Below are 288,358 nucleotides of genomic sequence, written 5' to 3'. Positions count from 1 at the left end.
ATAGGTTAAAATGGCTATAAGCTGTTTTAAAAGTGGAGACTGTGCAAAAAACAGTTCCTGGGTGAAGTAAGTTTGGTTAGGTTTCTCAGGTAAGTAAAGCAGTTACACAGTCAGTCTCCTGGGCATAGGCCGCCCACTGTTGGGGTTCAAGGCAACCCCAAAGCCACAGCACCAGCAACACAGGGCCGGTCAGGTGCAGAGGTCAAAGGAGGGCCCGATACACACAGACCAGGGGGGGTTTGTAGAGCACTGTGGGGGGGGGGGGAAACAGGCACACAAAACACACCCTCAGCAGCACAGGGGCAGCCGGGTGCAGTGTGCAAAGTTGGCATCGGGTTTGCTATTGAAAGCAATGGAGGGACCCAGGGGTCACTTAGGCGATGCAGGCAGGGCACAGGGGGGCTTCTCGGGCCAGTCACCGACTTGGGTAGGAAGAGGGCCGCCTGCTGGTCACTCCTGCACTGGAAGTTGGTTCCACTCAGTCCTTGGGGCTGCGGGTGCAGTGCGTGGTCCAGGCGTCGGGTTCTTTGTTACCAGGCAGTCGCGGTCAGGGGGAGCCTCTGGATCCTCTCTGCAGGTGTTGCTGTGGAGGTGCAGGGGTGTCATCTCAGGTTACTCAAGTAGTCGCTGTCGCCTGGGAGTGCTCCCTGCTGTGTTAGTTCTTTGGAGCTCGAGCCGGGGGCATCGAGTGCAGAGTGTGAAGTCTCATGCTTCCGGCGGTAAGAGTGAGTTCTTTAAAACTTGTTTCAAAGTTGCAAAGATTTTGCTGTTGGTGAACAGTGCCGCTGTTCTCTGGAGTTTCTTGGTCCTTCGGTTCAGGGCAGTCCTCTGAGTCCCCTCTGAGCCCTCAGAGGTCGCTGGTCCCTGTCAGATGCGTTGCTGTGCAGGTTCTTTGAGTCTGGAGACAGGCCGGTAGGGCTGGGGCCAAGTCAGTTGTCGTCTCTGTCGTCTCTGCAGGGCTTTCAGGTCAGCAATCATTCTTTTTTGTGTAGGTTGCAGGAATCTGATTTCCTGGGTCCTGGGTAGCCCCTAAATACTGAATGTAGGGGTGTGTTTAGGTCAGGAGGGTAATGGCTACTGTCCTGGAGGGTGGCTACACCCTCTTTGTGCCTCCTCCCTGAGGGGAGGGGGGCACATCCCTAATCCTATTGGGGGAACCCTCCAAACTCAAGATGGAGGATTTCTAAAGGCAGGGGTCAGGGAATAGGGGCAGGAGGAGGCGGGGTGGGGACTTATGTCTGGGAGGGGTGTGGCCTGGGCTTACGTTTGGGAGGTGGAGGGGGTTTGGGTTTGCTCTTGGAAGGTGGGGGAGCAGGCTTGGACTGGGGGGGGTGGCAGATGGACCTGGGCCAGCACGGGGCTTCTTGCTCACTGGGTAAGGGCATGGGAATGTAAAGGGCGGACTAGGGCAGACTTAGACGTGAAAGGAGTGGACAGGGCAAGGAGGTGGGCACGTTTAGAGATGGGACAAGGTGGGCCAGTGGGTTCATAAAGGTCAACACAGGAGAGGAAAAGTTTTTAGGGGCAGTTGGGGTGGACATGGAGGAAGGTGTGGAAGTGGAGGTAGAGGGAGTGCTTGTACCAGGTGCAGGTGTGCTGAGTTGGGGTGGACATGGAGGAAGGTGTGTGAGTGGAGGTAGAGGGGGTGCTTGTAACTGGTATAGGTGTGCTGAGTCGGGTTGGACATGGAGAAAGGTGAGGGAGTGGAGGTAGAGGGAGTACTTGTAACTGGTGGAGGTGTGCTGAGTCTGGGTGGACATGGAGGAAGGTGTGGGAGTGGAGGTAGAGGGAGTGCTTGTAGCAGGTCTAGGTGTGCTGAGTCAGGGTAGACATGGAGGAAGGCGTGGGAGTGGAGGTATGTTCACAATAGTTACTAAATACAAGATGTCTTCTGCTAATGCTTAATCTAATCACTGCTAAAGTACAACAGAGGGAGTGCTTATACCAGGTGTAGGTGTGCAGAGTGGGAGTGGACATGGAGGAAGGTGTGGCAGTGGAGGTAGAGGGAGTGCTTGTACCGGGTGTAGGTGTGCTGAGTCGGGGTGGACACGGAGGAAGGTGTGGGAGTGGAGGTACAGGGAGTGCTTGTACCAGGCGTAATTATGCTGAGTTGGGGTGGACACGGAAGAAGGTGCGGGAGTGGAGGTAGAGGGAGTGCTTGTAACTGGTGTAGGTGTGCTGAGTCGGGGTGGAGATAGAGGAAAGTGTGGGAGTGGAGGTAGAGGGAGTGCTTGTTCCAGGCGTAGGTGTGCTGAGTTGGGGTGGACATGGAGGAAGGTGTGGGAGTGGAGGTAGAGGGAGTGCTTGTACCAGGTGTAGGTGTGCTGAGTCGGGGTGGACGGCGAGGAAGGTGTGGGAGTGGAGGTAGAGGGAGTGCTTGTAACTGGTGTAGGTGTGCTCAGTCGTGGTGGACACGGAGGAAGGTGCGGGAGGGAAGGTAGAGGGAGTGCTTGTACCAGGTGTAATTGTGCTGAGTTGGGGTGGACACGGAGGAAGGTGCAGGAGTGGAGGTAGAGGGAGTGCTTTTAGCAGGTCTAGGTGTGCTGAGTCGGGGTAGACATGGAGGAAGGCGTGGGAGTGGAGGTAGAGGGAGTGCTTATACCAGGTGTAGGTGTGCAGAGTGGGAGTGGACATGGAGGAAGGTGTGGCAGTGGAGGTAGAGGGAGTGCTTGTACCGGGTGTAGGTGTGCTGAGTCGGGGTGGACATGGAGGAAGGTGTGGGAGTGGAGGTAGAGGGAGTGCTTGTAACTGGTGTAGGTGTGCTGAGTCGGGTTGGACCTGGAGGAAGGTGCGGGAGTAGAGGTAGAGGGAGTGCTTGTAAATGGTGTAGGTGTGCTGAGTTGGGGTGGACACGGAGGAAGGTGCGGGAGGGGAGGTAGAGGGAGTGCTTGTACCAGGCGTAATTGTGCTGAGTTGGGGTGGACACAGAGGAAGGTGCGGGAGTGGAGGTAGAGGGAGTGCTTGTAACTGGTGTAGGTGTGCTGAGTCGGGGAGGAGATGGAGGAAAGTGTGGGAGTGGTGGTAGAGGGAGTGCTTGTACCAGGCGTAGGTGTGCTGAGTTGGGGTGGACATGGGGGAAGGTGTGGGAGTGGAGGTAGAGGGAGTGCTTGTACCAGGTGTAGGTGTGCTGAGTCGGGGTGGACGGCGAGGAAGGTGTGGGAGTGGAGGTAGAGGGAGTGCTTGTAACTGGTGTAGGTGTGCTGAGTGGGAGTGGACATGGAGGAAGGTGTGGCAGTGGAGGTAGAGGGAGTGCTTGTACCGGGTGTAGGTGTGCTGAGTCGGGGTGGACACGGAGGAAGGTGTGGGAGTGGAGGTACAGGGAGTGCTTGTACCAGGCGTAATTATGCTGAGTTGGGGTGGACACGGAAGAAGGTGCGGGAGTGGAGGTAGAGGGAGTGCTTGTAACTGGTGTAGGTGTGCTGAGTCGGGGTGGAGATAGAGGAAAGTGTGGGAGTGGAGGTAGAGGGAGTGCTTGTTCCAGGCGTAGGTGTGCTGAGTTGGGGTGGACATGGAGGAAGGTGTGGGAGTGGAGGTAGAGGGAGTGCTTGTACCAGGTGTAGGTGTGCTGAGTCGGGGTGGACGGCGAGGAAGGTGTGGGAGTGGAGGTAGAGGGAGTGCTTGTAACTGGTGTAGGTGTGCTGAGTCGTGGTGGACACGGAGGAAGGTGCGGGAGGGGAGGTAGAGGGAGTGCTTGTACTAGGTGTAATTGTGCTGAGTTGGGGTGGACACGGAGGAAGGTGCAGGAGTGGAGGTAGAGGGAGTGCTTTTAGCAGGTCTAGGTGTGCTGAGTCGGGGTAGACATGGAGGAAGGCGTGGGAGTGGAGGTAGAGGGAGTGCTTATACCAGGTGTAGGTGTGCAGAGTGGGAGTGGACATGGAGGAAGGTGTGGCAGTGGAGGTAGAGGGAGTGCTTGTACCGGGTGTAGGTGTGCTGAGTCGGGGTGGACATGGAGGAAGGTGTGGGAGTGGAGGTAGAGGGAGTGCTTGTAACTGGTGTAGGTGTGCTGAGTCGGGTTGGACCTGGAGGAAGGTGCGGGAGTAGAGGTAGAGGGAGTGCTTGTAAATGGTGTAGGTGTGCTGAGTTGGGGTGGACACGGAGGAAGGTGCGGGAGGGGAGGTAGAGGGAGTGCTTGTACCAGGCGTAATTGTGCTGAGTTGGGGTGGACACAGAGGAAGGTGCGGGAGTGGAGGTAGAGGGAGTGCTTGTAACTGGTGTAGGTGTGCTGAGTCGGGGAGGAGATGGAGGAAAGTGTGGGAGTGGTGGTAGAGGGAGTGCTTGTACCAGGCGTAGGTGTGCTGAGTTGGGGTGGACATGGGGGAAGGTGTGGGAGTGGAGGTAGAGGGAGTGCTTGTACCAGGTGTAGGTGTGCTGAGTCGGGGTGGACGTGGAGGAAAGTGTGGAAGTGGAGGTAGAGGGGGTAGTTGTACCAGATGTAGGTGTGCTGAGTCGGGGTGGACATGGAGGAAGGTGTGGGAGTGGAGGTAGAGGGAGCGCTTGTAACAGGTGTGGGTGTGCTGAGTCAGGGTGGACATGGAGGAAGGTGTGGGAGTAGAGGTAGAGGGAGTGCTTGTAGTTGGTGTAGGTGTGCTGAGTTGGGGTGGACACGGAGGAAGGTGTGGGAGTGGAGTTAGAGAGAGTGCTTGTACAAGGTGTACGTGTGCTGAGTCGGGGTGGACATGGAGGAAGGTGTGACAGTGGAGATAGAGGAAGTGCTTGTACCAGGTGTAGGTGTGCTGAGTCGCGGTGGACACAGAGGAAGGTGTGGGAGTGGAGGTAGAGGGAGTGCTTGTAACGGGTGTAGGTGTGCTGAGTCGGGTGGACATGGAGGAAGGTGTTGGAGTGGAGGTAGAGGTAGAGGGAGTGCTTGTAAGTGGTGTAGGTGTGCTGAGTCGGGGTGGACATGGAGGATGGTGTGTGAGTGGAGGTAGAGAGAGTGCTTGTAACCGGTGTAGGTGTGCTGAGTCGGGGTGGACATGGAGGAAGGTGCGGGAGTGGAGGTAGAGGGAGGGCCTTTAACCTGTGTAGGTGTGCTGAGTCGGGGTGGACCTGGAGGAAGATGTGGCAGTGGAGGTAGAGGGTTTGCTTGTACCGGGTGTAGATGTGCTGAGTTGGGGTGGACATGGAGGAAGATGTGGGAGTGGAGGTAGAGGGAGTGCTTGTAACTGGGGTAGGTGTGCTGAGTCGGGGTGAACATGGAGGAAGGTGTGGGAGTGGCAGTAGAGGGAGTGCTTGTAACTGGTGTAGGTGTGCTGAGTCGGGGTGGACATGGAGGAAGGTGTGGGAGTGGCAGTAGAGGGAGTGCTTGTAACGGGTGTAGGTGTGCTGAGTCGGGGTGGACATGGAGGAAGGTGCAGGAGTGGAGATAGAGAGAGTGCTTGTAACGGGTGTAGGTGTGCTGAATTGGGGTGGACATGGAGGAAGGTGAGGGAGAGCTTGTACCAGGTGTAGGAGCGCTGAGTCGGGGTGGACATGGAGGAAGGTGTGGGAGTGGAGGTAAAGGGAGTGCTTGTAACTGGTGTAGGTGTGCTGAGTCGGGGTAGACATGTAGGAAGGTGTGGGAGTGGCAGTAGAGGGAGTGCTTGTAACTGGTGTAGGTGCGTTGAGTCGGGGTGGAAGTGGAGGAAGTTGCAGGAGTGGAGGTAGAGGGAGTGCTTGTAAAGGATGTAGGTGTGCTGAGTTGGGGTGCGCATGGAGGAAGGTGTGGTAGTGGAGGTAGAGGGAGTGCTTGTACCAGGTGTAGGTGTGCTGAGTCGGGTGGACATGGAGGAAGGTGTGGGAATGGAGGTAGAGGAAATGCTTGTAACTGGTGTAGGTGTGCTGAGTTGGGGTGGACATGGAGGAAGGTGTGGGAGTGGAGGTAGAGGGAGTGCTTGTAGGAGGTGTAGGTGTGCTGAGTTGGGGTGGACATGGAGGAAGGTGCAGGAGTGGAGTTAGAGGGAGTGCTTGTACCAGGTTCAGGTGTGCTGAGTCAGGGTGGACGTGGAGGAAGGTGTGGGAGTGGAGGTAGATGGAGTGCTTGTAACTGGTGTAGGTGTGTTGAATCGGGGTGGACATGGAGGAGGGTGTGGGAGTGGAGGTAGAGGGAGTGCTTGTACCAGGTGCAGGTGTGTTGAGTCGGGGTGGACATGGAGGAAGGTGTGGGAGTGGAGGTAGAGGGAGTGCTTGTACCAGGTGTAGGTGTGCTGAGTCGGGGTGGACATGGAGGAAGGTGTGGGAGTGGAGGTAGAGGGAGTGCTTGTAACTGGTGTAGGTGTGCTGAGTCGGGGTAGACATGTAGGAAGGTGTGGGAGTGGCAGTAGAGGGAGTGCTTGTAACTGGTGTAGGTGCGTTGAGTCGGGGTGGACGTGGAGGAAGTTGCAGGAGTGGAGGTAGAGGGAGTGCTTGTAAAGGGTGTAGGTGTGCTGAGTTGGGGTGGGCATGGAGGAAGGTGTGGGAGTGGAGGTAGAGGGAGTGCTTGTACCAGGTGTAGGTGTGCTGAGTCGGGTGGACATGGAGGAAGGTGTGGGAATGGAGGTAGAGGAAATGCTTGTAACTGGTGTAGGTGTGCTGAGTCGGGGTGGACATGGAGGAAGGTGTGGGAGTGGAGGTAGAGGGAGTGCTTGTAGGAGGTGTAGGTGTGCTGAGTTGGGGTGGACATGGAGGAAGGTGCAGGAGTGGAGTTAGAGGGAGTGCTTGTACCAGGTTCAGGTGTGCTGAGTCAGGGTGGACGTGGAGGAAGGTGTGGGAGTGGAGGTAGAGGGAATGCTCATATCTGGTGTAGGTGTGTTGAATCGGGGTGGACATGGAGGAGGGTGTGGGAGTGGAGGTAGAGGGAGTGCTTGTACCAGGTGAAGGTGTGTTGAGTCGGGGTGTGTAGGAGGCTGGACTGGCTTGTAGTGAGTACCAAGGGGTACTTGCACCTTGCACCAGGCCCAGTTATCCCTTATTAGTGTATAGGGTGTCTAGCAGCTTAGGCTGATAGATAATGGTAGCTTAGCAGAGCAGCTTAGGCTGAACTAGGAGACGTGTGAAGCTACTACAGTACCACTTAGTGTCATATGCACAATATCATAAGAAAACACAATACACAGTTATACTAAAAATAAAGGTACTTTATTTTTATGACAATATGCCAAAGTATCTTAGAGTGTACCCTCAGTGAGAGGATAGGAAATATACACAAGATATATATACACAATAGCAAAAATATGCAGTATAGTCTTAGAAAACAGTGCAAACAATGTATAGTTACAATAGGATGCAATGGGGAAACATAGGGATAGGGGCAACACAAACCATATACTCCAGAAGTGGAATGCGAACCACGAATGGACCCCAAACCTATGTGACCTTGTAGAGGGTCGCTGGGACTATTAGAAAATAGTGAGAGTTAGCAAAATAACCCTCCCCAAGACCCTGAAAAGTGAGTGCAAAGTGCACTAAAGTTCCCCTAAGGACAAAATAGTCGTGTTAGAGGGAAAATGCAAGGAAAACACAAATCAGCAATGCAACAACGATGGATTCCTGACTGAGGGTACCTGTGGAACAAGGGGACCAAGTCCAAAAGTCACAAGCAACTCGGAGATGGGCAGATGCCCAAGAAATGCCAGCGGTTGGTGCAAGGAAGCTCTTACTAGGCTGAAGAACTGTGAATACTGCAGGAACGACAAGGGCTAGAGACTTCCCCTTTGGAGGATGGATCCCCCACGCCTTGGAGAGTCGTGCAGAAGTGTTTTCCCGCCGGATGGACGCCAACAAGCCTTGCTACACGCAAATCGTGCGTTTGGCGTTTTTGGACGCTGCTGGGGCCCAGGAGGGACCAGGAGGTCGCAAATTGGACCTGCAGAGAGAGGGGACGTCGAGCAAGACAAAGAGCCCTCACTGAAGCAGGTAGCACCCGGAGAAGTGCCAGAAACAGGCACTACGAGGATGCGTGAAACGGTGCTCGCCGAAGTTGCACAAAGGAGTCCCACGTCGCCGGAGACCAACTTAGAAAGTCGTGCAATGCAGGTTAGAGTGCCGTGGACCCAGGCTTGGCTGTGCACGAAGGATTTCCGCCGGAAGTGCACAGGGGCCGGAGTAGCTTGCAAAGTCGCGGTTCCCAGCAATGCAGCCCAGCGAGGTGAGGCAAGGACTTACCTCCACCAAACTTGGGCTGAAGAGTCACTGGACTGTGGGGGTCACTTGGACGGTGTCGCTGGATTCGAGGGACCTCGCTCGTCGTGCTGAGAGGAGACCCAAGGGACCGGTAATGCAGCTTTTTGGTGCCTGCGGTTGCAGGGGGAAGATTCCGTCGACCCACGGGAGATTTCTTCGGAGCTTCTGGTGCAGAGAGGAGGCAGACTACCCCCACAGCATGCACAAGCAGGAAAACAGTCGAGAAGGCGGTAGGATCAGCGTTACAGAGTTGCAGTAGTCGTCTTTGCTACTATGTTGCAGGTTTGCAGGCTTCCAGCGCGGTCAGCGGTCGATTCCTTATCAGAAGGTGAAGAGAGAGATGCAGAGGAACTCGGCTGAGCTCATGCATTCGTTATCTGAAGTTTCCCCAGAGACAGAGACCCTAAATAGCCAGAAAAGAGGGTTTGGCTACCTAGGAGAGAGGAAAGGCTACTAACACCTGAAGGAGCCTATCACAAGGAGTCTCTGACGTCACCTGGTGGCACTGGCCACTCAGAGCAGTCCAGTGTGCCAGCAGCACCTCTGTTTCCAAGATGGCAGAGGTCTGGAGCACACTGGAGGAGCTCTGGACACCTCCCAGGGGAGGTGCAGGTCAGGGGAGTGGTCACTCCCCTTTCCTTTGTCCAGTTTCGCGCCAGAGCAGGGGCTAAGGGGTCCCTGAACCGGTGTAGACTGGCTTATGCAGAATTGGGCACATCTGTGCCCAACAAAGCATTTCCAGAGGCTGGGGGAGGCTACTCCTCCCCTGCCTTCACACCATTTTCCAAAGGGAGAGGGTGTCACACCCTCTCTCAGAGGAAGTTCTTTGTTCTGCCATCCTGGGCCAGGCCTGGCTGGACCCCAGGAGGGCAGCTGCCTGTCTGAGGGGTTGGCAGCAGCAGCAGCTGCAGTGAAACCCCAGGAAGGGCAGTCTGGCAGTACCAGGGTCTGTGCTACAGACCACTGGGATCATGGAATTGTACCAACAATGCCAGGATGGCATAGAGGGGGCAATTCCATGATCATAGACATGTTACATGGCCATATTCGGAGTTACCATGGTGAAGCTACATATAGGTAGTGACCTATATGTAGTGCACGCGTGTAATGGTGTCCCCGCACTCACAAAGTTCAGTGAATTGGCTCTGAACAATGTGGGGGCACCTTGGCTAGTGCCAGGGTGCCCTCACACTAAGTAACTTTGCACCTAACCTTTACCAGGTAAAGGTTAGACATATAGGTGACTTATAAGTTACTTAAGTGCAGTGTAAAATGGCTGTGAAATAACGTGGACGTTATTTCACTCAGGCTGCAGTGGCAGGCCTGTGTAAGAATTGTCAGAGCTCCCTATGGGTGGCAAAAGAAATGCTGCAGCCCATAGGGATCTCCTGGAACCCCAATACCCTGGGTACCTCAGTACCATATACTAGGGAATTATAAGGGTGTTCCAGTAAGCCAATGTAAATTGGTAAAATTGGTCACTAGCCTGTTAGTGACAATTTGAAAGTAATGAGAGAGCATAACCACTGAGGTTCTGGTTAGCAGAGCCTCAGTGAGACAGTTAGGCACCACACAGGGAACATATACATGCACACCTATGAGCACTGGGGCCCTGTGTGACAGGGTCCCAGTGACACATACATATAGGCCACAAACCTATGAGCACTGGGGTCCTGACCAGCAGGATCCCAGTGACACATAACAACCATACTGAAAACATGGTGTTTTCACTATGAGCACTGAGGCCTGGCTATCAGGATCCCAGTGAGACAGTGAAAACAGTGACAAACACCCTGACATACACTCACAAACAGGCCAAAAGTGGGGGTAACAAGGCTAGAAAGAGGCTACCTTCTCACACAACCCCCCCCCCAAACGAAGGACAATAAGGCTAACCTTGGCCAGTTGAGACTTTATTGTCTAAGTGGTGATAAGTAGAGAGTAGCTCTGCAATAGACTGGTTACTCCCTTTATCATCCACTATATGGTTACTTCCCTGTGGGGATGTAAACCACCCTGTTTGAAGTTTTTTAGCTAAGCAACAATGTGAAGATGTATTTTCAGAGTTTCTATCAGTAAGTTTTAGTTTAGAGCAGTGGGAATTGTCCACTGAACCTATTTGTAGTGATGGAAATGCCAGACAGGGATGCTGTCTCAGAAAAGCCATGGCTGGGCAAAAACTTTGTCCATTTGGCTGGAAGAGAGAACAGGGATGCTGTTTCTCTTGAGTTGGAGCAGGGCAGGGATGCTGTCCTATGAGCTCCACACTAGGGCAGGGATGCTGTCCTAAGTGTTGTGAGGCAGTACAGGGTTTCTGCACTAAAGTTTCTCTGGGAGGGTTGGAGGGATGCTCCATGTTAACTAAAATGGTGCTCTTTTTGTCACCAATGTTAGTTATCCCACAGAGAGGTACTTCTACCTCAGGGAGTCCAGCTATGCCAGCTGATGATTCCCTTGGAACAGGTGCCACCCGAGGAGAGGTTTCTCCCACCACAGGAATGGTATCCTGAATGGTAGGGTGGTTAGGGGATACTGTGATACCCTTTTTACCTGTTGATGGAGAGGGATCCTGAGTTTTCAGGCCTTCTCTCCTTTGCTTTTTCATTTCAGTAGAAATGAGAGGGAACAATTCCTCAGGGATGCCCAGCATGGCTGCATGGGCATAAAACTCTACATCAGCCCAACCTGAGGCCTCTAGGTCATTACCTAAGAGACAGTCTACAGGTAAGCTAGGTGATACCACCACCTGCTTAGGGCCAGTAACTCCACCCCAACTAAACTGAATTATAGCTAAGGGAAGAAACTTAGTGGAGTTATGGACATCAATAATCTTATACTGTTGTCCAATGATGTGTTGTTCAGGAGGCACTAGGTTTTCAGTCACCAAAGTGAAACTGGCACCTGTGTCCCTGTAGGCCAAGGCCTCAACACCATTTATTGAAACTGTCTGCCTGTACTTATCCATTGTAAGGGGACAAGCAGCCAGTGTGGCAAGGCCAATGCCACTAGGTGTGACAGAAACTGTCTTGGGACTGATTACATCAGTTTCCACTATGGACCCATAAGTGAACCCAACTACACCCTTTGCTTGACTGTTGCCAGCAGTCCCACCACTAGTACCACTACTGCTAGGGGCACTAGAGCTTGATGTATTAGTGGTGGTAGGCTCAGGGGGTTTACCTGGACAGGACTTATCCCCTGGCCTATGGCCTCTGTTTTTACACACAAAGCACCAAGGCTTTTTAATGTGTGCAGGTTGGGAAGAAGAGGAAGAATTTGTTTTATCCCCACCCTCTGAAGAGTGTTTAAGATTTGAAGTGGGATTTTTGGTTTTATCCTTATCCCCATGCTTATCTTGAGATTTTTCACCATCTTTCTTCTTATTGCCATCTTTGTCACCCCCTGTATGAACTTTTCTGTTCACCCTTGTTCTGACCCATTTGTCTGCCTTCTTTCCCAATTCTTGGGGAGAGGTCAGATCAGAGTCTACCAGGTACTGGTGCAACAAATCAGACACACAATTATTAAGTATATGCTCTCTCAGGATTGTGTTATACAGGCTTTCATAATCAGTAACTTTACTGCCATGTAACCACCCCTCCAAGGCCTTCACTGAATGGTCAATGAAATCAACCCAGTCTTGTGAAGACTCCTTTTTGGTCTCTCTGAACTTTATCCTGTACTGTTCAGTGGTTAAGCCATAACCATCCAGGAGTGCATTCTTAAGAACTGTAAAATTATTGGCATCATTTTCTTTCACAGTAAGGAGCCTATCCCTACCTTTTCCACTAAATGATAGCCATAGGATAGCAGCCCACTGCCTTTGAGGGACATCCTGTACAACACAGGCCCTCTCAAGTGCAGCAAACCACTTGTTAATGTCATCCCCCTCCTTATAAGGGGGAACTATCTTGTGCAGATTCCTGGAATCATGCTCTTTTGCAGGATGACTATGGGGAATACTGCTGCTGCCACCATGGGTATCTAAACCCAACTTCTGTCTTTCCCTCTCTATTTCTAAAGACTGTCTATCCAAATCCAGCTGTTGCTTCTTGAGCTTCAGTCTGGTTTGTTCCACTCTCAATCTATTGAGCTCCCTTTCTAACAATCTGTCATCAGGGTGGGTGGGAGGGACATTTCTAGATACAGAGGTATGATGGGAATGAACAGAAGGAGACCTGTCCCTTACAGAGGGCACCCTAACAGCTTGGCTACCAGCATAATGTGAGAGCACACCATCAGTATGGTGTGATTCAACCTCTGTACCAACTATGCTAGACTGTCTAGTAATGGGCAGGCTGAGAAGTTTCTTTCCTGAACCTTTTCCTGGGGGAGTCCCTGGATCAGATTGAGAACCATTAGCTACTTTTTCTACAGATTGGGCACTTATGGCCTTATCCTGTACTCTAAGCATATTAATTAACAGTTCTAAGGAAGGATTCTTCCCTACACTCAAACCTCTCTCTATGCAGAGACTCCTTGCTCCTTTCCAGCTAAGGTGATCATATGCAAGTTTGGACAGTTCAACATTTTTTCCTGTGCCAGACATTTTTTTGAGAGAGTTAAAGTGATAGAAAAAGGGAAAAAAGTTTTCAGAACTTTTTGGAAAGACAGAAAAAACTTTTTAAACTTTTAAGAACTTTTTGAAAGTTTAGGAGTACTTTTCAGCACTTAGAAAAGAGTGAAAAGAGGAAATGCAAAACTTTTTGGCTATGTGTATATACACTGACCTTGTTTTGTATATTTTTCTCTTATGAAAAGTACAATGACAAGAGTGGTAAGTAGTCTCAAGCACTTATCCCACCACTGCACAACCAATGTAGGAGGCTGGACTGGCTTGTAGTGAGTACCAAGGGGTACTTGCACCTTGCACCAGGCCCAGTTATCCCTTATTAGTGTATAGGGTGTCTAGCAGCTTAGGCTGATAGATAATGGTAGCTTAGCAGAGCAGCTTAGGCTGAACTAGGAGACGTGTGAAGCTACTACAGTACCACTTAGTGTCATATGCACAATATCATAAGAAAACACAATACACAGTTATACTAAAAATAAAGGTACTTTATTTTTATGACAATATGCCAAAGTATCTTAGAGTGTACCCTCAGTGAGAGGATAGGAAATATACACAAGATATATATACACAATAGCAAAAATATGCAGTATAGTCTTAGAAAACAGTGCAAACAATGTATAGTTACAATAGGATGCAATGGGGAAACATAGGGATAGGGGCAACACAAACCATATACTCCAGAAGTGGAATGCGAACCACGAATGGACCCCAAACCTATGTGACCTTGTAGAGGGTCGCTGGGACTATTAGAAAATAGTGAGAGTTAGCAAAATAACCCTCCCCAAGACCCTGAAAAGTGAGTGCAAAGTGCACTAAAGTTCCCCTAAGGACAAAATAGTCGTGTTAGAGGGAAAATGCAAGGAAAACACAAATCAGCAATGCAACAACGATGGATTCCTGACTGAGGGTACCTGTGGAACAAGGGGACCAAGTCCAAAAGTCACAAGCAACTCGGAGATGGGCAGATGCCCAAGAAATGCCAGCGGTTGGTGCAAGGAAGCTCTTACTAGGCTGAAGAACTGTGAATACTGCAGGAACGACAAGGGCTAGAGACTTCCCCTTTGGAGGATGGATCCCCCACGCCTTGGAGAGTCGTGCAGAAGTGTTTTCCCGCCGGATGGACGCCAACAAGCCTTGCTACACGCAAATCGTGCGTTTGGCGTTTTTGGACGCTGCTGGGGCCCAGGAGGGACCAGGAGGTCGCAAATTGGACCTGCAGAGAGAGGGGACGTCGAGCAAGACAAAGAGCCCTCACTGAAGCAGGTAGCACCCGGAGAAGTGCCAGAAACAGGCACTACGAGGATGCGTGAAACGGTGCTCGCCGAAGTTGCACAAAGGAGTCCCACGTCGCCGGAGACCAACTTAGAAAGTCGTGCAATGCAGGTTAGAGTGCCGTGGACCCAGGCTTGGCTGTGCACGAAGGATTTCCGCCGGAAGTGCACAGGGGCCGGAGTAGCTTGCAAAGTCGCGGTTCCCAGCAATGCAGCCCAGCGAGGTGAGGCAAGGACTTACCTCCACCAAACTTGGGCTGAAGAGTCACTGGACTGTGGGGGTCACTTGGACGGTGTCGCTGGATTCGAGGGACCTCGCTCGTCGTGCTGAGAGGAGACCCAAGGGACCGGTAATGCAGCTTTTTGGTGCCTGCGGTTGCAGGGGGAAGATTCCGTCGACCCACGGGAGATTTCTTCGGAGCTTCTGGTGCAGAGAGGAGGCAGACTACCCCCACAGCATGCACAAGCAGGAAAACAGTCGAGAAGGCGGTAGGATCAGCGTTACAGAGTTGCAGTAGTCGTCTTTGCTACTATGTTGCAGGTTTGCAGGCTTCCAGCGCGGTCAGCGGTCGATTCCTTATCAGAAGGTGAAGAGAGAGATGCAGAGGAACTCGGCTGAGCTCATGCATTCGTTATCTGAAGTTTCCCCAGAGACAGAGACCCTAAATAGCCAGAAAAGAGGGTTTGGCTACCTAGGAGAGAGGAAAGGCTACTAACACCTGAAGGAGCCTATCACAAGGAGTCTCTGACGTCACCTGGTGGCACTGGCCACTCAGAGCAGTCCAGTGTGCCAGCAGCACCTCTGTTTCCAAGATGGCAGAGGTCTGGAGCACACTGGAGGAGCTCTGGACACCTCCCAGGGGAGGTGCAGGTCAGGGGAGTGGTCACTCCCCTTTCCTTTGTCCAGTTTCGCGCCAGAGCAGGGGCTAAGGGGTCCCTGAACCGGTGTAGACTGGCTTATGCAGAATTGGGCACATCTGTGCCCAACAAAGCATTTCCAGAGGCTGGGGGAGGCTACTCCTCCCCTGCCTTCACACCATTTTCCAAAGGGAGAGGGTGTCACACCCTCTCTCAGAGGAAGTTCTTTGTTCTGCCATCCTGGGCCAGGCCTGGCTGGACCCCAGGAGGGCAGCTGCCTGTCTGAGGGGTTGGCAGCAGCAGCAGCTGCAGTGAAACCCCAGGAAGGGCAGTCTGGCAGTACCAGGGTCTGTGCTACAGACCACTGGGATCATGGAATTGTACCAACAATGCCAGGATGGCATAGAGGGGGCAATTCCATGATCATAGACATGTTACATGGCCATATTCGGAGTTACCATGGTGAAGCTACATATAGGTAGTGACCTATATGTAGTGCACGCGTGTAATGGTGTCCCCGCACTCACAAAGTTCAGTGAATTGGCTCTGAACAATGTGGGGGCACCTTGGCTAGTGCCAGGGTGCCCTCACACTAAGTAACTTTGCACCTAACCTTTACCAGGTAAAGGTTAGACATATAGGTGACTTATAAGTTACTTAAGTGCAGTGTAAAATGGCTGTGAAATAACGTGGACGTTATTTCACTCAGGCTGCAGTGGCAGGCCTGTGTAAGAATTGTCAGAGCTCCCTATGGGTGGCAAAAGAAATGCTGCAGCCCATAGGGATCTCCTGGAACCCCAATACCCTGGGTACCTCAGTACCATATACTAGGGAATTATAAGGGTGTTCCAGTAAGCCAATGTAAATTGGTAAAATTGGTCACTAGCCTGTTAGTGACAATTTGAAAGTAATGAGAGAGCATAACCACTGAGGTTCTGGTTAGCAGAGCCTCAGTGAGACAGTTAGGCACCACACAGGGAACATATACATGCACACCTATGAGCACTGGGGCCCTGTGTGACAGGGTCCCAGTGACACATACATATAGGCCACAAACCTATGAGCACTGGGGTCCTGACCAGCAGGATCCCAGTGACACATAACAACCATACTGAAAACATGGTGTTTTCACTATGAGCACTGAGGCCTGGCTATCAGGATCCCAGTGAGACAGTGAAAACAGTGACAAACACCCTGACATACACTCACAAACAGGCCAAAAGTGGGGGTAACAAGGCTAGAAAGAGGCTACCTTCTCACAGGGTGGACATGGAGGAAGGTGTGGGAGTGGAGGTAGAGGGAGTGCTTGTACCAGGTGTAGGTGTGCTGAGTCGGGGTGGACATGGAGGAAGGTGTTGGAGTGGAGGTAGAGGGAGTGCTTGTAAGTGGTGTAGGTGTGCTGAGTCGGGGGGACATGGAGGAAGGTGTGGGAGTGGAGGTAGAGAGAGTGCTTGTATCCGGTGTAGGTGTGCTGATTCGGGGTGGACATGGAGGAAGTTGCGGGAGTGGAGGGAGAGGGAGGGCCTTTAACCTGTGTAGGTGTGCTGAGTCGGGGTGGACCTGGAGGAAGATGTGGCAGTGGAGGTTAGAGGGAGTGCTTGTACCGGGTGTTGATGTGCTGAGTCGGGGTGGACATGGAGCAAGGTGTGGGAGTGGAAGTAGGGGGAGTGCTTGTACCAGGTGTAGGTGTGCTGAGTTGGGGTGGACATGGAGGAAGGTGTGGGAGTGGAGGTGGAGGGAATGTTGGGAACAGCTGTAGGTGTGCGTGATGTGGGTGCAGGTGCCTGTACACTATGCAGAGGTGTTGTAGATGTGTGTTGGGTGGGTGTCTGGGAACGTTTGAGTGTTTTGGGAGGAGTGGGGGTGGACACAGTGGGACAAGACAGGCTGCCAGTGTACATGGATGTTGTCTGGGTGTCTGCAGGTCTAGTGAGTGTGCTGCATGTGTCAGTCAATGTTGTTGTGGTGAGTGAAGGTGTGGTATCTGGGGTGCGTGACTGGATGCCTGATGTTGTGGGGACTGCAAGAATGGGGTCAGTAACAGTGAATGAGGGTGCAGTGCCTGTGAGTGTGCATATAGAGGTGACAGACAGGGAGGCAGGAGAGGTGGACACACTGGGGGAAGTGGATGTTGGTGTTTGTGCCTTTGTATGTTGGCTGTGTATATGCCTGTGGTGGGAAATGTGGTGCTTGTGTTTTTCAGTGTGCTTCTTGTGTGTTGAGGTGTGTGCATGGCTGTCAGAATGTGTGCTTGGGACAGGTAAAAAGAGTGGGCTGGGTGGTTGGAGGGGGACGGAATGACCAGGGACACTGCCTGCCTTCAAAGAGGAGGCCAGAGCCTGAAAAGATCTCTGTAGGCCAGACATGGCACCGTGAATGCCTTCCAGGTATACATTGCACTGCTGAATCTGGGATGCTACCCCCTGGATGGCATTGACGATGGTTGTCTGCCCTACAGAGATGGTCCTCAGGAGTTCAATAGCCTCCTCCGTGAGGTCAGCAGGGCTGACCGGGTCAGGGGAGTAGGTGCCTGGGGCGAAGGAGACGCCCACCCTTCTGGTTGAGCGGGCACAGGCAACTGGGTGGGGAGCAACTGGGAGGGCTGTGATGGTATGGGGGGTGGCGGAAGATGACAAAGTTTGGGTGGGCCCACTAGGGTCCGCCACCACGAAGGAGCTCCCATTGGAGGAGGTATCAGAGTCCTTACCTCCAGTGGTAGATGCCTCCCCTGTGGTACTCCCCTCCCACTCCAACCCACTGGTCCCCTTGGCGTCGGTAGACTCTGACTCCTTGAAACCTTGGACCGCTGCATCCCCACTCGCCGGTGCCACTGCCCCCTTGGCAGATGTTGCTGATGTACACAGACAACACAAGAGTACAGGGGTGGGGAGACAAAACATGAGAGATATGTTAACACCTGAATGGATGTACAAATTTGGTTCACTTATACGCCCACCCAGCTTATACACCAACACGCAGCACCTACAGCTATAGTCATGTCTATGCCCCTGACTTGTGGCCACAACCCTAGCATAGAACTCTTCTCCCACATGAAACAAATACCTGATGAACTGCAGACCTGCCCCTAATCATCTCAGTGCCCATGGGGGCAGGACTGCTGTTAGACACCTGTCACAGTTACTGGCACTAGACAGCATACATCCTACAGCACCCTCAGACATCCATCAAAGATGCATGATATGATGTTAGTACTCACCCCCTTGTGGATGCTGTGCAGCCTTCAAGCGCCCATTCAAGTCTGGATATGCCACCGCCAGAATGCAGCGCATTAGGGGGGTCAGGACCCGACGAGGAGGACTTCCCTAGCTGGCCCAGTGCCGCAGGTTCTCCCACCACTTCCTGCAGTGGGTGCTCCACCAGTTGTAAACCCCCAGGGTCTGCACCTCCCTGGCGATGGCCTGCCAGAGTGCCCTCTTCTGATGGGTGCTGACCTGTAGGGGACACACAGAAAAGAAAAAAATAGTTCAGAAAATGGCTATGTGATACCGCTGACTATACGTCCTCTATGGAACGGACACTTCACAACATCATTTCACCACCTCACTCACAGTAGTTGCCACACATTCTACACATGTGCAGGTGCATACCGACCACAGATGCATACAGGCATTCACCACCATCACACACATTCATGCACGTCATCCACCTACTCACCTGCTCCTCTCGTCTCGCATATAACTTGGCATACAGGGGTAGGACCCCGTCCACCAGCTTCTCCTGCTCCTCCGTGGTGAAGGCCGGGGCCCTTTCCCCTGTGACTCGTGCCATTTGAGTAACCAGAGTCAGGGCACAGCAGCACGCTAATTGGAGTACTTCCATGCACGGGATCTGGGAGTCAAGTGAACCTGGGGTGACGACATGGCTTACGCTCTGCGGCCGTGTGCACCGTCAATGCCGGCAGCGATCATGATAGGCCCAGGTTCCCCATTGACAACCATGTTAACCAATGAATGGGGGCACGTACGCCAACAAACAACCGCCAGCGGAATGAGGTCAGTTCCACCGCTACATATATGGATGGCAGGGGGCTGCCATTTTGCTAGCACAACGCAGCAAATTTCCTGGTCATAGGCCCCATGCAGGCCCTATGGACCCCAGCCCTTAGTCCCATGCACACATGACTCTTTTCTCCCCACAACAGTCCAGACATATTACTTCATACATGTCCCTATAGTTGTACATCACACATTGCTTGTGTGTAACCTACATATTGTACAGCAGTTATTCATACACAACATGTTGTGCATATGTATGTGTGTCCCTCACATGTGTTCACCACTTCCTCTAGGTACAGACCCATGTGGCGAGGGAGGGCCCCATCTGTGTACAGACCTCTTGTTGATTTGGAGACCATGGTGGAACGTCATATCATTATCAACTACAGACTCAATCGTCCTACAATCCATGAGCTACGTGCATTACTGGATCCAGTACTGAGACCGGCTAATCGGAATCAGCATGCCATCCCTACTGAAGTGCAAGTGCTCTCTGTGCTCCATTTATTGGCCACAGGCTCATTTCAGGTGACAGTGGGCATGGGTGCAGGGTTCTCACAGCAAATGTTGAGCCTCATCCTGTCCAAATTCCTGGATGCTTTTGTACTACACCTGCAGACATATGTGAAGTTTCCCCAAAGGGCTGAACTCCCTGCCATCAAGTCTGAATTTTATTCCTTTGCTAACATTCCCCATGTGATAGGTGCCATCGATGGCACCCACATAGCTCTTATCCCCCCCAAGAGTAAGTGAAGAGGTGTACAGAAACAGGAAGAACTTCCACTCAATGAACATACAATTGGTGCGTACTGCAGACCAGTACATATCACATGTGAATGCCATGTTTCCAGGATCAGTCCATGTTCATTTGTCCTGAGGAACAGCAGTGTACCACACATGATGGATCATCTACAAGGGGACAGAGAATGGCTCATAGATGAGTGTGTATGACACTGGTCCTGTACATAGCTGACAGCCATTGTTTGGCCAGAGCTGATGTTGGTGGCTGAGTGGTAGGGGTGTCATGTATGTTACATTTACTAAATTGGATGAGGATGCACAGCTCTGCCCTATTTTGTGCAGTTTATTCACCAGTTGGGCCATGCAGGGACCTATTGTGGGGTTGCCATTGCATTTTGCATGGGGTGTGGAGGTGCACTGTGGGTGGTGTAGTGCCATTGTGATTACCTGCAGGGGTAGGTGACTGTGCACATGTGTGTAGGAGGCTGGCCTGGCTTATAGTGGGTACTTTGTGGTACTTACACCTTGTGACAGGTCCAGTTATCCCTTATTAGTAGATTAGAGGTGTTCTAGCAGCTTAGGCTGATAGAGGTAGCTATAGCAGAACAGCTTAGGCTGAACTAGGAGACATGGAAAGCTCCTACTATACCACTTATATCACTTAGCACTATATCATAAGAAACACAATACTCAGAGTTACTAAAAATAAAGGTACTTTATTTTAGTGACAATATGGCAAAAGTATCTCAGAGGATATACTCCCTTAGGAGGTAAGTAATAAACACAAAATATACACACAAACCAAAATCAGGTAAGTAAACAGTTAGAAAAGTAGTGCAAACACTGTAGAACACAATAGAATGCAATAGGAGACAATAGGCTTAGGGGCAACACAAACCATATACTCCAAAAGTGGAATGTGAACCATGAATGGACTCCAGACCTATTGTAGTGTGTAGAGGGTCGCTGGGAGTGTAAGAAAACACTAAGGGTGTCCAAGATACCCCACCCCAAGACCCTGAAAAGTAGGAGTAAAGTTACTCTACTACCCCAGAAAGACAGTAAAGTCGAGATAGGGGATTCTGCAAAGACAACAACTGACTGCAAAGCACTGAAGACGGATTCCTGGACCTGAGGACCTGTAAAGGAAGGGGACCAAGTCCAAGAGTCACGCAAGTGTCCGGGGGGGGGGGGGGGGGCAGGAGCCCACTAAACCCTAGATGAAGGTGCAAAAGGGCTGCCTCCGGGTGGAAGAAGCCGAAGATTCTGCAACATCGGAAGGTGCCAGGAACTTTTCCTTTGGTCCCACGGCGTGCTGGAGAATGCAGAGTTGTTTCCACACAGAAAGACCGCAAACAAACCTTGCTAGCTGCAAGAGTCACGGTTGAAGCTTTTGGGTGCTGCCAGGGCCCAGGAAGGACCAGGAGGTCGCCCCTTGGAGGAGGAGACAGAGGGGGGCGCCGGTAACACGCAGAAGCAGGCAGTACCCGCAGAAGCACCTGAACAGGCGTTCAGAAGATCTGAGCACCTGCAGTCGTCTCAGCACAACAAAAGAAGGTCCCACGAAGTCGGAGTCCAACTCAGCGAGTTGGGCAATGCAGGACGGAGTGCTGGGGACCCGGGCTAGGCTGTGCACAAAGGAAGTCTTGCAAAAATGCTCAGAAGCCCTAGCAGCTGCAGTTCACGCAGTACACAGGATTACTGTCTGGCGTGAGGAGGCAAGGACTTACCTCCACCAAATTTGGACAGAGGGGCCACTGGACTGTCGGGGACACTTGGGTCCAGCTCCTGTGTTCCAGGGACCCCAGAAGAGAGGGGACCCAGAGGACCGGTGATGCAGAAGTTTGGTGCCTGCGTTAGCAGGGGGAAGATTCTGTCGACCCATGGTAGATTTCTTCTTGGCTTCCAGTGCAGGGTAAAGGCAGACAGCCCTCAGAGCATGCACCACCAGGAAAAAGTCGAGAAAGCCGGCAGGATGAGGCGCTACAATGTTGCTGGCAGTCTTCTTGCTACTTTGTTGCGGTTTTGGAGGCGTCCTGGAGCAGTCAGTGGTCGATCCTTGGTAGAAGTCAAAGACAGAAGTGCAGAGGAACTCTGGTGAGCTCTTGCATTCGTTATCTGGTGAGAAACCCACAGGAGAGACCCTAAATAGCCCTCAGAGGAGGATTGGCTACAGAGAGAGGTAAGCACTTATCAGGAGGGGTCTCTGACATCACCTGCTGGCACTGGCCACTCCGAGGTCTCCATTGTGCCCTCACACCTCTGCATTCAAGATGGCAGAGGTCTGTGACACACTGGAGGAGCTCTGGGCACCTCCCCTGGGTAGGTGCTGGTCAGGGGAGTGGTCACACCCCTTTCCTTTGTCCAGTTTCGCGCCAGAGCAGGGCTTGGGGGATCCCTGAACCGGTGTAGACTGGCTTATGCAAGGAGGGCACCATCTGTGCCCTTCAATGCATTTCTAGAGGCCAGGGGAGGCTACTCCTCTCAGGCCCTTAACACCTATTTCCAAAGGGAGAGGGTGTAACACCCTCTCTCAGAGGAAATCCTTTGTTCTGCCTTCCTGGGTTTGGGCTGCCCAGGCCCCATGGGGGCAGAAACCTGTCTGAGGGTTGGCAGCAGAGGTAACTGCAGAGCAAAGCCCGGAGAGCTAGTTTGGCAGTACCCGGGGTCCATGCTGGAGACCCGGGGATGCATGGAATTGTACCCCCAATACCAGAATGGCATTGGGGTGACAATTCCATGATCCTAGACATGTTACATGGCCATTTTCGGAGTTACCATTGTGACGCTACATATAGGTATTGACCTATATGTAGTTCACAAGTGGTGTCCCCGCACTCACAAAGTCTGGGGAATGTGCCCTGAACAATGTGGGGGCACCTTGGCTAGTGCCAGGGTGCCCTCACACTTAGTAACTTTGCACCTAACCTTCACTAAGTGAGGGTTACACTTATAGATGACCTATAAGTTACTTAAGTGCAGTATAAAATGGCTGTGAAATAACGTGGACGTTATTTCACTCAGGCTGCAGTGGCAGTCCTGTGTAAGAATTGTCTGAGCTCCCTATGGGTGGCAAAAGAAATGCTGCAGCCCCTAGGGATGTCCTGGAATCCCAATAGCCTGGTGTAGGAGGCTGGACTGGCTTGTAGTGAGTACCAAGGGGTACTTGCACCTTGCACCAGGCCCAGTTATACCTTATTAGTGTATAGGGTGTCTAGCAGCATAGGCTGATAGATAATGGTAGCTTAGAAGAGCAGCTTAGGCTGAACTAGGAGACGAGTGAAGCTCCTACAGTACCACCTAGTGTCATATGCACAATATCATAAGAAAACACAATACACAGTTATACTAAAAATAAAGGTACTTTATTTTTATGACAATATGCCAAAGTATCTCAGCGTGTACCCTCAGTGAGAGGATAGGAAATATACACAAGATATATATACACAATACCAAAAATATGCAGTATAGTCTTAGAAAACAGTGCAAACAATGTATAGTTACAATAGGATGCAATGGGAACACATAGGAATAGGGGCAACACAAACCATATACTCCAAAAGTGGAATGCGAACCACGAATGGACCCCAAACCTATGTGACCTTGTAGAGGGTCACTGGGACTATTAGAAAATAGTGAGGGTTAGAAAAATAGCCCACCCCAAGACCCTGAAAAGTGAGTGCAAAGTGCACTAAAGTTCCCCAAAGGACAAAGAAGTTGTGATAGGGGAATACTGCAGGAAAGACACAAACGAGCAATGCAACAACAATGGATTTCCAGTCGAGGGTACCTGTGGAACAAGGGGACCAAGTCCAAAAGTCACAAGCAAGTCGGAGATGGGCAGATGCCCAGGAAATGCCAGCTGTGGGTGCAAAGAAGCTTCTACTGGACAGAAGAAGCTTAGGTTTCTGCAGGAACGACAAGGGCTAGAGACTTCCCCTTTGGAGGACGGATCCCTCACGCCGTGGAGAGTTGTGCAGAAGTGTTTTCCCGCCAAAAGAACGCCAACAAGCCTTGCTAGCTGCAAATTGTGCAATAAGCGTTTTTGGATGCTGCTGTAGCCCAGGAAGGACCAGGATGTCGCAAATTGCGCCAGGAGATAGAGGGGACGTCGAGCAAGACAAGGAGCCCTCTTAGCAGCAGGTAGCACCCGGAGAAGTGCCAGAAACAGGCACTACAAGGATGCGTGAAATGGTGCTCACCCGAAGTTACACAAAGGAGTCCCACGTCGCCGGAGACCAACTTAGAAAGTCGTGCAATGCAGGTTAGAGTGCCGTGGACCCAGGCTTGGATGTGCACAAAGGATTTCCGCCGGAAGTGCACAGGCGGCGGAGTAGCTTCAAAAGTCGCGGTTCCCAGCAATGCAGTCTGGCGTGGGGAGGCAAGGACTTACCTCCACCAAACTTGGACTGAAGAGTCACTGGACTGTGGGAGTCACTTGGACAGAGTTGCTGGATTCGAGGGACCTCGCTCGTCGTGCTGAGAGGAGACCCAAGGGACCGGTAATGCAGCTTTTTGGTGCCTGCGGTTGCAGGGGGAAGATTCCGTCGACCCACGGGAGATTTCTTCGAAGCTTCTAGTGCAGAGAGGAGGCAGACTACCCCCACAGCATGCGCCACCAGGAAAACAGTCGAGAAGGCGGCAGGATCAGCGTTACAGAGTTGCAGTAGTCGTCTTTGCTACTATGTTGCAGTTTTGCAGGCTTCCAGCGCGGTCAGCAGTCGATTCCTTGGCAGAAGGTGAAGAGAGAGATGCAGAGGAACTCGGATGAGCTCTTGCATTCGTTATCTAAAGTTTCCCCAGAGACAGAGACCCTAAATAGCCAGAAAAGAGGGTTTGGCTACCTAGGAGAGAGGATAGGCTAGTAACACCTGAAGGAGCCTATCAGAAGGAGTCTCTGACGTCACCTGGTGGCACTGGCCACTCAGAGCAGTCCAGTGTGCCAGCAGCACCTCTGTTTCCAAGATGGCAGAGGTCTGGAGCACACTGGAGGAGCTCTGGACACCTCCCAGGGGAGGTGCAGGTCAGGGGAGTGGTCACTCCCCTTTCCTTTGTCCAGTTTCGCGCCAGAGCAGGGCTAAGGGGTCCCCTGAACCGGTGTAGACTGGCTTATGCAGAATTGGGCACATCTGTGCCCAAGAAAGCATTTCCAGAGGCTGGGGGAGGCTACTCCTCCCCTGCCTTCACACCATTTTCCAAAGGGAGAGGGTGTAACACCCTCTCTCAGAGGAAGTCCTTTGTTCTGCCATCCTGGGCCAGGCCTGGCTGGACCCCAGGAGGGCAGAATCCTGTCTGAGGGGTTGGCAGCAGCAGCAGCTGCAGTGAAACCCCAGGAAAGGCAGTTTGGCAGTACCAGGGTCTGTGCTACAGACCACTGGGATCATGGGATTGTGCCAACTATGCCAGGATGGCATACAGGGGGCAATTCCATGATCATAGACATGTTACATGGCCATATTCGGAGTTACCATTGTGAAGCTACATATAGGTAGTGACCTACAGTATATGTAGTGCACGCGTGTAATGGTGTCCCCGCACTCACAAAGTCCGGGGAATTGGCCCTGAACAATGTGGGGGCACCTTGGCTAGTGCCAGGGTGCCCTCACACTAAGTAACTTTGCACCTAACCTTTACCAGGTAAAGGTTAGACATATAGGTGACTTATAAGTTACTTAAGTGCAGTGTAAAATGGCTGTGAAATAACGTGGACGTTATTTCACTCAGGCTGCAGTGGCAGGCCTGTGTAAGAATTGTCAGAGCTCCCTATGGGTGGCAAAAGAAATGCTGCAGCCCATAGGGATCTCCTGGAACCCCAATACCCTGGGTACCTCAGTACCATATACTAGGGAATTATAAGGGTGTTCCAGTAAGCCAATGTAAATTGGTAAAATTGGTCACTAGCCTGTTAGTGACAATTTGGAAAGAAATGAGAGAGCATAACCACTGAGTTTCTGATTAGCAGAGCCTCAGTGAGACAGTTAGTCACTACACAGGTAACACATTCAGGCACACTTATGAGCACTGGGGCCCTGGATGACAGGGTCCCAGTGACACATACAACTAAAACAACATATATACAGTGAAAAATGGGGGTAACATGCCAGGCAAGATGGTACTTTCCTACACCTGGGTACCTAGGTACCATATACTAGGGAATTATAAGGGTGTTCCAGTGTGCCAATCAGAATTGGTAAAATTAGTCACTAGCCTGCAGTGACAATTTTAAAAGCAGAGAGAGCATAAACACTGAGGTTCTGGTTAGTAGAGCCTCAGTGATACAGTTAGGCACCACACAGGGAACACATACAGGGCATACTTTATGAGCACTGGGGTCCTGGCTAGCAGGATCCCAATGACACGGGCAAAAACAACATACAAACAGGTAAAAAATGGGGGTAACATGCCAGGCAAGATGGTACTTTTCTACAGTGTGGGCCTGTTGGTGGGTTTGTGGGCATGCAGGGTCACTGGATGTAGTGATTGTGGCCTGGGTGAGGTAGTGGTCCTGGTGGATGTTGGAGGGGTGGGGTGGTGCATGCATTACAGGTGTGGTGGATATGGGGTAATTGTAGACGACTTACCCGAGTCCATTCCTCCAGTGAGTCCAGTGAGGCCCTCAGGGTGCAGGATGGTCAGTACCTTTTCCTCCCAGTCGGTGTAGTCGGATGGTGTAGGTGTAGGTCCTCCCCCAGTCTTCTGGACCGCAATGTTGTGCCGGGATGCCATGGACCTCACCTTCCCGCACAGGTCGTTCCATCTCTTGCGGATGTCATCCCTCGTGCGTGGATGGTTTCCCACTGCGTTGACCTTGTTCACTATGGTCTGCCATAACTCCATCGTCCTGGCGATGAGTGTGTGCTGGACCTGTGCCCCGAAGATTTGTGGCTCGACCTTGAGTATTTCGTCCACCATTGTTCTTAGCTCCCTATCTGTGAAGCGTGGGTGCTTAGGGGGTGCCGTGGTGTGTGTTGTGGGTGGTGTGTTGTGTGGCTACTGGTGAGTGTACTGTTGTGTGGTTGGGTGTGTGACTTGTGTGATGTTGAGTTCAGTGTCTGTGTGTTATGTTCTCAGTTTCAGTTGTCCTATTGGCCATGCAAAGGATTGTGGGGTGTGTATGTGAGTGTTTTATAGTGTTGTGGATGTGTGTCAGGTGTGTGGGCTTCACGCTTGCCAATGTGTACATTTCTTGCTGTTGGGTCCACTTGCTGGCCGTGGCAGTCCGTACCACCAATGGTCGTTGGACATCCACTATCCGCCGGGGTGATTTGTACATCATTATTTGGAGGTCGGGGATTTGTGTGCTTGGTGGTGGCCGGGTGGGGTGTGCGGCCTATCCGCCGACAAGCGCCCTTGCAGTGGCTGGTGGTAGCAGAATTTTTGGCAGTGTCTGTTTTTGGCATCATTATATGGCGGTTTTCTGTTCACTGCCAATGGCGGTCTTCTGTTCACCGGTGTTTACCGCCATGTTCATAATGAGGGCCTTAATCTACAGGCCCTGGGCACATGTAGTGCACTTTACTGGGGTCTTACAAGTAGATTAAATAAGCCAATTGCGTATGAACCACTCTCATCATGTTTTAAGGGAGGGAGCATATGCACTTTAGCACTGCTTAGTAGTGGTAAAGTGCACAGAGTCCTAAAACCAGCAAAAACAATGTCCTAAATGTGGAGGGAGGGAGGCAAAAAGTTAGGGGTGACCACCCTAAGGCTGTCAGGTCTAACAGTCAGACAGTCTGGTCAGATACACATATGTAAGCCAGTCTTTTACAGTTCAGTCAGATAGACACGCGTCAGCCATTGTGGTACAGTTAACTCCGATAGACATGGGTCAGCCAGTCTTCTACACTTCGGTCAGATAGATATGGGTCTTCCATTGTAGTGCACTTCGATCAGATAGACATGGGTCAGCCAGTCTAGCACAGTTCAGTCAGATAGACATGGGTCAGCCAATCTAGCACAGTTCAGTCAGATAGACATGGGTCAGCCAGTCTAGCATAGTTCAGTCAGATAGACATGGGTCAGCCAGTCTAGCACAGTTAGGTCAGATAGACGTGGGTCAGACAGTCCGGTACAGTTTGGTGAGATAGACATGGGTCAGCCAGTCTAGTACAGTTCGGTCGGATAGACATGGATCAGCCAGTCCAGTACAGTTCGGTCGGATAGTCATGGGTTAGCCAGTCTGGTACAGTTCGGTCAGATAGACATGGGTCAGCCACTCTGGTACAGTTTGGTCGGATAGACATGGTCAGTCAGTCTTTTACAGTTCAGTCAGATAGACATGATCAGCCAATCTAGTACAGTTTGCTCCAATACTGTAGAGTTCGATCAGATAGACATGGGTCAGCCAGTGCGGTACAGTTTGGTCAGATAGACATGGATCAGCCAGTTTAGTACAGTTTGGTCAGCTAGACATGGGTCAGCCAGTCCGGTACAGTTCGGTCAGATAGACATGGGTCAGCCTGTCCGGTACAGTTTGATCAGATAGACATGGGTCAGCCAGTCCGGTACAGTTCGGTCAGATAGACATGGGTCACCCAGTGTGGTACAGTTTGGTCAGATAGACATGGGTCACCCAGTGTGGTACAGTTTGGTCAGCTAGACATGGGTCACCCAGTGTGGTACAGTTTGGTCAGATAGACATGGGTCAGCCAGTCTGGTACAGTTCACTCAGATAGACATGGGTCACCCAGTGTGGTACAGTTTGGTCAGGTAGAGATGGGTCAGCCGGTCCAGTACAGTTCACTCAGAGAGACATGGGTCAGCCGGTCCAGTACAGAGCCTTGAATGCCAATATTAGGAACCAAGCAAGACTCCAGGTCAATCTTCCAGTATTTCATGCTGTTTTCTTTTTTTTTTAACTTTAGAAAGCCTTTTCAACACCCAAACTCTGTGAAATATGTGTAGACCCCACCTCTGATAGTAGTTTGTTCACTGTATTTTTTACAACACACTATTAAGGAATGTTAAAATCTGAATAAACAGAATTACCAAAGAAAGGAGGCTGTGTAGCCCCCCCAGCTATGACACCACATCCAGGTCAATAATCTCCTCGATGTCTTCCCATCTGGCTTCAGACAGGGTTGTAGCACAGAAACCTCCCTCTGCAAACTGTGGCTGACTCGCTCAGGCTCCTGGGCTCGAGGAACCCAAGCCTGGTGACCTTGGACATTCCAGCTGCCTTCGAGACAGTCACCTTCATCAGCATCCGGAAGGACAGGTGAGCATCCTTGGGACAGTTGTAAAGCGGTTTGACTCCTATTAGCCTAACCTTTCACAAATAATGAAAACAGGGAGTTCTTCTCTGCAAATGAGGGGTTGTGCAGACCTCTGCCCTTTCTCCAACCCTGTTCAACCCACATCTTGAAGCTCTTGGCAAGATTATGGGAAAATCCAGAATTCTTTACCTTCAATGTGTGGGTTATGAAGATGTCACCCCCAAGACATCTGTTTTCTGTTCTTCACCAGGTTCAAAAATGGATGACAATCACCTCTTAGAACTCATTCCAACTACAACTGAATTTCTGCCAATCTCTGTAAAGAAAACCAAGCTCTGCAGAGTGCCTGGAATCCTGCTCACCCCTGACCTGCAGTCCTGCCGTGGTGGAGAATGCCAAATCTGTGAACTTAGGGGCAAATCTTCAAGCCCCTTGTCCCGCTGGTGCGTCACTTTTGTGACGGCCTGGTGGCAGATAGTGCAGACCCACTTTGTGTGGTGGTTTTCTTGGCCTTGTAGATAAGGAGTGAGGCAACGCACCACAAGTTACTGCATTGCCTTGCACTGCGTCAGGGAGGCATTCCATGGGTGTGGCGCTGGATGTTCCCACGAAACACCCATGGGGTTTGACTCAGTCCCAGATTTACAAGGATCTGTACACCTGGCAATGCATCAAAACTGTGCGCCTCCCAGGGCAGGCGCAGCGAGGAGAAGTACCCGTATTCTCTGTGTGCGGCATTCTGCCAGCCAAATAGAAAGGGGAAAACGCCTCTTAGGATTGTTTTTGCTGAGGAAGCTGCCCCTTTCTGCATAAAAACAATCCTGACAACAACACAGACACGCAGTGCCATGGTGCAAAGGGGTGTGGATTGCCGCTCAGCAGGAAATCGTGCACCAGCGCAGGTTGAAAGAACAGAAATGTAAATACGGTGCATTTCTGCCCTTTTGAATTGGCATAGGGCAGTGCAGCTAAAAGACTTGCGGTGCTGCCCTATGCGCTGCGCGATGCCTATGCCCCTCTTTCCCTCCTACTCGACGCTCTGACTTTCACGCTAGAGTGCTGCATGAGACAGGCACCCGATCAGCACCCATTCCCTCATGCCAGGCCTTCCCACAAACTCTGGTATGTTCACATTCAAAAGGGAACTCAGAATGCTCCTACCTGAGGGACCGCTTGGCTCAGGTGAGGATCCTTGTGTCTCCTATCAGTGGTAACTGCATGTTATACAGTCTCTAGCTACCCCCTGGTGGTCACTGAATGTTATACAGTCTCTGCCCACCCCTGGTGGCCACTGCATGTTATACAGTCTCAAACTACCCCCTGGTGGCCACTGCATGTTATAGAGTCTCTAGCTATCCCCTGGTGGTCACTGCATGTTATGGAGTCTCTGGCCTCCCCTGGTGGTCACTGCGTGTTATACAGTCTCAGGCCTTCTGTGGTGGTCACTGCGTGTAATACAGTCTCCGTCCTGTCCTGGTGGTCACTGCATGTTATACAGTCTCTGCCCCCCTGATGTTATACAGTCTCTAGCTATCCCCTGGTGGCCACTGCATGTTATACAGTTTGAAACTGCCCCCTGGTGGTCACTGAATGTTATACAGTCTCTACCCCCCCTGGTGGTCACAGCATGTTATACAGTCTCAAACTACCCCCTGGTGGTCACTGAATGTTATACACTCTCAAACTACCCCCTGGTGGCCACTGCATGTTATACAGTCTCGGCCCCGTTGGTGGGCACTGCATGTTATATATAGTTAGATAATAGTGGAGCACTCAAGGACATCTACAAATAAACTGTACTTAATATAGTGCCTAATATAATAATATGTGAAAATGTGATTCAGAACAGAGTATATAAAAGGAAACAACAACATAACATATAAACAGATATGGGATATCATCATTGAAAGTTTTAATATCACTGACAATGCCGTATGGAAAGAAAAACAACAAATTAGTATAGAATAAAAAGGATTAAGCAGTCTAATAAATGAAAAGTTGTTCTCATGCACCGAACGCATGAAAAAAATAATTTCCATTAATATGAGATTCCATTTGACAATAATATAATGAGTCAATTCGCTGATAGGAAGTAAATATCAGTTCTTATAATATGTATCGAATAATCCAATCTGTACTAGACTAATCCGGTGAAGATGGCAACTCTCAGCCCATATGATGCTTATAGCCGACAGGTGTTTCGTCCCCAATTGGGACTTTATCAAGGCTGATAATACATTAACTTGAAGAGAACAGAAATCATATTAGAAGCCGTATATATGGTTCAAAAATGTTGCTTATAAGTGCCAATCCCAAGTGACCTATACCCAGTATTCGGCATAAATGTGTCATGTGATCCAATGTGCCATACAAATAAACGAATCATGAGTCCCAAGGAAATTCAACCATGACACCGTGCACAAGAGGAAACCCTTCAATATAAAGCGACACCCATGTGTACAACAGTGAAGTAAATAACTGGGAACAGCACCAATAACAATTTCTTGTTAAGTTGCAACCATTATTTAGTCATAAAACATTATAAGTGATCAGTGAAAAGGTTGTACAAAGAAGAACACATACCAAGGAGGATGCTGAACATACCTTAAATGATCATTCCTAAATCTACAGCAAAAGCAAATTATTCAGAGAGCCATGCTGTAAAGTAATACTAAGAATTAAGTGATGTAGGACCTATTAACTTAATCTAAAGAAACTATATTACCGAGTGACTAAAAAATATGGATCAAAAGGCAAATAATATGTGCCAAAATCAATAAAGCAATATCGTGTGATTGTATCTGTAAATAGAAAAAGTATTGTCATATAAAAAATAAATAATGTGGAAATATAGGTGGTCATTACAACCCTGGCAGTCGGTGTTAAAGCGGCGGTAAGACCGCCAACAGGCCGGCGGTAAAACATTTGCAATTACGACTGTGGCGGAAACCGGCAACAAAGACAGCCACTTTAACGCTCCGACCGCCACAGCGGTACAAACAAACAGCGCGGCGGTCACCGCCAACAGACAGGCGGGAGACAATGTACTGCCCACACTATTATGACAGGCCAATCCGCCACCTTTTCCGGGGCGGATTCACCGCAGATAAAAACACGGCGGAAACAGGAATCCCGAAGGAAAAACGCTCACCTCTACACACCCCACGAGGAACAAGGACACCATGGATCCGGAACTACAAATTCTACCTGCAATAGTCTTCCTGCTCCTCTACCAGGAGCACGAACGCCGGCGGCGAAGACCACAGTGAGTACTGCACCTATGACACAGGGGAGGGGGGAGGGAAAAAACAGGGACACGCAATACGCAACACCCCCACCCTCACCCACCACAACACACACACTAATGCATATCAATACATCACAGTTACACCCCCCAAACCCCCCGGATGAATGCAAAGACAATAGAAAATGAGTGTAACCATTGTAATATATTAAAAGCAAGTAGGCAGAAACATATATATATACACCATGTACAAAATATATACCAAGCATAGTAGTCCAGGGAGTGCTCTAATAAAGTCTGTGGAACACTGGGACCACACGGTATGGGCGAGGCCCACACAAGATCCCCGACCATGACGGAGAGAACACTGCAGGGGCCTCAGAGAGGAACTAAACAGGCACCTAAGGGGAGGGAAAGGGGGGCACCTCAGCCGCTTGAGTGCACAACGCCAAATCCACGAGGGGGCCGCATGCCCACTGTTCAATCCTGAGGAGTGCAAAGCCACAGTCTCACAAGTCTCTCCAGTGGGTGGTTTGCCCACTGTTCAATCCTGGGGAGTGCAAAGCCACAGTCTCACAAGTCTCTACAGTGGGTGGTTTGCCCACTGTTCAATCCTGGGGAGTGCAAAGCCACAGTCTCACAAGTCTCTACAGTGGGTGGTTTGCCCACTGTTCAATCCTGGAGAGTGCAAGCCAAAGTCTCTCAAGTCTCTCCAGTGGGTGGGTTGCCCACTGTTCAATCCTGGGGAGTGCAAAGCCACAGTCTCACAAGTCTCTACAGTGGGTGGTTTGCTCTCTGTTCAATCCTGGGGAGTGCAAAGCCACAGTCTCACAAGTCTCTCCAGTGGGTGGTTTGCCCACTGTTCAATCCTGGGGAGTGCAAAGCCACAGTCTCACAAGTCTCTCCAGTGGGTGGTTTGCCCACTGTTCAATCCTGGGGAGAGCAAAGCCACAGTCTCACAAGTCTCTACAGTGGGTGGGTTGCCCACTGTTCAATCCTGGGGAGTGCAAAGCCACAGTCTCACAAGTCTCTACAGTGGGTGGTTTGCCCACTGTCCAATCCTGGGGAGTGCAAAGCCACAGTCCATCAGATGGATAACCGAGTCCACTGGTATTGGAGGAGGCAGGGTGCTCAGAGTGCAGCGTGAACACCAGCTCGACACAGAACTGGCACTGTCAATGGGCCAGCGGTGCTTGACAGGCGGGGCCCAGTGGAGCGGTGCTTGAGATGAAGGGCCCAGCGGAGCGGTGCTTGAGACGGCGGGGCCCAGCGGAGCGGTGCTTGACAGGAAGGGCCCAGCAGAGCGGTGCTTGAGATGGCGGGGCCCAGCGGAGCGGTGCTTGAGATGAAGGGCCCAGCGGAGCGGTGCTTGACAGGAAGGGCCCAGCGGAGCGGTGCTTGAGATGAAGGGCCCAGCGGAGCGGTGCTTGAGACGGCGGGGCCCAGCGGAGCAGTGCTTGACAGGAAGGGCCCAGCGGAGCGGTGCTTGACAGGAAGGGCCCAGCGGAGCGGTGCTTGAGATGAAGGGCCCAGCGGAGCGGTGCTTGACAGGAAGGGCCCAGCGGAGCGGTGCTTGAGACGGCGGGGCCCAGCGGAGCGGTGCTTGACAGGAAGGGCCCAGCGGAGCGGTGCTTGAGATGAAGGGCCCAGCGGAGCGGTGCTTGAGACGGCGGGGCCCAGCGGAGCGGTGCTTGACAGGAAGGGCCCAGCGGAGCGGTGCTTGAGATGAAGGGCCCAGCGGAGCGGTGCTTGAGACGGCGGGGCCCAGCGGAGCGGTGCTTGACAGGAAGGGCCCAGCGGAGCGGTGCTTGAGATGAAGGGCCCAGCGGAGCGGTGCTTGAGATGAAGGGCCCAGCGGAGCGGTGCTTGAGACGGCGGGGCCCAGCGGAGCGGTGCTTGACAGGAAGGGCCCAGCGGAGCGGTGCTTGAGACGGCGGGGCCCAGCGGAGCGGAGCTTGAGATGAAGGGCCCAGCGGAGCGGTGCTTGACAGGAAGGGCCCAGCGGAGCGGTGCTTGAGATGAAGGGCCCAGCGGAGCGGTGCTTGAGACGGCGGGGCCCTGTTCAGCGGTGCTCTTCATGGCGGGGCCCTCTTCAGCGGTGCTCTTAACGGCGGGGCCCTCTTCAGCGGTGCCTGTCTTGGCGGGGCCCTCTTCAGCGGTGCTCTTCACGGCGGGGCCCTCTTCAGCGGTGCCTGTCTAGACGGGGCCCTCTTCAGCGGTGCTCTTCACGGCGGGGCCCTCTTCAGCGGTGCTCTTCACGGCGGAGCCCTCTTCAGCGGTGCCTGTCTTGGCGGGGCCCTCTTCAGCGGTGCTCTTCACGGCGGGGCCCTCTTCAGCGGTGCTCTTCATGGCGGGGCCCTCTTCAGCGGTGCTTGTCCTGTCTTTCAAGGGAGCCAGACCTGGCCAGGACTCCCCGCTTAGTCGCCCTCCGACCGTGCGGTTGCTGGCCCCTCCTGTGATGGAGTCCTGGGCCCGTGGGTGTCCTCCGTCACACCCGGTATGGGGCTGGTGGGGCCCTCCTGGTCCGCGCGCCTGCTGGCTGACTTCTCCGCCCTGCTGCCCTTGCCCTCCTTTGATGAAGCTCTCTGGCCCTTGCCTCCCCTTGATGTTGTGGCAGGTGACGGGCCACGACTACGCTCCTTGGTGGCAGCCGTGTCAGCCTTCTCGCGCCGGCCCTTTGTTTTTCGGGTTCTCTTCCCAGGGGGTGGGCTGGCTGTCCCCTTGCTGCTGGCCGATGTATCTGCACTAGGAAAAGGTGGACTCCAAAACCCATGCACAATGGTCGCCCTCGATGCAGGGCTGGTGGTGGCTGAGGTGCTCTTAGGACTCTTACCAGATGGAGGGGGTGGGTCAGGTGATGCAAAGAGGTTAACTTTGGAGAGGAAAAGTTTTTTAGGAGCAATGGGAAGGGTAGGTGCAGTGGGTATGGGAGTGGAGGAAGAGGATGTGGTTGTAGGAGAGTCAAGTGTGCTGTCTTTGGGTGCAGGTGCTTGTGACGTAGGCTGTCGTGAGGTGGATGGCTGTTGGGTGGGTGGCTGCCTGCGTTTGTGTGTTTTGGAAGAGGGGGTGACAGACACACTGGGAGAGGACACAGGGGACGTGTAAATGGCAGTGGGGGTGGTGACTGCACGTGTGCGGACTGTACTGGTCTGTACCAGGGTGTGCTGGTGATGGAAGTACTGGCTGATGGTGGTGTGCATGCAGGTGTGAGTGGAGACGTCACAGGGAGAGAGGAGTGAGACGAGGAGGAGGGGGACACAGAGGTGGTAGTGACTGTTGGCATGTCTGCATCTGGATGTTGCTTGGGTGAATGCTTGTGGGATCTGTGGTGCTTATGTCTGGATGAGCTGCCCTTGGGTGTTGAGGTGTGTGCAGGCTGGTCTGATGGTGTGGGTGGGATAGGCTGAGGAACAGGAGACAGAGACAGGCTGGAGGCAGTTAGAAGAGGGAGGCTGGAAACAGGGACAATGGCTGCCGTCAGTGCTGAGGCCAGAGCATTGAACGATCGTTGATGGGCAGCTTGACCCGAATGAATGCCCTCCAGGTATGCATTGCTCCGATGCACCTCCCTTTCTACACCCTGGATGGCATTCAAGAGGGTAGACTGCCCAACAATGAGTGTCCTGAGGAGGTCAATGACCTCCTCACTGAGGGCAGCAGGGGTAACTGGGGCAGGGCCTGAGGTGCCTGGGGCGAAGGAGATGCCCGCCTTCCTGGGCGAGCGGGCACGGAGTGAAGGCTGAGGGGCTGCTGGGAGGGCGGGGCTGGTGCGCTGGGTGGCGGCTGTACCTGTTGTGGCGGTGGGCACGGATGTTGCCGCCACCGCTAGGGAGCTCCCTTCCAAGGACGTGTCGGTGTCGCTGACGTCTCCACAGGTCCCCATTGTGGAGCTCCCCTCGCCCTCCGTATCACTGGTGAACTCGGTGTCTGTAGCATGGCCCTCCGGGGCCATGTGAGTTGCAGCTCCCTCGTGCTCCGATGCCAATTCTCCTCCGCCTGATGATGCTAATGCACACATGCACAGGAAGATAAAGAAAATGGGTGGGGGGAGAAATAAAGACAGGTTGATTGCATGCATTGGCAACACCGCTGGCGGAGAGGACAGACACAGAAGCCCCCTGCACTATGCCGCGCAATCGGGGTACACTACTCAGTACTTGTGACTAGGCCTACAGGTCTATGGACAACAAATGCACACATGGGTGATGCAGGACCATGGATAGCTCTACTTGGCACCTTACAGAGGTGGGGGGCGGGGGCACAGGGCTATGCCTAAAGGAGGGGACTAGCCTACAGAAAGCGCCCTGGCCTAAAGTCAGCCACAGCCCTCCTCCCCAACCCAGACACCTCCACTGCGCGCAAAGATAGCAGAATGTGCTGATACTCACCCCCTTGTGTCTGCTGTGATGTCCGCACGCGCCCATCCAAATCGGGGTAGGCCACCGCCAGGATCCGGGACATCAGGGGGGTCAAGGTACGACTGGCACCCCTCCTACGTTGGGAGGCCATCCCCAGCAGAGACTCGGCGGTCTTCCTGGTCCCGCAGCGGATGTCCTCCCACCTCTTTCGGCAGTGGGTGCCCCGTCTGTTGTGGACCCCCAGGGCCCGGACGTCCTTGGCGATGGCACGCCAAATCTCAATCTTCTGATGGGCGCTGACCTATTTGACATGTACAGGGTGGGAAAGGAAATATCATCACTTTTCTGCATGGTAGATGTGAGTGGCCCCCCTCCCCAACCTTGCCATGTGGCACATGCTCTCATCTGTCGTGCGTTGCATTCCTCATTCGCTCCCCTCCCCACCATCTTACATACACCCCACTCAACACAGGCATAGCCCATTCAACGTGCACCCAGTGTACTCACCTGTTGGTCTGGAGGACCGTAGAGTAGCGCATACTGGGGGAGGACCCCATCAATAAGTTTCTCCAACTCTTCTGAAGTAAAGGCAGGGGCCCTTTCCCCAGTCACAGCAGCCATAGTATCTCCCAGACCGAGGTCACAGCAGCACTTGCAGTATAGGTCCTCTCCTGTGGATGATCAGGTCTCGAGTGATTAAGCAGATAGAAAATGGCGGATACGCCACCGCCGCGGTGCGTACCGCGACCGCCGGCGCACATCGTCATTGGCTCCTGATACCCATAGGGTTCAATGTTAACCAATGCGGCTTCGCACCGCGGTCTTCGACCGCCACGGTGTGCCACGCCAGCGCATTGACCTCACATCCCATTGTCACACTTCACAGGTCAGGCAGCCGCCATTTCAAAGGCCCACATGGCTTAATTTCTACTGCGTCACACAGGCCTAGGCCGTGCATTGCCACTCATACACGCCTTTCACTGCATTGCGATTCATTTACTGTGCAAGCTGTGTGAACGAACCTGTGGCTTGCTTCACTCTGTACTCCATGTTGTCCTTCCTAGGCACCGTCCGCTGGGACTTGCGAGGAGAAGGATGAATCCTCCCGTGTACCGACCGCTGGTGGACCTGTCGACAATGGAAGAACGACATATTATACTTCGTTACAGACTTGACAGAGCCACTATTCATGAACTGTGTGCCCAGCTGGAGCCAGACCTGATGTCCCCCATCCGCCAACCCACAGGGATTCCCCCTCTGGTGCAGGTTCTGTCAGTACTCCATTTTTTGGCAAGTGGGTCTTTTCAGACAACAGTGGCCATGTCATCAGGGATGTCTCAGCCTATGTTTTCTAAGGTTTTGTCCAGAGTGTTGTCTGCCCTGATGAAATACATGCGGAGCTACATTGTTTTCCCTGAGGAGGATGATTTGGCTACAGTGAAGGGTGATTTCTATGCCCTTGGACATATCCCCAACATCATTGGTGCCATTGATGGGTACCCCCCAAAGGCAGTGAGCAGGTGTACAGAAATAGAAAGAGTTATCATTCTATGAATGTCCAGGTGGTCTGTTTGGCAGACCAGTACATCTCCCATGTAAATGCCAAGTTCCCTGGGTCAGTGCATGACGCGTATGTTATGAGAAATAGCAGCATCCCCTATGTGATGGAACAGCTACAGAGACACCGTGTGTGGCTATTGGGGGACTCTGGTTACCCCAACCTCTCCTGGCTATTGACTCCAGTGAGGAATCCCCGGACCAGGGCAGAGGAACGGTACAATGAGGCCCATGGGCGAACTAGGAGGATAATAGAAAGGACCTTCAGGGTCCTGAAGGCCAGGTTTAGGTGCCTGCATATGACAGGCGGATCCCTAATGTACTCACCAAAGGTGTGCCATATCATCGTGGCCTGCTGTATGCTTCACAATCTTGCATTGCGACGCCAGGTGTCTTTCCTGCAGGAGGATGGTCCAGATGGTGGTGTTGTAGCAGCTGTGGAGCCTGTGGAGAGTGAAGAGGAGGAAGACGACGGGGACGACACGGACAACAGGGATACAGTTATACAACAGTATTTTCAGTAGGACACAGGTAAGATTCACCCACGCCATTTTACATTTACTTCAGGCGTCTCTACTTTCTGTGTTTCCCCCCATTTCCTTTTAACTGAATTGTGACTTTCCCTTCACTTTTCAGAGCTGTTTGACCAACTGCGTGACTACTGCTTTGTTTGCCCATGGACTACAGCTTGTTGTCATTGGTATGTTGTCATTACAATGTAACAGAACATAATTGCACCGTTATGTGTGATACATAATAGTAAAATACAAGCAGACTCCTGTTATTGTAAGTGCAATAAGTGATTTATTTCAAGTGCTACATATAGGTACATGATAGTAAAACGGTGATGGGTGGGGGTGGAGTAATGTCCATGGCAGAGTCCAGTTCTCAGTTTCACAGGTGCATTGTCCATATGCCTGTGGAAGGATGGAGCAGGGGCAGTTCAAGGTTGGACAGGGTGACAATGTGGGACAGTGGGATGACATCAGGGGGTATCTTATGCTGGCGGGGTCTTGCAATCCTACTCTGTCTTCTTGTGTGATCTCAGGTTCCGCTTGCGGGGTGGTTGTTCTTCAGCAGGAGGTGGGGTTCTGGTGGCCTGTCGTTGTGTGGGGGCCTCCTGTCCACTAGCGCCGGCGGAGGTGGTAAGCTGTTCGTGGTCCAGGCTAGTGACAGGGGCCCTTTGGGGTGCCACATGGTCCTGCAATGTGGTGACTATCTGGTTAAGGGCCAGGACGATGGTCCCCATTGCGGAACCGATGTTCCTCAGTTCCTCTCTGAACCCCATGTACCGTTCCTCCTGCTGTGCCTGGATCTCCTGGAACCTGGCCAGTACCGTCGCCATCGTCTCCTGGGAGTGGTGGTATGCTCCCATGATGGTGGTGAGGGCCTCTTGGAGAGTGGGTTCCCTGGGCCTGTCCCCCCCCTGTCGCACAGCAGCCCTCCCAGTTCCCCTGTTTCCCTGGGCCTCTGTCCCCTGGACGGTGTGCCCACTACCACTGCCCCCAGGTCCCTGTTGTTGTTGGTGTGGTGGGTCAACCTGGGTGCCCTGTAGAGGCGGACACACCGCTGATTGACGTGTCCTGGAGACAGAGGCATGGGCCCGCTGGGTGGGAGCTGTGCTGGTGTTCCCAGAGGGGGTTAGGTCTGGTGTAGCCTGTGGCTGTCTGTGGGGAACCGACTGTCCAGAGGTCCCCGATGGGCCGGGCTGGTCATCTGGGTCCAGGTCGACAGAGCTGCTGTCATCGCTGGGGGCCTCTTCTGGGGGTGGGATGGACATCTCTGTACCCTCCGTGGCGGTGTGGTGGCGTTCGGGTCCTGCAGGGGTATAAGGGTATGGTTATTGGTTCTGTGTGTGGCATTTCGTGGGATGGATGGGTGTCCGTGTACCCAAGTGCAGGCATTCCCGTGTGGGGGCTTTTGTGAGGGTGGCTTGTGGAGGAGATGGTTATGTGCAGTGGGCATGCTTTGGTGATGGGTGTCCATGCTTTGTGGTCTCATGCAGGTCTAGGTGATGGGATGGGTGGGTTGTGATGGTGGTACATTTGGAAGGAGTTGGTGTGATGGGGGTGGGGGTGAGGGTGGGGGTATGTGCTGGCATGCAGATGGGGTGGGGGTGGGAAGTAGTAGTTAAGATTTGACTTACCAGAGTCCATTCCTCCAGCTACTCCTGCGAGGCCCTCAGGATGCAGGATGTGCAAGACTTCCTCCTCCCATGCTGTGAATTCTGGGGGAGTAGGTGGGGGTCCGCCGCCAGTCTTCTGCACCGCAATGTTGTGCCTTGATACCATGGAACGCACCTTCCCCCGTAGGTCGTTCCATCTCTTCCGGATGTCCTCCCGATTGCGTGGATGCTGTCCCACCGCATTGACCCTGTCGACTATCCTTTGCCATAGCTCCATCTTCCTAGCAATTGTGGTGTGCTGCACCTGTGCCCCGAAGAGCTGGGGCTCTACACGTACTATTTCCTCCACCATGACCCTGAGTTCTGCATCAGAAAACCTGGGGTGTCTTTGGGGTGCCATGGGGTGGTGTGGATGAGGTGAGGGATGTTGTATGTGTTGTGGAGTGTGATGTGTATGGTGGTGTATGGTGTTTTGTGTGTTGTAATTGTGTGGGTGATGTTGTGATTAGCCTCTGTGTGATGGTCTACTCTAAGCAGTGCTGTCTCTCTCTGTCCTTGATTCGCAATTGTGGTAGTAAGGGTTTGTGGGTAATGTGGGTGTGTGTTTTATATTTTCTTAGGTGTGTGGGAGTGGTGTGTGTATGTGTATCAGGTGTGTGTATTTCGAATTGTCCAATGTGGTAGTGTTTTGTAAATGTGTGTGTATTTTGAGCACGGCGGTGTGTACCGCCAATGGAATACCGCGGTTGAAAGACCACCGCGTGGATTCGTGGGTCGTGATGGCATGGGCGTATTTCTGTTGGCGTGACGGTGGAGGTTTGGTCATCGCCATTTTTTCGCTGACCTTTGGTGTGGCGGACTTTTGTGGATGTCGGGTTTTTGGCGGTTTGCCAGTTGCGGGTCAGAATGACCATGGCGGTTTACCGCGGCCGCGGCGGTGTTATGGCAGTCTTCTGACCGGCGGTAAGCGCCTTTTACCGCCGAGGTCAGAATGACCCCCATAATATCAGAAATAGGGAGAACATTAAAACTCCTAACAGATATACTGATTCACGTCCCTCTCGTTCCTTTCAGGACGCACCGGATAGACGTAGCGAGAGAGGGGGGCGTCAAGATCGATGTCCGGAATACGTGAAAGAAAAGAAAGACTCACAACAGTCTACTGTTAAAAAAGAAGAAAAGACTCCTCAGCAAAAGCCACAGTTTAAAAAGAAGAAGGTGGCAGCACTGACAGTTAAAAATGGCAGTAATATTGAGAACGCTGTTGAGGTACAAGAGGTGGACAGTGACTCTGTTAGACAGCGCGGCAGAGGTCACGATATGTCGCCAGAGTCTGAAAGATCATCTGGATGCGACAGCAACTAGCGATTACATCGCGGTTGAAACAGCGGATGGCTGCGTTCTTCACCCCGATAGGGTTTATGACTTAAAAATTCAGATAGAAGGAGACGTGGAGCGCACTATTAGTGTGATATTTTGGGATGAACTTACTAGTGATATCCTATTGGCCGAAAGAGACTGGCCATCTGAACACGTCCCTAACTCCCGCATGGGGAAGATGTCATTTTGCCTTCTTTCTCCGATCTTGTTCCGGAAGCAGCAAAAGGAGCCTATGCTGCTGAATGGGCTTTAGTGCAGGCACCTGCACCATACCGCAATCATGTAGGTTGGGACAAGGAGTCTCCTTGTCATATTATTCCCGATAGGTCTACACCACAACGGCAGCCACAATACCCTGTTAAACATGAAGCGAAAGCTCCGATGAAGGAGATCCTGTCACAACTTGAGTACCAGGGAGTAATTGAGCCCTGTACATCTGCAATGAATAATCTGTTATTCCCCGTTGCAAAGCCAGATCATTCATATAGAATAGTCGTTGATTATAGACACTTAAATAGTCATACATGCACGTATGCTATACAAAATTCACACAGCACAGCACTGATAAACAATATAGTGCGTAAAAAATATAAAACAACATTAGACATATCTAATGGATTCTTCTGCCAGAATTTATCTCATGAAAGTCGGGACCTAAGTGCATTCTCATTTGGCTCTCAGAAACGCTTTTGCCGTTTACCTCAAGGCTATAAAAATAGCCCAGGCCTGTTCTCAGCCCGTGTAACCTCAACATTACATGATATTGATTCCGAGGCATTGTCCTATGTGGATGACATATATCTCACAGACGACGTCCTCGACATTCATCTTCCGAGGGTCGATCGGATCATTTTGGGATTTGCAGACCTCGGTTACAAATTCAATTTTAAGAAAAGCAAGATAGCCTTTCTTAGTGTGTTATTCCTGGGATATGAGCTATCCAGCGAAGGGAAGAGCCTGGCCCGCACTTTCTAGAGAAATGTGCTCAACTACAGCCTCCAAACACACTTAAGAAATTGCAGTGATTACTGGGTTTCTTCAATTTTGGCAGAACGTACATTCCAGATTATGCTGAACGCATCAAGCCAGTTCAGCCCAAATTTTCTAGCAGACACTGGACAATTGAACACACGCACATCCTTAGGGACCTGCAACAGGACATGCTAGAAGCTAAACACTTACACACACATGACAATAAAAAGAATTTGGTCATCAGAATAATTGCTGGTGCCATAGGATTTACTTATGTCACCTTTAATGAGGATGGCGTGATACCGATAGCATATAAATCACATTTATACTCAAATGCTGAACAACGTTATGCACCTACAGAAAAGATTCTGATGGCAGTTCAGATGGCCGTCATAAAAGAGAGGCCACTTGCCCAGGGGAAACGTATTATTGTTGTCTCCCCGGTGCCGGCCTTAGAGGCTGTCACTAAAGCGAGAGTTCCTAACGCTAAGGCATTACATCCACGTTGGATTCAATGGGCAACGTCTCTGACCGCCACTGATGTCGATTATATATTCGATCCAAGACTTCAAACACAAGAATTTCTCCAGAATGAACAAGAGTACCCCGCTCCTCTAAATATCTTGCCACTAGACAGCTACCATACTATCATATACACTGACAGTTCAGCACAACCGGCTGTAGGTACTAAACATCAATACTCGGCAGCTTGCGCAGCCGTGAGCGGAGTGATGGAAGATGGAGTTTTCCACCCTCACAATACCTACACGTAGACCTTAGGGTACTGCACGGCACAGTTGGCTGAGCTTAAAGCTCTTATTCTAGAGCTCGAACATACTGAGACAGGAAGCCAGACTTTGATAGTCTGTGACTCATATTACTGCGTCCAGTCATACAATGAATATCTCAATCATTGGAAACTGAACGGGTTTAGAGATTCTAAAGGGAACACCATTAAACACAAAACATTGTGGGGAGGGTGGCTGATCTTAAGGATAAGCTACTGTGTGTCCATGTAGACCATACATTAGGACACCAACGTGTAGGAGTACACGTTGCCGGTAATACATTGGCTGATGAAGCGGCCAAAGCATCAGTAGCTACGGCTTCTGTGGCTGCAGTGACTCGTTCTCGGACAAGATTGGATAGTGAAATATTGATTGCCGTTAAAGCTTCGGCTGCAGGCAAGCCCCTTCCGAAAGGATACCCTACAAACTATACTTACCATATCAGTGCACAGAATGTTGCTTACACGATTCCTGGGGTTGAAGATCGAGTGATCCCCAATGAAGACCAGAGATTAGATCTGATTACAGCAGCGCATGAGGGTGTCGCTTCTGCACATGCTGGTATACAGGCCACGATAACAATTCTACAGCAACGCTACTGGTGGCCTGGTCTATGCAGACGAACAAAGCAGTATGTCCTTTGCTGTGACATTTGCCAGCAGATTAAGGGCTCTAATATCAAACGCCCACCGCAGACATCCCTCTTAGTGGTGTCCGACAAGCCACTTCAGTGTGTGTACCTAGACCATTGTGGTCCCTTACAGCCTGATGGTGCATACAAATACATTTTAGTGGCTGTGGATTCCTGTTCTAGATTCCTGTGGGTATGGCCACAGCGGTCGGCTTACGCCCGAACTGTTATAAAAGATTTGCTGATCTTTATCGGTACATACGCGGTTGCAGCATTCCATTCAGACCAGGGCCCTGCATTTGCCTCTAAGGCATTCAGGGACACCATGGGGACGATGGGTGTTGAACTCCATTACTCCTCACCCTACCATCCTGAGGGAAATTCGGTAGTGAAGAGGCGGAATCGTGATCTAAAGCAGTCCTTAACAGCTCGAGTATTAGGTTCAGGCTGCAGTTGGTTACACCACCTATATGGGGTCCAGAGAGCACTGAATAATCTGCCAAGACGTTCCTTGGGGGGATGTTCTCCATATGAGGTGCTCTTTGGGATACCTATGTATGTCCCAGATCTTGATGCCCCTGGTATGGTGGCAGCAGAAACACCGTTTGACATAAAAGAACGTCTCACTGTTTTACAGGACCTTCAACAATTTCATGATGATAAATCATCTGCAAGTGCTGGCACCTTAGGAATAAGGGAAATGGCGAGAACTTCAACTGGCTGGATTCCTAAAGTTGGGGATCTGGTTCGTGAGAAGATCGCTGTGAAGAAGGAGTTCGGTCCATCATACAGAGCACCGGTACCGGTCTTGGGAGGAAAAGGCACCAGGACTGTCATCTTACCACCACTGTCTGGTTCTAAGATGAACCGATTCATCTCCATTGATGACATCAAATTACACCATGTGGCTGATCCTTCACAGTAGACCAGGAGGTCCCTTGGGTGGTTCCCGATCCCCTCTCACTACCCAACAGGACATCCATCTACATAGTAGGATGAACATCACTACTACAGACCATGCAACGATGTCAACCGCTATTCCGGACCCTTCCTCAACCATGGGGAGGGTGGAAAATGAACTCTTGTTGGTTCCAGTCACATCTTCAGTGACCACCCCGGTTCAAGATTTGGCTGTATTTTACACGAACACTTCCATGACTAATGACGTTGTCTGTCAAGAGCCTCCACGTGCGTTGGATCAGAATACACCGGCTCCTGTGTTTGCAGAGACTACCTCTGACTATTTCATTGACATTGATGATTTTTCTTCGGATTCATCCTCCACAGTGATTGACGATATTTAAAAAAGTAGTAAGCTGTATCGATGGCTTAAAAAGAACTAATTTATATACCCATGGAACTACTTGTGGTTCTGTTTGATATTTAATGCATTATTTTTATGGATTGGTTTTGTGACTGTTTTCTTTTTGCTCATAAATGGTCACTATATTCCTGATCGCTCCTCAGTGGAGCCTGTTGATGAAGTTTTAACACCACATCATTCTTCACATAAGGTCCGGAGGGATTTGTCCCCTGTAAATATTACGGCAATACCGATTACTGATGGGATTGTGTGGGACAAAGTTCCATTCGATATATATGGACCTACAGAAATTATTCAAATACCATACGTGTTCAAAATTTCAATTACTGATAATTACACCTGATGTTGTCTCTGATGATTGGGATGTCCAAACAGTTGATTCCATGCTAACTGAAATGAAGGACTATTCTGCTTTTGAAAGTGATGATGTATATGATTATACAATGAATTATGGGGAAATGTTCTGCTATAACAATTGGGGACATCACTACCTACACCGTGCCACTAGATACAGGCCTCTCTTGAACTACACACAGCGGGAACACTGTTCTACACCACTGGTGGGGAGTTCAAAGTATTATAGCGAAAAATTTACATACTTTTCTGGGCATGATACAAGAAAAGCAGAGTCGTATTATTTTAAAATACCTCAGGCACAAACTAGGAAAATTTTGCTAACAGATACAAAACTGATTCATTCAGAAACCTTTGTTTCCCGGCTCTCGATTGAGGGTTACGAATACTGGAAGAGCACTATTGACTAGAAAAGCGTTTGGGGAACACAAGATTGGCAAATACAGGGTAGGGAGGCTTTGTTTCGAGCATGCCTGATTCCTGTGCAAATGATTTTCTTAAATGACACTATTGAACAGACATCCTGCCTGGGGTTAGCAAACATTAAAGATCTGAACACGCCCAGTATCCCTACTCCGGCAAGGTTTAAAGATTGGCAACACTTCCTTAATATCACAGAGGAAAGGCTAGATGCAATGGTTAAGGCTGGTACCTACGGCCTGCCTTACGGAGGGACCTTGCCTACGGAACTCGCCATGGCCTAGGGAAACCCACAGCCCACCTCCCCCACCCAGACCCCTCCACTGCGCGCAAAGTCAGCAGAATGAGAGTGTTATCACTCCCTTGTGTCTGCTGTGATGCCCTCAAGCGCCCATCCAACTCCGGGTAGGCCACTGCCAGGATCCTAAACATCAGGGGGGTCATGGTGCGACGGGCACCTCTCCCACGTTGGGAGGCCATCCCCAGCTGAGCCTCCGCCGTCTTCTTGCTCCAGCGGCGAATGTCCTCCCATCTTTTCCGGCAGTGGGTGCTCCGTCTGTGGTAGACCCCCAGGGTCCGGATGTCCTTGGCGATGGCACGCCAAATATGTTTTTTCTGGTGGGCGCTGTACAGGGGGAAGAGTAAGTTATTACCAACTGCACCGTCAAAGTGATTGGCCCCCATCCCTACACTTCCCATGTGGCACATGCATTCACCGTTGTTTCATGCATGCCGCACTCTCCCCCCTTCCTTCTTACATCCAGCCCACTCCACACAGGCATAGCCCATACAGCATGCTCCCAGTGTACTTACCTGTTTGTCTGAAGGACCATAGAGTAGCGTGTACTGGGGGAGGACCCCATCCACGAGTTTCTCCAACTCCTCCGATGTGAAGGCAGGGGCCCTTTCCCCAGACACTCGAGCCATTGTCTCTTCCAGAATGAGGTCACAGCAGCACTTGCATTGTAGGTCCTCTCCTGTCGAAGATCAGGTATCGAGTGATTGAACAGATAGAAAATGGCGGTCACGTCCGCGGCGGTGCGTACCGTCACTGCCAGCGTACATCGTCATTGGCTCCTGGGACCCATAGGGTCCAATGCTAACCAATGCAGTATTGCGCCGCGGTCTTCCACCGCCTACCGCGATGGTGTACAACGCCAGCGCAGTTACCTCACATCCCATTGTCCCACTTTAGAGGTCAGACAGGCACCATTTCAGGGGCCCACATGGATTAATTTTCAACTGCGTCACACATACTTAGGCCTAGACTCAACACACATACAGGCCACCTTTTGTGTATGAATGGTGTTCTGTGTAAACTGTGGGTACGTACCTCTGAGTTGTTTGAATCTGTGCTCTCTGTTGTCCTTCATAGGCACCGTCCGCTCGGACATGTGAGGAGATGGCGGCATCCTCCGGTGTACAGACCGCTGGTGGACCTGTCGACAATGGAGGAGCGACATTTGATTATCACATACAGGCTTGACCGTGCCACAGTCCAGGAACTGTGTACCCAGTTGGAGCCAGACCTGATGTCAGCTATCCGCCATTCCACAGGAATCCCCCCTCAAGTGCAGGTGCTGTCAGTGCTCCATTTCCTTGCAAGTGGGTCATTTCAAACAACAGTGGCCATAGCATCAGGGATGTCCCAGCCTATGTTTTCCAAAGTGTTGTCCAGAGTGTTGTCTGCCCTTCTGAAACACATGCGGAGCTACATCGTTTTCCCTCAGGTGGAGGATTTGCCTACAGTGAAAGGTGATTTCTATGCCCTGGGACATATCCCCAACATCATAGGTGCCATTGATGGGACACATGTGGCTTTGGTCCCCCCACAGGAGTGAACAGGTGTACAGAAACAGGAAGAGTTATCATTCATTGAATGTACAGATGGTATGTTTGGCCGACCAGTACATCTCCCATGTGAATGCCATGTTCCCTGGCTCAGTGCATGATGCCTACATCCTGCGGAATAGCAGTATCCCTTATGTGATGGGGCAACTCCAGAGGCACCGTGTGTGGCTATTAGGTGAGCACCTGGGAGCAAGACAGTGGGAATGGTTGTCTGGGGATATCCCTACAGGTTAGTGCGTGTCTAACAGTTGTCCCTCGCCATTTGCAGGTGACTCTGGTTACCCCAACCTGTCATGGCTACTGACCCCAGTGAGGAATCCCAGGACAAGGGCAGAGGAACGCTACAATGAGGCCCATGGGCGAACTAGGAGGGTGATCGAGCGGACCTTCGGCCTCCTGAAGGCCAGGTTCAGGTGCCTCCATATGACAGGTGGATCCCTATTCTACTCACCACACCAAAGAAGGTGTGCCAGATCATCGTGGCCTGCTGTATGCTTCACAACTTGGCTTTGCGACGGCAGGTGCCTTTTCTGCAGGAGGATGGTCCAGATGGCGGTGTTGTGGCAGCTGTGGAGCCTGTGGACAGTGAAGACGAGGAAGCAGAGGAAGAAGACATGAACAACAGGGACTAAGTGATCCAGCAATATTTCCAGTGAGACACAGGTAAGAGTACAGACCTGTCTACTACATGTACTTTAACACTACTACCTCTCTACTGTCTGTCCTTTTCACCCAGTGTGTTGGCACTGAGTTGTCACTTTCCCTTACGATTTCACAGATGTGGGTCCCACTGTGTGACATCTGCTTAGATTCCTCATGGACTAGAGCTGTCTGACATGGGTATGTTGACATTACAATTGTAAGAGCATTTTGTCACTGTAATTGCTAATACACTATTTCGAAATCACAGACATACTCCAGATTGTTTTGTGCTTTAAGTGTGTTTATTTTAGTGCTTAATATTGGAGGGGGTAGTAAAATGGTGAGGGGTGATGGCAGAGGAATGTCCATGGCAGAGTCCAGTCTATTAGTCTCACAGGTGCATAGCCCATATGGGCATAGGAAGTGGAGCTGGGGCAGTTTAAGTATGGACAGGGTGACAAAGTGGGACAGTAGGATGACAATCAGGGTGGTCTAATTTCTTGGCGGGGGTCTTGGCATCGTGCTCTGTCTTTGTCCTGGATCTCAGGGACCGTTTACGGGGTGGTTCTCCCTCTGCAGGGGGTGGAGTGCTGGTGTGGTGGTCCTGTGGTGGGGCGTCCTGTTCACTAGCGCCGGCGGAGGTGGTGGGCAGTTCATCGTCCATGCTAGTGTCAGGGGCCCCTTGTAGTGCCACAGTGTCCCTCCTGGTGTTCATGAGTTCCTTCAGCACCCCTACGATGGTGCCCAGGGTGGAGCTGACAGTTCTGAGTTCCTCCCTGAAGCCCATATACTGTTCCTCCTGCAGGCGCTGGGTCTCCTGAAACTTGGCCAGTACCGTTGCCATCGTCTCCTGGGAATGGTGGTAGGCTCCCATGATGGAGGAGAGGGCCTCGTGGAGAGTGAGTTCCCTTGGCCTGTCCGCCCCCTGTCGCACAGCAGCCCTCCCAGTTCCCCTGTGTTCCTGGGCCTCCGTCCCCTGGACCGTGTGCCCACTGCCACTGCCACTGCCCCCAGGTCCCTGTTGTTGTTGGGGTGGTGGGTTAGCCTGGGTTCCCTGTAGTGGTGGACACACTGCTGATTGACGTGTCCTGGGGACGGAGGTATGGGCCCGCTGGGTGGGTGCTGTGCTGGTGTTTCCAGAGGGGGGAAGGTCTGTAGTGGCCTGTGACTGTGTCAGGGGAACCAACTGTCCAGAGGTCCCCGATGGTCCGGGCTGGTCATCTAGATCCAGTTGGACAGAGGTGCTGTCATCACTGTGGGCCTCTTCTGTTGGTGGTGTGGACATGTGTGGACCCTCCTGTCCAGTGACATTGGGTAGGGGTCCTGCATGGGTATAAAAGGATGGTTATTACATCTGTGTGTGCATGGTGTGCAATGGGTGGGTGACCGTGTACCCCAGTGCTTGCATTCCTGTGTGGTACCTTGTGTGATGATGGTTTAGGGGGTTGTATGGGTATGTGCAGTGGGCATGCTTTGGTGATGGGTGTCCATGCTTTGTTGTTGCATGCAGGGCTTGGTGTTAGGATGTGTGGTTTGTGATGTAGGGACATTTGTGAGGAGTTAGAGTGATGGGGGTGAGGGTGAGGGTGGGGGTATGTGCTGGCATGCAGGAAGGGTGGGGGATGTAATAGTTAAGATTTGACTTACCAGAGTCCATTCCTCCACCTACTCCTGCGAGGCCCTCAGGATGCAGAATCGCCAAGACCTGCTCCTCCCATGTTGTTAGTTGTGGGGGAGGAGGTGGGGGTCCGCCACCAGTCCGCTGAACCGCCATGTGGTGTCTTGACACCACGGAACGCACCTTCCCCCGTAGGTCGTTCCACCTCTTCCTGATGTCCTCCCGATTTCTTGGGTGCTGTCCCACTGCGTTTACCCTGTCCACGATTCTTCGCCATAGCTCCATCTTCCTTGCAATGGAGGTGTGCTGCACCTGTGATCCGAATAGCTGTGGCTCTACCTGGGGTGTCTTTGCCGTGCCATGGGGTGGTGTAGGTGATGTGTGGGGTGGAGTGTGTGGTGATAAGTGTGCTGATATGTAGTGGTGTGTTGTGTGAGGGGTGTGGAAGTCCTGTGGGTGATGGTGTTGTGTGCCTTGTGTGCCTGTGGATGCTGTTGTTCTTGCTGGTGCTGTCTCTCTCTGGCCTTCTTTCTGAATTTTTGGTACTAGGGGTTTGTGGGTGATGTGGGTGTGTGTTTTATATTGTATTGGGTGTGTGGGAGTGGTGTGTGTATGTGTATCAGGTGGAATTGTCCAATGTGGCTGTGTTTTGTAAACGTGTGTGTATTTTGAGCACGGTGGTGTGTACCGGCAATGGAATACCGAGGTTGAAAGACTGCTGTGTGGATTCGTGGGTCGTGATAGTGTGGGCGTATTTCTGTTGGCGTGACAGTGTCGGTTTTGTTATCGCCAGTTTATCACTGACCTTTGGTGTGGCGGACTTGTGTGGGTGTCTGAATTTTGGCGGATTCCGAACTGTGGGTCATAATAGCTGTGGCGGAATTCCGCGGCGGTGTGTTGGCGGTCTTCTGCACGGCGGTAAGCAGCTTTTACCACCAATGTTGTAATTAGAGCCATAGTCTCAAAAAAAGGAAAACATGTGGGATCAACATAAAGAGATCCTACCTCTTTGTGAGACTGTGGCCCTCAGTTTGTACCGCCAACAGGCTGGCGGTACAAACTCGGGCAATATGACTGCAGCGGAAGTGCCGCGGTCACACCGCTGGGACCGGCGGTTTCCCGCCACATTGGTCCCGGCGGATTTAATCCTCCAGGGCAGCGCTGCTTGCAGCACTGCCCAGGTGATTACGAGTCCCCCTCCCGCCAGCCTTTGCATGGCAGTATGAACCGCCATGAAAAGGCTGGCGGAAAGGGGAGTCACTGCCCCCCTGCCACGGCCCCATGGAGCTTTTCCCTTTCTGCCTAGCAGACAGTGAAAAGCGCGACGGGTGCAACTTCAGGAGCCGGCTCCTGTGTTGCGGCCGAGATCCCCGCTGGGCCAGCGGGCGGAAAACAGGTTTCCGCCCGCCGGCCCAGTGGGGATCTCCAAATAGACACCGCGGGAGTGCGGGCGCATTGGCGGCCGCGCAGCGGATTCAACTTGGTGGGCAGCGCTTGCCGCCCGCCAAAGTTGAAATGAGGGCCTGTTTGCGCTTCTAGCAATACATTATTCCATGAAGTAAACGAAAACCGGTCTGATTGTTTGTAGCCGATCACCAGTCCTTAGACGCGAGCAGATATAAAAGGGAAACAAGCCAATCAGTGGTCTGTTTGCTAAAACGTGCAGTCAGACAGACCAAAATAAAACGAGAAGTATCTATAGCAGCCATTTTGTAATGGCTCAACGAGCACTAGCTAGAAGGAAAAAACGTATAGTTTAACGAATGAAAAGGGTAGGGCACCAGAAAGCAAAAGACACCTCCACAATAGTGGAGTGTAGGAAATGACTGTTGCGTTAAGAATCAAAAGGTGTAATTTCTACGGCGGCCATTTTATAATGGCTCACATTAACAACAATCAAAGAAACAATATGAAGCTAGTTATGGAAAAAGAGTAGTAACGATAAATCCTGCCTACAAGAGTAACTAGATGCCCCCTGATAAACACAACAAATGAAAAGAAGGAGTTTGAAACAAATCACTAACACTTAACCTACAAAAAAACAGAACATCCTCCATTGGTATTCAAATACCACAGAACCCCAGTAACTTAATAGACATAATTAAAATACAAGTGTTATAACAGTAAATACATAGAATGGGAACAATTGTGCAGGAGAGTGTCAAATAGACAAATTAAATACAATTCGACTTATACAAATTATAAATGTGCCAGTATATGTTAGAAAAACTGTGAGCATGCATCAAGTAATTCGATATTTGAAATGAGATTGATTATAGGCCTACATGTGCTAGAATAGAGATGATCATAAGAAGTGATGCAATTCATCATCTGTATTGATACCTTTATCAATTGAACGCAATTTAATGATCCATCTAGCCTCATGTTTCCTCAGATCCAGCATTCTATCCCCTCCGCTAGGATGTGCTGGGGTGTGGCTGATGCCCATATATTTGAATGATAGGATTTTCAATGCAGCATGTTTCTCAATCATGTGATGAAATAAAGGCGATGAAAGGTCATAACTCCGTAACAACCGCATATGTTTCCGTATTCTCTCTTTGAGTGGCCTGATGGTACTCCCCACATAGATTTCTCCACAATCACAAACCAATAAATACACAACATATTTGGTGTTACAATTAATAAAAGAATTGATCTTGTATCTGTAGCTCCCTTTGAAACTAAAGTCCATAGTTTTATGTAATGCAATGTGACACATATTAAATTTATAAAACCCACTAATCTTATGGGGAAGCCAAGTGTCAGTGTTGTGTTTAATAGGAGGAAGAAGCTCTTACATATTTAATCTCTGATTGTTGTACCTCTCCTATGAATCATATTAGTTTTAGATGGTAAAGTTTTTGACAAAGTGGGATCAGTATGTAACACATTCCAATGTTTGTAAAGAATTTTGAACCCTTAATTTTGGGTATGCATGTGTACAAAGATGTTACATCCATAGATGCCCAGATCATCTCAGGTGACTGGGGGCCAGATGTAGAAAGTGTTTTGCATGGCACAAACTGCGAAATTCGCAGTTTGCGCCATACAAAACGCGCATCGCGATGAACATTCCCATTTTGCGAATCGGTACTGACTTGCAAAATGGGAATGCGACTCGCAAATAGGAAGGGGTGTTTCCTTCCTATTTGCGATTCGCACCGCGATACAGAATTTCTTTGTGACCGCGAACTTGGGCGCAAAGCAATTCGCAGTTAGCACCCACGTCAAGTGGGTGCTAACTCATTCGCAAAAGGGAAGGGGGCCCCATGGGACCCCTTCCCCTTTGTAAATGTCGCCAAAAATATTTTTTTCAGAGCAGGCAGTGGTCCAATGGACCACTGCCTACTCTGAAAAAACGAAACCAAATGGTTTCATTTTTTATTTTGTATTGCAACTCGTTTTCCTTTAAGGAAAATGGGCTGCAATACAAAAAAAAAAACTACTTTATTAAAAAAGCAGTCACAGACATGGAGGTCTGCTGTCTCCAGCAGGCCGCCATCCCTGTGAGTGCAGGGAATCGCAAGGGGGTCATAAATTGCGACCAACCTCATTAATATTAATGAGGTGGGTCTTTGCGACCCCCTTGCGAGTAGCAGAAGGTGTCTGAGACACCATTCTGCATACGATTTTGCGACTCGGAAATTGCGAGTCGCACCGACTCGCAATTTCCGAGTTGCAAAATCGTATCTTGCTACATCTGGCCCCAAGTTACATCTTCTAATTTTGTGAGAACATCTTTTGTGTCCTGTAAGTAAGATGGTAAGTTTTTAACTGAAGGTTGTAAATATCTGTTGATATACTCCGAAAGTCTTTCAGTAGGACCACTGATCCCTGATATGATAGGTCTACCCGGTGGCTGAGTGTTGTTTTTATGTATTTTAGGTAAGACATAAATGCACAGAGGTTTTGGATGTCTCAAACTACCCCCCGATGGTCACTGAATGTTATACAGTCACTGCCGCCCGCGCACCCAGTCTCTAGCTGCCTCCTGGTGGTCACTGCATGTTATACAGTCTCAAACTACCCCCCTGGTGGTCACTGCATGGTATACAGTCTCTGGCCTCCCCTGGTGGTCACTGCATGTTATACAGTCTCAGGCCTTCCCTGGTGGTCACTGCGTGTTATACTGTCTCTTGCTACTCCCTGGTGGTCACTGCTTGTTATACAGTCTCTAGCTACCCCCTGGTGGTCACTGTGTGTTATACAGTCTCTAACCTCCTCTGGTGGTCACTGTAGGAAAGTACCATCTTGCCTGGCATGTTACCCCCATTTTCACATGTATGTAAGTTTGTTTTTGCCTGTCTCACTGGGATCCTGCTAGCCAGGACCCCAGTGCTCATAGTTTGTGGCCTGAATGTGTGTACCTGTGTAGTGACTAACTGTGTCACTGAGGCTCTGCTAACCAGAACCACAGGGCTTATGCTCTCTCTGCCTTTAAAATTGTCACTATAGGCTAGTGACTATTTTCACCAATTCTAATTGGCACACTGGAACACCCTTATAATTCCCTAGTATATGGTACCTAGGTACCCATGGTATTGGGGTTCCAGGAGATCCATATGGGCTGCAGCATTTCTTCTGCCACCCATAGGGAGCTCAGACAAATCTTACACAGGACTGCCACTGCAGCCTGAGTGAAATAACGCACACGTTATTTCACAGCCATTTACCACTGCACTTAAGTAACTTATAAGTCACCTATATGTCTAACCTTCACTTAGTGAAGGTTAGGTGCAAAGTTACTAAGTGTGAGGGCACCCTGGCACTTGCCAAGGTGCCCCCACATAGTTCAGGGAAATTTCGCTGGACTTTGTGAGTGCTGGGACATAATTACACGCGTGCACTACATATAGGTCAATACCTATATGTAGCGTCACAATGGTAACTCCAAACATGGCAATGTAACATGTCTAGGATCATGGAATTGTCACCCCAATACCATTCTTATATGGGGGGACAATTCCATGCATCCCCGGGTCTCCAGCATAGAGCCCGGGTACTGCCAAACTAACTTTCCGGGGTCTCCTCTGCAGCTACCGCTGCTGCCAACCCCTCAGACAGGTTTCTGCCCCCCTGGGGCCTGGGCATCCCAGTCCCAGGAAGGCAGAACAAAGGATTTCCTCTGAGAGAGGGTGTTACACCCTCTCCCTTTGGAAATAGGTGTGAAGGGCCTGGGAGGAGTAGCCTCTCCTGGCCTCTGGAAATGCTTTGAAGGGCACAGATGGTGCCCTCCTTGCATAAGCCAGTCTACACTGGTTCAGGGATCCCCCCAACCCTGCTCTGGCACGAAACTGGACAAAGGAAAGGGGAGTGACCACCCCCCTGACCAGGACCTCCCAGGGGAGGTGCCCAGAGCTCCTCCAGTGTGTCCCAGACCTCTGCCATCTTGGATGCAGAGGTGTGAGGGCACAATGGACACCTCTGAGTGGCCAGTGCCAGCAGGTGATGTCAGAGACCCCTCCTGATAGGTGCTTACCTTTCCCTGTAGCCAGTCCTCCTCTGAGGGCTATTTAGGGGCTCTCCTGTGGGTATCTCACCAGATAACGAATGCAAGAGCTCACCAGAGTTCCTCTGCACTTCCTTCTGCCAAGGATCGACCGCTGACTGCTCCAGGACCCCTGCAGCATCACATCCTGCTGGCTTTCTTGACTATTTCCTGGTGGTGCATGCTCTGAGGGCTGTCTGCCTTCACCGTGCACTAGAAGGCAAGCAGAAATCTCCCGTGGGTCGACGGAATCTTCCCCCTGCCAATGCAGGCACCAAACGTCTGCATCACCGGTCCTCTGGGTCCCCTCTCATCCTGATGAGTGTGGTTCCTGGAACACAGGAGCTGGGTCCAAGTGTCCCCGACAGTCCAGTGGCCCTTCTGTCCAAATTTGGTGGAGGTAAGTCCTTGCCTTCCCACACCAGACAGTAATCCATTGTACTGCGTGAGCTGCAGCTGCTCGGGCTTCTGTGCACTTTTGCAAGACTTCCTTCGTGCACAGCCTAGCCCAGTTCCCCAGCACTCTGTCCTGCATTGTCGAACTCGATGAGTTGGACTCCGACTTCGTGGGACCTGTGTAAGAATAGTCAGATCTCCCTATGGGTGGCAAAAGAAATGCTGCAGCCCATAGGGATCTCCTGGAACCCCAATACCCTGGGTACCTCAGTACCATATACTAGGGAATTATAAGGGTGTTCCAGTATGCCAATGTGAATTGGTGAAATTGGTCACTAGCCTGTTAGTGACAATTTGGAAAGCAGAGAGAGCATAACCACTGAGGTTCTGGTTAGCAGAGCCTCAGTGAGACAGTTAGTCATCACACAGGGAACACATACAGGGCACACTTATGAGCACTGGGGCCCTGCCTGGCAGGGTCCCAGTGACACATAGACTAAAACAACATGTATACAGTGAAATATGGGGGTAACATGCCAGGCAAACGAAGGACAATAAGACTAGCCATGACCTGATGAGTCTTCATTGTCTAAGTGGAAATATCTGGAGAGTCCATCTGCATTGGAGTGGGTACTCCCAGGTCTATGTTCCACTGTATAGTCCATTCCCTGTAGAGACATGGACCACCTCAACAATTTAGGGTTTTCACCTTTCATTTGTTTTAGCCAAAGTAGAGGTTTGTGGTCTGTCTGAACAATGAAGTGAGTGCCAAATAGGTATGGCCTCAACTTCTTCAGTGCCCAGACCACAGCAAAGGCCTCCCTCTCTATGGCAGACCAACACTTTTCTCTAGGGGTCACACTCCTGCTGATAAAAGCAACAGGTTGATCCTGGCCCTCAGAATTGAGTTGTGATAAGACTGCCCCTACCCCTAATTCAGACGCATCAGTTTTAACAATGAATTTCTTGGAGTAACATGGGCTTTTTAGGACAGGTGCAGTGCACATGGCCTGTTTGAGCTCCTCAAAAGCTTTCTGACAGCTAGCTGTCCACAATACCTTTTTAGGCATCTTCTTCCTAGTGAGATCATTAAGTGGGGCTGCAATGGAGCCATAATTTTTAATGAATCTCCTGTAATACCCAGTGAGGCCTAGGAAGGCTCTCACCTGGGTCTGAGTTGTAGGGGGAACCCAATCCATGATTGTCTGGATTTTCCCCTGAAGTGGTGCAACCTGTTCTCCACCTACCAGGTGTCCCAGATAAACCACTTTCCCCGGCCCTATCTGGCACTTTGAAGCCCTGATAGTGAGGCCTGCCTTTTGCAGGGCCTCCAAAACTTTCCACAGGTGGACCAGGTGATCATCCCAGGTGGAGCTAAAGACAGCTATATTGTCCAGATATGCTGCACTAAAAGCCTCCAACCCTTGCAGGACTGTATTCACCAACCTCTGAAAAGTGGCAGGTGCATTTTTCAAACCAAAGGGCATTACTGTGAATTGGTAGTGCCCTCCAATAGTCGAAAATGCAGTTTTTGCTTTAGCATCCTCTGACAATTTGATCTGCCAATACCCTGCAGTCAAATCAAAGGTGCTTAGATACTTGGCAGATGCCAGTGTATCTATGAGCTCATATGCCCTGGGTATAGGGTGAGCATCAGTTTTTGTTACCTGGTTGAGATCTCTGTAATCTACACAAAACCTCATCTCTCTTTTTCCATCTTTTGAGTGAGGCTTTGGTACAAGCACCACAGGAGAGGCCCATGGGCTTTCAGAATGTTCAACCACTCCTAGATCAAGCATTTTCTGAACTTCTTGCTTTATGCAGTCCCTGACATGGTCAGGCTGCCTATAGATTTTACTCTTGACAGACATGTTGTCTCCAGTATCAATTGTGTGTTCACACCAAGATGTGGTGGCTGGCACAGTTGAAAAGAGTTCAGAAAACTGACCTAGGAGATTTATGCAGTTGTCTTTCTGCTCAGCAGTAAGACAGTCTGCCAAAACTACACCTTCCACTAAAGCATCATCTTCAGTGGAAGAGAAGAGATCAGGGAGAGGGTCACTCTCTTCTTCCTGTCCTTCATCTGTTGCCATGAGCAGGGTGAGATCAGCCCTGTCATAGTAGGGTATTAGACGGTTGACATGGAGCACCCTAAGGGGACTCCTGGCAATGCCTAGGTCAACCAAGTAGGTGACCTTGCCCTTCTTTTCAACAATGAGATGTGGTCCACTCCATTTGTCTTGGAGTGCTCTTGGGGCCACAGGCTCCAATAGCCACACCTTCTGTCCTGGTTGGTACTGAATCAGAACAGCCTTCTGGTCATGCCATTGCTTTTGGAGCTCTTGGCTGGCCTGAAGGTTTTTACTGGCCTTTTTCATGTACTCCGCCATTCTGGATCTTAGGCCAAGTACATAGTCCACTATATCTTGCTTAGGAGCTTTTAAAGGTTGTTCCCAACCCTCCTTTACAAGTGTTAGTGGACCTCTTACAGGGTGCCCAAAGAGGAGTTCAAAGGGGCTGAAGCCCACTTCTTTCTGGGGGTACCTCCCTGTAAGCAAAAAGGAGGCAAGGTAACAGGACATCCCATCTCTTCTTGAGTTTTTCAGGGAGTCCCATTAGCATTCCTTTGAGAGTTTTATTAAACCTCTCTACCAGTCCATTTGTTTGTGGATGATAAGGTGTGGTGAATTTGTATGTTACACCACATTCCTTCTACATAGCCTTCAAGTATGCAGACATAAAGTTGCTACCCCTGTCTGATACAACCTCTTTTGGAAAACCCACCCTGGAAAAGATTCCCAGGAGGGCTTTTGCCACTGCAGGTGCTGTAGTTGTCCTTAGAGGAATTGCTTCAGGATATCTTGTGGCATGGTCCACTACCACCAAGATAAACCTATTGCCTGAAGCAGTAGGAGGGTCAAGGGGGCCAACTATGTCAACCCCTACCCTTTCAAAGGGAACCCCAACCACAGGTAGTGGAATAAGGGGAGCCTTTGGAGTGCCACCAGTCTTGCCACTGGCTTGGCAGGTCATGCAAGACTTATAGAAATCTTTTGTGTCCTCTGACATCCTAGGCCAGTGAAACAGGGGGACAAGCCTTTCCCATGTTTTTATCTGGCTCAAATGCCCAGCCAAGGGAATGTCATGTGCCAGAGTTAGGAGGAACTCTCTGTACTGCAGGGGAATGACCAATCTCCTGGCTGCTCCAGGTTTTGGGTCCCTTGCCTCTGTGTACAAGAGGTTGTCCTCCCAGTAAACTCTATGTGAGTCACTGACATCCCCATTTTGCTGCTTGACATCTTGCTGTCTGAGACCCTCTAATGGGAACAGGATTGCTGTGCCACACTCAGATCTTCCCTGGCAGGCCCCCCTACACCCAAAAGCTCAGCAGTGTCTGCTGCCAGCTCCTCTGGTGAAGGTTCTGCACAGGGAGGAAATTCTTCTTCCTCAGAAGTTGAATCATCTGTAGAGGGAGGGATAGTGGGTAGGGTTTTACCCTTGCTACCCCTAGCTTTAGGGAGCACTTGGTCCATTGTTCCAGGATCCCAGTCACCCTGTCCTTTTTGCTTTTTGGCCTGAGCCCTAGTTAAAACAAAAATATGCCCAGGAATGCCCAGCATTGCTGCATGAGCCTCCAACTCCACTTCTGCCCTAGCTTATGTCTCTAAATCATTTCCTAGTAGACAGTCTACAGGTAAATCTGAAGCAACCACAACTTTCTTTGGACCAGTAACCCCCCCCCCCCACCCCCGGGTGAGATTCACAACAGCCATGGAGTGGCTAAGAGTGGTGTTATGAGCGTCTGTCACTTGGTACTGGTGACCAAGTAGGTGTTGTTCAGGGTGTACCAGTTTCTCTATCACCATGGTAACACTGGCACCTGTGTCCCCGTAGGCCTGAACCTCAACACCATAGATTGGGGGAAGTTGCTTGTACTTATCCATATTAAGGGGACAAGCAACCAGGATGGCCAAATCAATGGCACCTTCAGAGACTAACACAGCCTCTGTGGTCTCCTTAACAAGACCAACCCCAACTAAATTACCAAAAGTGAGCCCAGCTACTCCCTTGGATTGGCTATTAGTAGGTTTGCTCCCACTACCACTGCTATTACTAAGGGCACTAGAGCTTGCAGTAGGGGTTGTGGTAGTGGGAGGTTTGGTGTTTTTCTTTGTACAACTGGCATCAGTTGTCCAATGGCCTTTTACTTTACATAAATAACCTCAAGGGTTTTTTACTTGATTAGAAGAGGATTTGGACCCACCACCCCCACCAGAGTGTTTTTGTGGGCCTGATGAAGACTCATTTTTAGATTTGTCCCCACCCTTGTGTACTGCCATTTGTTAAATTTTGTTTTGACCAATGACTTTGTGTTTCACCACTGCGCATATTAGTTGCTCAATGTTCACCAGTAGCACATGGTATGTTTTGTTCAGTTTAGCCGCCTATGGGCTTTGACATTGCATTAGTCATTACATTCTGTATTCTGCCTATTGGCTTTGACATGGCATTAGCCATTACTTTCTGTATTCAGTTGAGCCGCCTATGGGCTTTGACATTGCATTAGCCATTACATTCTGTATTCTACCTATTGGCTTTGACATGCTGTATCCAGTCTAGCCGCCTATTGGCTTTGACATTGCATTCCTATTGGCTTTGACATGATGTATTCAATTTAGCTGCCTATTGACTTTGACATGCTATTAGATATTCTGCCTATTGGCTTTGACATGATATTATATATTGCATTTTATATTCAGCTCAGCTGCCTATTGGCTTTGACATGATATTATACATTGCATTTTGTATTCAGCTCCGCTGCCTATTGGCTTTGACATGATATTATACATTGCATTTTATATTCAGCTCAGCTGCCTATGGGCTTTGACATGATATTATACATTGCATTTGATATTTAGGTTAGCTGCCTATTGCCTTTAACATGACATTGCATTTGATACTTAGGTTAGCTGCCTATTGCCTTTAACGTGGAGTTAGATCTTGCAGTTGAGAATCCAAGCTGTATTTTTCCAAGCTGTGTTTTTGCACCAGAGAACCAAGATGTTTTTCTCACAGTAGACTAGACATGATAAGAGAGAGTACATGGGTGTTTTTCTCTTCGCTTGAGCTTGGGAACAGGAGTAGTCTTGGAGACCTGGCCAGTCTCCAAAAGGCTTGCTCAGTTTCCCAGGTCTGAGAGGAGGGGGCACACCTTTGTAACGAATGACACAGGCTGCAGAGAGTCAGATTCGAATCTGCCGGACCTCGTGCTGGAGCTTGGCGCAGGCTGCCAGCAATCCCGTGTGGGTAGATGAATCTCTCTTTCTCGCGGCTGACAGGGGTCATCAGCTTGCAGACCTTAGAAAGATGAAGCTGTAGATAGTTCCCACACGGTGAAGTATTTGTTTTGCTTTGCATTCAATATCTTATAAATATAACCTGCTGTGTATATTGCAAACTGATATATTTTGTTTGATTAACGCGGACTTGAAAGCTACTAATTCGTCATTCATAAATATTGTGGTTGGGGAAGAATTAACAACAATAAAAGTCTTCTTTGACCTCAGAAGTGCATTTCTGTTGTGTTATGTTAGTGCTTAGAAACTAAATAAGAGGAAAGCACTACACCTTGTCAGAAGACTTACCATCCTTCTTGCCATCCTTGTCACCGCCTGTATGAACTTTTCTGTTCACTCTTGTTCTGACCCATTTGTCTGCCTTCTTTCCCAATTCTTGGGGAGAGGTCAGATCTGAGTCCACTAGATATTGGTGTAACAAGTCAGACACACAATTATTCAGAATATGCTCTCTCAGAATAAGATTATACCGGCTTTCATAGTCAGAAACTTTACTGCCGTGGAACCACCCCTCCAAGGTCTTCACCGAACAGTCAACAAAGTCTATCAAGTCTTGTGAGGACTCTTTTCTGGTGTCTCTGAACTTAATACTGTATTGTTCAGTGGTTAAGCCAAATCCATCCAAGAGAGCATCCTTCAAAACTGCAAAATTATTGGCATCACTTTCTCTAACAGTAAGGAGCCTATCCCTACCCTTTCCATTGAAAGATAGCCATAGAATAGCAGCCCACTGCATTTGAGGGACCCCCTGTACCATACAGGCCCTCTCAAGTGCAGCAAACTACTTGTTAATGTCATCCCCCTCCTTGTAAGGGGGAACTATCTTGTGCAGATTCCTGGAATCATGCTCTCTCACAGGATTACTATCAGGAATACTGCTGCTGCCACCATGGGGTCCACACCCCAATCTCTGTCTCTCCTTCTCCAGGTCTAGGGATTCCCTCTCTAGAGCCAGCTGTTGCTGTTTAAGCTTCAGTCTGGTCTCTTCCACTCTCAACTTTTTGAGTTCCGTTTCTAACATGTTGTCTTCGGGGTGGGTGGGTTGGGAATGCTTGGACACTGAGGATATATTGGAACCAACAGAGGGAGATCTGTCCCTAACAGTTTGGACTCTAACAACCTGGCCTCCAGGAACAAAAGCATCCCTACTATGATGAGAGCTTCTATTTCTAACAGCATTGCTAGGAGGTCTGCTAAGGGGCAGACTTGGAAGAGAACCCTGTACACCTCCCTCAAGGGGATCCGCTGAGTCAGAGTGTGAGCTATCTACTAACTTCTCAGATGAAGTGCCACCTAGGGACTTATCATTCTCAATGAGCAAATTAAATAGAAATTCTCTTGAAGGATTCTTTCCTATCACTAAACCTCTGTCAATGCAGAGACTCCCTAGGCTCTTAAAGTTTAGATTGTCATAAGTAGTATTGACCATTTTAAGAGAAGTTCCTACATCAGACATGATAGAAGAAGGTTTAGAGACAGTGAGAAGAGAGAAAAAGTTTCTGGACTTTTTAAAGAACAGAAAAAAAAAACTTTTTCAAACTTTTTGAAACTTTTAGAAAGTTTAGGAGTACTTTTCAGCACTTAGCAGAAAGTGTAAGAGAAGAAAAGCAAAACTTTTTGGTTAGGTGTACATACACTGAACTTGTTTTGTATATTTTTCTCTTATGAAAAGTACAAAATGACAACATGCTTATCCCACCGCTGCACAACCAATGTAGGAGGCTGGCCTGGCTTGTAGTGGGTACCAAAGGTACTTACACCTTGTGCCAGGTCCAGTTATCCCTTATTAGTGTAGAAGAGGTGTTTCTAGCAGCTTAGGCTGATAGAAGGTAGCTATAGCAGAGCAGCGTAGGCTGAACTAGGAGACATGCAAAGCTCCTACTACACCACTGGTGTCATGTGCACAATATCATAAGAAAACACAATACACAGATATACTAAAAATAAAGGTATTTTATTTTTATGACAATATGCCAAAAGTATCTCAGTGAGTACCCTCAGTATGCAGTAATAGCAAAAGGAAGTAATGCAAGCAGTGTAAAGTTACAATAGATTGCAATAGGAGCACATAGGTATAGGGGCAACACAAACCATATACTCCAAAAGTGGAATGCGAACCACGAATGGACCCCAAACCTATGTGAGCTTGTACAGGGTCGCTGGGACTGTAAGAAAACAGTGAGGTTAGAAAAATAGCCCACCCCAAGACCCTGTAAGGTAGGTGTAAAGTGCACCTACAACCCCCAGAGAGCACAGAAGTCGTGATAGGGGGATTCTGCAAGGAAAACCAACACCAGCAATGCAACAACAGTGGATTTCCGGACCTGAGTACCTGTAAGACAAGGGGACCAAGTCCAAGGGTCGCGACAGTGTCGAGAGTGGGCAGGAGCCCAGGAAATGCCAGCTGAGGGTTCAAGGAAGCTGCCACCAGATGGAAGAAGCTTGGTGTTTTGCAAGAACGAAGAGGACTAGGAACTTCCCCTTTGGAGGATGGATGTCCCACGTCGTGAAGAAGCTTGCAGAGGTGTTCCCACGCAGAAAGACCGCAAACAAGCCTTGCTAGCTGCAAGGGTGGCGGTTAGGCTTTTTGGATGCTCCTGTGGCCCAGGAGGGACCAGGATGTCGCCACTTGGATGAGGAGAAGAGGGAGCGCCCAGCAAGTCAGGGAGCCCCCACAGAAGCAGGCAGCACCCGCAGAAGTACCGGAACAGGCACTTAGAAGAGGAGTGAACCGGAGTCCACGCAAAGTCACAAAAGGGAGTCCCACGACGCCGGAGGACAACTCAGAAGGTTGTGCACGAAGGAAATCCTGGAAGAGTGCACAGGAGCCGGAGCAGCTGCACATCACGCGGTACCCAGCAATGCAGTCTAGCATGGGGAGGCAAGGACTTACCTCCACCAAACCTGGACTGAAGAGTAACTGGACTGTGGGAGTCACTTGGACAGAGTTGCTGAGTTCCAGGGACCACGCTCGTCGTGCTGAGAGGGGACCCAGAGGACCGGTGATGCAGTCTTTTGTTGCCTGCGGTTGCAGGGGGAAGATTTAGTCGACCCACTGGAGATTTCTTCAGAGCTCCTGGTGCAAGAAGGAGGCAGGCTACCCCCAGAACATGCACCACCAGGAAACAGTCGAGAAAGCCGGCAGGATGAAGCGATACAAGGTTGCAGTAGTTGTCTTTGCTACTTTGTTGAGGTTTTGCAGGTGTCCTGAGCAGTCAGCGGTCGATCCTTTGGTAGAAGGTGAAGAGGGAGATGCAGAGGAATTCTGGTGAGCTCTTGCATTCGGTATCTGAAGAATTCCCCAAAGCAGAGACACTAAATAGCCAGAAAAGGAGGTTTAGCTACCTAGGAAGGAGGATAGGCTAGTAAGAAAGGTAAGAGCCTATCAGAAGGAGTCTCTGAAGTCACCTGCTGGTACTGGCCACTCAGAGCAGTCCAGTGTGCCAGCAACACCTCTGTTTCCAAGATGGCAGAGGTCTGGGGCACACTGGAGGAGCTCTGGGCACCTCCCCTGCGAGGTGCAGGTCAGGGGAGTGGTCACTCCCCTTTCCTTTGTCCAGTTTCGCGCCAGAGCAGGGCTGGGGGATCCCTAAACCGGTGTAGACTGGCTTATGCAGAGATGGGCAGCATCTGTGCCCATCAAAGCATTTCCCACCCTCTCTCAGAGGAAATCCTTTGTTCTGCCTTCCTGGGCCAGGGCTACCTGGACCCTAGGAGGGCAGAAACCTGTCTGAGGGGTTGGCAGCAGAAGCAGCTGCAGTGGAGACCCTGGAAAGGCAGTTTGACAGTACCCGGGTTCTGTGCTAGAGACCCGGGGGTATCATGGAATTGTCTCCTGGCATTGGGGTGACAATTCCATGATCTTAGACATGTTACATGGCCAGGTTCGGAGTCACCATTGTGACGCTATACATAAGTAGTGACCTATGTATAGTGCACGCATGTAATGGTGTCCCCGCACTCACAAAGTCCGGGAAACTTGACCTGAACAATGTGGGGGCACCTTGGCTAGTGCCAGGGTACCCACACACTAAGGGGGTCATTACAAGCTTGGCGGTAACCGCTGACCCAATTACGACATCCCTGCTGGGCCGGCGGGCGCAAACCTAGTTTACGCCCGCCGGCCCAGTGGGGATGAGGCCGCAACATAGGAGCCGGCTCCTAATGGAGCCGGCGGTGTTGCGGCCGTGCGACGGGTGCAGTAGCACCCATCGCGCTTTTGAAAAGCTGCCCGGGGCCCTGTTAGGGGGCCCCTGCACTGCCCATGCCAGTGGCATGGTGTAGGAGGCTGGACTGGTTTGTAGTGAGTACCAAGGGGTACTTGCACCTTGCACCAGGCCCAGTTATCCCTTATTAGTGTATAGGGTGTCTAGCAGCTTAGGCTGGTAGATAATGGTAGCTTAGCAGAGCAGCTTAGGCTGAACTAGGAGACGAGTGAAGCTCCTACAGTACCACTTAGTGTCATATGTACAATATCATAAGAAAACACAATACACCAGTGGTTCCCAACCTGTGGTCCGAGGACCCCTGGGGGTCCGCGAAGCCTCCTCTGGGGGTCCACGACTGCTTAGAAAATTAAATAATATTAACAGATTAGGTCCCCGGCTTTCATTAATGACTTAGTGGATGGTCCCCTGATTCCAATAAAGATTCAGTGGGGGTCCCCGGGCTCCAGTAATGATAAAGTGGGGGTCCACAGAAGTCAAAAGGTTGGGAACCACTGCAATACACAGTTATACTAAAAATGAAGGTACTTTATTTTTATGACAATATGCCAAAGTATCTCAGAGTGTACCCTCAGTGAGAGGATAGGAAATATACACAAGATATATATACGCAATAGCAAAAAATATGCAGTATAGTCTTAGAAAACAGTGCAAACAATGTATAGTTACAATAGGATGCAATGGGGACACATAGGGATAGGGGCAACACAAACCATATACTCCAAAAGTGGAATGCGAACCACGAATGGACCCCAAACCTATGTGACCTTGTAGAGGGTCGCTGGGACTATTAGAAAATAGGAGAGTTAGAAAAATAACCCTCCCCAAGACCCTGAAAAGTGAGTGCAAAGTGCACTAAAGTTCCCCTAAGGACAAAGAAGTCGTGTTAGAGGAATAATGCAGGAAAGACACAAACCAACAATGCAACAACGATGGATTTCCAATCTTGTGTACCTGTGGAACAAGGGGACCAAGTCCAAAAGTCACAAGCAAGTTGGAGATGGGCAGATGCCCAGGAAATGCCAGCTGTGGGTGCAAAGAAGCTTCTACTGGACAGAAGAAGCTGAGGTTTCTGCAGGAACAAAAAGGGCTAGAGACTTCCCCTTTGGTGGACAGATCCCTCTTGCCGTGGAGAGTCGTGCAGAAGTGTTTTCCCGCCGAAAGAACGCCAACAAGCCTTGCTAGCTGCAAATTGTGCAGTTAGCGTTTTTGGACGCTGCTGTGGCCCAGGAAGGACCAGGATGTCGCAAATTGCGCCAGGAGGTAGAGGGCACATCGAACAAGACAAGGAGCCCTCTCAGCAGCAGGTAGCACTCAGAGAAGTGCCAGAAACAGGCACTACGAGGATGCGTGAAACGGTGCTCACCCGAAGTCGCACAAAGAAGTCCCACGTCGCCGGAGGACAACTTAGGAGGTCGTGCAATGCAGGTTAGAGTGCCGTGGACCCAGGCTGGACTGTGCACAAATGATTTCCACCTGAAGTGCACGGAGGCCGGAGTAGCTGCAAAAGTCGCGGTTCCCAGCAATGCAGTCTGGCGTGGGGAGGCAAGGAGTTACCTCCACCAAACTTGGACTGAAGAGTCACTGGACTGTGGGAGTCACTTGGACAGAGTTGCTGGATTCGAGGGACCTCGCTCGTCGTGCTGAGAGGAGACCCAAGGGACCGGTAATGCAGCTTTTTGGTGCCTGCGGTTGCAGGGGGAAGATTCCGTCGACCCACGGGAGATTTCTTCGGAGCTTCTAGTGCAGAGAGGAGGCAGACTACCCCCACAGTATGCACCACCAGGAAAACAGTCGAGAAGGCGGCAGGATCAGCGTTACAGAGTTCCAGTAGTCGTCTTAGCTACTATGTTGCAGTTTTGCAGGCTTCCAGCGCGGTCAGCAGTCGATTCCTTGGCAGAAGGTGAAGAGAGAGATGCAGAGGAACTCGGATGAGCTCTTGCATTCGTTATCTAAAGTTTCCCCAGAGACAGAGACCCTAAATAGCCAGAAAAGAGGGTTTGGCTACCTAGGAGAGAGGATAGGCTAGCAACACCTGAAGGAGCCTATCAGAAGGAGTCTCTGACGTCACCTGGTGGCACTGGCCACTCAGAGCAGTCCAGTGTGCCAGCAGCACCTCTGTTTCCAAGATGGCAGAGGTCTGGAGCACACTGGAGGAGCTCTGGGCACCTCCCAGGGGAGGTGCAGGTCAGGGGAGTGGTCACTCCCCTTTCCTTTGTCCAGTTTCACGCCAGAGCAAGGCTAAGGGGTCCCCTGAACCGGTGTAGACTGGCTTATGCAGAATTGGGCACATCTGTGCCCAAGAAAGCATTTCCAGAGGCTGGGGGAGGCTACTCCTCCCCTGCCTTCACACCATTTTCCAAAGGGAGAGGGTGTAACACCCTCTCTCAGAGGAAGTCCTTTGTTCTGCCATCCTGGGCCAGGCCTGGCTGGACCCCAGGAGGGCAGATGCCTGTCTGAGGGGTTGGCAGCAGCAGCAGCTGCAGTGAAACCCCAGGAAGGGCAGTTTGGCAGTACCAGGGTCTGTGCTACAGACCACTGGGATCATGGGATTGTGCCAACTATGCCAGGATGGTATAGAGGGGGCAATTCCATGATCATAGACATGTTACATGGCCATATTCGGAGTTACCATTGTGAAGCTACATATAGGTAGTGACCTATATGTAGTGCACGCGAGTAATGGTGTCCCCGCACTCACAAAGTCCGGGGAATTGGCTGTGAACAATGTGGGGGCACCTTGGCTAGTGCCAGGGTGTCCTCACACTCAGTAACTTTGCACCTAACCTTTACCAGGTAAAGGTTAGACATATAGGTGACTTATAAGTTACTTCAGTGCAGTGTAAAATGGCTGTGAAATAACGTGGACGTTATTTCACTCAGGCTGCAGTGGCAGTCCTGTGTAAGAATTGTCAGAGCTCCCTATGGGTGGCAAAAGAAATGCTGCAGCCCATAGGGATCTCCTGGAACCCCAATACCCTGGGTACCTCAGTACCATATACTAGGGAATTATAAGGGTGTTCCAGTAAGCCAATGTAAATTGGTAAAATTGGTCACTGTGAGAAAGTAGCCTCTTTCTAGCCTTGTTACCCCCACTTTTGGCCTGTTTGTGAGTGTATGTCAGGATGTTTGTCACTGTTTTCACTGTCTCACTGGGATCCTGATGGCTAGGCCCCAGTGCTCATAGTGAAAACACTATGTTTTCAGTATGTTTGTTATGTGTCACTGGGACCCTGCTAGTCAGGACCCCAGTGCTCATAAGGTTGTGGCCTATATGTATGTCTCACTGGGACCCTGTCACACAGGGCCCCAGTGCTCATAGGTGTGCATGTATGTGTTCCCTGTGTGGTGCCTAACTGTCTCACTGAGGCTCTGCTAACCAGAACCTCAGTGGTTATGCTCTCTCATTACTTTCAAATTGTCACTAACAGGCTAGTGACCAATTTTACCAATTTACATTGGCTTACTGGAACACCCTTATAATTCCCTAGTATATGGTACTGAGGTACCCAGGGTATTGGGGTTCCAGGAGATCCCTATGGGCTGCAGCATTTCTTTTGCCACCCATAGGGAGCTCTGACAATCCTTACACAGGCCTGCCACAGCAGCCTGAGTGAAATAACGTCCACGTTATTTCACAGCCATTTTACACTGCACTTAAGTAACTTATAAGTCACCTATATGTCTAACCTTTACCTGGTAAAGGTTAGGTGCAAAGTTACTTAGTGTGAGGGCACCCTGGCACTAGCCAAGGTGCCCCCACATTGTTCAGAGCCAATTCCCTGAACGTTGTGAGTGCGGGGACACCATTACACGCGTGCACTACATATAGGTCACTACCTATATGTAGCTTCACAATGGTAACTCCGAATATGGCCATGTAACATATCTATGATCATGGAATTGCCCCCTCTATGCCATCCTGGCATAGTTGGCACAATCCCATGATCCCAGTGGTCTGTAGCACAGACCCTGGTACTGCCAAACTGCCCTTCCTGGGGTTTCACTGCAGCTGCTGCTGCTGCCAACCCCTCAGACAGGCATCTGCCCTCCTGGGGTCCAGCCAGGCCTGGCCCAGGATGGCAGAACAAAGAACTTCCTCTGAGAGAGGGTGTGACACCCTCTCCCTTTGGAAAATGGTGTGAAGGCAGGGGAGGAGTAGCCTCCCCCAGCCTCTGGAAATGCTTTCTTGGGCACAGATGTGCCCAATTCTGCATAAGCCAGTCTACACCGGTTCAGGGACCCCTTAGCCCCTGCTCTGGCGCAAAACTGGACAAAGGAAAGGGGAGTGACCACTCCCCTGACCTGCACCGCCCCTGGGAGGTGTCCAGAGCTCCTCCAGTGTGCTCCAGACCTCTGCCATCTTGGAAACAGAGGTGCTGCTGGCACACTGGACTGCTCTGAGTGGCCAGTGCCACCAGGTGACGTCAGAGACTCCTGCTGATAGGCTCCTGCAGGTGTTAGTAGCCTATCCTCTCTCCTAAGTAGCCAAACCCTCTTTTCTGGCTATTTAGGGTCTCTGTCTCTGGGGAAACTTTAGATAACGAATGCATGAGCTCAGCCGAGTTCCTCTGCATCTCTCTCTTCACCTTCTGATAAGGAAACGACCGCTGACCGCGCTGGAAGCCTGCAAACCTGCAACATAGTAGCAAAGACGACTACTGCAACTCTGTAACGATGATCCTGCCGCCTTCTCGACTGTTTTCCTGCTTGTGCATGCTGTGGGGGTAGCCTGCCTCCTCTCTGCACCAGAAGCTCCGAAGAAATCTCCCGTGGGTCGACGGAATCTTCCCCCTGCAACCGCAGGCACCAAAAAGCTGCATTACCGGTCCCTTGGGTCTCCTCTCAGCACGACGAGCGAGGTCCCTCGAATCCAGCGACTCTGTCCAAGTGACCCCCACAGTCCAGTGACTCTTCAGCCCAAGTTTGGTGGAGGTAAGTCCTTGCCTCACCTCGCTGGGCTGCATTGCTGGGAACCGCGACTTTGCAGCTACTCCGGCCCCTGTGCACTTCCGGCGGAAATCCTTTGTGCACAGCCAAGCCTGGGTCCACGGCACTCTAACCTGCATTGCACGACTTTCTAAGTTGGTCTCCGGTGACGTGGGACTCCTTTGTGCAACTTCGGCGAGCACCGTTTCACGCATCCTCGTAGTGACTGTTTCTGGCACTTCCCCGGGTGCTACCTGCTTCAGTGAGGGCTCTTTGTCTTGCTCGACGTCCCCTCTCTCTTCAGGTCCAATTTGCGACCTCCTGGTCCCTCCTGGGCCCCGGCAGCGTCCAAAAACGCCAAACGCACGATTTGCTACTAGCAAGGCTTGTTGGCGTCCTTCCGGCGGGAAAACACTTCTGCACGACTCTCCAAAGCGAGAGGAATCCGTCCACCAAAGGGGAAGTCTCTAGCCATTTTCGTTCCTGCAGAAACCTCAGCTTCTTCTGTCCAGTAGAAGCTTCTTTGCACCCGCAGCTGGCATTTCCTGGGCATCTGCCCATCTCCGACTTGCTTGTGACTTTTGGACTTGGTCCCCTTGTTCCACAGGTACCCTAGATTGGAAATCCACAGTTGTTGCATTGCTGGTTTGTGTCTTTCCTGCATTATTCCTCTAACACGACTGTTTTGTCCTTAGGGGAACTTTAGTGCACTTTGCACTCACTTTTCAGGGTCTTGGGGAGGGTTACTTTTCTAACTCTCACTATTTTCTAATAGTCCCAGCGACCCTCTACAAGGTCACATAGGTTTGGGGTCCATTCGTGGTTCGCATTCCACTTTTGGAGTATATGGTTTGTGTTGCCCCTATCCCTATGTTTCCCCATTGCATCCTATTGTAACTATACATTGTTTGCACTGTTTTCTAAGACTATACTGCATATTTTTGCTATTGTGTATATATATCTTGTGTATATTTCCTATCCTCTCACTGAGGGTACACTCTAAGATACTTTGGCATATTGTCATAAAAATAAAGTACCTTTATTTTTAGTATAACTGTGTATTGTGTTTTCTTATGATATTGTGCATATGACACTAAGTGGTACTGTAGTAGCTTCACACGTCTCCTAGTTCAGCCTAAGCTGCTCTGCTAAGCTACCATTATCTATCAGCCTAAGCTGCTAGACACCCTATACACTAATAAGGGATAATTGGGCCTGGTGCAAGGTGCAAGTACCCCTTGGTACTCACTACAAGCCAGTCCAGCCTCCTACAGTCACTAGCCTGTTAGTGACAATTTGTAAAGAGAGAGCATAACCACTGAGGTTCTGGTTAGCAGAGCCTCAGTGAGACAGTTAGGCACCACACAGGGAACACATACATGTAGGCCACAAACTTATGAGCACTGGGGTCCTGACTAGGAGGGTCCCAGTGACACATAACAAACATACTGAAAACATAGGGTTTTCACTATGAGCACTGGGCCCTGGCAAGCAGGATACCAGTGAGACAGTGAAAACACCCTGACATACACTCACAAACAGGCCCAAAGTGGGGGTAACAAGGCTAGAAAGAGGCTACTTTCTCACACATGGGCAGTGAAGGGGCCCCCAGGGCCCCCAGGACACCCCCTTACCGCTAGCCTCTTCCTGGCGGTGCAAACCGCCAGAAACAGGCTGGCGGTAGGGGAGTCATAATCCCCAGGGCAGCGCAGCTTGCAGCGCTGCCCTGGCGGATTATCACCGCCAGGGCTAAAACGGCCCCCCTCCAGAGACGCCCCTCTGCCTGATTAACTGTTTGCAGGGCCCCCGCAGACCCCCCCCCCAGAGACGCCCCTCTGCCTGATTAACTGTTTGCAGGGCCCCCGGGGTCCCTCCCAGAGACCCCCCTCTGCCTGGGACATAGTAGTGCTTTAAGGGCTCAGACTGATGGGCTCTTGGCTCTCTCTCAGCCTTGAGGAAGCCCCAGGTCACAACCGCAGAAAGGGAGAAACGTGTTGACTGACTGTAACATTCCCTGCTCAGTATCTCACGCAAAGAAGGAAACTAAAGATGCAGGCCCTGCAAGCAGCTTTAAATACTGACTCCCAGAAGACTGACTGCATCCCCGCAGTATAAGAGTAATGTCAAGGCACTTGGGGGGCTTATGCAGACAGCTTCAGTGTGCTGAAGCCGGGGTACAAGCAGAGGCAGGCACTGGTAGAGGCTGGGGGAGAGGTAGACGGAGGGGTGCATGCAGGAGGAAGGGGTCACATGTAGGGGTCTGTTATTGGGGGGGACACAATGCTATCCACATGTAACGGGTTCTGCTTCTTCGGCATTTCTATAGCGCTCACCAATGACTTGCCTCTCTGCGCTTTGTACAGACATAGGCCTCAGGTTGTGGGTCAGGCAGTGAAGGTTCTGCTCTTTGAATGAGGGGAACAGGGGGGGGGGCGTTGTCCCAGAAGCACGTTGGTGTGAGGGGTTGATGGTGGGTGGTCTGGAAGGGGTGGAGACGTGACACTGTAGGAAAGTACCATCTTGCCTGGCATGTTACCCCCATTTTTCACTGTATATATGTTGTTTTAGTTGTATGTGTCACTGGGACCCTGGTAACCCAGGGCCCCAGTGCTCATAAGTGTGCCTGAATGTGTTACCTGTGTAGTGACTAACTGTCTCACTGAGGCTCTGCTAATCAGAACCTCAGTGGTTATGCTCTCTCATTTCTTTCCAAATTGTCACTGACAGGCTAGTGACCATTTTTACCAATTTACATTGGCTTACTGGAACACCCTTATAATTCCCTAGTATATGGTACTGAGGTACCCAGGGTATTGGGGTTCCAGGAGATCCCTATGGGCTGCAGCATTTCTTTTGCCACCCATAGGGAGCTCTGACAATTCTTACACAGGCCTGCCACTACAGCCTGAGTGAAATAACGTCCACGTTATTTCACAGCCATTTTACACTGCACTTAAGTAACTTATAAGTCACCTATATGTCTAACCTTTACCTGGTAAAGGTTGGGTGCAAAGTTACTTAGTGTGAGGGCACCCTGGCACTAGCCAAGGTGCCCCCACATTGTTCAGAGCCAATTCACAGAACTTTGTGAGTGCGGGGACACCATTACACGCGTGCACTACATATAGGTCACTACCTATATGTAGCTTCACCATGGTAACTCCGAATATGGCCATGTAACATGTCTATGATCATGGAATTGCCCCCTCTATACCATCCTGGCATAGTTGGCACAATCCCATGATCCCAGTGGTCTGTAGCACAGACCCTGGTACTGCCAAACTGCCCTTCCTGGGTTTTCACTGCAGCTGCTGCTGCTGCCAACCCCTCAGACAGGCAGCTGCCCTCCTGGGGTCCAGCCAGGCCTGGCCCAGGATGGCAGAACAAAGAACTTCCTCTGAGAGAGGGTGTGACACCCTCTCCCTTTGGAAAATGGTGTGAAGGCAGGGGAGGAGTAGCCTCCCCCAGCCTCTGGAAATGCTTTGTTGGGCACAGATGTGCCCAATTCTGCATAAGCCAGTCTACACCGGTTCAGGGACCCCTTAGCCCCTGCTCTGGCGCGAAACTGGACAAAGGAAAGGGGAGTGACCACTCCCCTGACCTGCACCTCCCCTGGGAGGTGTCTAGAGCTCCTCCAGTGTGCTCCAGACCTCTGCCATCTTGGAAACAGAGGTGCTGCTGGCACACTGGACTGCTCTGAGTGGCCAGTGGCACCAGGTGACGTCAGAGACTCCTGCTGATAGGCTCCTTCAGGTGTTAGTAGCCTTTCCTCTCTCCTAGGTAGCCAAACCCTCTTTTCTGGCTATTTAGGGTCTCTGTCTCTGGGGAAACTTTAGATAACGAATGCATGAGCTCAGCCGAGTTCCTCTGCATCTCTCTCTTCACCTTCTGATAAGGAATCGACCGCTGACCGCGCTGGAAGCCTGCAAACCTGCAACATAGTAGCAAAGACGACTACTGCAACTCTGTAACGCTGATCCTGCTGCCTTCTCGACTGTTTTCCTGCTTGTGCATGCTGTGGGGGTAGTCTGCCTCCTCTCTGCACCAGAAGCTCCGAAGAAATCTCCCGTGGGTCGACGGAATCTTCCCCCTGCAACCGCAGGCACCAAAAAGCTGCATCACCGGTCCCTTGGGTCTCCTCTCAGCACGACGAGCGAGGTCCCTCGAATCCAGCGACTCTGTCCAAGTGACCCCCACAGTCCAGTGACTCTTCAGCCCAAGTTTGGTGGAGGTAAGTCCTTGCCTCACCTCGCTGGGCTGCATTGCTGGGAACCGCGACTTTGCAGCTACTCCGGCCCCTGTGCACTTCCGGCGGAAATCCTTTGTGCACAGCCAAGCCTGGGTCCACGGCACTCTAACCTGCATTGCACGACTTTCTAAGTTGGTCTCCGGCGACGTGGGACTACTTTGTGCAACTTCGGCGAGCACCGTTTCACGCATCCTCGTAGTGCCTGTTTCTGGCACTTCTCCGGGTGCTACCTGTACCTGCTTCAGTGAGGGCTCTTTGTCTTGCTCGACGTCCCTTCTCTCTTCAGGTCCAATTTGCGACCTCCTGGTCCCTCCTGGGCCCCAGCAGCGTCCAAAAACGCCAAACGCACGATTTGCGTGTAGCAAGGCTTGTTGGCGTCCTTCCGGCGGGAAAACACTTCTGCACGACTCTCCACGGCGAGAGGGATCCGTCCACCAAAGGGGAAGTCTCTAGCCCTTTTCGTTCCTGCAGAAACCTCAGCTTCTTCTGTCCAGTCGAAGCTTCTTTGCACCCGCAGCTGGCATTTCCTGGGCATCTGCCCATCTCCGACTTGCTTGTGACTTTTGGACTTGGTCCCCTTGTTCCACAGGTACCCTAGATTGGAAATCCACAGTTGTTGCATTGCTGGTTTGTGTCTTTCCTGCATTATTCCTCTAACACGACTATTTTGTCCTTAGGGGAACTTTAGTGCACTTTGCACTCACTTTTCAGGGTCTTGGGGAGGGTTATTTTTCTAACTCTCACTATTTTCTAATAGTCCCAGCGACCCTCTACAAGGTCACATAGGTTTGGGGTCCATTCGTGGTTCGCATTCCACTTTTGGAGTATATGGTTTGTGTTGCCCCTAACCCTATGTGTCCCCATTGCATCCTATTGTAACTATACATTGTTTGCACTGTTTTCTAAGACTATACTGCATATTTTTGCTATTGTGTATATATATCTTGTGTATATTTCCTATCCTCTCACTGAGGGTACACTCTAAGATACTTTGGCATATTGTCATAAAAATAAAGTACCTTTATTTTTAGTATAACTGTGTATTGTGTTTTCTTATGATATTGTGCATATGACACTAAGTGGTACTGTAGTAGCTTCACACGTCTCCTAGTTCAGCCTAAGCTGCTCTGCTAAGCTACCATTATCTATCAGCCTATGCTGCTAGACACCCTATACACTAATAAGGGATAACTGGGCCTGGTGCAAGGTGCAAGTACCCCTTGGTACTCACTACAAGCCAGTCCAGCCTCCTACATTGGTTGTGCAGTGGTGGGATAAGTGCTTGAGACTACTTACCACTCTTGTCATTGTACTTTTCATAAGAGAAAAATATACAAAACAAGGTCAGTGTATATACACATAGCCAAAAAGTTTTGCATTTCCTCTTTTCACTCTTTTCTAAGTGCTGAAAAGTACTTCTAAACTTTCAAAAAGTTCTTAAAAGTTTAAAAAGTTTTTTTCTGTCTTTCCAAAAAGTTCTGAAAACTTTTTCTCTTTTTCTATCACTTTAACTCTCTCTAAAAAAATGTCTGGCACAGGCCAAGGTGTTGATCTGTCCAAACTTGCATATGACAACCTTAGCTGGAAAAGAGCAAGGAGTCTCTGTATAGAGAGAGGTTTGAGTGTAGGGAAGAATCCTGCCTTGGAACTATTACTTAACATGCTTAGAGAACATAGGTGCCCCATCTGTTGAAAAAGTACCTAATAGTTCCCAATCTGATTCAGGGACTCCCCCAGGAAAAGATTCAGGGAAGAAACTTCCTAGCCTGCCCATTACTAGACAATCTAGCATAGATGGTAATGATGATAAGCCACACCAAATAAGTAGTGTTGTCTCACATCATAGCAAAAGCATTTATTCTCACCATACTGGTAGTAATGTTTCTGTAAACCAAGCTGTTAAGTTGGCTTCTGTAAGGGACAGGTCTCCTTCTGTTCATTCCCATCATAGCTCTGTTTCTAGAAATGTCCCAACCCTGATGACAGAATGTTAGAGAGGGAACTCAATAAGTTGAGGGTGGAACAAACCAGACTGAAGCTTAAAAAGCAACAGCTGGATTTGGATAGACAGTCTTTTGAATTAGAGAAGGAAAGACAGAAGTTGGGTTTAGATACCCATGGTGGCAGCAGCAGTATTCCCCATAGTCATCCTGCAAAAGAGCATGATTCCAGGAATCTGCACAAGATAGTTCCCCCTTATAAGGAGGGGCATTACATTAACAAGTGGTTTGCTGCACTTGAGAGGGCCTGTGTTGTACAGGATGTCCCTCAAAGGCAGTGGGCTGCTATCCTATGGCTATCATTTAGTGGAAAAGGTAGGGATAGGCTCCTTACTGTAAAAGAAAATGATGCTAATAATTTCCAAGTTCTTAAGAATGCACTCCTGGATGGTTATGGCTTAACCACTGAACAGTACAGGATAAAGTTCAGAGAGACCAAAAAGGAGTCTTCACAAGACTGGGTTGATTTCATTGACCAGGCAGTGAAGGCCTTGGAGGGGTGGTTACATGGCAGTAAAGTTACTGATTATGACAGCCTGTATAACTTAATCCTGAGAGAGCATATTCTTAATAATTGTGTGTCTGATTTGTTGCACCAGTACTTGGTGGACTCTGATCTGACCTCTCCCCAAGAATTGGGAAAGAAGGCAGACAAATGGGTCAGAACAAGAGTGAACAGAAAAGTTCATACAGGGGGTGACAAAGATGGCAACAAAAAGAAGGATGGTAAGTCTTCTGACAAGGGTGGGGACAAATCTAAAAATGAGTCTTCATCAGGCCCACAAAAACACTCTGGTGGGGGTGGTGGGTCCAAATCCTCCTTTAATCAGAACAAGGAAAAGAAACCATGGTGCTATTTATGTAAAATAAAAGGCCATTGGACAACAGATCCCAGTTGTCCAAAGAAAGGCACCACAGCTCCTACCACTACAACCCCTACTGCTACACCTAGTGTCCCTACTAATAGCAGTGGTGGTGGGAGCAAACCTACTAATAGCCAATCCAAGGGAGTAGCTGGGCTCACTTTTGGTAATTTAGTTGGGGTTGGTCTAATTAGGGAGACCACAGAGGCTACTTTAGTCTCTGAAGGGGCTATTGATTTAGCCACTTTGGTTGCTTGCCCCCATAACTTGGAGAAGTACAAGCAACTAACCCTAATAAATGGTGTTGAGGTCCAGGCCTACAGGAACACAGGTGCCAGTGTCACAATGGTGATTGAGAAACTGGTGCACCCTGAACAACACATACTTGGACACCAGTACCAAGTAACCGATGCTCACAACATAACACAAAGCCACCCCATGGCTGTTGTAAATCTCAACTGGGGGGGGGTAACTGGTCCAAAGAAAGTTGTGGTAGCTTCAGATTTACCTGTAGACTGTCTATTAGGGAATGATTTGGAGACATCAGCTTGGTCAGATGTGGAGTTGGAGGCCCATGCAGCAATGCTGGGCATTCCAGGGCATATTTTTGCTTTGACAAGAGCTCAGGCCAAAAAGCAAAAAGGACAGGGAAGCTTGGATCCTGGAACAATGGACCAAGTGCTCCCTAAAGCTAGGGCTAGTAGAAGCAAACCACTTCCTACTATCCCTCCCTCTACAGTGGATTCTAATTCTGAGGAAGAAGAATTCCCTCCCTGTGCAGAACCTACACCAGAGGAGCTGGAAGCAGACACTGCTGAGCTTTTGGGTGAAGGGGGGCCTGCCAGAGAGGAGCTGAGTGTGGCACAGCAAACCTGTCCCACATTAGAGGGTCTCAGACAGCAAGCTGTCAAACAGGCTAATGGGGATGTCAGTGACTCTCACAGAGTTTACTGGGAGGACAACCTCTTGTACACTGAGCATAGGGATCCTAAACCTGGAGCTGCCAGGAGATTAGTGATTCCTCAGGAGTACAGAAAGTTCCTCCTAACACTGGCACATCACATTCCCTTAGCTGGGCATCTAGGACAAATGAAAACTTGGGACAGGCTTGTTCCCCTGTTTCATTGGCCTAGGATGTCTGAGGACACAAAAGAATTTTGCAAGTCCTGTGAAACCTGTCAAGCCAGTGGCAAGACAGGTGGCACCCCAAAGGCACCCCTTATCCCACTGCCTGTGGTTGGGGTTCCCTTTGAAAGGGTAGGGGTTGACATAGTTGGCCCCCTTGACCCTCCTACTGCTTCAGGCAATAGGTTTATCTTGGTGGTAGTGGACCATGCCACAAGATACCCTGAAGCAATTCCTTTAAGGACCACTACAGCTCCTGCAGTGGCAAAGGCCCTCCTGGGAATATTTTCCAGGGTGGGCTTCCCAAAGGAAGTAGTATCAGACAGAGGAAGCAATTTCATGTCTGCATACTTAAAGGCCATGTGGAAGGAGTGTGGTGTAACATACAAGTTCACAACACCCTATCATCCACAAACAAATGGACTGGTGGAGAGATTTAATAAAACTCTCAAAGGCATGATTATGGGTCTCCCTGAAAAACTCCGCAGGAGATGGGATATCCTTCTACCATGCCTCCTTTTTGCCTACAGGGAGGTACCCCAGAAAGGAGTGGGCTTCAGCCCCTTTGAACTTCTTTTTGGACACCCTGTTAGGGGTCCACTCACACTTGTAAAGGAGGGTTGGGAACAACCTTTAAAAGCTCCTAAGCAGGATATTGTGGACTATGTACTGGGCCTCAGATCAAGGATGGCTGAGTACATGAAAAAGGCCAGTAAAAACCTTCAGGCCAGCCAAGAGCTCCAGAAGCAATGGCATGATCAGAAGGCTGTTTTGGTTCAGTACCAACCAGGGCAGAAAGTGTGGGTCTTGGAGCCTGTGGCCCCAAGAGCACTCCAAGATAAATGGAGTGGACCCCACACAATTGTTGAAAAGAAGGGTGAAGTCACCTACTTGGTTGACTTAGGCACTGCCAGGAGTCCCCTTAGGGTGCTCCATGTCAACCGCCTGAAACCCTACTATGACAGGGCTGATCTCACCCTGCTCATGGCAACTGATGAGGGACAGGAAGAAGACAGTGATCCTCTACCTGATCTCTTCTCTTCCACAGAACAAGATGCTCTTGTGGAAGGTGTAGTTTTGGCTGATTGTCTTACTGCTGAGCAGAAAGATAATTGCATAAATCTCCTAGATCAATTTTCAGAACTCTTCTCTACTGTGCCAGGCACCACTTCTTGGTGTGAGCACACTATAGATACTGGAGACAGTTTACCTGTCAAAAGTAAGATCTATAGGCAGCCTGACCATGTCAGGGACTGCATAAAGCAAGAAGTTCAGAAAATGTTGGAACTAGGAGTGGTTGAGCACTCTGACAGTCCATGGGCTTCTCCTGTGGTACTGGTACCAAAACCCAATTCTAAAGATGGAAAGAAAGAAATGCGGTTTTGTGTAGACTATAGAGGTCTCAACTTGGTAACCAAAACTGATGCTCACCCTATACCCAGGGCAGATGAGCTTATAGATACACTGGCATCTGCCAAGTATCTAAGCACTTTTGATTTGACTGCAGGGTATTGGCAGATCAAATTATCAGAAGATGCTAAACCTAAGACTGCATTTTCTACCATTGGAGGACATTACCAGTTTACTGTAATGCCTTTTGGTTTGAAAAATGCACCTGCCACTTTTCAGAGGTTGGTGAACACAGTCCTGCAAGGGCTGGAAGCTTTCAGTGCAGCATATTTGGACGATATAGCTGTCTTTAGCTCCAGCTGGGATGATCACCTGGTCCACCTATGGAAAGTTTTGGAGGCCCTGCAAAAGGCAGGCCTCACTATCAAGCCTTCAAAGTGCCAGATAGGGCAGGGTAAAGTGGTTTATCTGGGACACCTTGTTGGTGGGGAACAGATTGCACCACTTCAGGGGAAAATCCAAACTATTATTGATTGGGTTCCCCCTACCACTCAGACTCAGGTGAGAGCCTTCCTAGGCCTCACTGGGTACTACAGGAGGTTCATTAAGAACTATGGCTCCATTGCAGCCCCTCTTAATGACCTCACATCCAAGAAAATGCCTAAAAAGGTATTATGGACAGCAAGCTGTCAGAAAGCTTTTGAAGAGCTGAAGCAGGCCATGTGCTCTGCACCTGTCCTGAAAAGCCCTTGTTACTCTAAAAAATTCTATGTCCAAACTGATGCATCTGAATTAGGAGTAGGGGCAGTCCTATCACAACTTAATTCTGAGGGCCAGGATCAACCTGTTGCTTTTATTAGTAGGAGGTTGACCCCTAGAGAAAAGCGTTGGTCTGCCATTGAGAGGGAGGCCTTTGCTCTGGTCTGGGCTCTGAAGAAGTTGAGGCCATACCTGTTTGGCACTCACTTCATTGTTCAGACAGACCACAAACCTCTACTTTGGCTAAAACAAATGAAAGGTGAAAATCCTAAATTGTTGAGGTGGTCCATATCCCTACAGGGAATGGACTATACAGTGGAACATAGACCTGGGAGTAGCCACTCCAATGCAGATGGACTCTCCAGATATTTCCACTTAGACAATGAAGACTCATCAGGTCATGGCTAGTCTTATTGTCCTTCGTTTGGGGGGGGGTTGTGTAGGAAAGTACCATCTTGCCTGGCATGTTACCCCCATTTTTCACTGTATATATGTTGTTTTAGTTGTATGTGTCACTGGGACCCTGGTAACCCAGGGCCCCAGTGCTCATAAGTGTGCCTGAATGTGTTACCTGTGTAGTGACTAACTGTCTCACTGAGGCTCTGCTAATCAGAACCTCAGTGGTTATGCTCTCTCATTTCTTTCCAAATTGTCACTGACAGGCTAGTGACCATTTTTACCAATTTACATTGGCTTACTGGAACACCCTTATAATTCCCTAGTATATGGTACTGAGGTACCCAGGGTATTGGGGTTCCAGGAGATCCCTATGGGCTGCAGCATTTCTTTTGCCACCCATAGGGAGCTCTGACAATTCTTACACAGGCCTGCCACTGCAGCCTGAGTGAAATAACGTCCACGTTATTTCACAGCCATTTTACACTGCACTTAAGTAACTTATAAGTCACCTATATGTCTAACCTTTACCTGGTAAAGGTTGGGTGCAAAGTTACTTAGTGTGAGGGCACCCTGGCACTAGCCAAGGTGCCCCCACATTGTTCAGAGCCAATTCCCTGAACTTTGTGAGTGCGGGGACACCATTACACGCGTGCACTACATATAGGTCACTACCTATATGTAGCTTCACCATGGTAACTCCGAATATGGCCATGTAACATGTCTATGATCATGGAATTGCCCCCTCTATACCATCCTGGCATAGTTGGCACAATCCCATGATCCCAGTGGTCTGTAGCACAGACCCTGGTACTGCCAAACTGCCCTTCCTGGGGTTTCACTGCAGCTGCTGCTGCTGCCAACCCCTCAGACAGGCAGCTGCCCTCCTGGGGTCCAGCCAGGCCTGGCCCAGGATGGCAGAACAAAGAACTTCCTCTGAGAGAGGGTGTGACACCCTCTCCCTTTGGAAAATGGTGTGAAGGCAGGGGAGGAGTAGCCTCCCCCAGCCTCTGGAAATGCTTTGTTGGGCACAGATGTGCCCAATTCTGCATAAGCCAGTCTACACCGGTTCAGGGACCCCTTAGCCCCTGCTCTGGCACGAAACTGGACAAAGGAAAGGGGAGTGACCACTCCCCTGACCTGCACCTCCCCTGGGAGGTGTCCAGAGCTCCTCCAGTGTGCTCCAGACCTCTGCCATCTTGGAAACAGAGGTGCTGCTGGCACACTGGACTGCTCTGAGTGGCCAGTGCCACCAGGTGACGTCAGAGACTCCTGCTGATAGGCTCCTTCAGGTGTTAGTAGCCTTTCCTCTCTCCTAGGTAGCCAAACCCTCTTTTCTGGCTATTTAGGGTCTCTGTCTCTGGGGAAACTTTAGATAACGAATGCATGAGCTCAGCCGAGTTCCTCTGCATCTCTCTCTTCACCTTCTGATAAGGAATCGACCGCTGACCGCGCTGGAAGCCTGCAAACCTGCAACATAGTAGCAAAGACGACTACTGCAACTCTGTAACGCTGATCCTGCCGCCTTCTCGACTGTTTTCCTGCTTGTGCATGCTGTGGGGGTAGTCTGCCTCCTCTCTGCACCAGAAGCTCCGAAGAAATCTTCCGTGGGTCGACGGAATCTTCCCCCTGCAACCGCAGGCACCAAAAAGCTGCATCACCGGCCCCTTGGGTATCCTCTCAGCACGACGAGCGAGGTCCCTCGAATCCAGCGACTCTGTCCAAGTGACCCCCACAGTCCAGTGACTCTTCAGCCCAAGTTTGGTGGAGGTAAGTCCTTGCCTCACCTCGCTGGGCTGCATTGCTGGGAACCGCGACTTTGCAGCTACTCCGGCCCCTGTGCACTTCCGGCGGAAATCCTTTGTGCACAGCCAAGCCTGGGTCCACGGCACTCTAACCTGCATTGCACGACTTTCTAAGTTGGTCTCCGGCGACGTGGGACTCCTTTGTGTAACTTCGGAGAGCACTGTTTCACGCATCCTTGTAGTGCCTGTTTCTGGCACTTTTCTGGGTGCTACCTGCTTCAGTGAGGGCTCTTTGTCTTGCTCGACGTCCCCTCTCTCTGCAGGTCCAATTTGCGACCTCCTGGTCCCTCCTGGGCCCCAGCAGCGTCCAAAAACGCCAAACGCACGATTTGCGTGTAGCAAGGCTTGTTGGCGTCCTTCTGGCGGGAAAACACTTCTGCACGACTCTCCACGGCGAGAGGGATCCGTCCACCAAAGGGGAAGTCTCTAGCCCTTTTCGTTCCTGCAGAAACCTCAGCTTCTTCTGTCCAGTCGAAGCTTCTTTGCACCCGCAGCTGGCATTTCCTGGGCATCTGCCCATCTCCGACTTGCTTGTGACTTTTGGACTTGGTCCCCTTGTTCCACAGGTACCCTAGATTGGAAATCCACAGTTGTTGCATTGCTGGTTTGTGTCTTTCCTGCATTATTCCTCTAACACGACTGTTTTGTCCTTAGGGGAACTTTAGTGCACTTTGCACTCACTTTTCAGGGTCTTGGGGAGGGTTACTTTTCTAACTCTCACTATTTTCTAATAGTCCCAGCGACCCTCTACAAGGTCACATAGGTTTGGGGTCCATTCGTGGTTCGCATTCCACTTTTGGAGTATATGGTTTGTGTTGCCCCTATCCCTATGTGTCCCCATTGCATCCTATTGTAACTATACATTGTTTGCACTGTTTTCTAAGACTATACTGCATATTTTTGCTATTGTGTATATATATCTTGTGTATATTTCCTATCCTCTCACTGAGGGTACACTCTAAGATACTTTGGCATATTGTCATAAAAATAAAGTACCTTTATTTTTAGTATAACTGTGTATTGTGTTTTCTTATGATATTGTGCATATGACACTAAGTGGTACTGTAGTAGCTTCACACGTCTCCTAGTTCAGCCTAAGCTGCTCTGCTAAGCTACCATTATCTATCAGCCTATGCTGCTAGACACCCTATACACTAATAAGGGATAACTGGGCCTGGTGCAAGGTGCAAGTACCCCTTGGTACTCACTACAAGCCAGTCCAGCCTCCTACAGACACCTTCAAGCCTCGCCTGTTTGAATGCCGAGGGAGTGTAGTGCCTAGTGGTCTGCAGTGTGTGTAGTGCCTGGTGGTCTGCAGTGTGTGAGTAGTGCCTGATGGTCTGCAGTCTGTGTAGTACCTGGTGGCCTGCAGTGCGTGTAGTTCCTGGTGGTCTGCAGTGTGTGTATAGTGCCTGGTGGTCTACAGTGCGAGTAGTCTTTTTATCATTAGAGGTAATAGACAACAGAAAACCTATGGTTGGCGCACATTCCTATAGTGACGAGTATTGTTTAGGATCTCATACATTCAAGACATGCCTGTTGTCAAGCATGTGTATCGGGAGAGGGACACCCGTACCCGCAAGTTACCACTGTGAATAAATAGGAATGGAGCACACACAAAAAGATATCCCTCTATTGTCAGAAATTCCAAAAGTCATACACATTTGAACATGAGATAAGTTTTCACTGAAGTGGTATCAATACCGAGGGTAATGTCTGAAAAGTTAAGAACTCAAAAAAGACTTTTAATACATAAATCATAAATTTTGATGTGTCACAAATTTGTTTACATAAGAATTTGTTAATAAAGAAAAAACGTTCGTCAAAGCATTACACAGATGTAAAATCTACTGATCAGTGGTTTATCCCCTACTATGATCATTCAAAGTCCAAAACAAAAGTGGTTGTTGGGGTGGAAACTATCCACTTTGAAGATTAGGAAGCGCGGTACGTCCGTAACGGCTTCCAAAATGCTAAAAGGAGCAAGCCTTGATAAAGTCCCTTGTGGGACGAAACACGTGTCGGCTGAGTTTGGATGAACTGGACAATCCTTCTTTCTATCTGGATGAAGACAATTCTTTTCCGCTTCCTAATCTTCAAAGTGGATAGTTTCCACCCCTACAACCACTTTTGTTTTGGACTTTGAATGATCATAGTAGGGGATAAGCCACTGATCAGTAGATTTTACATCTGTGTAATGCTTTGACGAACGTTTTTTCTTTATTAACAAATTCTTATGTAAACAAATTTGTGACACATCAAAATTTATGATTTATGTATTAAAAGTCTTTTTTGAGTTCTTAACTTTTCAGACATTACACTCGGTATTGATACCACTTCAGTGAAAACTTATCTCATGTTCAAATGTGTATGACTTTTGGAATTTCTGACAATAGAGGGATATCTTTTTGTGTGTGCTCCATTCCTATTTATTCACAGTGGTACAGTGCGAGTAGTGCCTGGTGGTCTGCAGTGCGTGTAGTGCCTGGCGGCCTGCAGTGCGTGTAGTGCCTGGTGGTCTGCAGTGCGTGTATAGTGCCTAGTTGTTTGCAGTGTGTGTGTAGTGCATGGCGGTCTACAGTGAGTATAGTGCCTGGTGGCCAGCAGTGCGTGTAGTGCCTGGTGGTCTGCAGTTTGTATAGTGCCTGGTTATCTGCAGTGTGTGTGTAGTGCCTGGTGGTCTACAGTGTGTGTGGATAGTACCTGGTGGTCTGCAGTGTGTGTGGGTAGTGCCTGGTTGTCTGCAGTGTGTGTGTTTAGCCTTGTGGTCTGCAGTGTGTGTGTGTGGGTAGCGCCTGGTTGTCTGAAGTGTGTGTGCAGTGCCTGGTGGTCTGCAGTATGTGTATAGTGCCTGGTGGTCTGCAGTGTGCGTGTAGTGCCTGATGGTCTGCAGTGTGTGTGTATAGTGCCTGGTGGTCTGGTGTGTGTGTGGGTAGAGCCTGGTTGTCTGCAGTGTGTGTGTAGTGCCTGGTGGTCTGCAGTGTGCGTGGGTAGTGCCTGGTTGTCTGCAGTGTGTGTGTATAGTGCCTGGTGGTCTGCAGTGTGTGTGGGTAGTGCCTGGTTGTCTGCTGTGTGTGTGTAGTGCCTGGTGGTCTGCAGTGTGTGTGTATAGTGCCTGGTGGTCTGCAGTGTGTGTGGGTAGTGCCTGGTGGTCTGCAGTGTGTGTGTATATAGTGCCTGATTGTCTGCAGTGTATGTGGGTAGTGCCTGGTGGTCTGCAGTGTGTGTGGGTAGTGCCTGGTGGTCTGCAGTGTGTGTGTATATAGTGCCTGATTGTCTGCAGTGTATGTGGGTAGTGCCTGGTGGTCTGCAGTGTGTGTTGGTAGTGCCTGGTGGTCTGCAGTGTGTGTTGGTATTGCCTGGTGGTCTCCAGTGTGTGTGTATAGCCTGGTGGTCTACAGTGTGTGTGTGTAGTCCCTGGTGGTCTGCAGTGTGTGTGTGTATAGTGCCTGGTGGTCTGCAGTGTGTGTGGGTTGTGCCTGGTGGTCTCCAGTGTGTGTGTAGGGCCTGGTGGTCTGCAGTGTGTAGTGCCTGGTGGCCTGTAGTGTGTGTAGTGCTTGGTGGTCTGCAGTGTGTGTGGATAGTGCCTGGTGGTCTGCAGTGTGTGTAGTGCCTGGTGGTCTGCAGTATGTGTGGATAGTGCCTGGTGGTGTGCAGTGTGTGTGTATAGTGTCTGGTGGTCAGCAGTGTGTGTAGTGCCTGGTGGTCTGCAGTGTGTGTGTATAGCCTGGTAGTCTGCAGTGTGTGTGTGTGTGTATAGTGCCTGGTTGTCTGCAGTGTGTGTGTGTAGCCTGGTAGTCTGCAGTGTGTGTGTCTGTATGGTGCCTGGTTGTCTGCAGTGTGTGTATAGCCTGGAAGTCTGAAATGTGTGTGTAGCCTTGTGGTCTGTAGTGTGTGGGTAGTGCCTGGTGGTCTGCAGTGTGTGTGTATAGTTTCTGGTGGTCTGCAGTGTGTGTGGGTAGTCCCTGGTGGTCTGCAGTCTGTGTGTATAGTGCCTGGTGGTCTGCAGTGTGTGTGGGTTGTACCTGGTGGTCTGCAGTGGGTGTGTAGGGCCTGGTGGTATCCACTGTGTAGTGCCTGGTGGGCTGTAGGGTGTGTAGTGCTTGGTGGTCTGCAGTGTGTGTGGATAGTGCCCGGTGGTCTGCAGTGTGTGTAGTGCCTGGTGGTCTGCAGTGTGTGTGGATAGTGCCTGGTGGTGTGCAGTGTGTGTGTATAGTGCCTGGTGGTCTGCAGTGTGTGTAGTGCCTGGTGGTCTGCAATGTGTGTGTATAGCCTGGTAGTCTACAGTGTGTGTGTGTGTATAGTGCCTGGTTGTCTGCAGTGTGCGTGTGTAGCCTGGTAGTCTGCAGTGTGTGTGTCTGTATAGTGCCTGGTTGTCTGCAGTGTGTGTATAGCCTGGTAGTCTGAAGTGTGTGTGTGTTTAGCCTTGTGGTCTGCAGTGTGTGTGTGTGTGTAGTGCCTGGTGGTCTGCAGTGTGTGTAGTGCCTGGTGGTTTGCAGTGTGTGTATAGCCTGGTGGTCTGCAGTGTGTGTGTATAGCCTGGTGGTCTGCAGTGTGTGTGGGTACTGCCTGGTGGTCTGCAGTGTGTGTATAGGGCCTGGTTGTCTGCAGTGTGTGTGTAGTGCCTGGTTGTCTGCAGTGTGTGTAGTACCTGGTGGTCTGCAGTGTGTGTGGGTAGTGCCTGGTTGTCTGCAGTGTGTGTGGATAGTGCCTGGTAGTGTGTAGAGTGTGTGTACAGTGCCTGATTGTCTGCAGTGTGTGTGTGTGTGTAGGGCCTGGTGGTCTGCAGTGTGTGTAGTGCCTGGTGGTCTGCAGTGTGTTTGTATAGTGCCTGGTTGTCTGCAGTGTGTGTGTAGTGCCTGGTGGTCTGCAGTGTGTGTGTATAATGCCTGGTGGTCTGCAGTGTGTGTGTATAGTGCCTAGTGGTCTGCAGTGTGTGTGTATAGTGCCTGGTTGTCTGCAGTGTGTGTGGGTAGTGCCTGGTGGTCTGCAGTGTGTGTGGGTAGTGCCTGGTGGTCTGCAGTGTGTGTGTATAGCCTGGTTGTCTGCAGTGTGTGTGTAGTGCCTGGTTGTCTGCAGTGTGTGTGTAGTGCCTGGTTGTCTGCAGTGTGTGTAGTACCTGGTGGTCTGCAGTGTGTGTGGGTAGTGCCTGGTTGTCTGCAGTGTGTGTGGATAGTGCCTGGTAGTGTGTAGTGTGTGTGTACAGTGCCTGATTGTCTGCAGTGTGTGTGTGTAGGGCCTGGTGGTCTGCAGTGTGTGTAGTGCCTGGTGGTCTGCAGTGTGTTTGTATAGTGCCTGGTTGTCTGCAGTGTGTGTGTAGTGCCTGGTGGTCTGCAGTGTGTGTGTATAATGCCTGGTGGTCTGCAGTGTGTGTGTATAGTGCCTAGTGGTCTGCAGTGTGTGTGTATAGTGCCTGGTGGTCTGCAGTGTGTGTGTAGTGCCTGGTGGTCTGCACTGTGTGTGTATAGTGCCTGGTTGTCTGCAGTGTGTGTAGTACCTGGTAGTCTGCAGTGTGTGTAGTGCCTGGTGGTCTGCAGTGTGCGTGGGTAGTGCCTGGTGGTCTGCAGTGTGTGTGTGTAGTGCCTGGTTGTCTGCAGTGTGTGTAGTACCTAGTAGTCTGCAGTGTGTGTAGTGCCTAGTGGTCTGCAGTGTGCGTGGGTAGTGCCTGGTGGTCTGCAGTGTGTGTGTGTAGTGCTTGGTTGTCTGCAGTGTGTGTGGGTAGTGCCTGGTGGTGTGCAGTGTGTGTGTACAGTGCCTGGTGGTCTGCAGTGTGTGTGTAGTGCCTGGTGGTCTAAAGTGTGTGTGTAGTGCCTGGTTGTGAGTGTGTGTGTATAGTGCCTGATTGTCTGCAGTGTGCGTGTATAGTGCCTGGTGGTTTACAGTGTGCGTGTATAGTGCCTGGTGGTCTGCAGTGTGCGTGTATAGTGCCTGGTGGTCTGCAGTGTGTGTGGGTAGTGCCTGGTGGTCTGCAGTGTGTGTGTGAGTAGGGCCTGGTGGTCTGCAGTGTGTGTAGTACCTGGTGGTCTGCAGCGTGTGTGGGTAGTGCCTGGTGGTCTGCAGTGTGTGTGTGTATAGTGCCTGGTGGTCTTCAGTGTGTGTGTATAGTGCCTGGTGGTCTGCAGTGTGTGTGTAGTGCCTGGTGGTCTGCAGTGTGTGTGGGTAGTGTCTGGTGGTCTGCAGTGTGTGTGGGTAGTTCCTGGTAGTCTGCAGTGTGTGTGGGTAGTGCCTGGTGGTCTGCAGTGTGTGTGGGTAGTACCTGGTTGTCTGCAGTGTGTTGTAGTGCCTGGTGGTCTGCAGTGTGTGTGTAGGGCCTGGTGGTCTGTAGTGTGTGTAGTGCCTGGTTGTCTGCAGTGTGCGTGTATAGTGCCTGGTGGTCTGCAGTGTGTGCGTGTAGTGCCTGGTAGTCTGCAGTCTGTGTATGTGTGGCGGGGGGACTGGAGGTCGGGTCTCGCGCCCTCCCCGGCCTGTGCCAGCTCTGCCAATCTTTCTTTGCCTGGGGTACACTCTGGGTAGTGGGGCGCTTTACACCAGCATGTAGCGCCTCGAGCAGAGCTCCACGCTTCCTGCATCCAGACAAGGCATTCTCGCACTCTTGGTGCTGTGGACCCCATTGTTAAGCAAGGACTACAAGTCCCGCAATGCACTGGGAGCCTGGGAGGCTCAGTCACTCCTGCAGGGACCTGCCTGGGAAGAGTGAGTTCTGCCTGCAGCGGATGAAGTAACAACAATCATGTTTTAAGTATCTTAACTACTGGGGGCCCCTCCCCTGACCCCACCCCCAGACTTCCCCCTCTCCTCCTCCCGCCCCCGGTGCCTCCCCTTTTCCGCCATCCCCTCTGCCGACACGTCGCCCCCGATGACCTGTTTGTAGCGCCATGCTGGCAACCTGGGTGCTTCTAGCCGCTGGCCCGCTGCTGTGGGGGGGCCCAGGGCTGGCGGAGGAGCCCCCCCAGGACAAGGTGCCCACCCTGGTGCTCGCCTTCTTGGCCCGGAACGCGGCCCACACCCTGCCCGAGTACCTGGGGGCCCTGGAGAGGCTGGCGTACCCCAAGGACAGGATCTCTGTGTGGTACGTATTCACCCCAGCCCCCCAACTTTGCCTGTACCCCAAGACAAACCTGGGGGCCCTGGAGGGGCTTCAGTACCCCAAAGACAGGTCCTCAGTGTGATAGGTACTCACCCAGCCCCCCAACTCTGCCTGTACCCCAAGACAAACATGGGGGCCCTGGAGGGGCTTCAGTACCCCAAAGACATTATCTCACTGTGATAGGTACTCACCCAGCCCCCCAACTCTGCCTGTACCCCAAGACAAACCTGGGGGCCCTGGAGGGGCTTCAGTACCCCTAAGACAGGATCTCAGTGTGATAGGTACTCACCCCAGCCCCCCAACTCTGCTTGTACCCCAAAACAAATCTGGGGGCTCTGGAGGGGCTTCAGTACCCCAAAGACAGGTTCTCAGTGTGATAGGTACTCACCCAGCCCATCAACTCTGCCTGTACCCCCAAGACAAACCTGGGGGCCCTGGAGGGACTGCAGTACCCCAAGAACATGATCCCTATATGGTAAGCATTGCCCCAGCCCTCCTGTACTGTACCTGCACCTGCACCCCATGGCAAACCTGGGGGCCCTGAAAAGGCTGGAATATCCCAAGTACATGATCTGTGTGTGGTAGGTACTCACCCCAGCCCCTCAACGCTGCCTGTACCCCAAGACAAACCTGGGGGCCCTGGAGGGGCTTCAGTACCCCAAAGACAGGATCTCAGTGTGATAGGTACTCACTCTAGCCCCCTTGTACTGACCCTGTACCCCATGACAAACCTGGGGGCCCTGGGTGGACTGCAGTACCCCAGGGACATGATCCCTGTGTGGTAGGCATTGCCCCAGCCCTCCTGTACTGTACCTGCACCCCATGGCAAACCTGGGGGCCCTGGAGGGACTACAGTACCCCAAGGACATAGTCACTGTGTGGTAGGTAGTCACCCCAGCCCCCGTAACTCTACCTGTACCCAATTACAAACCTGGGGGCCTAGAGAGGTGGCAAACCCCTAAGGACAGGATCTATGTGTGGTAGGTACTCACCCCAGCCCCCTACCCCAACTCTACTTGTTCCCTGTGACAAACCTGGTAGCCATGGAGGGGCTGCAGGACCCCAAGGCCTTGATCTCAAGGTGGTAAGTACACACCCAGGCCCCCAGAACTGTGCCTGTACCCCAGGACTAGCCTAGGGGCCCCTGAGAGGTGGCAGTTTCCCAAGACAGGACGTCTCTGCATGGTAGGTACCTTGTCCGGTTCACCCAGGGTAATAGGTCTCGAGAACTGAATCATGACAGGATCTATGTGTGGTAGTTACTGCCCCTTGGGATAACTAGGTGCGCGCACCTGCAAAATGACGGGGTGGTACTTGTTTTTAGGTTGAGTGCACATGCACTTTGACCTGTTGTAAGTATTAGGGCTTCTAGCCACACCCATCACTTTGATTCATTCATGGTTTTACCTTTAAAAAATCACTTGATGTAATTTGTAAATGTTTATGTTTGTTCCCCCTTCAGACTGCTTTTGTCACGCCTTGCAGACTGACCCTGTTCCATGGTTTGTTGCATGATTGCCCCCTTCGTGCTGCATGGCGGCCATGGCGCTCACAGTGCTCAGAAGCACAACAGCAAGAACTCGATCAGCGGTATTAGGGCGCTGGTCACATTGTTCACAGTTACCTAGTCAGAGTCATTTCTTGTGTCTCTTCTCTTAAAACACTTGAAATTGGTAAACGGTTTACCTAAAACAGTAATCCTCAAAGTGCCTCTCCGGCACAGCAGGAGAGCAGATACGGGAAAACTCGCCCCATAATGCTTTGCAGGGCATTACGTTTCCAAAAACATTTGCTTATAACGCAGCTGTGGTGGTCCTAGGACAATGGGGCAACCTTCAAAACATTTACCACAACTTGCTCTTTCTGTCTAGATCATCTCTGGGTCCCCACACTATGTTAGTGGGGACCCCAAAATAATAACCCCTCCCACCATTCAGTGTCTTTGTAAGCGCTCTTATGTTTGGAATCTTTGTTTTACAGCTGGGAGTAGTTTGTGTTTTAAGGGACTTGTTTGTAATGTCGTTGTTATAGGGCTACTCCCAGAAATGCGTAAAGCGCTACGACCTTTAGGGATTAAGTATATGGTCACAGTACAATACTTACTGCCATCTTTTTTGTGTGGTTATGTTCTCTAGGAGCTAATATAGTTACATGACTGTTTATTACACATGCTATTTTCATTGTGGTGTCCTCTAGGGGCTGTTCTTAGCATTACAGTCAACATACTACAATATTCGTGGCACAGAGACCTGTCCCATAATGCTTTGCAGGGCATTACTTTCATTAAACATTTTTGCTCATAACTCAAGCCTGTGGTGGTCCTAGGGCAATGAGACCACCCTCAAAACGTTGACCACAATGTGCTGTTTCTGTCTACACCATCTCTGTGTCCCCACACTAGGTTAGTGGGGACTCTAAAATAATAACCCCTGCCACGTGCAGTGTCTTTCAGGCATTCTCACAGTTAGAACCTTTGTTTTACAGCTAAGAAGGTTTGTTTGTAATGTCATTGCAGTAGGCCTGCTGGCCCTAACACTTCCTTCTAGGAGCTAAATATATTCTTACATTGCAGTTACATGATCATGTTTCTTACACATGGTATTATTGTTATGGTGCCCTCTAGAGACTTTACAGTCTAATGCCAAAAGTTTATTTCTGATAAGGGTTTATATGATAATTGTATGTGTTTTAATAATCGTTCCTTTTTGCAGTTCTGACCATGATTCAGACCACCTTAACATCCCTATTACAGTATGGCTTTTTTAACACTCTTGATATGTTTGGCTAAATCTTCCAGTTTATTTCTTCTCCGTGGCCGTCTTGTGTCTTTTTTTGAGAATGGTGTTAGCCAGCAGCTCTGATGGTGGCGGTGAAAGTGGTATTCTATGGGAATTAGCATGGGAGATTTAAATTAGGATGCTAAATGGCAACATTTTCATTTTTGGCAGCAGATAGAGGAAGAAGGTAAATGAAAGTGCTTTAGTTGTATGCAGGGCCACTGGATTTATGTGGCAGGAAAAGTCAAAATTATGAGGCAGGGTTGACCTATTAATGTAGCAAGAAAATTCCAGTTATAGATTTACAATGGCAATAGCTCGAACTCAAGCAAATGCCAGACTCATTGCATTGCAAATGCTTGTTCTTTTCATTTAGTGATCCAAGTTGGATCTTTAACTGAAAGACATAAAAGTTTTATTTTTTTTATTGTGTTGTGAGGGGAGTGGAAGTAACACAAGGAAGGAAAGGGGAGCAGAAGCAACACAAGGGAGGGCGGGGCAGCAGAAGCAAAACAAGGGAGGGCGGGGGAGCAGAAGAAACACACAAGAGAGGGCACGGGAGCAGAAGCCACAGAAGGGAGGGCGGGGGAGCAGAAGCAACACAAGGAAGGAAAGGGGAGCAGAAACAACACAAGGGAGGGCGGGGCAGCAGAAGCAACACAAGGGAGGGCGGGGGAGCAGAAGAAACACACAAGAGAGGGCAGGGGAGCAGAAGCCACAGAAGGGAAGGCGGGGGAGCAGAAGCAACACAAGGGAGGGCAGGGGAGCAGAAGCCACACAAGGGAGGGCAGGGGAGCAGAAGCCACACAGGGGAGGGCGGAGGAGCAGAACCAACACAAGGGAGGGCGGGGGAACAGAACCAACACAAGGGAGGGCGGAGGAGCAGAACCAACACAAGGGAGGGCGGAGGAGCAGAACCAACACAAGGGAGGGCGGAGGAGCAGAACCAACACAAGGGAGGGCGGAGGAGCAGAAGCAACACAAGGGAGGTCAGAGGAACAGAAGAAACATAAGGGAGGGTGGGGGAGCAGAAGCAACACAAGGGAGGGCGGGGGAGCAGAAACAACACAGGGGAGGGCGGGGAGCAGAAGCAATAAAAGGGAGGGCGGAGGAGCAGAAGCAACACTAGGGAGGGCAGAGGAGCAGAAGCAACACTAGGGAGGGAGGAGGAGCAGAAGCAACACTAGGGAGGGAGGAGGAGCAGAAGCAACACTAGGGAGGGAGGGGAGCAGAAGCAACACAAGGGAGGGCGGGGGAGCAGAAGCAACACAAGGGAGGGCGGGGGAGCAGAAGCAACACAAGGGAGGGCGGGGGAGCAGAAGCAACACAAGGGAGGGCGGGGGAGCAGAAGCAGCACAAGGGAGGGCCGGGAGCAGAAGCAACACAAGGAAGGGCGGAGGAGCAGAAGCAACACAACGGAGGGTGGGGAGCAGAAGCAACACAAGGGAGGGCGGGGAGCAGAAGCAACACAAGGGAGGGTGGGGGAGCAGAAGCAGCACAAGGGAGGGCGGGGAGCAGAAGCAACACAAGGAAGGGCGGAGGAGCAGAAGCAACACAAGGGAGGGCGGGGTGAGCAGAAGCAACACAAGGGAGGGTGGGGTGAGCAGAAGCAACACAAGGGAGGGCGGGGTGAGCAGAAGCAACACAAGGGAGGGCGGGGGAGCAGAAACAACACAAGGGAGGGCGGGGAGCAGAAACAACACAAGGAAGGGTGGGGGAGCTGAAACAACACAAGGGAGGGAGGGGGAGCAGAAGCAACTCAAGGGAGGGCGGGGAAGCAGAAGCAACTCAAGGGAGGGCGGGGAAGCAGAAGCAACTCAAGGGAGGGCGGGGAGCAGAAGCAACTCAAGGGAGGGCGGAGGAGCAGCAGCAACACGGGAGAGCGGAGGAGCAGAAGCAACACAGGGGAGAGCGGAGGAGCAGAAGCAACACAGGGGAGAGCGGAGGAGCAGAAGCAACACAGGGGAGAGCGGAGGAGCAGAAGCAATAAAAGGGAGGGCGGAGGAGCAGAAGCAACACAAGGGAGGGAGGGCAGCAGAAGCAACACAAGGGAGGACGGAGAGCAGGAGCAACACAAGGGAGGGTGAGGGAGCAGAAGCAACACAAGGGAGGGTGAGGGAGCAGAAGCAACACAAGGGAGGGTGAGGGAGCAGAAGCAACACAAGGGAGGGCGGGGAGCAGAAGCAACACAAGGGAGGGCGGGGAGCAGAAGCAACACAAGGGAGGGTGAGGGAGCAGAAGCAACACAAGGGAGGGTGGGGGAGCAGAAGCAACACCAGGGATGGCGGGGGAGCAGAAGCAACACAAGGGAGGGCGGGGGAGCAGAAGCAACACAAGGGAGGGCGGGGGAGTAGAAGCAACACAAGGGAAGGCGGGGGAGCAGAAGCAACACAAGGGAAGGCGGGGGAGCAGAAGCAACACAAGGGAAGGCGGGGAGCAGAAGCAACACAAGGGAGGGCGGGGGAGCAGAAGCAACACAAGGGAGGGCGGGGGAGCAGAAGCAACACAAGGAAAGGCGGGGGAGCAGAAGCAACACAAGGGAGGGCGGGGAGCAGAAGCAACACAAGGAAGGGCGGGGAGCAGAAGCAACACAAGGGAGGGCGGTGTGAGAAAGTAGCCCCTTTCTATCCTTGTTTCCGCCACTTTTGGCCTGTTTGTGAGTGTATGTCAGGGTGTTTTCACTGTCTCACTGGGATCCTGCTAGCCAGGGCCCAGTGCTCATAGTGAAAACCCTATGTTTTCAGTATGTTTGTTATGTGTCACTGGGGCCCTGCTAGTCAGGACCCCAGTGCTCATAAGTTTGTGGCCTATATGTATGTGTTCCCTGTGTGGTGCCTAACTGTCTCACTGAGGCTCTGCTAACCAGAACCTCAGTGGTTATGCTCTCCCATTTCTTTCCAAATTGTCACTAACAGGCTAGTGACCAATTTTACCAATTCACATTGGCTTACTGGAACACCCTTATAATTCCCTAGTATATGGTACTGAGGTACCCAGGGTATTGGGGTTCCAGGAGATCCCTATGGGCTGCAGCATTTCTTTTGCCACCCATAGGGAGCTCTGACAAATCTTACACAGGCCTGCCACTGCAGCCTGAGTGAAATAACGTCCACGTTATTTCACAGCCATTTTACACTGCACTTAAGTAACTTATAAGTCACCTATATGTCTCACCTTTACCTGGTAAAGGTTAGGTGCAAAGTTACTTAGTGTGAGGGCACCCTGGCACTAGCCAAGGTGCCCCCACATTGTTCAGGGCCAATTCCCCGGACTTTGTGAGTGCGGGGACACCATTACACGCGTGCACTACATATAGGTCACTACCTATATGTAGCTTCACAATGGTAACTCCGAATATGGCCATGTAACATGTCTATGATCATGGAATTGCCCCCTTTATGCCATCCTGGCATAGTTGGCACAATCCCATGATCCCAGTGGTCTGTAGCACAGACCCTGGTACTGCCAAACTGCCTTTCCTGGGGTTTCACTGTAGCTGCTGCGGCTGCCAACCCCTCAGACCCGCTTCTGCCCTCCTGGGGTCCAGCCAGGCCTGGCCCAGGATGGCAGAACAAAGAACTTCCTCTGAGAGAGGGTGTTACACCTTCTCCCTTTGGAAAATGGTGTGAAGGCAGGGGAGGAGTAGCCTCCCCCAGCCTCTGGAAATGCTTTCATGGGCACATTTGGTGCCCATTTCTGCATAAGCCAGTCTACACTGGTTCCGGGACCCCTTAGCCCTGCTCTGGCGCGAAACTGGACAAAGGAAAGGGGAGTGACCACTCCCCTGACCTGCACCTCCCCTGGGAGGAGTCCAGGGCTCCTCCAGTGTGCTCCAGACCTCTGCCATCTTGGAAACAGAGGTACTGCTGGCACACTGGACTGATCTGAGTGGCCAGTGCCACCAGGTGACGTCAGAGACTCCTTCTGATAGGCTCCTTCAGGTGTTGATAGCCTATCCTCTCTCCTAGGTAGCCAAACCCTCTTTTCTGGCTATTTAGGGTCTCTGTCTCTGGGGAAACTTTAGATAACGAATGCAAGAGCTCATCCGAGTTCCTCTGCATCTCTCTCTTCACCTTCTGCCAAGGAATCGACTGCTGACCGCGCTGGAAGCCTGCAAAACTGCAACAAAGTAGCTAAGACGACTACTGCAACTCTGTAACGCTGATCCTGCCGCCTTCTCGACTGTTTTCCTGGTGGTGCATGCTGTGGGGGTAGTCTGCCTCCTCTCTGCACTAGAAGCTCAGAAGAAATCTCCCGTGGGTCGACGGAATCGTCCCCCTGCAACCGCAGGCACCAAAGAACTGCATCACCGGTCCCCTGGGTCTCCTCTCAGCACGACGAGCGAGGTCCCTTGAATCCAGCAACTCTGTCCAAGTGACTCCCACAGTCCAGTGACTCTTCAGTCCAAGTTTGGTGGAGGTAAGTCCTTGCCTCCCCATGCCAGACTGCATTGCTGGGAACCGCGACTTTTGCAGCTACTCCGGCCTCCGTGCACTTCCGGCGGAAATCCTTTGTGCACAGTCCAGCCTGGGTCCACGGCATTCTAACCTGCATTGCACGACCTCCTAAGTTGTTCTCCGGCGACGTGGGACTCCTTTGTGCGACTTCGGATGAGCACTGTTTCACGCATCCTCGTAGTGCCTGTTTCTGGCACTTCTCCGGGTGCTACCTGCTGCTGAGAGGGCTCCTTGTCTTGCTCGACGTCCCCTCTGTCTCCTGACGCAATTTGCGACATCCTGGTCCCTCCTGGGCCACAGCAGCGTCCAAAAACCCTTACCGCACGATTTGCAGCTAGCAAGGCTTGTTGGCGGTCTTTCGGCGGGAAAACACTTCTGCACGACTCTCCACGGCGTGAGGGATCCGTCCTCCAAAGGGGAAGTCTCTAGCCCTTGTCGTTCCTGCAGAAACCTAAGCTTCTACTGTCCAGTAGCAGCTTCTTTGCACCCGCAGCTGGCATTTCCTGGGCATCTGCCCATCTCCGACTTGCTTGTGACTTTTGGACTTGGTCACCTTGTTCCACAGGTACCCTCGACTGGAAATCCATCGTTATTGCATTGCTGGTTTCTGTCTTTCCCGCAGAATTCCCCTATCACGACTTCTATGTCCTTTGGGGAACTTTAGTGCACTTTGCACTCACTTTTCAGGGTCTTGGGGTGGGCTATTTTTCTAACCCTCACTATTTTCTAATAGTCCCAGCGACCCTCTACAAGGTCACATAGGTTTGGGGTCCATTCGTGGTTCGCATTCCACTTTTGGAGTATATGGTTTGTGTTGCCCCTATCCCTATGTGTCCCCATTGCATCCTATTGTAACTATACATTGTTTGCACTGTTTTCTAAGACTATACTGCATGTTTTTGGCATTGTGTACATATATCTTGTGTATATTTCCTATCCTCTCACTGAGGGTACACTCTAAGATACTTTGGCATATTGTCATAAAAATAAAGTACCTTTATTTTTAGTATAACTGTGTATTGTGTTTTCTTATGATATTGTGCATATGACACTAGGTGGTACTGTAGGAGCTTCACTCGTCTCCTAGTTCAGCCTAAGCTGCTCTGCTAAGCTACCTTTTCTATCAGCCTAAGATGCTAGACACCCTATACATTAATAAGGGATAACTGGGCCTGGTGCAAGGTGCAAGTACCCCTTGGTACTCACTACAAGCCAGTCCAGCCTCCTACAGGCGGGGGAGCAGAAACAACACAAGTGAGGGAGGGGGAGCAGAAGCAACACAAGGGAGGGCGGGAAGCAGAAGCAACACAAGGGAGGGCGGGAAGCAGAAGCAACACAAGGGAGGGCGGGAAGCAGAAGCAACACAAGGGAGGGCGGGGAGCAGAAGAAACACAAGGGAGGGCGGAGGAGCAGAAGCAACACAGGAGAGCGGAGGAGCAGAAGCAACACTAGGGAAGGAGGGGAGCAGAAGCAACACAAGGGAGGGTGAGGGAGCAGAAGCAACACAAGGGAGGGCGAGGGAGCAGAAGCAACACAAGGGAGGTCGGGGGAGCAGAAGCAACACAAGGGAGGTCGGGGGAGCAGAAGCAACACAAGGGAGGTCAGGGGAGCAGAAGCAACACAAGGGAGGGTGGGGAAGCAGAAGCAACACGTAGGGCGGGAAGCAGAAGCAACGCAGTGGAGGGCGGGGAGCAGAATGGAGGGGGATCAGAAGCAACACAAGGGAGGGCGGAGGAGCAGAAGCAACACAAGGGAGGGCGGGGGAGCAGAAGCAACACAAGGGAGGGCGGGGAGCAGAAGCAGCACAAGGGAGGGCGGGGGAGCAGAAGCAACACAAGGGAGGGCGGGGGAGCAGAAGTAACACAAGGGAGGGCGGGTGTGCTGAAGCAACACAAGGGAGGTCGGAGGAGCAGAAGCAACTCAAGGGAGGGCGGAGGAGCAGAAGCAACACAAGGGAGGGCTGAGGAGCAGAAGCAACACAAGGGAGGGTGGGGGAGCAGAAGCAACACAAGGGAGGGCTGGGGAGCAGAAGCAACACAAGGGAGGGTGGAGGAGCAGAAGCAACACAAGGGCAGGCGGGGAGCAGAAGCAACACAAGGGAGGGTCGGGGAGCAGAAGCAACACAAGGGAGGGTGGGAAGCAGAAGCAATACAAGGGAGGGTGGAGGAGCAGAAGCAACACAAGGGAGGGCGGAGGAGCAGAAGCAACACAAAGGAGGGCGGGGGAGCAGAAGCAACACAAAGGAGGGCGGGGGAGCAGAAGCAACGCAAGGGAGGGCGGGGAGCCAAAGCAGCACGAGGGAGGGCAGAGGAGCAGAAGCAACACGAGGGAGGGCGGAAGAGCAGAAGCAACACAAGGGGGGCAGTGGAGCAGAAGCAACACAAGGGAGGGCGGAGGAGGAGAAGCAACACAAGGGAGGGCGGGAGAGGTTAAGCAACACAAGGGAGGGCGGGAGAGGTTAAGCAACACAAGGGAGGGCGGTGGAGCAGAAGCAACACACGGGAGGGCGGGGGAGCCGAAGCAGCACAAGGAAGGGTGGAGGAGCAGAAGCAACACAAGAGAGGGTCAGGGGAGCAAAAGCAACATACAGGAGGGCTCGGGAGCAGAAGCAACACAAGGGAGGGCGAGGGAGCAGAAGCAACACAAGGGAGGGCAGGTCACTCCCCTTTTCTTTGTCCAGTTTCCTGCCAGAGCAGGGGTGAAGGGGTCCCTCAACTGGTTTAGACTGGTTTATGCAAGGAGGGCACCATCTGTGCCCTTCAAAGCATTTCAAGAGGCTGGGGGAGGCTACCCCTCCCCAGCCTTTAACACCTATTTCCAAAGGGAGAGGGTTTAGCACCCTGCTCTCAGAGGAAATGCTTTGTTCTGCATTCCTGGGACTGAGCTGCTCAGACCCCAGGAGGGCAGATCCCTGTCTGTGAGGTGGCAGCAGCTGTAGCTGCAGTGCAAGCCTCAGAGAGCTGGTTTGGCACTACTAAGGGTCCACGGTGGAGCCCCCAGGATGCATGGGATTGGCTCCCCAATAACATATTTGGACTGGGGGGGCAATTCCATGATCTTAGACATGTTACATGGCCATATTCGGAGTTACCATTGTGAAGCTACATAAAGGTATTGACCTATATGTAGTGCACACTTGTAATGGTGTCCACAAAGTCCGGAGTAATGGCCCTGAACTATGTGGTGGCACTTTTGCTAGTGCAAGGGTGCCCTCACACTTAGTAACTTTGCACCTAACCTTCAGCAAGTGAAGGTTAGACATATAGGTGACTTATAAGTTACTTAAGTGCAGTGAAAATGGCTGTGAAATAACATGTGCGTTATTTCACGCAGGCTGCAGTGGCAGTCCTGTGTAAGGGTTTGTCTGAGCTCCCTATGGGTGGCAAAAGAAATGCTGCAGCCCATATGGATTTCCTGGAACTCCAATGCCCTGGGTGCCTATGTACCATATACTAGGGACTTATAAGGGGGGACCGGTATGCCAATTGAAATTGGTAAATGAAGTCACTGGCCTACAGTGACATTTAAAAGCAGAGAGAGCATAATCACTGAGGTTCTGGTTAGCAGAGCCTCAGTGACACAGTTAGGCACTACACAGGCATACACATTAGGCCACAAACTATGAGCACTGGGTTCCTGGCTAGCAGGATCCTAGTGAGACAGGCAAAACACACTGACATATAGGTTTTTATCTAGGAGCACTTGGGTCATGGCTAGCAGGACCCCAGTGATACAGTAAAACACACTGACACACACAAACAGGTCAAAAGTGGAGGTAACCATGCTAGAAAGAGGCTACTTTCTCACACACTAAGCCCATGTAACATAGAGTGAAAAGAGCCTTTCATATGTATCACTAAACACACAAGCCCATGTAGCAAAGAGTGAAAAGACACTTTCATACATGTTACTAAACACACAAGCCCATATAACAGAGTAAAAGAGACTTCCATACGTGTACTGAACACACAAGTCCATGTATCATGCAGTGAAAGAGCCTTTCATATGTATCACTAAGCACAAGCCCATGTAACATAGAGTGAAAAGAGCCTTTCATACGTGTTACTAAACAAACAAGCCCATGAATCATGCAGTAAAGAGCCTTTCATATGTGTCACTAAACACACAAACCCATGAATCATGCAGTAAAGAGCCTTTCATATGTGTCACTAAACACACAAACCCATGAATCATGCAGTAAAGAGCCTTTCATATGTGTCACTAAACACACAAACCCATCTAACATAGAGTGAAAAGAGCCGTTCATACATGTTACTAAACAGATAAGCCCATGAATCATGCAGTAAAAAGCCTTTCATACGTGTCCATAAACACAAGCCCATGTAACAGAGTGAAAAGAGCCTTTCATACATGTTACTAAACACACAAGCCTATGTAACAGAGAGGGAAAACAGCCTTTCATATGTGTTACTAAACACACAAGCCCATGTATCATGCAGTGAGAGAGCCTTTCATACGTGTCACTAAACACACAAACCCATGTAACTTAGGGCCAGATGTAGAAAGCGTTTTGCATGGCACAAACTGCAAAATTCGCAGTTTGCGCCATGCAAAACGCGAATCGCGATGCACATTCCCATTTTGCGATCGGTACTGACTCGCAAAATGGGAATGCGACTCGCAAATAGGAAGGGGTGTTCCCTTCCTATTTGCGATTCACACCGCGATGCAGAATTGCTTTGTGACCATGAACGCGGTCGCAAAGCAATTCGCAGTTAGCACCCACGTCAAGTGGGTGCTAACTCCTTCGCAAAAGGGAAGGTGTCCCCATGGGGCCCCTTCACCTTTGTGAATGTCGCCAAAAATATTTTTTCAGAGCAGGCAGTGGTCCAATGGACCACTGCCTGCTCTGAAAAAACGAAACCAAATGGTTTCATTTTTTATTTTGTATTGCAACTCGTTTTCCTTTAAGGAAAACGGGCTGCAATACAAAAAAATAAAACTGCTTTATTGAAAAAGCAGTCACAGACATGGAGGTCTGCTGTCTCCAGCAGGCCACCATCCCTGTGAGTGCAGGGAATCGCAAGGGGGTCGCAAATTGCGACCCATCTCATTAATATTAATGAGGTGTGTCTTTGCGACCCCCTTGCGATTCGTAGAAGGTGTCTGAGACACCATTCTGCATACGATTTTGTGACTCGGAAATTCCGAGTCGCACCGACTCGCAGTTTCCAAGTCGCAAAATTGTATCTTGCTACATCTGGCCCATAGAGTGAAAAGAGCCTTTCATACATGTTACTAAACACACAAACCCATGTAACATAGAGTGAAAGAGCCTTTCATATGTGTCACTAAACACACAAGCCCATGTAATATAGAGTGAAAGAGCCTTTCATACATGTTACTAAACATACAAGCACATGTGACATAGTGAAAAGAGCCTTTCATGCATTTGACTAAACACACAAGTCCATTTAACAGAGAGAGCCTTTCAATCATGATACTAAACACACAAACCCATGCAACACAGTGAAAAGACAGATATTTTATCTAAGCACAACTGTCTTGCAGATGATTTAATGTACAAGCCTTGTGCTACCGTGCCTCTCCCATACCAGAGTACTTTTTAGGAGTAAACATTTATTAAATATTGAATTAAAGATGTGATCTATAGTTGGGCTGACCTGTGCACTTTCTGTCACGATAGGCCAACACATACACCTTCTAGCTTGATGGGTCAACCCTTGCCCTTTCTGTTATACACCAACCCTTGCCCCTTCTATCATGATAGGCCAACCCTTACACCGTCTGTTGTTATACACCAACCCTTGCCCCTTCTATCATGATCGGTCAACCCTTCCACCGTCTGCTGTTATACACCAACCCTTGCCCCTTCTATCATGATCGGTCAACCCTTCCACCGTCTGCTGTTATACACCAACCCTTGCCCCTTCTATCATGATCGGTCAACCCTTCCACCGTCTGTTGTTATACACCAACCTTTGCACCTTCTATCTTGATGGCTCACCCCTTGCACCTTTTATTGTTTTACACCAGCACTGGCACTTTCTATCGTGATAGGTCAACCCTTGCACCTTCTGTGTTATACACCAAGCCCAGCACCTTCTATCATGATAGGCCAACCCTTGCCTCTTCTATCATGATTGGTCCAACCCTTGCATCATCTGTTGTTATACACCAACCTTTGCACCTTCTGTCATGATAGCTCATCCATTGCCCCTTCTGTTATACACCAACCCTTGCCCCTTCTAACATGATATGTTACCCCTTCTATCATGATCGGTGTAGGAAAGTACCATCTTGCCTGGCATGTTACCCCCATTTTTCACTGTATATATGTTGTTTTAGTTGTATGTGTCACTGGGACCCTGCCAGCCAGGGCCCCAGTGCTCATAAGTGTGCCTGAAAGTGTTACCTGTGTAGTGACTGTCTCACTGAGGCTCTGCTAATCAGAACCTCAGTGGTTATGCTCTCTCATTTCTTTCCAAATTGTCACTAACAGGCTAGTGACCAATTTCACCAATGCACATTGGCATACTGGAACACCCTTATAATTCCCTAGTATATGGTACTAAGGTACCCAGGGTATTGGGGTTCCAGGAGATCCCTATGGGCTGCAGCATTTCTTTTGCCACCCATAGGGAGGTCTGACAATTCTTACACAGGCCTGCCACTGCAGCCTGAGTGAAATAACGTCCACGTTATTTGACAGCCATTTTACACTGCACTTAAGTAACTTATAAGTCACCTATATGTCTAACCTTCACCTGGTAAAGGTTAGGTGCAAAGTTAATTAGTGTGTGGGCACCCTGGCACTAGCCAAGGTGCCCCCACATTGTTCAGGGCAAATTCCCCGGACTTTGTGAGTGCGGGGACACCATTACACGCGTGCACTACACATAGGTCACTACCTATGTGTAGCTTCACAATGGTAACTCCGAATATGGCCATGTAACATGTCTATGATCATGGAATTGCCCCCTCTATGCCATCCTGGCATAGTTGGCACAATCCCATGATCCCACGGGTCTGTAGCACAGACCCTGATACTGCCAAACTGCCTTTTCAGGGGTTTCACTGCAGCTGCTGCTGCCGCCAACCCCTCAGACAGGTTTCTGCCCTCCTGGGGTCCAGCCAGGCCTGGCCCAGGATGGCAGAACAAAGGACTTCCTCAGAGAGAGGGTGTTACACCCTCTCCCTTTGGAAAAAGGTGTTAAGGCAGGGGAGGAGTAGCCTCCCCCAGCCTCTGGAAATGCTTTCATGGGCACAGATGGTGCCAATTTCTGCATAAGCCAGTCTACTCCGGTTCAGGGACCCCTCAGCCCTGCTCTGGCGCGAAACTGGACAAAGGAAAGGGGAGTGACCACTCCCCTGACCTGCACCTCCCCTGGGAGGTGCCCAGAGCTCCTCCAGTGTGCTCCAGACCTCTGCCATCTTGGAAACAGAGGTGCTGCTGGCACACTGGACTGCTCTGAGTGGCCAGGGCCAGCAGGTGACGTCAGAGACTCCTTCTGATAGGCTCCTTCAGGTGTTGCTAGCCTATCCTCTCTCCTAAGTAGCCAAACCCTCTTTTCTGGCTATTTAGGGTCTCTGCTCTGGGGAATTCCTTAGATAACGAATGCAAGAGCTCATCAGAGTTCCTCTGCATCTCTCTCTTCACCTTCTGCCAAGGAATCGACTGTTGACTGCGCTGGAAGCCTGCAAAACTGCAACAAAGTAGCGAAGACGACTACTGCAACTCTGTAACGCTGATCCTGCCGCCTTCTTGACTGTTTTCCTGGTGGTGCATGCTGTGGGGGTAGTCTGCCTCCTCTCTGCACTAGAAGCTCCGAAGAAATCTCCCGTGGGCCGACGGAATCGCCCCCCTGCAACCACAGGCACCAAAGAACTACGTCACCGGTCCCCTGGGTCTCCTCTCAGCACGACGAGCAAGGTCCCTTGAATCCAGCAACTCTGTCCAAGTGACTCCCACAGTCCAGTGACTCTTCAGTCCAAGTTTGGTGGAGGTAAGTCCTTGCCTCCCCACGCCAGACTGCATTGCTGGGAACCGCGTCTTTTGCAGCTACTCCGGCCTCTGTGCACTTCCGGCGGAAATCCTTTGTGCACAGCCAAGTCTGGGTCCACGGCACTCTAACCTGCATTGCACGACCTCCTAAGTTGTCCTCCGGCGGCGTGGGACTCCTTTGTGCAACTTCGGGTGAGCACCGTTTCACTCCACTTCGTAGTGCCTGTTCCGGCACTTCTGCAGGTGCTGCCTGCTTCTGAGAAGGCTTCTTGTCTTGCTGGGTGCCCCCTCTGTCCCCTGACGCAATTGGCGACAACCTGGTCCCTCCTGGGCCACAGCAGCATCCAAAAACCCTAACCGCACGATTTGCAGCTAGCAAGGCTTGTTGGCAGTCTTTCGGCGGGAAAGCACTTCTGCACGACTCTCCACGGCGTGGGACATCCATCCTCCAAAGGGGAAGTTTCTAGCCCTTGTCGTTCCTGCAGAATCCTCAGCTTCTACTGTCCAGTAGCAGCTTCTTTGCACCCACAGCTGGCATTTCCTGGGCATCTGCCCACTCTCGACTTGGTCGTGACTTTTGGACTTGGTCCCCTTGTTCCACAGGTACCCTCGTTTGGAAATCCATTGTTGTTGCATTGCTGGTTTGTGTCTTTCCTGCAGAATTCCCCTATCACGACTTCTGTGCTCTTTGGGGAACTTTAGTGCACTTTGCACTCACTTTTCAGGGTCTTGGGGTGGGCTATTTTTCTAACCCTCACTGTTTTCTTACAGTCCCAGCGACCCTCTACACGGTCACATAGGTTTGGGGTCCATTCGTGGTTCGCATTCCACTTTTGGAGTATATGGTTTGTGTTGCCCCTATCCCTATGTATCCCCATTGCATCCTATTGTAACTATACATTGTTTGCACTGTTTTCTAAGACTATACTGCATAGTTTTGGTATTGTGTACATATATCTTGTGTATATTTGCTGTCCTCATACTGAGGGTACTCACTGAGATACTTTGGCATATTGTCATAAAAATAAAGTACATTTATTTTTAGTATATCTGTGTATTTTGTTTTCTTATGATATTGTGCATATGACACTAGTGGTACTGTAGGAGCTTCACTCGTCTCCTAGTTCAGCCTTAGCTGCTCTGCTAAGCTACCATTATCTATCAGCCTAAGTTGCTAGACACCCTATACACTAATAAGAGATACCTGGGCCTGGTGCAAGGTGTAAGTACCCCTTGGCACTCACTACAAGCCAGTCCAGCCTCCTACATTGGTTGTGCAGCGGTGGGATAAGTGTTTTGTAACTACTTACCACTTTTGTCATTGTACTTTTCATAAGAGAAAAATATACAAAACAAGTTCAGTGTATGTACACCTAACCAAAAAGTTTAGCATTTCCTCTTTTCACTTCTTTTCTAAGTGCTGAAAAGTACCTCTAAACTTTCTAAAAGTTCTTAAAAAGTTGTAAAAGTTTTTTTCTGTCTTTCCAAAAGTTCTGAAAAACTTTTTTCTCACTTTTTCTATCACTTAAACAATTTCTAAAATGTCTGGTACACGCCAAACTGTTGATCTGTCCAAACTTGCTTATGATCACCTTAGCTGGAAAGGAGCAAGGAGTCTCTGCATAGAAAGAGGTTTAAGTGTAGGGAAGAATCCCCCTAGAGAATTGTTGGTTAACATGCTTGTTGAACAGGATAAGGCCAGAGGTGGCACTTCTGTTGAAAAGTTAGCTGATGGTTCCCAATCTGATCCTGGGTACCCCTAGCAAAAGATTTAGAAGGGAAACTTCCTAGCCTGCCCATTAGCAGACAACCTAGCATAGCTGGTACTGATGTAGAGTCACACCATACAGATAGTGTGGTCTCTCATCACAGTAAGAGTGTTTCTTCTCATCATAGTAGAAGTGCTGTTTCTGTTAGCCAAGCTGTTAGGGTGCCATCTGTTAGGAACAGGTCTCCTTCTGTTCATTCTCACCATACTTCTGTTTCTAGGCATATCCCTCCCATCCACCCTGATGACAGAGTGTTAGAAAGGGAGCTCAATAGATTGAGAGTGGAGGAATCCAGGCTGAAGCTCAAGAAGCAACAGCTGGATTTAGATAGGCAGTCCTTAGAAATTGAAAGAGAACGACAGAAAATTGGGTTGGAAACCCATGGTGGCAGCAGCAGTATTCCCGATAGTCATCCTGCAAGAGAGCATGATTCTAGGAATCTGCACAAGATAGTTCCCCCTTATAAGGAGGGGGATGATATTAACAAGTGGTTTGCTTCACTTGAGAGGGCCTGTGTTGTACAGGATGCCCCTCAAAGGCAGTGGGCTGCTATCCTATGGCTATCATTTAGTGGAAAGGGTAGGGATAGGCTCCTTACTGAAAAAGAAAGTGATGCCAATAATTTTGCAGTTCTTAAGAATGCACTCCTAGATGGTTATGGCTTAACCACTGAACAGTACAGGATGAAGTTCAGAGAAACCAAAAAGGAGTCTTCACAAGACTGGGTAGACTTTGTTGACCATTCAGTGAAGGCCTTGGAGGGGTGGTTACATGGCAGTAAAGTTACTGATTATGAAAGCCTGTATAACTTAATCCTGAGAGAGCATATTCTTAATAATTGTGTGTCTGATTTGTTGCACCAGTACTTGGTGGACTCTGATCTGACCTCTCCCCAAGAATTGGGAAAGAAGGCAGACAAATGGGTCAGAACAAGGGTGAACAGAAAAGTTCATACAGGGGGTGACAAAGATGGCAATAAGAAGAAGGATGGTAAGTCTTCTGACAAGGATGGGGACAAATCTAAAAATGAATCTTCATCAGGCCCACAAAAACACTCTGGTGGGGGTGGTGGGCCCAAATCCTCTTCTAATCAAAACAAAGAAAAGAAACCATGGTGCTATTTATGTAAAATAAAAGGCCATTGGACAACAGATCCCAGTTGTCCAAAGAAAAGCACCAAGCCTCCTACCACTACAACCCCTACTGCTACACCTAGTGTCCCTACTAATAGCAGTGGTGGTGGGAGCAAACCTACTAATAGCCAATCCAAGGGAGTAGCTGGGCTCACTATTGGTAACTTAGTTGGGGTTGGTCTGATTAGGGAGACCACAGAGGCTGTGTTAGTCTCTGAGGGGGCTATTGATTTAGCCACCTTGGTTGCTTGTTCCCTTAACATGGATAAGTACAAGCAACTACCCCTAATAAATGGTGTTGAGGTTCAGGCCTACAGGGACACAGGTGCCAGTGTTACAATGGTAATAGAGAAACTGGTCCACCCTGAACAATACCTACTTGGTCACCAGTACCAAGTAACCGATGCTCATAACAACACCCTTAGCCCACCCCATGGCTGTTGTGAATCTCAACTGGGGGGCGGGGGGGTTACTGGCCCAAAGAAAGTTGTGGTTGCCTCAGATTTACCTGTAGACTGTCTATTAGGAAATGATTTAGAGACATCAGCTTGGGCAGAAGTGGAGTTGGAGGCTCATGCAGCAATGCTGGGCATTCCAGGGCATATTTTTGCTTTGACCAGGGCTCAGGCCAAAAAGCAAAAAGGACAGGGTGACTTGGATCCTGGAACAATGGACCAAGTGCTCCCTAAAGCAAGGGCTAGTAGAAGTAAGTCACTACCTACTATCTCTCCCTCTACAGTGGATTCTACTTCTGAGGAAGAAGAATTTCCACCCTGTGCAGAACCTACACCAGAGGAGCTGGAAGCAGACACTTCTGAGCTTTTGGGTGAAGGGGGGCCTGCCAGGGAGGAGCTGAGTGTGGCACAGCATACCTGTCCCACACTAGAGGGTCTAAGGCAGCAAGCTGTCAAACAAGCAAATGGGGATGTCAGTGACTCTCACAGAGTTTACTGGGAGGACAACCTCTTGTACACTGAACCAAGGGATCCAAAACCTGGAGCTGCCAGGAGATTGGCGATTCCTCAGGAGTACAGAAAGTTCATCCTAACTCTTGCCCACGACATTCCCTTGGCTGGACATTTGGGGCAAATGAAAACTTGGGACAGGCTTGTTCCCCTGTTTCATTGGCCTAGAATGTCAGAGGACACAAAGGAATTTTGTAAGTCCTGTGAAACCTGTCAAGCCAGTGGCAAGACAGGTGGCACTCCAAAGGCACCCCTTATTCCACTGCCTGTGGTTGGGGTCCCCTTTGAAAGGGGAGGGGTTGACATAGTTGGCCCCCTTGACCCTCCTACTGCTTCAGGCAATAGGTTTATCTTGGTGGTAGTGGACCATGCCACCAGAGATCCTGAAGCTATTCCTCTAAGGACCACTACAGCTCCTGCAGTGGCAAAGGCCCTCCTGGGAATCTTATCCAGGGTGGGCTTCCCAAAAGAGGTGGTATAAGACAGAGGAAGCAATTTCATGTCTGCTTACTTAAAGGCCATGTGGAAGGAGTGTGGTGTGACATACAAGTTCACCACACCCTATCATCCACAAACAAATGGACTGGTAGAGAGACTTAACAAAACTCTCAAAGGCAGGATTATGGGACTCCCTGAAAAACTCCGCAGGAGATGGGATATCCTTTTACCATGCCTCCTTTTTGCTTACAGGGAGGTACCCCAAAAAGGAGTGGGCTTCAGCCCCTTTGAACTCCTCTTTGGTCACCCTGTGAGAGGTCCTCTAACACTTGTTAAGGAGGGTTGGGATCAACCTTTAAAAGCTCCAAAGCAAGACATAGTGGACTATGTACTTGGCCTCAGATCAAGGATGGCTGAGTACATGAAAAAGGCCAGTAAAAACCTTCAGGCCAGCCAAGAGCTCCAAAAGCAATGGCATGACCAGAAGGCTGTTTTGGTTCAGTACCAACCAGGGTAGAAAGTGTGGGTCTTGGAGCCTGTGGCCCCAAGAGCACTCCAAGATAAATGGAGTGGACCCCACATAATTGTTGAAAAGAAGGGTGAAGTCACCTACTTAGTTGACTTAGGCACTGCCAGGAGTCCCCTTAGGGTGCTCCATGTCATTCGCCTGAAACCCTACTATGACAGGGCTGATCTCACCCTGCTCATGGCAACTGATGAGGGACAGGAAGAAGAGAGTGACCCTCTCCCTGATCTCTTCTCTTCCACAGAACAAGATGCTCTAGTGGAAGGTGTTGTACTGGCAGATTGTCTTAATGCTGAGCAGAAAGACCACTGCATAAATCTCCTGGGTCAGTTTTCTGAACTCTTCTCTACTGTGCCAGGTACCACTTCTTGGTGTGAGCACACTATAGATACTGGAGACAGCTTGCCTGTCAAAAGTAAGATCTATAGGCAGCCTGACCATGTCAGAGACTGCATAAAGCAAGAGGTGCAGAAAATGTTAGAACTAGGAGTGGTTGAGCACTTTGAAAGTCCATGTGCTTCTCCTGTGGTACTTGTACCAAAACCTCATTCCAAAGATGGAAAGAAGGAAATGCGGTTTTGTGTAGACTAAAGAGGTCTCAACCAGGTAACCAAAACTGATGCTCACCCTATACCCAGGGCAGATGAGCTCATAGATACACTGGCATCTACCAAGTATCTAAGCACTTTTGATTTGACTGCAGGGTATTAGCAGATCAAGTTATCAGAAGATGCAAAAGCAAAAACTGCATTTTCAACCATTGGAGGCCATTACCAATTCACAGTAATGCCTTTTGGATTGAAAAATGCACCTGCCACTTTTCAGAGGTTGGTGAACACAGTCCTGCAAGGGCTGGAAGCTTTTAGTGCATCATATCTAGATGATATAGCTGTCTTTAGCTCCAGTTGGGATGATCACCTGGTCCACCTATGGAAGGTTTTGGAGGCCCTGCAAAAGGCAGGCCTCACTATCAAGGCTTCAAAATGCCAGATAGGGCAGGGGAAGGTGGTTTATCTGGGACACCTAGTTGGTGGGGAACAGATTGCACCACTTCAGGGGAAAATCCAAACAATTATTGATTGGGTTCCCCCTACTACTCAGACTCAGGTGAGAGCCTTTTTAGGCCTCACTGGGTACTATAGGAGGTTCATAAAGAACTATGGCTCCATTGCAGCCCCTCTTAATGACCTCACTTCAAAGAAAATGCCTAAGAAGTTATTATGGACAGCTAACTGTCAGAAAGCTTTTGAGGAGCTGAAGCAGGTCATGTGCACTGCACCTGTCCTGAAAAGCCCCTGTTACTCTAAAAAATTCTATGTCCAAACTGATGCATCTGAATTAGGGGTAGGGGCAGTCTTATCACAACTTAATTCTGAGGGCCAGGATCAACCTGTTGCTTTTATCAGCAGGAGGTTGACCCCTAGAGAAAAGCGTTGGTCTGCCATAGAGAGGGAGGCCTTTGCTGTGGTCTGGGCACTGAAGAAGTTGAGGCCATACCTGTTTGGCACTCACTTCATTGTTCAGACAGACCACAAACCTCTACTTTGGCTAAAACAAATGAAAGGTGAAAATCCTAAATTGTTGAGGTGGTCCATATGCCTACAGGGAATGGACTATACAGTGGAACATAGACCTGGGAGAGCCCACTCCAATGCAGATGAACTCTCCAGATATTTCCACTTAGACATTGAAGACCCATCAGGTAATGACTAGTCTTATTGTCCTTCGTTTGGGGGGGGGGGGTTGTGTAGGAAAGTACCATCTTGCCTGGCATGTTACCCCCATTTTTCACTGTATATATGTTGTTTTAGTTGTATGTGTCACTGGGACCCTGCCAGCCAGGGCCCCAGTGCTCATAAGTGTGCCTGAATGTGTTACCTGTGTTATGACTAACTGTCTCTCTGAGGCCCTGCTATCCAGAACCTCAGTGGTTATGCTCTCTCATTTCTTTCCAAATTGTCACTAACAGGCTAGTGACCAATTTCACCAATGCACATTGGCATACTGGAACACCCTTATAATTCCCTAGTATATGGTACTGAGGTACCCAGGGTATTGGGGTTCCAGGAGATCCCTATGGGCTGCAGCATTTATTTTGCCACCCATAGGGAGCTCTGACAATTCTTACACAGGCCTGCCACTGCAGCCTGAGTGAAATAACGTCCACGTTATTTCACAGCCATTTATCACTGCACTTAAGTAACTTATAAGTCACCTATATGTCTAACCTTTACCTGGTAATGGTTAGGTGCAAAGTTACTTAGTGTGTGGGCACCCTGGCACTAGCCAAGGTGCCCCCACATCGCTCAGGGCAAATTCCCCGGACTTTGTGAGTGCGGGGACACCATTACACGTGTGCACTACACATAGGTCACTACCTATGTGTAGCTTCACAATGGTAACTCCGAATATGGCCATGTAACATGTCTATGATCATGGAATTGCCCCCTCTATGCCATCCTGGCATAGTTGGCACAATCCCATGATCCCACGGGTCTGTAGCACAGACCCTGGTACTGCCAAACTGCCTTTTCAGGGGTTTCACTGCAGCTGCTGCTGCTGCCAACCCCTCAGACAGGTTTCTGCCGTCCTGGGGTCCAGCCAGGCTTGGCCCAGGATGGCAGAACAAAGGACTTCCTCAGAGAGAGGGTGTTACACCCTCTCCCTTTGGAAAAAGGTGTTAAGGCAGGGGAGGAGTAGCCTCCCCCAGCCTCTGGAAATGCTTTCATGGTGCCCATTTCTGCATAAGCCAGTCTACACCGGTTCAGGGACCCCTCAGCCCTGCTCTGGCGTGAAACTGGACAAAGGAAAGGGGAGTGACCACTCCCCTGACCTGCACCTCCCCTGGGAGGTGCCCAGAGCTCCTCCAGTGTGCTCCAGACCTCTGCCATCTTGGAAACAGAGGTGCTGCTGGCACACTGGACTGCTCTGAGTGGCCAGTGCCACCAGGTGACGTCAGAGACTCCTTCTGATAGGCTCCTTCAGGTGTTGCTAGCCTATCCTCTCTCCTAAGTAGCCAAACCCTCTTTTCTGGCTATTTAGGATCTCTGCTCTGGGGAATTCCTTAGATAACGAATGCAAGAGCTCATCAGAGTTCCTCTGCATCTCTCTCTTCACCTTCTGCCAAGGAATTGACTGCTGACCGCGCTGGAAGCCTGCAAAACTGCAACAAAGTAGCGAAGACAACTACTGCAACTCTGTAACGCTGATCCTGCCGCCTTCTCAACTGTTTTCCTGGTGGTGCATGCTGTGGGGGTAGTCTGCCTCCTCTCTGCACTAGAAGCTCAGAAGAAATCTCCCGTGGGCCGACGGAATCGTCCCCCTGCAACCGCAGGCACCAAAGAACTGCATCACCGGTCCCCTGGGTCTCCTCTCAGCACGACGAGCGCGGTCCCTTGAATCCAGCAACTCTGTCCAAGTGACTCCCACAGTCCAGTGACTCTTCAGTCCAAGTTTGGTGGAGGTAAGTCCTTGCCTCCCCACGCCAGACTGCATTGCTGGGAACCGCGTCTTTTGCAGCTACTCCGGCCTCTGTGCACTTCCGGTGGAAATCCTTTGTGCACAGCCAAGCCTGGGTCCACGGCACTCTAACCTGCATTGCACGACCTCCTAAGTTGTCCTCTGGCGGCGTGGGACTCCTTTGTGCAACTTCGGGTGAGCACTGTTTCACTCCACTTCATAGTGCCTGTTCCGGCACTTCTGCGGGTGCTGCCTGCTTCTGAGAAGGCTTCTTGTCTTGCTGGGCGCCCCCTCTGTCCCCTGACGCAATTGGCGACATCCTGGTCTCTCCTGGGCCACAGCAGCATCCAAAAACCCTAACCGCACGATTTGCAGCTAGCAAGGCTTGTTGGCAGTCTTTCGGCAGGAAAGCACTTCTGCACGACTCTCCACGGCGTGGGACATCCATCCTCCAAAGGGGAAGTTTCTAGCCCTTGTCGTTCCTGCAGAATCCTCAGCTTCTACTGTCCAGTAGCAGCTGCTTTGCACCCACAGCTGGCATTTCCTGGGCATCTGCCCACTCTCGACTTGGTCGTGACTTTTGGACTTGGTCCCCTTGTTCCACAGGTACCCTCGTTTGGAAATCCATTGTTGTTGCATTGCTGGTTTGTGTCTTTCCTGCAGAATTCCCCTATCACGACTTCTGTGCTCTTTGGGGAACTTTAGTGCACTTTGCACTCACTTTTCAGGGTCTTGGGGTGGGCTATTTTTCTAACCCTCACTGTTTTCTTACAGTTCCAGCGACCCTCTACAAGGTCACATAGGTTTGGGCTCCATTCGTGGTTCTCATTCCACTTTTGGAGTATATGGTTTTTGTTGCCCCTATCCCTATGTGTCCCCATTGCATCCTATTGTAACTACACATTGTTTGCACTGTTTTCTAAGACTATACTGCATATTTTTGGTATTGTGTACATATATCTTGTGTATATTTGCTATCCTCATACTGAGGGTACTCACTGAGATACTTTGGCATATTGTCATAAAAATAAAGTACCTTTATTTTTAGTATATCTGTGTATTGTGTTTTCTTATGATATTGTGCATATGACACTAGTGGTACTGTAGGAGCTTCACTCGTCTCCTAGTTCAGCCTAAGCTGCTCTGCTAAGCTACCATTATCTATCAGCCTATGCTGCTGGACACTCTATACACTAATAAGGGATGCCTGGTGCAAGGTGTAAGTACCCCTTGGTACTCACTATAAGCCAGTCCAGCCTCCTACAATCGGTCAACCCTTGCACCTTCTATCATGATAGGTAAACCCTTGCACCTTCTGTTGTAATACACCAACCTTTGCTCCGTCTATCATAAAAGGTCAACCCTTGCCTCTTCTATCATGATCAGTCAACCCTTGCACCTTCTGTTGTTATACATCAACCTTTGCACCTTCTATCATGATAGCACATCCCTTGCACATTTTATTGTTTTAGGCCAGCACTGGCACCTTCTATCATGATAGGTCAACCCTTTCCCCTTCTATTATGATAGGTCAACCCTTGCACCTTCTATTGTTATACACCAACCCTTGCACCTTCTGTTGTTATACATCAACCTTTGCACCTTCTATCATGATAGCACATCCCTTGCACATTTTATTGTTATACACCAACCCTTGCACCTTCTGTCATGATAGGTCAACCCTTACACCTTCTGTTATAAACCAACCCTTGCCCCTTCTATCATCATAAGTCAACCCTTGCTCTTTCTAGCATGATTGGTCAACCCTTGCACCTTCTATCATGATAGGTGAACCCTTGCACTGTCTATTGTTATACATCAACACTTGCCCCTTCTATCATGACAGGTCACCCCTTGCACCTTCTATCATGATGGGTCAACTCTTTCATATTCTGGTATGCACCACCCCGGCACCTTCTATCATGACAGGTCAACCCTTGCCCCTTCTGTTACTATACACCAATCCTTGCACCTTCTGTCATGATAGGTCAACCCGTGCCCCTTCCATTATACACCAACCCTTGCATCTTTTGTTTTTATACACTAACCTGTACACTTCAAGGCCTCTTCTATCGAGACAGTCCAGCTGATGCACCTTCAGTTATCATAGACCAACCAAGGAACATTCGCTGAAGTTTTGTAAGTTCATGCATCTTGTGATGCGATAGGTCAATCCCAGAACTGTACATTGTGACAGAAGAACCAGTGCAGTGAATGTATGACTGAACCATGAACACCAAGGAGCTTTGTTTCAAACGTCGGGTCGGATCAGTGGGACTCCCCAGGACAGGAGATGTGTATAGAACATGCCCAAGGTCTTGAGTACATCTTGGAACACAGTCATGAGAAGTATTAAGGAATAGACTCCAACACGGCACTTCCCAGATCCAGCCATCCTCCGAGGTGCATGTGTAAAGAAGATGCAGACGAGTCAGAAAGGCTATTCAGAGACCCATGGCAACTGTGCAGGAGCTACAAGCCTTTGTGAGGAGGACTGGTCAAAGTGTGGCTATCAATATCCCAGCACATCCGAGAGCTGGCCTCCACGGTGGGGTGGCAGAAAGAAAGCAGTCACTCAACAAAGCCCCACTTGAGTCCCATTTCAATCATTCCGAACACTCTGGAGGTTTTCAAGCCATGGAGCAAAAGGTTTTGTGCTTTAATGAATCTAAAACAAAATCTTGTAGTTTGAGTGGAAAACGTTACGTTTGGTATTAACTCAACAAAGCATGTTGCCCTCAGAACACTGGGCCTCCTGTGAAGCTTGCTGGTGTCATCTTGTTAGGGGGATGTTTCTCATTGGTGGGACCAGAGCACCTCAGGACCTGTTAACCTGCCCTGTCAGTGAGCAATGGGCCTGTCGCCAGCAGGGGGGCTCCCTGGCCCTAAGGGACCCTCTGTCTGTTGCTTAACCCTCTTCAGTCTGACCCACCACAAAGCATCATTGGATGTCCTGGGGGAGCCCTACAATTCACCTCCGCAGCCTGGACTCTCTATCCCCCTTATTTGAGGTACCATGTGGATGTAGCAAATAAAAAGTGGACCCCAGTGTAGCTGTGGCCAATCTGTCCCATAGGCTCCATACACACATCCTGTACACAGACAGAAAGGTGCACACATGTGACATTCATGTCATCCAGGGATGGGTGAAAGGCTTGGTTGCAGGGGATGGCAGGACAATATACCAAAAGGTGGGAAAGGCTAGTAGGTAACTCTTCCAGGTAAGGACAGGTAAGCAGACCTGCTTTGCCCTCTGGATCCCAGCGAGCTAATGGTGGTCAGACTCTGTGGAGAGGGTGCCCATTAAATGCCCCTTCAGACTGCTCTGAGTCTCAGTCCATCTTACATTGGCCTCCAGAGCACACACATGACCGTTGGGTATGCTGTGGGGGGTCACACATCTACAGCTCAAGGTTCTTTCCAACCACACAGGGAATTTGTCTCTGTCCCATCCGTCTATTAATTATTTGCTTTGTCCTATTTACTGCAGGTAATGCTGCATATCAATGATTTTCTTTGTTTGGCACCAGCAAATATCCCTTTGGAGTAAACAATATTCTTTTGAAGGCCTTTTTATCAGTGTTTTCAGGACTCCACTGTTAATCGGTTTGTCTTTGAGATGTTGACATTTGTAAAGTATTCTTCCTTTTCACAGCAATTGCGTCACAGCAATTGCATCATATCCAGTCAAAGTTACTCGTCAAGCAAATTCTCTCTCAGGCTCCTAGGGTGGGAATTCGAATATACCAAGATCTCCTAGGGCGGGGACTAGAATAGATCAATATCTCCTGGGTGGGAACTAGAATAAACCAATGTCTCCAGGGTGGGATCTAGAAAAGACCAATATCTCAAGGGTGGGAACTAGAAGAGACCAATATCTCCAGGGTGGGAACTAGAATAAACCAATGCCTCCAGGGTGGGATCTAGAAAAGACCAATATCTCCAGGGTGGGATCTAGAAAAGACCAATATCTCCAGGGTGGGAACTAGAAGAGACCAATATCTCCAGGGTGGGAACTAGAAGAGACCAATATCTCCAGGGTGGGAACTAGAATAAACCAATGTCTCCAGGGTGGGATCTAGAAGAAACCAATATCTCCAGGGTGGGAATTAAAAGAGACCAATATCTCCAGGGTGGGACCTAGAAGAGACCAATTTCTCTGAGGGTTGGAACTAGAAGAGAAAAATATCTCCAGGGTGGGAACTAGAAGAGACCATTATCTCTGAGGGTTGGAACTAAAAGAGATTAATATCTCCAGGGTGGGAACTACAATGAACCATTGGCTCCAGGGTGGGATCTAGAAGAGACCCATATCTCCAGGGTGGGAACTAGAAGAAACCAATATCTCCAGGGTGGAAACTAGAAGAGATCAATATCTCCCTGGGCGGGAACTAGAAGGGACCAATATTTCTGGGTTGGAACTAGAATAGGCCAATATCTCCAGGGTGGGAACTAGAAGAGACCCATATCTCTAAGGGTTGGAACTAGAAGATATTAATATCTCCAGGGTGGGAACTAGAAGATACCAGTATCTCCAGGGTGGGTACTAGAAGAGACCAATATCTCCTAGGGTGGGAACTAGAATAAACCAATATCTCCTAGGGTGGCGACTAGAAGAGACAAATATCTCCTAGGACGGGAACTAGGATAAACCTATATCTCCAAGTTGGTAACTAGAAGAGACCAATATCTCTGAGGGTTGTAACTAGAAGAGATTATTATCTCCTAGGGTAGGATATTCCCTCTGTGGTCTTCTCTGTGGTGTGTGTAAGCGTAGGTAGCCTGTGTCCCCCTAAATGTTGTCCTATACGTCTCCAGTGTAGGATGGACACCAAGAAGATAAGTTTCCTCCTAAGGGGATGTATTTATAGGGTGGGAACCAGAATAAGCCAGTATCTCCAGGGTGAAAACTAGAAGAGACCAATACCTCCTAGGGTGGTAGCTAGAATAAACCAATATCTCCTGGGGTGGGAAAGAGAACAGACCAATATCTCCCAGGGTGGGAACTAGAATAGATCAGTATCTCCTAGTGTGGGAACTAGAATAGACTAATATCTCTCAGGATGGGAACCAGAATAGACCAAATGTCCTAGGTTGGGAACTAGAAGAGACCAATAGCTCCCAGAGTGGGAACTAGAATAGACCAGTATCTCCCAGGGTGGGATCTAGAATAGGCCAATATCTCCTAGGGTGGAACTAGAACAGGCCAATATATCTCAGGATGGGAACTGGAATAGACCAATATTTCCTAGGGTGGGAACTAGAAGAGACTAATACCTCCCAGGGTGGGAACCAGAATAGGCCAATATCTCCTAGGGTGGGAACTAGAATAGACCAATATCTCCCAGGGTGGGAACGAGAATAGACCAATATCTTCTATCTCCTTGAGGGGTGTGAAATGGACGATAGTTGGCCTGGTTGTGTACATCTGCAGAAGGGTTTTTTAAGGAGCTATGTGCTATGTTCCAGCCGGGGGGACCACAAGGGCCAGCTCTAAGGTTGCTGTGTTATTAGAGACAAGAGAAGGGGGCAAGGGTCATCTTTGACAATGACTTCAGTGTCTTGTCCTTCCATTGCAGGTGTGCCACCGACCACAACGTGGACAACACCAGTGAGATCCTGCAGGAGTGGCTGAAGGCTGTTCAGAAGGATTACCACGCTGTGGAGTGGCTGAACCAGGAGGAGCCCAGGTGAGCCTGTTCACACCTGCTGTGGTCGTGTGAGAGGAGGATAGTACATGTGGAATACATGTGAGAGGAGGACAGTACATATGGAATGCAGCGGGCTCCAGAATGTCCCCTCTGTGGTCTTCTCTGTGGTGTGTGTAAGCGTAGGTAGCCTGCGTCCCCCTAAATATTGTCCTATACATCTCCAGTGTAGGATGGACATGTAGAAGAGAAGTGTCATCCTGAGGGGATGTATTCATGCCTTTCTCAGCTGAGCGGGTGACATAGAGCTGGAGAGGGACTCTGTCTGTGTGTGTATGTATATACACTTGTATGTGCATCATCAGACTCTTCCAGCTGTCATGCAGAGACCAGAAGACCCCAGTGATCTGTGGTGTCTCCTCTACCAGACGTCCTTGGCCGTGTTCTTCTGGCAGCTCTACTTCATTCATAGGTCACCTCCCATTGACACCCTCATGCACCATCCACAAACCTCCCCTTTCTTAGAATATCTACTCTACAAAGCTTCAACACTGGTTTGATCATCCTTCTGTTTATGGATGTGCCTGGGGTGTGTTATTGTTGGCGGCAAGTAGAGCCATTGGTAGGGGACGGTGCTGATCTTCAGGTGTGAGGTTAGCATGGAGGTGTGGTGGTGTGTGGTCGGTGTAGCAGAGCTGGACTCCTTTCTGTGTAGCTGTACTGCGCTGCTCAGGGTGTGAACTTGAGGACTGTGGTGCAGTACTGGTTTGGGGGGAGACGCCGTCTTTCAAATGACTATTGACACCATAAGCGTGTGAAAAAGGTGCTTTAACAAGTCGGGTGAGCATCACATTATTGGCAACCTTGGCAAAAGCCCTACAGACTAAACTTAAGAACCTCACTAATGCAGAGTATTCCTGAACGTCCTCTCCCCCCCCCCTTAAAACTCTCCCCCTTATTTACACCCTGCCCTCCCAGGGACCTCTTTCTCTTTCACTTACACAACTGTTCCAGCCAATGTGGCCTCTTTCCCTGAAAATGACTGTAAACTCCCTGACCTGCCCCACGCTTATCCACGGGTACCGTACGGAAACCCTCCCTGATCAGTCGTTCCCTACATTGAACAACCTGCCACCAGAAAAATCTTATCCAGGAATGTTTGTGCCAGTCCCCCAAACCTGTAACTTACCTGAGTCTTACTGAGCTCCAACAGCTTTTCCCCCAACCCTCACCCAATACTTGTCGTAATTGAAGCGAATGCAGCTCCAGGAGCACTTCTGACAGATGTGCCCCATCATCCCAGAGGAGCTCTTCAGTCTGATACTTGAAGTCCTCTTGCACCATCCTGATCACGAGCTCCTCCCTACAGAAGTGACGCAGCTCTCGGTTAACCTTCCTCCTCTCTGTCTACTGTGCTCTCCTTGTACGCAGCTCTACATCCCTCCTAGGCCCCAGTTCTGTCCACACTCACTCTGGACCTGACCAGCAGTCACTTCATTTCTTTAAGATGCTTCCTTACCTCGCTAGGTAGGCCGAGCCCCTTCACTTCCATCAGGTCATCCTCACCAGTGAAGCATCAAAACATCTGGACAACCCCAACATTTCTGAAGTTTGTTCAATGTGTGAAATAGATCTTTCCAGCTCATGCCACCCTTTCCAGACTACTTTATCTGCACTTTCGGTGCACCCTTCCAACATCTGTTGTCCCAACTCTCTCATCGAAGGCTCATAGCCCCAGAACATCTTCCTGTAAAGGACCATTCTAGATATTTTTCCAAGCTATGGACACCGGTGATAACTTTTTTTTCAACCTTGTCCATAATGAATTTAACAACATCATTGAGTCTATCATCCATTCACCACTGCAGATCTCTTCTATATGCTCCCATGCACTTGATTTCCAGCTAAGCCTGCTGATATGTGTGTCTCGAAGATGGTGCCAAAGAACATTCAGCCAAATTCAGCAACCTGCACCTCTGACTTCCCGTAGCTCCTCCGGCATGGTGTATTCTCCCTGTCTGCCTCCGGTGCATGCCACAGAATCTCCTCCACTGTGAATGAGATTGCATCTGCAATATCATTGTTGACTCCTGGGACGTGCATTGCACGGAAGGTCACAGTATAAGTCAAGCAAATGAGCACAAACACCCTCAATAGATGTAGCATTCTAGGGCCTGATTCACAAAGGTAAACCTACACTTTCTTGTAAGTTTACAATTGTTTCCTATTCACAAAGGAATTTACAAGTAGTATCTTTACGAGTGCGGAGTCTCCACACATAAAAAGATATATGGTTTTTATGTGTAGAGTTTCTGCAAAGATACTACTCATAAACCCCTTTGTGAATAGCAAACAATCATAAACTTGCACAAAAGTGTAAGTTTACCTTTGTGAATCTGGCCCCAAGTATCTCTTGTGGACTGTCTGATCATAGTGTCCACCACTCCTCGTTATCAAGATTAAAAGAAGCTTTCTTATTCTGAAATTGATCCCTCACACTCTACACAATCACCAATACAGGGAAAAAAAACTCTAGAATTCTGTGGTGCCCGCAATACTGCCACACATCTGCCCATTTTCCAAACAGCACTTTTCTTGCCAATATGGGCCAAAACCTTGCCCGCCTGCTGCATCCAGAAATCTGAATGGACTATTCCTTCTCCTTGTAGGAGGCTGGCCTGGTTTGTAGTGGTACCAAGGGGTACTTACACTCTGCATCAGGTCCAGTTATCCCTTATTAGTGTATAGGGTGTCTAGCAGCTTAGGCTGATAGAAAAGGTAGCTTAGCAGAGCAGCTTAGGCTGAACTAGGAGACGAGTGAAGCTCCTACAGTACCACTAGTGTCATATGCACAATATCATAAGAAAACACAATACACAGATATACTAAAAATAAAGGTACTTTATTTTTATGACAATATGCCAAAGTATCTCAGTGAGTACCCTCAGTATGAGGATAGCAAATATACACAAGATATATGTACACAATACCAAAATATGCAGTAATAGCAATAGAAAACAGTGCAAACAATGTATAGCCACAATAGAATGCAATGGGGGCACATAGGGATAGGGCCAACACAAACCATATACTCTAGAAGTGGAATGCGAACCACGAATGGACCCCAAACCTATGTGACCTTGTAGAGGGTCGCTGGGACTGTAAGAAAACAGTGAGGGTTAGAAAAATAGCCCACCCCAAGACCCTGAAAAGTGGGTGCAAAGTGCACCTAAGTTCCCCAAAGAGCACAGAAGTTGTGATAGGGGAATTCTGCAAGGAAGACCAACACCAGCAATGCAACAACGATGGATTTCCAGACGAGAGTACCTGTGGAACAAGGGGACCAAGTCCAAAAGTCACGATCAAGTCAGGAGTGGGCAGATGCCCAGGAAATGCCAGCTGTGGGTGCAAAGAAGCTGCCACCGGATGGTAGAAGCTGTGGATTCTGCAAGAACGAAGAGGACTAGGAACTTCCCCTTTGGAGGATGGATGTCCCACGTCGTGAAGAAGCTTTCCGTGCAGAAAGACCGCAAACAAGCCTTGCTAGCTGCAAGGGTCGCGGTTAGGGTTTTTGGATGCTGCTGTGGCCCAGGAGGGCACAGGATGTCACCAATTGCGTGAGGAGACAGAGGGGGCGTCCAGCAAGACAAAGAGCCCACTCAGAAGCAAGCAGCACCCGCAGAAGTGCCGGAACAGGCACTACGAAGAAGAGTGAACCGGAGCTCACCCGAAGTCACAAAGGAGGGTCCCACGACACCGGAGGACAACTCAGGAGGTCGTGCAATGCAGGTTAGAGTGCCGCGGACCCCGGCTTGGCTGTGCACAAAGGAAATCCTCGGTGAGTGCACAGGAGCCGGAGTAGCTGCAAAACACGTGGATCCCAGCAATGCAGTCTAGCGTGGGGAGGCAAGGACTTACCTCCACCAAACTTGGACTGAAGAGTCACTGGACTGTGGGAGTCACTTGGACAGAGTTGCTGAGTTCAAGGGACCTTTCTCGTCGTGCTGAGAGGAGACCCAGAGGACCGGTGATGCAGTTCTTTGGTGCCTGCGGTTGCAGGGGGAAGATTCCGTCGACCCACAGGAGATTTCTTCGGAGCTTCTAGTGCGGAGAGGAGGCAGACTACCCCCACAGCATGCACCACCAGGAAAACAGTCGAGAAGGCGGCCAGATCAGCGTTACAAGGTCGCTGTAGTCGTCTTTGCTACTTTGTTGCAGTTTTGCAGGCTTCCAGAGCAGTCAGCGGTCGATTCCTTGGCAGAAGGTGAAGAGAGAGATGCAGAGGAACTCTGATGAGCTCTTGCATTCGTTATCTAAAGAATTCCCCAAAGCAGAGACCCTAAATAGCCAGAAAAGGAGGTTTGGCTACTTAGGAGAGAGGATAGGCTAGCAACACCTGGAGGAGCCTATCAGAAGGAGTCTCTGACGTCACCTGCTGGCACTGGCCACTCAGAGCAGTCCAGTGTGCCAGCAGCACCTCTGTTTCCAAGATGGCAGAGGTCTGGAGCACACTGGAGGAGCTCTGGGCACCTCCCAGGGGAGGTGCAGGTCAGGGGAGTGGTCACTCCCCTTTCCTTTGTCCAGTTTCGCGCCAGAGCAGGGCTGGGGGATCCCTGAACCGGTGCAGACTGGCTTATGCAGAGATGGGCACCCTTTGTGCCCATCAAAGCATTTCCAGAGGCTGGGGGAGGCTACTCCTCCCCAGCCCTGACACCTTTTTCCAAAGGGAGAGGTTGTAACACCCTCTCTCTGAGGAAGTCCTTTGTTCTGCTTTCCTGGGCCAAGCCTGGCTGGACCCCAGGAGGGCAGAAACCTGTCTGAGGGGTTGGCAGCAGCTGCAGTGAAACCCCGGGAAAGGTAGTTTGGCAGTACCCGGGTCTGAGCTAGAGACTCGGGGGATCATGGAATTGTCTCCCCAATGCCAGAATGGCATTGGGGTGACAATTCCATGATCTTAGACATGTTACATGGCCATGTTCGGAGTTACCATTGTGACGCTATACATATGTCGTGACATATGTATAGTCCACACGTGTAATGGTGTCCCCGCACTCACAAAGTCTGGGGAATTTGCCCTGAACAATGTGGGGGCACTTTGGCTAGTGCCAGGGTGCCCACACATTAAGTAACTTAGCACCCAACCTTTACCAGGTAAGGGTTAGACATATAGGTGACTTATAAGTTACTTAAGTGCAGTGGTAAATGGCTGTGAAATAACGTGGACGTTGTTTCACTCAGGCTGCAAGGGCAGGCCTGTGTAAGAATTGTCAGAGCTCCCTATGGGTGGCAAAAGAAATGCTGCAGCCCATAGGGATCTCCTGGAACCCCAATACCCTGGGTACCTGAGTACCATACACTAGGGAATTATAAAGGTGTTCCAGTATGCCAATGTAAATTGGTGAAATTGGTCACTAGCCTGTTAGTGACAATTTGGAAAGAAATGAGAGAGCATAACCACTGAGGTTCTGGTTAGCAGAGCCTCAGTGAGACAGTTAGTCATCACACAGGGAACACGTACAGGGCACACTTATGAGCACTGGGGCCCTGGCTGGCAGGGTCCCAGTGACACATACAACTAAAACAACATTTATACAGTGAAATAATGGGGTAACATGCCAGGCAAGATGGTACTTTCCTACACAACCCACCCCCCCCCCCCCCAAACTAAGGACAATAAGACTAGCCATGACCTGATGAGTCTTTATTGTCTAAGTGGAAATATCTGGAGAGTCCATCTGCATTGGAGTGGGTACTCCCAGGTCTATGTTCCACTGTATAGTCCATTCCCTGTAGGGATATGGACCACCTCAACAATTTAGGGTTTTCACCTTTCATTTGTTTTAGCCAAAGTAGAGGTTTGTGGTCTGTCTGAACAATGAAGTGAGTGCCAAACAGGTATGGCCTCAACTTCTTCAGTGCCCAGACCACAGCAAAGGCCTCCCTCTCTATGGCAGACCAACGCTTTTCTCTAGGGGTCAACCTCCTGCTGATGAAAGCAACAGGTTGATTCTGGCCCTCAAAATTAAGTTGTGATAAGACTGCCCCACCCCTAATTCAGATGCATCAGTTTGGACAATGATTTTTTTGGAGTAACGGGCTTTTCAGGACAGGTGCAGAGCACATGGCCTGCTTCAGCTCCTCAAAAGCTTTCTGACAGTTTGCTGTCCATAATACCTTTTTAGGCATTGTTTTAGATGTGAGGTCATTAAGAGCGGCTGCAATGGAGCCATAGTTCTTTATGAACCTCCTGTAATACCCAGTGAGGCCTAAAAAGGCTCTCACCTGAGTCTGAGTTGTAGGGGGAACCCAATCTATGATAGTTTGGATTTTCCCCTGAAGTGGTGCAATCTGTTCTCCACCTACCAGGTGTCCCAGATAAACCACTTTCCCCTGCCCTATCTGGCACTTTGAAGCCTTGATAGTGAGGCCTGCCTTTTGCAGGGCCTCCAAAACTTTCCACAGGTGGACCAGGTGATCATCCCAGCTGGAGCTAAAGACAGCTATATCATCTAGATATGCTGCACTAAAAGCCTCCAGCCCTTGCAGGACTGTGTTCACCAACCTTTGAAAAGTGGCAGGTGCATTTTTCAAACCAAAGGGCATTACTGTGAATTGGTAGTGCCCTCCAATTGTGGAAAATTCAGTTTTTGCTTTTGCATCCTCTGATAACTTGTTCTGCCAATACCCTGCAGTCAAATCAAAGGTGCTTAGATACTTGGCAGATGCCAGTGTATCTATTAGCTCATCTGCTCTGGGTATAGGGTGAGCATCAGTTTTAGTTACCTGGTTGAGATCTCTGTAATCAACACAAAATCTAATTTCCCTTTTACCATCTTTGGAATTAGGTTTTGGTACAAGTACCACAGGAGAGGCCCATGGACTTTCAGAGTGCTCAACCACTCCCAGTTCAAGCATTTTCTGAACCTCATATTTTATGCAGTCCCTGACATGGTCAGGCTGCCTATAGATCTTAATTTTTAATAGGCAAGCTGTCTCCAGTATCTATAGTGTGCTCACAATAAGAAGTGGTGCCTGGCACAGTATAGAAGAGTTCAGAAAACTGACCCCGGAGATTTATGCAGTGGTCTTTCTGCTCAGCAGTAAGACAATCTGCTAGAACTACACCTTCCACTAGAGCATCTTGTTCTGTGGAAGAGAAGAGATCAGGGAGAGGGTCACTCTCTTCTTCCTGTCCTTCATCTGTTGCCATGAGCAGGGTCAGATCAGCCCTGTCATAGTAGGGTTTCAGGCGATTGACATGGAGCACCCTAAGGGGACTCCTGGCAGTGCCTAAGTCAACTAAGTAGGTGACTTCACCCTTTTTCTCAACAATTATGTGGGGTCCACTCCATTTGTCTTGGAGTGCTCTTGGGGCCACAGGCTCCAAGACCCACACTTTCTGCCCTGGTTGATACTGAATCAGAACAGCCTTCTGGTCATGCCATTGCTTTTGGAGCTCTTGGCTGGCCTGAAGGTTTTTACTGGCCTTTTTCATGTGCTCAGCCATCCTAGATCTTAGGCCAAGTACATAGTCCACTATGTCTTGCTTAGGAGCTTTTAAATGTTGTTCCCAACCCTCCTTCACAAGTGTTAGAGGACCTCTTACAGGGTGTCCAAATAGGAATTCGAAGGGGCTGAAGCCCACTCCTTTTTGGGGTACCTCCCTGTAAGCAAAAAGGAGGCAAGGTAACAGGACATCCCATCTCCTGCGGAGTTTTTCAGGGAGTCCTATTATCATTCCTTTGAGAATTTTATTAAACCTCTCAACCAGTCCATTTGTTTGTGGATGATAGGGTGTAGTGAACTTGTATGTAACACCACATTCCTTCCACATGGCCTTTAAATAAGCAGACATGAAATTGCTTCCTCTGTCTGATACCACCTCTTTTGGGAAGCCCACCCTGGAAAAAAATTCCCAGGAGGGCCTTTGCCACTGCAGGAGCTGTAGTGGTCCTTAGAGGAATAGCTTCAGGATATCTGGTGGCATGGTCCACTACCACCAAGATAAACCTATTGCCTGAAGCAGTAGGAGGATCAAGGGGGCCAACTATGTCAACCCCTACCCTTTCAAAGGGAACCCCAACCACAGGCAGTGGAATAAGGGGTGCCTTTGGAGTGCCACCTGTCTTGCCACTGGCTTGACAGGTTTCACAGGACTTACAAAATTCCTTTGTGTCCTCTGACATTCTAGGCCAATGTAACAAGGGGACAAGCCTGTCCCAAGTTTTCATTTGCCCCAAATGTCCAGCTAAGGGAATGTCGTGGGCTAGAGTTAGGAGGAACTTTCTGTATTGCTGAGGAATCACCAATCTCCTGGCAGCTCCAGGTTTTGGATCCCTTGCCTCAGTATACAAGAGGTTGTCCTCCCAGTAAACTCTGTGAGAGTCACTGACATCCCCATTTGCTTGTTTGACAGCTTGATGTCTTAGACCCTCTAATGTGGGACAGGTATGCTGTGCCACACTCAGCTCCTCCCTAGCAGGCCCCCCTTCACCCACAAGCTCAGCAGTGTCTGCTTCCAGCTCCTCTGGTGTAGGTTCTGCACAGGTTGGAAATGCTTCTTCCTCAGAAGTTGAATCCACTGTAGAGGGAGGGATAGTAGGTAGTGTTTTACCTTTACTAACCCTAGCTTTAGGGAGCACTTGGTCCATTCTTCCAGGATCCAAGTCACCCTGTCCTTTTTGCTTTTTGGCCTGAGCCCTGGTTAAAGCAGAAATATGCCCTGGAATGCCCAGCATTGCTGAATGAGCCTCCAACTCCACTTCTGCCCAAGCTGATGTCTCTAAATCGTTCCCTAGTAGACAGTCTACAGGTACATCTGAGGCAACCACAACTATCTTTGGACCAGTAACCCCCCCCCCCCCATTTGAGATTCACAACAGCCATGGGGTGGCTAAGAGTGTTGTTATGAGCATCAGTCACTTGGTACTGGTGACCAAGTAGGTGTTGTTCAGGGTGGACCAGTTTCTCTATTACCATTGTAACACTGGCACCTGTGTCCCTGTAGGCCTGAACCTCAACACCATTTATTAGGGGAAGGTGCTTGTACTTATCCATATTAAGGGGACAAGCAACCAAGGTGGCCAAATCAATAGCCCCATCAGAGACTAACACAGCCTCTGTGGTCTCCCTAACAAGACCAACCCCAACTAAATTACCAAAAGTGAGCCCAGCTACTCCCTTGGATTGGCTATTAGTAGGTTTGCTCCCACCACCACTGCTATTACTAAGGGCACTAGGTGTAGCAGCAGGGGTTGTGGTGGTAGGAGGCTCGGTGCTTTTCTTTGGGCAACTGGGATCAGTTGTCCAATGGCCTTTTATTTTACATAAATAGCACCATGGTTTCTTTTCTTTGTTTTGATTTGAAGGGGATTTGGGCCCACCACCCCCACCAGAGTGTTTTTGTGGGCCTGATGAAGACTCATTTTTAGATTTGTCCCCACCCTTGTCAGAAGACTTACCATCCTTCTTCTTGCCATCCTTGTCACCCCCTGTATGAACTTTTCTGTTCACCCTTGTTCTGACCCATTTGTCTGCCTTCTTTCCCAATTCTTGGGGAGAGGTCAGATCAGAGTCTACCAGGTACTGGTGTAGCAAATCAGACACACAATTATTAAGAATATGCTCTCTCAGGATTAAGTTATACAGGCTTTCATAGTCAGAAACTTTACTGCCATGTAACCACCCCTCCAAGGCCTTCACTGAATGGTCAACAAAGTCTACCCAATCTTGTGAAGACTCCTTTTTGGTTTCTCTGAAGTTGATCCTGTACTGTTCAGTGGTTAAGCCATAACCATCAAGGAGTGCATTCTTAAGAACTGTAAAATCATTGGCATCACTTTCCTTAACAGTAAGGAGCCTATCCCTACCCTTTCCACTGAAAGATAGCCATAGGATAGCAGCCCACTGCCTTTGAGGGACCCCCTGTACATTACAGGCAGTCTCAAGTGCAGCAAACCACTTGTTAATGTCATCCCCCTCCTTGTAAGGGGGAACTACCTTGTGTAGATTCCTAGAATCCTGCTCTTTTACAGGATTACTATCTGTAATACTGCTGCTGCCACCATGGGGTCCTAACCCCAACCTCTGTCTTTCTTTTTCTAAATCAAATGCTTGCCTATCTAAATCCAGCTGTTGCTTCTTGAGCTTCAGCTTGGATTCTTCCACTCTCAATCTATTGAGCTCCCTTTCTAACACACTGTCTTCAGGGTGGGTGGGTTGGGCATGCCTTGACACAGAAGAATGGTGAGAATGAACAGAGGGAGACCTGTCCCTAACAATTGGCACTCTAACAACCTGGCTTACAGAACTAACACTCCTACTGTGATGAGAACTCACATTAGTACCAGCAATGCTAGGTGGCCTGCTAATGGGCAGGTTGGGAAGGTTCCCTTCTAAATCCTTTACTGGGGGTGCCCCAGAATCAGAGTGGGAACCATCAGCTAATCTCTCAACAGAAGTGCCAACTAAGGTCTTATCTTGTTCAATGAGCATGTTAACTAACAGTTCTCTAGAGGGATTCTTCCCTACCCTAAACCTCTTTCAATGCAGAGACTCCTTGCTCCTTTCCAGCTAAGGTGATCATAAGCAAGTTTGGTCAGATCAACAGTTTGACCAGTGCCAGACATTATAGAAAAGGTTTAAGGGACCGAAAAAGAAAGAAAAAGTTTCAGAACTTTTTTAAAGAACAGAATTAAAAAAAAAAAAACTTTTAAAGAACTTTTTGAAAGTTTTTAGAGGTACTTTTCAGCACTTAGCAAAAGAGTAAGAGAAGAAAAGCAAACCTTTTTGGTTAGGTGTACATACACTGAACTTGTTTTGTATATTTTTCTCTTATGAAAAGTACAAAATGGCAAAGTGGTAAGTAGTTGCAAGTACTTATCCCACCGCTGCCACCAATGTAGGAGGCTGGCCTGGTTTGTAGTGGGTACCAAGGGGTACTTACACTCTGCACCAGGTCCAGGTATCCCTTATTAGTGTAGAAGAGGTGTCTAGCAGCTTAGGCTGATAGAAAAGGTAGCTTAGCAGAGCAGCTTAGGCTGAACTAGGAGACGAGTGAAGCTCCTACAGTACCACTAGTGTCATATGCACAATATCATAAGAAAACACAATACACAGATATACTAAAAATAAAGGTACTTTATTTTTATGACAATATGCCAAAGTATCTCAGTGAGTACCCTCAGTATGAGGATAGCAAATATACACAAGATATATGTACACAATACCAAAATATGCAGTAATAGCAATAGAAAACAGTGCAAACAATGTATAGTCCCAATAGAATGCAATGGGGGCACATAGGGATAGGGCCAACACAAACCATATACTCTAGAAGTGGAATGCAAACCACGAATGGACCCCAAACCTATGTGACCTTGTAGAGGGTCGCTGGGACTGTAAGAAAACAGTGAGGGTTAGAAAAATAGCCCACCCCAAGACCCTGAAAAGTGCACCTAAGTTCCCCAAAGAGCACAGGAGTCCTGATAGGGGAATTCTGCAAGGAAGACCAACACCAGCAATGCAACAACGATGGATTTCCAGACGAGAGTACCTGTGGAACAAGGGGACCAAGTCCAAAAGTCACGATCAAGTCGGGAGTGGGCAGATGCCCAGGAAATGCCAGCTGTGGGTGCAAAGAAGCTGCCACCGGATGGTAGAAGCTGTGGATTCTGCAAGAACGAAGAGGACTAGGAACTTCCCCTTTGGAGGATGGATGTCCCATGTTGTGAAGAAGCTTGCAGAGGTGTTTCCGTGCAGAAAGACCACAAACAAGCCTTGCTAGCTGCAAGGGTCACGGTTAGGGTTTTTGGATGCTGCTGTGGCCCAGGAGGGCACAGGATGTCACCAATTGCGTGATGAGACAGAGGGGGCGTCCAGCAAGACAAAGAGCCCACTCAGAAGCAAGCAGCACCCGCAGAAGAGTCGAAACAGGCACTACGAAGAAGAGTGAACCGGAGCTCACCTGAAGTCACAAAGGAGGGTCCCACGACGCCGGAAGACAACTCAGGAGGTCGTGCACTGCAGGTTAGAGTGCCGGGGACCCAGGCTTGGCTGTGCACAAAGGAAATCCTGGAAGAGTGCACAGGAGCCGGAGTAGCTGCAAAACACGTGGTTCCCAACAATGCAGTCTAGCGTGGGGAGGCAAGGACTTACCTCCACCAAACTTGGACTGAAGAGTCACTGGACTGTGGGAGTCACTTGGACAGAGTTGCTGAGTTCAAGGGACCTCGCTCGTTGTGCTGAGAGGAGACCCAGAGGACCGGTGATGCAGTTCTTTGGTGCCTGCGGTTGCAGGGGGAAGATTCCGTCGACCCACAGGAGATTTCTTCGGAGCTTCTAGTGCAGAGAGGAGGCAGACTACCCCCACAGCATGCACCACCAGGAAAACAGTCGAGAAGGCGGATCAGCGTTACAAGGTCGCAGTAGTCATCTTTGCTACTTTGTTGCAATTTTGCAGGCTTCCAGAGCAGCCAGCGGTCGATTCCTTGGCAGAAGGTGAAGAGAGAGATGCAGAGGAACTCTGATGAGCTCTTGCATACGTTATCTAAAGAATTCCCCAAAGCAGAGACCTTAAATAGCCAGAAAAGGAGGTTTGGCTACTTAGGAGAGAGGATAGGCTAGCAACACCTGGAGGAGCCTATCAGAAGGAGTCTTTGACGTCAACTGCTGGCACTGGCCACTCAGAGCAGTCCAGTGTGCCAGCAGCACCTCTGTTTCCAAGATGGCAGAGGTCTGGAGCACACTGGAGTAGCTCTGGGCACCTCCCAGGGGAGGTGCAGGTCAGGGGAGTGGTCACTCCCCTTTCCTTTGTCCAGTTTCACGCCAGAGCAGGGCTGGGGGATCCCTGAACCGGTGCAGACTGGCTTATGCAGAGATGGGCACCCTTTGTGCCCATCAAAGCATTTCCAGAGGCTGGGGGAGGCTACTCCTCCTCAGCCCTGACACCTTTTTCCAAAGGGAGAGGGTGTAACGCCCTCTCTCTGAGGAAGTCCTTAGTTCTGCCTTCCTGGGCCAAGCCTGGCTGGACCCCAAGAGGGCAGAAACCTGTCTGTGGGGTTGGCAGCAGCTGCAGTGAAACCCCCGGAAAGGTAGTTTGGCAGTACCCGGGTCTGAGCTAGAGACTCTGGGGATCATGGAATTGTCTCCCCAATGCCAGAATGGCATTGGGGTGACAATTCCATGATCTTAGACATGTTACATGGCCATGTTTGGAGTTACCATTGTGACGCTATACATATGTCGTGACATATGTATAGTGGACGCGTGTAATGGTGTCCCCGCACTCACAAAGTCCGGGGAATTTGCCCTGAACAATGTGGGGGCACTTTGGGTAGTGCCAGGGTGCCCACACACTAAGTAACTTAGCACCCAACCTTTATCAGGTAAAAGTTAGACATATAGGTGACTTATAAGTTACTTAAGTGCAGTGGTAAATGGCTGTGAAATAACGTGGACGTTATTTCACTCAGGCCGCAGTGGCAGGCCTGTGTAAGAATTGTCAGAGCTCCCTATGGGTGGCAAAAGAAATGCTGCAGCCCATAGGGATCTCCTGGAACCCCAATACCCTGGGTACCTCAGTACCATATACTAGGGAATTATAAGGGTGTTCCAGTAAGCCAATGTAAATTGGTGAAATTGGTCACTAGCCTGTTAGTGACAATTTGGAAAGAAATGAGAGAGCATAACTACTGAGGTTCTGAATAGCAGAGCCTCAGTGAGACAGTTAGTCATAACACAGGTAACACATACAGGGCACACTTATGAGCACTGGGGTCCTGGAGAACAGGGTCCCAGTGACACATACAACTAAAACAACATATATACAGTGAAATATGGGGGTAACATGCCAGGCATGATGGTACTTTCCTACACTCCTCTCGAACGTCTGTCCAAGAACACCTTCAAACTTGCGAAGCAGTGTTTCCTCCTTTGGATATCCGCACCCTGTGGTGAGGTTATTGAGAACCTGTAAATGACAAGCTTATGCACCTCCAAAATATGCGCCCCGCGTTTACGTCCCGGCACCCGTAACTGAAGAGTCCTAACAGCACCTGCATCTCCCTCACGGTGGCCTTCCGCCTTGCCACCATGTGGCCCAAAAACTCTAGCAGAACCCTCCTTGTCTGTTCCAGCAAGCAAACCTCCACAGGCTCTGAATCAATCTGAAGTGTGATGAAACCCCAATATCTGCCATTATCTCCTAAAATCACCCAACATTTTCTTGCATCTCTCTGAATTCTGTGACCCCCCCACCAACAGAAAATCATCCAAATAGCAAGTGACCGTTTTCTGCCCCATAAATCTTTCAAAAGTCCATTGTAAAAAGCAGCTAAATTGTTCAAGCAGAGCAGATGGAATGTCACAGTCCATAAGAAGCACCTTATCCACCAAAAACTGTCCCTAGAATTGAATCCCCAATAGCAGAAAATCCTGTGGATGTACCTGTAGCAAGTGAAAAGCTGATTTGATGTCACACTTAGCCATGTATGCCCGGCTCCCATCCCAAGCACCAGCTTAAACCACATGAGTAGAAGTGTAAGCCACCTGCGTTAGCTCCTGTGCGAGGTGGCCATTGACGGAACCACTCTCTGGCCATGATAGATGCTGAATCAACCTGTACTCATCTCTTTCTTGGGAACGACTTCGGAGAGATCATCAAGCTCTGCAAAGGCCATTGCTGGAACGGCCCTTCCATGCTCCCTTCCTTCAACAACTTGGCCCAAATGACACCCAGTAACTCCTTAGCAGAGCGCAAGTTCTCCACCAAGCTAGCCTCCGGGGACTGCTGTGACTCAACTCCAAAGCACAAATCCCTGCCAGAGCAATTCTGCGTCCTCTGTATTCTGATAGTCCTGCAAGCAGTACCCCACTTGTGAAGGGGCCGCTGGCATCCCCCAGTAGGTCACTGGGTGTCTACCGTTCCACCGGGGGCCTTCGTGTCATATGCTACAGAACTTTCTAATACAGTACTCGCTGTTAAAACTCCAAGCACCGCCTGCTCCCCTGTTGTACCAATTCCTTATTTGCAAGAGCAGCCTTGCTTGGGTGGGAGTCCCTGAAAGGGCGAGTATACCAAAGGGAAACCACGGGCTGTAGACATGGGGACCGGCCTGCGAGACAACGTGGTGCGGAGCTACACCTTCTGCATCGTATGAGAGCCTGGCTCGCTATTGCTCATCACAACCCTCGGAACGTGGTCTGTGCTTTACCTACCAGCTCCGTAGATGGGAAAAGTGGAACACAGCGTTTTGGGTATTTTTCACAATACGGCTGCGGTACATAAGAAAAGCAGCCGCCAGTTGTCAATAGTTAGCAGCTCTTTGGGTGTTTCTTTCGCTATCACCTCTCTATGCAGAAGCTTAAAAACCTCCATGTGCTCCCCTTTCCCAAGCGTTTCTTTGGGTGCCGTCGCGTGTGCTCTTGGGCGCTGCACCACCTAAGAAGTGCCTGAAGCTCCCCTGGCTGCTGCTCTCTTCTGCCTCCTCCCCCACGTGACATACTCGCTTCTCTCCGATCTGGAGACCTGACTCCTTCCTCGTAGTCCTAGCGCCTAGAGGACAGCGCTCCGGTGATAGTCACGTCTCCGCCCTGCCTCTGCGGAAAGCCTCCCCCACCCTGCCTGTTACCCCTCCACTCCACTGGCTCTCAGTAGCGTCCTGCCTGCACCGTGCAAGCTGACTGCTATACCCTCGCTCGCCCCTGCCTGCACCGTGCAAGCTGACTGCTATAACCCTCGCTCGCCCCTGCCCGCACCGTGCAAGCTGACTGCTATACCCTCGCTCGCCCCTGCCTGCACCGTGCAAGCTGACTGCTATAACCCTCGCTCGCCCCTGCCCGCACCGTGCAAGCTGACTGCTATACCCTCGCTCGCCCCCTGCCTGCACCGTGGAAGCTGACTGCTATACCCTCGCTCGCCCCTGCCCGCACGTGCAAGCTGACTGCTATACCCTCGCTCGCCCCTGCCTGCACCGTGGAGCTGACTGCTATACCCTCGCTCGCCCCCTGTCTGCACCGTGGAAGCTGACTGCTATACCCTCGCTCGCCCCTGCCCGCACCGTGCAAGCTGACTGCTATACCCTCGCTCGCCCCTGCCTGCACCGTGGAGCTGACTGCTATACCCTCGCTCCCCCCTGCCTGCACCGTGGAGCTGACTGCTATACCCTCGCTCGCCCCTGCCTGCACCGTGGAGCTGACTGCTATACCCTCGCTCGCCCCTGCCTGCACCGTGGAGCTGACTGCTATACCCTCGCTCCCCCCTGCCTGCACCGTGGAGCTGACTGCTATAACCCTCGCTCCCCCCTGCCTGCACCGTGGAAGCTGACTGCTATAACCCTCGCTCCCCCCTGCCTGCACCTTGGAAGCTGACTGCTATAACCCTCGCTCGCCCCTGCCTGCACCGTGGAAGCTGACTGCTATAACCCTCGCTCGCCCCCTGCCTGCACCGTGGAAGCTGACTGCTATAACCCTCGCTCGCCCCCTGCCTGCACCGTGGAGCTGACTGCTATACCCTCGCTCGCCCCTGCCCGCACCGTGCAAGCTGACTGCTATAACCCTCGCTCGCCCCCTGCCTGCACCGTGGAAGCTGACTGCTATAACCCTCGCTCGCCCCCTGCCTGCACCGTGGAAGCTGACTGCTATAACCCTCGCTCGCCCCCTGCCTGCACCGTGGAAGCTGACTGCTATAACCCTCGCTCGCCCCTGCCTGCACCGTGGAGCTGACTGCTATAACCCTCGCTCCCCCCTGCCTGCACCGTGGAGCTGACTGCTATACCCTCGCTCGCCCCTGCCCGCACCGTGCAAGCTGACTGCTATACCCTCGCTCGCCCCTGCCTGCACCGTGGAGCTGACTGCTATACCCTCGCTCGCCCCTGCCCGCACCGTGGAAGCTGACTGCTATACCCTCGCTCGCCCCTGCCCGCACCGTGCAAGCTGACTGCTATAACCCTCGCTCCCCCCTGCCTGCACCGTGGAGCTGACTGCTATAACCCTCGCTCGCCCCTGCCTGCACCGTGCAAGCTGACTGCTATACCCTCGCTCGCCCCTGCCTGCACCGTGGAGCTGACTGCTATACCCTCGCTCGCCCCTGCCTGCACCATGCAAGCTGACTGCTATACCCTCGCTCGCCCCTGCCTGCACCGTGGAGCTGACTGCTATAACCCTCGCTCGCCCCTGCCTGCACCGTGGAAGCTGACTGCTATACCCTCGCTCGCCCCTGCCTGCACCGTGGAAGCTGACTGCTATAACCCTCGCTCGCCCCTGCCTGCACCGTGGAAGCTGACTGCTATAACCCTCGCTCCCCCCTGCCTGCACCATGCAAGCTGACTGCTATAACCCTCGCTCCCCCCTGCCTGCACCGTGGAAGCTGACTGCTATACCCTCGCTCGCCCCTGCCTGCACCGTGCAAGCTGACTGCTATACCCTCGCTCGCCCCTGCCTGCACCGTGGAGCTGACTGCTATACCCTCGCTCCCCCCTGCCTGCACCGTGCAAGCTGACTGCTATACCCTCGCTCCCCCCTGCCTGCACCGTGCAAGCTGACTGCTATAACCCTCGCTCCCCCCTGCCTGCACCGTGGAAGCTGACTGCTATAACCCTCGCTCGCCCCTGCCTGCACCGTGGAAGCTGACTGCTATAACCCTCGCTCCCCCCTGCCTGCACCGTGGAAGCTGACTGCTATACCCTCGCTCCCCCCTGCCTGCACAGTGGAGCTGACTGCTATAACCCTCGCTCCCCCCTGCCTGCACCGTGGAGCTGACTGCTATAACCCTCGCTCGCCCCTGCCCGCACCGTGCAAGCTGACTGCTATAACCCTTGCTCGCCCCTGCCTGCACCGTGCAAGCTGACTGCTATACCCTCGCTCCCCCCTGCCTGCACCGTGCAAGCTGACTGCTATACCCTCGCTCGCCCCTGCCTGCACCGTGCAAGCGGACTGCTATACCCTCGCTCGCCCCTGCCTGCACCGTGGAAGCTGACTGCTATAACCCTCGCTCCCCCCTGCCTGCACCATGCAAGCTGACTGCTATAACCCTCGCACGCCCCTGCCTGCACCGTGGAAGCTGACTGCTATACCCTCGCTCGCCCCTGCCTGCACCGTGGAGCTGACTGCTATAACCCTCGCTCGCCCCTGCCTGCACCGTGGAAGCTGACTGCTATAACCCTCGCTCGCCCCCTGCCTGCACCGTGGAAGCTGACTGCTATAACCCTCGCTCCCCCCTGCCTGCACCGTGGAAGCTGACTGCTATACCCTCGCTCCCCCCTGCCTGCACCGTGGAGCTGACTGCTATACCCTCGCTCGCCCCTGCCTGCACCGTGGAGCTGACTGCTTTAACCCTCGCTCGCCCCTGCCTGCACCGTGGAAGCTGACTGCTATAACCCTCGCTCGCCCCCTGCCTGCACCGTGGAAGCTGACTGCTATAACCCTCGCTCCCCCCTGCCTGCACCGTGGAAGCTGACTGCTATACCCTCGCTCCCCCCTGCCTGCACCGTGGAGCTGACTGCTATAACCCTCGCTCGCCCCTGCCTGCACCGTGCAAGCTGACTGCTATACCCTCGCTCCCCCCTGCCTGCACCGTGGAGCTGACTGCTATACCCTCGCTCGCCCCTGCCTGCACCGTGGAGCTGACTGCTATAACCCTCGCTCGCCCCTGCCTGCACCGTGGAGCTGACTGCTATAACCCTCGCTCGCCCCTGCCTGCACCGTGCAAGCTGACTGCTATACCCTCGCTCCCCCCTGCCTGCACCGTGGAGCTGACTGCTATACCCTCGCTCGCCCCTGCCTGCACCGTGGAGCTGACTGCTATAACCCTCGCTCGCCCCTGCCTGCACCGTGGAAGCTGACTGCTATAACCCTCGCTCGCCCCCTGCCTGCACCGTGGAAGCTGACTGCTATAACCCTCGCTCCCCCCTGCCTGCACCGTGGAAGCTGACTGCTATACCCTCGCTCCCCCCTGCCTGCACCGTGGAGCTGACTGCTATAACCCTCGCTCGCCCCTGCCTGCACCGTGCAAGCTGACTGCTATACCCTCGCTCGCCCCTGCCTGCACCGTGCAAGCTGACTGCTATAAGCCTCGCTCCCCCGTGCCTGCACCGTGGAGCTGACTGCTATAAGCCTCGCTCCCCCGTGCCTGCACCGTGGAGCTGACTGCTATAACCCTCGCTTGCCCCTGCCTGCACCGTGCAAGCTGACTGCTATAACCCTCGCTCGCCCCTGCCCGCACCGTGGAAGCTGACTGCTATAACCCTCGCTCGCCCCTGCCTGCACCGTGCAAGCTGACTGCTATACCCTCGCTCGCCCCTGCCTGCACCGTGGAGCTGACTGCTATAACCCTCGCTCCCCCCTGCCTGCACCGTGCAAGCTGACTGCTATAACCCTCGCTCGCCCCTGCCTGCACCGTGCAAGCTGACTGCTATAACCCTCGCTCGCCCCTGCCCGCACCGTGGAAGCTGACTGCTATAACCCTCGCTCGCCCCTGCCCGCACCGTGCAAGCTGACTGCTATAACCCTTGCTCCCCCCTGCCTGCACCGTGGAAGCTGACTGCTATAACCCTCGCTCGCCCCTCCCTGCACCGTGCAAGCTGACTGCTATACCCTCGCTCGCCCCTGCCTGCACCATGCAAGCTGACTGCTATACCCTCGCTCCCCCCTGCCTGCACCGTGGAAGCTGACTGCTATAACCCTCGCTCGCCCCTGCCCGCACCGTGCAAGCTGACTGCTATAACCCTCGCTCGCCCCTGCCCGCACCGTGCAAGCTGACTGCTATAACCCTCGCTCGCCCCTGCCTGCACCGTGGAAGCTGACTGCTATACCCTCGCTCGCCCCTGCCTGCACCGTGCAAGCTGACTGCTATAACCCTCGCTCGCCCCTGCCCGCACCGTGGAAGCTGACTGCTATAACCCTCGCTCGCCCCTGCCTGCACCGTGGAAGCTGACTGCTATAACCCTCGCTCGCCCCCTGCCTGCACCGTGGAAGCTGACTGCTATAACCCTCGCTCCCCCCTGCCTGCACCGTGGAAGCTGACTGCTATACCCTCGCTCCCCCCTGCCTGCTCCGTGGAGCTGACTGCTATAACCCTCGGTCGCCCCTGCCTGCACCGTGCAAGCTGACTGCTATACCCTCGCTCGCCCCTGCCTGCACCGTGGAGCTGACTGCTATAACCCTCGCTCGCCCCTGCCCGCACCGTGGAGCTGACTGCTATAACCCTCGCTCGCCCCCTGCCTGCACCGTGCAAGCTGACTGCTATAACCCTCGCTCGCCCCTGCCTGCACCGTGGAGCTGACTGCTATACCCTCGCTCCCCCCTGCCTGCACCGTGGAAGCTGACTGCTATAACCCTCGCTCGCCCCTGCCCGCACCGTGGAGCTGACTGCTATAACCCTCGCTCGCCCCTGCCTGCACCGTGGAAGCTGACTGCTATAACCCTCGCTCGCCCCTGCCCGCACCGTGGAGCTGACTGCTATAACCCTCGCTCGCCCCTGCCCGCACCGTGGAGCTGACTGCTATAACCCTCGCTCGCCCCCTGCCCGCACCGTGCAAGCTGACTGCTATAACCCTCGCTCCCCCCTGCCTGCACCGTGGAAGCTGACTGCTATACCCTCGCTCCCCCCTGCCTGCACCGTGGAAGCTGACTGCTATACCCTCGCTCCCCCCTGCCTGCACCGTGGAGCTGACTGCTATAACCCTCGCTCGCCCCTGCCCGCACCGTGGAAGCTGACTGCTATAACCCTCGCTCGCCCCTGCCTGCACCGTGGAGCTGACTGCTATAACCCTCGCTCCCCCCTGCCCGCACCGTGGAGCTGACTGCTATAACCCTCGCTCCCCCCTGCCTGCACCGTGGAGCTGACTGCTATAACCCTCGCTCGCCCCTGCCCGCACCGTGGAAGCTGACTGCTATAACCCTCGCTCGCCCCTGCCTGCACCGTGGAAGCTGACTGCTATAACCCTCGCTCGCCCCTGCCCGCACCGTGGAAGCTGACTGCTATAACCCTCGCTCGCCCCTGCCTGCACCGTGGAGCTGACTGCTATAACCCTCGCTCGCCCCTGCCCGCACCGTGGAAGCTGACTGCTATAACCCTCGCTCGCCCCTGCCCGCACCGTGCAAGCTGACTGCTATAACCCTCGCTCGCCCCTGCCCGCACCGTGCAAGCTGACTGCTATACCCTCGCTCCCCCCTGCCTGCACCGTGGAAGCTGACTGCTATAACCCTCGCTCGCCCCTGCCCGCACCGTGGAGCTGACTGCTATAACCCTCGCTCCCCCGTGCTCGTCGTTTACTTTCACACAGGGGGTCGGAACCTTCCGAGTAACCCAGGCGCTTCCTGACATGGCTCGCGGCCATCGTGACAGTCGGACTCTCTAGTCCTCTGTCTATGTCAATGGTAAGAGGGGCGGGGCCGCGCACAAGCATGGGCGTGTCTGCTTCAGGACCCGCCCCTGCGCTCCACCACAGCAGCTCCTGGAGGCCAACCAAAGGCACTGCAGCCTTACTGACTCGCGCAGCAGCCTCTAACGCTTCGTCAGTGTTTTTACTGCCCATGGTCTTCACAGGGAATTCCACCAGCACCTCTGCTGACCACGCTCTCACCCAGCACGGTCTGTCTGCACTGGTGGGGCGCACTGATGCTTTTCCAATCTTGCCTGCATGCCACCTCCCTGATACGGGTTCCTGCTTTACCAAGGGGCACTTTTTCAAACTTGGGGACGAGTACCCTAGCACAGCAGCCACCACCCCTTCCTGCCTCACTGGACGCATCACCCGAGGCACCTGTGCTTGTTGAAGCACCCCTGGCTTCATAATGTCGCTCCTCGATGCCTCTAATACCTTTTTTGTGCCATATCCTAGTTCTAACCTTTTGTAACACCAGCAATAAATGCTCACCTCACGAGTCTTCTCAAAAACAAGCCTTATATCCTACCTGACTCCTTGTGACCAACATGTACTTGTTTGTTCCCTCAGCCAACCCCTGCCCAGCAGACCTATGGCCTGCATCCCTCCCCTGAAGACCCCGGGAGGTGGTTTCAAGGCTTTACTAGTCTGCACCACCCAAAGCCCCATTCTGTGAGGGTGGTCTCGCTGTGCACTACTGATTAACATTTACAACCTCCTTCGCTGCATTCATTTTCTGTGTAATTTCAGAGGTCGCTGTTTGGTTGGCTCCCCGGGGCAGGGTTGAGGCTGGTGTGTAAGGACCAGGGCACCGGTGCAAGGTTCCTTTCCATGTGTGATGTTGGGCTGAAGTGTGCAGTATTGTTCTCTGTGTACCAGGGAGGCTGTGTCAGCTGTGCAGTGGTTGCATACCAGTGACACCTTTATTCCCCTGCATGTTTACCTCACCCAGGTCTTACCCTGGAGAAACTGGACCCAAGCACTGGACCAAAGACCGCTACGACCACCTCATGAAACTCAAACAAGCCGCACTGAACTATGCCAGGCAGCAACGGGCTGACTACATCTTGGTAAGTTACCTATTGTGTGTGATGGGCCTGGCCTGTAAAGGAAGGCCTTTGCTCTACAATGAGTGGGCGATACCTTACCACTATTGACATGGCAACGTCGGTTACGTGTTACCCATTAACCTTTGCAGGGCCTTTCTCATATCTGGTGAGTAGAGCTTTCATACATCGCTTCCCTTCCCTCACCTGATTCTTAGATGGAGATTGACCATGCAATGTGTCAGAGCCTGTTGGGAAATGCATCGGGCGAGCAGGGCCATAGCAATGGGGCCGGGGTTGTTTTCCTCTAATGTCACAGCGTCTGTCCTACTATGGTTCTGCAAACTGGGAGTGATGGAGAGCAGTCACAGGCTTCTCAGGGAAGTTGTTGTGGGGTTACAACAGTCTCTTCACCCAATAGACACCCACCCCTACAATAATGTGATTTTCTAACCCAGTGCTTTTCACTGTGAAAAATAAGTGGTTTAATCCACACTCCGTATTGCAGACTACACGCAAGCAGTTGCAGTAACTTGGTCCGATCGGGGCACTTCTGGTCAGCATCTCAGCAGTCTCAGAGTCTCTCGGACACACAGTGGCATGTGGTTTAAGGCAGGAGCTTCAATTCTAGTAGCGTAGTCCACATCGACACACATTGAGAGAGGGCAGAGGCCTTCACAGGTGTCTTCTATAGTGGTGTAGATCGCTTGAGCCCATTTGAGGCAAGTGCCACGGTTGCAATAGCAAAGACGATTGAGGCACACTTGGCGAGGGCTGTGATTCTGAAATAGTCTCTTCTTTAGCTGCACAAACTGCTTGGGTAGACTTTGGGGCAATTGTCGGGCCTGCAAAAGCAAGGTTGGTGGTGCAATCCACTCAGGAAGACTTCTGTGTGCTGTGACGTCTTCGCTTCAGCGACAGTGGCCAGCTCTGAGCTTGGACTAGAACAGCCGCACTTCCACGAGCCAGATGTCTTGCCCACGCAGTAGTCCGCTTGTTCTGGAAGGACCGGCTCACTCATCCCCTCTTCTTCCAGTCAAGATCCCCCAGACATTCCCGAACAAGGAGCAGCTCTTCTTTCCAGTTAATCAGGAATTTGTAATGCGCACTACTCACCCATGAGGGTCTCAAGGTGCTGAGGGAGGGAGGTGCTGCCACTGCTCGAACAGCCAGGTCTTGAGAAGTTTCCTGAAGGTAAGGAGGTCTTGGGTCTGGCAGACTCCAGGTAATGTCCCTCCGCCTCTGGGAAGCAGGTGCCAGGCGGAGGCCAGTTCTGGTGTCACAGTGGTCCCCTGGGCACTCTGTAGAGGACCCCCTCCTTGGTCAGAGAGAAATTAGAACTGGAACTGTAGGTGGGTCAAGAGCTCCCACTTTTACACATGTGCAGCACACACACAATGTGCATTCTGTCCACTTTCAGAACCCATTGGGGTCATTTCTTCTTTCATGTTGCTAGAAATGGGGTATCTAGTTGTAGGAGGCTGGCCTGGCTTGTAGTGGGTACCAAGGGGTACTTACACTCTGTACCAGGTCCAGGTATCCCTTATTAGTGTAGAAGAGGTGTTTCTAGCAGCTTAGGCTGAACTAGGAGACATGTAAAGCTCCCACTATACCACTGGTGTCATCTGCACAATATCATAAGAAAACACAATACACAGATATACTAAAAATAAAGGTACTTTATTTTTATGACAATATGCCAAAAGTATCTCAGTGAGTACCCTCAGTATGAGGATAGCAAATATACACAAGATATATGTACACAATACAAAAATATGCAGTAATAGCAATAGAAAGCAATGCAAGCAATGTACAGTCACAATAGATTGCAATGAGAGCACATAGGTATAGGGGCAACACAAACCACATACTCTAGAAGTGGAATGCGAACCACGAATGGACCCCAAACCTATGTGAGCTTGTAGAGGGTCGCTAAGACTGTAAGAAAACAGTGAGGGTTAGAAAAATAGCCCACCCCAAGACCCTGAAAAGTAGGTGTAAAGTGCACCTAAGTTCCCCAGAGAGCACAGAAGTCGTGATAGGGGAATTCTGCAAGGAAGACCAACACCAGCAATTCAACAACAATGGATTTCCGGACAAGAGTACATGTGGAACAAGGGGACCAAGTCCAAGAGTCACGATCAAGTCGAGATTGGGCAGATGCCCAGGAAATGCCAGCTGTGGATGCAAAGAAGCTGCCACCGGATGGTAGAAGCTGTGGATTCTGCAAGAACGAAGAGGACTAGGAACTTCCCCTTTGGAGGATGGATGTCCCACGTCGTGAAGAAGCTGGCAGAGGTGTTCCCACGCAGAAAGACTGCAAACAAGCCTTGCTAGCTGCAAGGGTCGCAGTTAGGGTTTTTGGATGCTGCTGAGCCCAGGAGGGACCAGGATGTCACCAATTGCGTGAGGAGACAGAGGGGGCGTCCAGCAAGACAAGGAGCCCTCTCAGAAGCAGGCAGCACCCGCAGAAGTGCCGGAACAGGCACTATGAAGAGGAGTGAACCGGAGCTCACCCGAAGTCACAAAAGAAGATCCCACGACGCCGGAGGACAACTCAGGAGGTTGTGCACTGCAGGTTAGAGTGTCGGGGACCCAGGCTTGGCTGTGCACAAAGGAAATCCTGGAAGAGTGCACAGGAGCCAGAGCAGCTGCAAATCACGCAGTACCCAGCAATGCAGTCTAGCATGGGGAGGCAAGGACTTACCTCCACCAAACTTGGACTGAAGAGTCACTGAACTGTGGGAGTCACTTGGACAGAGTTGCTTAGTTCCAGGGACCACGCTCGTCGTGCTGAGAGGGGACCCAGAGGACCGGTGATGCAGTCTTTTGTTGCCTGCGGTTGCAGGGGGAAGATTCCGTCGACCCACAGGAGATTTCTTCGGAGCTTCTAGTGCAGAGAGGAGGCAGACTACCCCCACAGCATGCACCACCAGGAAAACAGTCGAGAAGGCGGCAGGATCAGCGATACAAGGTTGCAGTAGTCGTCTTTGCTACTTTGTTGCGGTTTTGCAGGAGTCCTGAGCAGTCAGCGGTCGATTCCGTGGCAGAAGGTGAAGAGAGAGATGCAGAGGAACTCTGATGAGCTCTTGCATTCGTTATCTGCCGAATTCCCCAAAGTAGAGACCCTAAATAGCCAGAAAAGGAGGTTTGGCTACTTAGGAAGGAGGATAGGCTAGCAACACAGGTAAGAGCCTATCAGAAGGAGTCTCTGACGTCACCTGCTGGCCCTGGCCACTCAGAGCAGTCCAGTGTGCCAACAGCACCTCTGTTTCCAAGATGGCAGAGGTCTGGAGCACACTGGAGGAGCTCTGGGCACCTCCCAGGGGAGGTGCAGGTCAGGGGAGTGGTCACTCCCCTTTCCTTTGTCCAGTTTCGCGCCAGAGCAGGGCTGGGGGATCCCTGAACCGGTGTAGACTGGCTTATGCAGAGATGGGCACCATCTGTGCCCATCAAAGCATTTCCAGAGGCTGGGGGAGGCTACTCCTCCCCAGCCCTGACACCTTTTTCCAAAGGGAGAGGGTGTAACACCCTCTCTCTGAGGAAGTCCTTTGTTCTGCCTTCCTGGGCCAAGCCTGGCTGGACCCCAGGAGGGCAGAAACCTGTCTGAGGGGTTGGCAGCAGCAGCAGCTGCAGTGAAACCCCTGAAAGGCAGTTTGGCAGTACCCGGGTTCTGTGCTAGAGACCCAGGGGATCATGGAATTGTCTCCCCAATGCCACAATGGCATTGGGGTGACAATTCCATGATCTTAGACATGTTACATGGCCATGTTTGGAGTTACCATTGTGACGCTATACATAGGTAGTGACCTATGTATAGTGCACGCGTGTAATGGTGTCCCCGCACTCACAAAGTCTGGGGAATTTGCCCTGAACAATGTGGGGGCACCTTGGCTAGTACCAGGGTGCCCACACACTAAGTAACTTAGCACCCAACATTTACCAGGTAAAGGTTAGACATATAGGTGACTTATAAGTTACTTAAGTGCAGTGGTAAATGGCTGTGAAATAACGTGGACGTTATTTCACTCAGGCTGCAGTGGCAGGCCTGTGTAAGAATTGTCAGAGCTCCCTATGGGTGGCAAAAGAAATGCTGCAGCCCATAGCGATCTCCTGGAACCCCAATACCCTGGGTACCTCAGTACCATATACTAGGGAATTATAAGGGTGTTCCAGTATGCCAATGTGAATTGGTGAGATTGGTCACTAGCCTGTTAGTGACAATTTGTAAAGAGAGAGCATAACCACTGAGGTTCTGGTTAGCAGAGCCTCAGTGAGACAGTTAGTCATCACACAGGGAACACATACAGGGCACACTTATGAGCACTGGGGCCCTGGCTGGCAGGGTCCCAGTGACACATACAACTAAAACAACATATATACAGTGAAATATGGGGGTAACATGCCAGGCAAGATGGTACTTTCCTACACTAGTTGGCAGCCAGTTTACACTCTGTCCATGTAGGGACCCTCACTGTAGTCAGGGTAAGGGAGATACCCAGCTCAGACAACCTCTGCTCACCCCCTTTGGTAGCTTGGCACAAGCAGTCAGGCTTATCTCAGAGACAATGGTAAAGTATTTTTACAAACACACACAGTAACACAGTGAAAACACCACAACAGGACTCTACACCAGTTTTGAAAAATAGCCAATATTTATCTAAATCAAACAAGACCAAAATTACAAAAAATCCAACATACACAAAAAGAAATATCACTTTCTAAAGTAAAAAAAGTCTTAATCCATAGATATCAATGGATGCGTTGTTTTAGCACAAAGTACACAGTATGTGTCAAAAATAAAGCCACACACCGATGATCATGCATCGGAAAAGCAAGAGATGCATTGATTTCTTACTCGCAAGTGAGGCCATTTATCGATTCTTTCTCAGTCGGGTAAGCGATGCGTCGATTCTTTCTCCGCCAGGTAGGGATGTGTCCATTTCTGGCCAAGAAGCCTCGGGTTCGTGCGGTGATGTTGAAGCTTTTGATGCCCAGGGACGATTCATGGAAAATCCAGATGCATGGCACAGATGAATCCGCACTGAGCTGGCGATGCGTTGATTTCACTGGAGATGCTTTTCAGCCGCGGTACAGGCGCGGCATTGATTTTTCTGCTGCTCGGCTCCAGCGCATGGATTTTCACCTTGGGTTCACCAGCTTCTCCTTTCAAGGGCCCAGGGACTGGATGTTTCACTACTTGGCAGGGTAGGGGGTCTCAGCAACAGATCCCTGGGGTTGGCAGATGTAGTCTTTGATGGCCCTGACACTTCAAAACAGGGGGCAAGCTCAGTCCAAACTCTTGGAGAAACTTCACAATCAGAATTTGAGAAAGCAAAGTCCAGTCCTTTTCTTCTTAAGGCAGAAGCAGCAAGCCAGCACAGCAAAGCAACAGGCAGAGTGGCAGGTCCTCCTCAAGCATCAAGCTCTTCTCTTTGGCAGAGGTTCCTCTTGATCCAGAACTAATCTGAAGTTGTGGGGTCAGCAGTTCAAAACCTATACTCATTTCTGCCTTTGAAGTAGGCAATTGTCAAAGGAAAGTCTTTGTAGTGCATAAAATCCTGCCTCTTCCGTGCCCTTCCCCAGATACACACCAGGGTTTGGAGACTGTATTGTGAGAGGACAGGCACAAACCTATTCAAGTGAAGGTGCCAGCTCCTCCCTCCCACCCTAGCCCAGGAAGACTCATCAGGAAGTGCAGGACACACCTCAGCTCCCTCTGTGTCACTGTTCAGAGGGAATTTACAAACAGCCTGACCCAGATGTATATTCAGTAGCCAGGCAGAAGCACAGAATGGTTAAGCAAGAAAATGCCCACTTTCTAAAAGTGGCATTTTCAAACTTACAATCTAAAAACCAACTTCAGTAAAAGATGTATTTTTAAATTGTGAGTTAAGATCCCACACTTCATGTCTCTATCTGCAATCTCATGTTAACCTATTGGAGTGATAGGCCTTGCAATAGTGAAAAATTAATCTGGCAATATTTCACTATCAGGACATGTAAAACACACCAGCACATGTCTTACATTTTAAATGCACTGCACTCTGCCAATGGGGCTGCCTTGGGCCTACCTTATGGTTGACTTATATGTAGTAAAAGGGAGGTTTGGGCCTGGCAAGTGGGTACACTTGCCAGGTCGAATTGGCAGTTTAAAACTACACTCACAGACAGTGCGGTGGCAGATCTGATCTATGTTTACAGGGCTACTTGAGTGGGTGGCACAACCAGTGTTGCAGGCCCATTAGTAGCATTTGATTTACAGGCCACGGGCACCTCTAGTGCACTTTACTAGGGACTTACCAGTAAGTCAAATATGCCAATCCGGGATAAACCAATTATAATCACAATTTACACAGGCAGCACTGGCGCTTTAGCACTAGACAGCAGTGGTAAAGTGCTCAGAGTCATAAAACCAGCAAAACATGAAGTTCTGCAACAGATCATAACAGGAGGTCAGAAGCCAAAAAGACAGAGGAAACCATGGCAAGAGCTGAGAGGTCTAACCTGTGTCCTTCAAGACTGTCTTCCAGACTAAGGGGCAGATTTAGATATTGGTGTATGGGTCACTCTGCACAACGGTCTAAATTCCATAGAATATAGTGGGATTTAGGTTTCAGCGGATGGGATATCCATCTCTGTTGTGACAGAGTAACTCATCCGCCAATATCTAAATCAGGCCCTAAGCCTTTGTGGAGAGGATGCTTCTCTCGGCAGGGTCGTCTCCAGGTTGGAGTACCCAGAACAGAGACCCAAATAGGTGGCTTTCTGGGTTCTCACTCATCTATCACAGCCACACGTGTCCATGATCAGGAAGAGAGACAGAAGGCTGACCCTTACTCCCTGGCACTTGAAACTGCAATCTCCTCCCCCCCCCCCTTCCCCGACCATCCACCAGACCGCAGTATTTAGGGAGACAAATCAACATCGGCAGTAAAAGGACCTCATTGAGTTTCAGGAGGGAAGCCTGTTTCTTCGGTCTGTCTGGATCCCATTCCTCCAGTGTCAGGATTGACAGCCGCACACTGTCTGGGAATGTAACTTCACCCCCACTTTGTGCACATGAAGAGGCCAGGGGTTTCCAAAATGTAAAACACAGCTTTCCTTCACTCTTTCACGGTTAGACAGGCCCAGTGTGTGTGTGCCCCCGCAGACCACAAACACACACACACACGTCCTTGGAATATCAGTGCAGTAGAACTTTACAGGGTAGGTTAGTCAGCTACCAATCATGTGGCACATATAAAAAGGTCGTCATATTAGGGTGATTAACCGTGGTAGGCGGCTACCTCTGCACTTCATGCCACAAACCGTGACTGGGTTAAAAACCCAGCACAGATACAGCTAGACACTCAGGTCAGGAGACCACGAACACACCACATGTTTCCCTACACTAATCCACCACTAATCCTTTTGGGTTCTGGAGTAGCGTGCTACTCACTGAAAAGAGCGTTGATGCCCCATCAGGGGTAGTAAGTGCTATATAAATGCAATTACAATGTGGACATTTGCATCCCAACACGATGTTGGACCTCACATTCAGCTAGTGAGACCTTACAAGCTGGATTTATTCACTAGGACACGGAGCTACAGACCCTCGCTTCCCCTACTCATCCCAACTCTTCCACTGTGGATGCAACCTTCATCCTTTCATGTGCTCTGAGCCCTCCTCATCCTCTTTGAGTCCGTCCTTAGCACTTACATGCTCTACTCCACAAGCTGGCCCCTCTCCCCTGGCCTCGTGGCACATCTACAGCCGAAGTGGAACCAGCGCTGAGCAGGAAGTCAGTGATGTGCACATCACCCATAATCCCTTGCTTGCAGGTGAGAGCGCCACAAGCTGTCTGAAAAGCATAAAATGCAAAGGAGAGTTTTAAAAGTCACATGAGATACTGACACAAGACTGGTCGTACTGTTCCTCTCAGATCTTTTTGGCTTAAACTAGACTCCTAAGGTAAAAACATATACAAATGCAAGGGTTTAACTAGGGAATCTGGTAACAATCCATCCACATTTAAATTTCAATATAACCAATTGGACCATACAATAAGGACCCAAACCGGTAATAAAGTTAAAGGGTTTTATTACAAAAGACCAATCAAGTTAACGTAAACAAATCTCAAAAACAAGTTTTAAAAATACAGAATAACAATTGGGTAGCTAAATCTTCTGAAGAATTTAGATGCACCAGCATAAGACAAACCAAGAATGTAGTCACCGCAATAGAAAATATTAATAAGAGTAGTTCGCGCTCCGAAGACAGGCGCTGGCCATTGCCCTTACACAAGTGCAAGTTCGAAGCATCTAGCTACTTAAATCTACGGGTCAATAAGAAACCTCACTGAGAGTCTAAGCTTTTGAAAAAGGAAAAATCTATCTAGAAAAAGGCATCAGGATAAAAAAAGGTGAAGAGCAAAAATAAGGCAAAAATTAATGAGTAAATATCGGAAGGTGTCAGCATTTCAGAAGCTCAGTCAAGACTCTCATTAGAGCGACAAGTGCAAGCCTTAGCCACAATCAGCAGAGCATGGGGGACAGAAAGAGAAAATCAGAGGTCAGTACCTCTCAAAGTCCAGGGGAACCTCCTCACCATCAATTTGTGAAAGCCCTAGTTAATACTGTACAACTCGATCATGTAACGCCTCCTTGGTCACGTCACTACAAACTCCATTATTCTCCTTTCCCACGGTGCAACTTGCAACATGACTCGCGCTTCCCACACCAGTCCTGAGAATGCTGTCATCCTTGGTCCTCTTGACATCTTTGCAACATGCATGAATAAGGAACAGTCATATCACTCTCGAGTTCCTAATGTTCCACCTTCAAGGACTTTTCTCAGGCTCTCTATTTGTAAAATAATAGCACATCTATTTCCAAACTAACAATTCATGTGAATGCACCTGCAATCAAATGACACGTTAGCAGAAATGGAAAACAGTTTCTCAGGATAAAGAAATACAGGCCTAGTCAAGCTAACATTAAACTAATAAACATGTAATTCCACATTCTAATGTGCACATCTCACTTCCTATATTAATATGAATGGAAATTATTTCACCCAATCGGGATTCCATGTTACAGTAAACATGAACACAGACTTTACTAATACATGAGCTTAAATATGACACAGAAGTGCATTTAAACATTAAACTTCAGACATTAGTGCACGCTTTAGATAAATTGTTATCGTTTTAAGGGCAATTACATTCAATTAATGTGAGAATGGTTATACGAATGCATGCACTGGTTACATTTCATTTAATGTGATTAAAGTGCACAAGACATGAATTGAACACTACAGTGAAAGCATTTTATTATTGACTTTAAGTGCAGTACTTTACATTAGTTAACTGTTAAAACACATTATATGAAATGTCAGGGTTACATATTGGTTACATTGTGACGCGGGTGGCAGTGAATTCTACACTGCTGCAGTTTTGAGCTGCCTCCTACATAAACAACCATCACCTGACCTTGTTTTCACTCTACCAGGGCTGGTTGTAAGGAGTGGGTGTCTCATATTGCATAAGTGTTTCATGCTAGGACATCTGCTGCTCAGAACTCTGAAGGTGGGTGGGGGGACAGTAACTCGGGCGCCATCTTGGCCACTCCCCTAAAATAAAATGCTTCTACAAAGTGCCTCTGGCGGGTGGAAGGATATTCAAGGCGCTGACTGTGTCCAACTTCTTTCACAGTTCACCGACACCGACAACATTCTGACCAATGACCGAACCCTCCAGCTGCTGATGGCCGAAAACCACTCTGTGGTCGCTCCCATGCTGGAGTCCCAGACGTACTACTCCAACTTCTGGTGCGGCATCACTCCACAGGTGAGGTACCACCTCCAGGCAGAGCGGGCTGGAAGAGGGAGTGACTCCACAGGTGAGGTACCACCTCCAGGCAGAGCGGGCTGGAAGAGGGAGTGACTCCACAGGTGAGGTACCACCTCCAGGCAGAGCGGGGTGGAAGAGGGAGTGACTCCACAGGTGAGGTACTGGAAGAGGGAGTGACTCCACAGGTGAGGTACCGCCTCCAGGCAGAGCAGGCTGGAAGAGGGAGTCACTCCACAGGTGAGGTACCAGCTCCAGGCGGAGCGGGGTGGAAGAGGGAGTGACTCCACAGGTGAGGTACTACCTCCAGGCAGAGCGGGGTGGAAGAGGGAGTGACTCCACAGGTGAGGTACTGGAAGAGGGAGTGACTCCACAGGTGAGGGATAGAAGACAGAGTGAATACACATGGCCTTCTCACTGTGCACTAACAGCCACCAGCAGCAGCAGCCCTGGCCTTCTTACTGTGCACTAACAGCCACCAGCAGCCCTGGCCTTCTTACCGTGCACCAACAGCCACCAGCAGCCCTGGCCTTCTTACCGTGCACTAACAGCCACCAGCAGCCCTGGCCTTCTTACCGTGCACTAACAGCCACCAGCAGCAGCAGCCCTGGCCTTCTCACCATGCACTAACAGCCACCAACAGCAGCCATGGCCTTCTTACCGTGCACTAACAGCCACCAGCAGCAGCAGCCGCCGTGGTCTTCTCGCCGTGCACTAACAGCCACCACAAGCAGCAGCCCTGGCCTTCTCGCCGTGCACTAACAGCCACCACCAGCAGCAGCCCTGGCCTTCTCACAGTGCACTAACAGCCACCAGCAGTAGCAGCAGCCCGGGCCTTTTCACTGTGCACTAACAGCCACCAGCAGCAGCAGCCCTGGCCTTCTTACCGTGCACTAACAGCCACCAGCAGCTCTGGCCTTCTTACCGTGCACTAACACCCACCAGCAGCCCTGGCCTTCTTACCGTTTACTAACAGCCACCAGCAGCAGCAGCCCTGGCCTTCTTACCGGGCACTAACAGCCACCAGCAGCCATGGCCTTCTCACTGTGCACTAACAGCCACCAGCAGCAGCAGCCCTGGCCTTCTTACCGTGCACTAACACCCACCAGCAGCCCTGGCCTTCTTACCGTTTACTAACAGCCACCAGCAGCAGCAGCACTGGCCTTCTTACCGTGCACTAACAGCCACCAGCAGCCGTGGCCTTTTCACTGTGCACTAACAGCCACCAGCAGCAGCAGCCGTGGCCCTCTGACCGTGCACTAACAGCCACCAGCAGCAGCAGCCCTGGCCTTCTTACCGTGCACTAACAGCCACCAGCAGCAGGCAGTCCTGGCCTTCTCACAGTGCACTAACAGCAACCAGCAGCAGCAGCCCTGGCCTTCTTACCGTGCACTAACAGCCACCAGCAGCCCTGGCCTTCTTATCGTGCACTAATAGCCACCACCAGCAGGCAGCCCTGGCCTTCTCACCGTGCACTAACAGCCACCAGCAGCAGCAGCCCTGGCCTTTTCACTCTGCACTAACAGCCACCAGCAGCAGCAGTCCTTGCCTTTTCACTGTGCACTAAGAGCCACCAGCAGCAGCAGCCCTGGCCTTCTCACCATGGACTAACAGCCACCAGCAGCAGCAGCCCTGGCCTTCTCACCGTGCACTAACAGCCACCAGCAGCTGCAGCCCTGGCCTTTTCACTGTGCACTAACAGCCACCAGCAGCAGCAGCCGTTGCCCTCTCACCGTGCACTAACAGCCACCAGCAACAGCAGCCCAGGCCTTCTCACCGTGCACTAACAGCCACCAGCAGCAGCCCTGGCCTTCTCACCGTGCACTACCAGCCACCAGCAGCAGCAGCCCTGGCCTTCTCACCGTGCACTACCAGCCACCAGCAGCAGCAGCCCTGGCCTTTTCACCGTGCACTACCAGCCACCAGCAGCAGCAGCCCTGGCCTTTTCCCCGTGCACTAACAGCCACCAGCAGCAGGCAGCCCTGGCCTTCTCACCGTGCACTAACAGCCACCAGAAGCAGCAGCCCTGGCCTTCTTACCGTGCACTAACAGCCACCACCACCAGCAGCCGTGGCCTTTTCCCCGTGCACTAACAGCCACCAGCAGCAGCAGCCGTGGCCCTCTCACCGTGCACTAACAGCCACCAGCAGCAGGCAGCCCAGGCCTTTTCCCCGTGCACTAACAGCCACCACCACCAGCAGCCGTGGCCTTTTCCCCGTGCACTAACAGCCACCAGCAGCAGCAGCCGTGGCCCTCTCACCGTGCACTAACAGCCACCAGCAGCAGGCAGCCCTGGCCTTCTCACTGTGCACTAACAGCCAGCAGCAGCAGCTGTGGCCTTCTTACCGTGCACTAACAGCCACCAACAGCAGCCCTGGCCTTCTTACCGTGCACTAACAGCCACCAGCAGCCCTGGCCTTCTTACCGTGCACTAACAGCCACCAGCAGCCCTGGCCTTCTTACCGTGCACTAACAGCCACCAGCAGCAGCAGCCCTGGCCTTCTCACCATGCACTAACAGCCACCAACAGCAGCCATAGCCTTCTTACCGTGCACTAACAGCCACCAGCAGCAGCAGCCGCCGTGGTCTTCTCACTGTGCACTAACAGCCACCACCAGCAGCAGCCCTGGCCTTCTCGCCGTGCACTAACAGCCACCAGCAGCAGCAGCAGCCCTGGCCTTCTCACAGTGCACTAACAGCCACCAGCAGTAGCAGCAGCCCGGGCCTTTTCACTGTGCACTAACAGCCACCAGCAGCAGCAGCCCTGGCCTTCTTACCGTGCACTAACAGCCACCAGCAGCCCTGGCCTTCTTACCGTGCACTAACACCCACCAGCAGCCCTGGCCTTCTTACCGTTTACTAACAGCCACCAGCAGCAGCAGCCCTGGCCTTCTTACCGGGCACTAACAGCCACCAGCAGCCATGGCCTTCTCACTGTGCACTAACAGCCACCAGCAGCAGCAGCCCTTGCCTTCTTACCGTGCACTAACACCCACCACCAGCCCTGGCCTTCTTACTGTTTACTAACAGCCACCAGCAGCAGCAGCCCTGGCCTTCTTACCATGCACTAACAGCCACCAGCAGCCGTGGCCTTTTCACTGTGCACTAACAGCCACCAGCAGCAGCAGCCGTGGCCCTCTGACCGTGCACTAACAGCCACCAGCAGCAGCAGCCCTGGCCTACTTACCGTGCACTAACAGCCACCACCACCAGCAGCCGTGGCCTTCTCACAGTGCACTAACAGCCACCAGCAGCAGCAGCCCTGGCCTTCTTACCGTGCACTAACAGCCACCAGCAGCCCTGGCCTTCTTACCGTGCACTAACACCCACCAGCAGCCCTGGCCTTCTTACCGTTTACTAACAGCCACCAGCAGCAGCAGCCCTGGCCTTCTTACCGGGCACTAACAGCCACCAGCAGCCATGGCCTTCTCACTGTGCACTAACAGCCACCAGCAGCAGCAGCCCTGGCCTTCTTACCGTGCACTAACACCCACCAGCAGCCCTGGCCTTCTTACCGTTTACTAAAAGCCACCAGCAGCAGCAGCCCTGGCCTTCTTACCGTGCACTAACAGCCACCAGCAGCCGTGGCCTTTTCACTGTGCACTAACAGCCACCAGCAGCAGCAGCCGTGGCCCTCTGACCGTGCACTAACAGCCACCAGCAGCAGCAGCCCTGGCCTTCTTACCGTGCACTAACAGCCACCACCACCAGCAGCCGTGGCCTTCTCACAGTGCACTAACAGCCACCAGCAGCAGCAGCCCTGGCCTTCTTACCGTGCACTAACAGCCACCAGCAGCCCTGGCCTTCTTACCGTGCACTAACAGCCACCAGCAGCCCTGGCCTTCTTATCGTGCACTAACAGCCACCAGCAGCAGCAGCCCTGGCCTTTTCACTCTGCACTAACAGCCACCAGCAGCAGCAGTCCTTGCCTTTTCACTGTGCACTAAGAGCCACCAGCAGCAGCAGCCCTGGCCTTCTCACCATGGACTTACAGCCACCAGCAGCAGCAGCCCTGGGCTTCTCACCGTGCACTAACAGCCACCAGCAGCAGCAGCCCTGGCCTTTTCCCCGTGCACTAACTTCCAGCAGCAGCAGCCATGGCCTTCTTACCGTGCACTAACAGCCACCACCAGCAGCAGCTCTGGCATTTTCACTGTGCACTAACAGCCACCAGCAGCAGCAGCCCTGGCCTTTTCACCGTGCACTAACAGTCACCGGCAGCAGCCGTGGCCTTTTCACCGTGCACTAACAGCCAGCAGCAGCTGTGGCCTTCTCACCGCGCACTAACTGTCACCAGCAGCAGCAGCCCTGGCCTTCTCACCGTGCACTAACAGCCACCAGCAGCTGCAGCCCTGGCCTTTTCACTGTGCACTAACAGCCACCAGCAGCAGCAGCCGTTGCCCTCTCACCGTGCACTAACAGCCACCAGCAACAGCAGCCCGGGCCTTCTCACTGTGCACTAACAGCCACCAGCAGCAGCAGCCCTGGCCTTTTCACCGTGCACTACCAGCCACCAGCAGCAGCAGCAGCCCTGGCCTTTTCCCCGTGCACTAACAGCCACCAGCAGCAGGCAGCCCTGGCCTTCTCACCGTGCACTAACAGCCACCAGAAGCAGCAGCCCTGGCCTTCTTACCGTGCACTAACAGCCACCACCACCACCAGCCGTGGCCTTTTCCCCGTGCACTAACAGCCACCAGCAGCAGGCAGCCCAGGCCTTTTCCCCGTGCACTAACAGCCACCAGCAGCAGGCAGCCCTGGCCTTCTCACCGTGCACTAACAGCCAGCAGCAGCAGCTGTGGCCTTCTTACTGTGCACTAACAGCCACCATCAGCAGCAGTAGCCCTGGCCTTCTCACCGTGCACTAACAGCCACCAGCAGCAGTAGCCCTGGTCTTCTTACCGTGCACTAACAGCCACCAGCAGCAGCTGTGGCCTTCTCACTGTGCACTAACAGCCACCACCAGCAGCAGGCAGCCCTGGCCTTCTCAGTGTGCACTAACAGCCACCACCAGCAGCAGGCAGCCCTGGCCTTCTCACTGTGCACTAACAGCCACTAGCAGCAGCAGCCATGGCCTTCTTACCGTGCACTAACAGCCACCACCAGCAGCAGCCGTGGCCTTTTCACTGTACACTAACAGCCACTACCACCAGCAGCCGTGGCCTTTTCACTCTGCACTAACAGCCACCAGCAGCAGCAGTCCTTGCCTTTTCACTGTGCACTAAGAGCCACCAGCAGCAGCAGCCCTGGCCTTCTCACCATGGACTAACAGCCACCAGCAGCAGCAGCCCTGGGCTTCTCACCGTGCACTAACAGCCACCAGCCGCAGCAGCCCTGGCCTTTTCCCCGTGCACTAACAGCCAGCAGCAGCAGCCATGGCCTTCTTACCGTGCACTAACAGCCACCAGCAGCAGCAGCCCTGGCCTTCTCACCGTGCACTAACAGCCACCAGCAGCAGCAGCCCTGGCCTTTTCACTGTGCACTAACAGCCACCAGCAGCAGCAGCCCTGGCCTTTTCACCGTGCACTAACAGTCACTGGCAGCAGCCGTGGCCTTCTCACCGTGCACTAACAGCCAGCAGCAGCTGTGGCCTTCTCACCGCGCACTAACAGTCACCATCAGCAGCAGCCCTGGCCTTCTCACCGTGCACTAACAGCCACCAGCAGCTGCAGCCCTGGCCTTTTCACTGTGCACTAACAGCCACCAGCAGCAGCAGCCGTGGCCCTCTCACCGTGCACTAACAGCCACCAGCAACAGCAGCCCTGGCCTTCTCACCGTGCACTAACAGCCACCAGCAGCAGCAGCAGCCCTGGCCTTCTCACCGTGCACTAACAGTCACCAGCAGCAGCAGCCCTGGCCTTCTGACCGTGCACTAACAGCCACCAGCAGCAGCAGCCCTGGCCTTTTCACCGTGCACTAACAGCCACCAGCAGCAGCCCTGGCCTTTTCCCCGTGCACTAACAGCCACCACCAGCAGCAGCCCTGACCTTTTCCCCGTGCACTAACAGCCTCCAGCAGCAGCAGCCGTGTCCCTCTCACCGTGCACTAACAGCCACCAGCAGCAGCAGCCCTGGCCTATTCCCCGTGCACTAACAGCCACCACCACCAGCAGCCGTGGCCTTCTCACAGTGCACTAACAGCCACCAGCAGCAGCAGCCCTGGCCTTCTTACCGTGCACTAACAGCCACCAGCAGCCCTGGCCTTCTCACCGTGCACTAACAGCCAGCAGCAGCTGTGGCCTTCTCACCGCGCACTAACAGCCACCAGCAGCAGCAGCCCTGGCCTTTTCCCCGTGCACTAACTTCCAGCAGCAGCAGCCATGGCCTTCTTACCGTGCACTAACAGCCACCACCAGCAGCAGCTCTGGCATTTTCACTGTGCACTAACAGCCACCAGCAGCAGCAGCCCTGGCCTTTTCACCGTGCACTAACAGTCACCGGCAGCAGCCGTGGCCTTTTCACCGTGCACTAACAGCCAGCAGCAGCTGTGGCCTTCTCACCGCGCACTAACTGTCACCAGCAGCAGCAGCCCTGGCCTTCTCACCGTGCACTAACAGCCACCAGCAGCTGCAGCCCTGGCCTTTTCACTGTGCACTAACAGCCACCAGCAGCAGCAGCCGTTGCCCTCTCACCGTGCACTAACAGCCACCAGCAACAGCAGCCCGGGCCTTCTCACTGTGCACTAACAGCCACCAGCAGCAGCAGCCCTGGCCTTTTCACCGTGCACTACCAGCCACCAGCAGCAGCAGCAGCCCTGGCCTTTTCCCCGTGCACTAACAGCCACCAGCAGCAGGCAGCCCTGGCCTTCTCACCGTGCACTAACAGCCACCAGAAGCAGCAGCCCTGGCCTTCTTACCGTGCACTAACAGCCACCACCACCACCAGCCGTGGCCTTTTCCCCGTGCACTAACAGCCACCAGCAGCAGGCAGCCCAGGCCTTTTCCCCGTGCACTAACAGCCACCAGCAGCAGGCAGCCCTGGCCTTCTCACCGTGCACTAACAGCCAGCAGCAGCAGCTGTGGCCTTCTTACTGTGCACTAACAGCCACCATCAGCAGCAGTAGCCCTGGCCTTCTCACCGTGCACTAACAGCCACCAGCAGCAGTAGCCCTGGTCTTCTTACCGTGCACTAACAGCCACCAGCAGCAGCTGTGGCCTTCTCACTGTGCACTAACAGCCACCACCAGCAGCAGGCAGCCCTGGCCTTCTCAGTGTGCACTAACAGCCACCACCAGCAGCAGGCAGCCCTGGCCTTCTCACTGTGCACTAACAGCCACTAGCAGCAGCAGCCATGGCCTTCTTACCGTGCACTAACAGCCACCACCAGCAGCAGCCGTGGCCTTTTCACTGTACACTAACAGCCACTACCACCAGCAGCCGTGGCCTTTTCACTCTGCACTAACAGCCACCAGCAGCAGCAGTCCTTGCCTTTTCACTGTGCACTAAGAGCCACCAGCAGCAGCAGCCCTGGCCTTCTCACCATGGACTAACAGCCACCAGCAGCAGCAGCCCTGGGCTTCTCACCGTGCACTAACAGCCACCAGCCGCAGCAGCCCTGGCCTTTTCCCCGTGCACTAACAGCCAGCAGCAGCAGCCATGGCCTTCTTACCGTGCACTAACAGCCACCAGCAGCAGCAGCCCTGGCCTTCTCACCGTGCACTAACAGCCACCAGCAGCAGCAGCCCTGGCCTTTTCACTGTGCACTAACAGCCACCAGCAGCAGCAGCCCTGGCCTTTTCACCGTGCACTAACAGTCACTGGCAGCAGCCGTGGCCTTCTCACCGTGCACTAACAGCCAGCAGCAGCTGTGGCCTTCTCACCGCGCACTAACAGTCACCATCAGCAGCAGCCCTGGCCTTCTCACCGTGCACTAACAGCCACCAGCAGCTGCAGCCCTGGCCTTTTCACTGTGCACTAACAGCCACCAGCAGCAGCAGCCGTGGCCCTCTCACCGTGCACTAACAGCCACCAGCAACAGCAGCCCTGGCCTTCTCACCGTGCACTAACAGCCACCAGCAGCAGCAGCAGCCCTGGCCTTCTCACCGTGCACTAACAGTCACCAGCAGCAGCAGCCCTGGCCTTCTGACCGTGCACTAACAGCCACCAGCAGCAGCAGCCCTGGCCTTTTCACCGTGCACTAACAGCCACCAGCAGCAGCCCTGGCCTTTTCCCCGTGCACTAACAGCCACCACCAGCAGCAGCCCTGACCTTTTCACCGTGCACTAACAGCCTCCAGCAGCAGCAGCCGTGTCCCTCTCACCGTGCACTAACAGCCACCAGCAGCAGCAGCCCTGGCCTATTCCCCGTGCACTAACAGCCACCACCACCAGCAGCCGTGGCCTTCTCACAGTGCACTAACAGCCACCAGCAGCAGCAGCCCTGGCCTTCTTACCGTGCACTAACAGCCACCAGCAGCCCTGGCCTTCTTACCGTGCACTAACAGCCACCAGCAGCCCTGGCCTTCTTATCGTGCACTAACAGCCACCAGCAGCAGCAGCCCTGGCCTTTTCACTCTGCACTAACAGCCACCAGCAGCAGCAGTCCTTGCCTTTTCACTGTGCACTAAGAGCCACCAGCAGCAGCAGCCCTGGCCTTCTCACCATGGACTTACAGCCACCAGCAGCAGCAGCCCTGGGCTTCTCACCGTGCACTAACAGCCACCAGCAGCAGCAGCCCTGGCCTTTTCCCCGTGCACTAACTTCCAGCAGCAGCAGCCATGGCCTTCTTACCGTGCACTAACAGCCACCAGCAGCAGCAGCCCTGGCCTTCTCACCGTGCACTAACAGCCACCACCAGCAGCAGCTCTGGCATTTTCACTGTGCACTAACAGCCACCAGCAGCAGCAGCCCTGGCCTTTTCACCGTGCACTAACAGTCACCGGCAGCAGCCGTGGCCTTTTCACCGTGCACTAACAGCCAGCAGCAGCTGTGGCCTTCTCACCGCGCACTAACTGTCACCAGCAGCAGCAGCCCTGGCCTTCTCACCGTGCACTAACAGCCACCAGCAGCTGCAGCCCTGGCCTTTTCACTGTGCACTAACAGCCACCAGCAGCAGCAGCCGTTGCCCTCTCACCGTGCACTAACAGCCACCAGCAACAGCAGCCCGGGCCTTCTCACTGTGCACTAACAGCCACCAGCAGCAGCAGCCCTGGCCTTTTCACCGTGCACTACCAGCCACCAGCAGCAGCCCTGGCCTTTTCCCCGTGCACTAACAGCCACCAGCAGCAGGCAGCCCTGGCCTTCTCACCGTGCACTAACAGCCACCAGAAGCAGCAGCCCTGGCCTTCTTACCGTGCACTAACAGCCACCACCACCAGCAGCCGTGGCCTTTTCCCCGTGCACTAACAGCCACCAGCAGCAGGCATCCCAGGCCTTTTCCCCGTGCACTAACAGCCACCAGCAGCAGGCAGCCCTGGCCTTCTCACCGTGCACTAACAGCCAGCAGCAGCAGCTGTGGCCTTCTTACTGTGCACTAACAGCCACCACCAGCAGCAGTAGCCCTGGCCTTCTCACCGTGCACTAACAGCCACCAGCAGCAGTAGCCCTGGTCTTCTTACCGTGCACTAACAGCCACCAGCAGCAGCTGTGGCCTTCTCACTGTGCACTAACAGCCACCACCAGCAGCAGGCAGCCCTGGCCTTCTCAGTGTGCACTAACAGCCACCACCAGCAGCAGGCAGCCCTGGCCTTCTCACTGTGCACTAACAGCCACTAGCAGCAGCAGTCGTGGCCTTCTCACCGTGCACTAACAGCCACCACCAGCAGCAGAAGCCGTGGACTTCTCACCTTGCACTAACAGCCACCACCAGCAGCAGCCGTGGCCTTTTCACTGTACACTAACAGCCACTACCACCAGCAGCCGTGGCCTTTTCACTCTGCACTAACAGCCACCAGCAGCAGCAGTCCTTGCCTTTTCACTGTGCACTAAGAGCCACCAGCAGCAGCAGCCCTGGCCTTCTCACCATGGACTAACAGCCACCAGCAGCAGCAGCCCTGGGCTTCTCACCGTGCACTAACAGCCACCAGCCGCAGCAGCCCTGGCCTTTTCCCCGTGCACTAACAGCCAGCAGCAGCAGCCATGGCCTTCTTACCGTGCACTAACAGCCACCAGCAGCAGCAGCCCTGGCCTTCTCACCATGCACTAACAGCCACCAGCAGCAGCAGCCCTGGCCTTTTCACTGTGCACTAACAGCCACCAGCAGCAGCAGCCCTGGCCTTTTCACCGTGCACTAACAGTCACTGGCAGCAGCCGTGGCCTTCTCACCGTGCACTAACAGCCAGCAGCAGCTGTGGCCTTCTCACCGCGCACTAACAGTCACCATCAGCAGCAGCCCTGGCCTTCTCACCGTGCACTAACAGCCACCAGCAGCTGCAGCCCTGGCCTTTTCACTGTGCACTAACAGCCACCAGCAGCAGCAGCCGTGGCCCTCTCACCGTGCACTAACAGCCACCAGCAACAGCAGCCCTGGCCTTCTCACCGTGCACTAACAGCAACCAGCAGCAGCAGCAGCCCTGGCCTTCTCACCGTGCACTAACAGTCACCAGCAGCAGCAGCCCTGGCCTTCTGACCGTGCACTAACAGCCACCAGCAGCAGCAGCCCTGGCCTTTTCACCGTGCACTAACAGCCACCAGCAGCAGCCCTGGCCTTTTCCCCGTGCACTAACAGCCACCACCAGCAGCAGCCCTGACCTTTTCCCCGTGCACTAACAGCCTCCAGCAGCAGCAGCCGTGTCCCTCTCACCGTGCACTAACAGCCACCAGCAGCAGCAGCCGTGGCCTTTTCACTGTACACTAACAGCCACTACCACCAGCAGCCGTGGCCTTTTCACTCTGCACTAACAGCCACCAGCAGCAGCAGTCCTTGCCTTTTCACTGTGCACTAAGAGCCACCAGCAGCAGCAGCCCTGGCCTTCTCACCATGGACTAACAGCCACCAGCAGCAGCAGCCCTGGGCTTCTCACCGTGCACTAACAGCCACCAGCCGCAGCAGCCCTGGCCTTTTCCCCGTGCACTAACAGCCAGCAGCAGCAGCCATGGCCTTCTTACCGTGCACTAACAGCCACCAGCAGCAGCAGCCCTGGCCTTCTCACCGTGCACTAACAGCCACCAGCAGCAGCAGCCCTGGCCTTTTCACTGTGCACTAACAGCCACCAGCAGCAGCAGCCCTGGCCTTTTCACCGTGCACTAACAGTCACTGGCAGCAGCCGTGGCCTTCTCACCGTGCACTAACAGCCAGCAGCAGCTGTGGCCTTCTCACCGCGCACTAACAGTCACCATCAGCAGCAGCCCTGGCCTTCTCACCGTGCACTAACAGCCACCAGCAGCTGCAGCCCTGGCCTTTTCACTGTGCACTAACAGCCACCAGCAGCAGCAGCCGTGGCCCTCTCACCGTGCACTAACAGCCACCAGCAACAGCAGCCCTGGCCTTCTCACCGTGCACTAACAGCAACCAGCAGCAGCAGCAGCCCTGGCCTTCTCACCGTGCACTAACAGTCACCAGCAGCAGCAGCCCTGGCCTTCTGACCGTGCACTAACAGCCACCAGCAGCAGCAGCCCTGGCCTTTTCACCGTGCACTAACAGCCACCACCAGCAGCAGCCCTGGCCTTTTCCCCGTGCACTAACAGCCACCACCAGCAGCAGCCCTGACCTTTTCCCCGTGCACTAACAGCCTCCAGCAGCAGCAGCCGTGTCCCTCTCACCGTGCACTAACAGCCACCAGCAGCAGCAGCCCTGGCCTATTCCCCGTGCACTAACAGCTACCAGCAGCCCTGGCCTTCTTACCGTGCACTAACAGCTACCAGCAGCCCTGGCCTTCTTACCGTGCACTAACAGCCACCACCAGCAGCAGCCGTGGCCTTTTCCCCGTGTACTAACAGCCACCAGCAGCAGCAGCCGTGGCCCTCTCACCGTGCACTAACAGCTACCAGCAGCAGGCAGCCCTGGCCTTCTCACCGTGCACTAACAGCCACTAGCAGCAGCAGCCCTGGCCTTCTTACTGTGCACTAACAGCCACCACCAGCAGCCCTGGCCTTCTCACCGTGCACTAACAGCCACCAGCAGCACCAGCCCTGGCCTTTTCACTGTGCACTAACAGCCACCAGCAGCAGCAGCCGTGGCCCTCTCACCGTGCACTAACAGCCACCAGCAGCAGGCAGCCCTGGCCTTCTCACCGTGCTCTAACAGCCACTAGCAGCAGCAGCCCTGGCCTTCTTACTGTGCACTAACAGCCACCAGCAGCAGCAGCCCTGGCCTTCTCACTGTGCACTAACAGCCACCAGCAGCACCAGCCCTGGCCTTTTCACTGTGCACTAACAGCCACCAGCAGCAGCAGCCGTAGCCCTCTCACTGTGCACTAACAGCCACCAGCAACAGCAGCCCTGGCCTTTTCACTGTGCACTAACAGCCACCAGCAGCAGCAGCCCTGGCCTTTTCACCGTGCACTAACAGTCACTGGCAGCAGCCGTGGCCTTCTCACCGTGCACTAACAGCCAGCAGCAGCTGTGGCCTTCTCACCGCGCACTAACAGTCACCATCAGCAGCATCCCTGGCCTTCTCACCGTGCACTAACAGCCACCGGCAGCTGCAGCCCTGGCCTTTTCACTGTGCACTAACAGCCACCAGCAGCAGCAGCCCTGGCCTTCTCACCGTGCACTAACAGCCAGCAGCAGCTGTGGCCTTCTCACCGCGCACTAACAGTCACCATCAGCAGCATCCCTGGCCTTCTCACCGTGCACTAACAGCCACCGGCAGCTGCAGCCCTGGCCTTTTCACTGTGCACTAACAGCCACCAGCAGCAGCAGCCGTGGCCTTTTCACCGTGCACTAACAGCCACCAGCAGCAGCAGCCGTGGCCCTCTCACCGTGCACTAACAGCCACCAGCAACAGCAGCCCTGGCCTTCTCACCGTGCACTAACAGCCAGCAGCAGCTGTGGCCTTCTCACCGCGCACTAACAGTCACCATCAGCAGCATCCCTGGCCTTCTCACCGTGCACTAACAGCCACCGGCAGCTGCAGCCCTGGCCTTTTCACTGTGCACTAACAGCCACCAGCAGCAGCAGCCCTGGCCTTTTCACCGTGCACTAACAGCCACCAGCAGCAGCAGCCGTGGCCCTCTCACCGTGCACTAACAGCCACCAGCAACAGCAGCCCTGGCCTTCTCACCGTGCACTAACAGCCACCAGCAGCAGCAGCCCTAGCCTTCTCACCGTGCACTAACAGCCACCAGCAGCAGCAGCCCTGGCCTTCTGACCGTGCACTAACAGCCACCAGCAGCAGCAGCCCTGGCCTTTTCACCGTGCACTAACAGCCACCAGCAGCAGCCCTGGCCTTTTCACCGTGCACTAACAGCCACCAGCAGCAGCCCTGGCCTTTTCCCCGTGCACTAACAGCCACCACCAGCAGCAGCCCTGACCTTTTCCCCGTGCACTAACAGCCTCCAGCAGCAGCAGCCGTGGCCCTCTCACCGTGCACTAACAGCCACCAGCAGCAGCAGCCCTGGCCTTCTGACCGTGCACTAACAGCCACCAGCAGCAGCAGCCCTGGCCTTTTCACCGTGCACTAACAGCCACCAGCAGCAGCCCTGGCCTTTTCCCCGTGCACTAACAGCCACCACCAGCAGCAGCCCTGACCTTTTCCCCGTGCACTAACAGCCTCCAGCAGCAGCAGCCGTGGCCCTCTCACCGTGCACTAACAGCCACCAGCAGCAGCAGCCCTGGCCTATTCCCCGTGCACTAACAGCTACCAGCAGCCCTGGCCTTCTTACCGTGCACTAACAGCCATCACCAGCAGCAGCCGTGGCCTTTTCCCCGTGCACTAACAGCCACCAGCAGCCGTGGCCCTCTCACCGTGCACTAACAGCCACCAGCAGCAGGCAGCCCTGGCCTTCTCACTGTGCACTAACAGCCACTAGCAGCAGCAGCCCTGGCCTTCTTACTGTGCACTAACAGCCACCACCAGCAGCCCTGGCCTTCTCACCGTGCACTAACAGCCACCAGCAGCACCAGCCCTGGCCTTTTCACTGTGCACTAACAGCCACCAGCAGCAGCAGCCGTGGCCCTCTCACCGTGCACTAACAGCCACCAGCAACAGCAGCCCTGGCCTTTTCACTGTGCACTAACAGCCACCAGCAGCAGCAGCCCTGGCCTTTTCACCGTGCACTAACAGTCACTGGCAGCAGCCGTGGCCTTCTCACTGTGCACTAACAGCCAGCAGCAGCTGTGGCCTTCTCACCGCGCACTAACAGTCACCATCAGCAGCAGCCCTGGCCTTCTCACCGTGCACTAACAGCCACCAGCAGCTGCAGCCCTGGCCTTTTCACTGTGCACTAACAGCCACCAGCAGCAGCAGCCATGGCCCTCTCACCGTGCACTAACAGCCACCAGCAACAGCAGCCTTGGCCTTCTCACCGTGCACTAACAGCCACCAGCAGCAGCAGCCCTGGCCTTCTGACCGTGCACTAACAGCCACCAGCAGCAGCAGCCCTGGCCTTTTCACCGTGCACTAACAGCCACCAGCAACAGCCCTGGCCTTTTCCCCGTGCACTAACAGCCACCACCAGCAGCAGCCCTGACCTTTTCCCCGTGCATTAACAGCCTCCAGCAGCAGCAGCCGTGGCCCACTCACCGTGCACTAACAGCCACCAGCAGCAGCAGCCCTGGCCTATTCCCCGTGCACTAACAGCTACCAGCAGCCCTGGCCTTCTTACCGTGCACTAACAGCCACCACCAGCAGCAGCCGTGGCCTTTTCCCCGTGCACTAACAGCCACCAGCAGCAGCAGCCGTGGCCCTCTCACCGTGCACTAACAGCCACCAGCAGCAGGCAGCCCTGGCCTTCTCACCGTGCACTAACAGCCACTAGCAGCAGCAGCCCTGGCCTTCTTACTGTGCACTAACAGCCACCACCAGCAGCCCTGGCCGTCTCACCGTGCACTAACAGCCACCAGCAGCACCAGCCCTGGCCTTTTCACTGTGCACTAACAGCCACCAGCAGCAGCAGCGTGGCCCTCTCACCGTGCACTAACAGCCACCAGCAACAGCAGCCCTGGCCTTTTCACTGTGCACTAAGAGCCACCAGCAGCAGCAGCAGCCCTGGCCTTTTCACCGTGCACTAACAGCCACCAGCAGCAGCCGTGGCCTTCTTACCGTGCACTAACAGCCACCAGCAGCACTGGCCTTTTCTCCGTGCACTAACAGCCAGCAGCCGTGGCCTTCTCACCGTGCGCTAACAGGCACCACCAGCAGCAGCAGCTGTGGCCTTCTCACCGTGCACTAACAGGCAGCAGCAGCCCTGGCCTTCTCACCGTGCACTAACAGCCACCAGCAGCCCTGGGCTTCTCACCGTGCACTAACAGCCACCAGAAGCAGCCATTGCCTTCTTACCGTGCACTAACAGCCACCACCAGCAGCAGCCCTGGCCTTTTCCCCGTGCACTAACATTCAGCAGCAGCAGCCCTGGCCTTCTTACCATGCACTAACAGGCAGCAGTAGCCCTGGCCTTCTCACCTTGCACTAACAGCCACCAGCAGCAGTTGTGGCCTTCTTACCGTGCACTAACAGCCACCAGCAGCACTGGCCTTTTCTCTGTGCACTAACAGCCACCAGCAGCAGCAGCAGTGGCCCTCTCACTGTGCACTAACAGCCACCAGCAGCAGCAGCCCTGGCCTTTTCCCCGTGCACTAACAGCCACCAGCAGCAGGCAGCCCTGGCCTTCTCACCGTGCACTAACAGCCAGCAGCAGCAGCCCTAGCCTTCTTACCGTGCACTAACAGCCACCAGTAGCCCTGGCCTTCTTACCGTGCACTAACAGCCACCACCAGCAGCAGCACTGGCCTTTTCCCCGTGCACTAACAGCCACCACCAGCAACAGCTGTGGCCCTCTCACCGTGCACTAACAGCTACCAGCAGCAGCAGCCCTGGCCTTTTCTCCGTGCACTAACAGCCACTAGCAGCAGCAGCCCTGGCCTTCTCACCGTGCACTAACAGCCACCAGCAGCTGCAGCCCTGGCCTTTTCACTGTGCACTAACAGCCACCAGCAGCAGCCATGGCCTTCTTACCGTGCACTAACAGCCACCACCAGCAGCAGCCCTGGCCTTTTCCCCGTGCACTAACAGCCACCAGCAGCAGCAGCCCTGGCCTTTTCACTGTGCACTAACAGCCACCAGCAGCAGCAGCAGCCCTGGCCTTCTTACCGTGCACTAACAGGCAGCAGCAGCCCTGTCCTTCTTACCGTGCACTAACAGCCACCAGCAGCAGCCGTGGCCTTCTTACCGTGCACTAACAGCCACTAGCAGCACTGGCCTTTTCTCCGTGCACTAACAGCCACCAGCAGCAGCAGCCGTGGCCCTCTCACCGTGCACTAACAGCCACCACCAGCAGAAGCCCTGGCCTTTTCCCCGTGCACTAACAGCTACCAGCAGCAGCCCTGGCCTTCTCACCGTGCACTAACAGCCTCCACCAGCAGCAGCCCTGGCCTGCTCACCATGCACTAACAGCCACCACCAGCAGCAGCCGTGGCCTTCTCACCATGCACTAACAGCCACTAGCAGGAGTACTGGTTTTCCCCCGTACACTAACAGCCACCAGTAGAAGCAGCAGCCCTGGCCTTTTCACCGTGCACTAACAGCCAGCAGCAGCTGTGGCCTTCTCACCGCGCACTAACAGTCACCAGCAGCCGTGACCTTCTCACCATACACTAACAGCCACCAGCAGCAGCAGCCTTGGCCTTCTCACTGTGCACTAACAGTCACCTGCAGCATTTTCTCCTTGGCCTGTAACACATGCACCACATCAGCCTCCATTATGAGATCATGTTCTGAAGGTTTCTTCTGGTGGAAGCCTGGATAACTCTCTGGGAGGCGGAGACGCACGTGGCAGGCCCCAGACGTACTGAAATCTTTCATTAATGCCCTTCAGAACCTCTGGATTCTTAGACCATTTATGTGACAATTGTGCTATAAAATTCACCATTTGGCGCTGTTTTTTTCACCATTTTATTTGTGGGAATATCTCCCAAAGCCCCCCTTCCTGCCAAATAAAGAGCCATTTGCGCATGTCACTCCCCCGCAGTCCTGCTCAAGGCAGGTTCTTACCCCCCTGTATTTCAGACTCTCACCGGCTGTGGTGCTCTGGGAGAGGGGGAGCCTCTCTCAGGCGTGTGATGAATACTCCCTCCTATGTCCCTGCTCGGCTCATCCCAAACCTCATCTTACTACTATCCTCTCCCAAATAACGCTTTCTAGACTCTTCTCTCCTGTATCCGATTCACTCAAACAGACTGACATCTCCACCGCTCAAATTAACAATTTATGTCCCCTGCACTAATCCACCACTCATCCTTTTTGGGTTCCGGAGCAGCGCTCTAGTTGCCAAAAAGAACTACAGTGCCTCTTCAGGGGTAGCAAGTGCGATATAAATAAAATTACAGTTTCAATTTAGAGTAGAAACTCTCACCCACCCCAAGGTGGCGCTCTTCATCATAGGGTCTCTCCTCCCGTGGTCCATGAAGTTGAACCAATGTGGCCTACAACGCTTGGGATCCACATAGTTTTCTTTCTCAGTCTCAGAAGTAACATATTTCTCTAATGCCCCCTATGACATACTGCATGGGCCAGCCCACTTCAGCCATTGGCTAACTTCACTATGAGTGACAGCATTCTGCTCTTTCACAAGGAGCACATCCGCACTGAAAGTAGTTCTCTTCAGTGCCAGGGGTTAGCAAGACATTGTGAGATGACACCTTCTGCAAAAATAAAGTTTTTATAAAAGCCATGACAAAACAAATCAAGCGTTGGCAAAACCAAAAGGATGGACGCCAATACCTGACCTATTGTCTTTGTCAATCCTTGTTTTTAAGAGTCTCCTACCTATATGAACCCAATTTTCAATAATATTTTACTAAGCCAGTTATTATCTTATTTTTTCCATTTTATTTTTCTTCCTTTTTAATTCCGCTGACATTTATGAAAGCAGGAAATGCCTTTAGGGGAGTAATGTTTTACTTCGTATTTTTTGAAGGAGAGTTTTCTCTTTATAATGAGTTTTTGAACTCTTGCAGACTGTTGGGGATATTCTAATGTTTATAAATGTACATGAAGTGGAACTAGGATTGCAGGTAAACAGCTGTGCCTTCCGTTGCAGGGGTACTACCGGCGGACGGTGGATTACTTCCCCACCCTGAACCGCCAGCGGGTGGGCTGCTTCGCCGTGCCCATGGTTTACTCCACCTTTCTGATCGACCTGCGCCAGGAGGGCACCCAGAGGCTGGCCTTCTCCCCGCCGCACCCCGACCCCTCCTGGGTCCTTGATGACATCATCGTGTTCGCGCTCTCCTGCCAGTCTGCAGGTGTGTGGGGGGCAGAGAGTGCCTGGGTAGTGTGGCAGGGGCAGTGGGAGGGCGCTAACAATCTGTATTAGACAGTGCAAGACTATCTGACCTGCCCACATCTGCCCAGCGCCGTCCCTGCCCACTGCCCTGCCATTCACGGGTACAAGCCCCTCTGACTCCTCCGTCCCCCTCACCTGCCCACCTCACCCCCCTCACCTGCCCACCTCACCCCTGCCTCCTTCTCACCTGCACACCTCACCCCTCTCTCACCTGCCCCAACTCACTCCTCTTTCACCTGCCCCAACTCACTCCTCTCTCACCTGCCCACCTCACCCCCTCACCTGCCCACCCCACCCCCTCACCTTCCCACCTCACCCCCGCCTTCCTCTCACCTGCCCACCTCACCCCTGCCTTCCTCTCACCTGCCCACCTCACCCCTGCCTCCCTCTCACCCGCCCACCTCACCCCTGCCTCCCTCTCTCACCTGCACACCTCACCCCTGCCTCCCTCTCACCTGCCCACCTCACCCCTGCCTCCCTCTCTCACCTGCCCACCTCACCCCTGCCTCCCCTCTCTCACCTGCCCACCTCACACCTGCCTCCTTCTCTCACCTGCCCCCCTCACCCCTGCCCCCCTCACCTGCCCACCTCACACCTGCCTCCCTCTCTCACCTGCCCCCCTCACCCCTGCCTCCCTCTCTCACCTGCCCCCCTCACCCCTGCCTCCCTCTCTCACCTGCCCCCCTCACCCCTGCCTCCCCCTCACCTGCCCTCCTCACACCTGCCTCCCTCTCTCACTTGCCCACCTCACCCCTGCCTCCCCCTCACCTGCCCACCTCATACCTGCCTCCTCTCTGCCCTTTTGTAGCTGTTGTGAGCAGCAGCAGATGATTTTGGGGACCATACATAACTGCTGAGCTGCTCTCGTGAACCCCAGATTCAGGTCTAATGATCGGCTCCCACTAGAAGCTGCTCTCGTAAACCCCAGATTCAGGTCTAACGATCGGCTCCCACTGGGAGCTGCTCTCGTGAACCCCAGATTCAGGTCTCACAACCTGCTCCCACTGAGAGCTGCTCTCCTGAACCCCAGATTCAGGTCTCACAACCTGCTCCGACTGGGAGCTGCTCTTGTGAACCCCAGATTTAGGTCTAACAATCGGCTCCCACTGGGAGCTGCTCTCGTGAATCCCAGATTCAGGTCTCACAACCTGCTCCCACTGGGAGCTGCTCTTGTGAACCCCAGATTCAGGTCTAACAATCGGCTCTCACTGGGAGCTGCTCTCGTGAACCCCAGATTTAGGTCTAACAATCGGCTCCCACTGGGAGCTGCTCTTGTGAACCCCAGATTCAGGTCTCACAACCTGCTCCCACTGGGAGCTGCTCTTGTGAACCCCAGATTCAGGTCTAACAATTGGCTCTCACTGGGAGCTGCTCTCGTGAACCCCAGATTTAGGTCTAACAATCGGCTCCCACTGGGAGCTGCTCTCGTGAACCCCAGATTCAGGTCTCACAACCTGCTCCCACTGGGTGCTGCTCTCGTGAACCCCAGATTCAGGTCTCACAACCTGCTCCCACTGGGAGCTGCTCTCGTGAACCCCAGATTCAGGTCTCACAACCTGCTCCCACTGGGAGCTGCTCTCCTGAACACCAGATTCAGGTCTCACAACCTGCTCCCACTGGGAGCTGCTCTTGTGAACCCCAGATTCAGGACTCACAACCTGCTCCCACTGGGAGCTGCTGTCGTGAACCCCAGATTTAGGTCTAACAATCGGCTCCCACTGGGAGCTGCTCTTGTGAACCCCAGATTCAGGTCTCACAACCTGCTCCCACTGGGAGCTGCTCTCGTGAACCCCAGATTCAGGTCTCACAACCTGCTCCCACTGGGAGCTGCTCTCGTGAACCCCAGATTTAGGTCTAACAATCGGCTCCCACTGGGAGCTGCTCTCGTGAACCCCAGATTTAGGTCTAACAATCGGCTCCCACTGGGAGCTGCTCTCGTGAACCCCAGATTCAGGTCCCACAACCTGCTCCCACTGGGTGCTGCTCTCGTGAACCCCAGATTCAGGTCTCACAACCTGCTCCCACTGGGAGCTGCTCTCGTGAACCCCAGATTCAGAACCTGGTTATTCCCCCTGACGCAGCGCCAGCGGTGTCCAGGAGTTGGTACCCACTCTTGCTAGGTGTGGGGGGACTCCAGGCTGTTCCAGGGCTTCGCCAGCGCAGCGGGAACATCAGGAAGGGACGCGGAGAGGAGAGGGAAAGCTCAGAGGGTGGGTGCAGGAGGCCAGATATTTACAGAGATGAGAGCCCCCATCATTTCTCTGCGCCTGGGTAGCAGATGAATCCGAGGCAGAGGATTTTGGCGGACCTTTCAAACCATCAAATCAAAAAGGGGAAACATTAAACAACAGCTGTTTTTCTCCTCAGGCTTCTGAGCGATGATAGAGAACGTGAGCTTCGCACTCATTGTCTGTTAGACGTCACTCACAATCCCTCCATAAGTGCATCACTGTTATTCACTGTTACTCATCTGTAATTCTATATGTTGAACTCTTGTGCCTGTTTTTCTGCATTTTCTGCTCCTGCCTTACTGAGTGAGCATTAATAGCAAAGTTAGCAACTCTTCTACGCTCTGGTTAGTTTGCTCGGGCTGACCATTATTCTGGGGATGGAAACCAGAAGAATTAGCCAGGATGATAGGTAACCTCATCCTTAATTCTTTCCAGAAATGGGACATACATTAGGAGGCTCAATCTGAAATAATGGTAGGCAGAAGTAGATGTAAGTGATCAAAGCTGATGAATTGTTTAGCTGTGGTAGAAGGAGATGGCATATTCCTAAGTGACAAAATTAGTCATTCTGGAGAATAAATAAATGATCACGTATATGACTCCATATTCCTAACTCGGTAGTAATCAGACAATAAATCTGGTTATTGAATACCACGGTGCAGAATGGACCGGGAGAGGCAGCGGACATCCAGCCTGTTAGACAAGCCAGGACCTACTGCTCGACATCCTCATGCACGGGTGGCCACCAGAAGGATTGTAGTATTAACCGAACAGTGGCCCCCTGTGACCAGTGATGGGGCTGTCTTGGTACATTCTTTCCCTGGTGGGAATATCTTTCTAGGAATGTGGCTCTGTATATGCTATCTCAAACTGAGAGATAGTGTGCACAGAGTCCAAGGGTTCCCCTTAGAGGTAAGGTAGTGGCAAAAGTAGATAATTCTAATGCTCTATTTTGTGGTAGTGTGGTCGAGCAGTAGGCTTATCAGAGGGTAGTGTTAAGCATTTGTTGTACACACACAGGCAATAAATGAGGAACACACACTCAAAGGCTTAACTCCAGGCCAATAGTTTTTATATAGAAAAATATTATTTTCTTAATTTATTTTAGAACCACAAGATTCAGAATTTAGGTAAGTACATAAATTGTGAGGTACTTCACACAGGTAAGTATGGACCTTTGAATTAAAACAATAGTATACACAGCAATGGGGGGTTTTGGGGTCACAAACAGGCACACAAAATACACCCTCAGCGGCACAGGGTCTGCCGGGTGCAGTATGCAAAGTAGGTGTCGGGTTATGCGTTGAAAGCAATGGAGGGACCCGGGGGTCACTCTGGCGATGCAGGCAGGGCACAGGGGGCTGCCCGGGCCAGCCACCGACTGGGCTAGGATGAGGGCCGTCTGCTGGTCACTTCTGTACCGGTGGTTGGCTCCTCTCGGTCCTGGGGGCTGCGGGTGCCGCAATACTCCAGGCGTCGGGTTCCTTTGTTACTGGGCAGTCGCGGTCAGGGGGAGCCTCTGGATCAACTATGCAGGCGTCGCTTTGGGGGTGCAGGGAGGTCGACTCAGGGTTTCCATGTTGTTGGAGTCACCTGTGAGTCCTCTGCAGTGTTGGTTCTCCTGAACTCGAGACAGAGGCGTCGGGTGCAGAGTGTGAAGATTCACGCTTCTGGCGGGAAGTTGGAGTCTCTTTAAAGTTGGTTTCTTGTTGCTGGTTTTGAATAGAGCCGCTGTTCTCTGGAGCTTCTTGGTCCTTTAGGTGCAGGTCAGTCCTCTGAGTCCTCCGAGGTCACTGGTCCCGCTGGATGCGTCGCTGTGCAGGTTCGGTATGGAGACAGGCCGGTAGGGCTGGGGCCAAGTCAGTTGTTTTCTCCGTCGTCTCTGCGGGGCTTTCAGGTCAGCAGTCCTTCTTCTTTCTTCAGGTAGCAGGAATCTGATTTCCTGGGTTCAGGGTAGCCCCCTAAATACTCAATTTAGGGATGTGTTTAGGACTGGGGGGCAGTAGCCAATGGCTACTGTCCTGGAGGGTGCCTACACCCTCTTTGTGCCTCCTCCCTGTGGGGTGGGGGGCACATCCTTAATCCTATTGGGGAATCCTCCAAAACAAGATGGAGGATTTCTTAAGGCAGTGGTCACCTGAGCTCAGGGCACCTTATGGGCTGTCCTGTATGAAGGGTGGCCCCTCCTTGTTTTTCTCATTGTCTCCTCCGGACTTGCCACCAAAAGTGGGGGCTGTGTCCGGAGGGGCGGGCACCTCCACTAGCTGGAGTGCCCTGGGGCGCTGTAACACCAGGCTTGAGCCTTTGAGGCTCACCGCCAAGTGTTACAGTTCCTGCAGGGGGAGGTGAGAAGCACCTCCACCCAGTACAGGCTTTGTTCCTAGCCACAGAGTGACAAAGGCACTCACCCCATGTGGCCAGAAACCCATCTGGATGTGGCAGGCTACCAGGAACTGGTCAGCCTAACACTAGGAATTGGACTTGTATACAGGGAGCATCTCTAAGATGTCCTCTGTGTACATTTTTCAATAAATCCCACACTGGCATCTGTGTGGATCTATTATATTGAGAAGTTTGATACCAAACTTCACAGTATTCAGTGTAGCCACTATGGAACTGTGGAGTTCGTGTTTGACAAACTCCCAGACCATATACTCTTTATGGCTACCCTGCACTTACAATGTCTAAGAATTTACTACATTGTAGGGGCATAGTGCTCATGCACATATGCCCTCACCTGTGGTATAGTGCACCCTGCCTTAGGGCTGTAAGGCCTGCTAGAGATCTGACTTACCTATGCCACAGGCAGTGTGAGGTTGGCATGGCACTCTGAGGGGAGTGCCATATCGACTTAGTCTTTTTCTCTTCACCAACACACACAAGCTGTGAGGCAGTGTGCATGTGCTGATTGAGGGGTCCCCAGGGTGGCATAATACATGCTGCAACCCTTAGAGACCTTCCCTGGCCACAGGGCCCTTGGTACCAGGGGTACCATTTACAAGGGACTTAACTGTGTGCCAGGGCTGTGCCAATTGTGGGAACAAAGGTACAGTTTAGGGAAAGAACACTGGTGCTGGGGCCTGGTTAGCCGGATCCCAGCACACTTTCAATCATAACTAGCATCAGCAAAGGCAAAAAGTTGGGGGGTAACCATGCCAAGGAGGCATTTCCTTACACAACCCCCTAGCCCCCAAACGAAAGAGGATGAGGCTAACCTTTCCCAAGAGAGTCTTCATTTTCTAAGTGGAAGAACCTGGAAAGGCCATCAGCATTGGCATGGGCGGTCCCAGGTCTGTGATCCACTATAAAGGCCATTCCCTGTAGAGATATGGGCCACCTCAACAGTTTAGGGTTCTCTCCTTTCATTTGCATCAGCCATCTGAGCTCTGGTTGAAGGTGTTGGGAAGAGTTGGGGCACAGGTTGCACACTTTGCGGCACAGTTTGCACCCCGAGGTGTGGTTGAAGGTGTTGGTACAGTTGGGGCACAGTTTTCACTCTTTGGAGGCACAGTTTGCACCCCTACAGTTTGCATTCTTTGGGGGCACAGTTTGCACCCCTACAGTTTGCACTCTTTGGGGGAACAGTTTGCACCCTTAGCTCTAGTTGAGGGCTCTGGGAGGAGCTGGGGCACAGTTTGCACTCTTTGGGGCACAGTTTACATCCTTCGGGGGCACAGTTTGCACCCCTAGCTCTGGTTGAAGGTGCCGGAAAGAGTTGGGGCACAGGTTGCAGTCTTTGGGGGCACAGTTTGCACCCCTAGCTCTGGTTGAAGGTGCTAGGAGGAGTTGGGGCACAGCTTGCAGTCTTTGGGACCAGGGTTTGCACCCCTTGTTCTGTTTGAAGGTGCTGAGAGGAGTTGGGGCACAGCTTGCAGTCTTTGGGGGCACGGTTTGCACCCCTTGCTCTGGTTGAAGGTTCTGGGAGGAGTGGAGGCACAGCTTGCAGTCTTCGGGGGCACGGTTTGCATCCTTTGCTCTGGTTGAAGGTGCTGGGAGGAGTTGGGGCACAGTTTGCACCCCTAGCTCTGGTTGAAGGTGCCGGGAGGAGTTGGGGCACAGTTTGCACCCCTAGCTCTGCTTGAAGGTGCCGGAAAGAGTTGGGGCACGGTTTGCATCCCTTGCTCTGGTTAAAGGTGCTGGGAGGAGTTGGGGCACAGTTTGCACCCTTAGCTCTGGTTGAAGGTGACGGGAGGAGTTGGGGCACAGTTTGCACCCCTTGCTCTGGTTGAAGGTGCTGGGAAGAGTGGGGGCACAGCGTGCAGTCTTTGGGGGCATGGTTTGCACCCCTTGCTCTGGTTGAAGGTGCTGGGAGGAGTGGGGGCACAGATTGCAGTCTTTGGGGACAAGGTTTGCACCTCTTGCTCTGCTTGAAGGTGCTGGGAAGAGTTGGGGCACAGCTTGCAGTCTTTGGGGGCACGGTTTGCACCCCTTGCTCTGGTTGAAGGTGCCGGAAAGAGTTGGGGCACAGTTTGCAGTCTTTGGGGACAAGGTTTGCACCTCTTGCTCTGCTTGAAGGTGCTGGGAGGAGTTGGGGCACAGCTTGCAGTCTTTGGGGACAAGGTTTTCACCCCTTGCTCTGATTGAAGGTGCTGGGAGGACAGTGCTCGAAAAATCATTAAAATGTTACTAGACCTGTAGGTCGAGTAACTTAAATAATCTACTCGACCTAACTGTAAAGTACTTGACCCGTAAACGGTTCTCAAATTGTGTGATCCTAGGCAAATAGTTTACAGAGTTGCCTTTTTCTTAATTCTCACATATGATTGCACATTTTAATATGTGAGCTCAGCAATTCTGCAGTACAAAAAACTCTTTTGTTTTATAAGTAGACTAACGTTTGCTGCATGCATCACAAGAATCTAGCCCGCATACCCATGAGATCTTGCCCACATAACCTACGACTTCCTTTAGTTTACTAACAACATTGCCATCAGGGCAGGAATGTTTCTCAGTTTGTTTAAACACTCAATTTTAATAAATATATTACTAAACCATGATGTGATAACATATTGTCATCTACACACCAACTGTAAGGAAATGCCTCCTTGGCATGGTTACCCCCTGACTTTTTGCCTTTGCTGATGCTAAGTTATGATTTGAAAGTGTGCTGGGACCCTGCTAACCAGGCCCCAGCACCAGTGTTCTTTCCCTAACCTGTACCTTTGTCTCCGCAATTGGCACAACCCTGGCACTCAGGTAAGTCCCTTGTAACTGGTACCAAGGGCCCTGATGCCATGTAAGGTCTCTAAGGGCTGCAGTATGTCTTATGCCACCCTAGGGACCCCTCACTCAGCACATGTACACTGCTTCACAGCTTGTGTGCGCTGGTGGGGAGAAAATGAATAAGTCGACATGGCACTCCCCTCAGAGTGCCATGCCAACATCACACTGCCTGTGGCATAGGTAAGTCACCCATCTAGCAGGCCTTACAGCCATAAGGAAGGGTGCACTATAACACAGGTGAGGGCATAAGTGCATGAGCACTATGCCCCCATAGTGTCTAAGCCAAACCTTAGACATTGTAAGTGCAGGGTAGCCATAAGAGTATATGGTCTGGGAGTCTGTCAAACACGAACTCCACAGCACCATAATGGCTACACCTAAAACTGGGAAGTTTGGTATCAAACTTCTCAGCACAAATATGCACACTGATGCCAGTGTACATTTTATTGTGAAATACCCCCCAGAGGGCATCTTAGAGATGCCCCCTGAAAACATACCCGACTTCCAGTGTGGGCTGACTAGTTTTTGCCAGCCTGCCACACACCAGACATGTTTCTGGCCACATGGAGAGAGTGCCTTTGTCACTCTGTGGCCAGGAACAAAGCCTGTAATGGGTGGAGGTGCTTCTCACCTCCCCCTGCAGGAACTGTAACACCTGGCGGTGAACCTCAAAGGCTCACCCCCTTTGTTACAGCACCACAGGGCATCCCAGCTAGTGGAGATGCCTGCCCCTCCGGCCACTGCCCCCACTTTTGGCAGCAAGGCTGGAGGAGATAATTAGAAAAACAAGGAGTCACCCCACAGTCAGGACAGCCCCTAAGGTGTCCTGAGCTGAGGTGACTCTTACTTTTAGAAATCCTCAATCTTGTGGATGGAGGATTCCCCCAATAGGATTAGGGATGTGCCCCCCTCCCCACAGGCAGGAGGCACAAAGAGGGTGTAGCCACCCTCAAGGACAGTAGCAATGGGCTACTTCCCTCCCAGACCTAAACACACCCCTAAATCCAGTATTTAGGGGCCCCCAGAACCGAGGAAGATAGATTCCTGCAACCTAAAGAAGAAGAATGACTGCTGACCTGAAGCCCTGCAGTGAAGACGGAGACGACAACTGATTTGGCCCCAGCCCCACCGACCTGTCTCCCTACTTCGACAAAAACTGCAACAGCGACGCTTCCAACAGGGACCAGCGACCTCTGAAGCCTCAGAGGACTGCCCTGCATCCAAAGGACCAAGAAGCTCCAGAGAACAGCGGCCCTGTTCAACAAACTGCAACTTTCTGCAACAAAGAAGCAACTTTAAAGACTCCACGTTTCCCGCCGGAAGCGTGAGACTTTCCACTCTGCACCCGACGCCCCCGGCTCGACCTGCGGAAAACAAACACCTCAGGGAGGACACCCCGGCGACTGCGAGCCCGTGAGTAACCAGAGAAGACCCCCCTGAGCCCCCACAGCGACGCCTGCAGAGGAAATCCAGAGGCTCCCCCTGACAGCGACTGCCTGTAACAAGGGACCCGACGCCTGGAACCAACACTGCACCCGCAGCCCCTAGGACCTGAAGGAACCGAACACCCTTTCAGGAGCCACCCCCCAGGTGACCCTCTGCCTAGCCCAGGTGGTGGCTATCCCGAGGAGCCCCCCTGTGCCTGCCTGCATCATTGAAGAGACCCCCAGGTCTCCCCATTGCTTTCAATACAAAACCCGACGCCTGTTTGCACTCAGCACCCGGCCGCCCCTGTGCCGCTGAGGGTGTACTTTCTGTGCCTGCTTGTCCACCCCTCCCCCCCCGGTGCCCTACAAAACCCACCTGGTCTGCCCTCCAAGGACGCGGGTACTTACCTGCTGCCAGACTGGAACCGGGGCACCCTTGTTTCCATTGAAGCCTATGTGTTTTGGGCACCTCTTTGACCTCTGCACCTGACTGGCCCTGAGCTGCTGGTGTGGTAACTTTGGGGTTGCCTTGAACCCCCAACGGTGGGCTACCTTGGACCCAACTTTGAACCCTGTAAGTGTTTTACTTACCTGTGAACTTAACAATTACTTACCTCCCACAGGAACTGTTGATTTTTGCAGTGTCCACTTTTAAAATAGCTTATTGCCATTTTTGTCTAAATTGTACATGCTATTGTGATTATTCAACGTTCCTAGAATACCTGAGTGAAATACCTTTCATTTGAAGTATTACTTGTAAATCTTGAACCTGTGGTTCTTAAAATAAACTAAGAAAATATATTTTTCTATATAAAAACCTATTGGCCTGGCGTAAGTCTTTGAGTGTGTGTTCCTCATTTATTGCCTGTGTGTGTACAACAAATGCTTAACACTACCCTCTGATAAGCCTACTGCTCGAGCACACTACCACAAAATAGAGCATTAGAATTATCTCTTTTTGCCACTATCTTACCTCTAAGGGGAACCCTTGGACTTGTCACGGTTTCGGGCGGGTCTGATCAGGGCTGTGGTTGGGACACCCCTTGAGGTCACCGAATATCCTAAAGAGGTAGTGTACTGGGGCAGAAGAGCAGCTAAAGGCATACACGGAAAGGACAGCTATGGACAGACACAGGAAACGGGAAAGTAAAAGCAGAACAACCCTTGTGTGAACAAATAGGAAACGGATTACTAGTGGACAAACATGCTGGGGTTGTACACAGAGTAAGGCGCAGAACCTCCCACGGTGACAGGGAATCTCAATGCCTCTGTGCAGTTTGCTCTTACAGATAGTCACCCTGCCAGCCCCATAGAAAGGAGGCAGCAGAAGTGATTCTGTCTCTGGACCCTAGAGCACAAACAAGGATAGTACTTACATACACAGGACACGCTCTTGTAGGTCCAGCTGGAAACACAGTGGCGATTCCTGAGAAAACAGCAATAGCACACTGTCACTGTTAGGCACAAAAGACAACGTATAACACTAGACAAGGATGGGGGCTGGAATTGCCTCCTGGAAACCAGGAGCCAACCCCAGTACAAAGGAGGACACTTATACACTGGTGAAGACTGATAGAACACTTACCAGACACAAAGAACCAAGAAGAAACAGAAACAGAAGGGAACAAACAAAGAGGCAGAGGCAAGAACTGGGAACAGGCTCAAGCTGAAGTAAAGGCAGGACTAGGACTTGAAAACAGGGTGCAAACTTCTGGCTAGAACAAACAGAGATAGGACTGGGAAACTGAGAGCAGGCTCTGGCTGGAACAGGCAAGGACAGGACTGGAATACAGGGAGTAGGAATGAGTAGTAAACAGGACTGGGAAACAGAGAGCAGGTTCAGGCTGAAACAAGGTAGGGGCAGGGCAGGGAAACAGGGAGCAGGCTCTGGAAGAAACAAACAGGAACAAGGCTAAGAGATAGGGAGCAGACTCTGGCTGGAACAATCAGGAACAGGGCAGAGAAACAGGATCAAGCTGGAACAGCACAGGAACAAAACTGGAACACCATCCGACAAGGGGTCTGTAACACAAAGGAATCGAACTCCAATGCACGACGGGGATCTTGAGGAAATGGCTGCTTATAAGCAGTTCCAAGCTGGGCTGCACAGGAGAGGTCACAGGTGTGTGTAGTTTGACACTTGCAAGTCCTGGAGTAGAGGATCCGGTGAAAAGGAGCAACTGGACTTCTCCCATAGAAAACAATGGGAAAAAGAATCCAGGTTTTCCTGACTACCAGGCTGTGCATTATGGGATTTGCAATCTCAAGAAGCAAATTTAGTACTACACAAGTGTACCATGGTGAAAAGAGAAACAAACAGGAGTCAGCAAGGGACTCTAGATAAGTGTTTAAGGTGATTCCCAGGCTTCCGACAGTCCCCTTACAGCGCCCCCTAGAAATGGGACGACAGAGTCGTAACAGTATACCCCCTCCCACCAGTCTGCTCAAGAAGAAAAGGCGATCCTTTGGCTGAAAAAAGCTGAAGAGGAAAAGCCACAGCAAGAAAATCCAACACCAACCTTGGTGGATAAGTTTACAGTCCTTCCATAGGTGAATCTTCCAATGAGCAAAGCATGTATTAATACCCATATGGGCTCCGATGCCTTTCCTCTTTATTGTTCGAGTGATATGGGAGGAGTGCATGGAGTTGGTTTCTGGTGAAGTGGATTCAGGAGCAAGGAGATCTGGAATGGCATTATGGGCGGTATTCTTTATGACATTAGTTTCCTGTTCAATACTTTCTTCTTTGGAGGAGATAATTGGCGTATTAGTAACTGTCAGGTCTGTAACACCTTCTGATAAGCAGGATATGTCAGGTTCTGCAGCAGTATTTGCAATGGTTGTGATCTTAGGCTTGCAAAGCATAGAGACTTGGGAGACATGGGTAACTGGTGTTCTCAAGGTAAACATGAAAAAGTCAGAATTTTCTTTCATCTTGGATGACTTCGGAGTATCAAATTCAGGAGCAACAAGAGTTTTCAAGTCTTTAGAAACTGGATTAACATCTGAAAATGTAGAAGTTCCACAAACTAATTCTTTAGGGTGATCTTCAGACAAGACTGGGATTTCTTCATTGCAAGTGCTCTGTGGCGTGTTCGTGGTATCAGAAATGGTTTCTTTGCAAAGCGTTTCTACTACAAGTAGTTGATCTTCAACTCTGTTAACATTGAAAGGTTGTTCTTTGGAAAGAAATAGAACTGGAGTCTCTTCAGAAATCACCTTTACACTGTTACCTACATTTTCAGCTCTAGCCTTTGAATTGATGATGGTTTCTTGCAATAAAACACTAAGAACAGTACTTATCATCAGATCTTCGAATACAAGATTCAAATCCAAGTCTTTAGTTTCAGTGGGAAATATTACATCTTTCAGCACTTGAGCTTCGGTTTCAGATTGCTGGTTTTCAGGAGTCTTTAGTTTCAGGGACACAGCAGGTGACGTTGGTGTGGCTGATTTTACATCAAGATCAGATACCGGTAGCTCAGAGATCTGTTCTTCACTAATTGTGGAGCTGAAAACAGGATACACATTGACAGGGATCAGCAGGTCAGGGTCAGTGGTTGAGGCTGCAACTGTGTCCAGTTCTAGGAGAAGGCTCTCATTTCTTATGACAGGCTGTTTAGTTTCAGATTGCTGGCTTTCTTCCTTGTCTGAAATCTCCACGGTTTGCTTTGACACAGAAGAGATTTTTAAACTTTCTGAGAAGTCCATTACATTCTTAGTAATTGCGGGTATTTCTTCACGGTCAGAAAAATCCATTAGTTCACTTGAAACAGGAACTGTCTCTTCATTATCTGAAAATTCTATGATATTGTTTGAAAGGGCAGGAGTATCCCCACAATCTGAAAATTCTGGTGTGTGTGCCATTTGAACAGCACTATCTGCAGGTTTGTTCACGGCAAGGCAGGAACCACTGTCATCACTAGATTCAGATTCTTCAACATTGTTGCACAACTTGCCATTAATCTCCAGTAAAGTCATATCTGGGTTTCTTAAGGTGCAGCTATTGGATTCTGCATCAGAACTCTCTTCTTCCTTTGGCTTTATTTGTTCTGATAGAGGGGCGGAGACACTTCCCTCTGAAGACTCTGATCCATCCTTTGAATCAAGAGGGGTCAAATCTCTCAGAGATGTCAGAGATTCATTCAACTGTACAGGAATTTTCACTGGAGAACGACAGGCTGAGAGAGAGTCTGAGGAAGAGGCTGATATATTTATAACTGGAGCTGTCTTTTGACTGTCATTAATAGAAGGGATAATCTGCTCTATAGAACTCTTTGGAGAGGCGCACAAAGTAGCATACTGTTCTTTAAGCGAAAGCTGGTGATCATTTTCTTTTTTCAGGTTTTCAAATTGCCTTGCAGTAGTTTCCATCAGCTGCTCTGTTACTTCTTCTTCCTTACAGATAAACAGAATGTCTGGTTCTGGCAGCAGTGAAATATGCATTGATGAAAAGAGCCCACGGGCAATATTTCTAGTGTATGTTATAACATATTCATCATAGAAGTCCAATATCTGCCTTTTAATCTGCCAAAACTGCTCTTTTAGTGTGTGTATGTCACGATTGTTATCAAACCCACTCAGAATAGAAAAGGGTTTAGCAGAGCTTTTAGGGATTGAGACTGGTATATTATCATCCAGTTTGGGAAAAGCACAAGCCTTTTGAGTGGAACTAAGGAATCCCACAGTCTTTACTGATCCCTTTGATACAGGTTCTATCCTGCTGACTTGAAAGCACTGAGGGACTGGTAGATCCTTACAAGAGTCAGAACAACACTTAGGAATTGAGACTGATGTACTGTCATCCAATTTGGGAGGAGCACAAGCCATTTGAGTTGAACTAAGGAATCCCACAGTTTTTACTGATCCCTTAGATACAGGGTCTAGCCTGCTGACTTGAAAGCTCTGAGGGACTGATAGGTCTTTATGAGAGTCAGCACTGCACTTTGAATTCTGAGAAACTGGCCTAGATGGGCTAAAGCACTCAACAGAAAACAAGGGAATCCCTAGTGTGGCTTCGTGAACAGTGTCAGGGTTCTTTGTTATGGCAAAGTCCTGGAGGTGAACTTGGGATGCACTAGCATGAGGCAAGGAATTAACCAGTTTTTCTTGAGTGTGAGTGTCTTGTGCAGAGGTAGCAAAAGCACTTCCACGGTTACGAACATTCTTACTGGCTTCAGCTAATAGATATTGCAAAACCTCATTACGTCCTTGTAATTCTTCTACAGACAGGGACTGGGGGTCATAGCCACAAATAACATAATAGTCTATCATTGAAACATTAGCAAGCCACTCAGTATAGTACTGAACTTGCAAGTTTTGGTTTTCTTTAACAAGTCTATCCTTTAAACTAAGGTCTTTTTTAGAGGATTTCAGAGAATGTATAGGCTTAGAAAGGGGTGTCTTAACATGATAGGAAAGCATTTTAGGTCTGTGTGTGCCTTTGCTGCCTGGGGAGCTTGCCATTTTTGGTTCGTGCATTCTGTCACGGTTTCGGGCGGGTCTGATCAGGACTGTGGTTGGGACACCCCTTGAGGTCACCGAATATCCTAAAGAGGTAGTGTACTGGGACAGAAGAGCAGCTAAAGGCATACACGGAAAGGACAGCTATGGACAGACACAGGAAACGGGAAAGTAAAAGCAGAGCAACCCTTGTGTGAACAAATAGGAAACGGATTACTAGTGGACAAGCACGCTGGGGTTGTACACAGAGTAAGGCGCAGAACCTCCCACGGTGACAGGGAATCTCAATGCCTCTGTGCAGTTTGCTCTTACAGATAGTCACCCTGCCAGCCCCATAGAAAGGAGGCAGCAGAAGTGATTCTGTCTCTGGACCCTAGAGCATAAACAAGGATAGTACTTACATACACAGGACACGCTCTTGTGGGTCCAGCTGGAAACACAGTGGCGATTCCTGAGAAAACAGCAATAGCACACTGTCACTGTTAGGCACAAAAGACAACGTATAACACTAGACAAGGATGGGGGCTGGAATTGCCTCCTGGAAACCAGGAGCCACTCCCAGTACAAAGGAGGACACTTATACACTGGTGAAGACTGATAGAACACTTACCAGACACAAAGAACCAAGAAGAAACAGAAACAGAAGGGAACAAATAAAGAGGCAGAGGCAAGAACTGGGAACAGGCTCAAGCTGAAGTAAAGGCAGGACTAGGACTTGAAAACAAGGTGCAAACGTCTGGCTGGAACAAACAGAGATAGGACTGGGAAACTGAGAGCAGGCTCTGGCTGGAACAGGCAAGGACAGGACTGGAATACAGGGAGTAGGAATGAGTAGTAAACAGGACTGGGAAACAGAGCAGGTTCAGGCTGAAACAAGGTAGGGGCAGAGAAACAGGGAGCAGGCTCTGGAAGAAACAAACAGGTACAAGGCTAAGAAGTAGGGAGCAGACTCTGGCTGGAACAATCAGGAACAGGGCAGAGAAACAGGATCAAGCTGGAACAGCACAGGAACAAAACTGGAACACCAGGCTGTGCATTATGGGATTTGCAGTCTCAAGAAGCAAATTTAGTACTACACAAGTGTACCATGGTGAAAAGAGAAACAAACAGGAGTCAGCAAGGGACTCTAGATAAGTGTTTAAGGTGATTCCCAGGCTTCCGACAGTCCCCTTACAGCGCCCCCTAGAAATGGGACGACAGAGTCGTAACAGGACGACAGAGTCGTAACAGGACTCTGTGCACACTATTTCTTACTTTGAAATAGTACATACAGGGCCATCTTCCTACATTGGCGGATCAGCGGTGGCGTACAAGACTTTGCATTTGCTGGACTACTCATCCAATACCTGATCACACGACTAAATTCCAAAAATTGTCATTAGAAACAGATTTTTGAAATTTGAGCTATTTTTCTAAATTTGTAAAGGTCCTGCTAGGGCCTTGTGTTAGTCCCTGTTAGCATTTCTTTTAGAGTTTAAAAGTTTTGTAAAAGTTTGGATTAAATTCTAGAGATAGTATTAGATTCTTAAAAAGTATCCCAACTTTTAGAGAAATAATGTCTACTACAGAAGAAATGGCGGTGGAGCTCAACCTCACCCCTTACCTGCATCTTAGGATGTCAGAGTTAAGGACTCTCTGTAAAATTAAAAAGATAAAAACTGGATCAAACACTACCAAAGTACAGCTCCAGGAGCTCTTGGCAGAGTTTGCTAGAGACAACTCCTCTGAAGGTAACCTTACAGAGGAGGAAGCTAGTGACGTGGAGGACAATTTCACCCCTCCAGTCCTAGTTAGGGAGACCAGGGTTCCTCCAACCCTGACTCCACAAGTGATAGTCAGAGGTGCTGCTTCTCCCACAGGGGAGTCCAGCAACTCTGGAAGCATTGAGGGCAGCCTCAATGAAGATGACCTCCTCTTAGCCAGGATGGCCAAAAGATTGGCTTTGGAGAAACAGCTCCTAGCCCTAGAAAGGGAACGACAAGAGATGGGCTTAGCTCCCATCAATGGTGGCAGCAACTTAAATAGGGTCAAAGATACTCCTGACATGCTAAAAGTCCCCAAAGGGATTGTAACAAAATATGAAGATGGTGATTACATCACCAAATGGTTCACAGCTTTTGAGAGGGCTTGTGCAACCAGAAAAGTAAACAGATCTCACTGGGGAGCTCTCCTTTGGGAAATGCTCACTGGAAAGTGTAGGGATAGACTCCTCAGACTCCCTGGAAATGATTCAGAATCCTATGACCTCATGAAGGCTACCCTGATTGAGGGCTTTGGGTTCTCAACTGAGGAGTACAGGATTAGGCTCAGGGGTGCTCAGAAATCCTCGAGCCAGACCTGGGTTGATTTTGTTGACTTCTCAGTCAAAACACTGGATGGTTGGATTAATGGCAGTGGTGTAAATGCTTATGAATGGCTGTACAATCTGTTTATGAAAGAAGACCTTTTAAGTAATTGTTTCAATGATGAACTGCATCAGCATCTGGTAGACCTAGGTCCAATTTCTCTCCAAGAATTGGGAAAGAAGGCAGACCATTGGGTCAAGACTAGGGTGACCAAGACCAAGACTTCCACAGGGGGTGACCAAAAGAAAGGGGTCACAAAGGCTCCCCAGGGGAAGAGTGTTGAGACATCCAAGGGAAAAAGTCAAGAGTCTTCTACAGGGCCCCAAAAACCTGCTCAGGAGGGAGGGTCCAAAGCCTCTTCCCAATCCTCATTTGGGAACAGGGGTAAAAACTTTGATCCCAAAAAGGCCTGGTGTCGTAGCTGTAATCGGCAGTGACACCAAACTGGAGACAAGGCCTGTCCCAAGAAAGGTTCCACTTCTACTACTACTCCAGTTAGCACTGGAATAGCCAGTCTCCAGGTGGGATCAACAGTGTGCCCAGAGCAAATCAGGGTCCACACTGAAGCTACATTAGTCTCTGAGGGTGGGGTGGACTTAGCCACACTAGCTGCCTAGCCCCCTATTATTCAAAATTACAGGCAGCAACTCTTTATTAATGGGACTAGTGTAGAAGCCCTGAGGGATACAGGTGCCAGTGTCACAATGGTGACAGACAAACTGGTTTCCCCAGGACAATACCTGACTGGACAAACTTATCCAGTCACCAACGCTGACAATCAGACTAAAGTACATCCCATGGCTATGGTAACTTTAGAATGGGGAGGGGTCACTGGCCTGAAACAGGTGGTAGTCTCCTCTGCTATCCCAGTAGACTGTTTGCTTGGAAACGACCTGGAGTCCTCAGCATGGGCTGAGGTAGAACTCAAAACCCATGCAGACATGCTGGGTATCCCTGAACTGGTGTGTATCAAGACAAGGGCACAGTGCAAGGCTCAGGGTGAAAAAGAGGTGTTGGAGTCTAGAATAATGTCCCAACCCTCCAAGAGAAAAGGAAAGAAGACTGGGAAACCAGCTTCAACACAGCTAAAGAAAAATAACCTCTCTTCTCAGGAAGAAGTTCTATCCTTTGCGGGAACTGAGCCTATGGAGTTGGAACCTTATCAGGTTGAACTCTTAGGCCCAGGGGGACCCACAAGGGAACAGCTGTGTAAGGGGCAATAAACATGTCCCTCTCTCGAAGGCCTTAGGCAGCAAGCTGCTGAGGAAACAAAAAGGAAAGTCAGTGGAACCCACAGGGTCTATTGGGAAGATGGACTCCTTTACACTGAGGCAAGAGATCCCAAAACTGGTGCCACTAGGAGAGTGGTAGTGCCTCAGGAGTTTAGGCATTTGGGACAAACCAAGACATGGGAGAGGTTAGTCAACCATTTCTATTGGTCCAACATGTCCCAGAAAATAAAGGAGTTTTGTGCCTCCTGTGCCACCTGTCAAGCCAGTGGTAAGACCAGTGGCCATCCGAAGGCTCCTCTCATTCCACTTCCAGTGGTGGGGGTCCCCTTTGAAAGAGTGGGAGTGGACATAGTGGGTCCACTTGAACCTCCCACAGCCTCAGGGAATCAGTATATCCTGGTAGTAGTGGATCATGCTACTAGGTACCCGGAAGCAATTCCCCTTAGATCCACTACTGCCCCTGCAGTAGCCAAAGCACTCATTGGTATCTTTACCAGAGTGGGATTTCCTAAGGAGGTGGTTTCTGACAGAGGTACCAACTTCATGTCAGCATACCTTAAACACATGTGGAATGAGTGTGGGGTGACTTACAAGTTCACCACATCATACCATCCACAAACCAATGGTCTTGTTGAAAGGTTTAACAAGACATTGAAGGGCATGATCATGGGGCTCCCTGAAAAGCTCAAAAGGAGATGGGATGTCCTCTTGCCATGTCTGCTTTTTGCCTACAGAGAAGTGCCTCAGAAGGGAGTAGGGTTTTCCCCCTTTGAACTTCTGTTTGGCCATCTTGTTAGGGGACCACTAGCTCTTGTGAAAGAAGGCTGGGAGAGACCTCTTCATGAACCTAAGCAAGATATAGTGGACTATGTACTAGGCCTACATTCCAGGATAGCAGAGTACATGGAAAAGGCAAGTAAAAACCTTGAGGCCAGCCAGCCAACAACTCCAGAAGATGTGGTATGACCAAAAGGCTGCTATGGTTGAGTTTCAGCCATGGCAGAAAGTTTGGGTTCTTGAGCCTGTGGCTCCCAGTGCTAGAGAGAAAGAGTCAGGTCACCTACCTGGTAGACCTAGGCTCTAGCAGGACACCCAAAAGGGTGATCCATGTGAACCGCCTCAAGCTCTTTCATGACAGGGCAGATATAAACATGTTAATGGTTACAGATGAGGACCAGGAAGCTGAGAGTCAACCTCTCCCTGATCTCCTCTCCTCTGACCCTAAAGATGGCTCAGTAGATGGAGTGGTCTACTCAGACACCCTCTCTGGCCAACAGCAAGCTGACTGCAGGCAAGTCCTACAACAGTTTGCTGAGCTCTTTTCCCTAACCCCTGGTCAGACACACCTGTGTACTCATGATGTGGACACAGGAGACAGCATGCCTGTCAAAAACAAAATGTTTAGGCAGTCTGACCAAGTTAAGGAAAGCATCAAAGTGGGAGTCCACAAGATGCTGGAATTGGGACTCATTGAGCACTCTGACAGCCCCTGGGCTAGCCCAGTGGTCTTAGTCCCCAAACCTCACACAAAAGATGGCAAGGGAGAGATGAGGTTCTGTGTGGACTACAGAGGGCTTAATTCTGTCACCAAGACAGATGCTCATCCCATTCCAAGAGCAGATGAGTTAATTGACAAATTGGGTGCTGCCCGATACTTAAGTACCTTTGACTTAACAGCAGGTTACTGGCAAATTAAAATGGCACCAGGAGCAAAAGAGAAAACAGCATTCTCTACACCTGATGGGCACTACCAGTTTACTGTGATACCCTTTGGCTTAAAGAATGCCACTGTCACCTCCAGTGGACAAGTGTGGCTCAATGGTTAGAGCGGCAGACCCTGATGCAGAAATCTGGCCCGGGACCAGGGTTCAATTCCCGCCTTGGCGGGTCTTGGGCTCAATTTCCTCGGACCTGATCATTCTTGCATCGGTGCCTAATCTAATTCATGGGTCCCACTCTGTAACTCTGGGCAATAGCTTGCTTAATCTCCACAACGGCCCCAACAGCGCTGGGATGCCTGGCTTCACCTTGGAGGTTGCCCAGGAGTGGTAACCTCACAGGGAAAAGCCAGGAGGGGTTCCACAGCGGTATGTGTACAGCGCCTTGAGACCCTAACGGGTGAGTAGTGCGCTATACAAGTACAAAGTTTACAGTTTACAGTTTGGTGAATCATGTCCTTGCTGGCTTGGAGTCCTTTAGTGCAGCTTATCTTGATGATATTGCTGTCTTTAGCTCCAGCTGGCAGGATCACCTGGTCCACCTGAAGAAGGTTTTGAAGGCTCTGCAATCAGCAGGCCTCTCTATCAAGGCATCTAGATGTCAGATAGGGCATGGTATTGTGGTTTACTTTGGACACCTTGCAGGTGGAGGCCAAGTTCGGCCACTCCAACCCAAGATCCAGACTATTCTGGACTGGGTAGCTCCAAAAACCCAGACTCAAGTCAGGGCATTCCTTGGCTTGACTGGTTTCTATAGGAGGTTTGTGAAGGGATATGGATCCATAGTGACACCCCTCACAGAACTTACCTCTAAGACAATGCCCAAGAAGGTAAACTGGACTGTAGAATGCCAACAGGCCTTTGACACCATGAATCAAGCAATGTGCACAGCACCCATTCTCAAAGCTCCAGATTACTCCAAGCAGTTCATTGTGCAGACTGATGCCTCTGAACATGGGATAGGGGCATTCCTGTCCCAAACCAATGATGATGGCCTTGACCAGCCTGTTGCTTTCATTAGCAGGAGGTTACTCCCCAGGGAGCAGCGTTGGAGTGCCATTGAGAGGGAGGCCTTTGCTGTGGTCTGGTCCCTGAAGAAGCGGAGACCATACCTCTTTGGTATTCACTTTGTAGTTCAGACTGACCACAGACCTCTCAGATGGCTAATGCAAATGAAAGGTGAAAATCCTAAACTGTTGAGGTGGTCTCCATCTCCCTACAGGGAATGGACTTTATAGTGGAACACAGACCTGGGACCGCCCATGCCAATGCTGATGGCCTTTCCAGGTTCTTCCACTTAGAAAATGAAGACTCTCTTGGGAAAGGTTTGTCTCATCCTCTTTCGTTTGGAGGGGGGGGAGGGTTGTGTAAGGAAATGCCTCCTTGGCATGGTTACCCCCTGACGTTTTGCCTTTGCTGATGCTAGTTATGATTGAAAGTGTGCTGGGATCATGCTAACCAGGCCCCAACACCAGTGTTCTTTCCCTAACCAGTACCTTTGTCTCCGCAATTGGCACAACCCTGGCACTCAGGTAAGTCCCTTGTAACTGGTACCCCTGGTACCAAGGGCCCTGAAGCCAGGGAAGGTCCCCAAGGGCTGCAGCATGTCTTATGCCACCCTAGGGACCCCTCACTCAGCACATGCACACTGCCTCACATCTTGTGTGTGCTGGTGGGGAGAAAATGACTAAGTAGACATGGCACTCCCCTCACAGTGCCATGCCAACCACACATTCCCTGTGGCATAGGTAAGTCACCCCTCTAGCAGGCCTTACAGCCCTAAGGCAGGGTGCACTATACCACAGGTGAGAGCATAAGTGCATGAGCACTGTGCCCCTACAGTGTCTAAGCCAAACCTTAGACATTGTAAGTGCAGGGTAGCCATAAAGAGTATATGGTTTGGGAGTCTGTCAAACACGAACTCCACAGCACCGTAATGGCTACACTGAAAACTGGGAAGTTTGGTATCAAACTTCTCAGCACAATAAATGCACACTGATGCCAGTGTGCAATTTATTGTAAAATACACCCAGAGGACATCTTAGATATGCCCCCTGAAAACATACCGGACTCCCAGTGTGGGCTGACTAGTTTTTGCCAGCCTGCCACACACCAGACATGTTGCTGGCCACATGGGGAGAGGGCCTTTGTCACTCTGTGGCCAGGAACAAAGCCTGTACTGGGTGGAGGTGCTTCTCACCTCCCCCTGCAGGAACTTTAACACCTGGCGGTGAGCCTCAAAGGCTCACCCCCTTTGATACAGCGCCACAGGGCATCCCAGCTAGTGGGGATGCCCGCCCCTCCGGCCACTGCCCCCACTTTTGGCAGCAAGGCTGGAGGAGATAATGAGAAAAACAAGGAGGAGCCACCCCACAGTCAGGACAGCCCCTAAGGTGTCCTTAGCTGAGGTGACTCTTACTTTTAGAAATCCTCCATCTTGTGGATCTTGTCCCTCCTCCCACAGGGAGGAGGCACAAAGAGGGTGTAGCCACCATCAAGGACAGTAGAAATTGGCTACTGCCCTCCCAGACCTAAACACACCCCTAAATCCAGTATTTAGGGGCCCCCAGAACCGAGGAAGATAGATTCCTGCAACCTAAAGAAGAAGAAGGACTGCTGACCTGAAGCCCTGCAGTGAAGACAGAGACGACAACTGATTTGGCCCCAGCCCCACCGGCCTGTCTCCCTACTTCGACGAAAACTGCAACAGCGACGCATCCAACAGGGACCAGCGACCTCTGAAGCCTCAGAGGACTGCCCTGCATCCAAAGGACCAAGAAGCTCCCAAGAACAGCGGCCCTGTTCAACAAACTGCAACTTTCTGCAACAAAGAAGCAACTTTAAAGACTCCACGTTTCCCGCCAGAAGCGTGAGACTTTCCACTCTGCATCCAACACCCCCGGCTCGACCTGCGGAAAACAAACACCTCAGGGAGGACTCCCCGGCGACTGTGAGCCTATGAGTAACCAGAGACGACCCCCCTGAACCTCCACAGCGACGCCTGCAGAGGAAATCCAGAGGCTCCCCCTGACCGCAACTGCCTGTAACAAGGGACCCGACGCCTGGAACAAACACTGCACCCGCAGCCCCAGGACCTGAAGGAACCGAACTCCAGTGCAGGAGCGACCCCCAGGCGAACCTCTGCCTAGCCCAGGTGGTGGTTACCCCGAGGAGCCCCCCCTGTGCCTGCCTGCATCGTTGAAGAGACCCCCGGGTCTCCCCATTGATTCCAATACAAAACCCGACGCCTGTTTGCACTCTGCACCCGGCCGCCCCTGTGCAGCTGAGGGTGTACTTTCTGTGCTTGCTTGTGTCCCCCCCCCACCCCCCCCTCCCACAGGTGCCCTACAAAACCCCCCTGGTCTGCCCTCCGAGGACACGGTTACTTACCTGCTGGCAGACTGGAACCGGGGCACCCCTGTTTCCATTGAAGCCTATGTGTTTTGGGCACCTCTTTGACCTCTGCACCCGACCCGCCCTGAGCTGCTGGTGTGGTAACTTTGGGGTTGCCTTGAACCCCCAACGGTGGGCTACCTTGGACCCAACTTTGAACCCTGTAAGTGTTTTACTTACCTGTGAACTTAACAATTACTTACCTCCCACAGGAACTGTTGATTTTTGTACTGTCAACTTTTAAAATAGCTTATTGCCATTTTTGTCTAAACCGTACATGCTATTGTGATTATTCAAAGTTCCTAGAATACCTGAGTGAAATACCTTTCATTTGAAGTATTACTTGTAAATCTTGAACCTGTGGTTCTTAAAATAAACGAAGAAAATATATTTTTCTATATATAAGAACCTATTGGCCTGGAGTAAGTCTTTGAGTGTGTGTTCTTCATTTATTGCCTGTGTGTGTACAACAAATGCTTAACACTACCCTCTGATAAGCCTACTGCTCGACCACACTACCACAAAATAGAGCATTAGAATTATCTCTTTTTGCCACTATCTTACCTCTAAGGGGAACCCTTGGACTCTGTGCATGCTATTTCTTACTTTGAAATAGTACATACAGAGCCAACTTCCTACAGTAACGTTGCAAGAAATGTAAAAAAAAGAAAAACCTGTCCACTAACTTGCAGCTTTACTGGTAACACTATATAATGAATTAATGAACTGTGAAAATTGGGTTTCAGAAAACATATCCTTTGCTCATCAACATGTAAAGTATTCTGATTTGTCTTCATCCTATTAAAATATTTTTTCATAACACAAATATAAAAAAGGGCTTGCACAACTACTGAAATATATTTTGAAATGTTTGCACAGTTTACTTAGTCATTTAAATGTCGTGTGTTAGGAAAAACCTGACACCCTATATCCTTTTATTTTACATTCTAAGCAGCAGGTCACACAGTTCCCCTTACAAAGTCCTGGAACTCTGCAGTCAGAAGGAAAATTAATTGTAAGAAAAACTGACTTTTGACCTCTGTCTGTGAACACAGGTGACATAAGAACAAGATTTAAAGCATCTTTTATTGCCCCTCCAGGTTTCAACTGAACAGAACACCTGTTCAGTGTCAATAGCTCGACATGAACAAATAAGACTCTCCAATGCGAGCCCTGGAGGAGCTGGGACACAGTTTGCACTCCTTGCTGTGTTGCTGCCTCTAGCTGTGCTGCGAGGAGCTGGGGCACGATTTGCGCCCCTAGCTCTGGTTGAAGGTGCTGGGAGGAGTTGAGGCACAGTTTGCAGTCTTTGGGGACACGGTTTGCACCCCTTGCTCTGGTTGAAGGTGCTGGGAGGAGTGGGGGCACAGTTTGCACTCTTTGGGGGCACAGTTTGCGCCCCTAGCTCTGGTTGAAGGTGCTGGGAGGAGTTGAGGCACAGTTTGCAGTCTTTGGGGACACAGTTTGCACCCCTAGCTCTGGTTGAAGGTGCTGGGAGGAGTGGGGGCACAGTTTGCACTCTTTGGGGGCACAGTTTGCGCCCCTAGCTCTGGTTGAAGTGCTGGGAGGAGTTGAGGCACAGTTTGCAGTCTTTGGGGACACGGTTTGCACCCCTTGCTCTGGTTGAAGGTGCTGGGAGGAGTGGGGGCACAGTTTGACCACTTTGGGGGCACGGTTTGCACCCCTTGCTCTGGATGAAGGTGCTGGGAGGAGTGGGGGCACATTTTGCACTCTTTGGGGGCACAGTTTGACACCTGTCTCTGCCAGCTGGCGGGGTGACAAGCCCCAGGCTCAGTCACCCCTGCAGTGCCACCAGACCTCTCCTGCCATTTCACCCGCTCTTTCTCTTGCTTTCAGGAGTCCAGATATATGTGTGTAACCAGGTCCACTTCGGATACATCAATGTCCCAACCCCCCCACACCAGACCCTGGAGGACGAACGACTCAACTTCGTGCACCTAAAGCTGGAGGCCCTTGGTGAGTCCTGGGAGGGGCCTGAACTGGTCAGTTCTGGGAGGTGGGGGCTCTGGCCGAAGCTATGGGTGAGCCCACTTGTGCTGGAGGTCAGTATGAATCCTGGGAGGGGGTCCTGCAAGAGGCCTTGGTGAGTATCTGAAGGCCCTGCTTGAGTCTTTGGAAGGGGGGCATGCTTTAGGACCTGGATGACTCCTTCAAGAAGGGGTGCATGCTTGGGGCCCTGAATACCCCTTAGGTTAGTACTTGAAGGGAGTGTTATGCTGTAGGCCCTGGGTGAGTCCTTGGAGAGGGGCCATGCCTGAGGCCCTGGGGGAACCATGGGGAGCCTTTTAGGTCAGTCCTTGAAGGAGGGAGTCATGCTGTAGACACTGGGTGAGTCCTTGAAGGAGGGCGCATGCTTGAGGACCTGGGGGAGTCATGGGGAGCCTCTTAGGTCAGTCCTTGAAGGGAATGTTATGCGTAGGCCTTGGGCGAGTCCTTGGAGGGGGGTATGGCTGAGATCCTGGGGGAGCCATGAGGGAGACTTGTAGATCAGTGCTTGAAGAGGGTACCATACTATAGGCCCTAGCTGGGTTCTTGGAGTTGGGGGAGGGCATGCCCGAGGCCCCTGGGGGTTAGCCTCAGGTCAGTCTTTGAAGGAGGAGCCATATTGTAGGCCCTGGGTGAGTCCTTGGGGACCATGCCTTAGACCCTGGGGGAGCTTCTTAGGTTAGTCCATGAAGGGGGAGCCATGCTGTAGGGCCTGGATGAGTCCTTGTAGGGGAGGGCATGCCTGAGGCCCTGGGTGAGTCCTTCAAGAGGGGGCATGCCTGAGGCCCTGGGTGAGTCCTTCAAGAGGGGGCATGCCTGAGGCTTGGGTGAGCCTCTTAGGCCAGGCCATCAAGGAGGAGTCATGGTGTAGGCCCTGGGTGAGTCCTTGGAGGGGGGCATGCTTGATGCCCTGGGGAGCCTCTTAGGTCTGTCCTTCGAGGGGGAGTAATGCTGTAGGGCCTGGGTGAGTCCTTGCAGGGTCATGCTGTAGTGTTATGAATCCTTGGATCATGATTGACACTCTGGATCCAAGCAGTCACCATACTTGCTCTGTTGTATGCCTCTAAGAAAGTGTTTATATTTGTATTAGATTGTTGTCACAGAAATAATTGTTAATCCATCAAGGGATCAATCCTGCTAAAAAACTAAAATATAAAATGAGGGGGGTTGAGTTGTGTAATGTTTTCTTGTGTTACCGTAGCACTGGTATGATCCCGCGGTGCTCTCATGGTCTGGGCACCTCCATGGTTCTGGCGCTCGCCCTGAGCGGAGTACGGGTCATCTAGGGTGTTTGCTTAGAGTCTGTCTGTGCAGGACACGCTTTAGTCATGGATTTTAGTACATGGACAGATGGGTGGTAGGTAGTCCTACCTGGGAGCTTTGTGCTGGCTTCAGTGCATGGTATGTTAAGTGTACGTGTGTTGTATTCCCACTATCGCCTGTGGAGGCCGAGTGCCGCTGCTGGTTTTGGGATTCTCATTGGGCCGGGTCAGTGTGGTGTGTGATGTGTAGTTGTGTTTCCTGTTGTGTAGGTGTGAGTTGCACTGGTTGGCACCAGGTCTGAGGTAGGCTTTGGGCCTGATGTAGGGTTTGGCGGACGGGTTCCCCCGTCACAGCGGTGACGGATTTCCTGTCCGATGGAATATAAATCCCATTGCATATAATGCGATTTATATTCCACCAGACAGAATATCCGTAACCCCTGTGCCAAACTCTAAACCAGGCCCTTTATCTTTCTGAGTCTTGCCTCCAGCAGCATTTAACTATCTGCAGGCAAAAGCCGCTTGTGGCCATACCGAAAACTCACAGTAGGCTCACAGCCCGCTCATGGCTTACCATTGGTTGGCTGCATTGTCACTCTCATTTGCTTGCTCCCTATTGGATGGTTTTCCTTCCTCTTCGTATGTCTGTCCTTCCCCTGGAACATGGCCTCTTTACTATCCCTTCAACTGGCTGACTTGTATCCATCTGCTACTCACATTAAGAGATCTAAGTTTTCTTCCTCTTTAAGTACTCCATGAGCGTGTAGATGTTTTCCAGCTCTCTCCCCAGTGGCGTAATGAGACTTGAGGGTGCACCCCCTACAACAGTATATGGAGGGGCCCCCCTCCTCAGCCCACCACCTACCACTTGTGCTAAGGGGCCCCCAGGACTTGTGTATGTAATCCTCCACTCGTCTGTTGTGGATACGGATGACAGCTAAAGTGACTTCAATAGTAACATGGCTTTGGTCATTTGTGCCCCAGATGGTGTCGGGGAGTCTCACCAATGCGTAATGAGGTAGAAGGAGAAGGAAAAGCTACTTACCTGTAATACCGATCCCACTACATGGGTGTCTTCATGCAATTGTAGATACGAGAACATTTTTGGACACCACTTGGGGCCGGTTACACTGCTCCCACGCTCTTAGTAAAAGGTGCATTGGGTTTCAAAACCCACACAGCTACACTGTCCCTCCAGCTCTCTTCACCTCATCACCTTCAAAAGAGAAAAAGTGAAATGAAACTGCTCCCCAGACAAGTAAACCAAAGAAGGGAAACACTGCTTCAGGAGGTCAATGCCACTGGCCCTCATTAGAAGTTTGAATGGTTTAATGCCGCGTCTCATGGTTGGGAGGAGTCACTTCCCTTATGGCACACCTTTTCATTGCCCCTCCCTCCTCTTCAGCCCTCTCCTTCTGGAAGTCTGAGTTCCTTACCAGCCTCATAAAGCTCTCGGCCTCACAGCGCTTGCTTCTCTTCCAGGTTGCACAGATGCCTCCATTTTGAAGGAGTTGGAGGCACCTCCAGCCCCCCAGCATCTAGAGGTGTCATACAGAGGAGGCTCTCAGAGCGCGGAAGGGCACCTCACGTCCATGTGTGAAGGGGCATGTGATAGGTGGGATCATAACTGGGGAACATGCTGGTGCTATACTGAGGACTAATTAAACAAAACAATGAGGCAATACCCACTAATCCTTTGACCAGGGTAACTAACAGAAATAATACTTTATGGTCACTCCAAGGGGGAATTAATCCTAAACTTGTACTACGCGAGTAAGTACATGGAGAAGAAATACAGCAAGTTAAAAGTCAGCCGCCATTATTGCCCGGCGCACTTGCATTTAACAAATCTGAAGGATTTAATGAAGATACTCCCTTCCTGAATGAAAGCCGAAGCGGAGGCTTCTTCCTTGTTAACGATTTGTAATTAACCTTCAATGACAAAGGAGACATTGACAATAACCATAAACTGGAACCATTAGGTGCTACCATACAGAAACTATTTCCAGTCCTGATGATGGCCCGCTTTTGATTTATTTCTACACATAGGGTCGAAACGTCGACACAAAACTGAATGTGGATTAAAATTGTATAATTCTAAGTGACTTCAAGGCTTCCTGTATTGACGGAACCTTTAGAAGTTCACATTGATTTTAACCACGTCTTGTATATATTGTAGATAACACTACCACTTTTTTCACAATATTCACTTTCACTGTGTTTCAATATTTAAGGAGCACCTATAAGTGTAAATAACTCTACACCTGTTTTTAATAATGTGCATTGTATGTTGAAGACTTTTTTGAAGGAATTGAATAAGTTAATAAAAGAAATAAAATATCTAAAATTAATTGAATAAAGATTGGATGAACTCAATTGTTTATAGTCAATTTACCGCGGAAGTTTAGGATTACTTCCCCCTTGGAGTGACCATATAATACTCAGGACTGAGGCACATGGGCTGTTGGTATCGGGTGCATTAATGAGATGGATGAGCTGGTGGTTTGCTTAAGAGATTGATGGATAACTGGGTGGGTGTAGCTGAAGCTTGGGTGGGAAGCAAAAGCGGTCGGTTATATTTGAGTGTAGGGAGGGGGAGCTGACTGTGTGATTATGGGGGGCACTAGTGTATTGTATGAGTCTTGGGTGGGGGAGCTGGTGGTGTGGTTACTGCTGGGGGAACTAGTGGATTGGGTGAGTCTTAGGTGGGGGAGCTGGTGGTGTGGTTGTGGGAGGACTATTGGCATGGGTGAGTGGAGTCTAGCGTGATGCAGCTGGTGGTGCCATCACACATGCACTTTGTCACTCATCCTAGCCAGTGCTTAATTTGTGCTTGTTGGCTGAGCACCGGCACTTATTTTTGAGGGCCGGGGCTTATTCTTCTGCCTCAAGCATTTGCTGCGAGCAAAAGACACACATGGGACAGACGGATGAAGGGAAAAACGGAAAAGCGTCACAAAGAGAGAAAGTACAAAGCTGCAGGAGGGAGCTGAAGGGACATGGAGTGGCTTTAAATGGATTGAAGAGGCCCGAGACGGCTTCAGGATTACGCTTCCTGAGTATTCCGTGTTCACACATTTAATTGCATCAGCCGCGTGTTTGAGGAGGGCTTTGAGCACCGGCACCTTTTTATTTACAAATTAAGCACTGATCCTAGCTCTTGTGCGTCCATTCATCCACCACTGATCTATTCTTGCATTCATCTGCTTACACAACCACTGTCCTCTCACACACAAACTCAACAACATCCTCAAAATAAATTAAAAAAAATAGAAAAAGACAACATCCTGCTGACTGAACATGGCAGGCATGTGCTTGTAGTAACACACAGTTAAACACAGCAGCAGGTGGCTGTCGTGCAGTGCTGTTGTACGCAGTGGTTTGTTCTCTTTGTTTTGAATTTCAAGCTTGCCCGGCATATTTCAACCAGTGTGTTGGCCATACTGGTGTAGGGCCTGCGTGTAGTTTCCATTTTAGCTTTCGCCTTTTACGTGATCTAATGGTGTATTTTTACATATTTCCCTCTTACACGAGAATGTGCTATATACGCATGTATTCTTGGTGGGCATTGTCGCCCTGTAGTCTGCACATTTTGTTCCAGAATCCCACAATCAGATCGCGATGCCCTGTGTTCTTTTTTGTGTGCTGGTAGGACACAGTTCTTTCTCTCTAGACAAACTAAAGACATTGTTCTGCACTTCTTGCACAGTACGATGAGGACAGTGTTTCATTATATAAACAGCATCCGTGCCCGGCTCCGTCAGAACCGATGTGAACTGTGACTGACATGCAGGCTTGCTGATCCCGACCTTCATCCTGAGAAGGAAGGTAGCCATGCAAAGGAACTGTGCCGACTGCACTCTTAGACGGGTGAATTTGTTAATGTATTGAGGCTGGCTTCCTGTCACATAATACCAAGGTTAGATCAACCCAAAAGGTCTGGCAGAGGGTACTCCCACTATGCTGCCTTTAGTTTAGAAGTACTACTGAAAGATAGGAGTTGTCAGCGAGACCGGATCCTCGGGGTTTGCGCCTGTTCCTAATATGTCCACCTCTTGGCAGCTCCAAACTCTACTAGCTATTATAGCACAGAGTTAAAGAATGGCCAAACGGGAGATGGGGTTTAGGTTGGGAACAGCGGGGAAGGAGACCTGTGGAAGCAAGAGTTAAGAACACAATAGCAAGGTCATTCACATTAATCTTCATGAACTTTGTTTTAATTCTTTGTGCTCTAATAACATGAGAGATCAAGAACTTTTCTATAACGTGACCTTTTTATAATCATATAATCTGAACATTGAACTCTCTCAAGTTAATCCTTAGAATAGGAGTTACATCAAAACAAGAGGCAATGAGTACATTAGTTCCCAAAGAATTAACTGCTATAGGATTCATGAATGACACTGTAGAATTGACAAACTGACTAAACTTGTTTTGTCTAGAAAGATCACACTCTGTTTGATCTAATTTTCAAGATTCAATTTTCCCAGAAGTTATTGCGCACCTTATTGCCAGACTGCGCATCAAGACTCAAGTACCTGGAATGATCGTGCGCTCTGCCGATCTGAACTGCAAGGGTTAATTGCCAAGAATGAATTGCACACACTGTTGCGGATTCAACCATCAAGATTCAGATGCCTTGAAATGATCGCGTACTCTGCCGATCCAAACTGCAAGGGTTAATTGCCAAAAATGAATCGTGCACAGTTGCCGATTCAACCATCAAGATTCAAATGCCTTGAAATGATCGCACACTCTGCCGATCCGAACTGCAAGGGTTAATTGCCAAGAATGAATCGCGCACACTGTTGCCGATTCAACCATCAAGATACAAATGCCTCAAAATGATTGCGCACTCTGCCGAACTGAACTGCAAGGGTTAAGTGCCAAGAATTAAATCACACACACTGTAAATCACAAAGCCAAAAACTCAAATGTTACTAGAAACGGAGTCGAGGGCCTACCCCGAACTCCGCCTTACCGCCCTGCTTGAAGATCAGCAAGATAATGAGGACAGGGCCAGGAAACGTCCAAGTAGGCCTCCGGAACAGGAGCTCAGGAAAATGCTGCTGCTCTGCATCGGGACCTCTGAATAGTGAGCACGTGGAGCTGGGCTGGGTTCCTTAAATAGACCCAAGCCCCGCCCACATGCCACACCCAGCCAGGCTGCAGGAAAGGCTTGAAAATGAACAGTACATTACAAGTAGCATTCAATGACATTTCAAGATGAATACCTGCAATGCAAAAAGTTAATATGCAATATCAACACAGAATGCATGAATAATTACATTGCATAAGGTTTGGAATTTTGCATTATGTTGCCTGTAGAGCGCGCACTGTCCTGGTGTTGACAGGAGTAACATTAGCAACATTAGGAACTATTAACATGTTGAGTTATTTTTGTCACCATTCTAATAATGATTAATACAGTGATGCGTTTCACCTGTTTAAAACTCACATCTCATGTTTTATTTACAAGAATAAGATATTTTTCAATAAATATTTGAAAATGTATTTTCGAATCTTCTCTTGTGGCACCTCGGGTACGCGGCAGTAATGAATGAAAGGGTTAGATCTGTTTCCACGCATTCCTGGGGAATCAGAGTGGTTGTGTTTGAGGTTACCAAGAAGCATCTGTGCCCCTGAGAGGTTCGGGGTGTAGATGTGGTTCTGTGAGCTACCCCAACAAACCAACACTTACTGATGATATAAGTAGATTGTCTCTACATTGTGAAGTCCTTGTTGGCGTAATACACAGTCCCACTAATTCTGTAGGATCCATATCGAAGTATTGGAATGATGAAATAGTGAAACTATGGTTGATACTGTTCCATGTTGGCGGCCTGGCCTAGAGGCCGAGGCTTAAATGGAGGCAACACGCTGCAGATGACATCATTGAACGCTCCCTGATGCCCCCTCTGGGAGCTGCAGCATGCTGTAAAATACTGAAAAATAAAAAGATGAGAATCAAAGTAATGGGAGGAAAACCTGAAGGACTGGCAACCAGTCCTGGCACCGAAGCACATTCACTTGTGGGTGGATGCAGACATACAGTTATAAAATTACACACATTCACACAATTACAGTTGGCAAAATATTATACAGACCCACTCAAAAGGGGCAAACAAATATTATCGCAACTAAAATCTTTTACCCCTCAAGGCTTGTCAGAGGGACATTTCTGTGAGTTTTAATATAACAAATGTCTGTTGTAGGAAGCTGGCCTGTGTAGTGGGTACCTATGGTACTTATATCTTATACCAGGTCCAGGTATCCCCTCCTAGTGAAGTGTAGTCAGTGTCTAGAAGCCAGGCTCTCTAGAGGTAGCTGTGGATGAGAAGCCAAGGCTTATCTAGGAGACGTGCAATGCTCATGCAATACCACTGTAGTCACACAGCACTTACACACATGAAAGAAAACACTCAGTTGTACAGAAATAATGGTACTTTATTTTTGGAAAAAATCACCACAAAATACTAGAAAGGTGACCCACCCATAGGAGGTAAGTAATACACTAAATATATACCCTACCAATCAGAAATAGGCATAGAAAAGACTAGAAAACAGAGCAAATAGTAGTAACCTATAGTGACCCTAGGGGGAGCCCAAACCATATACTAAAAAAATGGAATGCAACCAAGGTACCCCCATCTAGGTAACTAAAATGTGTAGAGGGGAGCTGGGAGTACTAGAGTACAGAGGTAAGGAACACAGTACCCCCCAGAAACCAGGAATGCGGGAGTAAAATACTGGATTTCCCCCAAACCACCCCAAAGGATGAAAATAAGAAAAAGACACCCAGAGCAGACTGAAAGAAAACCAGCGGTGGATTCCAGAAGAAAGAAGACCTGTGGAGAGAGGGGACCAAGTCCAGAAGTCACAGTGGAGTCCAGGAGGAGTAGGAGCTACTACCCACCCAGCTGTACTTGAAGGAGTTGGTCGACATTGAGGAAGAACAGGTCAGCACTGCAGCCCTGGAGCCGAAGGAGAGTTCCTGATGGATGCAGAAGATGTCCCACGCTAGAGTGAAGATTGCAGACAGGTGTCGGTGCAAGAATTCCACCAACAAACCTTGGCAAAGGCAAACTCCTTCGTTAGTGGAAAAGTGGTGCTGCCGGGGACCAGCAAGGGTCAGGAGGACTCAACCCAGGAGTGGGAGTCACAGGGGACCCTCAGCGTTGCAGAGAGTCCACAGGAGCAAAGGTAGCACCCACAAGAGGCCCACAGGATGGGGACACAGGAGTCGCAGAAGAAGCCCACTCAGCACTACAGAAAAGGATCCCACGCCACAGGAGAGCCACGCAGAGGTCTGAGTGTCGCAGGAAGGAGTGCTGGAGCTGTACGTCACCTGAAGATTGCTTGGAGGAGATGCAAACAAACCTTGGCAGCTGCAAGAGATGCAGTGCACGGGGGTACTGTCCTGTGTGGGAAGGCAAAGGATTACCTCCACCAAAGTTGGACAGCTGGCAGAGAGGACCAAGAGGAGTACTCTAGACCACCACCTGTGATGCAGGATCCACGCAGCTCAGGATGAGAGGAGATCCACGCAGCTAGTTGTCATTGCAGCAGGTGCCTGCGGTAGCAGGGGAGTGACTCCTTCACTCCAAGGGAGATTACTTCATCTTCATGTGCAGGCTGAAGAGTTGCTGTCTTCTGAGTATGCATGGCCGGGGAAATGTTGCAAAGATGGAAGGTGCTGTGGAAACAAAGTTGCAGAAGAAGTCTTCTTTATTGATTGCAGCATTGTCTGTTCCTGGAGGGTCCAGTCGCGGTTCTAGTGGCCAGAAGTCAAAGTGGAGGTTGCAGAAGAATCATGCTGGAGTCTTGCAAGACGAATCGGAGGACCCACTCAAGAGAGAGACCCTAAATAGCCCTGAAAGGGGGATTGGTCACCTAACTAGGAGGGGGCTCGGACGTCACCTGCTGACCACTCCGATGCTCCCAGGGTTCCCTGCCAACTTTGGAAACAAGATGGCAGAACCCAGGGACCCTCTGGAGGAGCTCTGAGCACCACCCCTGGGTGGTGATGGACCTGGGAGTGGTCACTCTCCTTTCCTTTGTCCAGTTTCGTGTCAGAGCAGGGAGAAGGGGTCCCTGAACTGATGTAGACTGGTTTATGCATGGAGGATACCAAATGTGCCCTTCAAAGCAAACTAGTGGCTTGGGGAGGCTACCCCTCCGAAGCCAGTCACACTTATTTCAGAAGGGAGAGGGTGTTTACCTCCCTCTCCCAAAGGAAATCCTTTGTTCTGTCTTCCTGGGCTTGATCAGATCAAGCAGCAGGAGGGCAGAAACCCGTCTGAGAGGTGGCAGCAGCTGGGCTGCCCAGAAAACTCTGTAAGACTGGTGGTAGCAATGCTGGGGGGTCCTCAAAGGAGCCTCCAGAGTGCATAGAATCATACTTCCACTACTTGCAACAGTATTGGGGTATGATTCTGACATGTTTGATACCAGACATTCCCAGGTTCAGAGTTACCACTATGTAGCTGGACATAGGTAGTGACCTATGTCCAGTACACTTATAAAATGGAGTCCCCCACTCACAAAGTCCACGAAATGTGCCTGGAGCTTGTGGAGGCACCTCTGCTAGTGCAGGGGTGCCCTCACACACAGGTACCTGTACCCTGCTCTCTGGGCTGAGAGGGCCTACCATAGGGGTGACTTATAGTGACCTGGTGCAGTGACCTGTAGTGAAAACCTGTGCTTGCACCTTTTCACGCCGGCTGCAACGGCAGGCCTGCAGAACGCTTTGCATGGGCTCCCTACGGGTGGTAGAATAACTGCTGCAGCCCATAGGGATCCCCTGGTACCCCAATGCCCTGGGTACCTAGGTACCATATACTAAGGACTTACATGGGGGGACCCGAATGGACTAGTATGCCAATTATGGGAAGAAAAAGTTACAATTACCAAGTTAGAAGGGAGAGAGAATAGTCACTGGGGCACATTGCTTTGCTATGAGGCATTTGAATAAGACAAAGGGCAAGTCTATGAACCTGTGTAGTTGTTTAGCCTTTAGCCTTAGCGCGGACGCTAAATAGGCAGGACTCTGGGTAGGGGAGAGCGCGTGCTCAGCCAATTTCCCCATCATTGTAGTGATTTAGTGCCAAGTATGTTGTATGGGCGGGCAGGTCCACACCAGGTGGTAGAAAGTAGCTTCCCTCTATCCACAGCGTGGACATTCATGTGTTGTTTGGGGGAACATGCGTTGAAGCCGGTGGTGGGATAAATACTCTTGGTGGAGATAGTTAAACTGAGTAAAGCAGAGTTGTGGGTTGCGAGAGGCACACTTTATGTGTTGGGACGCCTTGGTCCAGACAATTGGGGATAATGGCGTCAATGCATTTGAGAAAGGCACTGTACAGCAGGGATACGACTTTTATAGGACCCCGTCCTGATGATAATGTGTGAAGAATAGGCGATGTTGAAGGTTCTGTATCTCCCTCCCGTCAGGTATTGTGTATGAGCTGTTTCATGGCGCAGTATGTTAGGAACAGTCCAGGGCCAATGTTGTAAGTGTCCTCTATATCAGTGTATGTCATGAGAGAGCCGTCCCTGAAGAGGTCCCCAACCGTAGTTAGTCCCGCTGCCGACCACGGTGTCAGCGTGTGGTGTGTGTTTAGTTCCCTTGTGCCCTGCATACTGAGCAATGGGATCCTGGGAGAGTTGGCTGGTGTTGGGCCCCTGCTTCGTACGAATCTGCACCAACATATTCGGGCTGTGCCCATCAGGTTATTGCCGTGTAGGGGAGGACGTGTGGTCTGTCAACCATGCCCTTTCCACTGTGGGGGAGGGCCGGAGCCAGTGAAGCGGCCATTGTAATTGTGTCGCCGCATAATATAACTCAAAGTTAGGCATACTTAGGCCCCCTTCCACTAGCAGATGAGATGTGGTAGTTAAGGCGACCCAGCGCCGAGTATTCCCCCACGGTAGTTATTACATCAGACCATGTAGTGAGCGGAGGAATGATCCGGACAGCACCAATGGTAGCGCAGTGAAACAATATACCAGTCTGGGTAGTATTACCATCTCTGCAGTCGCCACGCATCCCAAGGGTGAGAGTGGTAAGGAACCCCAGAAAGGCAGTGATCCGTGGATCGAGCGAATTGCTCGACCCAGATTGCCCTCCCTGAGGTCCTCAGCGGTGTGGCAAATTTGTATGTCGAGATATTTGAAGGTAATGTGACACCATCGCAAGCGATGTACTGGGAGAGTGCGCCACAAATGCTCTGGAATAGGGGCCAGCGGAAATAAGCAGGACTTCGTCCAATTCACACGTAAGCTGAATGAGTCCCCAAAACATCCAGTAGATGCATGACCCCTGGTACTTCTGCGCAAGTATATTAATGCATCATCAGCGTAGAGGGAGATGATGTCAAATATGCCCAGGTCTGGAATCCCCCATTGCTGCGCACGTAGTCGCAGGTGAGAGGCTAAGGGTTCAGTTGCTATCGTGAATACCAGTGGTGAGAGCGGGCAACCCTGTCTAGTGCCACGGCAAATAGGACAACTATCTGAGACAACGCGTCCTGTTTTCACTCGGGCTATGAGATGAGTACAGAATGCTAATTCAGTCCAAAAACCCAGGGCCGAACCCCGTGCAGCGCAGTGTCTCCTTTAAGTAGGGCCACCCAAGAGTGTTGAAGGCCTTTTCTGTGTCCAACAACATAGCTACTTTGTCATGATCCCCGCTTGAGGCTCCACTCAATAAACACAGGAGCCGTCTAATATTCAGGAAGGTGTTCCGTCCTGGCATGAAGCCCGATTGATCTTCGTGGATCAATTGGCTAATCAACTAGAGCAATCTGTTTGCGGGCACTATGCCCAGTAATTCACAGTCCAAATTGAGTAACGACAGAGGCCTATATGAGGCACATCCAAGGCATCTCGACCCAGTTCAGGCAAACAGAACTGTCTTGTAGCCATGGCCAACTAACCAACAAAGTCTTGCTGTACTGAGCGTACGTTTTCACGCATGGCAACCAGGACAGAACAAACACCACGTTTATGTAAATATCTAGGAGAAGTTGTTTAACAGCATCTGCAGTGGCATCTGTATCATGCAAACATCAAACACAACATCTGTGTTTGATGAAGAGTCTGGCACCAGCAGCTGGATAAACACATAATCCCAGCTGTTTGCAGGCTAAGCACTCTTTCTGTGGAAGCTCTCAGTTCTCAAGCTGTACTGCTATCTGGTGGGAGCCACAGTCCCTCCCTGTAGTACTCCTGAACACACTTGTATTGTTCACCTGAGGTCAAGCCAGACCTGGAAAGGTCCCTGTATGGCTGCTCCCATCTATGTAGACAGCATGTCCTTGTGGCTGTTACAAAGAGAGGCCGCCCAGAGCCCTGGTCTCCTTGGTCATGTATTTCTGTGACAATGAGGTAGTCATCAACCTGTTGAAATCTAAGGCGCCGTCTTTTAGCATCAAGAGAGACTTTCTCATGTCGGGGAGTAATACCACGTTGGATGAGCGGACCACAGTTCCGAAGAACTTCATTTGACCGTTGTTGTCATCTATTCTTTGGAGTCTGTGTTTATTTCAAAGTTTGGGGTGGTAATTGCAACCCTTAAAATATCATCTAATGCAAAGATTACACCCACCCTGAATTATGGGTCTCCAGTCTTCTGTCTTTACGCTACACAGCAGAATGGAGGCTCCCTTTGGCCTGAGTTTCTCTGTGTCAGTGCAAGGTATCTCTGTGGACCTGACCCTCTATCACCCATATCTAACGTACCTCATGCCGTGTTGAAGTGGGACTCCTCAGGCACTCTAGAGCTTGCTGGAGTGTCAGGCAGGACAGTGGTCTAATCCAGGTAATGGTGGTAGGGACTCCACTCAAACGGAGAGGGAGGTGAAAGTCTGCCCGGTATTAGCAAAGCATACTTGGGGGGCAAAAGAGAGAATATTATGGGAAAACTGTGCACAACAGAGGAATCAAAATGTGGTAATTTAAAAAACCTCTACTTCAAAGGAAATCACTCACTAACAGAATAGTGACAGTATGTAGAAGGCGTTTGTCTCCCACACTCAACGCAACACTGAGATATTAGACGCAGCCGTTCAGGCAGAAGAAGTCAAGGCAGTGATGAAACCTTGAAAAGTAACAAAACCCAGATCAGTTAACAGGACTCTCTACTAAAGCTCTGTATTTAACTACTGTTCTGAAGAGAAGACTACAGCTAGGTCAAAGGGGGGAGATGCTGTAATCGCATCATCGCCAAGCCAGGGAAGGATGTGAGATACTGTGCATCATGCAAGCCAATCACTCCGCTTAACATGCAACAGAAAACTGTCCACCCTCCTCAATGATCCCTGGACAGGTCCTTTCTACTCACTGTCCTGGTAGGCATGTATGGGCATAGCGTTCGATCACTACGTCCATCTGGCAGCAAGGATAGCTCCTAAGGTCTACCTTTCAGGTCCTCTGAGGTACAGAGACGCCGGGCAGGGGTTCCCGTTGTCATCCCTGCTCTTCACCTTGGTGATTGAGCCCCTGGCAGGTCCGGTTAGGCAATCACCGACTATGAGCACAAAATCAGTCGATCTCTGGATGATGTCCCACTCACTGTAGGGCCATCCCAGCCACCCTTCCAGAGGTGATTAACTGGAAATATTCAAAAGAGTGTCAGGCTATAAAATAGACCTTGACAAGGCTGAAGTTTTAAATATCTCTCTCTAAGGAGGGGACGTAAATCTTAAACCTGGCATATCCCTCCAGATGGGTGACAGGTCATATTAAATACCTTGGCATCAAAATAACCCCTGCAATATCATTCTGCTTCCATGCAAACTAGCCTCAGTTGATGACCAAAATAAGGAGAGACCTGGATACATGATTGACAATGTATATCTCGTGGTTCGGTGGAATAAATGCTTTTTTAAAGTAAATGTCCTTTCCTGGGTCCTCTATCTGTTTCAGGCCTTGACAGTCCTGATTGGCAAGATGTTCATGGCACAGATGCAGAAATGGATTTTGAAATTTAAATGGAACCGCAGAACACTTGGACTCTCCCAAAAGTTTCAGCGCCAACACAGCATAAATGTAAGAATGGCCATGCCTGATCCCTCCCTTTACTCTGCATCAGCCCAGGTGTGAACTGCGGCGGTATCTTCCAGGTCAGAGCCTTTGTCTGGGCACAAATGGACCAGGCACCACTGGTTAGATCTCTCGGGCATTTATTTGGATAGGAAAGAAATATAGGACCCCAAACGTGTACCTGTCACCCCAGGATGCACCAGGGTTTAGAGCTGGGGTGAGGTTGCAGGGAAAAGAGGGGGTACAATCTTTCCCCTACTCGCTGATCCACTTTAATGAGGAACTTGCTCCAACTGCAGATGGAGTACCCCTTCCAGAAATGGTGAGTAGGGGACATAGGATGTTATCAGAAAAGTTCTACGAAGAGTCATTCAAATCTTCCTGCAGTGAAAAGCTGAAGTTCATTAATGTAGAGCTTAAAGGCTCAGTAATGCACACATTAGGCACTGGATTTTACATCCTAGAATGAAGCAGGAAGGTATTAGGGAAACCTCCATTTGAAATTCTAATCCCTAACATAATTGGAACCAGAAGAGTTATTACTGGCTTATACCAAATATTCCTAGAAACCTTAACCAAAACGTCTGCAAGCATACTCGGAAATGCGAGCACATGTATGATAGACAGATCCTCCAGATGCAATGGGGACGATTGGGAGGGGCATTCATGGCTGTTCCGCTTCCTTTAAGGAAAGAGAGTACATTATAAGGCCTTGTACGACTGGTATTATGCACCGACGTATCATATATACCCAGGTATGAGTCCAAATATGGATGACTATTTGGTGGCACTTTTCCAAAATAACAGAATTCTGGGCTAAGGTGGTTAGAATGATGAAAACAATGTTGGGCTTCTCGCTTTCTGTACATCATAAAGTAATAGTCCTGGGCCTGGGACTGCTAAAATAAGAGAGTATAATCTCTGGAGGCTACCAAGGTGAAGATTGCTCTCAAATGGAAAAGAATGAGTCACAGCTCTGGATCATAGACTCAGGAACCTTTTAGGTCCGGAGCGTTTATGTTACAACACTGATAGTACACACATTGTTTCAGGGACTGTGTAATCCATTGCTTGAGGTCAGGTGTCAAGGCATGACAAATATGTTCTGTCCTCTAAGGTGGAGATCCATGCTCTGTTTATGGAGGGAGACACGGCTTCCCTGGAGAAAGTCAAGAAATGGGGCTATACCTTTCTTTGGCGTAGGTCGGGAAAAACACTGAATCATCGAGCCAATGATTAACTGAATGTTTGATGGCCTACTCGCTCATTAGGAGAGATGTAAGGGGGGTTTTAAGTTTTTCTTGAGTTTGAGTTTGAGATCTTGGGGCCTTATTCAGAGTTGGGACCTCTGCCAAAAAGTGTGTTGATGTCAGTAGCACTCTAACTAGAGTGGACGAAACATCTGACACATTTTGGAAGATGCCCTAGGCTGCTGAACTCTAAAAAAGGATGGACCGGATGATTGCAAGGTCATGGGTTGGTAGCTAAGTCGTGAGGCGAGGCTGAATCTGAGGTTGGAGGAAGGCTTGGGGACTGGATGCTCTGGTTATGCACCTGGCAGAGGATGGGTTCTGTGATGTTGAGATCTTGGCTTGGGGCAACTTGTGGGATGTAACTGAGTCTTACGCCAAGGAGTGGTCCTGGAGCTGAGGTTGAGGCATGGGAAAGGGGATTGTGGTGGTGTGTTTGAGTTGTGGTTTGGTCACGTGGGATGGTTGAGTTTTGGGTGAGGGACTGGCACATGTTGCTAAGTTACGTGGTGGTAGAGTCAGGGCTGGACTGTTGGGGTATGATGTTTCTCTTGAGTTGACCCATGATGGATGATGAAAACGAATGCTCAGTTTTATATAGAGCTCATTCAGCCCAGCAGCACTGGAAGTGTTTCCGTTATAGTATCTCATGTCTTTGCCTTGCAGTGTATGGCCACCCCATGTCTCCTTCCAAGTACGTCCACGTGCCCCCTAAACATCCAGACAAAATGGGCTTTGGAGAGGTAAGGTTATGTCCGTCTCTTGCTTGTTTCTTGGTGGCCTGGCTCTTATCACGTTTTGAGAGTTGGTACTTTGTGTAATGCCTCCCTCGTACCCCAAGCTGTGCCAGTTATATGAGCCAACAACTCCCAATTATAATTCACTGGGTTCAGCCAACACTTTTGGGGCTCCCCGAGTTGGAGATACCTGCATGTGGGCAAATGCCCCTCATCTGCAAGCTTTATTCCCCTTCTTGTTCACTGCCTCCTATGAACTCGGGGGGTTCCATAGCTTCTGCAGATCGCCACCTTGTCTTGATTTTGAAGAGGGCAAGGGAGTTCTGTCACTTCTACAGTTTCTCGCTTCTCCATGAACTCCTGCCATCTGCTCACAATCACAGACTTTTTGAATGTATCTCTGTGACTCTGATCTCTATGTTTTTTCTTCGGCTGGCTCCAGGTTTTCCTGATTAACCTGCTTCGGCGCCCAGACCGTCGGCAACGAATACTGACCTCGCTGTATGAGCAGGAGATCAGCTGCAGTGTCTTCGAAGCCATAGACGGCAGGTGAGAGATCACTGCAGGGTTACTGATGCCATAGACGACAGGTGAGAGATCACCGCATGGATACTGATGCCATAGACGACAGGTGAGAGATCACCGGATGGATACTGATGCCATAGACGACAGGTGAGAGATCACCGCATGGATACTGATGCCATAGACGACAGGTGAGAGATCACCGCATGGATACTGATGCCATAGACGACAGGTGAGAGATCACCAGAGGGTTACAGATGCCATAGACGACAGGTGAGAGATCACCGCATGGATACTGATGCCATAGACGACAGGTGAGAGATCACCGCATGGATACTGATGCCATAGACGACAGGTGAGAGATCACCGCATGGATACTGATACCATAGGTGGCAGGTGAGAGATCACCGGACGGATACTGATGCCATAGACGACAGGTGAGAGATCACCAGAGGGTTACAGATGCCATAGACGACAGGTGAGAGATCACCGGACGGATACTGATACCATAGGTGGCAGGTGAGAGATCACCGGACGGATACTGATGCCATAGACGACAGGTGAGAGATCACCGGACGGATACTGATGCCATAGACGACAGGTGAGAGATCACCGCATGGATACTGATGCCATAGACGACAGGTGAGAGATCACCGGACGGATACTGATGCCATAGACGGCAGGTGAGAGATCACTGCAGGGTTACAGATGCCATAGACGGCAGGTGAGAGATCACCGGACGGATACTGATGCCATAGACGGCAGGTGAGTTCACCGGAGGGTTACTGATGCCATAGACGGCAGGTGAGTTCACCGGAGGGTTACTGATGCTATAGACGGCAGGTGAGAGTTCACCAGAGGGTTACAGATGCCATAGACGTCAGGTGAGAGTTCACCGGAGGGTTACAGATGCCATAGACGGCAGGTGAGTTCACTGGAGGGTTACTGATGCTATAGACGGCAGGTGAGAGTTCACCGGAGGGTTACAGATGCCATAGACGGCAGGTGAGAGTTCACCGGAGGGTTACAGATGCCATAGACGGCAGGTGAGAGTTCACCGGAGGGTTACAGATGCCATAGATGGCAGGTGAGAGTTCACCAGAGGGTTACAGATGCCATAGACGGCAGGTGAGTTCACCAGAGGGTTACAGATGCCATAGACGGCAGGTGAGTTCACCAGAGGGTTACAGATGCCATAGACGGCAGGTGAGTTCACCGGAGGGTTACTGATGCCATAGACGGCAGGTGAGTTCACCGGAGGGTTACAGATGCCATAGACGGCAGGTGAGTTCACCGGAGGGTTACTGATACCATAGGTGGCAGGTGAGAGATCACCGCATGGATACTGATGCCATAGACGACAGGTGAGAGATCACCGCATGGATACTGATGCCATAGACGACAGGTGAGAGATCACCGCATGGATACTGATGCCATAGACGACAGGTGAGAGATCACCGGACGGATACTGATGCCATAGACGACAGGTGAGAGATCACCGCATGGATACTGATGCCATAGACGACAGGTGAGAGATCACCGGACGGATACTGATGCCATAGACGGCAGGTGAGAGATCACTGCAGGGTTACTGATACCATAGACGACAGGTGAGAGATCACCAGAGGGTTACAGATGCCATAGACGGCAGGTGAGAGATCACCGCATGGATACTGATGCCATAGACGACAGGTGAGAGATCACCGGACGGATACTGATGCCATAGACGACAGGTGAGAGATCACCGGACGGATACTGATGCCATAGACGGCAGGTGAGAGTTCACCGGAGGGTTACAGATGCCATAGACGGCAGGTGAGTTCACCGGAGGGTTACTGATGCTATAGACGGCAGGTGAGAGTTCACCAGAGGGTTACAGATGCCATAGACGGCAGGTGAGAGTTCACCGGAGGGTTACAGATGCCATAGGTGGCAGGTGAGAGATCACCGCATGGATACTGATGCCATAGACGGCAGGTGAGAGTTCACCAGAGGTTACTGATACCATAGGTGGCAGGTGAGAGATCACCGGACGGATACTGATGCCATAGACGGCAGGTGAGTTCACTGGAGGGTTACTGATGCCATAGACGGCAGGTGAGAGTTCACCGGAGGGTTACAGATGCTATAGACGGCAGGTGAGTTCACCGGAGGGTTACTGATGCTATAGATGGCAGGTGAGTTCACCGGAGGGTTACTGATGCTATAGACGGCAGGTGAGAGTTCACCAGAGGGTTACAGATGCCATAGACGGCAGGTGAGTTCACCGGAGGGTTACTGATGCTATAGATGGCAGGTGAGAGTTCACCGGAGGGTTACAGATGCCATAGACGGCAGGTGAGAGTTCACCGGAGGGTTACCAATGTCATAGATGGCAGGTGAGAGATCACTGGAGGGTTACTGATGTCCTGGACAGCAGGCAGAAGTTCACTGGAGGGTTAATAAGGTCATGTGCAGCGGGTGAGAGGTGACTTCCATGATCATCAGTGTAGTAGAAGGAGTCAGAGTTCATTGCAGAGTTAATGATGTCATAGGGGGTCATTCAGACCCCGGCGGGCGGCAGGAGCCGCCCGCCTGGCGGGAACCGCCGAATGACCGCACCGCGGTCAAAAGACCGCGGCGGCCATTCTGTGTTTCCCGCTGGGCTGGCGGGCGACCGCCAGAAGGCCGCCCGCCAGCCCAGCGGGAAACCCCTTCCCACGAGGACGCTGGCTCCGAATGGAGCCGGCGTAGTGGGAAGGGTGCGACGGGTGCAGTTGCACCCGTCGCGAATTTCAGTGTCTGCAATGCAGACACTGAAATTCTATGTGGGGCCCGCAGGGGCCCCACGACACCCCTCACCGCCATCCTGTTCCTGGCGGTCGGAACCGCCAGGAACAGGATGGCGGTGAGGGGGTCGGAATCCCCCATGGCGGCGCAGCTTCCTCAGGGCATCGGAAAACCGGCGGGCTTCCTGTTCTGACCGCGGCCAAACCGCCGCGGTCAGAATGCCCTGCGGGGCACCGCCAGCCTGTTGGCGGTGCTCCCGCCAACCCCGGCGGTCCTTGACCACCGGGGTCGGAATGACCCCCATAGACTGGTAAAATAGTTCAGTAGTGGAGTACTGATGCAGATACGAGGTCCATTTGACATTACATAAGCCGAAAATGGTGTCCGCAGAGTTACATGTGACATACTTGCCAGGAGATATCGCCTCCGGGGTCATCAAAGCCTTGGGTGGCAAATTATGTCACCATCGGGTTTCTGACTCCATAGGTGGCACTTGAGAGGTTACTTCAGATTTGTGGTCGCCTTAGACGGACGGAGAGAGTGAAATCTCTTATATCCTATGGGATTTATAGTTTAGTGGACAGGATATCCGTCACCGTTGTGATGGAGTAACCCGTCTGCCGAGTTCTACATCACGCCCTAAGTATTCTAACTTCGGCATAAGAAACACTGAAGAAACTGCATATGTTGGGCAAGGTCAGATTTACTATTCTCACTCCAGTCTAACAAACATTTGCAATAAAAACTGATTCTGATAAAAATACCCAAGGAATGTAAATAAACATAATAGATTATTTAATAAATATAAATAAAAACATAAAAATGTTACATCCAGAAATATTGGAAACAAAAATTGAAATAACTTTTAAAAAGTATTCTTGAACTCACACGCATAACACAATTTAAAAGAAAAGTATTTTAATATGTTATGATAAAAAGTGTTTAGTTATAATTTAACTATTTAAAAATACTTTACCTCTGTATTTCCCAAATACATTGGCATTCCAGAAAATAAAAAATTATAAAACATCTAACAAATACATAACTATATCAAACATTTCTAGTTTCACATATCAAACAACAGTCATTATTATGCACTTTAAGAATAACATTGTCCCCCAACCCCCAATAGACCACACAGTCCACAACAATACATAACAGAATAGTTTAAAACACATAAACAAATATCACCAGTTAAAAAAATGAAATATTTGAAAAAATACTTTCTAAATAAAACATTTCCATAATTAATGTAATCATCAGCTATATATAAATATTTATTATGTGTGTGTGTGTATATGTATATCTATATATATATATATCTATAGATAGGTATATTTATTTATATATATATTGAACACTACCTACCAAACCCCGAAATAAAATGCATGAAACAATTTAAATCTTTGCTAACCATGTAACTATATAAATAACAATGAAACAATAAAATCTTAATGAACTTGGCAGGAGATCAGTTATACACTTAGCACACTCCGTACCAGGAGTCTGCAGTCGATGCTCCGCCTCACTGCATTGTGTATCACACGCACCACCTGCTTGTGCACTGAACAGTGTGATGCGGCCCACCCGCTCCTGGGCGCCCCTCCGTTCGCTCGGCTAGTCACACGCATCACCCCTGCTTGTGCACTGAACAGTGTGATGCTGCCCACCCGCTCCTGGGCGCCCCTCCGTTCGTCCAGCTAGTCACACACACCACCCCTGCTTGTGCACTGAACATTGTGATGCGGCCCACCCACTCCTGGGCGCCCCTCCGTTTGCCCAGCTAGTCACACCCACTACCCCTGCTTGTGCACTGAACAGTGTGATGCGGCCCACCCGCTCCTTGGCGCCCCTCCGTTCGCCCAGCTAGTCACTCGCCCCACCCCTGCTTGTGCACTGAACAGTGTGATGCGGCCCACCCGCTCCTAGGCGCCCCTCCGTTCGCCCGGCTAGTCACACGCACCACCCCTGCTTGTGCACTGAACATTGTGATGCGGCCCACTCGCTCCTGGGCGCCCCTCCGTTCGCTCGGCTAGTCACACGCACCACCCCTGCTTGTGCACTGAACAGTGTGATGCGGCCCACTCGCTCCTGGGCACCCCTCCGGTCGCCCAGCTAGTCACACGCACCACCCCTGCTTGTGCACTGAACAGTGTGATGCGGCCCACCTGTCCTGGGCGCCTCTCCATTCGCCCGGCTAGGCACACGCAGCACCCCTGCTTGTGCACTGAACATTGTGATGCGGCCCACCCGCTCCTGGGCGCCCCTCCGTTCGCTCGGCTAGTCACACGCACCACCCCTGCTTGTGCACTGAACAGTGTGATGCTGCCCACCCGCTCCTGGGCGCCCCTCCGTTCGTCCAGCTAGTCACAGACACCACCCCTGCTTGTGCACTGAACATTGTGATGCGGCCCACCCGTTCCTGGGCGCCCCTCCGTTCGCTTGGCTAGTCACAAGCACCACCCCTGCTTGTGCACTGAACAGTGTGATGCTGCCCACCCGCTCCTGGGTGCCCCTCCGTTCGCCCAGCTAGTCACACGCACCACCCCTGCTTGTGCACTGAACAGTGTGATGCGGCCCACCTTTCCTGGGCGTCCCTCCATTCGCTCGGTTAGTCACACGCACCACCCCTGCTTGTGCACTGCACAGTGTGATGCTGCCCACCCGCTTCTGGGCGCCCCTCCATTCGCTTGGCTAGTCACACGCACCACCCCTGCTTGTGCACTGAACAGTGTGATGCTGCCCACCCACTCCTGGGTGCCCCTCCGTTCGTCCAGCTAGTCACACGCACCACCCCTGCTTGTGCACTGAACAGTGTGATGCTGCCCACCCGCTCCTGGGTGCCCCTCCGTTCGCCCAGCTAGTCACACGCACCACCCCTGCTTGTGCACTGAACAGTGTGATGCGGCCCACCTTTCCTGGGCGTCCCTCCATTCGCTCGGTTAGTCACACGCACCACCCCTGCTTGTGCACTGCACAGTGTGATGCTGCCCACCCGCTTCTGGGCGCCCCTCCGTTCGCTTGGCTAGTCACACGCACCACCCCTGCTTGTGCACTGAACAGTGTGATGCTGCCCACCCACTCCTGGGTGCCCCTCCGTTCGTCCAGCTAGTCACACGCACCACCCCTGCTTGTGCACTGAACATTGTGATGCGGCCCACCTGCTCCTGGGCGCCCCTCCGTTAGCCCGGCTAGTCACACGCACCACCCCTGCTTGCGCACTGAACATTGTGATGTGGCCCACCCGCTCCTGGGTGCCCCTCCATTCGCTCGGCTAGTCACACGCACCACCCCTGCTTGTGCACTGAACAGTGTGATGCGGCCCACCCGCTCCTGGGCGCCTCTTCGTTCGTCCAGCTAGTCACACGCACCACCCCTGCTTGTGCACTGAACATTGTGATGCAGCCCACCCGCTCCTGGGCGCCCCTCCATTCGCTCGGCTAGTCACACGCACCACCCCTGCTTGTGCCCTGAACAGTGTGATGCGGCCCACACGCTCCTGGGCGCCCCTCCGTTCGCCCAGCTAGTCACACGCACCACCCCTGCTTGTGCCCTGAACAGTGTGACGCGGCCCACCTGCTCCTGGGCGCCCCTCCGTTCGCTCAGCTAGTCACATGCGCCACCCCTGCTTGTGCCCTGAACAGTGTGATGCGGCCACCCGCTCCTGGACGCCCCTCCGTTTGCTCAGCTAGTCACACGCGCCACCCCTGCTTGTGCCCTGAACAGTGTGATGCGGCCCACCCGCTCCTGGGCGCCCCTCCGTTCGCTCAGCTAGTCACACGCGCCACCCCTGCTTGTGCCCTAAACAGTGTGATGCGGCCCACCCGCTCCTGGGCGCCCCTCTGTTCGCTCGGCTAGTCACACGCACCACCCCTGCTTGTGCCCTGACCAGTGTGATGCGGCCCACTCGCTCCTGGGCACCCCTCCGTTCGCTCGGCTAGTCACACGCACCACCCCTGCTTGTGCACTGAACAGTGTGATGCGGCCCACCCGCTCCTGGGCACCCCTCCGGTCGCCCAGCTAGTCACACGCACCACCCCTGCTTGTGCACTGAACAGTGTGATGCGGCCCACCTGTCCTGGGCGCCTCTCCATTCGCCCGGCTAGGCACACGCACCACCCCTGCTTGTGCACTGAACATTGTGATGCGGCCCACCCGCTCCTGGGCGCCCCTCCGTTCGCTCGGCTAGTCACACGCACCACCCCTGCTTGTGCACTGAACAGTGTGATGCTGCCCACCCGCTCCTGGGCGCCCCTCCGTTCGTCCAGCTAGTCACAGACACCACCCCTGCTTGTGCACTGAACACTGTGATGCGGCCCACCCGTTCCTGGGCGCCCCTCCGTTCGCTTGGCTAGTCACAAGCACCACCCCTGCTTGTGCACTGAACAGTGTGATGCTGCCCACCCGCTCCTGGGTGCCCCTCCGTTCGCCCAGCTAGTCACACGCACCACCCCTGCTTGTGCACTGAACAGTGTGATGCGGCCCACCTTTCCTGGGCGTCCCTCCATTTGCTCGGTTAGTCACACGCACCACCCCTGCTTGTGCACTGAACAGTGTGATGCTGCCCACCCGCTTCTGGGCGCCCCTCCGTTCGCTTGGCTAGTCACACGCACCACCCCTGCTTGTGCACTGAACAGTGTGATGCTGCCCACCCACTCCTGGGTGCCCCTCCGTTCGTCCAGCTAGTCACACGCACCACCCCTGCTTGTGCACTGAACATTGTGATGCGGCCCACCTGCTCCTGGGCGCCCCTCCGTTAGCCCGGCTAGTCACACGCACCACCCCTGCTTGCGCACTGAACATTGTGATGTGGCCCACCCGCTCCTGGGTGCCCCTCCATTCGCTCGGCTAGTCACACGCACCACCCCTGCTTGTGCACTGAACAGTGTGATGCGGCCCACCCGCTCCTGGGCGCCTCTTCGTTCGTCCAGCTAGTCACACGCACCACCCCTGCTTGTGCACTGAACATTGTGATGCAGCCCACCCGCTCCTGGGCGCCCCTCCATTCGCTCGGCTAGTCACACGCACCACCCCTGCTTGTGCCCTGAACAGTGTGATGCGGCCCACACGCTCCTGGGCGCCCCTCCGTTCGCCCAGCTAGTCACACGCACCACCCCTGCTTGTGCCCTGAACAGTGTGACGCGGCCCACCTGCTCCTGGGCGCCCCTCCGTTCGCTCAGCTAGTCACATGCGCCACCCCTGCTTGTGCCCTGAACAGTGTGATGCGGCCACCCGCTCCTGGACGCCCCTCCGTTTGCTCAGCTAGTCACACGCGCCACCCCAGCTTGTGCCCTAAACAGTGTGATGCGGCCCACCCGCTCCTGGGCGCCCCTCTGTTCGCTCGGCTAGTCACACGCACCACCCCTGCTTGTGCCCTGAACAGTGTGATGCGGCCCACCCGCTCCTGGGCACCCCTCCGTTCGCTCGGCTAGTCACACGCACCACCCCTACTTGTGCACTGAACAGTGTGATGCGGCCCACCCGCTCCTGGGCGCCCCTCCATTTGCCCAGCTAGTCACACGCGCCACCCCTGCTTGTGCACTGAGCATTGTGATGCTGCCCACCCGCTCCTGGGCACCCCTCCGTTCGCTCGGCTAGTCACACGCACCACCCCTGCTTGTGCACTGAACATTGTGATGCGGCCCACCCGCTCCTGGGCACCCCTCCGTTTGCTCGGCTAGTCCACTGGGAGGCTGGGGGAGTCTCAGTAACGGGGGACCCCTTTGAAGATGGTGAAATCTTCTCACATCGTGACTCGATTTCATCCCATGATCTACCCGGGGCTTCATTTCTTTCACCTCCACCATACTGCGCACTATAGGTCAGCACTGTGCCCACAGGGGATGGCACCGGGCACCACCCACCAGAGCAGGCCCTTCGTGAGCTGGGCATGGGAAGGCGTGGGATTAAGTGGCTAGACAGAGGGCTTTGTCCTTGTTGGACTTGCACCTCTTCGGGACCGATGGGAGGCTGAGTGGCAGTCTCTTCTGCAATACCCCAGAAGGATACCCTGTATGACTCGCTCTCAGTTCCTCCAGTTCTCACTTCTCCGTAGAGCACACTTGACCCCATTAGCAGTGCACAAAAGCTTCCCGGCAGCTGTATCCATCTGTCCGAGATGCCACTCAGCAGGTGACGATCTCATCCATATGATATGGGCATGTCCTAGGCCAGCTGGTCACTGGACCAGAGTATTGGACACACTCGCACCCTTACTGAACACGCCCATTGCAATACTATAGAACACTGCTTATTGGGGCTGTACCCTTGACCTAAGTCTTCCGTGACAGAATCTCATTTTGTGCATTCGGCCCTCCTCTTGCTAAGCGTCAAATAACATGTCTCTGGAAGTCCCCCGTTCCTCCCACGCAGCAGAGTTGGCACGAGGAGCTTTGTCGTTGGGGGTTGGCCAGAGGCTTGGCTTTGAGGAGGGAAGAATATAGAGGGCTACCCAAACGGCCGATAATGTGGGACTTATTACTGGGCAGTTTAGGAGGTGTTCAGGTGTATAGCACCAGGTGTACAGGTGTATAGCACCAAGTCTACAGGTGTATAGCACCAAGTCTACAGGTGTATAGCACCAAGTCTACAGGTGTATAGCATCAGGTGTACAGGTGTATAGCACCAGGTGTGCAGCATCAGGTGTACAGGTGTATAGCACCAGGTGTGCAGCACCAGGTGTACAGGTGTATAGCACCAGGTGTATAGCATCAGGTGTACAGGTATATAGCACCAGGTGTACAGGTATATAGCACCAGGTGTACAGGTGTATAGCATCAGGTGTACAGGTGTACAGCTACAGGTGTATAGCATCAGGTGTACAGGTGTACAGCTACAGGTGTATAGCACCAGGTGTGCAGGTGTATAGCATCAGGTGTACAGGTATATAGCACCAGTTGTACAGGTGTATAGCATCAGGTGTACAGGTGTATAGCAACAGGTGTATAGCACCAGGTGTACAGGTGTATAGCACCAGGTGTATAGCATCAGGTGTACAGGTATATAGCACCAGGTGTACAGGTAATGGCACCAGGTGTAAAGCTGTATAGCAGCAGGTTTACAGGTGTATTGCACCACATGTACAAGTGTATAGCACCAGGTGTACAGCTGCAAGTACAAGTGTATAGCTACAGGTGTATAGCACCAGGTGTACAGGTACAGGTGTATAGCTGTACAGGTACAGATGTATTGCACCAGGTCTACAGGTAATAGCACCAGGTTTACAGCTGCAAGTACAAGTGTATAGCACCAGGTGTACAGCTGCAAGTACAGATAATAGCACCAGGTGTACAGGTACATATGTATAGCAGCAGATGTACAGGTGTATGTATAGCAGCAGGTGTACAGGTACACGTGTATAGCAGCAGGTGTACAGGTACACGTGTATAGCAGCAGGTGTACAGGTGTGTAGCACCTGGTGTACAGGTACACGTGTATAGCAGCAGGTGTATAGCACAAGGTGTACAGCTGCAAGTACAAGTGTATAGCACCAGGTGTACAGGTACGGTGGAATGCACCAGGTGTACAAGTACAGGTTTTAGCACCAGATGTACAGGTACAGGTTTATAGCACCACGTGTACCGGTACAGGTGTATAGCACCACAGCTACAGGTACAGGTGATAGCACCAGGTGTATCACACCAGGTGTACAGGTACGGTGGAATGCACCAGGTGTACAGGTACAGGTTTGTAGCACCACGTGTACCGGTACAGGTGTATAGCACCACATCTACAGGTACAGGTGTATAGCACCAGGTGTAGAGGAAGAGGTTATAGCCCCAGGTGTACAGCTGTATAGCACCAGGTTTACAGGTGTATTGCACCACGTGTACAGGTGTATAGCACTAGGTGTACAGCTGCAAGTATAGGTGTATAGCAAGAGGTGTACAGGTGTATAGCACCAGTTGTACAGGTTCAGGTGTATAGCTGTAGAGGTACAGATGTATTGCACCAGGTCTAGAGGAAGAGGTTATAGCACCAAGTGTACAGGTAATAGCACCAGGTTTACAGCTGCAAGTACAAGTGTATAGCACCAGGTGTACAGGTGTATAGCACCAGGTGTACAGGTGTATAGCACCAGGTGTACAGGTGTATAGCATCAGGTGTACAGCACCAGGTGTACAGGTGTACAGCTGCAAGTACAAGTGTATAGCACCAGGTGTACAGGTGTACAGCACCAGGTGTACAGGTGTATAGCACCAGGTGTACAGGTTCAGGTGTATAGCTGTACAGGTACAGATGTATTGCACCAGGTCTAGAGGAAGAGGTTATAGCATCAAGTGTACAGGTAATAGCACCAGGTTTACAGCTGCAAGTACAAGTGTATAGCACCAGGTGTATAGCATCAGGTGTACAGGTAGTAACACCAGGTGTACAGCTGTATAGCAGCAAGTTTACAAGTGTATAGCACCAGGTGTACAGGTGTATAGCACCAGGTGTACAGGTGTATAGCACCAGGTGTACAGGTGTATAGCATCAGGTGTACAGGTGTACAGCTGCAAGTACAAGTGTATAGCACCAGGTGTACAGGTGTACAGCTGCAAGTACAAGTGTATAGCACCAGGTGTACAGGTGTATAGGCACCAGGTGTACAGGCACAGGTGTATAGCTGTACAGGTACCGATGTATTGCACCAGGTCTAGAGGAAGAGGTTATAGCACCAAGTGTACAGGTAATAGCACCAGGTTTACAGCTGCAAGTACAAGTGTATAGCACCAGGTGTACAGGTGTATAGCACCAGGTGTACAGCACCAGGTGTACAGGTGTACAGCTGCAAGTACAAGTGTATAGCACCAGGTGTACAGGTGTACAGCACCAGGTGTACAGGTTCAGGTGTATAGCTGTACAGGTACAGATGTATTGCACCAGGTCTAGAGGAAGAGGTTATAGCACCAAGTGTACAGGTAATAGCACCAGGTTTACAGCTGCAAGTACAAGTGTATAGCACCAGGTGTACAGGTGTATAGCATCAGGTGTACAGGTAGTAGCACCAGGTGTACAGCTGTATAGCACCAGGTGTACAGGTGTATAGCACCAGGTGTACAGGTGTATAGCACCAGGTGTACAGGTGTATAGCATCAGGTGTACAGCACCAGGTGTACAGGTGTACAGCTGCAAGTACAAGTGTATAGCACCAGGTGTACAGGTGTACAGCACCAGGTGTACAGGTTCAGGCGTATAGCTGTACAGGTACAGATGTATTGCACCAGGTCTAGAGAAAGAGGTTATAGCACCAAGTGTACAGGTAATAGCACCAGGTTTACAGCTGCAAGTACAAGTGTATAGCACCAGGTGTACAGGTGTATAGCATCAGGTGTACAGGTAGTAGCACCAGGTGTACAGCTGTATAGCAGCAAGTTTACAAGTGTATAGCACCAGGTGTACAGCTGCAAGTACAAGTGTATAGCACCAGGTGAACAGGTGTATAGCACCAGGTGTACAGGCACAGGTGTATAGCTGTACAGGTACAGATGTATTGCACCAGGTCTAGAGGAAGAGGTTATAGCACCAAGTGTACAGGTAATAGCACCAGCTTCAAGTACAAGTGTATAGCACCAGGTGTACAGCTGCAAGTACAGGTAATAGCACCAGGTGTACAGGTACATGTGTATAGCAGCAGTTGTATAGCAGCAGGTGTACAGGTACACATGTATAGCCGCAGGTATACAGGTGTGTAGCACCAGGTGCACAGCTGCAAGTACAAGTATATAGCACCAGGTGTACAGGTACGGTGGAATGCACCAGGTGTACAGGTACAGGTTATAGCACCAGATGTACAGGTACAGGTTTATAGCACCACATGTACCGGTACAGGTGTGTAGCACCACATCTACAGGTACAGGGGTATAGCACCAGGTGTAGAGGAAGAGGTTATAGCCCCAGGTGTACATCTGTATAGCACCAGGTTTACAGGTGTATAGCACCAGGGGTACTGGTATATAGCACTAGGTGTACAGCTGCAAGTACAGGTGTATAGCACGAGGTGTACAAGTGTATAGCACCAGGTGTACAGGTGTACAGGTTCAGGTGTATAGCTGTACAGGTACAGATGTATTGCACCAGGTGTAGAGGAAGAGGTTATAGCACCAAGTGTACAGGTAATAGCACCAGGTTTACAGCCGGAAGTACAAGTGTATAGCACCAGGTGTACAGGTACAGGTGTATAGCTGTACAGCTACAGATGTACTGCACCAGGTGTAGAGGAAGAGGTTATAGCACCAGGTGTACAGGTATATTGCACCAGGTTTACAGCTGGAAGTACAAGAGTATAACACCAGGTATACAGCTGCAAGTACAAGTGTATAGCACCAGGTGTATAGGTTTATAGCAACAGGTGTTCTCTGTAGCTCCCTGCCTGTGCTCTCTGTTGCTCCCTGCCTGTGCTCGCTGCTGCTTCCTGACTGTGCTCTTTGCTCTCTGCTGCTCCCTGGCTGTGCTATGTGTTCTCTGATGCTCTCAGGCTCTGCTTTCTCCTGCTCCCTGGCTCTGCTTTCTCCTGCTCCCTGACTGTGCTCTCTGCTGCTCCTTGCCTGTGCTCTGTCCTGCTCCCTGGCTGTGCGGTTTGCTCTCTGCTATTCCTTGGCTGTGCTCTCTCCTGCTCCCTGGCTGTGCTCTCTCCTGCTCCCTGGCTGTGCTCTCTCCTGCTCCCTGCATCTGCTCTCCGTTGTTCCCTGGCTTTGATCTCTTCTGTTGCTCCCTGGCTTTGATCTCTTCTGTGGCTCCCTGGCTCTGCTCTCTCCTGCTCCCTGGCTCTGCTCTCTCCTGCTCCCTGGCTCTGCTCTCTCCTGATCCCTAGCTCTGCTCTCTGCTGCTCCCTGCCTGTGCTCTCTCCTGCTCCCTGGCAGTGCTCTCTCCTGCTCTCTGGCTGCACTCTCTGCTGCTCCCTGGCTCTGCTCTCTCCTGCTCCCTGGCTGTGCTCTGTTCTCCCTGCTGCTCCCTGGCTGTGCTCTCTGCTGCTCCCTGACTGTGCTATGGGCTCTCTGTTGTTCCCTGACTGTGCTATGGGCTCTCTGTTGTTCCCTGACTGTGCTCTGTGCTGCTCCTGAGCTGGGCTCTCTGGTGCTCCCTGGCTGTGCTCTTTGCTCTCTGCTGCTCCCGGGCCGTGCTCTCGCCTCCTTCCAGTTTGTGCTCTCTGCTGCTCCCTGACTGTGCTCTGTGCTGCTCCCGAGCTGTGCTCTCTGGTGCTCTCTGGCAGTGCTCTCAGCTTCTCCCTGGCTGTGCTCTCTTCTGCTCCCTGGCAGTGCTCTCAGCTTCTCCCTGTCTCCACTCACTGACACAGTCTTTACCTTCATCTGTTTTCTTTGTGCTTCCAGGGCTTTGAAGAGCAGTGATATAAAAGCGCTGGGTATTGACCTTCTACCAGGATACTATGACCCCTACTCTGGCAGGACCCTCACCAAGGGGGAGGTTGGATGCTTCCTCAGTCACTTCAACATCTGGCAGGAGGTAGGTACGGCCCCTGGGGGCCCTGCCCTCAGAGAGGGATGCTTGAGTCTGGATGGAGCAGCGAGAGGGGCCTTGAGGGTCTGTATGTGATGGGACAACAGTTCTCAAGGTAAAATCTTCTGGGGGAGGAAGTGTACTTCCTTTTTTTAATAGGCAGTGAGGAATCCACATTTAGGAGAGTTAAATTATTTGACTCCTTCAGAAGAGTGTAAAGACCACTGTGCTCCACTATCATAACCTGTTTAAATATTAACCTGTGTTTGTTTAGAAAACTCAAGGACTGAAAGACCCTTCAGTGTCCGCGACAGAGAAGGATGTATTTCACACCTCTAATCTAGTCTTCACTCTTAGGTTACTTGCACTGTTTTAGAAGCTGCCACAAGGGGGCAGTAAAGGGCTGATGTCTATCGCCTCATTAACCCTCTGTCTTTCACTTCATTGACGCACTTTCATTTCATTCAACCTTTGTCTTTCACTCAACTCACCCTTTGTCTTCCACTTAATTCACCCCTTCTCGTTCACTGTATACACACCGTCTTTCACTTAATTCACGCTCTCTTTCACTTCATTCACGCCCTGTCCTTCATTTCATTCACCTACTGTCTTTCACTTCATTCACGCCCTGTCTTTCACTTCATTCACACCCTGTCTTTCACTTCATTCACCCTTTGTCTTTTACTTCATTCAGGCCCTGTCTTTCACTTCACTCAGGCCCTGTCTTTCACTTCATTCACCCACTGTCTTTCACTTCATTCACCCACTGTCTTTCACTTCATTCACCCACTGTCTTTCACTTCATTCACCCCCTGTCTTTCACTTCATTCACCCCCTGTCTTTCACTTCATTCACCCCCTGTCTTTCACTTCATTCACGCCCTGTCTTTCACTTCATTCACGCCCTGTCTTTCACTTCATTCACCCTTTGTCTTTCACTTCATTCACGCCCTGTCTTTCACTTTATTCACCCTTTGTCTTTCACTTCATTCACTCCCTGTCTTTCACTTCATTATCCCTGTGTCTTTCACTTCATTCACCCTTTTTCTTTCACTTCCTTGGCGCCCTGTCTTTCACTTCATTCACACCCTGTCTTTCACTTCATTCACCCTTTGTCTTTTACTTCATTCACGCCCTGTCTTTCACTTCATTCATGCCCTGTCTTTCACTTCATTCATGCCCTGTCTTTCACTTCATTCAGGCCCCGTTTTTCACTTCAGTCAGGCCCCGTATTTCACTTAATTCAGGCCCCGTATTTCACTTCATTCAGGCCCTGTCTTTCACTTGATTCACCCACTGTCCTTCACTTCATTCAGGTCCTGTCTTTCACTTCATTCTCGCCCTGTCTTTCACTTCATTCTCGCCCTGTCTTTCATTTCATTCTCGCCCTGTCTTTCACTTCATTCTCGCCCTGTCTTTCACTTCATTCACCCCCTGTCTTTCACTTCATTCACCCCCTGTCTTTCACTTCATTCACCCCCTGTCTTTCACGTCATTCATCCTTTGTCTTTCACGTCATTCACCCTTTGTCTTTCACTTCATTCACGCCCTGTCTTTCACTTCATTCACGCCCTGTCTTTCACTTCATTCACGCCCTGTCTTTCACTTCATTCACGCCCTGTCTTTCACTTAATTCACGCCCTGTCTTTCACTTCCTTGGCACCCTGACTTTCACTTCATTCACACCCTGTCTTTCACTTAATTCACGCCCTGACTTTCACTTAATTCACGCCCTGACTTTCACTTCATTCACACCCTGTCTTTCACTTCATTCACCCTTTGTCTTTCACTTCATTCACCCTTTGTCTTTCACTTCATTCACCCTTTGTCTTTCACTTCATTCACCCTTTGTCTTTCATGTCATTCACCCTTTGTCTTTCACTTCATTCACGCCCTGTCTTTCACTTCATTCACGCCCTGTCTTTCACTTAATTCACCCTTTGTCTTTCACTTCATTCACACCCTTTCTTTCACTTCATTCATGCCCTGTCTTTCACATCATTCACCCACTGTCTTTAACTTATTTCACGCCCTGTCTTTCACTTAATTCACCCTCTGTCTTTGACTTCATTCACCCCCTGTCTTTCACTTCATTCACCCCCTGTCTTTCACTTCATTCACGCCCTGTCTTTCACTTCATTCACGCCCTGTCTTTCACTTCTTCACGCACTCTTTCTCACTTCATTCAGGCCCTGTCTTTTACTTCATTCAGGCCCTGTCTTTTACTTCATTCAGGCCCTGTCTTTCACTCCATTCACGTCCTGTCTTTCACTCCATTCACGTCCTGTCTTTCACTCCATTCACGTCCTGTCTTTCACTCCATTCACGCCCTGTCTTTCACTCCATTCACGCCCTGTCTTTCACTTCATTCACGCCCTGTCTTTCACTTCATTCACGCCCTGTCTTTCACTTCATTCACCCTTTGTCTTTCACTTCATTCAGGCCCTGTCTTTCACTTCATTCACGCCCTGTCTTTCACTTCATTCAGGCCCTGTCTTTCACTTCATTCAGGCCCTGTCTTTCTCTTCATTCACACCCTGTCTTTCACTTCATTCACCCTTTGTCTTTCACTTCATTCACGCCCTGTCTTTCACTTCATTCACGCCCTGTCTTTCACTTCATTCACGCCCTGTCTTTCACTTCTTCACGCACTCTTTCTCACTTCATTCAGGCCCTGTCTTTTACTTCATTCAGGCCCTGTCTTTTACTTCATTCAGGCCCTGTCTTTCACTTCATTCACTCTTTGTCTTTCACTTCATTCACTCTTTGTCTTTCACTTCATTCACTTTGTCTTTCACTTCATTCACTTTGTCTTTCACTTCATTCACTCTTTGTCTTTCACTTCATTCACTCTTTGTCTTTCACTTCATTCACCCCCTGTCTTTCACTTCATTCATGTCCTGTCTTGCACTTCATTCATGTCCTGTCTTGCACTTTATTCACCCTTTGTCTTTCACTTCATTCACCCACTGTCTTTCACTTCATTCACGCCCTGTCCTTCATTTCATTCCCCCACTGTCTTTCATTCCATTCACGTCCTGTCTTTCACTCCATTCACGTCCTGTCTTTCACTCCATTCACGTCCTGTCTTTCACTCCATTCACGTCCTGTCTTTCACTCCATTCACGTCCTGTCTTTCACTCCATTCACGCCCTGTCTTTCACTCCATTCACGCCCTGTCTTTCACTTCATTCACGCCCTGTCTTTCACTTCATTCACGCCCTGTCTTTCACTTCATTCACCCTTTGTCTTTCACTTCATTCAGGCCCTGTCTTTCACTTCATTCACGCCCTGTCTTTCACTTCATTCAGGCCCTGTCTTTCACTTCATTCAGGCCCTGTCTTTCTCTTCATTCACACCCTGTCTTTCACTTCATTCACCCTTTGTCTTTCACTTCATTCACGCCCTGTCTTTCACTTCATTCACGCCCTGTCTTTCACTTCATTCACGCCCTGTCTTTCACTTCTTCACGCACTCTTTCTCACTTCATTCAGGCCCTGTCTTTTACTTCATTCAGGCCCTGTCTTTTACTTCATTCAGGCCCTGTCTTTCACTTCATTCACTCTTTGTCTTTCACTTCATTCACTCTGTCTTTCACTTCATTCACTTTGTCTTTCACTTCATTCACTTTGTCTTTCACTTCATTCACTCTTTGTCTTTCACTTCATTCACTCTTTGTCTTTCACTTCATTCACCCCCTGTCTTTCACTTCATTCATGTCCTGTCTTGCACTTCATTCATGTCCTGTCTTGCACTTTATTCACCCTTTGTCTTTCACTTCATTCACCCACTGTCTTTCACTTCATTCACGCCCTGTCCTTCATTTCATTCCCCCACTGTCTTTCATTCCATTCACGTCCTGTCTTTCACTCCATTCACGTCCTGTCTTTCACTCCATTCACGCCCTGTCTTTCACTCCATTCACGCCCTGTCTTTCACTCCATTCACGCCCTGTCTTTCACTTCATTCACGCCCTGTCTTTCACTTCATTCACGCCCTGTCTTTCACTTCATTCGTGCCCTGTCTTTCACTTCATTCGTGCCCTGTCTTTCACTTCATTCAGGCCCTGTCTTTCACTTCATTCATGCCCTGTCTTTCACTTCATTCATGCCCTGTCTTTCACTTCATTCACCCTCTGTCTTTCACTTCATTCACGCCCTGTCTTTCACTTCATTCACCCTCAGGCCCTGTCTTTTACTTCATTCAGGCCCTGTATTTCACTCCATTCACGTCCTGTCTTTCACTCCATTCACGTCCTGTCTTTCACTCCATTCACGCCCTGTCTTTCACTCCATTCACGCCCTGTCTTTCACTCCATTCACGCGCCCTGTCTTTCACTCCATTCACGCCCTGTCTTTCACTCCATTCACGCCCTGTCTTTCACTTCATTCACGCCCTGTCTTTCACTTCATTCACGCCCTGTCTTTCACTTCATTCACGCCCTGTCTTTCACTTCATTCACCCTTTGTCTTTCACTTCATTCACCCTTTGTCTTTCACTTCATTCAGGCCCTGTCTTTCACTTCATTCAGGCCCTGTCTTTCACTTCATTCAGGCCCTGTCTTTCTCTTCATTCAGGCCCTGTCTTTCTCTTCATTCACACCCTGTCTTTCACTTCATTCACCCTTTGTCTTTCACTTCATTCACGCCCTGTCTTTCACTTCATTCACGCCCTGTCTTTCACTTCATTCACGCCCTGTCTTTCACTTCTTCACGCACTCTTTCTCACTTCATTCAGGCCCTGTCTTTTACTTCATTCAGGCCCTGTCTTTTACTTCATTCAGGCCCTGTCTTTCACTCCATTCACGTCCTGTCTTTCACTCCATTCACGTCCTGTCTTTCACTCCATTCACGTCCTGTCTTTCACTCCATTCACGTCCTGTCTTTCACTCCATTCACGCCCTGTCTTTCACTCCATTCACGCCCTGTCTTTCACTTCATTCACGCCCTGTCTTTCACTTCATTCACGCCCTGTCTTTCACTTCATTCACCCTTTGTCTTTCACTTCATTCAGGCCCTGTCTTTCACTTCATTCACGCCCTGTCTTTCACTTCATTCAGGCCCTGTCTTTCACTTCATTCAGGCCCTGTCTTTCTCTTCATTCACACCCTGTCTTTCACTTCATTCACCCTTTGTCTTTCACTTCATTCACGCCCTGTCTTTCACTTCATTCACGCCCTGTCTTTCACTTCTTCACGCACTCTTTCTCACTTCATTCAGGCCCTGTCTTTTACTTCATTCAGGCCCTGTCTTTTACTTCATTCAGGCCCTGTCTTTCACTTCATTCACTCTTTGTCTTTCACTTCATTCACTCTTTGTCTTTCACTTCATTCACTCTTTGTCTTTCACTTCATTCACTCTTTGTCTTTCACTTCATTCACCCCCTGTCTTTCACTTCATTCATGTCCTGTCTTGCATTTCATTCATGTCCTGTCTTGCACTTTATTCACCCTTTGTCTTTCACTTCATTCACGCCCTGTCTTCCACTTCGTTCACGCCCTGTCCTTCATTTCATTCACCCACTGTCTTTCACTTCATTCACGCCCTGTCCTTCATTTCATTCACCCACTGTCTTTCATTTCATTCACGCTCTCTCGTTCACTTCATTCACGCCCTTTCTTTCTATTCTTCACGCACTCTTTCACTTCATTCACGCCCTGTCTTTCACTTCATTCACGCCCTGTCTTTCACTTCATTCACCCTCTCTCTTTCACTTCATTCACCCTCTGTCTTTCACTTAATTCACCCTCTGTCTTTCACTTCATTCATCCTCTGTCTTTCACTTCATTCACCCTCTGTCTTTCACTTCATTCACCCTCTGTCTTTCACTTCATTCACCCCCTGTCTTTCACTTCATTCACCCCCTGTCTTTCACTTCATTCACCCCCTGTCTTTCACTTAATTCACCCCCTGTCTTTCACTTAATTCACCCCCTGTCTTTCACTTAATTCACCCCGTCTTTCATTTCATTCACGCCCTGTCCTTAATTTCTTTCACCCACTGTCTTTCACTTCATTCACGCCCTGTCCTTCATTTCATTCACCCACTGTCTTTCACTTCATTCACACTCTGTCTTTCACTTCATTCACGCCCTGTCCTTCATTTCATTCACCCTTTGTCTTTCACTACATTCATGCACTGTCTGTCACTTCATTCACCCCCTGTCTTTCACTTCATTCATGTCCTGTCTTGCATTTCATTCATGTCCTGTCTTGCACTTTATTCACCCTTTGTCTTTCACTTCATTCACGCCCTGTCTTCCACTTCGTTCACGCCCTGTCCTTCATTTCATTCACCCACTGTCTTTCACTTCATTCACGCCCTGTCCTTCATTTCATTCACCCACTGTCTTTCATTTCATTCACGCTCTCTCGTTCACTTCATTCACACCCTTTCTTTCTATTCTTCACGCACTCTTTCACTTCATTCACGCCCTGTCTTTCACTTCATTCACGCCCTGTCTTTCACTTCATTCACCCTCTCTCTTTCACTTCATTCACCCTCTGTCTTTCACTTCATTCACCCTCTGTCTTTCACTTCATTCATCCTCTGTCTTTCACTTCATTCACCCTCTGTCTTTCACTTCATTCACCCCCTGTCTTTCACTTCATTCACCCCCTGTCTTTCACTTCATTCACCCCCTGTCTTTCACTTCATTCACCCCCTGTCTTTCACTTCATTCACCCCCTGTCTTTCACTTAATTCACCCCCTGTCTTTCACTTAATTCACCCCGTCTTTCATTTCATTCACGCCCTGTCCTTAATTTCTTTCACCCACTGTCTTTCACTTCATTCACGCCCTGTCCTTCATTTCATTCACCCACTGTCTTTCACTTCATTCACACTCTGTCTTTCACTTCATTCACGCCCTGTCCTTCATTTCATTCACCCTTTGTCTTTCACTACATTCATGCACTGTCTGTCACTTCATTCACCTGCTTTGCACTGATGGCAGGAATGCAAGGGCACCAGGCTTTGACTAAGCCAATAGTTCTGATAAACACTTCTGCCTCAAGATTCCTGACCTCTTGAATCTTCTTCAGGCATCAGACTGGATCCAGAAATGTTGAAATAGGTCTCCCGTGCCACTAGATGGTGCCACGGCCTCGTCTGGACCCTGGGGTGTCTGCTGACCTGACATTCTTGAGCAGTGTACGTTGCCAGGGTGGCCTCTAACATCAATTCCTTCTGTTCCACAGCTGTTGACACAGATCTAGATTTGCTTGTCTCTGGAATTCCATTGAAAGATTTGCTTTTGCAGTAGTTTTTGGGAAATGTCTTCTACAGAAATTTTTGAATCTCCTGAATGTCACTTGTGTTACTATCAGATCATTTTCAGACTCCATGATGACGTCTGCCATCAAATTATGCATGCTTCACACCCCCCCATTTATGCTCATGGGAGTGGTTTTGTCCATTGGTGAACTATCAAGAAATGCAGGTGAACTTCTTTTATGCCTTGAGGTTGTGACGACCAACTGAGTCATCGCTTCTTCAGACCCCATTCTCAAGAAAGGTGCAGAGGGATGGCTCAGTTCTTGAGGAAGTCTTCCTACGCCATGCTTGAGGCATTTGCCATAGGACTCTTCTTCCTCGTGACTTCGCTTCTAGTCAGTGGGCCCATATCCTGTCTCTGACTCTCGGTCCTGTGCTCGAGGACATGATCCCAGGGCTGATGTCTGTCTTTGACTCTAGATCCTGTGCTTGAGGAGATGATCTTGGGGCTGATGTCTGTCTCTGGCGCCAGGTCCTGTGCTTGAGGACATGAGCCAGGAGCTGATGTCTGTCTGTGACTCTAGGTCCTGTGCTTGAGGACATGATCCCAGTGCTGATGTCTGTCTTTGACTCCAGGTCCTGTGTTTGAGGACATGATCCCAGGGCTGATGTCTGTCTTTGACTCTAGATCCTGTGCTTGAGGAGATGATCTTGGGGCTGATGTCTGTCTCTGGCGCCAGGTCCTGTGCTTGAGGACATGAGCCAGGAGCTGATGTCTGTCTTTGACTCTAGGTGTTGTGCTTGAGGACATGATCCCAGTGCTGATGTCTGTCTTTGACTCCAGGTCCTGTGTTTGAGGACATGATCCCAGGAGCTGATGTCTGTCTTTGACTCTCGGTCCTTTGCTTGAGGACATGAGCCAGGAGCTGATGTCTGTCTTTGACTGTACGTCCTGTGCTTGAGGACAGGATCCCGGGGCTGATGTCTGTCTTTGCCTCCATGTCCTGTGCTTGAGGACATGATCCCAGAGCTGATGTCTGTCTTTGACTCTAGGTCCTGTGCTTGAGGACACGAACCAGGAGCTGATGTCTGTCTTCGACTCCAGGTCCTGTGCTTGATAACATGAGCCAGGAGCTGATGTCTGTCTTTGACTCTAGGTCATTTGCTTGAGAACATGATCCCAGGGCTGATGTCTGTCTTTGACTCTAGGTCCTGTGCTTGAGGACATGATCCCAGTTCTGATGTCTGTCTTTGACTCTAGGTCCTGTGCTTGAGGACATGAGCCAGGAGCTGATGTCTGTCTTTGACTCTAGGTCCTGTGCTTGAGGACATGATCCCAGCGCTGATGTCTGTCTTTGAATCTAGGTCCTGTGTTTGAGAACATGATCCCAGGGCTGATGTCTGTCTTTGAGACTAGGTCCTGTGCTTGAGGACATGATCCCAGCGCTGATGTCTGTCTTTGCTTCTAGGTCCTGTTCTTGAGGACATGATCCCAGTGCTGATGTCTGTCTTTAACTCCAGGTCCTGTGCTTGAGGACATGAACCAGGAGCTGAGGTCTGTCTTTGACTCCAGGTCTGTGCTTGACAACATGAGCCAGGAGCTGATGTCTGTCTTTGACTCCAGGTCTGTGCTTGAGGACATGAGCCAGGAGCTGATGTCTGTCTGTGACTCTAGGTCCTGTGCTTGAGGACAGGATCCCGGGGCTGATGTCTGTCTGTGACTCTAGGTCCTGTGCTTGAGGACATGAGCCAGGAGCTGATGTCTGTCTTTGACTGTACGTCCTGTGCTTGAGGACAGGATCCCGGGGCTGATGTCTGTCTTTGACTCTAGGCCCTGTGCTTGAGGACATGATCCCAGCGCTGATGTCTGTCTCTGACTCCATGTCCTGTGCTTGAGGACATGATCCCAGGGCTGATGTCTGTCTTTGACTCCATGTCCTGTGCTTGAGGACAGGATCCCGGGGCTGATGTCTGTCTTTGCCTCTAGGTCCTGTGCTTGAGGACATGATCCCAGGGCTGATGTCTGTCTTTGACTCCATGTCCTGTGCTTGAGGACAGGATCCCGGGGCTGATGTCTGTCTTTGCCTCTAGGTCCTGTGCTTGAGGACATGAACCAGGAGCTGATGTCTGTCTTTGACTCTAGGTCCTGTGCTTGAGGACAGGATCCCGGGGCTGATGTCTGTCTTTGCCTCTAGGTTCTGTGCTTGAGGACATGAGCCAGGAGCTGATGTCTGTCTTTGACTCTAGGTCCTGTGCTTGAGGACATGATCCAAGTGCTGATATCTGTCTTTGACTCTAGGTCCTGTGCTTGAGGACATGAACCAGGAGCTGATGTCTGTCTTTGACTCTAGGTCCTGTGCTTGAGGACATGAACCAGGAGCTGATGTCTGTCTTTGATTCTAGGTCCTGTGCTTGAGGACATGAACCAGGAGCTGATGTCTGTCTTTGATTCTAGGTCCTGTGCTTGAGGACATGATCCCAGTGCTGATGTCTGTCTTTGCCTCTAGGTCCTGTGCTTGAGGACATGAGTCAGGAGCTCATGTCTGTGTTTGACTCCATGTAACTGACACAGCCTCTGAAAAAATGAATTCCAGTAAAAATTTACCCGTTATAAAATGCTGTAATCTGCTCATGCATCTTACCTGATCGTGCACCCACTCATATATTACAGCCTTCTTCTGGCCCCTTCAGCTTCAGGCAATCCCTTTAATGTAATACAAGGGGGAGAGGAGCACATCGATTTATCATTACAGCACAGGTCCCTTCAAGTTATTCCCAACTCTCAGAGTACCCAGCATGTGTGGACCAACCAGTGCGAATATCTTAAGACACATCTGGACTCTTGGCCTTCGTCAGTGGAGAGTAACAAGTCAGTTTGGGGGTGCTTGAAATATTGCTCAATGTATCTTACGTCAAGTACCACTCCAGTGTGCAAGTGCACACCAGAGGCTTGTCAGCCCCGTAGCTCTGGGAGGAGTACAGCAGTCGAGGGGAACTGGGACACTGTCTTGCATACCATCACCAGTTCTCCCAGATGCATTGTGGGAGATTCCTTTCTGAATTAGTTAGCAGTACTACAATTCGCCACAGGGTGGTGCAGACGTGCTTGCATCGCTGAACTGATGAGTGTGAACTAGTGGAAAAACAAAAACTGAGAAACCATATTGGAGGAAACCAAATCACGGAAAATCAATTTTAAGGAAAGGCAATTTTTAGGAACTACAAATAAACAGAAAATTAAAGGGAAAATTTCTGCGAAATGATAATTTTAAGGAAAAATACAAAATTATGTTAAACTTAGGTGGAGTTTAAAACTAGTAACGGGTTTACGGGTCCAGGGATTGTGAAACTTTATAGGTGTTCATGGATTTTTTTGGGTCACAAATGGATAGAATTAGGGTTCCGGGATGGGTGGAGTGTAGGGGTAGAAAAGACTTTTAGGGTTTCAGGGATGGATGCAACTATTGTATTTTCACTTTAAAAAATAAGCATCCAAAAGCCATTTTCGAGCAAAAAAACACTCTATGAATTGGTTTCTATGAAACAGTGAGTTCGATGGCATATGTTGCTGCAGATACACATGTTTGGCACAGTCCGCTGCCTGGTGTTGGGCTCGGAGTATTACAAGTTGTTTTTCTTCAAAGAAGTCTTTTTTGGTCACGGGACCGAAGGACTCCTCCCTCTTCGGCTCCATTGCGCATGGGCGTCGACTCCATCTTAGATTGTTTTTTTCCGCTGTCGGGTTCGGACGTATTCCTTTTCGCTCCGTGTTTCGGTTCGGAAAGTTAGTCAGAATCTCGGAAGAAAGCGTCGGTATTGTTCCGTTCGGTATCGGGATAGTTAGGTACATCGACACCGATCATCGGAAGACTTTGGGGTAGCTTCGATTCCCCCATCGGGGCCTGGTCGGCCCGACCGCGTGCGACATCGAAGCCGATGGAACGGACCCCGTTCCGTTTCTGCCCAAAATGTCACAGTAAGTATCCTTATACAGATCAGCACTTGGTCTGTAACTTGTGCTTGTCCCCCGAGCACAAGGAGGATACCTGTGAGGCCTGTCGAGCCTTCCGGTCCAGAAAAACACTCCGGGACCGAAGAGCCAGGCGTCTACAAATGGCATCCACGCCGACAAAACAACGTTTCGACGACGAAGAGGAAACATTCTCGGTTCCGGACTCAGAATCCGGAGACTCCGACGTCGAACAACAGCAACAAACTGTGAGTAAGACGTCGAAAAGTAAAACCATCGAGAAATTGAAAGCCCAGGGGACGCCACTGCCAACAGGCCATGGCTCGACCCATAAAACAGGCGACCCGTCGAAGGCGCCGAAAAAGGGCACGCCCATAGCGAAGACACCCGACTCCGGTCGAGGGACCGCCATGGAGCAACCTCGGAGCCGAGATAGCGGCTCCGAGAGACAAAAACAAGATACCGGCACCGAAAAACATCGGCACCGAGACTCCATGCCGAAAGGAACAAAAATTCTGTCGGTGCCGAAGCCGAAAAAAGATTCTCTCTCGGCGCCGAAAATTTCCACACCTTCATCCTACACAGAGGAACAAGGAATAAGTGGCCAGATGCACAGATTTGGACAAGAGCTCCAAAGTGTAGAATCAGACTACACACAAAAGAGACTGTACATCCAGCAAGACACAGGGAAGATATCAACCCTTCCCCCAATAATGAGGAAAAGAAGGATCGGTCTCCTCAAGGATGACGCACAACCACAAGCCAAAGTGGTTAAAAAAGTCACGCCTCCGCCCTCTCCACCACAACAGGCATCGCCGGCACAAACACCGCCACAAATGCACTCACCAGCGCAAACTACCATAAGTCAAGATAATCAGGATCAAGACGCTTGGGACCTATACGACACCCCAGTGCCGGACAATGATCCAGATTCATACCCCACAAAGCCGTCACCGCCAGAGGACAGTACCTCATACTCGCAACTGGTGGCTAGGGCTGCAGAATTCCACAATGTCCAACTGCATTCCGATCCTATAGAGGATGATTTTTTATTTAACACCCTCTCGGCTACACATAGCCAATATCAATGTCTCCCAATGCTACCAGGGATGTTACGGCACGCAAAACACATTTTTGAAGAGCCCGTAAAATCAAGAGCCATCACCCCAAGGGTGGATAAAAAATACAAACCACCACCCACAGACCCAGTGTTTATTACTTCGCAGTTACCACCTGACTCCGTAGTAGTAGGGGCAGCTCGCAAAAGAGCAAATTCCCATACATCTGGCGACGCCCCACCTCCGGACAAAGAAAGCAGAAAATTTGATGCGGCAGGAAAAAGAGTAGCATCACAGGCAGCCAACCAGTGGCGCATCGCAAATTCTCAAGCGCTGCTGGCCAGATATGACCGCGCACACTGGGATGAGATGCAACTTCTCGTAGACCATCTTCCCCAAGAATACCAAAAAAGGGCGCAGCAAATAGTTGAAGAGGGACAAACGATCTCAAACAATCAAATCCGCTCTTCACTGGACGCAGCCGATACTGCAGCGAGAACAGTCAACACTGCTGTCACCATAAGGAGACACGCTTGGCTCCGCACTTCAGGCTTCAAACCTGAAATCCAGCAGGCTGTCCTTAATATGCCCTTCAACGAAAAACAACTTTTTGGCCCTGAAGTGGACACAGCCATTGAAAAACTTAAAAAGGACACAGACACGGCCAAAGCCATGGGCGCACTCTACTCCCCGCAGAGCAGAGGCTCTTTTAGAAAAACTCCATTTAGAGGGGGGTTTCGTGGCCAACCCACAGACACCACCAGCCAACAAACAAGAACCACACCATATCAGGGTTCATTCCAAAGGGGAGGTTTCAGGGGATATAGAGGGGGTCAATTCCCAAGGAGTAGGGGAAGATTCCAGACTCCAAAAACACCTCCACCTAAACAGTGACTTTCAAGTCACGCAACCCCTTCACTCAACACCAGTGGGGGGAAGACTAAGCCAATTCTACCAATCTTGGCAACAGATTACAACAGACAATTGGGTATTAGCAATAATCCAACATGGCTATTGCATAGAATTCCACAAATTCCCACCAAACATCCCTCCCAAAACACGCAAAATGTCACCACAACATTTAGAACTTTTAGGACTAGAAGTTCAAGCACTACTGCAAAAGGATGCAATAGAGTTAGTACCAGTACAACAAAAAAACACAGGAGTTTACTCCCTGTACTTTCTAATTCCAAAAAAAGACAAAACATTAAGACCAATATTAGATCTCAGGACACTAAATACCTACATCATATCGGACCATTTTCACATGGTCACACTACAAGACATCATTCCACTGCTCAAACAGCAAGATTACATGACCACATTAGACCTAAAGGATGCGTACTTTCATATACCAATACACCCTTCTCACAGAAAGTACCTAAGGTTCGTATTCAAAGGAATACATTACCAATTCAAAGTGTTGCCATTCGGAATTACAACTGCACCAAGAGTGTTCACAAAATGTCTAGCAGTAGTAGCAGCACACATCAGGAGACAACAGATACATGTGTTCCCTTACCTAGACGATTGGCTAATCAAGACCAACACAGTAAAAAAATGCGCAAACGACACCACATATGTCATACAAACCCTTCACAAACTGGGGTTTTCCATCAACTATACAAAATCACACCTAGAACCGTGTCAGACACAACAATATCTAGGAGCAACCATCAACACATCAAAGGGAATTGCCACTCCAAGTCCACAAAGAGTGCAGGCATTCCACAAGGTAATAAGTGCTATGTTTCCAAACCAAAAGATACAAGCAAAATTTGTGCTAAAACTTCTAGGCATGATGTCATCATGCATAGCCATTGTCCCAAACGCAAGACTACACATGCGACCCTTACAACAGTGCCTAGCATCACAATGGTCACAGGCACAGGGTCAACTTCAAGATCTGGTGTTGGTAGACCGCCAAACATACCTCTCGCTTCTATGGTGGAACAGCAAAAATTTAAACAAAGGGCGGACATTTCAGGACCCAGTGCCTCAATACGTTATAACAACATATGCTTCCATGACAGGGTGGGGAGCACACCTCAATCACCACAGCATTCAAGGACAATGGGAAATACACCAAACAAAATTTCATATCAATTACCTAGAACTGTTAGCAGTATTTCTAGCGTTAAAAGCCTTTCAACCCATAATAACACACAAATACATTCTTGTCAAAACAGACAACATGACAACAATGTATTATTTAAACAAACAAGGAGGAACACACTCAACACAATTGTGCCTCCTAACACAAAAAATATGGCAGTGGGCGATTCACAACCACATTCGCCTAATAGCACAATTTATTCCAGGAATATAAAACCAACTAGCAGACAACCTTTCGCGAAACCACCAACAAGTCCACGAATGGGAAATTCACCCCCAAGTTCTGAACAAGTACTTTCAAATTTGGGGAACACCCCAGATAGATTTGTTCGCAACAAAAGAAAACTCAAAATGCCAAAACTTCGCATCCAGGTACCCACACCGCGAATCACAAGGCAATGCTCTATGGATGAGTTGGTCAGGGATATTTGCATACGCTTTTCCCCCTCTCCCTCTCCTTCCATATCTAGTAAACAAGTTGAGTCAAAACCAACTCAAACTCATACTGATAGCACCCACATGGGCAAGACAACCTTGGTATACAACTCTACTAGACCTTTCACTAGTACCGCATGTCAAACTACCCAACAGACCAGATCTGTTAACACAACACAAACAACAGATCAGGCATCCAAACCCAGCATCATTGAATCTGGCAATTTGGCTCCTGAAATCCTAGAATTCGGACACTTAGACCTCACACAAGAATGCATGGAGGTCATAAAACAAGCTAGAAAATCTTCCACTAGACACTGCTATGCATCTAAGTGGAAAAGATTTGTTTACTACTGCCATACCAATCAAATACAACCATTACATGCCTCTACAAAGGACATAGTAGGATACTTACTACATTTGCAAAAAGCGAATCTCGCTTTTTCATCTATAAAAATACACCTCGCAGCAATATCTGCTTACCTACAAACTACTCATTCATCGTCTCTATTTAGAATACCAGTTATTAAAGCATTCATGGAAGGGCTAAAAAGAATTATACCACCAAGAACACCACCAGTTCCTTCATGGAACCTTAACATCGTCTTAACAAGACTCATGGGTCCACCTTTCGAACCCATGCATTCCTGTGAAATGCAATATCTAACCTGGAAAGTCGCATTTCTCATTGCAATCACATCCCTCAGAAGAGTAAGTGAAATACAGGCATTTACCATACAAGAACCATTTATTCAAATACACAAAAATAAAATAGTTCTAAGAACAAATCCAAAATTTCTGCCAAAAGTAATCTCACCATTCCATTTAAATCAAACAGTAGAATTGCCAGTGTTCTTCCCACAACCAAATTCCGTGGCTGAAAGGGCACTACATACATTAGACATCAAAAGAGCACTAATGTACTACATTGACAGAACAAAGCTAATCAGGAAAACAAAACAACTGTTCATAGCTTTTCAAAAACCACACATAGGAAATCCAATCTCTAAACAAGGCATTGCTAGATGGATAGTCAGATGTATTCAAACATGCTATCTTAAAGCCAAAAGAGAATTGCCTATTACACCAAAGGCACACTCAACCAGAAAGAAAGGTGCTACAATGGCCTTTCTAGGAAACATTCCTATGAGCGAAATATGTAAGGCTGCAACCTGGTCTACGCCTCATACGTTTACTAAACACTACTGTGTAGACGTACTAAATGCACAACAAGCTACAGTGGGCCAAGCTGTACTAAGAACATTATTCCAAACTACTTCAACTCCTACAGGCTAAACCACCGCTTTTAGGGGAGGTAACTGCTTTATAGTCTATGCCAAACATGTGTATCTGCAGCAACATATGCCATCGAACTGAAAATGTCACTTACCCAGTGTACATCTGTTCGTGGCATTAGTCGCTGCAGATTCACATGCACCCTCCCGCCTCCCCGGGAAGCCTGTAGCCGTTTAGAAGTAGATCTTAAATCTTAAACATTTGTACATTTGTAAATAATTATTATAAACTCTTAACGTACATACATATTCACTCCATTGCATGGGCACTATTTATAGCAAACAACTCCATCCTCACCCTCTGCGGGGAAAACAATCTAAGATGGAGTCGACGCCCATGCGCAATGGAGCCGAAGAGGGAGGAGTCCTTCGGTCCCGTGCCCAAAAAAGACTTCTTCGAAGAAAAACAACTTGTAATACTCCGAGCCCAACACCAGGCAGCGGACTGTGCCAAACATGTGAATCTGCAGCGACTAATGCCACGAACAGATGTACACTGGGTAAGTGACATTTTCAATGCCATTCATTCTGAAAATTTCCTTTAAACAGTTGAGGAGAAATCGTTTCTCAGTAATGGTATTCCCTTAAATTGTTTTTCTGTGAAATCACATGCAACTCTCTGAGCACCTAGTTCTGGATTCCTTCAATTGTGAACGTACATGCTATAAGGAACTGTATGTTGCAGGCCCTCCTGTCTTTTTGCCTGGCTTCTGGATGCAATTTGGACTCGAGTGCACTGGGATTCTGCTAACCAGGTTCCCAGTGCCGGTGTTCTTTCCCTAAAACATTGCAAAGGTAGTTGGATACACCTTTAGCTACCACTATAAGTCCCTAGCAAAAGGTACTTAGGTACCCAGGGCATAGGGTACTAAGGGTCGGCCCCTGAGGGCAGCAGCACTGATTGTGCCACCCTCTAGGGCCATGCATCCAGATGCACCCAGCACTGCCATTGCAGGCTGAGTGTCCTGGTGCAAACCTAAAACACAAACCATACACTGCATTTACTATGGGTAAGACACCCCTCTGGCAGGCCTTACAGCCCTAAAGCACGGTGCTCCATATTATATGTGAGGGCATAGATGCATGAGCAATATGCCCCCACTTGTGCTTGCCTAACCTGGGACATAGTGAGTGAACAGAGCAGCCATTTTAATATATGTGCTGGACACTCGTCAAACACGAGTTTCACAGCTACATGATGGCCACTCTGAATCCTGGGTTGTTTGGTATCAAAATACTCAGAATGATAAATCCAAACTGGTTCCAGCACTGGATTTATTATAAAATGTACCCAGAGGTCAACTTAGAGGTGCCCCCTGCAAAAGCTAACTACCCTGGCATGGTTGCTGACTGGTTCCAGCCAGCCTGCGTCATCCAGACAGCCAATATACAAACCTTGGGGGAGAGATCTGTCTCCCTGGTTTGTAGAACAATGCCCTTCCTGGGTGGACGAGCTAACACCCCCTCCCTCAGGAATGTGAACTGCCCTGGCAGCGAGCTTCAAAGGGTTTACCACCTTTGAAACTTGACCCCCAGGCCTGCTGCTAGCAGCAGATGGTCAACCCCTTTGCAAACCTCCACTTTTGGGGGAGCAAAGGCGGGAAACTACACAGAGGGCAGGAGGAGTGGCCCCACATGGCATACACCACACCTAAGGTGCTGCCTGCGAGGTGGACACTCCATTTCATTTTCCTCCATCTTAGATGGAAAGAAAATAGCCAATCAGGGATAGGGAAGTGACTCTTCCCACAGGAAGTGGTCACTATAGTGGGTGTCGCCACCTAAAGGTACGTGTCTCATTGGACACTACCAGGTTCCCCCTAAAACACCCACTAAATTCAGTACTTAGGCCCTCATTATGACTTTGGCGGTCTTTTGAAAGTATGCGGTATGTTTGGCACCACATTAGGACATTTCCGCTGGCCCAGCTGACGGAAACAGCGTTTCCGCCAGCAGGCCCAGCGGAAAAGTCACCACAACATTGAACCCCGCCCGGGACTGAAAAAGGACCAGGAGGAAGCTCCAGTCGAGGTACTTGAGGAACACCCTGGATCTCCCGCCAGAGTGCCCCCGTTGCCTTGCAAGCGACCCTTGAAGTGGCTTACCTCCATCTTTCCTCACAGCTCCTGGCTCACCGATTCGCTCTGCACCTGGCAGCCTGTGTCCTGCAAGGAAGAACCTGCTGTGCCCCTTGTGACCTCGACACTCCAAGGGGCCCCCAAGGAACCACCTCTAATCTTTTCCAAGTGGTCCCCCGCAGTGGCCCTGCACCAGCTCCAGACTCTTTCCACCGCTGCTCCAGCCAGAACCGGGAGCCGCCTGAACTCCTCCAGCTGGCACTCTGTGCCCACCGACTCCCTCGACCAACCTGCAAAACAAGAACTTTCCATTGATTCCTCTGGTGCGTAATTACACACAAAAAGATTATTTCCTTAAACTTCAAAAATCCATATCTCAAAAAGTACTTAACCAATTTTGATAATCTTGGTCTTAAAAATTACATAAAAATCTGAAGTATTTTTTATAAATTGGTCTCGAGTTATTCCTTTGAATGTGTGAGCTGCATGATCTATACTGTGAGTACAACAAATGCTTTGCACTTCCCCAGGATTGGCCTATCTGATCGACCAAGCTACCTTAAAAATTAGAGCATTAAGGGCCAGATGTAGGAAACACTTTGCGAGTCGCAAACGGCAAAATCTGCCGTTTGCGACTCGCAAATGCGTGTTTCCTATGCAGAAATGCATTTTGCGAGTCGTTACCGACTCGCAAAATGCATTTCCGAATCGCAAATAGGAAGGGGTGTTCCCTTCCTATTTGCGAGTCGCAGTGGTATGCAACTCCATTTTCGCAAATGGAGTCGCAGTTACCATCCACTTCAAGTGGATGGTAACCCACTCGCAAATTGGAAGGGGTCCCCATGGGACCCCTTCCAGTTTGAGACTGGACCCCAAAACATTTTTTCAGGGCAGGGAGTGGTCCAAGGGACCACTCCCTGCCCTGAAAAAACCGAAACAAAAGGTTTCGGATTTTTTTGAAATGCAGCTCGTTTTCCCTTAGGGAAAACGGGCTACATTTCAAAAAAAAAAAACTGCTTTATTTAAAAGCAGGTCCCTAACATGGAGGTCTGCTGACGTCAGCAGGCCTCCATGTTAGCGAGTGCCTATACTCGCAATGGGGACGCAATTTGCGACCCACCTCATGAATATTCATGAGGTGGGTCATTGCGACCCCATTGCGAGTTGCAGTCGGTGTCTGAGACACCGTACTGCATAGCAATTTGCGACTTGCAAATTGCGAGTCGCAGGGACTCGCAATTTGCAAGTCGCAAATTGCTTTTTTGCTACATCTGGCCCTAGGTTATCTAGTGTTTACCTCTGGAAACCAGGTTGTGGTGCCTGGACCCCCTGCACAGTGTGCCTAGCTTTGCACACTACATAGAGGGCCAGCCTCCTACACTGCGTATCCACGATGCACATGGGAGGGCTAGTGTTTACTTGCTATCAGTTCCCACCAACTTGCAATTGTGGCTCTCAGTGCGGGAGCTGTTGAGGCTGACAAGCCATTTGGGATGTATCTGAGCTGCAAGAGTTACTTGACATGAGGAGCTGAAAGCAATATTTATCTATTAATTTGTCAGATCAAGTTTACAAAAATTCATCACCACACTCACAAGAAGTAATATGGTAAGTACCCCTAAAACGAAAGATAGCTGTCTGGTGATTAAAACCAAATAGCTTCACTGATGTGTCTAGAGATGTCCAGCAGTGGTTCTGTCTACGGTGCATAGCAAATTTCTTCAACTACGAATACAAATACTGCAATGAACTGCACTTACTGCAATACACTTGAGCAGACTGCTCCCAGCATGCCATCAGTGTACCACCTCCTGACTCTAACTGGTCAGTCGTGAATCTGGAGCTTTTCTATTTTCATGTGCGCTGTTTTCCTGCAGGCCCGTCCGTGTATCCTGTACATTGTATTTGCCTGTCTTTGTGTGCAGTGTTTGTGTGTCTCTCATGCAGGAGCGTCTGTCTTTGTGTGCAGTGTTTGCATGTCTCATGCATGCCCTGTCTGTCTTAGTGTGCAGTGTTTGCATGTCTCCAGCAGGAGCACTCTCTATGTGTGCAGTGTTTGCATGTCTCCCGCAGGAGCCCAGTCTTTGTGTGCAGTGTTTGCATGTCTCATGCATGCCGTCTTTCTTAGTGTGCAGTGTTTGCATGTCTCCAGCAGGAGCCCTCGCTATGTGTGCAGTGTTTGCTTGTCTTCCGCGCGAGCCCTCGCTATGTGTGCAGTGTTTGCTTGTCTTCCGCGCGAGCCCTCGCTATGTGTGCAGTGTTTGCATGTCTCCAGCAGGAGCACTCTCTCTATGTGTGCAGTGTTTGCTTGTCTTCCGCGCGAGCCCTCGCTATGTGTGCAGTGTTTCCATGTCTCCCGCAGGAGCTTTGTCTTTGTGTGCAGTGTTTGCATGTCTTCTGCGTGAGCCCTCGCTATTTGTGCAGTGTTTGCATGTCTTCCGCGCGAGCCCTCGCTATTTGTGCAGTGTTTGCATGTCTTCCGCGCGAGCCCTCGCTATGTGTGCAGTGTTTGCATGTCTTCCGCGCGAGCCCTCGCTATGTGTGCAGTGTTTGCATGTCTCCCGCAGGAGCCCTCTCTATGTGTGCAGTGTTTGCATGTCTCCAGCAGGAGCACTCTCTATGTGTGCAGTGTTTGCATGTCTTCCGCGCGAGCCCTCGCTATGTGTGCAGTGTTTGCATGTCTCCAGCAGGAGCACTCTCTATGTGTGCAGTGTTTGCATGTCTCCAGCAGGAGCACTCTCTATGTGTGCAGTGTTTGCATGTCTCCCGCAGGAGCCCTCGCTATGTGTGCAGTGTTTGCATGTCTCCAGCAGGAGCACTCTCTATGTGTGCAGTGTTTGCATGTCTTCCGCGCGAGCCCTCGCTATGTGTGAAGTGTTTGCATGTCTCCAGCAGGAGCCCTCTCTATGTGTGCAGTGTTTGCATGTCTCCAGCAGGAGCCCTCGCTATGTGTGAAGTGTTTGCATGTCTTCCGCGCGAGCCCTCTCTATGTGTGCAGTGTTTGCATGTCTCCAGCAGGAGCACTCTCTATGTGTGCAGTGTTTGCATGTCTTCCGCGCGAGCCCTCGCTATGTGTGCAGTGTTTGCATGTCTCCAGCAGGAGCACTCTCTATGTGTGCAGTGTTTGCATGTCTCCAGCAGGAGCCCTCTCTATGTGTGCAGTGTTTGCATGTCTCCAGCAGGAGCCCTCGCTATGTGTGCAGTGTTTGCATGTCTCCAGCAGGAGCACTCTCTATGTGTGCAGTGTTTGCATGTCTTCCGCGCGAGCCCTCGCTATGTGTGCAGTGTTTGCATGTCTCCAGCAGGAGCCCTCTCTATGTGTGCAGTGTTTGCATGTCTCCAGCAGGAGCCCTCGCTATGTGTGAAGTGTTTGCATGTCTTCCGCGCGAGCCCTCTCTATGTGTGCAATGTTTGCATGTCTCCAGCAGGAGCCCTCTCTATGTGTGCAGTGTTTGCATGTCTCCCGCAGGAGCCCTCTCTATGTGTGCAGTGTTTGCATGTCTCCAGCAGGAGCCCAGTGTTTGTGTGCAGTGTTTGCATGTCTCCAGCAGGAGCACTCTCTATGTGTGCAGTGTTTGCATGTCTCCAGCAGGAGCCCAGTGTTTGTGTGCAGTGTTTGCATGTCTCCAGCAGGAGCACTCTCTATGTGTGCAGTGTTTGCATGTCTCCCGCAGGAGCCCTCTCTATGTGTGCAGTGTTTGCATGTCTCCAGCAGGAGCCCAGTGTTTGTGTGCAGTGTTTGCATGTCTCCAGCAGGAGCACTCTCTATGTGTGCAGTGTTTGCATGTCTCCAGCAGGAGCCCAGTGTTTGTGTGCAGTGTTTGCATGTCTCCCGCAGGAGCCCTTTCTATGTGTGCAGTGTTTGCATGTCTCCAGCAGGAGCCCAGTGTTTGTGTGCAGTGCTTTCATGTCTCCAGCAGGAGCCCTCTCTATGTATGCAGTGTTTGCATGTCTCCAGCAGGAGCACTCTCTATGTGTGCAGTGTTTGCATGTCTCCAGCAGGAGCCCAGTGTTTGTGTGCAGTTTTTGCATGTCTCCAGCAGGAGCCCAGTGTTTGTGTGCAGTGTTTGCATGTCTCCAGCAGGAGCCCAGTGTTTGTGTGCAGTGTTTGCATGTCTCCAGCAGGAGCACTCTCTATGTGTGCAGTGTTTGCATGTCTCCAGCAGGAGCCCAGTGTTTGTGTGCAGTGCTTTCATGTCTCCAGCAGGAGCCCTCTCTATGTGTGCAGTGTTTGCATGTCTCCAGCAGGAGCGCACTCTATGTGTGCAGTGTTTGCATGTCTCCAGCAGGAGCCCTCTCTATGTGTGCAGTGTTTGCATGTCTCCAGCAGGAGCGCACTCTATGTGTGCAGTGTTTGCATGTCTCCAGCAGGAGCCCAGTGTTTGTGTGCAGTGTTTGCATGTCTTCCGCGCGAGCCCTCGCTATGTGTGCAGTGTTTGCATGTCTCCAGCAGGAGCCCAGTGTTTGTGTGCAGTGCTTTCATGTCTCCAGCAGGAGCCCTCTCTATGTGTGCAGTGTTTGCATGTCTCCAGCAGGAGCACTCTCTATGTGTGCAGTGTTTGCATGTCTCCAGCAGGAGCCCAGTGTTTGTGTGCAGTGTTTGCATGTCTCCAGCAGGAGCCCAGTGTTTGTGTGCAGTGTTTGCATGTCTCCAGTAGGAGCACTCTCTATGTGTGCAGTGTTTGCATGTCTCCAGCAGGAGCACTCTCTATGTGTGCAGTGTTTGCATGTCTCCAGCAGGAGCCCAGTGTTTGTGTGCAGTGCTTTCATGTCTCCAGCAGGAGCCCTCTCTATGTGTGCAGTGTTTGCATGTCTCCAGCAGGAGCGCACTCTATGTGTGCAGTGTTTGCATGTCTCCAGCAGGAGCCCAGTGTTTGTGTGCAGTGTTTGCATGTCTCCTGCAGGAGCCCTCTCTATGTGTGCAGTGTTTGCATGTCTCCAGCAGGAGCCCAGTGTTTGTGTGCAGTGCTTTCATGTCTCCAGCAGGAGCCCTCTCTATGTGTGCAGTGTTTGCATGTCTCCAGCAGGAGCGCACTCTATGTGTGCAGTGTTTGCATGTCTCCAGCAGGAGCCCAGTGTTTGTGTGCAGTGTTTGCATGTCTTCCGCGCGAGCCCTCGCTATGTGTGCAGTGTTTGCATGTCTCCAGCAGGAGCCCAGTGTTTGTGTGCAGTGTTTGCATGTCTCCAGCAGGAGCACTCTCTGTGTGCAGTGTTTGCATGTCTCCAGCAGGAGCCCTCGCTATGTGTGCAGTCTTTGCATGTCTCCAGCAGGAGCACTCTCTATGTGTGCAGTGTTTGCATGTCTCCAGCAGGAGCCCAGTGTTTGTGTGCAGTGTTTGCATGTCTCCAGCAGGAGCCCTCGCTATGTGTGCAGTGTTTGCATGTCTCCAGCAGGAGCACTCTCTGTGTGCAGTGTTTGCATGTCTCCAGCAGGAGCCCAGTGTTTGTGTGCAGTGTTTGCATGTCTCCAGCAGGAGCCCTCGCTATGTGTGCAGTGTTTGCATGTCTCCAGCAGGAGCCCTCTCTATGTGTGCAGTGTTTGCATGTCTCCAGCAGGAGCACTCTCTATGTGTGCAGTGTTTGCATGTCTCCAGCAGGAGCCCAGTGTTTGTGTGCAGTGTTTGCATGTCTCCAGCAGGAGCCCTCGCTATGTGTGCAGTGTTTGCATGTCTCCAGCAGGAGCCCTCGCTATGTGTGCAGTGTTTGCATGTCTCCAGCAGGAGCCCTCTCTATGTGTGCAGTGTTTGCATGTCTTCCGCGCGAGCCCTCGCTATGTGTGCAGTGTTTGCATGTCTCCAGCAGGAGCCCTCTCTATGTGTGCAGTGTTTGCATGTCTCCAGCAGGAGCCCTCGCTATGTGTGCAGTGTTTGCATGTCTTCCGCGCGAGCCCTCTCTATGTGTGCAGTGTTTGCATGTCTTCCGCGCGAGCCCTCTCTATGTGTGCAGCGTTTGCATGTCTCCAGCAGGAGCCCTCTCTATGTGTGCAGTGTTTGCATGAGCCCTCTCTATGTGTGCAGTGTTTGCATGTCTCCCGCAGGAGCCCTCTCTATGTGTGCAGTGTTTGCATGTCTCCAGCAGGAGCCCAGTGTTTGTGTGCAGTGTTTCCATGTCTCCCGCAGGAGCCCTCTCTATGTGTGCAGTGTTTGCATGTCTCCAGCAGGAGCCCAGTGTTTGTGTGCAGTGTTTGCATGTCTCCAGCAGGAGCACTCTCTATGTGTGCAGTGTTTGCATGTCTCCAGCAGGAGCCCAGTGTTTGTGTGCAGTGTTTCCATGTCTCCCGCAGGAGCCCTCTCTATGTGTGCAGTGTTTGCATGTCTCCAGCAGGAGCACTCTCTATGTGTGCAGCGTTTGCATGTCTTCCGCGCGAGCCCTCACTATGTGTGCAGCGTTTGCATGTCTTCCGCGCGAGCCCTCACTATGTGTGCAGTGTTTGCATGTCTCCAGCAGGAGCCCAGTGTTTGTGTGCAGTGTTTGCATGTCTCCAGCAGGAGCACTCTCTGTGTGCAGTGTTTGCATGTCTCCAGCAGGAGCCCTCGCTATGTGTGCAGTGTTTGCATGTCTCCAGCAGGAGCACTCTCTATGTGTGCAGTGTTTGCATGTCTCCAGCAGGAGCCCAGTGTTTGTGTGCAGTGTTTGCATGTCTCCAGCAGGAGCCCTCGCTATGTGTGCAGTGTTTGCATGTCTCCAGCAGGAGCCCTCTCTATGTGTGCAGTGTTTGCATGTCTCCAGCAGGAGCACTCTCTATGTGAGCAGTGTTTGCATGTCTCCAGCAGGAGCCCAGTGTTTGTGTGCAGTGTTTGCATGTCTCCAGCAGGAGCCCTCTCTATGTGTGCAGTGTTTGCATGTCTCCCGCAGGAGCCCTCTCTATGTGTGCAGTGTTTGCATGTCTCCAGCAGGAGCCCTCTCTATGTGAGCAGTGTTTGCATGTCTCCAGCAGGAGCACTCTCTATATGTGCAGTGTTTGCATGTCTCCAGCAGGAGCACTCTCTATGTGTGCAGTGTTTGCATGTATCACATGTAGGCTAATACACTGACCCCAGCTGTCTCTTCAGATAGTAGAGCGCCAGCTGGACACTGCCCTGGTGTTTGAGGATGATGTGCGCTTCCAGGCCTTCTTCAAGCGCCGCCTCGCCCGCCTGATGGAAGAGATCACAAGCGCGAAGCTGGACTGGGACCTAATGTGAGTGGTGACCTCTGCACTCTGTGTGGCATCTGTGAGGTGCAGGGGAAGGAAGACCTGTCAGTGCAGTAGAGGGGTGTGGGAGAGGCCTCTTTTTGCATGGTTAGCCTCTCACTTTTTGCCTGGAAAATTATGTGGTTTCAAACTGTAAGAGCCCTGAGCTCCTGCGAGACAGGTTCCCAGGGCCAGCTCTCTTTCACCAAAACTGTACTATGATTGGCACTTCAGCCCCCCTTGTAAGTCCTAGTAAATGGTACCCCTGGTACCTAGGGACTGGGTACTGAAGAGGGTCCCCCAGAGCTGCAGCACCAATTGTGCCACTCTGAGAGGCCCCACACCAACCTCATGCAAGTTTTCTTCTCTTTCTGATAATCATGGAATGTTTTAATAAACAGAGCATTCAAGAAGACGCCTGCAGGGTGCAGACTAGTGCACATGGCTTGTCCTGTTGCAGATAGTGTTGTTTGAAGGATGCTGAGAGAAGCTTTATGAGGAAGCCTTAGGAACCTGCTGAATATGTAATATACCCTCATCTTTGACCTGAGAATAGAGCAGGGCAGAGAACCAGCTTTAGAGTTGTCTCTCAGAGAGAGGAGTGACATTGCAAGTATAAGACCTGGTGTATTCAAAAGTTACAAACCGACATGGCACTCACTAAGGGTGCCCTGTCCACTAACACTGCATGCACTAGAGGTAAGTCACCCCTCTGGCAGGCCTTGCAGCCCCAAGGCAAGGTGCACTATAATGCATGTGAGGGCATATGTTTGCATGGGCAAATATGCCCCTGCTGTGTGTTTACAAAGCATTAAGGCATAGTAAGTATACAGGGAACCCATAGCAAGTGCATGTGCGGAACACTGTTCAGTATGTGTTTCCCAGCTACATGATGGCCTCTGTGAACCCTGCGCTGTTTGGTATCAAACACCTCAGAGTGATAAATACTCACTGGTACCAGTGTTTGATTTATAATAAAATGTACCCCGGGGCCACATTAGAGATGCCCCTGCAGAACCTACACCACCCTGGCACGGTAGCTGGCTAGTCCAAACCAGCCTGCCATCTCCAGACACGTTTCTGAATCCCTGGGGTGAGAGTCTGTACTCTCTGGGACCAAAAGACAAAGCCCTTCCTGAGCGGAGGTGTCGCACCTCTTCCCCCAGGAACATGCCCTGTTCTGGCAGGAAACTTCAGAAGCCATGCGCCTTTGAAGCCCTGCCCCAGCCCTTTGCAGCTAGCAGTAAGCAGCAGATGGCCACCCCCCATCCCAGACCCCACTTTTGGCGGGAGGAATGGCGAACAAAACTCACAAAGTGACCACCCTCAGCCTGCACCAACCCTCAGGTCTGGCAGATGAGGTGACCACTCCATTTCATGTTCCTCTATCTTGGATGGCAGGAAAATAGCCAACCAGGGTTAGGGATGTGACCCCTTCCCAGAGGAAGTGGTCACATAGTGGGCGTAGCTGCCCAGTGGTAGGTGGCCCATTGCCCACTACCAGAAACTCCCCCTAACGCCCACTAAATACAGTATTTAGTGGTCAAGCCTAGACCTGGACATCAGACTCAATGGACACAAGAAGACCAGCAACAAAGAAGACCCGCGGCCCAAGAGCAGACGTCCTGCTGCCAGAAGAAAAAGGTACCAAACCCTGCCCGCTGCACCCCGGACCTGACAATCACCGCCGAGGGGTCGACTGGACATCGGACAGACTCTAAGAAACCTCAGAGGACCTCCACGCTTCAAAACATCGCCAACAACCACCCGCTAAGGGAAGGCATCACTCCCTGCACCCTGGAGGCAAGAAACCAGTGAAGTCTATTTCACTGACCAACTAACCTGACACATCACCCTGACCAAAGTCCACCCGATGGACCCGGAGGACAAACTGCAAGTGTGCCAACTTTGGTGGCACTGTGAGCTCCATGCCGTAGCCCGGGGAACTGAACCCCCAACGTGGGGCACCCAGAAGAAAAGTCCACACCGGACTCTTCGAAGACCTGAAACAAGCACCAGTCATGGGACTTAAGGACACCCAAGAACCACCCCCCCAGAGTGGCCCTGCTGACCTGCAATCTACCCTCAAAGTGACCTGCACCTGGCTCCAAAGGCTCCTTGACGCATAACACTTGGCTGACCAATCTGCTCTAGACCCGGCCTACCAGCCCCCTGCATTGGAGAATCAGCTGTGCTCTATGGGCCCCTAACCACTTGCAACAACGACTCTCCAAGGGGGCCCAACGGACTTACCGCTATGTCCCATGTGCAGTGTGCTTCCAAGTGGTCCCTTTCCCTGTGGCACACCAACTTCAAGACTTTCAGTTGCTGCTCCTGCCGGACCCTGGAGCCACCTTAACTTCTCCGGCTGACCCACAGGACATCTCGACAACCTCAACCTAGAAACAAAAGGTGAGACTTGGGAAAGCATTGTCTGATTTTATATGTGTAGGAAAGTACCATCTTGCCTGGCATGTTACCCCCATTTTTCACTGTATATATGTTGTTTTGGTTGTATGTGTCACTGGGACCCTGGTAACCCAGGGCCCCAGTGCTCATAAGTGTGCCTGGATGTGTTACCTGTGTAGTGACTAACTGTCTCACTGAGGCTCTGCTAATCAGAACCTCAGTGGTTATGCTCTCTCATTTCTTTCTAAATTGTCACTGACAGGCTAGTGACCATTTTTACCAATTTACATTGGCTTACTGGAACACCCTTATAATTCCCTAGTATATGGTACTGAGGTACCCAGGGTATTGGGGTTCCAGGAGATCCCTATGGGCTGCAGCATTTCTTTTGCCACCCATAGGGAGCTCTGACAATTCTTACACAGGCCTGCCACTGCAGCCTGAGTGAAATAATGTCCACGTTATTTCACAGCCATTTTACACTGCACTTAAGTAACTTATAAGTCACCTATATGTCTAACCTTTACCTGGTAAAGGTTAGGTGCAAAGTTACTTAGTGTGAGGGCACCCTGGCACTAGCCAAGGTGCCCCCACATTGTTCAGAGCCAATTCACTGAACTTTGTGAGTGCGGGGACACCATTACACGCGTGCACTACATATAGGTCACTACCTATATGTAGCTTCACCATGGTAACTCCGAATATGGCCATGTAACATGTCTATGATCATGGAATTGCCCCCTCTATGCCATCCTGGCATTGTTGGTACAATTCCATGATCCCAGTGGTCTGTAGCACAGACCCTGGTACTGCCAGACTGCCCTTCCTGGGGTTTCACTGCAGCTGCTGCTGCTGCCAACCCCTCAGACAGGCAGCTGCCCTCCTGGGGTCCAGCCAGGCCTGGCCCAGGATGGCAGAACAAAGAACTTCCTCTGAGAGAGGGTGTGACACCCTCTCCCTTTGGAAAATGGTGTGAAGGCAGGGGAGGAGTAGCCTCCCCCAGCCTCTGGAAATGCTTTGTTGGGCACAGATGTGCCCAATTCTGCATAAGCCAGTCTACACCGGTTCAGGGACCCCTTAGCCCCTGCTCTGGCGCGAAACTGGACAAAGGAAAGGGGAGTGACCACTCCCCTGACCTGCACCTCCCCTGGGAGGTGTCCAGAGCTCCTCCAGTGTGCTCCAGACCTCTGCCATCTTGGAAACAGAGGTGCTGCTGGCACACTGGACTGCTCTGAGTGGCCAGTGCCACCAGGTGACGTCAGAGACTCCTGCTGATAGGCTCCTTCAGGTGTTAGTAGCCTTTCCTCTCTCCTAGGTAGCCAAACCCTCTTTTATGGCTATTTAGGGTCTCTGTCTCTGGGGAAACTTTAGATAACGAATGCATGAGCTCAGCCGAGTTCCTCTGCATCTCCCTCTTCACCTTCTGATAAGGAATCGACCGCTGACCGCGCTGGAAGCCTGCAAACCTGCAACATAGTAGCAAAGACGACTACTGCAACTCTGTAACGCTGATCCTGCCGCCTTCTCGACTGTTTTCCTGCTTGTGCATGCTGTGGGGGTAGTCTGCCTCCTCTCTGCACCAGAAGCTCCGAAGAAATCTCCCGTGGGTCGACGGAATCTTCCCCCTGCAACCGCAGGCACCAAAAAGCTGCATTACCGGTCCCTTGGGTCTCCTCTCAGCACGACGAGCGAGGTCCCTCGAATCCAGCGACGCTGTCCAAGTGACCCCCACAGTCCAGTGACTCTTCAGCCCAAGTTTGGTGGAGGTAAGTCCTTGCCTCACCTCGCTGGGCTGCATTGCTGGGAACCGCGACTTTGCAGCTACTCCGGCCCCTGTGCACTTCCGGCGGAAATCCTTCGTGCACAGCCAAGCCTGGGTGCACGGCGCTCTAACCTGCATTGCACGACTTTCTAAATTGGTCTCCGGCGACGTGGGACTCCTTTGTGCAACTTCGGCGAGCACCGTTTCACGCATCCTCGTAGTGCCTGTTTCTGGCACTTCTCCGGGTGCTACCTGCTTCAGTGAGGGCTCTTTGTCTTGCTCGACGTCCCCTCTCTCTGCAGGTCCAATTTGCGACCTCCTGGTCCCTCCTGGGCCCCAGCAGCGTCCAAAAACGCCAAACGCATGATTTGCGTGTAGCAAGGCTTGTTGGCGTCCTTCCGGCGGGAAAACACTTCTGCACGACTCTCCAAGGCGAGAGGGATACGTCCACCAAAGGGGAAGTCTCTAGCCCTTTTCGTTCCTGCAGAAACCTCAGCTTCTTCTGTCCAGTCGAAGCTTCTTTGCACCCGCAGCTGGCATTTCCTGGGCATCTGCCCATCTCCGACTTGCTTGTGACTTTTGGACTTGGTCCCCTTGTTCCACAGGTACCCTAGATTGGAAATCCACAGTTGTTGCATTGCTGGTTTGTGTCTTTCCTGCATTATTCCTCTAACACGACTATTTTGTCCTTAGGGGAACTTTAGTGCACTTTGCACTCACTTTTCAGGGTCTTGGGGAGGGTTATTTTGCTAACTCTCACTATTTTCTAATAGTCCCAGCGACCCTCTACAAGGTCACATAGGTTTGGGGTCCATTCGTGGTTTGCATTCCACTTTTGGAGTATATGGTTTGTGTTGCCCCTATCCCTATGTTTCCCCAATGCATCCTATTGTAACTATACATTGTTTGCACTGTTTTCTAAGACTATACTGCATATTTTTTTTATTGTGTATATATATCTTGTGTATATTTCCTATCCTCTCACTGAGGGTACACTCTAAGATACTTTGGCATATTGTCATAAAAATAAAGTACCTTTATTTTTAGTATAACTGTGTATTGTGTTTTCTTATGATATTGTGCATATGACACTAAGTGGTACTGTAGTAGCTTCACACGTCTCCTAGTTCAGCCTAAGTTGCTCTGCTAAGCTACCATTATCTATCAGCCTAAGCTGCTAGACACCCTATACACTAATAAGGGATAACTGGGCCTGGTGCAAGGTGCAAGTACCCCTTGGTACTCACTACAAGCCAGTCCAGCCTCCTACATTGGTTGTGCAGTGGTGGGATAAGTGCTTGAGACTACTTACCACTCTTGTCATTGTACTTTTCATAAGAGAAAAATATACAAAACAAGGTCAGTGTATATACACATAGCCAAAAAGTTTTGCATTTCCTCTTTTCACTCTTTTCTAAGTGCTGAAAAGTACTTCTAAACTTTCAAAAAGTTCTTAAAAGTTTAACAAGTTTTTTTCTGTCTTTCCAAAAAGTTCTGAAAACTTTTTTCTCTTTTTCTATCACTTTAACTCTCTCTAAAAAAAATGTCTGGCACAGGCCAAAATGTTGAACTGTCCAAACTTGCATATGATCACCTTAGCTGGAAAGGAGCAAGGAGTCTCTGCATAGAGAGAGGTTTGAGTGTAGGGAAGAATCCTTCCTTAGAACTGTTAATTAACATGCTTAGAGTACAGGATAAGGCCATAAGTGCCCAATCTGGTGAAAAAGTAGCTAATGGTTCTCAATCTGATCCAGGGACTCCCCCAGGAAAAGATTCAGGCAAGAAACTTCTCAGCCTGCCCATTACTAGACAGTCTAGCATAGTTGGTACAGAGGTTGAATCACACCATACTGATGGTGTGCTCTCACATTATACTGTTAGCCAAGCTGTTAGGGTGCCCTCTGTAAGGGACAGGTCTCCTTCTGTTCATTCCCATCATACCTCTGTATCTAGAAATGTCCCTCCCACCCACCCTGATGACAGATTGTTAGAAAGGGAGCTCAATAGATTGAGAGTGGAACAAACCAGACTGAAGCTCAAGAAGCAACAGCTGGATTTGGATAGACAGTCTTTAGAATTAGAGAAGGAAAGACAGAAGTTGGGTTTAGATACCCATGGTGGCAGCAGCAGTATTCCCCATAATCATCCTGCAAAAGAGCATGATTCCAGGAATCTGCACAAGATAGTTCCCCCTTATAAGGAGGGGGATGACATTAACAAGTGGTTTGCTGCACTTGAGAGGGCCTGTGCTGTACAGGATGTCCCTCAAAAGCAGTGGGCTGCTATCCTATGGCTATCATTTAGTGGAAAAGGTAGGGATAGGCTCCTTACTGTAAAAGAAAATGATGCTAATAATTTCCAAGTTCTTAAGAATGCACTCCTGGATGGTTATGGCTTAACCACTGAACAGTACAGGATAAAGTTCAGAGAAACCAAAAAGGAGTCTTCACAAGACTGGGTTGATTTCATTGACCAGGCAGTGAAGGCCTTGGAGGGGTGGTTACATGGCAGTAAAGTTACTGATTATGACAGCCTGTATAACTTGATCCTGAGAGAGCATATTCTTAATAATTGTGTGTCTGATTTGTTGCACCAGTACTTGGTGGACTCTGATCTGACCTCTCCCCAAGAATTGGGAAAGAAGGCAGACAAATGGGTCAGAACAAGAGTGAACAGAAAAGTTCATACAGGGGGTGACAAAGATGGCAACAAAAAGAAGGATGGTAAGTCTTCTGACAAGGGTGGGGACAAATCTAAAAATGAGTCTTCATCAGGCCCACAAAAACACTCTGGTGGGGGTGGTGGGTCCAAATCCTCCTTTAATCAGAACAAGGAAAAGAAACCATGGTGCTATTTATGTAAAATAAAAGGCCATTGGACAACAGATCCCAGTTGTCCAAAGAAAGGCACCACAGCTCCTACCACTACAACCCCTACTGCTACACCTAGTGTCCCTACTAATAGCAGTGGTGGTGGGAGCAAACCTACTAATAGCCAATCCAAGGGAGTAGCTGGGCTCACTTTTGGTAATTTAGTTGGGGTTGGTCTAATTAGGGAGACCACAGAGGCTACTTTAGTCTCTGAAGGGGCTATTGATTTAGCCACTTTGGTTGCTTACCCCCATAACTTGGAGAAGTACAAGCAACTAACCCTAATAAATGGTGTTGAGGTCCAGGCCTACAGGGACACAGGTGCCAGTGTCACAATGGTGATTGAGAAACTGGTGCACCCTGAACAACACATACTTGGACACCAGTACCAAGTAACCGATGCTCACAACATAACACAAAGCCACCCCATGGCTGTTGTAAATCTCAACTGGGGGGGGGTAACTGGTCCAAAGAAAGTTGTGGTAGCTTCAGATTTACCTGTAGACTGTCTATTAGGGAATGATTTGGAGACATCAGCTTGGTCAGATGTGGAGTTGGAGGCCCATGCAGCAATGCTGGGCATCCCAGGGCATATTTTTGCTTTGACAAGGGCTCAGGCCAAAAAGCAAAAAGGACAGGGAAGCTTGGATCCTGGAACAATGGACCAAGTGCTCCCTAAAGCTAGGGCTAGTAGAAGCAAACCACTTCCTACTATCCCTCCCTCTACAGTGGATTCAACTTCAGAGGAAGAAGAATTCCCTCCCTGTGCAGAACCTACACCAGAGGAGCTGGAAGCAGACACTGCTGAGCTTTTGGGTGAAGGGGGGCCTGCCAGAGAGGAGCTGAGTGTGGCACAGCAAACCTGTCCCACATTAGAGGGTCTCAGACAGCAAGCTGTCAAACAGGCTAATGGGGATGTCAGTGACTCTCACAGAGTTTACTGGGAGGACAACCTCTTGTACACTGAGCATAGGGATCCTAAACCTGGAGCTGCCAGGAGATTAGTGATTCCTCAGGAGTACAGAAAGTTCCTCCTAACACTGGCACATGACATTCCCTTAGCTGGGCACCTGGGTCAAATGAAAACTTGGGACAGATTGGTACCATTGTTTCATTGGCCTAGGATGTCTGAGGACACAAAGGAATTTTGTAAGTCCTGTGAAACCTGTCAAGCCAGTGGCAAGACAGGTGGCACTCCAAAGGCACCCCTTATCCCACTGCCTGTGGTTGGGGTTCCCTTTGAAAGGGTAGGGGTTGACATAGTTGGCCCCCTTGACCCTCCTACTGCTTCAGGCAATAGGTTTATCTTGGTGGTAGTGGACCATGCCACAAGATATCCTGAAGCTATTCCTTTAAGGACCACTACAGCTCCTGCAGTGGCAAAGGCCCTCCTGGGAATATTTTCCAGGGTGGGCTTCCCAAAGGAAGTAGTATCAGACAGAGGAAGCAATTTCATGTCTGCATACTTAAAGGCCATGTGGAAGGAGTGTGGTGTAACTTACAAGTTCACAACACCCTATCATCCACAAACAAATGGACTGGTGGAGAGATTTAATAAAACTCTCAAAGGCATGATTATGGGTCTCCCTGAAAAAGTCCGCAGGAGATGGGATATCCTTCTACCATGCCTCCTTTTTGCCTACAGGGAGGTACCCCAGAAAGGAGTGGGCTTCAGCCCCTTTGAACTTCTTTTTGGACACCCTGTTAGGGGTCCACTCACACTTGTAAAGGAGGGTTGGGAACAACCTTTAAAAGCTCCTAAGCAGGATATTGTGGACTATGTACTTGGCCTCAGATCAAGGATGGCTGAGTACATGAAAAAGGCCAGTAAAAACCTTCAGGCCAGCCAAGAGCTCCAGAAGCAATGGCATGATCAGAAGGCTGTTTTGGTTCAGTACCAACCAGGGCAGAAAGTGTGGGTCTTGGAGCCTGTGGCCCCAAGAGCACTCCAAGATAAATGGAGTGGACCCCACACAATTGTTGAAAAGAAGGGTGAAGTCACCTACTTGGTTGACTTAGGCACTGCCAGGAGTCCCCTTAGGGTGCTCCATGTCAACCGCCTGAAACCCTACTATGACAGGGCTGATCTCACCCTGCTCATGGCAACTGATGAGGGACAGGAAGAAGACAGTGATCCTCTACCTGATCTCTTCTCTTCCACAGAACAAGATGCTCTTGTGGAAGGTGTAGTTTTGGCTGATTGTCTTACTGCTGAGCAGAAAGATAATTGCATAAATCTCCTAGGACAATTTTCAGAACTCTTCTCTACTGTGCCAGGCACCACTTCCTGGTGTGAGCACACTATAGATACTGGAGACAGTTTACCTGTCAAAAGTAAGATCTATAGGCAGCCTGACCATGTCAGGGACTGCATAAAGCAAGAAGTTCAGAAAATGTTGGAACTAGGAGTGGTTGAGCACTCTGACAGTCCATGGGCTTCTCCTGTGGTACTGGTACCAAAACCCAATTCTAAAGATGGAAAGAAGGAAATGCGGTTTTGTGTAGACTATAGAGGTCTCAACTTGGTAACCAAAACTGATGCTCACCCTATACCCAGGGCAGATGAGCTTATAGATACACTGGCATCTGCCAAGTATCTAAGCACTTTTGATTTGACTGCAGGGTATTGGCAGATCAAATTGTCAGAAGATGCTAAACCTAAGACTGCATTTTCTACCATTGGAGGACATTACCAGTTTACTGTAATGCCTTTTGGTTTGAAAAATGCACCTGCCACTTTTCAGAGGTTGGTGAACACAGTCCTGCAAGGGCTGGAAGCTTTCAGTGCAGCATATTTGGACGATATAGCTGTCTTTAGCTCCAGCTGGGATGATCACCTGGTCCACCTTTGGAAAGTTTTGGAGGCCCTGCAAAAGGCAGGCCTCACTATCAAGGCTTCAAAGTGCCAGATAGGGCAGGGTAAGGTGGTTTATCTGGGACACCTTGTTGGTGGGGAACAGATTGCACCACTTCAGGGGAAAATCCAAACTATTATTGATTGGGTTCCCCCTACCACTCAGACTCAGGTGAGAGCCTTCCTAGGCCTCACTGGGTATTACAGGAGGTTCATTAAGAACTATGGCTCCATTGCAGCCCCTCTTAATGACCTCACATCCAAGAAAATGCCTAAAAAGGTATTATGGACAGCAAGCTGTCAGAAAGCTTTTGAGGAGCTGAAGCAGGCCATGTGCTCTGCACCTGTCCTGAAAAGCCCTTGTTACTCTAAAAAATTCTATGTCCAAACTGATGCATCTGAATTAGGAGTAGGGGCAGTCCTATCACAACTTAATTCTGAGGGCCAGGATCAACCTGTTGCTTTTATTAGTAGGAGGTTGACCCCTAGAGAAAAGCGTTGGTCTGCCATTGAGAGGGAGGCCTTTGCTGTGGTCTGGGCTCTGAAGAAGTTGAGGCCATACCTGTTTGGCACTCACTTCATTGTTCAGACAGACCACAAACCTCTACTTTGGCTAAAACAAATGAAAGGTGAAAATCCTAAATTGTTGAGGTGGTCCATATCCCTACAGGGAATGGACTATACAGTGGAACATAGACCTGGGAGTAGCCACTCCAATGCAGATGGACTCTCCAGATATTTCCACTTAGACAATGAAGACTCATCAGGTCATGGCTAGTCTTATTGTCCTTCATTTGGGGGGGGGTTGTGTAGGAAAGTACCATCTTGCCTGGCATGTTACCCCCATTTTTCACTGTATATATGTTGTTTTGGTTGTATGTGTCACTGGGACCCTGGTAACCCAGGGCCCCAGTGCTCATAAGTGTGCCTGAATGTGTTACCTGTGTAGTGACTAACTGTCTCACTGAGGCTCTGCTAATCAGAACCTCAGTGGTTATGCTCTCTCATTTCTTTCCAAATTGTCACTGACAGGCTAGTGACCATTTTTACCAATTTACATTGGCTTACTGGAACACCCTTATAATTCCCTAGTATATGGTACTGAGGTACCCAGGGTATTGGGGTTCCAGGAGATCCCTATGGGCTGCAGCATTTCTTTTGCCACCCATAGGGAGCTCTGACAATTCTTACACAGGCCTGCCACTGCAGCCTGAGTGAAATAATGTCCACGTTATTTCACAGCCATTTTACACTGCACTTAAGTAACTTATAAGTCACCTATATGTCTAACCTTTACCTGGTAAAGGTTAGGTGCAAAGTTACTTAGTGTGAGGGCACCCTGGCACTAGCCAAGGTGCCCCCACATTGTTCAGAGCCAATTCACTGAACTTTGTGAGTGCGGGGACACCATTACACGCGTGCACTACATATAGGTCACTACCTATATGTAGCTTCACCATGGTAACTCCGAATATGGCCATGTAACATGTCTATGATCATGGAATTGCCCCCTCTATGCCATCCTGGCATTGTTGGTACAATTCCATGATCCCAGTGGTCTGTAGCACAGACCCTGGTACTGCCAGACTGCCCTTCCTGGGGTTTCACTGCAGCTGCTGCCAACCCCTCAGACAGGCAGCTGCCCTCCTGGGGTCCAGCCAGGCCTGGCCCAGGATGGCAGAACAAAGAACTTCCTCTGAGAGAGGGTGTGACACCCTCTCCCTTTGGAAAATGGTGTGAAGGCAGGGGAGGAGTAGCCTCCCCCAGCCTCTGGAAATGCTTTGTTGGGCACAGATGTGCCCAATTCTGCATAAGCCAGTCTACACCGGTTCAGGGACCCCTTAGCCCCTGCTCTGGCGCAAAACTGGACAAAGGAAAGGGGAGTGACCACTCCCCTGACCTGCACCTCCCCTGGGAGGTGTCCAGAGCTCCTCCAGTGTGCTCCAGACCTCTGCCATCTTGGAAACAGAGGTGCTGCTGGCACACTGGACTGCTCTGAGTGGCCAGTGCCACCAGGTGACGTCAGAGACTCCTGCTGATAGGCTCCTTCAGGTGTTAGTAGCCTTTCCTCTCTCCTAGGTAGCCAAACCCTCTTTTCTGGCTATTTAGGGTCTCTGTCTCTGGGGAAACTTTAGATAACGAATGCATGAGCTCAGCCGAGTTCCTCTGCATCTCCCTCTTCACCTTCTGATAAGGAATCGACCGCTGACCGCACTGGAAGCCTGCAAACCTGCAACATAGTAGCAAAGACGACTACTGCAACTCTGTAACGCTGATCCTGCCGCCTTCTCGACTGTTTTCCTGCTTGTGCATGCTGTGGGGGTAGTCTGCCTCCTCTCTGCACCAGAAGCTCCGAAGAAATCTCCCGTGGGTCGACGGAATCTTCCCCCTGCAACCGCAGGCACCAAAAAGCTGCATTACCGGTCCCTTGGGTCTCCTCTCAGCACGACGAGCGAGGTCCCTCGAATCCAGCGACGCTGTCCAAGTGACCCCCACAGTCCAGTGACTCTTCAGCCCAAGTTTGGTGGAGGTAAGTCCTTGCCTCACCTCGCTGGGCTGCATTGCTGGGAACCGCGACTTTGCAGCTACTCCGGCCCCTGTGCACTTCCGGCGGAAATCCTTCGTGCACAGCCAAGCCTGGGTGCACGGCGCTCTAACCTGCATTGCACGACTTTCTAAGTTGGTCTCCGGCGACGTGGGACTCCTTTGTGCAACTTCGGCGAGCACCGTTTCACGCATCCTCGTAGTGCCTGTTTCTGGCACTTCTCCGGGTGCTACCTGCTTCAGTGAGGGCTCTTTGTCTTGCTCGACGTCCCCTCTCTCTGCAGGTCCAATTTGCGACCTCCTGGTCCCTCCTGGGCCCCAGCAGCGTCCAAAAACGCCAAACGCACGATTTGCGTGTAGCAAGGCTTGTTGGCGTCCTTCCGGCGGGAAAACACTTCTGCACGACTCTCCAAGGTGAGTGGGATCCGTCCACCAAAGGGGAAGTCTCTAGCCCTTTTCGTTCCTGCAGAAACCTCAGCTTCTTCTGTCCAGTCGAAGCTTCTTTGCACCCGCAGCTGGCATTTCCTGGGCATCTGCCCATCTCCGACTTGCTTGTGACTTTTGGACTTGGTCCCCTTGTTCCACAGGTACCCTAGATTGGAAATCCACAGTTGTTGCATTGCTGGTTTGTGTCTTTCCTGCATTATTCCTCTAACACGACTATTTTGTCCTTAGGGGAACTTTAGTGCACTTTGCACTCACTTTTCAGGGTCTTGGGGAGGGTTATTTTGCTAACTCTCACTATTTTCTAATAGTCCCAGCGACCCTCTACAAGGTCACATAGGTTTGGGGTCCATTCGTGGTTCGCATTCCACTTTTGGAGTATATGGTTTGTGTTGCCCCTATCCCTATGTTTCCCCATTGCATCCTATTGTAACTATACATTGTTTGCACTGTTTTCTAAGACTATACTGCATATTTTTGCTATTGTGTATATATATCTTGTGTATATTTCCTATCCTCTCACTGAGGGTACACTCTAAGATACTTTGGCATATTGTCATAAAAATAAAGTACCTTTATTTTGAGTATATCTGTGTATTGTGTTTTCTTATGATATTGTGCATATGACACTAAGTGGTACTGTAGTAGCTTCACACGTCTCCTAGTTCAGCCTAAGTTGCTCTGCTAAGCTACCATTATCTATCAGCCTAAGCTGCTAGACACCCTATACACTAATAAGGGATAACTGGGCCTGGTGCAAGGTGCAAGTACCCCTTGGTACTCACTACAAGCCAGTCCAGCCTCCTACAATATGCAATTTAAAGTTTTCTCCCATTGATTCCTATGGTGACTAATTGCGCACCTAAACAGAACGTTTACTAAACTTTGAAAAATGTTAACTTAAAAAGTACTTACCTAATTTGGATGATTTTGGTCTTAAAATGTTATAAAAATAAAATTATTTTAGTAAATTGGTCTCGAGTTAGTCTTCCGAGTATAGTACAACAAATGCTTAACACATGTCCTGGATTAGCCTAACTGCTCAACCAAGCTACCACAAAAATATAGCATAATGTGATTTTCCCTCTGAATACCAAGGTGGGGCTGCTTGGACTCTCTGCACAGGGTACATCGTTTTTGTACACTATATGGAGAGCCAGCCTCCTACAAGGGGTCCAGTCCATGGAGTGGGGGGGTCCAGTCCATGGAGTGGGGAGGTCCTGTCCATGGAGTGGGGGGGTCCAGTTCATGGAGTGGACTGCAGTCTTAAGGGAAAGAACAATGATAAACAGGAGGCTGCCTTCTTGCATTGCCCGCCTTTAAAAAGTGCCCTTGTGTCAACGTAGAAGGCATTGCTAGCCTTAAATCCACTCCTTTCCAAGATGGTTGCATTACCAGTGCTTGTTGGCAGAGTTTCCCAATCCAAGATGGAGTTAACCTTCCTTCCTGTGCCGTTATACAATGTCTGCCCTAGACTGTATCTAAGGAGGCTCAAATCAGACAAGGGTTGCTAGTGGGGGTGATAATTACTATAGGCCTGATTTAGACTTTGGCGTAAGGGGTTACTGCGTCACAAAAGTGACGGATATCCCGTCCGGCGTATTACAATCCCATTATAGCCTAGAGCAATCATAATACGGAGGACGGGATTCACGCTTGTGACGGAGTATTACATCCACAGAGATCGAGATCAGGAACTATATTGTGCCCTTATTTTTGTTATTTTTCTGCAGAGCATTCATGCTTTCTTGAAGACCTCATGCTGGGCTCCTTCTCAACTCTTTCTCAGGGTCGTTCTGGTGCTGAGCTTTTTCACAGTTGTATCATTCATCATCTTCAATCAAAAACTATAAATTTCCTATTTTCTGCCGTTAGTGGTTTTCTCCCTCCTACCTGGGACCCTCTCAAGAAGGTACTTGTCACTTTTCATGGTACATAGGAAGTACCCGGTGAGACCATGACTATAGTCGTCCTCTCACGAGAAGTCAAGAAGGAAGAGGCCTTCGAAGCAGTCTGTCCTTGGCAGGCATTGAGGAGACGACGTTTCAGCAGTAGGTGAACCGGACCGGACTGGCTTCCCTCAATGAGTGTCTCAACTTCCACGTCCCAACACGCCAGCTCCGCTTCACCAACCTCGCCCTTGTATCCGTCCCCCGCATTCACCGTACCACAACCGGCGGCAGATCATTCTTCCACCTTGCCGCCAAAACCTGAAACTCCCTCCCCATCAACCTACGTCTGGCCCAGGACCTCCTGACCTTCAGGAAGCACCTCAAGACCTGGCTCTTCGAACAGTAGCACCACCCCACCCCACCCCACCCCAGCGCCTTGAGACCCTTCCGGGTGAGTAGCGCGCTTAACAAATTACTGATTGATTGAGTAGGTGTGGGTTCTCTCCGCTGTGAGTCCGAGCTGAGACCTTGCCATACATCTGCCCTGAAAGTTCAGGCTCCTCCAGATGGGTGGGTGCACAGGTCACCCGCTTCTACCAGGGCTCTGGGTTTGAGCTGCTACCCTCTGATGTACGGGTCTGTTGGCGCTTTTCTGTGTGCTAATTTCAGGGACCATAAAGCGCTATCAGATGGATCGAGTTTCACGACTGAGTCTGGTCAGTGAGTCAAATGCATTCAGTAATATGTGAAACACATTAGACTTCACAAGAAAGAAGGAATATTTCAGTTTCAAACCATGAACGTTTCTTAAAAATTAATGGTTTGCATTAGTCCTAAATCAGGTTGGTCTCAATTAATAATCAAAATATTGACAATTCGAGTAATATACAGCTCAAATTCAATCAAAATCTTATAAATCTGAGGGCAAAAGGGTATGGGGTTGCCTCAAAGGGAAAGGCAAAGGAAAGTCACTCCTCTCTCTGAGAGACAACTCTAAAGCTGGTTCTCTGCCCTGGTCTATTCTCAGGTCAAAGATGAGGGTATATTACATATTCAGCAGGTTCCTAAGGTTTCCTCATAAAGCTTCTCTTAGCATCCTTCAAACAACACTATCTGCAACAGGACAAGCCATGTGCACTAGTCTGCACCCTGCAGGCGTCTTCTTGAATGCTCTGTTCATTAAAACATTCCATGATTATCAGAAAAAGAAGAAACCTTTTGAGGCCTGATTTAGAGTTTTCCCGGATGGGGTTACTCTGTCACAATCCCAATATATCCTATGGGAATCGTAATATGGCCAACGGGATATCCGTCATGTTTGTGACGCAGTGCCCCATCCGGCAAACTCTAAATCAGGCCCTTAGTCATGTAGGAAAGAAATAAAAAGAACATTTAGTTTTACAATTAGAACTCCACCTCACCTAGAAATAAAATGTTCATGTGTGTAAGGAAATGCCTCCTTGGCATGGTTACCCCCTGACTTTCTGCCTTTGCTGATGCTAAGTTTTGATTTTAAAGTGTGCTGAGGCCTGCTAACCAGGCCCCAGCATCAGTGTTCTTTCCCTAACCTGTACTTTTGTTTCCACAATTGGCACACCCTGGCATCCAGGTAAGTCCCTTGTAACTGGTACCCCTGGTACCAAGGGCCCTGATGCCAGGGAAGGTCTCTAAGGGCTGCAGCATGTCTTATGCCACCTGGGGACCCCTCACTCAGCACAGACACACTGCTTGCCAGCTTGTGTGTGCTGGTGGGGAGAAAATGACTAAGTCGACATGGCACTCCCCTCAGGGTGCCATGTGTAGGAAAGTACCATCTTGCCTGGCATGTTACCCCCATTTTTCACTGTATATATGTTGTTTTAGTTGTATGTGTCACTGGGACCCTGTTCACCAGGGCCCCAGTGCTCATAAGTGTGCCTGAATGTGTTACCTGTGTAGTGACTAACTGTCTCACTGAGGCTCTGCTAATCAGAACCTCAGTGGTTATGCTCTCTCATTTCTTTCTAAATTGTCACTAACAGGCTAGTGACCAATTTTGCCAATTTACATTGGCTTACTGGAACACCCTTATAATTCCCTAGTATATGGTACTGAGGTACCCAGGGTATTGGGGTTCCAGGAGATCCCTATGGGCTGCAGCATTTCTTTTGCCACCCATAGGGAGCTCTGACAATTCTTACACAGGCCTGCCACTGCAGCCTGAGTGAAATAACGTCCACGTTATTTCACAGCCATTTTACACTGCACTTAAGTAACTTATAAGTCACCTATATGTCTAACCTTTACCTGGTAAAGGTTAGGTGCAAAGTTACTTAGTGTGAGGGCACCCTGGCCCTAGCCAAGGTGCCCCCACATTGTTCAGAGCCAATTCCCTGAACTTTGTGAGTGCGGGGACACCATTACACGCGTGCACTACATATAGGTCACTACCTATATGTAGCTTCACAATGGTAACTCCGAATATGGCCATGTAACATGTCTATGATCATGGAATTGCCCCCTCTATGCCATCCTGGCATAGTTGGCACAATCCCATGATCCCAGTGGTCTGTAGCACAGACCCTGGTACTGCCAAACTGCCCTTCCTGGGGTTTCACTGCAGCTGCTGCTGCTGCCAACCCCTCAGACAGGCATCTGCCCTCCTGGGGTCCAGCCAGGCCTGGCCCAGGATGGCAGAACAAAGGACTTCCTCTAAGAGAGGGTGTGACACCCTCTCCCTTTGGAAAATGGTGTGAAGGCAGGGGAGGAGTAGCCTCTCCCAGCCTCTGGAAATGCTTTCATGGGCACAGATGTGCCCAATTCTGCATAAGCCAGTCTACACCGGTTCAGGGGACCCCTTAGCCCTGCTCTGGCGCGAAACTGGACAAAGGAAAGGGGAGTGACCACTCCCCTGACCTGTACCTCCCCTGGGAGGTGCCCAGAGCTCCTCCAGTGTGCTCCAGACCTCTGCCATCTTGGAAACAGAGGTGCTGCTGGCACACTGGACTGCTCTGAGTGGCCAGTGCCACCAGGTGACGTCAGAGACTCCTTCTGATAGGCTCCTTCAGGTGTTGCTAGCCTATCCTCTCTCCTAGGTAGCCAAACCCTCTTTTCTGGCTATTTAGGGTCTCTGTCTCTGGGGAAACTTTAGATAACGAATGCAAGAGCTCATCCGAGTTCCTCTGCATATCTCTCTTCACCTTCTGCCAAGGAATCGACTGCTGACCGCGCTGGAAGCCTGCAAACCTGCAACATAGTAGCAAAGACGACTACTGCAACTCTGTAACGCTGATCCTGCCGCCTTCTCGACTGTTTTCCTGGTGGTGCATGCTGTGGGGGTAGTCTGCCTCCTCTCTGCACTAGAAGCTCCGATGAAATCTCCCGTGGGTCGACAGAATCTTCCCCCTGCAACCGCAGGCACCAAAAAGCTGCATTACCGGTCTCCTCTCAGCACGACGAGCGAGGTCCCTCGAATCCAGCAACTCTGTCCAAGTGGCCCCCACAGTCCAGTGACTCTTCAGTCCAAGTTTGGTGGAGGTAAGTCCTTGCCTCACCTCGCTAGACTGCATTGCTGGGAACCGCGACTTTTGCAGCTACTCCGGCCCCTGTGCACTTCCGGCGGAAATCCTTTGTGCACAGCCAAGCCTGGGTCCACGGCACTCTAACCTGCATTGCACGACTTTCTAAGTTGGTCTCCGGCGACGTGGGACTCCTTTGTGTAACTTCAGGTGAGCACCCTTTCACGCATCCTCGTAGTGCCTGTTTCTGGCACTTCTCCGGGTGCTACCTGCTGCTAAGAGGGCTCCTTGTCTTGCTCGACGTCCCCTCTACCTCCTGGTCCAATTTGCGACCTCCTGGTCCCTCCTGGGCCACAGCAGCATCCAAAAACGCTAACCGCACGATTTGCAGCTAGCAAGGCTTGTTGGCGTTCTTTCGGCGGGAAAACACTTCTGCACGACTCTCCACGGCGAGAGGGATCCGTCCACCAAAGGGGAAGTCTCTAGCCCTTTTCGTTCCTGCAGAAACCTCAGCTTCTTCTGTCCAGTAGAAGCTTCTTTGCACCCACAGCTGGCATTTCCTGGGCATATGCCCGTCTCCGACTTGCTTGTGACTTTTGGACTTGGTCCCCTTGTTCCACAGGTACCCTAGATTGGAAATCCATCGTTGTTGCATTGTTGGTTTGTGTCTTTCCTGCATTATTCCTCTATCACAACTTCTTTGTTCTTGGGGGAACTTTAGTGCACTTTGCACTCACTTTTCAGGGTCTTGGGGAGGGTTATTTTTCTAACTCCCACTATTTTCTAATAGTCCCAGCGACCCTCTACAAGGTCACATAGGTTTGGGGTCCATTCGTGGTTCGCATTCCACTTTTGGAGTATATGGTTTGTGTTGCCCCTATCCCTATGTTTCCCCATTGCATCCTATTGTAACTATACATTGTTTGCACTGTTTTCTAAGACTATACTGCATATTTTTGCTATTGTGTATATATATCTTGTGTATATTTCCTATCCTCTCACTGAGGGTACACTCTAAGATACTTTGGCATATTGTCATAAAAATAAAGTACCTTTATTTTTAGTATAACTGTGTATTGTGTTTTCTTATGATATTGTCCATATGACACTAGGTGGTACTGTAGTAGCTTCACACGTCTCCTAGTTCAGCCTAAGCTGCTCTGCTAAGCTACCATTATCTATCAGCCTAAGCTGCTAGACACCCTATACACTAATAAGAGATAACTGGGCCTGGTGCAAGGTGCAAGTACCCCTTGGTACTCACTACAAGCCAGTCCAGCCTCCTACATTGGTTGTGCAGCGGTGGGATAAGTGCTTTGAGACTACTTACCACTCTTGTCATTGTACTTTTCATAAGAGAAAAATATACAAAACAAGTTCAGTGTATATACACATAGCCAAAAAGTTTTGCATTTCCTCTTTTCACTCTTTTCTAAGTGCTGAAAAGTACTTCTAACTTTCTAAAAAGTTCCAAAAAGTTTAAAATGTTTTTTTTCTGTCTTTCTAAAAGTTCTGAAAACTTACAGGTATAGATAAGTCACCCCTCTAGCAGGCCTTAAAGCCCTAAGGCAGGGTGCACTATACCATAGGTGAGGGCATAGGTGCATGAGCACTATGCCCCTACAGTGTCTAAGCAAAACCTTAGACATTGTAAGTGCAGGGTAGCCATAAGAGTATATGGTCTTGGAGTCTGTCATACACGAACTCCACAGCACCATAATGGCTACACTGAAAACTGTGAAGTTTGGTATCAAACTTCTCAGCACAATAAATGCACACTGATGCCAGTGTACATTTTATTGTAAAATACACCCCAGAGGGCATCTTAGAGATGCCCCCTGAAACCTTAACTACCCGTGTAGGCTGACTGGTTTTAGCAGCCTGCCACACTCGAGACATGTTGCTGGACACATGGGGAGAGTGCCTTTGTCACTCTGTGGCTAGTAACAAACCCTGTACTGGGTGGAGGTGCTTCTCACCTCCCCCTGCAGGAACTGTAACACCTGGCGGTGAGCCTCAAAGGCTCACCCCCTTTGTTACAGCACCCCAGGGCACTCCAGCTAGTGGAGTTGCCCACCCTCTCCGGCCACGGCCCCACTTTTGGCGCAAGGCCAAAGGAGATAATGAGAAAAACAAGGAGGAGTCACTGGCCAGTCAGGACAGCCCCTAAAGTGTCCTGAGCTGAGGTGACTCTGACTTTTAGAAATCCTCCATCTTGCAGATGGAGGATTCCCCTAATAGGATTAGGGATGTGCCCCCCGCCCCTCAGGGAGGAGGCACAAAGAGGGTGTAGCCACCCTCAGGGCTAGTAGCCATTGGCTACTAACCCCCCAGACCTAAACACACCCCTAAACCGAGTATTTAAGGGCTCCCAGAACCTAGGAAAACAGATTCCTGCAACCTAAGACGAAGAAGGACTGCTGACCTGAAAGCCCTGCAGAGAAGACGGAGACACCAACTGCTTTGGCCCCAGCTCTACCGGCCTGTCTCCCCACTTCAAGAAAAACTGCAACAGCAACCCCTTCAACAGGGTCCAGCGACCTCTGAAGCCTCAGAGGACTACCCTGCATCTAAAAGGACCAAGAACTCCAGAGGACAGCGGCTCTGCTCCAAAGAAGGAACATCTTTGCAACAAAGAAGCAACTTTTAAAGAACACACGTTTCCCACCAGAAGCGTGAGACTTTGCACTCTGCACCCGATGCCCCCGGCTCGACTTGTGGAGAACCAACACTACAGGGAGGACTCCCCGGCGACTGCGAGCCCGTGAATAGCCAGAGTTGACCCCCCTGAGCCCCCACTGCGACGCCTGCAGAGGGAATCCAGAGGCTCCCCCTGACCGTGACTGCCTGCTTCTAAGAACCCGACGCCTGGTAAGGACACTACACCCGCAGCCCCCAGGACCTGAAGGATCCGACCTCCAGTGCAGGAGCGACCCCCAGGTGGCCCTCTCCCTTGCCCAGGTGGTGGCTACCCCGAGGAGCCCCCCCCCCCTTGCCTGCCTGCTTCGATGAAGAGACCCCCAGCTCTCCCATTGAACTCCATTGTAAACCCGACGCCTGTTTGCACTCTGCACCCGGCCGCCCCGTGCCGCTGAGGGTGTACTTTTTGTGCTGACTTGTGTCACCCCCGGTGCCCTACAAAACCCCCCTGGTCTGCCCTCCGAAGACGCGGGTACTTACTTGCTGGCAGACTGGAACCGTGGCACCCCCTTCTCCATTGAAGCATATGTGTTTTGGGCACCACTTTGACCTCTGCACCTGACCGGCCCTGAGTTGCTGGTGTGGTAACTTTGGGGTTGCCCTGAACCCCCAACGGTGGGCTACCTTGGACCCAACTTTGAACCCTGTAGGTGGTTTACTTACCTGCAAAACTAACAAACACTTACCTCCCCCAGGAACTGTTGAAAATTGCAGTGTCCAGTTTTAAAATAGCTTATTGCCATTTGTGTAAAAACTGTATATGCTATTTTGCAAATTCAAAGTTCCTAAAGTTCCTAAGTGAAATACCTTTCATTTAAAGTATTGTTTGTAAATCTTGAACCTGTGGTTCTTAAAATAAACTAAGAAAATATATTTTTCTATATAAAAACTTATTGGCCTGGAATTGTCTTTGAGTGTGTGTTCCACATTTATTGCCTGTGTGTGTACAACAAATGCTTAACACTACCCTCTGATAAGCCTACTGCTTGACCACACTACCACAAAAAAGAGCATTAGAATTATCTCTTTTTGCCACTATCTTACCTCTAAGGGGAACTCTTGGACTCTGTGCATGCTATTTCTTACTTTGAAATAGTGCATACAGAGCCAACTTCCTACAATGTGTCACAAAGCAACGATGGCAAACAATATACGCCATTTTAAATGTAGGCCTACATTAGCTTTATTCAATCTAAACGTAAATTAACATGTTTTCTCTATACCATCAGCATTACTGTGTTTATGCAATATTGTCGTGTTAATGCAAAACATTCCATATGTAAAACAATCCGCCAAGGCCATGATTTGTCTCTGTCGCAGTCTGAGTTCAGGCTCCTTGAGTTGGGTTTGGTAAAGTTGGCCCCCTCATCCCATCTCAGTCAGAAAAGGGTGTCCAAGGTCCTGAAGTCTATAGTATCGGACCTTGTCCTGTCTCTGTTGGGGTCAGGAAGGTCCGGTCCTGTGGCTCCTGCCTTCTTGACTTATCAATCAGGGCAGTAACTTGTGGGCAGAGTGAGTTTAGTGTCCCTCAGTCAGCATTAGAACGCCTCAGTGTGTGCCTCTGAGAATGGTCTTCAAGTCTTGATGGTGTGATGGGGCTGAGCTGGTAAGCAGACTCAGGCTTTCACTGATCTCTCGCAGGTCCCTTATGCCCCTGAGTTGTGTCACCAGTGTTCCAATGCCCAGGGCCTCCAACAAACACTGCACCCCTTAACCTTCCTCTGCCCTCTGCAGCTACCTGGGGCGCAAGCAGGTGACGACAGAGCCGGAGACCCCAGTGGAGGAAGTGCGTAACCTGGTCATTGCAGACTACTCCTATTGGACGCTGGCCTACGTCATCTCACAGCAGGGGGCCCAGAAGCTGCTCAACGCAGACCCCCTTTCCAGGATGCTGCCGGTGGATGAGTTCCTGCCCATCATGTACGACAAGCACCCAAAGTAAGTAGCTGGCCACGGAGCGGGGTGCCAGGGCCCCTGTCTGCCTGGTAGGCTCTGGACTTCATTTACTAAGAACCCAAGTGTTCATACCATGTGTGACTGTGGATATATGTGCCCTGCATGCTCCTTCCATCTAGAGGTGGGCTTGTGGGCTTGGGTGCTTGCAACTTGTCGTTCTTCAATGAAGTCCTCTGAACCAGGTATAGTGAGTCCTGCTCTAGTTGCATCAGGTCCTTTGTTAGATTGTTTCTTTCAGCCATCGGGTTCGGAAGTGTACCGTTCTGACTCATTGTTCAGTGCCCGTTATCGCTTAACACAGGTAAAGCAATATGAATCTACAAATCAATGAGAAAATGGTGAGAATAGAATGAAAAACACAGTGAACCCATCCCCAGGAAGTGTAGCACCATTAGGAAAAATACCTTGGAGGGAAGGTCCCGCCAGTAAAGACTCAGCAAAAACAGGGTGAAGAATTAGTCAGTGTCAGAACCAAAAATAGAGCTTAACTGAATCATGAAGAATAAATCTCCCAAAACACATCAAAACTAAGCAAGCTCAGCCATCCGTTTGTAAGCCACTAACACATTTAAAAAAAAACTTTTATCTCAGGGTGCCCAATGAAAAAAATACCCTGGAGTATAAAATGTTGGTAAAAGTATTGAGAACAAGACATGGTTAAAGAGGCCACTGGGTGTCTGTGAAGACCTTGCCACCTGGGCTGCAGTAGACGGGAGAGTGGGCTGAGGACTTGCCCAAAGGCCTCGCCCAGTGCTCAGAATGTGCTGGGCAGTGCTGAAGGGGGGGGGAGTATGTGGATCTAGGGTGTGGCCTCCTGTCATACTCTGAGCCCTCAGAGGCTACAATACCCAGTATGTTCCTGGGACTGGCTGAGGTGGCCATGCCCTCAGCTAAGAGGCGAATGACTCAGTCTTTGACTCTGTACTGTACACTCTGTGGAAAGAGGGATTAACCTTAGGGAAATTCTACCTAAAAGCCCACTGTAGGATATGCCTGGCTGACTCTGGGACATGGTGGGTGGGCACAGGTTGAGGTCAAAGGACCTGCTTGTGGCACAAAGCCGGCTGCTTCTGGGGTCAGGGTAAAGGGCTCAGGGCTAGCTGCCCATGCCCAGAGACACCTGGACATGGCTGAAGATCATACAGAGGTGGTTTGCATAAAGTGTTGTCGTGGGCAAGGAGTACCCAAATTAACTTGTGGGTGGGCATGACCTGCTGCCTTTGGACAAAGACCTGTTCCTGCTATGCCTTCACCAGTGCCCATTAGGAGTAGTGAGCTGCCCTGCTTATAAAGAAATGGGCATAGATGTTTGCCTTTGCCAATGCAGTGTACCATGTTTGCTCCTACCAGTGCCTGCTGGACATGGCCTTCGGTGGATACTGGACACAGAACAAGCCATCTGGACTTGCCCATTCCCCATTCCCCAATACCCTATAGGCATCACCTGTAACTGTGACCAGCGATTGCTGCTAGCAACGCAGCAGGCCTTTTAGCAGACCTCACCATAATGTTCATTTGTGGATTTAGGGCACGGTGACAGGGCATGGCCTTCTGCCATACCCTTGCACTGGTACTGTGTAGGCCTGGTATTTGGGCCTTGCAGCGGACCCCATCCACACAACGCACAAGCACCCAGCTATGTGATTCACAAACACACCTTGAAGGGGGCCCAGTCACTGGTCTCACGGAGGACACTATCCACACAGCACACATGCATCCAGATATGTCTCACAGACACACCTGATGGAGGCACTCCATCCTGTGGAGCACTCACTGACCATGCAGAGGACAGGGCACTAGCCTCACAACATACATACACCATGACGTGATTCACAAAACACCCTGAAGGGGGCTCTCCACCCTGTGCTGCAGTCAATGATCACGCAGAGGAGAGGGCACTAGCCACACAAGGCTTTGTAATTCAACCCTAGAGGAATGCGGACCCGAGAGAGGGACTCCAGGGAAGTGTAAGCCAACCCGAAGGGATGAGGACCCCAAAGTGACCTCAAGGTGGGGTACGCTAAACCTTGAAAGATGTGGGCCTGAGACTGACCCAAAGATAGGATAAGCCAACTCCAGATGGATGAGGACCCGAGAGGGAACCCCAGCGCGGTGCAATCTTACCTCAGAGGGATGACAACTTTCATGGACTCTCAAAGCGGTGTAAGACAACCACAGATTCATTAGGACCCACGAGAGACCAAGGCAGGGTACGTCAATACCAAACTGGTGAGTGCTGTAAAGGGACCCCAGAAAGGTGTGAGCCAACCCCAGAGAAAGGATACTCCAAGAGGGATCCAAAGGTGGGGCAAGCTGACCTCAAAGGGATGAGGGCACAAGAGGAGATCTAAAACAACCCCAGAGGGATGAGGACCCACTGTCCCCCAGAGCAGTCTAAGTCAACCCGAGAGAGTTGAGGACACAAGAGGGACCCCCAAGGTGGGGTAAGGCAACCGTAGACAGATGGGGCCTAAGAGGGACTCCAGGGAGGTCTAACCCAACCCCAGAAGAATAAGGACTCAAGAGGGGGCACCAAAGCGTGGGGAAGCCAACCTCAATGGGATGAATACTCAAGAGGGTCCCCCAAGGTGATGTAAGCGAACTCCAGAGAGAAAAGGACCCAGGCGGGACCTCAAAGCAGAGTAAGGTAACCTCGGGTGGATCATGACTCAATAGGTACCCCGGGGAGGTGTAAGATGATCCCAGAAAGATGAGGGCCCTAGAAGGACCCCAAGGCAGAGTAAGTCAATCCCAGAATGATGAGAATCCAAGACTATCCCTTAGGTGTGGTAAAATGAATTTGCAGATTCCAATATTAGAAAACTAGTTTCAGTAAAACAAAACATAACCTCCAAGGTACTGTGCTAATGATGAGATTTTAATAATAGAATCCCTGATAGAATTCTCACATCTACCCAATACTCTGCAGATTATGAGATTTTATTGATAGAATGAATTCTTTGATCTGCACAATAATTTTTTCTCACAAGTTTTCCAGGAAAATCTGCAAATGTAAATAATTATGATATAAGTTTTGTCCTTCTATTTTCTCTGACCTGGGATTTAATTTTCACTTTGAATAAGTAACCATGTTACCCTTTTGATTGTAGTGAAAAATACAAGGAGCAGTTTCAGAACCGTGACCTGAAGGTGTTCTCGGCCGACCCTATGCTGGTTTACCCCACTCACTATGCCGATGAACCTGGCTGGCTTAGTGACACCGAGACCTCCACTTTATGGGACAACGATGCAGTGGCCACGTACTGGAGGGGCTCACAAAAAACCCTAAAGGATTCTCGTATAGAGCCACACCATGCACCGTGTCCGGCCCCGCACGATGAGCTCTGACAGTCGTAGCCTCAGTCTGATGACCGGTGAAAGCAAGTGACATCTGCTGCCTCTGGCTGGCCTGCGGGTACAACAGTTGACACCGCTGGCCTCTGTTGGACAGAACAGCTCCTGGCTCACCGATTCGCTCTGCACCTGGCAGCCTGTGTCCTGCAAGGAAGAACCTGCTGTGCCCCTTGTGACCTCGACACTCCAAGGTGCCCCCAGGGAACCACCTCTAATCTTTTCCAAGTTGTCCTCCGCAGTGTCCCTGCACCAGCTCCAGACTCTTTCCACCGCTGCTCCAGCCAGAACCGGGAGCCGCCTGAACTCCTCCAGCTGGCACTCTGTGCCCACCGACTACCTCGACCAACCTGCAAAACAAGAACTTTCCATTGATTCCTCTGGTGCGTAATTACACACAAAAATACTATTTTCCTTAAACTTCAAAAATCCATAGCTCAAAAAGTACTTAACCAATTTTGAAAATCTTGGTCTTAAAAATTACATAAAAATCTGAAGTATGTTTATAAATTGGTCTTGAGTTACTCCTTCGAATGTGTGAGCTGCATGATCTATACTGTGAGTACAACAAATGCTTTGCACTTCCCCAGGATTGGCCTATCTGATCGACCAAGCTACCTTAAAAATTAGAGCACTAGGTGATCTAGTTTTTACCTCTGGAAACCAGGTTGTGGTGCCTGGACCCTCTGCACAGTGTGCCTAGCTTTGCACACTACATAGAGGGACAGCCTCCTACACTGCACATCTGTGATGAACGTGGGAGGGCTAGTGTTTACATGCTATCAGTTTCCACCAACTTGCAATTGTGGCTCTCAGTGAGGGAGCTGTTGAGGCTGACAAGCCATTTGGGATGTATCTGAGCTGCAAGAGTTACTTGACATGAGGAGCTGAAAGCAATATTTATCTATTCATTTGTCAGATCAAATTTACAAACATTCATCACCACACTCACAAGAAGTAATATGGTAAGTTACCCTAAAACGAAAGATAGCTGTCTGGTGATTAAAACCAAATAGCTTCACTGATGTGTCCAGAGATGTCCAGCAGTGGTTCTGTCTACGGTGCACAGCAAATTTCTTCAACTACGAATACAAATACTGCAATGAACTGCACTTACCGTAATGCACTTGAGCAGACTGCTCCCAGCATGCCATCAGTGTGCCACCTCCTGACTCTAACTGGAGCTTTTCTGTTTTCATGTGCACTGTTTTCCTGTAGGCCCGTCCGTGTATCCTGTACCTCATGAAGGCTACCCTGATTGAGGGCTTTGGATTCTCCACTGAGGAGTATAGAATTAGGTTCAGGGGGGCTCAAAAATCCTCGAGCCAGACCTGGGTTGATTTTGTTGACTACTCAGTGAAAACACTGGATGGTTGGATTCAAGGCAGTGATGTAAATGATTATGATGGGGTGTACAATTTATTTGTGAAAGAACACCTGTTAAGTAATTGTTTCAGTGAGAAACTGCATCAGCATCTGGTAGACCTAGGACCAATTTCTCCCCAAGAATTGGGAAAGAAGGCGGACCATTGGGTCAAGACTAGGGTGACCAAGACTTCCACAGGGGGTGACCAAAAGAAAGGGGTCACAAAGCCTCCCCAGGGGAACAGTGTTGAGACATCCAAAGGGAAAAATAGTAAAGAGTCTTCTATAGGGCCCCAAAAACCTGTTCAGGAGGGTGGGCCCAGAGCCTCTTCACAATCAAATTTTGGGTACAAGGATAAAAACTTTGATCCCAAAAAGGCCTGGTGCCGTAGCTTTAATCAGCCAGGACACCAAACTGGAGACAAGGCCTGTCCCAAGAAAGGTTCCACTTCTAACTCTACTCCAACTAACACTGGAATGGCCAGTCTCCAAGCGGGATCAACAGTGTGCCCAGAGCAAATCAGGGTTCACACTGAAGCTACACTAGTCTCTGAGGGTGGGGTGGATTTAACTACACTGGCTGCCTGGCCCCCTAATATGCAAAAATACAGGCAACAGCTCTTAATTAATGGGCAAAGTGTAGAAGGCCTGAGGGATACAGGTGCCAGTGTCACCATGGTGACAGAGAAACTGGTTTCCCCTGGCCAATACCTGGCTGGACAAACTTATCCAGTCACCAACGCTGACAATCAGATTAAAGTACATCCCATGGCTATGGTAACTTTAGAGTGGAGAGGGGTCAATGGCCTGAAACAGGTGGTGGTCTCCTCAAATATCCCTGTAGACTGTTTGCTTGGAAATGACCTGGAGTCCTCAGCATGGGCTGAGGTAGAACTCAAAACCCATGCAGCCATGCTGGGTATCCCTGAACTGGTGTGTGTCAAGACAAGGGCACAGTGCAAGGCACAGGGTGAAAAAGTGGTGTTGGAGCCTGGAAAAAGGGCCCAACCCTCCAAGAGAAAAGGAAAGAAGACTGGGAAACCAGCTTCCACACAACAAGAAAAAGAGAACCTCTCTTCCCAGGAAGAAGTTCTGCCCTCTGAGGGAACTGAGCCTCTGGAGTTAGAACCTTATCAGGTTGAGCTCCTAGGCCCAGGGGGACCCTCAAGGGAACAGTTGTGTAAGGGGCAAGAAACCTGTCCCTCTCTTGAAGGCCTTAGGCAGCAAGCTGCTGAAGAGTCCAATGGAAAAATAACAGGAACACATAGGGGGTCATTCCAATGTTGGCGGGCGGCGGAGGCCGCCCGCCAGAATTCCCCCCTCCGAAATACCGCGCCGCGGTCAAAAGACCGCGGCGGGTATTACATGTTTTCCCCTCGGCTGGCGGGCGGTTGCTGAAAAACCACCCGCCAGCCCAGGGGAAAACGACCTTCCCACGAGGATGCCGGCTCGTAATCGAGCCGGCGGAGTGGGAAGGTGCGACGGGTGCATTGGCACCCGTCGCGTATTTCAGTGTCTGCAAGGCAGACACTGAAATACTTTGCGGGGCCCTCTTACGGGGGCCCCTGCCGTGCCCATGCCATTGGCATGGGCACGGCAGGGGCCCCCAGGGGCCCCGCGACCCCCCCTACCGCCATCCTGTTCATGGCGGCTTTCCCGCCATGAACAGGATGGCGGTAGGGGGGGGTCGGAATCCTCATGGCTGCGGAGCGCGCTCCGCAGCCATGGAGGATTCACACGAGCAGCGGAAAGTCGGCGGGAGGCCGCTGACTTTCCGCTTCTGACCGCGGCTGAACCGCCGCGGTCAGAATGCTCGTTGGAGCACCGCCAGCCTGTTGGCGGTGCTCCCGTGGTCGGTGGCCCTGGCGGCCACCGGCCGCCAGGGTCAGAATGACCCTCATAGAGTCTATTGGGAAGATGGACTCCTTTACACTGAGGCAAGAGATCCCAAACCTGGTGCCACTAGGAGAGTGGTAGTGCCTCAGGAGTTTAGGGAGTTCATTCTGACCTTAGCTCATGATATTCCTCTTGCTGGGCATTTGGGACAGACCAAGACGTGGGAGAGACTAGTCAACCACTTCTATTGGCCCAACATGTCCCAGAAGGTCAAGGAGTTTTGTGTCTCCTGTGCCACCTGTCAAGCCAGTGGTAAGACAGGTGGACACCCAAAGGCCCCCCTCATTCCACTTCCAGTGGTGGGGGTCCCCTTTGAAAGAGTGGGTGTGGACATAGTGGGTCCACTTGAACCTCCCACAGCCTCAGGGAACCAATATATACTAGTAGTAGTGGATCATGCTACTAGATACCCTGAAGCACTTCCCCTTAGGTCGACTACTGCCCCTGCAGTGGCCAAAGCACTCATTGGTATTTTTACCAGAGTGGGATTTCCTAGGGAGGTGGTGTCTGACAGGGGTACCAACTTCATGTCAGCGTACCTGAAACACATGTGGAATGAGTGTGGAGTGACTTACAAATTCACCACACCATACCATCCACAAACCAATGGTCTTGTTGAAAGATTTAACAAGACATTGAAAGGCATGATCATGGGGCTCCCTGAAAAACTCAAAAGGAGATGGGATGTCCTCTTGCCATGTCTGCTTTTCGCCTATAGAGAGGTGCCTCAGAAGGGAGTAGGGTTTTCCCCCTTTGAACTGCTGTTTGGCCATCCTGTAAGGGGACCACTAGCTCTTGTGAAAGAAGGCTGGGAGAGACCTCTTCATTAGCCTAAGCAAGATATAGTGGCATATGTACTAGGCCTACGTTCAAGGATGGCAGAGTATATGGAAACGGCAAGTAAAAACCTTGAGGCCAGCCAACAGCTCCAGATGTTTTGGTATGACCAAAAGGCTGCTATGGTTGAATTTCAGCCAGGGCAGAAAGTCTGGGTTCTGGAGCCTGTGGCTCCCAGGGCACTTCAGGACAGATGGAGTGGCCCTTACCCAGTGCTAGAAAAGAAGAGTCAGGTAACCTACCTGGTAGACCTAGGCACTAGCAGGACCCCAAAAGGGTGATCCATGTGAACCGCCTCAACCTCTTCCATGACAGGGCAGATGTGAATCTGTTGATGGTAACAGATGAGGACCAGGAAGCTGAGAGTGAACCTCTCCCTGATCTCCTCTCCACAGACCCTAAAGATGGCTCAGTTGATGGAGTGATCTCCTCAGACACCCTCTCTGGCCAACAGCAATCTGACTGTAGGAAGGTCCTGCAACAGTTTGCTGAGCTCTTTTCCCTAACCCCTGGTCAGACACACCTGTGTACCCATGATGTGGACACAGGAGACAGCATGCCTGTCAAAAACAAAATATTCAGACGGTCTGACCAAGTTAAGGAAAGCATCAAGGTGGAAGTCCACAAGATGCCGGAATTGGGAGTCATTGAGCACTCTGACAGCCCCTGGGCTAGCCCAGTGGTCTTAGTCCCCAAACCTCACACCAAAGATGGAAAGAGAGAGATGAGGTTTTGTGTGGACTACAGAGGACTTAATTCTGTCACCAACACAGATGCCCATCCCATTCCAAGGGTAGATGAATTAATTGACAAACTAGGTGCTACCAAATACTTAAGTACCCTTGACTTGACTGCAGGGTACTGGCAAATCAAAATGGCACCAGGTGCAAAAGAAAAGACAGCATTCTCCACACCCGATGGGCATTATCAGTTCACTGTTATGCCCTTTGGCTTAAAGAATGCCCCTGCCACCTTCCAAAGGTTGGTGAATCAAATTCTTGCTGGCTTGGAGTCCTTTAGTGCAGCCTATCTTGACGATATTGCTGTCTTTAGCTCCAGCTGGCAGGATCACCTGGTCCACCTGAAGAAGGTTTTGAAGGCTCTGCAAGCAGCAGGCCTCTCTATCAAGGCATCCAAATGCCAGATAGGGCAGGGAACAGTGGTTTACTTGGGACACCTTGTAGGCGGAGGCCAAGTTCAGCCACTCCAGCCTAAAATCCAGACTATTCTGGACTGGGCAGCTCCAAAACCCCAGACTCAAGTCAGGGCATTCCTTGGCTTGACTGGGTACTACAGGAGGTTTGTGAAGGGATATGGATCCATAGTGACAGCCCTCACAGAACTTACCTCCAAAAAAAATGCCCAAGAAGGTAAACTGGACTGTAGAATGCCAACAGGCATTTGACACCCTGAAACAAGCAATGTGCACAGCACCAGTTCTCAAAGCTCCAGATTACTCCAAGAAGTTCATTGATGCCTCTGAACATGGGATAGGGGCAGTTTTGTCCCAAACAAATGATGATGGCCTTGACCAGCCTGTTGCTTTCATTAGCAGGAGGTTACTCCCCAGGGAGCAGCGTTGGAGTGCCATTGAGAGGGAGGCCTTTGCTGTGGTTTGGTCCCTGAAGAAGCTTTGTAGTTCAAACTGACCACAGACCTCTCAGATGGATAATGCAAATGAAAGGTGAAAATCCAAAACTGTTGAGGTGGTCCATCTCCCTACAGGGAATAGACTTTATAGTGGAACACAGACCTGGGACTGCCCATGCCAATGAAGATGGCCTTTCCAGGTTCTTCCACTTAGAAAATGAAGACTCTCTTGGGAAAGGTTAGTCTCATCCTCTTTCGTTTGGGGGGGGGTTGTGTAAGGAAATGCCTCCTTGGCATGGTTACCCCCTGACTTTTTGCCTTTGCTGATGCCAAGTTATGATTTGAAAGTGTGCTGAGGCCTGCTAACCAGGCCCCAGCACCAGTGTTCTTTCCCTAACCTGTACCTTTGTTTCCACAATTGGCACACCCTGGCATCTAGGTAAGTCCCTTGTAACTGGTACCCCTGGTACCAAGGGCCCTGATGCCAGGGAAGGTCTCTAAGGGCTGCAGCATGTCTTATGCCACCCTGGGGACCCCTCACTCAGCACATGCACACTGCTTGCCAGCTTGTGTGTGCTAGTGGGGATAAAAAGACTAAGTCGACATGGCACTCCCCTCAGGGTGCCATGCCAACCTCACACTGCCTATAAGTATAGATAAGTCACCCCTCTAGCAGGCCTTACAGCCCTAAGGCAGGGTGCACTATACCATAGGTGAGAGCATAAGTGCATGAGCACTATGCCCCTACAGTGTCTAAGCAAAACCTTAGACATTGTAAGTGCAGGGTAGCCATAAGAGTATATGGTCTGGGAGTCTGTCATGCACGAACTCCACAGCACCATAATGGCTACACTGAAAACTGTGAAGTTTGGTATCAAACTTGTCAGCACAATAAATGCACACTGATGCCAGTGTACATTTTATTGTAACATACACCCCAGAGGGCACCTTAGAGGTGCCCCCTGAAACCGTAACCGACTATCCGTGTAGGCTGACTAGTTTTAGCAGCCTGCCACACACCAGACATGTTGCTGGCCACATGGGGAGAGTGCCTTTGTCACTCTGTGGCTAGTAACAAAGCCTGTACTGGGTGGAGGTGCTTCTCACCTCCCCCTGCAGGAACTGTAACACCTGGAGGTGAGCCTCAAAGGCTCACCCCTTTTGTTACAGCACCCCAGGGCACTCCAGCTAGTGAACTTGCACGCCCCCTTCGGCCACGGCCCCACTTTTGGTGGCAAGGCCGGAGGAGATAATGAGAAAAACAAGAAGGAGTCACTGGCCAGTCAGGACAACCCCTAAGGTGTCCTGAGCTGTGGTGACTCAGACTTTTAGAAATCCTCCATCTTGCAGATGGAGGATTCCCCCAATAGGGATAGGAATGTGCCCCCCCTCCCCTCAGGGAGGAGGCACAAAGAGGGTGTAGCCACCCTCAGGGCTAGCAGCCATTGGCTACTAACCCCCCAGACCTAAACACACCCCTAAATCGAGTATTTAGGGGCTCCCAGAACACAGCAAGATAGATTCCTGCAACCTAAGAAGAAGAGGACTGCTGAACTGAAAAGCCTGCAGAGAAGACGGAGACACCAACTGCTTTGGCCCCAGCTTTACCAGCCTGTCTCCCCACTTCTAAAGACACTGCTCCAGCGACGCGTTCCCAGGGTCCAGCAACCTCTGAAGCCTCAGAGGACTACCCTGCATCTAGAAGGACCAAGAACTCCTGAGGACAGCAGCTCTGTTCCCCAAAGACTGCAACTTTGCAACAAAGAAGCAACTTTGAAACAACACACGTTTCCCGCCGGAAGCGTGAGACTTTGCACTCTGCACCCAACGCCCCCGGCCCAACTTGTGGAGAACAAACACCACAGGGAGGACCCCCCGGCGACTATGAGACCGTGAGTAGCCAGAGTTGACCGCCCTGAGCCACCACAGCGACGCCTGCAGAGGGAATCCTGAGGCTCCCCCTGACGCGACTGCCTGCTTCAAAGACCCGACGCCTGGTAAAGACTCTGCACCCGCAGCCCCCAGGACCTGAAGGATCCGACCTCCAGTGCAGGAGCGACCCCCAGGTGGCCCTCTCCCTTGCCCAGGTGGTCGCTACCCCGAGGAGCCCCCCCCCCTTGCCTGCCTGCATCGCTGAAGAGACCCCTTGGTCTCCCATTGATTTCTATTGCGAACCAGACGCTTGTTTGCACACTGCACCCGGCCGCCCCCGTGCTGCTGAGGGTGTACTTTCTGTGCTGACTTGTGCCCTACAAAACCCCCCTGGTCTGCCCTCCGAAAGACGCGGGTACTTACCTGCTGGCAGACTGGAACCGGGGCACCCCCTTCTCCATTGAAGCCTATGCGTTTTGGGCACCACTTTGACCTCTGCACCTGACCGGCCCTGAGCTGCTGGTGTGGTAACTTTGGGGTTGCTCTGAACCCCCAACGGTGGCCTACCTTGGACCCAAACTTGAACCCCGTAGGTGGTTTACTTACCTGCAAAAACTAACAAACACTTACCTCCCCCAGGAACTGTTGAAAATTGCACTGTCTAGTTTTAAAATAGCTATATGTCATTTATGTGAAAACTGTATATGCTATTTTGCTAATTCAAAGTTCCTACATGAAATACCTTTCATTTGAAGTATTACTTATAAATCTTGAACCTGTGGTTCTTAAAATAAACTAAGAAAATATATTTTTCTATACAAAAACCTATTGGCCTGGAATTGTCTCTGAGTGTGTGTTCCTCATTTATTGCCTGTGTGTGTACAACAAATGCTTAACACTACCCTCTGATAAGCCTACTGCTTGACCACACTACCACAAAATAGAGCATTAGAATTATCTCTTTTGCCACTATCTTACCTCTAAGGGGAACCCTTGGACTCTGTGCATACTATTCCTTACTTTGAAATAGTGCATACAGAGCCAACTTCCTACACTGGGTGTGAGAGGAGGCCTCTTTTTGCATGATTAGCCCTGCACTTTTTGCCTAGTATTGATGTGTTCTAGAAGTTGATAGTGTCCAGGGCCCCTGCTAAACAGGTTCCCTGGGCCGGAGCTCTTTCCCTAAATCTGTTGTGATGCTTGGCACAATTGGATACACTTTAAAATAAGTAAGTCACTAGTAAATGGGTAACCTAAAAAGACAAACTCGACATGGCACCCCCTCTGTGTGCCCTGTCCCCCCTACACTGCATATATTATGGATAAGACATCCCTCTGGCAGGCCTTCCAGCCCTAAGGCAGGGTGCACCATACTATATGTGAGGGCATAGCTGCATGAGCAATATGCCTCCACTGTGTCCTTGCCAAACCTGGGATATAGTGAGTGAACAGAGCAGCCATTTTAAATGCATGTACTGGCTACTGGTCAAACATGAGTGTGACTGGGTGTCCTCAGCGAACGCACCCCTCCGATACTCCGGGGGAACGTCCACGGACCCCCGATGCCCTGGGGATACTTCGGGTACCTTATTCTCCAACCCAGAAATATTTTCCCCGGCCTGAGGAACGACGGATGGCCGGATGGTGGTGGGATTTTTAAATCCCCTTATAGCCTCGTTGGGGAGACGCAGTCGGACCCGCGTAGCGAGACGACCACGGAAGGGCCAACTGCGGCGGTGAAGGAAGAGATGACGATGCCAGGAGCAAGCCACGGAGGAGACGAACAGGAGGCAGTAGGATGCTGAAGCTGGCCACGCTCTAGGAAGAACGTGGCCTAACCAGGTACGAGACAGGAAAGGGAATGTTTGTTTTATTTTATTTTCCCTCCTTTATTCAAACGCTGATAAAGGGAAGGGGTTGAAACAACAGTAAATTGAGGTTCATCTCAAACAAAAAGTTTGTGTTCTTTTCTTTTATTATTCCTTTTGTGTTGTACATCTTTGATTGAGATAGACATAAAAAAACAAAGCAGGTTATGCTCTCTATATTAATTTGTATATATATATATATATATATATATATATATATATATATATATATGTTCGATGGCATGTGTAGCTGCAAATACACATGCTGTGCATATCACGCCATCTAGTGTTGGGCTCGGAGTGTTACAAGTTGTTTTTCTTTGAAGAAGTCTTTTCGAGTCACGAGAGCGAGGGACTCCTCCCATTTCGGCTCCATTGCGCATGGGCGTCGACTGCATCTTAGATTGTTTTCTTTCCGCCATCGAGTTCGGACGTGTTCCTCTTCGCTCCGTGTTTCGGTTCGGAAAGTTAATTAAATCTCAGAAAACTCGACGGTATTGTTTGTGTTTGGTATCGGGTTAGTTATAGCAAATCGACACCGAATAAAAGAAGAGCTCCTGTAGCCCTTCAGTGGTTCCATTCCCTGGCTGGGCCTGGTCGGCCCGACCGCGTGCGTCTTCAAGGCTCATGGAACGGACCCCATTCCGCTTCTGCCCCGAATGCCACAATAAGTATCCTTACACAGACCAGCATTTGGTCTGTAATTTGTGTTTGTCACCCGAACACAAAGAGGATACCTGCGAGGCCTGTCGGGCATTTCGGTCGAAAAAGACGCTACGGGACCAGAGAGCTCGAAGGCTTCAAATGGCTTCGACGCCTTCATGACACCAAGACGTCGAAGAAGAGGAGACTTTCTCCATTCCAGACTCGGAAGAGGCCAAAAGTGAGCAGCCGGCAAAAACCGTGAGTAAAACTGCCCCGGCCAAAACTCACACCAAAATAATGAAAGCTCAGGGGACGCCACCGCCGGCAGGCCATGGCTTAACCCGTAAACACGGTGACCAACCATCGGCACTGAAAAAGGGCACACATGTGTCGAAGACATCCGACTCCGGTCGAGATACTGGCACAGACCATACTCGGCACCGAGATTCTGGCTCCGACCAAATTCGACACCAAGATACCGGCTCCGAACAAAATCGGCACCGAGAGATCAGCACCCCGAAACCAAAAAAGGTGGCTTCGGAGCCGAAAAAGACTGCGGAAAAAGTTTTGGTGCCGAAACACCCAGCATCGGAGCCGAAACAGAGCTCCTATTCCGAAGAACAAGGCCTTTCATTACAACTTCAAGGCCATAAATTTGGACAAGAATTAGAGCTGGGAGAGCCAGACTATACACAAAGAAGGCT

The 288,358-nt window shown here is 50.7% G+C and overlaps 1 protein-coding gene across 1 annotated transcript; it reads left to right on the top strand.

The window, feature by feature from the left end:
- The first annotated feature begins 89,823 nt into the window (after window positions 1-89,823).
- Window positions 89,824-278,091, top strand: CERCAM (cerebral endothelial cell adhesion molecule). The gene is made up of 12 exons (XM_069236967.1): window positions 89,824-90,089; window positions 119,198-119,308; window positions 141,602-141,719; window positions 151,391-151,525; window positions 169,657-169,861; window positions 194,792-194,911; window positions 211,164-211,240; window positions 211,677-211,783; window positions 225,838-225,970; window positions 251,181-251,308; window positions 274,009-274,212; window positions 277,341-278,091. The coding sequence occupies exons 1-12, from the start codon at window positions 89,896-89,898 to the stop codon at window positions 277,576-277,578; spliced, it is 1,770 nt and encodes a 589-aa protein (XP_069093068.1). The 5' UTR covers window positions 89,824-89,895; the 3' UTR covers window positions 277,579-278,091.
- The last annotated feature ends 10,267 nt before the right edge of the window (window positions 278,092-288,358 follow it).

The sequence above is a fragment of the Pleurodeles waltl genome, chromosome 6 (assembly GCF_031143425.1).
Source record: "Pleurodeles waltl isolate 20211129_DDA chromosome 6, aPleWal1.hap1.20221129, whole genome shotgun sequence".
Lineage (NCBI taxonomy): Eukaryota > Metazoa > Chordata > Amphibia > Caudata > Salamandridae > Pleurodeles > Pleurodeles waltl.
Note: the sequence above shows the minus strand (reverse complement) of the source record. Positions and strands in the feature narration are given on the sequence as shown.

Coding starts and splice junctions, on each gene's coding strand:
- CERCAM (XM_069236967.1), top strand. CDS start 89,896: ATGCTGGCAACCTGGGTGCTTCTAGCCGCTGGCCCGCTGCTGTGGGGG. Junction 169,862..194,791: donor GCTCTCCTGCCAGTCTGCAG/GTGTGTGGGGGG, acceptor TCTTGCTTTCAG/GAGTCCAGATATATGTGTGT. Junction 225,971..251,180: donor ACTTCAACATCTGGCAGGAG/GTAGGTACGGCC, acceptor CTGTCTCTTCAG/ATAGTAGAGCGCCAGCTGGA.